Source organism: Castor canadensis, chromosome X (genome assembly GCF_047511655.1).
Source record: "Castor canadensis chromosome X, mCasCan1.hap1v2, whole genome shotgun sequence".
Classification (NCBI taxonomy): Eukaryota; Metazoa; Chordata; class Mammalia; order Rodentia; family Castoridae; genus Castor; species Castor canadensis.
Window position 1 is genome coordinate 32,865,536 of NC_133405.1, and position 288,358 is coordinate 33,153,893.

Genomic DNA, 288,358 nt, shown 5'->3' on the forward strand with positions numbered 1-288,358 from the left:
AAGCATTTAGAGAGAAAGAGAAAAAAGGAAAAAGAAAAAAAAGAATAAGAGAAAAAATAATCCCAGGTTCAGGCTCGATGAAGTTTCAGTCTTAGTAGTTCTGGTGTTATTCCTTCATCATCCAGTCCTGGTGTTAGTATTTAAGCAGTAGCTCAGTTGTAGTCTCACCAGGTAGTTGGGTCAGGAGACAGGTTTGTGAACCACTATCTGCCCTATTTCAGGCAGCAGCTCATCAGCCACCTACTGTAAGCCATCTACTATTGCAGGCTTTGTTTACTAAAAGTACCTATGGAGAGCAGCTCCTTGATCCCTCCTCCTCCCTTTTCTGGTGGAGGGGCATGCCTGCCAGCTACTATTGCAGGCTTTGCAGGCTTTGTTTCCTGAATGTTCCCACGGAGATCAGCTTCTTGCTCTTCCTCCCTTCTTGGGTGGAGAGACGTGTCTGCCAGCTACTATTGCAATCTTTGTTTATTAAAAATTCCTGTGGTGTTCAGCTCCTTGCCCCTACCCCCTTCTCCAGTGCGCTGAGAACCCTGCCCCTTATGCTGCAGTCTTTTTCAGTTCCTTATTTATTATTCAGTTTTTTTGGGGGGCAGGGGTCAGTCTGTCCAAGGGACTATGTTAGTTTATCCCAAGGGTGGCTGTGGGAGTACTGTGTGCCGCTTATTTGCTCACCTGTTGGTCTGTGTCTCCCAAGCAGGTTTGGAGCTGGCATCTAGCCACTCAGGAGCCCTCCTGGTTTCTCAGTATAACATTGTGTGGAGAAGCTTTGTGTGGGCTGGGGATCAGGGTTTTGCTTCTTCTTGGTGGTTTTTTCCTGCTGAGTGTGGCTCCAGCATCTTAGCAAGATTTTTGATTTACAGAGGTCACGCTGTCTGCTTCCTCCCTCTACTTATCCTCTTGGATCCTCTCTTATGTCCTCTGCATTAAATGCATATGCATATTAATGGATAAAGGATATATTCACTTAATATGGCAAAAAACTGGTAATTCAATATATTTTAATGCAAAATTATTGACCTAGTAATAAAAACAATCATAGTGGGTATTTTCATACTTAATTGTGAAATATTAAAGCATTGTCTTTTAAATGAGAGATAAAACAGACTGAGAGTCCTAGGCTTTGAAATAGTTAAAAGTAAAGTGCATTACTATTATAAAGGGAATAATACTATTTTCAGGTGATATGATTTTCTATAGTCAAAACCCAAATGAATATAATATTATTAGGTATAATAAAAAATTATAATCAGTTTCATAAATATAAGATCCATATATTCCATTTCTATGTATCTTTAACCTCTTTAATGTAAACTCTTTTGAAAACTGTTTGACAATATATCCCAAGAGGTATAAGGGTATGTGAGTGTTTGCATATGTATGTGTACACATGTACATATCTAAGTCCATTATGTGTATATCTGTGTGTACATATATGTAAATAAGCATATCCAGCTAATGACCCATAAATATAGCTCTTTAACACACACACACACATATATATATATATATCAAAATGGATACATATATCCACAAAAGACTTGTACAAAGAATCTTATGTGTAAAACTGGAAACAATTCAAACATTAATGACAAAGTTAATAGATTGTTTTATATTCATACAATTTAATACTGTACAACAATGCTACCAAAAAACACTGTTCCATGCAAAATCCTTGATGGATTCATAAACATTATGCTAAGCAAAAGCAGATATGACATAAAAGAGTAGATAGTGTTTTGTTCTATTTTTATAAAATTAAAAAAAGTAGGTGTAAACAGTCTCTGATGATAAGTTCCACAGTCAATTTTACTTATGAGGAAAGGCATTGAAAATGTCTGGGTGAGGCCTAGACCAAAATTGTGGATTTCATTAGGAAATTTTCATACATGTATGTAATACACTTTGACCATGTTTAGACCCCATTATTCTGTATTGTCTCCTTCTTCCATCCTACTGCTGCCTTTCTTATTCTTAAATAGTTCACTTTTTGCTTTCATTTCTTTTTCCTTTTTCTTTTTAGTGTAGACACTGGATGTGAGAGAAAGGATCAGGTATTTGTCTTTACAAGACTGCCTTATTTCACCCAATGTGATGATCTTCAGATCCATCCATTTCCTACAAATGATGTAATTTTGTTCTTCATTATGGTTGAATAATATATAATTCTGTATATATACCATGCTTCCTTTATCCACTCATTTCTTGATTAGCACCTAGGCTGATTCTTTTACTTGGTTTATGTGAATAGTACAGAATGAAGATGGACATGCAGGTATCTCTACTCTATACTTATTTTACCTATGCTTGGGTATATGCCCAAGAGTCATACAGCTGCAGAACTACTCTTTGGAGTAGTTCTATGTAAAAGAGTAGTTCTATGTTTAGTTTTTTGAGAAAACTCCATATTGATTTTTATAGCAGTTGCAAAAATTTACATTCCCTTCAGCAATGCTTAAGTTTCCTTTTACCCCTATTCTCACCAGAAATTGTTGTTGCTGTTTTCAGGATGATAACCATTATGACTGTAGTGAGATGGAATCTCAATTTAGTTTTAATTTGCATTTCACTAATAATTAAAGTTATTGAATATTTTTTCATATCATTATGGGCCATTTGTATTTCTCTGTAAATTTTCTGTTTGCTTGATTTGTCTATTTATGAATTAAATTATGTATTTATTCTTTTGGTTTTAGTTTTCTGAATTATTTGTACATTCTGGACATTAATACAGGCTCAGATGAACAGCGGGACAAGATTTTCTTTCATTATGAAGGGCTGTCTTTTCACTCTGGTAATTGTTTTATTTGCAGTACAGAAAATTTTAATTTGATGCAATGTCATTTGTCAATTTTTGATATTATTGCTATTATTACTTGATGTTACTGCTATTGGAGTACTATTCAAAAAGTTATTGCCTATAACTATACATTGAGGCATTTGCCCTGTTTTTCTACAGTAGTTTCAGATATTTAAATCTTACATTAAGGTTTGTGATACATTTTGAATTGACTTCTGTACAGAGTCAGAAATAGGCATCAGTTTCAGAATTGTATATTTGGATATTTGCTTTACCAAGTACCATTTGTTTAAAAGGGTATCTTTCTTCCAATGTATGTTTTTGGCACCTTTGTTGAAAATCAGATGGTCACATCTGCCTGCGTCCACTATTCTCTTCCATTTGTCTATGTGTCAGCTTTCCTGCTAGTGCCATGCTGGTTTTTGTTTGCTTTTTCACTATGCCTCTGTAGCATAATTTGAAATCATTTGTTGTGGTACCTCCAAAATTGCTCTATTTTACTAAGAGTTGCTTTGGCTATTGGGGTCTTTTGTACTTTCACTTGCCTTTTAAGATTGATTTTTTTTATTCCTGTGAAGAATATTGTTAAAATACTGATGGAGATTGCAATGAACCTATAGATCAACTTTTGATAATATATTCATTTCTATAATAATAATTCTACTGATCCATGAACATGTGAGGTCTTTCCATCTTCCAGGGTCTTCCTAATTTCTTTCTTCAAGGTTTTATTGCTTTTTTGTAGAGGCCTTCCATCTACTTTATTAAGCTTTTTCTTAAGTATTTTTGAAGATTGTAAATTGGATGATTTTCTTGATTTTAGCGTTAACATGATTGATACTGGTATGTAGAAAAGCTACTGACTTTTATATTTTTATTTTGTATCCTGCTATTTTTATGTAAGTTTGTGTCAGATATGAAAGTTTTCTGGTGGAGGATTTTGGATTATTAGCTTATAGGATCATATCACCTGTAAATATGTATAATTTGACATGTTTCCTATTTGTTTCACTTTTACCTTTTTCTTGCTTTATTGCTCTGGCTAAGGATTCAAGCACTATATTGAATAAGAGTCAAGACAGTTGACATGCTTGTTTTATTCCTCATTTTATAGGAAATACTTTAATTTAGTACAATATTGACTACTATTTTGTCATAGTATATTTAAATATTATCCTTTATTCCTAAATTCTGCAGTGATTTTTTTCATGAAGGATGTTGAATTTTGTTCAAGGGTTTTGAACATGTATTGAAATGATCATTTGATTTTTTTCTTGATTCTATTTATGTGACTTCCTTGTTATGGAACTTTTGATTGCAGCTTTAATAATATTGCTCATTTTATATATGATTAAGTTGTTTACATCTTCTTGGTTCTACATGTATCCTATGTTTGCAACTCCATATATTCCCTTAGATTTAGGAAACTTTCTGCTATAATTTTATTGAACAGTTTTTCTATGCCTATAGTTTGTATATTAACTCTGTCTTCTATCCTATGGATTCTTAGGTTTGGTCTCTTATGTTACAGACTTCATGCTTGATTGTTTTTTATTCCATTCTGAATGTAATGTTTCCTTGGCTTTGTTTCAATTTGTGATATTCTTTCTTCTTCTTAGTCTTATCTATTTATCATATTTTTCATTGTTTGAATTTAATTTATTAAATTTTTCATTTCCAAAATTTCCATTGGGTCTTTCTTCAGAATCTCAATTTCCTTGCTGAATTTCTCATCCATTTCTCACTTTCTAATCCAGGACTTGAAATGACTCCTTTACTTCATTCATCTGTTTGTTTGAATCCTATTTGAGGTCACTGATCATGTTTAAAGTACACTTTTGAATTCTTTGGCATTTCAACCAGGTTGTGATCTTTCAACTTGATTTTTGAGGAGATATGAATTTGTAGGAGTATATTATGCTTTTTAATATATATTATGTTTGTACATTACAATTTGCACATCTGTTGGGTTGGATATCTCTTTAAGTTTTAACGGGGAGGGTCCTTTTATTGAGCAGCTTCCTCTTGTGAAATGTAATCAGCACTGCTACTCAAATGAGAGTAAGAAGACAGTAGTAATAAAATATAATTCATAATCCAATGAATGGTAGGCATGGTGATGCATGCCTGTAATCCCAGCACTCATGAGGCTTTGTCAGGAGGATTGCAAGTTTGAGTTTAGTATGCAGTCCATAGTGATTTAGACCAGTTTGGTCTATATATGGAGACCTCGACTCATGAAAAGAAGTGAAACAAAGCAAAACAAAAAACCCCACACACCAGAATAAAGTAAAAAGCAATTGGAAACATCAGCTACTCCTATTAAAGTTAGAAAAAGTATGTGCTATAATATTTATAGAGTACAATACAAGTTTCAAAGTTATTAAAGCTAAAGATATTAATAAGGAAGTAATAAGAATAGGAGATGTGGAGAGGAAAAAAGAGAAAAGGAAGATAAGAAAAAGAAGAGCATCATATGGTAAGAAAGTAGAAGAAATAATAAGTACATAGAAAGACAAAACAATCCAAAAAGGAAAAGAAAAGAAACCAATAGTCAATATTTCTTTCTTGGTGAAGAGAAAGGATGGTCTTTTTTCCCCCTGGTGCATCATTCCAATTTCCTTGGAGTGTGTGGCAGCAATTTTTTTCCTCTCAAGTCCAAACAAATTAGATTAGATAGTGCTGTTTGCATTTTTACCCTTGTCAGTATTTTTCCATATGCATTCCTGCTAATGCAGGGAATGCTAGAACTCCCCTTAAGCTGGTCCCATCAGCTGAGTGAGAGGACCCCAATTTGGATACTACGTCACACCAGAGGCAATCTGCTTTGCCCTTAGAAACTCCTGAACAGTGATTGATTTCCACAAAATCTCTCCATCCCTGGGGAGTGTAAAAATCAGTCAAGCAAAACCAGTCAGCACCGTCTGGGAAAGCCAAGTCTGATTCATCCTTTGTGCTTTGGTCTAGCAATACTTTGTCCTAGTATACCCACTTATATTCACACACAGTTTGTCCCTCTCCTCTTAGCAGTGTTTGGGCTGCCGATCCCTCAAAGTGTTCATCTTTGACTTTCTACTTTCGCATACCTTGAGTTTTCCACCCAATTAAATCTCTGTCTGTGAATCCAAGTTGAAGCCAAAACCAATTTCCTGTGTGCACACAGATTTTCAGGTGAAGAGGGGGAGGCATTTTGGTTCAAAGATGTATAAATTTTGGGTCTTCTGATTTCCCTGGGTGATTTAGCTGTAAGTCCTCTCATAAGATGATTCCTCTCCATGGTACCTGTGAGCTATGTAGGAACTGTAGGCCTCCTTCCCCAGTGCCTCCTTGCTGTGTTGATGCTGAATTCCTACCTTAAATTTTACTTTTCAGACTGCCAGCTTGTGTGCCTATGGAGCTCTTAAAGGTTTTACTTTTCTCTTTTGTTTGTAGCCCTATGGTGTGTGTGGAGAAGAAATCCTCCCCTTCACAACCAGTTTGCTTAGCACTCTATGTTAGGGTCTGTTATAAATGTAAAGTTCGGTATTTCTGAATTCACACGAGCTCATTCTACTGTTTACTATTGCCTTCCCTTGCCGTCCCACACCACCCACCATTCCCTGAAGCCATGCACATGTTATTTTTTCAGATTCCTGGAGACAAGGGAAATTGCTGGGTTTCTTCAATCTCCCATGTTCTCCCCCTTGTATTCCATGAATTGATTTGATAGTTTTATGAATAGGCTTGTACATTTTGTGAAAAATTAATCCAGTTATACACTTATTATTTATGCATTTATCTGTATATCTATACTATATTTTAAATGGATTATTTTGCTTAAAAATTGCTATGGTATGAATGTGTCCCTTCCAAAATGCAGATATTGTCAATGAGATAGTGTTAAGAGCTGGGACCTTTATGATGTAGTTAATCCAGGAGAGTTCCCCCCTTTGAACAGGATTGAGGTACTTATAAAAGATATTTCAGACAATGGTCTACTATCTTGCCTCTTGAATTCTGCCATATGAAGGTAAAGCTTTCTTATATTTTGAAGAATGCATCAACGAGGCACCATTTTGAATACAGAGAGTAGCTCTCACCAGAAATCTGAACTTCTGGGGCCTTGATCTTAGACTTGTCAGCTTACAGAACTGTGAGAAGTAAAATTCTGCTCTTTATAAGTTACCCAGTCTATTACATTCTATTATAGTAGTATGAAACAGAGTAAGATAGAAATGCTTCACACATATTATCAAAAATGATCAATACCAATTTGTTTATGGTGGATCAGGCCTATAATCTCAAATATGTGGGAGGCAGAAATGGGAGGCTTATAGTTTGAGGCCAGTACAGACAAAAATGTTTACTGGAATCTATCTCAAAGCTTAAGGTAGGTATGGTTGTGTACACTTGTTATCTTAGCTGTGCTGAAGTCACAGGTAGGAGAATTGTGGTGTGAGCCCTGCCTTGTACAAAGTGTGAGACCTTACCTAAAAACTAACAAAAGCAAAAATGTCTGGAGTCATGGCATGAATGTTAGAGCACTTGAATAGCAAGGACAATACTTGAGTTCATAGGCCAGTACTGTAAAAAAAAAAAAGGATGTTACTATATGTGATGGCACATACAAGCTCTCAGTATGTTGAGGCAGGAGCATTGCCAATTCAAAGGCATCCTAGGCTATACAGTGAGAGCTTTCTCAGGAAAAATTGATAAATGTTTGAAGAGGTAAATATATTTGGCCCAATTGAAACATTACACAATGTATGCATGTATTAAACATTAAATTATCCCATTAATATGTATAATTTTATGCACAAATTGAAAATAATTTTATTTAAAAGCACAGAATCCTTTAAGAATATTTTTTCAGGTTAACACTATAGAAATCATATGAAATATGTATGTAAAAGTGCTATTTATAATTTCTCATAATCTTCAGTGTCTCAATATAACCAAAATCCACTTATTTTCCTTTTGATGAACATCAAAATTAATATGATGACAGTTCAGGATCATTTTTACTGGTGCATTTATAGGTGGGTTAATAGAAATGTCCTTTAAGAACTTTCAGTCAGCATGCACAGAAATGAAAACAGGTATACAAGATATTTCTTGGGGTAAGAGGGATGACTTGAAAGTGAAGGAAGAAAAATAGAAGCCTCCAGCTTGTGTGGTGGATCTAACAAAATCAATGGGGATATTTGGAGTCAAGATTCTCCTTTAGAAGGGCTTTGTATTGACAAAAATAGTCAAGGTGCTGCAATTTGAAGCTGTCAACTACTGCACTCCTCACAGCTGAAATATAAGTTTATTCTTAGAGAAAATTGTATAGTGTACCTACATGACTGCCATAATAAGCTAACGAGGTATTCAAATGTTCAATTTCACTAGAAAATGCCAAATTATGATCTAAAATTGTACCAATTTATATTCTTATCAGCAAAGAGTAAGGTTTTCCACTAATCCAAATAATTTTCCAATATTGTAGATCATTTGTTTTCATTATAAAAATGTGCAAAAATGTTTATAGGACTCTTGTTCATCATAGCAAAACTCTAGGCATAACATAATTTCCAACAATAAAATCTGTAAGTTGTGGCTGTAGTCATACAGTGGGCCCTTATGCAGCTAAACTTATCAATTTAGATAGACCTCAGAAAATAATGATAATTTAAACTCACAAAGGAATGAAAACAGTACAATTAACATTTTATTAATATAAAAACATAAAACTAAGCAATATTTTGTTTATTAATACATATAGTTGGTGAATCTAAAATGAAAAGCAAACAAATGATTATTATTCCACTCAGGATACATCTAGTGGGAAGAGAAGGTACTTAGGAGATTTCTGAGAATGAAAATATTCTTTTTGGATTCAGTGTTTGTTTTATGATTATTTATATTTTTGCTTACATAATGATTTCTATACTCTTTCAAGCCACTATTTTTGTAAATATCTCACAATTGAAAATTTATAAAAGTGAGTCAAATAACTTCTTAAATGTGAATGTGTACCAAATGTTCACAGTGGGTATTAGTGATTATAGACCACAAAATTTTAGACAGCCTTAAATATCAGAATTTATGAGCACATAAATACTAAAATTCAAGCAGTGATGTTGTGCTTTGCCTCTCAAACATTTACAGATCACCTGGAAATTTTATAAAATATAAAATTGACTCACTAGATCTGAGGTAGAACCTGAGATTCTACGTTTCTAACATGTTCCCAGATGATGCTGATTGGTGATGGTTCTTGGACCACAGTTTTGATTTATGATAGTTGTTATAGCAGCAATACACAGATGGGCTGGAGAGAGTGCTGCCAAATTGACCCATGCATGTTCCTTTCTAAGGAAATGACGATAGTAATGGAAATAAAATGATAGAAATGAAAAATAATTGATTAGGAGCATGAATGAAACTGAATAATAATAGTATTAAAAAAAGAAACACTCTAAGCCACTAGAGAATGTTTGTAATAGTTCCTTGAAACAAGTCATCAGTGATAGGCAGAAAGAAATCTCATCTCATTGAAGAGATGTTCGTTTCCATAAGATTAAATACCCTTGGGTCTTTTCCAAATCACTGTGGTACAAATACCTGCAAGTTCACCAGTGACAAAAGAATCAGATATGTATTTCACTCAAATGAAAGGAAAGGAAGCTAATATAAATAATAATGAATATGATGTGTTAAATGAGGCTCTAAAAGAAAAAAATTGACAGACTATTAAAATGATTACTATTTTTCTATTCTAATTAGAGCAAAAACCAATATATTTTAATTAATATCCTGTGCTAATCATCTTAGATTTTGAATTCATGAGGACTGCATTAGTATAACATGGTTTAATTTAAGCAGTGATAAATATTTTAGAAATATATATAGATATTCATAGATATAATTATTATAAGTTTTACTGGTATAAATGATATATAGTACATATACATAGTACATGAAATGTTTTTTTTATTTTTGCCAAACTTTTATTTATTTTCCAACTGTGGTTGCAATTGACTAGTGAGTAGGTTTTGGAATGAATGTTGATTGATGTTTCGTTTTTACAGTATTAAAGAAAAATATCAAAAAACAAAAGTCAGAACTCATCTTTTTGTTGAATGACTTTTTGCTGAACCACACAATGCTTTTGAATATTCCTAGTTTTTGTGCTGTTCACAAAGAAAAAGCTATAGGTACAATACACATGTTAAACAATTTTATTAAATGTTCTTTTTCTGTTTAGAAACTTGCCTGCAGTACCACATTAGAATTAGTAGTCATATCTACTTAGTCTTCTCCTTTTGGGTATGAGAGTTTCTCAGACATTCCTTGTTTTTGATGATCCTGAGAGTCTGAGGAGTATTGTTAATTTATTTTGTAGAATGTCCTACAATTTAAACTTGTCTGATTTTTTACTCAAGATTATACCAAATTTATGCATTTCTGGCAGAACCTCAGGGATGATGAAGTGGGTGAATTAAACTATAATATATTATAAATGCCACAATGTACCTCCAGTACAACAATAATAGGATAATAAAAAATAAAAATCACATAATACAGTATACCATTAATATGACTTTATCAGTACTGGGACTAACCTTGTCACATGACTAACATAGTATTGCCAGGTTTCTGCATCGTAGAGTTACTCTTTTCACCACATCTTATACTGTATTTTTGGAAGTAAGTCATTAGTTGCAGCCCACATTTAAAGAGTAAGAAGTTATATTCCTTCTCCTTGAAGATTATCTTAGTACATTTAAGTTTCTATAAGAAAATACCCTAGACTGCATAATTTATAAAGAACAAAAATTTACTTTCTCATTGTTCTTGACACTGAGAGTTCAAGGTGAAGAAGCTGACATGTCCAGTGTCTGGTGAGGTCCCTTTGACTGCTTCCAGTATGGCACCTTGAATACTGCTTCTTCACCTGCCAGAGACAAAAGGGCAAAAAGAGCATAACTAGTTTCCTCCAGGCCCTACATAATACACTAATCCCTCCCATGTCAGCAATATCTTTATGGTTTAATAACCTCAAAAATTCCCTTCCTCTTTACTACTGTTGCAATGAGGATTGGGTTTCTACATGAATTTGGGAGGAGATAAAAACATTCAAAGCATAGCAAGGCTGCAGTGTCCAAAAAGCATATTTGGACTTTTTTTACAAGGAGCCTTTTCTCTTTTCCAGGATGCATTTATTTATTAAATCATTTTTTCATATGAATATGAACTCATGGATATTTATTTAACTTTGGATTATAATTTAATACTAGTTTATTTTTCTTCTCAAATTTTTCTAACATGGCCAAGATCTTTTTCAGTTGGTAACTGATTCCCTTCAACATTTTCACATTATTGTATATGTGTTTTTTAAGCATGTTCTTACTTCTGAGCACTATAAAGTGTTCCAGATTCATCTTGTGTATTTATTTCTTACCCTTTTCTTACAAGCAACCATTTCTCAAAGGATCCTAGTTCCTTTTGCATTACTACTGACAAATCTAGATCTTCTCAGCCCATTATTTTCATTGTTTTTCTTATTGTTGAATATTTTTATTTTTTGCTATCATATTATTGCTGCATTAGGAGTACACTGTGACATTTATAAAAGTTCTTACAATATATCACAGTTGAATTCACTCCATCAATCTCCTTTTTCACATTCTCCCCATTCCTGAAATAGTTTCAACAGGTCTCATTTTTCCATTTTTGTACATGAGTAGATAATATTTTCCCTACATTCACCCTCTTACACTCATTTCTTAAGTCCTCCTCCTCCCACTGGTACATCAAACAAGACCAGTTTCTGTTCTTCATTTTTGAAAAAAAGGCATTTTTCTTCCAGATAGCTATACAGGGAGTTTCATTGTGACATTTCCATGTACATATGCACTATAGTCAAGTAGTTTCATTTGCTCAATTTTTCTCCTTTCTTATGTTGACTTCAACAGGTCAACATAAGACCTGTTTCCCCTTCTTATGTTGACTTCAACAGGTTTAAAAATCCTATATTCATTATTGTATAGGAAGTACACTAAGCATATTCACCTTCTTAACTTTCTTTTTTTACCCTCCCTCTTTCGTATGTGACATCTCCTCAGCATGATGTATTTTTCACAATATTGCTTGTACTTATATTGTGTCTATCTCCAACATATGAGAGAAAACATACAGCCTTTGCATTTCTGAGCCTGGCTTACATCACATAACATGATGCCCTTCAATGGCATCCATTTACCTTCAAACCCAGTGGTTTCATTCTTCCTTATGGCTGAATAAAACTACGTTGCAGAGATATACCTCATTATTTTAACCCATTCCTCAGTTGTAGGGCATCTGGGTTGTTTCCATAGTTTGGACATGAACAGTGCTGCAATAAAGATCAGTGTGCAAGTGTCTTGCTGTGTCCTGACTTACATTCCTTAGAATATATTCTGAGAAGTGATACTGCTAGATCATATATCAGTACTATTTTTAGTTTTTGAGGAGTCTCCATACTCTTTTCTAGTGGTTGTACTAATTAACATTCCCACCACAGTGTATGAAGGTTCCTTTTTCCCCACATTTGTGCCAACATTTGTTGTTGTTTGTGTCCTTGATGATAACCATACTAACAGGAGTGAAGTGGAATCTTAACTTGGTTTTGCTTCACATTTCTTTCATGGCCAGGGACCTTGAGGATTTCTTCATGTATTTTTTTGGCTGTTTGGATTTCTTCCTTTGAAAATTCTCTATTCAGTTCATTTGCCCCTTTCTCAATTGGGTCATTGATTTTGGGGGAGTTGAGATTTTGAGTTCCTTGTGTATTCTGGTTATTTATCCCTTGCCAGATGTATAGCTGCAAAAGATTTTCTCCCGCTCTGTGGTCAGTCTTTTCAATTTTGAGACCATTTCTTTCATTGTCCAGAAGGTTTTTATTTACATAGTCCTATTTGTCAATCCTTTCTCTTAGTTACTGAGCCCATTGAGTTCTTTTAAGGAAGTTATTGCCTATGCCTAGTAGTTCCAGGGTATGCCTTGCTCTTTCCTGCACTAGCTTCAAAGTTTCAGGTCTTACAGTAAGGTCCTTAATCCACTTTGATGATACTTGTACAGGGTGAAAGACATGGATCTATTTTCAGTTTTCTGCATGCAGGTATACAGTTTTCCCATCAACATTTGTTGAAGAGGCTGTCTTTTCTCCATCATATGTTTTTGGTGCCTTTGTCAAAAATCAGGTGGGCAGAGCTGCATAGATTCATATGTGGGTCTTCTTTTCTGTTCCACTAGTCTTCATATCTGTTTTTGTGCCAGCACCATGATGTTTTATTGCTATGGCTGTATAATATAGTTTGAAGTTGGGTATTGTGATACCTACAGCATTGCTCTTTTTGCTCAGTATTGCCTTGGATACTTGTGGTCTTTTGTGCTTCCAAATGAAATTTAGGGTTGAATTGTCAATCTCTGTGATGAATGTCATTGGAATTTTGATGGGGGATTGCACTGAATATACTATAGTCATTTTCACAATACTGATTCTGCCAATCCATGAGTCTGGGAGATCTTTCCACTTTCTGTAGTTTTCTTTGATTTCTTCCTTCAGTGGCTTATAGTTTTCATTGTAGAGGTTTTCACTTCATTTGTTTATTCTTAGGCATTTTATTTTTTGAGGCTATTGTAAATGAAATTATTTTCCTATTCTTTCTCAGTCTGTTCATTGTTGGTGTATAGAAAAGCTTTTGATTTTTAAAATTGATTTTGCATCCTGCTTTTTGCTGAAGGTGTCTATGATGTCCAGGAGCTTTTTGGTGGAATTTTCTGGGTCTTTTAGGTATCAGATCATGTCATCTGCAAATCGGGATAATTTGACATCTTCTTCCTGTTTGAATTCCTTTAATTTCTTCTTTCTGTCTTATTGCTTTAGCTAGAAATTCCTAGATTATGTTAAATTAAATTAGAGAGAGTGAATTCCCTTGTCTTTAGGGGAAATTGTTTCAGGTTTTCCTTATTTAGTATGATGTTGGCAATGCACTTGTCATATGTAGCCTTTATTATGTTGAGGTATATTCCTTCTATTCCTAGTTTCATCATGAAAGGGTGTTAATTTTGTCAAAGGCATTTTCTGTATCTATTGAGGTGATCAGGTGGTTTTTGTCTTTTCTCCTGTTAATCTACTGTAGTACATTTAATGTTTTGAGTATGTTGAACCATCCCTGCATCCCTGGGATGAAACTGACTTGATCATGGTGGCCTGACCTTTTTGATACATTGTTCAATTCAACATTGTCAGTATTTTATTGAGGATTTTTGCATCAAAGTTAATAAAAAAATTGTCCTATAATTCTCTTTTTTTGTGTCCTTTTCTGGTTTGGAGGTGAGTGTAATACCATCTTCATAGAATGATTTTTGCAATGTTGCTTCACTTTCCATTTCATAGAAAGTTTGAGGAGTGCTGGTATTAGTTCTTCTTTAAAGGTCAGGTAGATTTCTGCAGTGAATCTAATAGGCCCTTGACTTTTCTGGGAGACTCATTATTGCTTCTTCAGTTTCACTGCTTGCTATAGATCTGTTTATGTGGTTTATATCCTCTTGGTTCAATTTTGGGTGGTCATATGCCTAGAAATTTGTCCATTTATTCTAAATTTTGCAGTTTATTTGAATATAGGTTTTCAAAGTAACCCCTAATCTTTCTCTGGATTTCCATTGTGTTTATTGTGATCTCCTCTTTTCCATTTCTAATTTGGATCTTTTCCCTCCTGATTTTAGTCAGATTTGCTAGAAGTTTATCAATCTTATTTATCTTTTCAAAGAACCAGCTTTTTGTTTATTTGATTTTTTTGTATGGTTTTTTTTTTGGACTTTATTTCCTTGATTTTAGCTCCTATTTTTATTGTTTCTCTCTTTCTGCTAGTTTTAGGTTTAGCTTGTTCTTGTTTTTCTAGGAGTTTGAAAATAGTATTAGGTCATTTATTTGAGATTTGTGTTTTTAATATATGTGTTCATGGCTGTAAGCGTTCCCCTAAGGATTGCCTTTGCTGTGTTCCATAGGCTCCTATAGGGTGTGCTTTAATTTTTATTAAATTCCAGGAAATTTTTTATTTCCCCCTTACTTCTTCTTTGACTGACTGATTGAAGAGCAATTTGTTGCTCCAGGTAATTGAGTACTTCTTGCTCTTTTTTTTACTGTTTAGTTATAGTTTTATTCTGTTAAGGTCAGACAGTATACAGAGGGTTATTTCAATTTTCTTATATTTGTTAAGACTTGCTTTGTTACTTAAAATATCGTCTATTTTGGGGAAAGTTCATGGGCTGCTAAGGAGAATTTATGTTGTGCTGTTACAGAATGGAATACTATGCAGGCATCTATCAGGTCCACTTGATCTAGGTCATCACTCAATTCTAGGGTTTCTTTGTTGATTTTTTTGTCTGGGTGACCTATTAGTGATGGAGGAGTATTGAAGTCTCTTACTATCACTGTGTTGGGGTCCATCTGTTTTTTTAAGTCCACTAGTATATATTTGATAAAGTTAGGTGCACTGACATTGGACACATGTAAGTTAACAATTATTTCCTCTTGGTGTATTGCTCCTTCTATTAGTATGAAGTGACCTTCTTTGTCTCTTCTGACTAATTTAGATTTGAAGTCAACTTTACTATACATATATATATATATATATATAGAGAGAGAGAGAGAGAGAGAGAGAGAGAGAGAGAGCCAGTCCTGCCTGTTTTCAGGGTTGTTAGCTTGATAAATCTTCTTCCACCCTTTCGCTCTAAGCCAATGTTTATTTCTATTTGTAAGTTAGATTTCTTGTAAACAACAAATCATTGGGTCTTCCTTTGCAATCCTTATTGTTGAATTTTGAGAGTTCTTTCTATATTTCAGATATCATTCTTTTATCAGATTATGTGATTTTCAAATATATTCTCCAAGTTTGTGGCTTGATTTTTTTTCTGGTAATAATTCTTTTTCAGAGGATCCAAGATTGGTGTTAGGGCACGGAATTGGAAATCCTAAGCTGTGTAACTCCAGAAACCACCTTGAGATGTTGGAGCTACACCTAGGTATTTCTGATTGCTTCTAGACAAAATAATAACCAGCATCACATTAGGTGCACATAAAATTCAAAGACTGACCTTTAAATCAGCCTTTAATTGCACCTAACAGCCATGAAAATCCTGTGCAGCAAAGCTGGGAAGGATTGTCTGGCCCTGGGAAAAAAGCCCCCTGGCTGTTTTTCTTTTTTTTTTTTATTTTTCTTCCAACAAGCAGAAGACAGAGCATCAATCAGAATTGAACTCTGTGACATCTTGCATCCCTAACCCATGGAAATTCTCCCTACACTGTGCCATTTCTCTCTGCCAGCCAGTTTCAAAGTTGCTTGCATGAATCTGTGGAACAAACAGGTGAGCATCACGCACCATGTGCAACTCCCCTATGCACCTCCCAGGAACATAATCCAGCAGAGCCCCTGGCCAGACTGAACTCTCCCAATAAAACTGAAAAACATAAACAGGGAACTGGAACCTAACACCAACAGTGGAGGTGGGGGTGGAGTTCTCAATGTGCCTTGGATAACAGGGGTGGGGCAAAGTGCCAAAATCTCAGTGCCAAAATCTCAGTGAACAAATGCAGGTGAAGCAGCAAAGGCTGAGAGCAGGAGTAGGGCAACCAGCCAATCTCCCAAAAGAGCCACTAACACCAAGCAGAGTTCAGGAGAGGCACAAAAGCTGAGAGTGGGGGTGGGATGACAGGCCAACTTTCCATGGGGCACATGGTGGATCCTGGAGCTGATCTCATAGAACAGGAGGCAGTATTCAAAACTGAATTGCTCCACCTTGCTTGGGGAGGAGCTGACCAGAATTGCACCTGGTGAAAATAAGAACAGCTCTGACCACCCTGCACAAACTGGCAGACTTACCTCACTTCCTAATTTCAACTAACCTTGTGGATACAAGGAATCAAATATTGTTCACAAGCCAGTCACCTGGTGAGACCACATGAGAGCTCCTGCTGATATTCCAGTATCAAGATTGAACATGTAAGGAATAACTCTAGAGCTTTTACCAAAAGAATGAACTTTTTGTTGTTCCTGTACCTGGTGTTTTGTGTTGTGGTTTATTTATTGTGTATTATTACCTTCACCATCACCATTTTCTTATTCTTATTCTTACCCCCTTCACTTTCCCTCCTTTTTCTGTGCTGTAATTCATTGTTCTCCCTCCCAACTACTCTTTCTGCCCCTTTTCATCCACTGTCTCACCTTGTCTTTACCTCCTCTTCCTATCATCCCCCAACTTGTCAACATACTACCCTCCCTCCTACACACTCACTACCCACTGACTAGCCTACTGTACCCACTGTACACAAACCCAGCCTCTGAAAACCCTGACACAAGCACCCTCTACTACAACAAAGAAAATACCCAGACACCCACAAGGGTCGCAAAACCCAGTAGCCTCCATGCCTGTTCCCCCATCCACCCCACTTCCCACCCCCCTTTTAGTGCCACCTTACCAATTGCCCAAATTTCTTTATCTAGCCTAATAAACATTAACCCTCACCAAATCCCACTGCTTATAGATATTATCACCAAGGAGTTTTCCATATTATATGTAAACAACTGCTCTGGCATCGAACCTGTGAATTTGTTACTGCTAGATTACACCTACAGGCCTGGTACAGAAAGAGCACATCAACATAGCTAACAACCAAGTCAGTCACAACACAAAAATTAAATCAAGGAAAAGAAAACAGTCAATTAAAACCACCAACTAGCCTAACAAGAACATACTTACAAAGCACTAAATGGAGCGATGGAAGAAAAAGAAAGGATGAAAACTACTCTCCTCAAAAAAATATTTCAATATAAGATTAGTGGGAAATAAAGAAAATGGATACCCAGTTTCTGACCCCAACAAAACAATGATAAATATAACTAAGGAGCCCAGTGATGGCCCCAAAAGAACCCTCAAAGAGGAAATCTTGGAAGAAATCTCTGAGAAATTCATGGAGAAGATAAAGATATGGTTAACCAGAATGTACAAGATGAACTCAAGAAATTTCAAGACACCAAAAATTAAGAACATGGGAAGAAACAGAAACAAATAAATTGTCTCAGAGAGGATCTCAACAAACACCAAAGTGAAACAAAGGACAGTATAAAAAAAGAGATAGATGAATTAAAGATGACAACACAAAATATAAAAGAGGAGCTGAACAAAGATATGGAAAATCTCAGAAAAAAGAATCAAACAGAAATCCTGGAAATAAAAAGTCCCTTTAGTCAAACAAAAAGCACAGTGGAAGGCCACTACAACAGACTAGAACAAGTGGAAGACAGAATATCAGAACTTGAAGGTAAAATAGAAATTAAAATAAAACAGAAGAAATCTTAGACAAACAATTCAAGAGCTGTGAAAGGAATATGCAAGAACTAAGTGGCTCCATCAAAAGACCCAACCTGAGAATCATGGGAATTGAAGAAGGAGAAGAGGTGCAAACCAAAGGGATATGTAATATATTCAATAAAATAATAACAGAAAATTTCCCAAACCTAAAAAAAGTTTTCCCATTCAGATGTAGGAAGCCTCCAGGACACCAAACAGACTTGACCAAAATAGAACCTCCCTACTGCATATTGCCACTAAAACAAGCACAGAGAACAGAGAAAGAATTGAAGGCTGTAAAAGAGAAAAAACAAATAACATATAAAGGTAAATCCATCAAAGTAACAGCAGATTTCTCAACAGAAAACTTAAAAGCAAGAAGGGCATGGAGTGAGGTATTTTGGGCCCTGAATGAAAATAGTTTCAGCACTAGGCTACTCTACCCAGTAAAACTATCATTCAAAATTGATGGAGCAATAAAAATCTTCCACGATAAACAGAAACTAAAACAATATGTGACCAACAAGCCACTACTAGAGAAGATTCTACCAGGAATTCTGCACACAGAACATGAAAGCAATCAAAACTTGAGAGGACAGGAAGTATCAAGCCACAGTAGAAACAAAGATAACTAATCATCATGTAGCACTGATTCAGCTGCACACAGTCAAAACCACACAAAGAATCAATGAAAGAAAAAGGTCGATCCTTGAAAAAATAAACAAGATTGGCAAGCCTATGGCAAATCTGACTAAAATGAGGAAGGAAAAGACAAAAATTAGTATAATCAGAAAGGAAAAAGGGAGATAAAAAACACTAAGGAAATGCAGAGAATCCTCAAGACTACCTTGAGAACCTATATTCCAATAAATTGGAAAATCTTGAAGAAATGGACAAATATCAATGTAATTATGACCATCCAAAACTGAACCAAGAGGCTATTAACCACCTAAACAGATCTATAATGCGTAATGAAATTGAAGCAGCAATAGAGTCTCCGAAAAAAGAAAAGTCCGGGACCTGACAGATTCTCAGCTGAATTCTGCCAGAGCATCAAGAAAAACTAATACCAACACTCTTTAAACTTTTCCATGAAATAGAAAGAGAAGGAATGCTGCCCAACTCATTCCATGAAGCCAGAATTATACTTTTCTCAAAACCAGACAAGAACACATCCAAAAAGGAGAACTACAGGACGTTCTCCTTAATGAACATCAGTGCAAAAATCCACAATAAAATAATAGCAAACTGAAGCCAACAACATATTGGAAAGATCATTCACCATGACCAAGTTGGCTTCATCCCTGGGATGCAGGGATGATTCAACTTACAAAAATCAATGAATGTAATGCAGAACATTAACAGAAGCAAAGACAAAAACCACTTGATCATCTCAATAGATGCAGAAAAAGCCTTCAACAAGATCCATCACCACTTCCTGATAAAAGCTCTAAGAAAACTAGGAATAGAAGAAAAGTACCTCAACATTGTAAAGGCTATATATGACAAACCTACAGCCAACATCATACTCAATGGTAAGAAACTGAAACCATTTCCCCTAAAATCAGAAATGAGACAAAGGTGCTCACTATCTCCACTACTATTCAACATAGTCCTGGAATTCCTAGCCAGAGCAATAAGGCAAAAAGAAATAATAAAAGGAATACAAATAGGTAAAGAAATAGTCAAAGTATTCCCATTTGCGGATGACGGGATCTTAAACCTCAAAGACCCAAAAAACTCCACTCAAAAACTCCTAGACACCTTAACAACTTCAGCAATGTAGTAGTATACAAAACTATACACCAACAATGAACAAATTAAGAAAGAATATAGAAAAACAATAACATTTACAATAGCCTCAAACAAAATCAAATACCTAGGAAAAAACTTAGCACAGGATGTGAATGACCTCTATAAAGAGAACTAGAAACCACTGAAGAAAGAGATCAAGAAGATTACAGAAGGTAGAATGATCTCCATGCTCATAGATTGGGAGAATCAACATGGTAAAAATGGTTATACCATGAAAAGCATTCTACATGTTCAATGTAATTCCCATCAAAATCCCACTGACATTCATCACAAAGATTGAAAAATCTACGCTAAAGTTCATTTAGAAACACAAAAAGCTACAAATAGCCAACGTAATACGGAGCAAAAAGAGCAATGCTGGAGGTATCACAATATCCAACTCAAACTATACTACAGAGCCATAGCAATGAAAACACCATAGCACTGGCACAAAAACAGACATGAAGACCAGTGGAACATAATAGAGGACCCAGATATGAATCCACACAACTATACCCACCTTATTTTTGACAAAGGGGCCAAAAATGTATGATGAAGACAGGCTTTTCAACAAATGCTGCTGGGAAAAGTGGTTATATGCCTGTGAAAAACTAAAACTAGATCCATGTTTATCATGGATCTAGGGGATACTAAGGGGAAAATGCGCACAGGAGGAATAGTGAAAGGGAAAGAAACCTAAAACTTGAATGTGGTGATATGCTCACTGTAGAGGATCTTATATAGTAATCTTAATCTGGTAGAGGCTACTATGGGAAAGGGCCTAGAAAGTAGTGAAGAGGTCTAATGGAGATGAACCAATACAGGTTGCAATACACATGTGCATGAAAACAATTCTAGGAATCTCTCTGTATAGGTATCTTTATCTCAAACTAGCAAAAGTGTTATGTCTTTCTTATTATCTCTTATATTTTCTCTTCAGCAATATTGGAGAACAAGAGGGCAGACCAGGTTTTGCCTGAAAGTGGGTTGGGGGCAGGTGGCCCAAATAATATATACACATGGGAGTAAATGTGAAAACAATAAAAAAAGAAAAACACATATATACATGAAAATGTCACTATGATACTCTCTGTATAGCTATCTTAAACAAACATGCCTTTTTATTTAAAAATGGAGAACAGAAAGGTAAAACAATTTCTGCTTGGGGGTTGGTACCAGTGGGAGGGCAAAGGATATAAGGAAAGGGTATAGGAGGGTGAATGCAGAAGAATATTATGCATTTATGTTTAAAAATGGAAAAATAAGATATGTTGAAACAATTCCAGAAATGCACAGAGGGGGAATAAATGAGAATTATGGCAGGGGTGAATTCAACCAGATATATTTTAAGAACTTTTAAATTATCATAGTGTACCCCCAGTGCAGCAATAATATGATAATAAAAAAGAAATGAATAATCAAAAAAGTGTTTATTTTTCAGAGCTAAAATTTAAAATTATAATAATATCTAATTTTTAGTTTTTCTTTCATGGATCTTGTATATGTAATAATTTATAAATTCAGGGTGACAGACAAATTCTCTCATTTTTCTTTTATAAAATCAATTCTTTTGTATTTTATATTTAGGTCAATGATTCACTTGAGATGATCTTCATAAACTTAATTATAAATTTTATGTTTAAATTCATTATTTTGTATGTTGATGACCTATATTTCAGAACCATTTAGTGACGAATAATCCTTTTATCATTGAATTACCTTTGCTCCATTGACTATGTATGTGTGGGTCAATTTTAACTCTCTGTATTTTATTTCATTGATCTGTTTATTCTTTTGTCAATAATATACCATCTTGATTACTGTCTTAATTTATTGTAAGTTTTTAAATAAGGTAGATTCAGTCCTCCAACTTCATTGCTCTTTCATATTGTGTGGTCTATCCTAAGTTTTCTGATTTCCCATATGAATTTTGTCACTGGTTTGCTGCTATCTATGAAACATTTTTCTGGGATTTTCAATGAGATTGTACAGAAGTTGGTCTAAACTGATCCTTAAGAAATACTAAATGATAGTTCTATTTGTAGATGTGTCTATTTCATCTTTCGTTGCTGTCAATTTTGGCATCACTTATTTTTCCATGTCTTTTAACTCTCATCTGTAATTCACTATTATACTCGAGCCCTTTTGTTAGTGTTAAATGTAAGAGCAGAGAAATGTTCTGTAATCCCATTATTAAATTTCAATCTTTTAAGGGCCCATGTCTGTGTTGGAACTATCCTCAAACATTTCTCTACTGATATTGCTCTTTCCCCTTGCAGTTAACACAAGAAAGCTAGAGCGACTAAAGTAGAGAAATGGCTTTTTCCCGCCTAGGATAACACTCTTATGAAGTCTTTTCACCTGAGAGTAGTCATTTTTTTATAAGAAATGATTAGGTGTGTTTCATAATGATTATTCTTCCCCTCTCCCTGAAAGATACCAAGGTATCTTTCCAGGATTCCTCCCATGAAAATCTGGTAGAATTATTGAAAATAAAACCATTGAAAACATAAGGCTTCTCCTATGGATCTCAAGTGTTTCTCACTTCCACACCAGTCCACATTTAACCTCCAATAGTTTCTCAAAATTACCCTTTCAGTCTTTCCACCAATAGTGTTTCCAGCACATGTTCTGAAAGTATATGCTGGTTGTGACAATCTTGGTTTTCCCAGCTCTCCAGATTTCAGAATAAAAGACTTTACTGCCATCTCTGTTCTCTAACATTTCCAAGAAAAGTTGATTTTATGAAGTTCAGATTTTTCTTATGAAAATGTGATAACTTCTAAGTTTGTTTTGTAATGAACTTGAAACGATCTTAATTTTATTTTTAATATAAATTGACTTATAACTTTATGCAATTCATTGGCTTTTATTTATGCTGCTTGTGGGATTCATTAAGTTAATTTTTGCTATGTGCATATGCAAAAGAAACATTACCATTTTATTTTTGTGTGCAATTCAGTTGTATTAATTATAGTCACTATGTTATGCAACCATCATTACTATCTAAAAATGTTTCCAAAACTTTTTCATCAACTCAAACAGACACTTTCTACTTAGTATGTAACAACTCCATTTTCCTCATTTCCCCAGCTCTTATAATCTTTGTTATAATTCTTGTCTTTGAATTAGCCTATTCCAGATATTTCATATAGGTAGAATCATATGACCTCTGGCATTGAATTTATTTCACTTAGCCTAATGTTTATAAGGATTATTCATGGCATAGCATATATGAGAAGTTCATTATTTTTTATGGCTGAATTATATTGATTATATGATTTAAATATTTTATCTCCTTCAGTAGGTTGCCTTTTTACCTCCCTGATAATGCCTTTTGATGCACAGCCATTCTTAAATTTTATTAAAGACCAATTTATCTATGTTTCCCTCTGTTCTTCATGCTTTTGATATCATAGGTAAGAGTTCATTGTCAAATAAAATGTCATAAAAACTTTTCCTTGTTTGTTTATTGAGTTTTCACCTTTAAATCTTACAATTAATTTCTTACATGATGTGTGGTAGGAGTCCAACTACTTTCATTTGCATGTGAAATTCTCTATATCCCCTCACCATTTACTGACAAGGTAATAGTTTTTCACTGAATGGACATGAAACTATTCTAAAGAAAACAATTGCCAGAATGAAGAGACAGCCTGACAAGGGATTAATATCCTATATTTATAATGAGATAAAAAAATTAAATACCAAAAGAATCATGCAATAAATAAGAGAATAATTGAACCAAACGGGAAGTTCTTAAAAGAAGAAATACAATAAATACATGAAAAATGCTAAACATCCTTAGCTATCAGTGAAATACATATCAAAGCTACTCTGAGTTTCCATGTTGCCCTAGTCAGAATGGCTATCATCAAGAAACAACAACAAATGCTGGCAAGGATGTGGTACAGGAAAGGAGCCCTTATACAGTCTTGATGGGGATGTAAATTAGCCGGGCTGCTATGGAAATTTGTATGGAAAGCTAGAACTACCATAAAATTCTCCTATACTTCTACGGAGTATACACTCTGAATAATCAAAATTACACAATACAGTTCTCTATACACCCATGCTTATAGTAGCACTTTTTTTGGTAGTACTGAAGTTTAAACTCAGGGCCTCATGTTTGCTAGGCAGGCACTCTATTATTTGAGAAATACTTGAGCCATTCAACAAGTCCTTTTTTGTGTTGGGTATTTTTGAGATAGGGTTTTGCTTTATTTTGCCTGGGATGGCTTCAAACTGGAATTCTCCTGATCTCTGCCTTCTGGGTAGCTAGGATTATGGGCAGGAACTGCCAACACCCAGTCTATTGCAGCACTATTGACAATAGCCAAGTTATGGAATCTGCTTAGGTGTCTGTCAACCAATGAATGGAAAAAGAAAATTTGTTATACATGCACAACTGAATATTATTCAGCAATAAAGAAGAATAAAATTATTGCATTTGGAGGAAAATGGATGAAAGTGTAGATTATCAGGTTAACCAAAATAAGTGAGACTCAGAAATACAAATGTTATAAGTTTTCCCTCATATTCAGAATCCAGATATTAAAAAAGAATGGGGACTATTTGGGGACTGGGGGACCAGCAGGAGGGGAAGAGTGTAACAAGAGAGGCTGATGGAGAATGAATATAATCAAAGTACATTTGTGACAATGTCATAATGAAACACATCATTTTGTATAATTTATATATGTTAATAAAATAATAAACATTATAAAAACCAGTTGGTGTTTTCATACATTCAAAAATGCCTTAATGAAGCCTGCTATTTTGTTCAGCTAATACATGCAATAAAAATGAAATGAGGATGAAGGAGGGTGAGAATGGAAAATATATTTTCTCTAGCATTGAAACCTGTAGAAGTCATTTTGAGGTGGGAGAGGGGGAAGAGGGAGAACAATGGAAGAGATGAACTAAACTGGGGTACATTGTATGCATGTATAGAATTGTCACAACTGGAACCCCTTGTACAATTATTACATACTAATAAAATGTTAAAAAAAGCAAAATAAAAAAATTGACTATAGATTCATGGATTGTTTCTGGATCTCAATTTTCTTACATTGGTCTATGCAACTATTCTTATCCAAGTACAATGCTGTTTTAATTGCTGCAACTTTTTAGGTACATTTAAAACTTGGAAGTACTAGACTTTCGAACTTTTTCTGTTTAAAAATTGTCCTTGCTATTTGGGGAACTTTGAAAGTTTATATGAACTTGAGGATCACCATTTCTATTTCCACAAAAAGTCTCACAAAATTTGGATAGAAATGAGCATTTTGGATTGTTCATTGCTGGTATATAGAATCAAAACAGATTTTTTTCATGTTTTCTATATTCATTTATTAGCTTTGGTAACTTTCTTGAATATATATGTTATATTATGGATTATATATAATTTTATGTAATATTATATATACATACATATACATACATACATAGATACATACAGAGAGAGAGACAGAGAGAAAGAGACAGACTTTCTTCTCTATCAAATTTTAGTCAGGCTTTTCAGAGCCCTCTTTTTTTGTAATAAAAGTAATAGTAAAGTTTATTGGGAAAGGACTCTAGTGTAACAGAAAAAAGTGGGAGAAATTGAGAAAAGGGAAAAATATTTCCTGTTCTCTATGTAGGAAATGGGAATAGACTCAAAATGGTGATCTTCGTCTCTGGTTTTATACTTTCCATGCTGGGGGGATACACATGGTCTTGTGTAACAACCTCTAATCATTAAGATAATAGATCTGAGTGTTTAACATGAGTGTTAAAACAGGGAGGTGTCATCCAGGCCTACTCAAATCACAGGGACAGTAGGTGTTCTTGAAGACTTCACATTGCTAAACATGCCCTTCGTTCTTTTTGCCCCTTCACCTATCCAAAGTGCCTTGTAGCTTGTTACAGTAACATACAATAGTTGCATGGTGGGGAATACATTTTGCCATTTACATATGTGCTCACAATATTTCTTAATCGATTCACTCCCCTCCACATTCTCTCTTATCCCATCTTCCCCCTTCTTAGAATAACTGCAACAAATGTCATTGTTTTATTATCATACACAAATACAAAATATGCCCATTGTATTCATCCTTGCCCTTATACCCGCCTCTTGATACCCACTCCAGGACAGGTCCTGTTTTACTTTCTTGTTCTTCATTTTTTAAAGTATATATTGATTGTTCAAACAAGTTTCCCCTTTGTATTTACAATATATACATTTCTGAGTCTTCTTTTTATTAGACCTTAAACTTGGGCCCTATCCTTGGCCTAATTAGTCTAATTTTAGCAATAATCCTATTGACTTAATTTAGCAAAAGTCTCCTACCCTTGGTATCTGACCAGTATTAATATCTGATCAAACTCCTGATACCCCAGCATTGATATCTCTATTGAATTCTTACTGTTTTGTGGTCCTTCAACGTCCATTTTAAATATAAGTTGCAATTAATCACACAAGTAACATAGTCACCTATAACATAGCTTCTAGTTCTATACATCACCCAAGTGAAACATGCGGGGTAACCAAAGACAAGTATTTAGAGACATCTGTTCTACCTAGGACACTGGGCTCCCTATATTCTTACTGCTTCCTTTAACTAAGCCATTCAGGCCTTTGTCTGCAAACCTAAAGCGACTCTCACACTACTCCCTTATATATATCACTAGTTGCTATAGGTTCTCCTTTTCTACCCTGACTCTTTAGTATGGTCTCTTATGTACCAGGGATGGGAGACTAGCCTCCTAACTGTTTATGCCCTCATGCCCCAAGAGATATAAATAAATATCCTGAAACTTTTTGTTCTCATTATAGCATATTGAATTTATGCCTTCCATATGAAGAACTTGGTCACTTCAGCGGCTTAGTTTTCCACAGGATGCTGATAAGAGCATAAGATCAAATTCCCAGTGTCAGAGTAATGGTTAGACAACCATAAATTGAACACAGGCTAGGCAAGAAGCACAAGTACATTTTATAGTATAAACAAGTTTCCCTTGTGAGGAACCACCTGGCCATGAGTCAGACAACTAGGTATTAGCCTGTCCACCAAATAAAAGAAGTATCCTATAAATATTCATATCTAGCTCCCCTTCATGTCCCAGAACAAGGATGCTAACTGCTCTGGTATTGGAAATTCAATTTAGTTGGAACTCTCAAAACAATATCTTTACTTGTAGATGCTTTCAGCAATAATCTGTCATCTATCTAGCAAAAATGCCCCTAGCCTTCCTCTTAATAATTTTCCACCCATAGACCTCCTTATCCTTGGCTATAAATCTCACTTGTCTGTACTATATTTGGAGTTGAGCCTGATTTCTCTTTCTCATCTACTGAAAACTCCCATTTAGTGGTAACTTTGTTGAATAGTTTTCCTTGCTATCTAACCAGTGTCATGAAGCTGGGCACAGTGACTCATGGCTATGAACACAGAAGGCAGGGATTGGGAAAATTGAAATTTGAGGCCAGTCTGGGCAAAAAGTTAGTGTGACTCCATCTCAACAAACAAGTCTGGTATTCTGGTTCATGCCTGTCTAGCAGAAGTTGTAGGATGGCTATCCAGGCTGAACCACTATTTGAAAAATAACTAAAGGAAAAGGCTTGGAAAGTATGGCCCAAGTGGTGTAGCTCCTGCCTAGCAAGTCTAAGGTTCTGAGTTCAAATCCTAGTACCACCAAGAAAAAAGTGTCCTTTTAACAATAGGATCCTGTCAACCGCAAGTGTAAATAGTTTTCCTATTCCTGTCCAGAACAAGATGACTTTTTTCTTTCTTTTGTCTGGTTGTACTCACCTAGACATCCAGTACAGATTTGACAATCATGGTGATAGTGGGCTTCCTTGCCCTGTACTTAATCTTTGGAGGGTATTTTTCAGTCTTTCACCATTGGCATGACATTAATTGTGGGTTTTCATAAATGCCCTTGATCATGTTGATAATTTTCCCTTCTAGTGCTAGTCTTCTGAATGTTTTCTGTTATACTATGAAAGTATATTGTATGTTTCTAAATAAATATAGTTAGTGTTTTTACCAGGTTCATGCCACTAAACTCTTAAAACACATGGGAATTCCTGATTTCCTGAGTGTCTTTTGCTATTCATAATAAGACCATTTTTATCACACATGGATTTATGCTATTATGGTGACTGTGGTTAGTGCCCCAGATAGCCTCAGGATGAGGCTTGTTACCAGAAAAACCAAGAGATTAAGCAATTGGAATTTTCACCCTACCTACCTACGTCTGGTCTCTCTGGGGGAAAGGAGAGATTAAACTCTATGAACAATTTGTTTTGGTGAGACAGGGATTTGAAATTATTTCACTTTGCACTTGCAATGCGAGCCTCCACTGCTAGAGCCACACTGCCAGTCTTCTTTGCTCTGGTTAACTTGGAGATGGAGTCTCATAAACTATTTGCCCAGCCTGGCCTCCAACCACAATCCTCCCAATCTTAGCCTCCCAAGTAGCTAGAATTACAGTTGTGAGTCACCAACACCAAGCTTCTATGAGCATTCTTGAGTAAGATTTGATGAGCCTCTGGATGGCTGAAAATATGGATGTGCTAAGAGTATGGTACCTTGTATTATCTATCTATTGTTCTGCATATTCATCTGTAATCTTTGTAATATCTTTGGTAGTAAGCTGATAAACATAAGCAAAGCCTTTTTTCTTCTGTTCTGTGAGCTACCTTACAAAGTTTTGGAACCCAAATGGAGTTTCATGAATATCCTAGTTTATAGACCATGCAAAGACACATGGATCACAACCTGAGTGCCATAATTGGCATCTGAAGTAAGTGAAAGTCTTGAGTCCCTAACCTGTGGCATCTGACACATCTGTCCACCAGAATTGATTTGAATTATAGGAAATCCAGTTGATGTCTTCTGGATAATTGCTTGGGGTGTGAGGAAAAGTCACTATATATCTGGTCACAGAAAGTTTCTGTACTGTGTTTAATGGATAATACAGGAGAAAAATATTTTTCTTTTCTCTTACGTGTTGATTTATTCATCTGACAGGAGATTAATATCCAGAATATATAAAGAATTCAAAAATTTTAAAAAACTCTTTTATTCACATGTGCATACATTGCCTGGGTCATTTCTCCCCCCTGCCCCCCTCCTCCACCCTCTTCCCCCTTCCCCCCTCAGTTCCAAGCAGGTCCTATTCTGTCTTTATCACTAGTTTTGTTGAAGAGACAAGCCTAATAAGGAAGACCAAGTGTTTTTGCTAGTTGAGTTGAGGATAGCTATACAGAAATATTCCCAGCATTGCTTTCATGTACCCATGTGTTATGACCCATGTTGATTCATCTCTAACTGATCTTTACACTGGTTACTGATCCCCTTCTCATGATAATCTCTGTTGCTTTAAGGTTTCTGTATTAGTTCCTCTGGAGTGGGGACATAAAATGCTTTCATGTTTTGGGTTTTCTGCCTATTTCTGTATCACCCAAATGTGCTCTCTCCTTATCATGTGATCCAAGTCCAACCACATTGCTGCATTTGCCCTAGATCTAAAGTCCGCATATGAGGGAGAACATATGATTTTCGGTCTTCTGAGTTTGGCTGACCTCACTCAGAATGATGTTCTCTAGTTCCATCCATTTACCTGCAAATGATAAGATTTTGTTCTTCTTCATGGCTGAATAAAATTCCATTGTGTACAAGTACCACATTTTCTTGATCCATTCATCAATAGTGGGGCATCTTGGTTGTTCCCATAACTTGGCTATTGTGGGTATGCAGGTGCCTCTGGAGTAATCTGTGAAAACAGTAATCCAATCATTAAATGGGTAAATGCACTTAATTTATCCATTTTATCTGTTTTCTCATTTGTGGAAGCTCTATTGTCCATAGCTCTTATAATCTTATGCATTTCTGTAAGATCAGTAGAGATATTCCCATATTCATTTCATATTTTCAATCTTTATCTTCCTTTTAGTACAACATAAGGTTTGTCAATTTCTTATATAATTTATGGTCATGACTCTATTTTTTCCTATTCCATATTTCATCTATGTCCAATCTTATCTTTATTATTCCCTTTATCTGCTACTTTTGAGTGTCGATTGCTCATTTTTTCTGGTTCCTATTTGAAATGTGAGATTTCATCACTATAAAATCTTCCTTTGAATTTCAACCTATTTGTGTCTTTGGATCTAAAGTGAGTTTCTTATACATAGCATATATTTGGATAATGTTTTCTTTTATCCATTTCTCTAATCTCTGAATTTTGATTAACAACATTTCTCCATTTAATAAAAGAAATAATTATTGATGAGAAAAATTATTCATGAGGAAGAAATTGTTTCATCTACTTTTTACATGTTTTCCATATGTCTGTAACTTTTTTCAGCAAGTTTGTCATGTATTTTAGAATTGGCATTTTGACCATGCCAAAATACTATTTTCTCCAATGGCAATTTATTTATAAAGTTAGGTTATATATTATTGGTTTAAAAATAAAATTTCTTGGTGTTTTAAAGAGAAATTCCTCATGTATTTTATGAATTCCTCTTCAACTTATATGTAAAAGTAAAGTTGTAGTTGTCCTTTTACACTGTTTATATTCCAATGCAACATGATAAATGATTCTGGAAATGGGTTTGAAACAGAAGGAATCATTGGATATGTAATTCATTATTATTATTATAAAAGAAAAAAGTAACATAATAAGATCATAAGAACAAATCTACTTAGCATGGAACCAAGTTTAGGTTTTCATATGACTTCAAAACTTAGACAAGCATATATATATATATATATATATATATATATATATATATATGATAACTTGATATTCCCTTCCCTCCTCCAATCACTCCTGTCACTACAATTTGGATTCAAGGACTTGCCAAAATTTACACATTGGCACAACGTTTATTTTAGGTATGTTCTTTCACAATTGAAAATCATTGATGCAAAGAAATTTCCCGTTTATTAATTGATTTGACAATAATAATACATGGTGCTTTAATGGCATGTCGAAGGAGCATACAGGGCAGTCACTGCTCAAGTTATAATTGCATGTAGTGCTTCAGTTTGAAGCAACTTGCTTTTAAACATGAAAGTATATAGCCTAGGGGGAGACAGTCAGTGCTAGAAGGTATTATTTCTATTAGTTTCTCTGGAATAGCTCCAAAACATTTTCTGTTTTCTCTAAAACAAGCAACTCATTGATCACAAAGATATCCTACACCAATATGTCTAAGTCTATGTGATCACTACTTGACTATAGTTATAAAATCGTAAATAACACTGTATTGAGCAATTTATTATTTTACTTTTTCTATCACTTTTTCAGGTATATTATTGACAATGTACAAACTAGACAAAATGGACTACAATTACCCAGAAGACTTTTACATGATAAGAGAAAAATGTTTTTCAATTGAAATATAAAATGTGTAAGTCAGTAGTGGATAAGAAGCTCAAAATATTTGGATTGAAGGTGGAAAGTTCCATAATGAAAAACACAGTAATGAAAGGTTAGGCAATGTAACTGGCAAAAAGAGTTTGATCAGCTATTTAGAGATTGCTACCAGAATGAGTTTATCCATAGCTTTTGATAAATTTTAGATACTTTAAAGGCAATGAATTATGTGGGAATATGATGAAGAACCTCAAGCACTTTCCAAGTAACTAAAAGCACCACTGCCCTGGAATATGCCACTTGTGATTTGATCCTGAACAACTGTTTTTCAAACCACATATGAACCCTTTTGATGACATGTTCTTGAACATACTTGACATATTATAAATGGAGGGAAGAATTTGTTTGATCTTTTTTGGTTTGAGTTGCTGCCTGTTTATAGAGAGCTTCTAATTCTAAAGAGAGACATTTTTTCATTATTAATAAGAAATGCAGTATATGCAACCAATGACTATTTAAGAAATAGTTGACCTTTTGTTATGATAGCCATTATGTATTTTCAATGGTTTCCCCTAAGGTGTCAAAATTTAGCATTGAATAACATGTATTTTTTTTCAGTTTGTATGACATAACCTTTAAATATAGTGTTTGTTTATAAATAAATGAATTGTTATTTTATTTATTCATGATACTGAATATTTTATATTTGTCAAGTACTATGATAAGTCTTTTCTTGTGCATCATTTCCTAATTCTCACGAAATTGTTTTTAAGAGGAGACTAAGACTTAGAGTGGTTCTATAAACTAATTAAGGTCACATATCTAGTAAAAGACAAAGCAATTACATGAGCGTATTATCTGAGTGTTTAAGTTTAAAATTTTGCCACTATTTTCTACTATTTTTCTCATTATAAAAATGTACTCCAACTGCAATACCATATTTTAATGCACTGTTGTGTATGAAGAATTAACAGTAATGCAATAACTTCTATACCAGATTATCTCAATCTGTGGACTCTTGATATTTTGGGTACTTTTTGTTGTTTATGTTATTGCTGTCAAGTGAGGAATGTCCTATGCATTGTAAGATGTTTAGCAGTATCCCCTGCCATTAGATGCCAATGACAAGCCCCACCCACACCTCATTGTAATAAAGAAAAATGTCTCCAGGCAATGTTAAATGTAGGGAGGGGGTAATAAAACAATGCCTCCTATTATAGGCATTGTTGCTCTAGAAAACTAATGCCATGTTTACTCTTTCAGTCATCAAATTTATTGTCCAGTTTTATAGTTTTCAACAGCCTAGCAGAATTAGAAATCCATTTAAAATACATTTAGTTTCTTTGCTGCTATTTCCACAGAAACTAGAAGGTCATTTCCTATTGCTTTCCTCTCCTGGCTGAAATTTTAAGCTAAATTAGCCTTGGCTAACTATAAATATTTTTAATGCTTAAGATCCATTTAGTTACAATATCTTGTTATTGTGACAAAAACCTGAATTCCTTTTGAAAAAGTCAAATGCTGTCATATCCTTGTATGTTATTAAGTTTAATCTTGGGCAGCCATTAGGGCATTATTGAAGTTTTCTTCAAAGGTAGAATCTGAGAAGAAATATATAGAATTTTTAGGCTTTGGAATTCTCCTGAAGTTAGTGATATAATCTTTACCTATAAAATAGAATATTGAGGCATTCTACGGGGTATCAATTCAGATTCATAGAGATATAAACCAAGTGAATGTACATAAAAATCTACATAGGTACTGTAATTGGAATAGTCCCTGCTTTCTCAAAATTTACATGTTTTATTTATGTCAACTTTATGCAAAATCCATTGGGTAATTTAGCTAGTTTCACCATGTACAATCTTTCTAGCTTTACTTTGAATGTTATTCCAGTCTCAAGACTCATCTGATAGTCTTCTGCTCTAGCAAGGACTGACTGCTCACAAGTTTTTCAAAAGGCTTCATGAAAGTCTCATGTTTTTAAGTAAAATAAATTAAGTGGCAATCAATCTCTGTAAAGTATAATATATATCATTGTTTGTTCAAAGACTACATGCTTCTTTTTCAGTGACAGAAGCACAGTTTTCACTTTATAGTACTTAGTATGCTTCACTTGCTGTCTAGATTATACAATAAAAAAGGTACAAAGGTTGCTTTGCTGAATTATGATGTCATCAATAAAAGGTATTTTGGGGACATTAGCTTTGTATAAAATAGTTAAAATTTAATGGACCAAGGCTATGCCAACAAAGAATGTAGCCACACCCTTCCTTACCATCATTTTTCAAGAAGGTTTCATTTTATTTTGCGAGTAGAGTTAATTATTCCCTATTACTCTGCCATTATGCCCCTCTTAAAAAATAAACAGTATTTATGAAACACTGGAGCAATAAATAAACTGTATATTTATTGTGTTTATTCAACACTGAAGCTTCCTTTCCAAATTGCATGGCTCAGCTCTGACTGCTGTACAAGCAGAGCCATAATGCTTTCCAAACTGCCCTGCCAACTTGTTTGTCTTTGCATACACATTTTTTTCTTTGAGACATGGAGAAATAGCAATTAGGCAATTCCAGGTGGTATGGTTACCAGAAGATAATCACATCTTGAAGCCGTTAGAAGTTTCATACACAGAGGCTTTGCAATTCTCAGGGGTATGATTATCTCATTCCTGCTCCTCTTCCTATCATGTCAATATCCCCTTCTCTTTTCACACTATTAAGTTAGCTTCTTCAATCCTTTCCCCAATTAGGTCTATTCAACCATGTAATCATTTTAAGAGCAGTGTCAGAAAACAACAGCTCCAACAACTAACACAGCATTGTATTGAGTCAACATTCTGAGATTTTTTTTAACATTTAATTGCACTATGTGTTATATTTTCCAGTAATCCACTATTTTTTGGAAAATAAAGTATTCATTTCATCCAGGTAAGGAAAACCAGGGAGGTCCTCACTGGAGAAGGTGGCATCTATATTTGCCTTTGGGGATTTCAAAAATCAGAGAAAATAAGTGAAGAGTATTTCAGTAAAATACACAGCTTAAACAAGTGGGTAGAAGAGGTAAAATACTGTTCATGTTTTAGGCGTGGTAAAAGGTCCCATTAGGTTTAAGATTAAGGTGCATTAGGTTTTAGTTTAGGATTTATGAGTGGCTTAATGAGAAGTAATGTTGAGAAAATAGACTGGAATCAGATTGAGAAGATTCTGAATCTTACAGTTAGGATTTTGGGTTTGACCATTATACTTATTTATAATTCTTCATCAACTTGTCATTTTCCATATATTAATTTCCTCTATTCAAAAGTAATCTGGTAGTTATGTGATAGATTGGAGGGAAAAGAAAATGATGAAAGAATGATCAATAATATCAGAAATTCAGGTGTACTATGATGAAGACACTTAATTTCATAGGGGTAGTAAGAACAGAAAAGAAGAGTTGAGTATTTTTATTTATACTTAAAGTGTTAGAGGTGGAATGAACCTTACAGGATAGCAAGTTCATCTTCCTTTTTTTATAGAAAAGGAGACTGGCCAATGCTATACAGCCAATCAGGATGAGTCACTGTCCCACCAAGAATTTAAGGCTTATGAGAACTGTAGGCCTGTGACTAAGTCTGCCAGTATGTTGTCACCAGATTTGTCTGGCCTACCTTGAGGTTGTGACTTCAGCTCTTCCCCCACTTTTTCAGGGAGTCAGAGTTGAAGCTGGGAACTCTTCTCAGCTTTTTCTGTGTTGTATTGGAAGGGGAAGGTAACAGGGCAGGGAGAGGGAGGATAAGAAAAGTAATAGAGGGGGTGAATATAATCATATTATATTATATGCATATATGGAAATTTCATGATGAAATCCCCTACTTTAGACAGTTTAATATTCACCAATTATAAAGGACAGAAAATGTTCATTCCTAATTCTGCTATCTAAATAAACAATTATTGAAAACTAACTCATAGCAGACGAAATTTTTGCTCTAGCTAAATAAACTATGATTTTAAATTGGAAAAAAAAAAGACTGGAACCCAAGTAGATGAACCTGGAACATCAGAAATTTTAATAAATTATAATCTGTAAAGAATTTTCCAAGGTCACACAGCTCCTCTGAAAAATGGAATAAAAAAAATACAGCCTAGCTATCTGCCCACTTCTAAAGATTAATGGTTTAGGCATGTGCTGTCCAATATGGTAGCCTCTCACCACGTGTAGCTATTTACATTTAAATTAATTAAAAGTACATACAGAGACCATTTCTGTTTTGAAGCTCTGATCTAATTATAAAACCAATGCAGAAATGTGGCAATCTGAGATGAGTGGTGATATATAACATGCTTTTTGCAGTACTGGACCTCAATGAATACTTAAGCTGAAAAATGTGGTATTTGATGTCTCCAGCCTGCACTTTTTACCATGTTAGTCCTTTCTTCTCATTCAGGTTTCTAAAACTTTCATGTTACATACTATTTCTTCTGAATTTTCATAGCATTCTGTGCCTATCTCTACCAGGACACTTATTGCACAATAGAAACATTGATTTATTTGTCTTCTTCCTATATATTGTATCCCAAGTACCTACCATGGTAGATGACAGGATGAACAGAATATTTTCTCAATGAATTTTGTTAATGAATATTCAAATGAGATATCAAAGCAGTAACCTATGTTGGTCAATAGCAGGAGCATGGCGTGAGGTATTTGGGATTAAGGTAGTTTATTAACTATACTTCTCAAAATATTTTTGCATGACCTTACCTTCTTATACCTAAGTTTCATTTGTTATACCTGCTGTCAGAATTGAGTTTAAGTAGAGTGGTAATGTAGAGTAGCTTCAGTATCCCTCCTGAAAGAGTTTAGAGTCATAAATACAATGGAGGTGAATATTTCCTGCAAGTCTGACAAACAAATACAGAAATGTTGAAATGAAACTGATTTGGTAGTTGGGAGAAGAAATATAGTCCATTCTTTTACTGATGAGTATAAAAGTCATTTATTAATTGAATCAGAAACAGAACACCTAAGACAATGCATTGGAGTTTAGTATCCACATTGCTTTTGTGTTAATTAATTTCTCATTATTGTTTTTGATTCTCTTTGTAATGAAACAAATGTACAGAGACCAATGGAGCTGGGAAATAAAGAGATCACAAGCTTGGTCACAGTGAAATATTTTTCCTCTCCATAAAAGTGAAACTGGCTGACATATAGAGAGGCTAGGACACCTGGGACTACAGATTAAACAGCACAGCTAGTATGTAGACAAGATCACTGCTTTTGGTAGTTAAAGCTGGCCTGCATAGTTCCAGGAGGTAAGAAAGATACCCTGTGTAGTTCTTTCATGTTTGCCTAAAACATTAAAAACTTTCAACGTTTGTCCCTAATATCATAGACTATCAATACTTTTTCCTGACACATAGGTCATGTCTTTGGTCAAAGCCTGAATGTAACTTAAACATATGATAGAATATTGCTTCTCCACTTTGCCAATATGTTTCCTAAAGTGGTCCCTAATTTAAATTTCCAGTCCTTGCATTTCTGTTCCCCTTGTGAAAGCTCAATTCTCACTGTTGTCAGCAGAATCAGTTGCTCAGTGTGGTGCAACAAGCCTGATGGATGGCTTTAATTCACTAATCCCAGACTGTCTTTACAATTGCTTGGGTCCTGGAGAGAGCTGGCCACCCAGACAGTAATCACTGCCTCTGTGTTTTAACACCTGCTTTAACAGCCTGAAGGCATGGGAATTGGTGCCAAAGATGAGATAAAGAAACATAGATTTCTCATGAATTCTTAAATGCTTGAGTTTAGTGGGATAGGGGAGAAGGTCTTGAGGCAATAAAATTACATCACGATTGACCAAAATTTCCCATTTGCCACCACTGAATTCATGATGAAATATGGACTGTCTCCTCATAATGAGCATGACAAACCTTACAAAACAGAGGCAACTTTTCACCAAATTTGACTTTAGGACAAAGTATAATTTGGATGTGAGAGTGAGGTATCTCTTTCAAAGAAAAGTCTTTTTCTTCTATAATTTCCTTACTATCCTTTGTCTAGTTTAAATTGTTTCACTTCACTTTTATTGCAATTTATTAAATTATTTTGTTATGTTTACTTATTGATGTATTCACCCTTGTTGTTACTCATTGACAAAGATTCCAAGAAACTGACCAATTGACTATAACCGGTGTACTATTGGGCAGGATAAATTGATTTTCAATCCCTGTCTCCTTCTTTGCTCATTCCAATCGAAGTCAGCTATAATTCAGATTTTTCTAGCCCATATATCCTATTTTATTGAGAAAAGAAATAGAAAATTTTAAATTGGGACAAATTTCTCTTTGACCTGGTCAACTAGTGTCTCTCCAGTGATATATGACTCTGATATGACTTGGGACCACAGGAGATGTAGAGTCACGTGCACCTCAAATCTGAACATCTTGAAGAAATGGACAGATTTCTAGATACTTATGACCATCCTAAATTGAACCTAGAAGATATTAACCTCATACACAGATCTATAACACGTAATGAAATTGAAGCAGTAATAAAGGGTCTCCCAAAAAAGACCTGATGGATTCTTTGCTAAATTCTATCAGACCTTTTAAAAAAAAAAAAGCTAATACCAACTCTTCTTAAACTGAAGGAATACTCCCAAACTCATTCTATGAAGCCAGAATTACACTTATCCTTAAACCAAAGACACATCTAAAAAGGAGATCTATAGACCAATCTCCTTAATGAACATCAATGCAAACTTCCTCAATAAAATAATGGCAAACCGAATCCAACAACATATCAGAAAGATCATTCATTATGACCAAGTCGGGATGCAGGGGGCGTTCAACATACGCAAATCTATAAATGTAATACAGCACATTAATAGAAGCAAAGACAAAACACTTGATCATCTCAATAGATGTACAAAAAGTCTGATAACATTCAATACCACTTCAAGATAAAAGCTCTAAGAAAACTAGGACTAGAAGGAATGTACCTCAACATTATAAAGGCTATAAGTAATAAACCTACAGCCAACATTGTACTTAATGGAGAAAAACTGAAACCATTTCCCCTAAAATCAGGAATGGGGCAAGGGTGCCCACTCTTCTCAATCCTTGAAGAAAAGGCTGAAAATTTGGATTTTTGCTTGCTTGCATTCTTAATGTAAATAAAATTTTTAAATTGTGCTTATTTGAGAATTATATGAAGAACAATTTTATAAATCTTTATTTTACAGATTGGAATATTAATTAATGAATTTATTTATGGCTTGCTAATAGGTTAAGAGCAAATTTGAGATTGATAAAATTTTTGTGCTCTTTGTTCTACTTCTGAGCAAATGAGTATGATATGATTGAATTAAGATTGAAAAAATAAAATTTTGAATAATTGAACAACTCACAGTGCATAGTAGGTCTTAAAGTGCTCATTTTCCAATTACTATGTAAAATTAAATTAATGCTCTGTCTAGACACTTACTACTTTCTATCACTATAACATCAGATACGATGACATACTAGATACTTGTCATCAATGGCTTGTGAGCTCCTAAAGGATAAAGACACAGAAATGATACAATAAAGGTTATAAGGTTATCAATACTAAATCTAAAGCCCTTCTACATGTAAGGTGTCAGAAATAATTTTCATTTTCTACGTGCAGTTTTAGAAAAAAATTATGTAAGACTGAATTTCTCTACGTTTGTAAAATAAGAATCAGCCTTTCAGAATCATTTTAAATGCATATGTGCCATTTTAGTACACTGTTCTTCAGATTCTAAGAAATGTGTAGAATTATAAAACCAGTAATATTGTCAATACACAAAAACAGTTCCATCACATCTTTAAGTTCCCTTATTTCCTTTTCTACTTAACTCTCAATTCTCCATTAGGTGTGGCAATCCCCTATCTACTTACGGTCTCATTAGTTTTGCTTTTTTCCAAAAATGTCAAACTAAGTAAGCCAGACATTAGGTATTCTTTTGAGTATGGTTTCTTTCAACCAGCATACTGTCTTTGGTTCTTATCTGTATATATTAGTAGTTTGCTCCTTTTTGTTGCAGTCTTTGTAAAGTGTATGTATCTATAAATTTGTCTATTTCTTCTAAATTATCAAAATTGTTAGCATATAGTTTATCAATATAATCTCTAATAACCTTTTGAAAAAAATTTCTGTGGTGTCAGTTGTAATATTTCCCTTTCCCTCTCTGATTTGATTTGAGTCTTTTCTCTTTCTTAGTCTCTTTTATTTTTCAAAGAAGGATTGCTTTGTTTCATTGTTCCTTTTTTATTGTTGTGCTGGGGGTACATTGTAGCATTTACAAAAGTTCTTACAATATATCAAATATATTTATATTGTTTTTTCTTTTTTTCTTTCTTTTTTCAGTGGTATGAGAGTTTCAAGTCAGGACCTTGTACTTGCTAGGCTACTAGATAAGTGCTCCACCACTTGAGCCACACCCATACCCCTTTTTGCTTTTAGTTATTTTTTGAATCAGGTCTTCATATCTACACGTGTCCTGGACTTCTTATTTATGTTTTCCACTGGGATGACAGGCATGCACCACTGCACCCAGCTTTAGTAGTTGATATGGGATCATGGAAACATTATTGCTCAGTCTGTCTTCAAAACACTATCCCCTTGATCACCACCTCCCAAGTAGCTGGGATGACAGGGGTAAGCCAATGTGTCCAACTTGTATTGTTTTTAGTATTCATTTTCTTTATTTTTGTTTTGATCTTTCCTCTCTTTCTTTTTACTAAATTTGAGTTTACTTTGTTTTTGTTTTCTAGTTCCTTCAGAAGCAATGATAGATTGCTTACCTAAGATCTTCCTACTTTTTGATAAGAGCACTAATTGATGTAATTTCCTTCTTGATTTCTTCCTTGATCCATTGGTTGTTCAAAAGGAAATTGTTTAATTTCTATGTATTTGTATAGTAAAAATATTGATATCTAGCCTTATTGCATTATAGTGAGAAAGATACTTGATATAATTTCAGTTATTTTAAATTTACTGCTTCTTGGTCTTTATTGGAGAATGTGACATGTGCTGATGAGAAAAATGTGTATTCTGCAGGTATTTGATGGCATGTTATGTAGCTATCTGTTAGATCTGCTTAGTTTAGTGTGCAATTTAACTCTGCTGTTTGTTGATTTTTCTCTCTGGATGACATGTCCATTGCTGAAAGTGGCATGTTACAGTTTCCAACTATTGTTGTATTGGAATCGATTTCTCTTGTTCCATCTTCTAATACTTGGTTTATATAATTGAGTTCTCTGATATTGGACGCACATATATTTTTAGCTTTTACTTGCTTTTGCTGAAATGATACCTTTATCTTTATATTATCATCTTCCTTCCCTTTTTTTTACTGCTTTTGATTTAAATCTACTTTATCTGATATTGTTATGGCTATTTCATTTTCTTTTGGCTTCCAAAAATAGAATATCTTATTCCACCTAGTCATTTTCAGTCTATGTATGTTATTATACATAAAGTGAGTTTCTTTTCTTTTTTGGAATCTCTTTTATTAAATGAAACATTATTCATATGGTTTTTATACTCAGCAGAACAATGGAGTTATTATATGGAATTTCCTGTTTCATTTTTCCCCTTATGATCAAGTTGAATCTCTAATAAAATAACTACAAGGAAAATTAGCAAATTTTAAGAAACTTGGAGTATGAAGTGGCTTTCTTGTAAATGACATGTAGTTGGGTCTTGTATATATATATATTTTTTTGGTGGTACTGGAGTTTGAACTCAGGACTTTGTGCTTGCAAGGCAGATGCTCTACTGCTTAAGCCATGCCTCCATGGAATTACAGGCATGACCCATTGGCAGCCAGTGGTTCTTGTTTTTATTTATTCAGTCAGTCTATATCCTTTAATTGGAGAAATTTAATCAATTTACATCCAATGTGCAAATATTACATAAGTTTTTATCTAGTTTTCCTATAATTTCCTTCTTTCTCTCTCCCTTGTGGACTCTCACACATGGTGGTAAGTGAATTGCACTGGGAGGGTGTTTTCATTCCTTGGTTATTAGTTTTGGTTTTTTTTTGTTATAGATTTTTGCTTTGTGGTTACCATGCAGCTTACAAAAAATTTTTTGATTGTAACAAATTATTTATAAATGATACAAACTTAATATTATCCAAAAGGTAAGAATAAAAACAGAGCAAAAGAAAATGTACTTATATGTTAAGTGAAATAAGCCGGTCTCAAAAAGGCAAGTTACACATGTTTTCTGTCTTTGTGGAAGCTTGGGATGACTACTGGGAAGGTGAAAGCAGAATAGAAAAGAAGGAGGGGGTAATAGAAGAAAGAGTAGTAGAAAGAGTAATAGAAGACATGTACATTATCAAATTGCATTATATGCATATATGTAGATATATCAATGAAACCCCCTTATTTTGTGCAATTGATATATTCTAATAAAAAAGAAAACTCTGTAGTCCATTCTGTTATTTCTCACACTGTAAATTTCTGGTATCTCATTTTTCATCTTACTATATTGCCTTTTTATTTAATATATTAATATAGCTATTGCCTTGTTTTTTTCTAGTCTTCATACTAAAGATAAGAATAATTTATGCAACATACCAGTAAGTTTTATACTTTCCTGTGTTTTCTTCTTACTCATTAGCACCTTTGTCTTTCACTTTGAAGTAAAATTCACATTTCTTCTAAAACAGGTATGGTAGAGATGTATTTTTAAGTTGAAAGGCTCTATCTTTCCTTCATTTCAAAAGAAAAGCTTTGCTGAGTATAACTCTCAGTTGACTTTTTTCCCTTGGTACTGTGAACATCTCATGCCATTCTTTCCTTGCCTATAAAGTTTCTGGCTGTCAGGCACACTGGGGACACCTCCATTGTGGTATTTGTTTCTTATGTCTTACAACAGTGAGAATCTTTTCTTTAGCTTTTGCTTGTGAGAGCTTTATTATGAGATAGCTTGGGGAAAGCCTTGCTTGAGTTAAGTTTGACTGATGACCTTGACTTCCCTGTATCTGTTTTTATTTTTATCTAAGCTTGGAAGTTTTCTGTTATAATTTCTTTGAGTAGCTGTCTACCATTTGGTATTCTTAAGTTCTTGAAACATACTAATATGATATGAATATTTGCTCCTTTAATACTGTCCCAAAGTTCCCTAAGCTTTCTTCAGTCTTCCTCATGCTTTCTTTCTTTGTCTCTTCCAACTGTGTGTTTTCAAGTAGTCTGTATTTGAACTCACCAATCCTTTTTTCTATTTGATCTATCCTGTTATGTATGGATGCATTCTGTTGTTTTTAAATTTTGCTGACTGTATCTTTCAGCTCAAGAATTTCAATTTGATTTTTAAAAATTTCTTCTATCTCTTTGTTACATTTCTCTGTTAGAGTATTGAGTTTTCTCGTTGTTATTTTCTTCAAGCTCATTGATGTTCCTTAAAACAAATGTCTAAAATTTCTTACATCAGAGTTCTCTCATTCTGATTACTGTCTAGTCAGTTTATGACCTTACTTTGTATACTGGGTGAGGTCATGGCTTCCTGACAGCTCTTGATGCTTGTTGGTATGGAAAATCATTTGGAAACTGAACAATTAGTTATTGCAGGATTCCTAATCTAAATTTGTGTCTGTCTTTCCATAAATTTTATGCAGACTACATATTTTCTCTGATTCACTTCCACTATTTTGTACTATGTTGTACCCTGGTTTCAATTTACCAGATGTCTGCTTTTTATATGTTGTTAATGTCTCAGTGCTACAGTATAATCCAAATCCAGATTTGTTTCAAATATTCTGTTGGTGTATTGTTCAGAAAGAAACAGAGGAGTACCTATAGTACTTGTAGTAAGTGGTGTGTCCCCACAAAACATTTTCTGTGGACTGGGTAAGGCTGTATTCCTTATCCACAATATCTGGCTTATTCTCACACAGTGCATGTTTTTTCTCCATTCTGGACAGAGTCACCATGCAAGTAACAGACCCACGCTCTTATGTCACATTTGTGGCCAAAAAAGCCAACAAGCTGAGTAGCATACTTACCCCATACCATAGCAAGATTAGCACAACACTAAGTTTGGACCAAGACACAAAACTATTGCTAAGGTGAACTTATGGCCTAAGGTTGCTGCAACTGGCCACAGTTGATACTAGCTAGACTAGAAATCTCATGGGGTGGGGCTACTTGCCTTCCCCTAGCACTGGAGTTGTTCCAGAAGCTCCATCAATAGAAAAGCCTAGCTTTGGGGCCTCTTAGGATCTACCCAGTGTTAGGTTTCACCAGATCCACACTAAGTTCAAGGACAAAGTCTTCTGCTTACTGTGTTGTCCTATCTCAAGTGAATGGGGTCTCATACCATGCTATGTGCCTGAGATTGGGGTGGAGCTGCTGAAGGAAAACCCTTGGCCACTTGGGCAATGCCTAGTTGTGTCATGCCTGATTTCCACAGCCACAATGGCCAGCATAGTCTCAGAGGCCTACAGAGGCCCATACTACAGCTAGTGATAATGCAGGCTAAAATATTAGTCTGTCCAATAGGGTCTTGTTACATGCATCATCTGGGAATTGAAATAAAGGTACTTTACATCTGGGCACTGACAATCAATGTAATATATCTATTATCCACTCCCCAGACTCAGTATTTATTTGTCTTCCTAACCTGATTTTCTGTGTACACCTATCATTCCAGAAGTTCTAAACAGGCTACTTATTTTCACTTAGTCTATAGCCACTTTCAATATTTCAGCACTGGATAGTGTTCAGGCCAATCAGAGATATTGCTGCTGATGTATTGTCATTGCTTCAGTACTAGTGGGCAGTATAAACCCAGTTTTGTTCCAAGTACACTATTGGTATGTTTTTCAGAATTACAGTATAGTATCTAGAAAGAATAGTCTATACCACAAGCTTCTCTCCTGAGCCAGTTTAAGCACAGATACATCATCCACAGGACAAGTACTGGGGTTCTACATAGTTCTAGACAGTCACTGTGGATGGAGCAGTCCCAGGTTGTTATGTCATACCTCTAGCTACCAATGCTGCCTAGTTGCATCACTCCCTGATCCCACAGCCTGCCAAGACTAGCAAATCAGTTTGGTAGGACACAGGCCCACATTGTTATGCACTGTCTATTGCTGAAGTAGTTTGTGGCCTAAAATCACTTCACCTGGCTATGGTTGATGCTAGGTAGAATAGAAGTATGAGAGAAGAGTCTGTGGCCATCTGTTTCCCTGGCATGAAAGTCATTCCAGAGGCTCTATCTGCTAATGAAACTGGTATTGGAGGTCATTAATGTCTGCCCAGTGTTATGTTTCACCAATCCATCACTAAGTTCTAGGGTGGTATTTTGTTTACTACTATGACTTCTCCCCAGTGAATAACATCTTACACCGTGCCATGCTAACTGAGCTTGGAGTGGTGTTGGAAAGGCAGTCCCTTGGACACATAGGCTGTCACTAGACTGTGTTGCATCTGATTGTTAGAGCTTTAAGTACCTGCACAGTGTCAGGGGTAAATTAAAGCTCATGCCACAGCTGGCAGTGATATAGACTGAGATACCAGTCTGTCCCACTGGGGCACAGTTTTCTGCCTGATTTTAAGGCAACTAAAGAGTGCTGTGTATGAGCAATGGCCTGTAAATACTTGTACTATCTGAGGCTGGGGCTCAGGTGGTATAGACAGTCCTTTGGCCACAAAAGCTCATACTAAACTCAGTCACAGATGAATCTCATAGCCTCAGGGACCTCTGCAGTCTCCTGAGGGGCAAGTGTGCCCCAGCTCTATTCTGAGGCTGGAAATGATGCACAGGTTTCTACCCAATATCAGGGCTGTGTTTGGGCTATGGTCTGCATTCGGGGCCTTCAGTTTCTACCAGGTGCTGGGTCATTCCATGTCAGGCTTGGCACTGAGCTCTAAGGGAAAGCCCTGTGCAAGTTTTCATGCTCTGTTTCCCAGTGGGTGGAGTCTTTTTCGCCACTTTGCAACCTGCAGTTAGAGGAGGGTAGAGGCAATTAGTCACCTAACCTAATGCAATTGCAGAAGCTCAGTCTTATAGGTATTAGCCTGACAGTGTGGTGTTGGAGCTTTGCCCAACAATGGGATTGACTACGCCAGGCTTGGTACTTGGTTTCAATTCTAAGGCCTGTACGTAATTCCTTCTTCATCCTTTAAGCAAGAGTTGTCTCCATACAGCATGCTTGCAGTTGTGAGAAGAATAATTTGGGCAACTCTTTCCTTCTCCTTTCTTCAATATGCATTTTCATTTTTTTTTGCACTAAAAGTGGGTGTTGTGGTCTCTCATCTAATTTCCTTACCTCCTGAAAAGGTAGTTTATTGTGTGAGTATCTGTGGGTCGATGATCACTGTTGAATCATAGCTTCCATCCTTGCTCCACCTCCCTCCAACGGTTTTTATCCAAGCATCTATTGCTGACACTTTGTGTTTCCATATTTTGGCGATTATGAATAATGCTGAAATGAACATGAATGTACAAATATCTGTTCAAGATACTGATTTTATTCCTTAGGATATATACCCAAAAGTGGGCTCTCTGTATCATATAGTAGTTCTATTTTTAACTATTTGTGGAGTCTCCATAGAGTTTTACATTATGACTGTACAATTTGCATTTCCTCCAATAGTGTCCAAGTGTTCCTTTTTCTCCACACCCTCACCAACGCTTATTAAATCTTGGATTTTTGGCATATTAACCTGTGCATATGAGGTGAAATCTCAGTGTGGTTTTGATTTGTATTTCTCTGATAATTAGTGATGTTGAACACTTTTGTATACATATTGGCTATTTATAGGTTGTCTTTTGAGTAATATACACTAGGTCCTTGCCTAGCATTTAATTGGGTTATTTGCTATTTCGTTGTTTATATTTTATGAGATCCTTACAGAGCTTGTATATGTACCCCTATCAGTCACTGTGTTTTGAGATATTTCTTCCCATTCTGTGAGTTGCCTTTTCATTTTTTATTGTTTCTTTACTATGCAGATACATTGTAATTTTATATAGTCACATGGTTTGGTTTCTTTTGTAGTTATTTGAGTGTCCTATTGAAAAAGATCATTGCAATGATGAGTGTTATGATGTTTCTCTCTATGGATTCTTCTAGGAATTTTATGGTTCCAGGATTACTTTTATAGGTATTGGGAATTGGATGCAGGTCCTCACACTTGTTAGGCAAGCATGGTACTACTTGAGGTATGTTCCAAGCTGTTTTTATTTTGTTATTCGGGTAAGTTCTTGCTACATTTGCCTCAGATGCCCTCAATCTCACAATACTCCTGTCTCTACATCCCAAGTAGATGTGATTATAGACATGTGCTGCTGTGCCTGGCTTAGGATTAACATTTAACTATTTATATTTTAGGTTGATTTTTTGTGTAAGGTGAAGCATAAACATTCAATTTTATTTTTCTGACACTATTTATTAAAAAGACTAAAAGGGTATCTTTTCTCTATTTTGTACTTTTTGGTATCTTTATCAGTGACTTGTTGAATATATATTGTACGTGTGTGTGTATATATATATATATATATAGAGAGAGAGAGAGAGAGAGGCATTTTTCTAATAATTCTGATCTATTGTTCTGTCAGTCCATATACCTTTTTATTCCTGCATTATAAATCATACAGATTTATTATGATCACATATGTAACTTGAAATCAAGGCAGTATGATGCCTCTAATTTTGTTGTCCTTACAGTAGGTTTAGCTACTGTGGGTCTTTTGTGGTTTCACATGAAATTTAATAGATTTTTCTTTATTTTGAAAAATCCTATTGGAACTTTGTTAGAGGACTACACGAATCTGGTGATCACTTTGGGAGTATGGACATTTCAACACAGTGACTCTTTAGTACATGGGCATGGGATATATTTTCATTTCCTTGTGTCTTTTATAACTTCTTTCATCAATATTTAATAGTTTGTAGTGTACAGAATTTTCACCTCCTTGGTTAAATTTATTCATAAGACTTTTGTTTAATTGGCTTATTTTCTTGATTTCTTTTTTGAGTACTTTTGTTTTAGGGTATGGAAACATAACTGATTTTTATTTGTTGATGGTTCTGGTGGCAAGATCAAGGCCAAACAGAGTTTTAGTGAAGTCTACAAGGGGTTATTCTGTTTTCACTTCTTTAATTGGTTTGCTGAGCCTGCTACCTGAGTACAGTTTTGCTCTCTCAAAGCATCCTTACTCAAACCAAGGTCTCTACCAGTGATTCACAGCCTCCAACTTAGATCTAAAAATGAATGCAAAGATGCATTTGCATAGAATGGACACCTTAACAACACTAATTCTTCAAATCAATTGACCTACTATGACTCAACATTCATTTCTGTATTCTTGATGCCTTGTTTTGTAATTTTTGTATGTGGCTTAGTACTTTGAGTTTTTTGTGTTGTAATTTGCACTTTTAAAAATAAGACTTCATGTGCTCATAGTCCAATCCCATTGTTGTGTTTGCCCTTGATCTAATGTCCACATATGAGGGAGAAAATACGATTTTTGGTCTTTTGGGCCAGGCTAATCCCACTCAGAATGATGTTCTCCAATTCCATCCATTTACCAGCGAATGATAACATTTCGTTCTTCTTCATGGCTGTATAAAATTCCACTGTGTATAGATACCACATTTTCTTAATCCATTCATCAGTGGTGGGGCATCTTGGCTGTTTCCATAACTTGGCTATTGTGAATAGTGAAGCAATAAACATGGACTATGAGCACATGATAAAAGCGAGAGCACACAAGGGAGGGGTGAGGATAGGTAAGACACCTAAAAAATTAGCTAGCATTTGTTGTCCTTAACGCAGAGAAACTAAAGCAGATACCTTAAAAGCAACTGAGGCCAATAGGAAAAGGGAACCAGGAACTAGAGAAAAGGTTAGATCAAAAAGAATTAACCTAGAAGGTAACACCCACACACAGGAAATCAATGTGAGTCAATGCCCTGTATAGCTATTCTTATCTCAACCAGCAAAAACCCTTGTTCCTTCCTATTATTGCTTATACTCTCTCTACAACAAAATTAGAGATAAGGGCAAAATAGTTTCTGCTGGGTATTGAGGGGGTGGGGGGGAGAGGGAGGGGGCAGAGTGGGTGGTAAGGGACGGGGTAGGGGCAGAGGGGAGAAATGACCCAGGCCTTGTATGCACATATGAATAATAAAAGAAAAAAAAATAAAGTTAAAAAAAAAAAGAAAACTCAAAACATGAAAGTGTCTGATGCTCCCTACTCCAGAGGAACCAATACAGAAACCTTAAAGCGACAGAGGTCTACATGAGAAGGGGATCAGGAACCAGTGTAAAGATCAGTTAGAGATGAGTCAGCATGGGTTGTAACACATTTGTACATGGAAGCAATGCTAGGAATCTCTCTGTGTCGTTATCCTTATCTCAACTGGCAAAAACACTTTGTCTTTCTTATTATGTTTATGTCTTCTCTTCAACAAAATTAGAGATAAGGGCAGAACAGGTTCTGCCTGGAAGCGAGGGGGGGATGGGAGGGAGAAATGACCCAAACAATGTATGCACGTGTGAATAAAAGATTTAAAAAATTTAAAAAATAAAGTAAATGTAAAAAAATAAAAAAAAAGACTTCAGATTACTCATTAGTAGATTATATAGAAATAAAATCCCCATTTTTTTCATTTTTGTTATGCTGGGTAAAGTCCAGGACAATTCACAAGTTTCTAATTTGTTTTATTTCACTCCACAGGCTATCTTATAGTTTGGGAGATCCCCTTAAATTGGTTCCACCCACTTTTGGTTTCTGGGGCCCAAACAAAGAAAATGTTCCAGTTATTCTGTATTTGATGTTTGTCTTATGCTTGTGGATTGTATGTAACATAGCTTTATGCTCCACCTAAAAGCCCTTTGAAAAAACCTTATGGACACGGGGAAACGCTGTCACTGCAATGGATCCACCACATTTCCTACAGTGACCCAACTCCACACCTGCCATCTCTGCCATGAGGATGCTGGGATGGCAGACACAAGATCCGTGGCATCTTATCACTAAGGAGGGTTGCAATTAGCTATGGCTAAAAATCCCAAGGGTTCTCTAAATTAATAACATTGGGTATATTTTACATTAACCTATCAAAAATTAGGTGCAAAAAAGAAGTTTTTACTTCTTTTGCACCTGGAATTCTAGAAAACAACTGGCTAATTACTATAGCCAGTGTTCAGGGTTTCTTTTTCATTTTTATGTACTCTTCAATTGGCATGCATAATTTAAAACTTTTTGTGTATACTTGTATTTGCTTATAAACATCTGCAGGATGGTTCTTGGATTGCTATTGTAAAGCTAATATGAAAAAATGTTGCTGTAAAAATTACCTCAATTAGGTCTATCTCAAATTAGGTCATTCAAAAATTAAACTAAGTGCAAACTAAAGGAAAATAGCATTTTTTAAAATCAAAGTGGCAAAAGGGATCTTAAAATGTGGTTACTTGGATAAAAGGTGCATGTATGTGATGAAGTTTACTATAATTTAAAGGGTTAATTAAAGAATTTTCTAAAGTGGAGATTTAATACATCGATGTAAAACATCTGATTCCCTATATCTAAAAAAATGAAGCTATTATAATATTGCCCTGCTCTTAGTATTTTTTACTAAAATATGACTTAAATTAGAGATTTTTGTTTTATCAAGAGAATTGCTTGTTTTTTCTGTTGATTTTTGTCATGATTTTGACCACTGAGGAAACAGTCTACATAAATTTCACTTAAAGATTTGTTTATATCAACTCTTCTAATTGTGGCTAAACAACAATTATTTTAAGTGATTCTAATACAGTTGGTGCCCTATGTGTTTGTGACTAAGGATATATAAAAGTATGTACCTAAGATTTATCTAAATATTATACAAATATTTGCAGTTAAAAATGTGTAAGTTTAGTACAGGTAACATGACAGCTGATGTGTGATGTTCTCTTTTATTCAGGATGCACAGTATCTAAACCTTCTATACATAAAAATAGTCAGTAGGGTTACTGACATTTGTGTTATTTATGGTTAGTGCCATGCAGATGGGAGATATGTGTCATTTGGACAGCCTTGATGATTGGAACCTGTACTACATGTATTTATCTTGGCTGGGTAAACATTGTAGCATATATGAGATATATTGTACAAACTGTTAAAACTATTCCAGGAATGGAGGGAGGGGGATAGAGGAGAATGATGGAGGGGTGAATTCAACTATGATATATCATAAGAAATTTGGGGTCACTGTCCCCTTAACTTGTGAGAGACCTAGTGCTTTGATTTTTGTCAGTGCTGTACACTTGCTATCTTACCTATCAAAAGATTCAAGGCTTTACTCCAAAAGCAAAAACTAAGTTAATATGTGTGTATAATATCTGTATAACTATAATGCCAACTATTTCTGAATCCCTATTACGTTAAATGTATTTGTGCTCTCCAAGTATGAAAGCCTTCTAAAATGCAAACTTTGGGAAAATTTTGGTGCCTCTAAATTAAAACCATTAATAATAGTAGCCTTTTACATTTTTGTATGCATGTTTTCCTAATTGTAACAAGTAGAGCTTATTGGTGTTGTTGTAATGCTGTCGATCATAATTATTATCATAAATGCTATGTGAAATGGAAATGACAAAACTGTTGTCAATTGCCAAACATTTAAAAATTCTAACAATGACTGTTCTAAATGTTTTTATCATGTGTGGTTTGGATCCTTTCCTAAGGTATTTGCACTCAAACTCATTAAAAACATCTCTAGCAAGTATTTATTTTTTTAACCTTTTGTTTCTTTATTTGCTCTCATTGGTTTTGTTTTATGTTTTCTTTGTAAAACTTCGTTACTTTTGTCTGTTGACATATAAAATGTATTCTATAAAATAAGTACAACCCCTATCTAACAAAATAAAGAAAGGAACATTTCTTTAAGATGCCAATACATTAACTACAAAGCAGACAATATTAAACTTAATGGACTCCAGGTAAGCCCAGCCTAGGAGCCACTCCTTCTAAACCTCTTTGTTGCTTAAATTTGGCCAAAATGGTTTTATTGGCACTGACTCCCACTTGACCTGCCTATCATTCCTTTCTAATATGGGATCAAATCAAATCAATAGGGACACCTCATCTTAAAACCAGTTTTGGATCCCAGGCCCAAACTCCTGGGTTTTCACATGGAAGGTTCAGCCATTTGCCCCTATATACCAAATAAGAAGACAATAATGGTGAAGGACAGAGAAAGGAGATAAATTACATGGCCTGAACATGCTGTGGGAAAAGGCAAAGTAAGCACTCCACCCATCTTTAGTCAACTTCAGGGTACAGACATGAGCTTTAGATTTAAATAGACAAAAAATTAGAGCAGAACAAAAGGTATACAGTTAAACAGTCCTACTTAGTCACATGCATTCTCCAGTGGTCGAGTGGGGCCTGCTTGACCACTATCTTAGTCCTTCTTTGAGGGTTTCAGAGAAGTTTTCACTGTTATCACTTGAAGGGATCAATCTCATTCCTAAGACATTATTACCCCTGCTCCAAGGTGTAGCCTCATCATTACAGGTGATTGTCCTCATTTGGAGAGGTGGTCTGTCCTATAAGGTTCCACTATTCCTTAGGGGTAGTTTCAGTCCCATGTCATAAAGATGCTATCAGTTTGTCCTTCCTTGATTTCAAGGTGGCTATAGGAAAGAATGGCTTAGGGCAAAGGACAATAGATACAAAATGGAGATGGAGATGGCAACCTTTACTCCTATGTTTAGTTAATTTGTGGGCCCAAGTAAGGAGTCAGTGTTTTTCAACAAAAGAAGTTTAAGCACATCTTAGAACCTTGGTAGCAAGGAAAGACCTATCAGGATATCTCATCTGTGTGATTAGGGACCATTCAGTTTTAAAAAACTGTACAGACAAGAGGAGAAATGTCATATTCCAAATGGAGTCGCTTGTGCTTTGCCAGTCCAAAAGCAATTAAACCTTAAAGATTAAAAAAATTCATTCATAAACATGATTACCTGATGCCCATGCCTGTATACCTTCCAACTGGACAAAAACTTGCATTGTTACTTTTCTATCACACACTATTTCTTTAGCTCCAGGAGAAATCCAGATGTTCATTATTAAATCTTTTACTAATGTTTTAACCAAGTTTGTCTCCTCTTTTATCCAGGCTATAAACCTATAAATGATACAACTCAAGGGTAACTCCACTAAACTCTGAGCATAGTTCCTCCTCCTTGAACACAACTTCAACTGATTATGATCTCCAAAAGATATTCCCACTTCTACAGGGGACCCCTGGATCATGCATTATCTAGAATCCCAGCTGTCTCCATCTACAGAGATCAAGGACAAGAGACTCTTATCCTAGGCCTATGCCCCAAACCAGTAGGAAGTAGCCAAAGATTGACTATGAATTCCTTTCTCTTAAAAGATTTCAGGGTCTCTAGTCTTTGAGTGGGGAATGTTATGTAGCAGTTAGCCATGAGTGATGGGTGAGGAAGGTTACATAGATGAGACAGGAAAATTATAATATTTTACATAAATATTGAAAGGGTCAGACTCAGATATTGGAAAGAAAAAGTAAACACTAAAGAGTCAAAACAGCTAGCTCCCTCCCACCTCATTTTAGATGTTAAGTGACAAGAGCAGGGGATCTTAAACAGGCCATCTGCATCTGCCTTTCTCTTTGAGATGTTAACAAGCTGCAAGGTTTCTTGGATAGGTAGAGGGACAAAAAGAATAAAAGGCATGTCTAGCAAAAGGAAGTTCTAAAGCACACCTATTGTCTTTGTGTTTTGAGTGTGTCTAGATAACACCTCCCTATTTTCACACCTATCTTAGCCACTCAGATCCATTATCTTATTAATTAGAAATTGCTAGACATGACCATGAGTTTTCCCAAAGTTAGGAAAGTGTAAGACTACAGATGAGTCTTTAGTTCTATATCTTGCATGGGGAGCAAGAAATGCTTCTCCCTTTTCCCCCTTTGTACCCTGTTATACTACATTCCTTATCCTGTTATACTAAAGTTTATTAACTTTACTATCATTTTCACTACAAAAAAATCTTATATATTTTGATGATACCAGTTTAAAATGTTTTGGCTTTTTTCAAAGGAAGAAGTCCAAATGGCCAAAAAATACTTGAAAAAATGCTCACCATCCTGCCAAAAAGGGAATTCAAATCAAAACCACATTAAGAGTCCACCTCATTCCTATTAGAATTGCTACAATTAAGAACACCAACAAAAACAATTGTTGATGAGGATCCGGGAAAAAGGAACCCTCATACACTGCTCGTGGGAATGTAAGCTAATACAGCCACTGTGGAAAACAATATGGAGGAGTCTTAAAAAACTAAACATAAGCCTGCCATATGATCCAGCAATACCACTCTTGGGGATATACCCAAAGGAATGCGACTCAGGTTACTCCAGAGGCACCTGCACACCCATGTTTATTGCAGCACTATTCATAATAGCCAAGTTATGGAAACAGCCAAGATGCCCCACTACTGATGAATGGGTTAAGAAAGTGTGGTATTTATACACAATGGAATTTTATTAAGCCACAAAGACGAATGAAATTTTGTCATTCTCAGGAAAATAGATGGAACTGAAGAACATTGTCTTAAATGAAGTTAGTCATGCTCAAAAGACCAAAAATCGCATGTTCTCCCTCATATGCAGATTATAGACCTTAAACAAATGCGGTAATATTATTGGAGATGGGTCACACACTAAGGGGAGAATGTGCACTGGAGGAATAGGTAAAGGGAAGGAAAGCTAAAACTTGAATGTGGTTGATATGCTCACTGTAGAGAAGCGAATATAGTAATCTTAAACCAGCAGAGACCACTATGGGAAGGGGACTAATCAGTAGTGAAGAGGTCTGGTAGAGTTGAAGCAATTTGGCTTGTAATATACATCTGCATGGAAACAATACAAAGAATCTCCCTGCACATGTTTTTCTTATTATCTTTTATGTTTTTTCTTCAACAAAATCAGAGAACAAGAGGGCAGCACAGGTTCTGTATATACATGTAAATAAATGTAAAAGCAAAAAAGATTTTGTTAAACATAAAAAGGAAAAAAAGGTTTTGTTATTTTTAATTCCTTGGAATTTTATATTAGAGAATAATTCTGTGTGACTATAGAACTTATTTTCCATTTTTTCTAATCCAAATGCCTTTTATTTCTTTTTATTTCATTATAGCACTGGCTAAGACTTCTAGTAACATTTGTGTTGCATAGGAATATAATGTGCTTAAACTGCTTTTGCTGAAAAACATTGACTCCTTAGATGGGCCTACAAATTAACTGAATACAGGAAAAAAGCATGGCATTTTTTCTTCATTTTGAATTTGTCTTTGCTCTAAGCCATTCTTTCTGCAGCCAGTTTGCAAACACCTTGGATTCCAGAAAAGGCAGAACTGACAACTTACAAAGCAAGGACAGTACCTCTAACAGTAGAGCATCCTCAGATTAGACAACCTGCTAGGTAGCAAAAACTCTGAACAACACCTTCTCCAGAACCTCCAAGAACAAAGAGTGAGACAATGACCAACTAGACCACACAGACCACATGTGTGACTAGGACTGCTTAATTATGCATACTGTTTTTCTCCTTCCATAACTCTTTGTCTATTTAAACCTATAGCTATGTCTGTAACTGGAAAGAGACTCAAGATGGGAAGAGTGATTACTTTGACTCTTCCCATGGCTTGTCAAGGGCTATATAGTAAATTTCCTTTCTCTCCCTTTCAGCATTACTTATTTGGCAGATGGGGGTGTGTGGCCAGACCTGACATGTGAAAGCTCAGAAGTTTTGACCTGGTGTCCAAAACTCCAGTTTTAGGGAGAGCACACAATCTTTGAAGAAAAGTATTCAGCTCCACACTTCCACCACAGGTACTAAGGTAAAAAAAAATAAGGCTGTGTGCTTCACCTTGGAAGAGGAAAAGAGTTGACAGAGGCCTCTAAATCTCTGTTTGGTAGAGGTCTCTCCTGTTGTTTTAAACAAATAATCAAGTTAAATCTCTTAACTGATCTTAATGAAACTACAATATGTGACTTACCTTACAGAATATTAAAAATAATAAATAAAAGGTATCTGTCAAAGACAAGAGAACAATGCATGAACAAACATGAACACAGTCAACATTTCAACAGAGATCAAAAACATCAAAAAGTAATAAACAAGTCAGGGAGAGGAGCACATTTACAGCTGAAATGGAAAAACTTACTAGAGAGGTTCAACATCAGTCCACATCAAACCAGAGAAAATGATCCATGAATCCAAAAACAAGTCACTTGAAATAATTAAGCCTAAAGAATAAAATAAATGAAAAAGAATGAATAAAACTTAAAGGAATTATAGGGCAGAATCAAACAGGACCAATATATATATTATGGGAATCTGAAAGGAGAAGAGAGAAAATAAGGACTGTAATGCTTATTAAAAGAAATAGTGCCTGGGAAATCCCCAGATCTGGAGAAGGAAATGGATATCCTGAAACACAAAATTCAAATTACACCAAATGAAAACCCAAACAAACCTACAGGAAGATATTTTATAATCAGATTATCGAAGTCAAAAACAAGTAGAATTGTAGAGCAGGAAAAGAAGTTTGTCACATATAAATATCTGCTCTCGACTATCAGTGACTTTCTCAGCAGAAATCTTTAAAAGGCTAGAAGGGACTGGGATGGTATATTCAAGGTGATTAACGAAAAAAATACCAACAAAAATACTATACCTATGCACAAGAGTATTACAACCCGAAATGATTCATCTCTACTTCCGGGTCACCTTCCCATGTTGACCTCTGTCATTTTAAAGTTACTGTATTAGTTCCTCTGCAGTGGGGACATCAAACACTTTCAAGTTTTGGGTCTCCTACCTATCCCCATTCCTCCTGTATGTGCTCTCCCCTTAGCGTGTGACCCAAATCCAACAACATTACTGCCTTTGCCCTAGATCTAAAGTCTGCATATGAGGAAGAACATATGATTTTTGGTGCACATATGAATAAATGAATAAAGAAAAAAGTACTATTCCTAGAAAAACTTCTTCCAAAATAGGGAAATAAGACATTCCCAGACAAACAAAAACTGGAATTCATCATCACTTGAACTACCATAGAAGAAATGTCAAAGTGACTTCTTTAAGTTGAAATAAAAGGGTACTAAATAGAAACATGAAAGTGAAAGACTAATAAAGCCTGAAGCTCATTGCTAGAGGAAAATATATAAACAAATAAGAATATTGTACTACTGTATCACTGCTAAATTCACTTTATTTCTGGTTTAAAAGGAAAATAAAAATATTAAAATAAGTATGTCTAAAAATACATTAAAGGTCATAAAATATGTCGAGATGTAAATTGTGAAAATAATAACAAAGTAGGGGGACACAAGATAAAGATTGTGTATTTTGAAGCTTTGTAACTGTGAGCAAAAATGTGTGATTATTGTTTCTTTGGATGAATTATCTCTATTATTTAAAATGTACCTTATTTATTGTTCCTTATACTAACTGTTCTGAAATAAACTTACATTGAAATGGATGCTTGATTTTAGTGTTATCATGGCATGTATTTTTGATCACTTTAAATTACCTGTTTCTTTTTATTTAAGTGTGTTTTTAAATAAGCATATAATTAGATTTTGGTTTTTCAATACAAATTAACAACCTGGGCATTTAAATTGGGGTGTTCAGAACATTAATATTTAATGTTTTACTGAATTTGCACACACCATCTAGCTAGTTTAGGTTTCTGCCTGTAAGTTACTCTTCATTTTTATTTCAGACTTTCTTGTGGATGAATTGAATATTCTTATCATTTCATTCTATATTTTTATTACTGTATTAGTGATGACCTTTTTCTTTTTGAATGGTTTATTCAGGGTTTATTATATACATCTGTACTTTATCAATTTCTTCTATTTTGTATTTTCTCAGTTTCCTTCCTTCTTTTTTTATATTTTGCTGGATACAAAATTATAGTTTGGCAGTTTTATTTTTCAGTACATCAAATATATTGCTTCAGTTTTTCATGTCATTCATTTGTTCCAATGAGAAATGTCATGTACTATTGTCACTGAAATTTTGTATACTTATGTTTTTTTCACTGCATGCTTTTAAGAATTTTTCTTATCCCTTTTTAAAAACAATTTTATTAAAATGTGACTGGCTGCAGTTTTGTTCATACTTCTGCATGTCATTCTTTGAACTTGTTAGATCAATGGGTTTATACATATTGCTATTTATTTAATTTTTACCTTGTGTCTGGTCTCCTTCAGTGACTTTAATGACTTATTTTTTTAATTATTATTCATTTATTCAAATGTGTGTACATTGTTTGGGTCATTTCTCCACCTCTGCCCCCCTCCCCCACCCACTCCCTCCTCCCCTCCCTGGCTTCAACACAGAACCTGTTCTGCCCTTGTCTCTAATTTTGTTGAAGAGAAGACATAAGCATAATAAGGAAGACAAAGTGTTTTTGCCATTTAAGTTAAGGATAGATATACAGAGAGATTCCTACCATTGCTTTCATGTACAAATGTGTTACAACCAATGTTGATTCATCTCTAACTGATCTTTACACTAGTTCTTGATCCCCTTCTCATGTTTATCTCTGTCACTTTAAGGTTTCTGTATTAGTTCTTCTGGAATAGGGATATCTAACACTTTCAGGTTTTGGGTTTTCTACCTATCCCCATACCTGCCATATGTGCTTTGCCCTTGTCATGTGATCCAAGTCCAACCACATTGCTGTATTTGCACTAGATCTAAAGTCCACATATGAGGGAGAACATACAACTTTTGGTCTTCTGAGCCTGGCTAACCTCGCTCAGAATGATGTTCTCTGGTTCCATCCATTCACTTGCAAAAGATAAGATTTCATTCTTCTTTATGGTTGAGTAAAATTCCAATGTGTATAAATACCACATTTTCTTGATCCATTAATCAGTAGTGGGGCATCTTGGTTGTTTCCATAACTTGGCTATTGTGAATAGTGCTGCAATAAACATGGATGTGCAGATGACTTTGGAGTGATCTGTGCTACATTCCTTTGGGTATATCTCCAGGAGTGGGATTGCTGGATTGTATGGCAGACCTATGTTTAGATTTTTAAGAAGCCTCCAAATTTTTTTCCAGTGTGGTTGTACCAGCTTGCATTCCCACCAGCAGTATACCAGTTTTCCTTCTTCCCCACATCCTCTCCAACCCATGTTGTTGGTGATGTTTTGATAATGGCTATTCTAACAGGGGTGAGGTAAAATCTTGGTGTGGTTTTGATTTGCATTTCCCTTATGGCTAGAGATGGTGAACATTTTTTCATGTGTTTTTTCACCATTTGAATTTCTTCTTTTGAGAAAGTTATGTTTAGTTCAGTTGCCCATTTCTTAACTGGTTCATTGATTTTAGGAGAGTTTAGTTTCTTAAGTTCCCTATATATTATGGTTATCAGTCCCTTGTCTGATGTGTAGCTGGCAAATATTATTTTCTCCCACTCTGTGGGTGGTCTCTTCAGTTTAGAGACCATTTCTTTTGTTGTGCAGAAGCTTTAATTTTATGAAGTCCCATTCATCCATTCTCTCTCTTAGTTGCTAAGCTGCTGGTGTTCTATTGAGGAAGTCCTTGCCGATATCTATTAGATCCATAGTGTTTCCTGCTCCTTCCTGTACTAACTTCAGAGTTTCAGGTCTAATATTAAGGACCTTAATCCATTTTGATTTGATATTAGTGCACGGTGATAAACATGGATCTAGTTTCAGTTTCTTGCATATGGATTACCTCTTTTCCCAGCAACATTTATTGAAGAGGCTGTCTTGTCTCCATCATTTATTTTTGGCACCTTTGTCAAAAGTAAGGTGGGTAGAGTTGTATGGATTTATTTCTGGGTCCTCTATTCTGTTCCACAGGTCTTCATGTCTGTTTTTGTGCCAGTACCATGATGTTTTTATTGCTATGGCTTTGTAATATAGTTTGAATTCGGGTATTGTGATACTCCAGCATTGGTCTTTTTGATGAGTATTGCCTTGGCTATTCTTGGTCTCTTGTGTTTCCAAGTGAACTTTAGGGTAGATTTTTCATTCTCTGTGATGAAAGTCATTGGGATTTTGATGGGAATTGCATTAAACATGTAGATTGCTTTTGGTCGTATAACCATTTTTACTATGTTGATTCTACCAATCCATGAGCACAGAAGATCTTTCCATCTTCTGTAGTCTTCCTTGATCTCTTTCTTCAGGGGTTTGTAATTCTCCTTGTAGAGGTCATTCACATCCTTTGTTAAATTACTTCTAGGTATATGATTTTTTTTGAGGCTATTGTAAATGGAATTGTTTCCATATATTCCTTCTCAGTTTGTTCGTTGTTCATGTATAGAAAAGCTAATGAGTTCTGTAGATTGATTTTGTGTCCTGCCATCTTGCTGTAGCTGTTTATGGCATCTAGGAGTTTTAGGGTAGAGTTTATCATCTGCAAATAGGGATAGTCTGACAGTTTCTTTACCTAATTGTATTCCTTTTATTTCTTCTTTTTGCCTAATTGCTCTGGCTAGGAATTCCAGTATTATGTTGAATAGGTGTGGGTATACGGGGCACCTTTTTCTCATTCCTGATTTTAGGGGGAATAGTTTCAGTTTTTCTCCATTAAGTATGATGCTGGCTGTAGGTTTGTCATATATAGCCTTTAAAATGTTGAGGTACATTTCTTCTATTCCTAGTTTTCTTAGAGATTTTATCAGGAAGTGGTGTTGGATCTTGTCAAGGCTTTTTCTGCGTCTATTGAGACGATCAAGTGGTTTTTGTCTTTGCTTCTGTTGATTTGCTGTATTACATTTATAGATTCGTGTACTTTGAACTACCTCTGCATCCCTGGGATGAAGCCAACTTGGTCATGGTGGATGACCTTTCTGATGTGTTGTTGTATTCAGTTTGCAATTATTTTATTGAGGATTTTTGCATTGATATTTATTAAGGAAATTGGGCTGTAGTTTTCCTTTTTGGAGGTGTTTTTGTCTAGTTTTGGGATGAGAATAATATTGGCTTCATAAAATGAGTGAGGCCATGTTCCTACCCTTTCCATTTTGTGGAAGTTTAAGGAGAGTTGGTATTAGTTCTTCTTTAAAGATCTGATAGAATTCAGCAGAGAATACATCAGGTCCTGGACTTTTCTCTTTTAGGATACTCTTGATTGCTGCTTTTATTTCATTTTGTGTTACAGATCTATTCAGGTGATTAATATTCAGTTTTGGATGGTTGTAAGTATCTAGAAATCTGTCCATTTCTTCAAAATTTTCAAATTTATTAGAGTATAGGCTCTCAAAGTAGTCTCTCATGATTTCCTGGATTTCCGTGGTGTTTCTTTTTATCTCCCCTTTTGCATTTCTGATTTTACTGAGTTAGGCTTTTTTCTCTCCTCATTTTAGTCAGGTCTGCCAGGGGTCTGTCAATCTTATTTACTTTTTCAAAGAACCATCTTTTTGTTTCATTGATTCTCTGTATGTTTTTTGTTGTTGTTTCTATTTCATTGATTTCAGCTCATATTTTAATTATTTATCTCCCTCTGCTTGTTTTGGGATTTGCTTGTTCTTGTTTTCCTAGGACCTTGAACTGTAGTATTAGATTGTTATTTTGAGATCTTTCTGACCTTTTAATAAATGCACTCATGGCTATAAACTTTCCTCTTAGGACTTCCTTTGCTGTATCTCATAGGTTTTGATAGGTTGTGTTTTCATCTTCATTAACTTCAAGGAACCTTTTAATTTCCTCTCTTATTTCATCAATGACCCATTGATCATTGAACAATATGTTGTTCGGCTTCCAATTGTTTGCATGTTTTCTACTGTTTTTTTTGTTATTGAGTTCTAGTTTTAATGCATTGTGGTCAGATAGAATCCATGGGATTATTTCTATTTTCTTATATTTGCTGAGGCTTGCTTTGTGACCTAAGATATGATCAATATTGGAGAAAGTTCCATGAGCTGCTGAGGAGAATGTATATTGTGTGGATGTTGGATGAAATATTCTGCAGACATCAGCTAAGTCCATTTGATCTATGGTGTGATTTACTTCTAGAATTTCTTTATTGATTTTGTGTTTGGATGACCTATCTATTGGTGTAGTGGGGTATTAAGGTCTCCAATTACCACTGTGTTGAAGTGTATATATGTTTTTAGTTCCTTCAGAGTATGTTTGATGAAATTGGGTGCATTGATGTTGGGTGCATATAGGTTGATAATTGTTATTTCTTTTTTGTGTGGGGCTGGAGCCAACGGAGAAGAGATCCAGTGAGAGGCTGGTGGTCCTGTGGATCAGGGGTTTAGCTTGCATGGTGGGGCTTAGCAGAGCAGTGATCTGGCAGGCCCACGAGGAGCTGGGGCCCGGTGGGGCCTGAGGAGCGGGGAGCTCGGCAGGGCAGAGATCCGGTGGGCCCATGCGGACCTGGGGCCCCAAGGGGAGACCACCAGGGTGGAGTTCTGGCAGGCCCATGCAGAGTTGGGGCTTGGTGGGCCAAGGGGTGGTGAACACTATGGAGCAGAGATCGAGGGGGTCCACGAGCTGGGACTCCCTGAGGGCAGGGCGTCTACCAAGACGTAGATAAGGCAGGCCCATGCAGATCTCAGGCCTGGAGGGGCCAAGGGGCAGGTAGACCAGCAGAGCAAAGCAGAGGCTCCATGGGCCTATGGGGCAGGTGCTTGGCTGGCAGGCTGTTCTTTTAGTAAATTGTGGGGATGGAGCAGGGGTTTAGAGTGCCGAAATTTCAGCTCTCCCTGGTGCTTTACCACAGCCAAGTGTGTCTCCAGCATATCATCAAGGTCCCTGATTCATGGAGCTCAGGCAGTCTTCAGCTGTGTCCCAGTCGCTGTCTTGGATCCTGCCTTTAATGACTTTATATATGAAGTCACTGGAAATATTTTACATAGGTGATTAAATCTAATATTTTTTTCTATTTCCCTATTTGAATTCCATTTTATACCATTTCTATTGTTTTACATATAATTTCACTAATCTTTTATTCTGAAATACATAATTTGCTGTTGTTTTCCTCATAATTTATCTTTTCAGACATTAAATTTTTCACCTGTGCAATTTCAATTGGTGTTTCATTTATGCACCACTTATGATTTTTCTTGAATGTTTTTATGGCAGAATTATACTAACTGACCTCTATCTGTTAATTATATTATCATTTCCATAGTTTCTGTGGTGATTTCAGTTGATTGATATTTGCTGCCCCTTACTTGTAATTTTTTTGCTTCATTGACTGTATGGTAATTTTTATTGGATTCTAGCCTTTGCAAATCTTGCCCCATCATATGTTTAGTATTAATTTATTTCTTTTAATATTCTTAAACTGTTTTCTGGGACACAAATGATTTGCATAGAGTTTCATTATTTTGTAAAGAACTAAAAGAACAATGCCTCTGTCTCAATGACATTGCCTATTTTTATTTATTTCTTGGTCTTTGTTTCTTATTCGTTTCACAAATACATGTCATGTTTCTGCTCTTGTGCATTTCTCAAATTATTTCTTACTACCCATGTAACCTTGTAATATGGTGCTATTAATATCAGAAACTCCAGCTTAGCCACCAGGAAGGATTCTGTATGAGTTTCTTGATTTATGTTACCACTCTTTGACCATAATTTTTTCTAGGAAGATAAAATGTTATCATTAAACTGTTCTAACTAGGAGGAATATCATAGAAAACAATACTGATTATACAACATAACAAAGTAACAGCTTCTCCAATACACTGTTGCAGAGTAAAATTAGAATGTTCATATATTGCTGGAAGGTAATTACAATACAAATTTTTGGAAAAAACTTTCAAATATACATCAAGAAACATAAAGTGTTTAAATTTATGACCTATGATCCAATTTTTGGAAATTTTCTTAACGTTTTACTCAGGCAGTTACATATGAAAATGTTTATGTAAAAGAATATTCATTGAATTTTAACACATAACACAAAATTTAAAAAATTTTTTTATGAATAAATATTTTTTCATTATTCATTTATTCATATGTGCTACATTGTTTGGGCCATTTCTGACCCCTGCTCTCCACGCCCTCCCTCTCCTCTCACCCACCTTGCTTCCAGGCAGAACATAAAACAAAAGTTAGAAATAATAGTAAGGTCTGAGATTAGGACACGTTTAAACAAAATATGGAATATTTATATGATAATATGTAACATTCCTTCAGATATTATTTCAATAACATATGCACTTGTTTATTTTAATTCATTCATATTGCATTAGAATTTATATTTCAATAAAACTGTTTCTAAAGATGATAAGTAAGCTGTAGTATACATATTTGTGTTGTGAGTATAAACATAAGACCACTGACCAATTAACAGTAAATTTCACATGGCAATAGACTTATTGGAGGATTATTCTCTTACAACATTTTGTAATTTCCAAATTTTCAATAATGATTACATATTACCTTTAAAGTGATTAATTCTCTCATTGTATATAAAAATATTTATGACTTATGTTGGTAATTTCTGTTGTTAAGAACAGATATTAAATTGTAATTGGTAGATATTATCTTAACATAGCTGAATGGTTCCAACTGTCAGAACATTACAGAAGAAAGTCCAATGAGACTCTTTGCCTGATATTCATACAATGGCCTAGAGACCATCATTTTATTTAGGTATAAATCTTTGTTTCTGGCCAACAATTCTTTGCATATTGTCACTGATCACAAGAAGACTTGGGAAAAATTTGATTCAGCACAATCTTTCTCTACTATTAGAACATCATGTATTAAAGACAGTCTTAAGCTTATATATTCCTTAAAATCTAAGTATGTATTTCTTAATACAACCTAAATTGCATATGTTTCTAATTCATTTTAATTTTTAAAAATTTCAAACCTACATAAATGTAGAGAAAAGTGAAATTATCTCCCAGAAACCAATATCCAAATTCTAGAAGATTCAAGTTTTGAACAGTTAAGTCTAGAACAGCCAAGTTCTGTGAAATAAGTTACAGAACATCCAAGGCATCTTTTAATTTTTCTCCAATCTATTTTAGTATTCATTTCATCTTATTTGAAAGTCAATGTGAAAAAAATCCTTGTTTTATGCTCAGTATAATGGCAGAAAGTAAATAACACAGTCAAAAATTGTTAAATAAACTATATTAGAACTATTTACAATGGTGGATGATAAGTATTAAAAAGGGATTAGGCAGTACTGTGGATGTAACAGCTTCAGAAGCCATGGTCATTAATAATCATTAAGGACAAAGACAGTAGAAGTAATTGAAACAATCTTGATAATCAATCTATATGGGGTTTCACTCATGGTGATCCTAATTTTTCTGGGGCAGTGGGGTTTCTTGCATGTAAGGTTTTAGTGTTAAAACTGGGAAAGTCTGGAGGAAACTGAGATGGTTTGGTATTTTAGGTCCACTAGACACAAACTGTCTTTAGGGTATAGTAATGCAACCAACACAGATAATCTTCTGGTCTTTGAATTGGCACATTTCATTGGGTAAATCAAATTGGAAAATAAGTACAAGGGTTCCTTTTTATTTTAGCCATACAGACCAGACTTCAAGAGAAGAGAATTGATAGAGTAAATTAGGAGAAATAAAATAAAGTATATAAGCACAATTGTACTAATGTAGTATGACTCATTATTTCAACATATCTATGGAAATATACTTTATTGTCTAAAGAATATCTATTTATATTTTATTTATTGAACATAAATCTAACAATTGTATTTTGTTTAATGTCTCTCATATTTTGATCTAGAACATGCTTCCCTTTTTTATTTTTGTTTGTTTTTTCATGCTAGTGACTTGAACAATCAAGTTCCATTGTCTTATAAAATATCATATAATGAGGATGTGTTTACTTCTAGCAATTTTAAGTTTTCCTCCACACCTTTTTTTCCCACAAATGAGGAGTCATTATTAAGACTTTATTATACCTAGGCTAAGTTTTATTGACAATAATACATCATCTATGGTTTGTAATTCATATTTTATCATAATACATGGTTTTACTTAGCATACTAAACATACTGATGTCAGGAGTTCACTGGGTTTAGATCATATCAAGATGATTAAATTTCCCATAAATCATTCATCATATGATTTAATTCACTAATGGTAAAATAAACTATTTCAATTATTTCAATAGGGATTTCAATATAATTATTTTTTTTATTCTTGACATTTCTTCCACATGTGATATGTGGAAATCTACTGAGAAGAAAACTTTTACTCATAAGTTATTGATGTTTGGTTAACTTGAAACATAGTGCATACAGTGAAATCAAGTTAAATTTTCATTTTTTAAAATGTCTATGTTGAAAGTAAGGTTATGGATTCCTGTCTCCAATAGTAACTGATTTCTCTCTTTTGAACATAATTATGATTATTGCCTTTAACATATCTAATAGAATTCTTTTGGTGGGACTGTGGTTTGAACTCAAGACTTCAAACTTAAGCAGAAATTTCACCACTTAAGCTATACCTCTTCTAATAGAACTTTCCTGTTAACAAGATTCATTATACAATTGCTATAATTTCAGTAAGTTTAGGGGAATTAGCTATTATAGAAGGTACATCAACTTGTATATCATAAGGACAAAACATAATTCCTGGCATGTCCAAGAAAATTGCAGCATATTTCTGTTATCCTATCATAATTATCAATACTACCTTACTCATTATTTGTTTCTTCATGTGGATGATAATTTATTGTAATGGATGCCACTACATTAACTCTATAATTTAAGGTTTTTCAACAGAATGCCACCAGTAGTTCATATAAATTAGACAAACCCTGAAAGATATAGATGAAAAAATAGAGGTGGAAAGAAATTGTGTTTCCAAATAGTTTCTCTGAAACTCTTTCAGCTTCTGCACTATTAAGCTTTTAGGACTTCTTGGATGGTATATTCATGTATCAGACCCTAGAAGAGATTTACTGATACTATTTCTTTGATACTTGCTATTAAAAATGCTGTACTTCTAAAATGCCTGCTTGCTTGTTAAATTCAGCTCATTTTGATCTTCCTCTACTGCTAGCCTAATGATCAGTGTGTGCCCATGAAAAGTCAAGTCAATTGCCTTAGTGCCTAACAAGGGCAAAGATAGGCACAATGTTCTTTCCCTTAAATTACAGGTTTAAAACTGGTAAAATTAGAAAAGTCTGGCTAATACATGCTTCTTCCATAAAAACCAAGTGACCCTTTAACTCCAACTCCAACCCTTCTGAATTGAAAATTAATGAAGACTACTTTTTAGGGTTTTAGAAGGGAAACAGTATCATGAAATGAAGATCATATGATCTTCATTTAGCTAACTAATCAATTAACTAATGCATTCAGCAACCATAATATTGGGAACTAAGTAATCACTAAGCACTGTTATTTGCCCTGGGAATTCAGTGGTTGATGATAGCATACAACTTCAATAGGAAGAGACAGAAAATAAGATTTAAAAGAATGAATAAATAAGAGAGTGCAAAGTCTAGTGTTGGCTAAGGTAGAGGAAGTTGACATAACTCATTTCCCCAATAGAATAGAAGTAAAAACTCTAGACAAAATAGTAATAGGAACTGCCTAGAGACACTAATCATTAAATAATGGCAGTCAAGAGTTCTTTACTTTTTTTCCTTTCTTTGTCTTTTGGATTTAACTCGACTATGAAATCAGTCTCAGAAATGAATATTGAGAGCAAAACCAAACAGCTAAGAGAAACCATCTCTTTTTAGCCAGTGCATAGGGAAAAGGGAACATTGTACGAGACTGTATGAACAATCACTAAGTCATTTTATTTAATTTCCCCTTCTTTTTTTTTTTTTGCCTTTGCTTAACCTGAGGAAAGACCCAGATAAAGAGTTGAAGCTACAGTGCATTATTAAATGCAATGTAGATATCTACAATCCTGAGAGAAAACCTGTCTCTGTGGGGGACAGGAACCTGAAAAGGGAGTCTCTGTTATTGAAAGAGCATAGGTGGTATCCTGAGTAAGAGAAAACTAAAAAGTTTCTTTTTGTATGATTCTACACAAGTTTAGGCTCACCCCCACACTATGCCTGCATGGAACAGATGCAAACAAACAGAAAATGCTTCAAGAATTGAACTGAAATACACAATGCTACCTAAATCCCAAACTAACCACTGAGATACTAAGATAAAATATAGACCTAAATAATGTAATTAAAGCAAAAATTAAACAGACATTGGAACATTTGCCCATATCAGTAATAAGAAACTTACAGACTGACCAGGTTGATTGCCTATTAATACAAAATCAAAAACATCCTTAGAGAATTTTAACAGGTCCCAGAATTTCACAAGAAAATCCAAAATACAATTCCAAACTCATGACATACAAAGAAGCAAGAAAATATGTTCAATTATCGAAAGAAAGGAAAATCAACAGATGCCAAACCTAAGATGACCCAGATGATGTAATTATAAAACAATCCATTTAAATTTGCTGTCATACCTGTGTTCCACGAGGTAAAGGCGAACATTCTTTAAATAAATGGAAAGAAAGTGGTTCCTGTTAGAAAATTGTGAATAATGAAAAGCACAGAAAATTCACAGCTGAAACCAGATCTGCTACTTACTAAAAAGTATGCTACTTGGAAGTTTGCTAAAACAATTATTTTATAATAAATTCCAATTTCAAAATTTTCAGCATTTGTGGAAGAACATTTTTCAGGTTGACTATCACTTTTCTGAAATGATTGAGACCAGAAGTATTTCAGATTTTGACTTCTTCAGATTTTATAATAGATGAACATGTATAATAAGAAATCTTGGGGATGGGACCTACATCTAAACATGAAAAATAGTTATGCTTCATCTGTACTTCATATACATGTCCAAAGGTAGTTTTATAAAATCATTTTAGTACACCCATGTTTTTTATTTTCTATTAACATAAATGAATTGTATAAAGGAATTTCATTCTGATATTTATATATATATATAAAGTACTTTGATCAAATTCATTTCCACATTACTCTTAATCCTTGTACTTCCATCCTCCACCCTTTTAGCAGTTTTAGTGGGTTTCATTATGCTATGTCTATACAAATATATAATGTATTGCAATCATATTTTGACTTTAACTTGTCACATAAAGTCAGGTTTCAAATTTTTCACTTATGTTATTATGTTAGTGCTCAGAAAGTTTTTAGTTTTGGAATACTTCAGATTTAAAAATTTCAGATTAGGGATTCTCAACCTGTATTATTTTAACCATAAACACAATGGAGGTAAATAGTGAGGAGAAAAATAGGAATGAAAGATAAGGCAGATTTCAGAGTATTTCTTGGCAGTAAGATTCATTTTCTGACTAATTTGCAGTTTCTTATTAAGTAATGATGAGAGAAATCAAGTATGAAGTTTTATGTGGAAGTATTATATTCCAGGAAAATATAGATAAGTTTTGGGACATCAGCAAGATGATAGAATAGCACTTTGTAGCATGCATCCCCAAAACAAAACATAAATTTAAACAACTATCCAAATACAGAAACATCTTCACAAAGAGTTAAACAAAATCTTAGCAATATGTAGTGATTGGTATAGCACAGTAGTAAGAAAAGACACACTGAAATGAACGAGAAGTTTTCATTATACACATCCACACTCCGAACTGCAGTAAGCACAGGATACAGAGAGATACCCTCACTCTGAAGGGAGGAAAGGAAAAAAAGCATGGCACTTTGCCTCGGGCTTTAATATTGGGACTTCTCCAGTAAAACTCAGCACTAGTCAGGCCCACATATGCCCAGATTCTAGGCCATGGCCCACAGACTGAGCCTCCTGGATTGGATAAGGAGCAGGCTGGATCTTATAGCCCCAGACTACAGGTGTGCATGACAAAAATAATCTTTGGGCCAACTCTGCTGCCAAATTGACCACAGTGGTACCAGGTTGGCTATGGTGGTCTAGGGCTTTTGGCACCTCAGTTCAGTGTCAGACCCCAACAGATTCAAGCCCTAGGCCCACTTTTCAGACTCAGAGTCCAGACCTGCTCCATTGGCCCTTATGATCTTGGGTAATTCCCAGCATTGGCAGGTCTCCCATGATCCCATGCTTGAAACTCAGTCTATACTATACCATACATTTATAACCTTAGTCATCAGGTCAACAACCAATGACCCAAGCTCCAGTCTAGCTCCTGAACATATAAACTTTAAGACTTCCCAATGCCAGGCTGATCCCTAATATTTCACCAGCCAGGTGGTTCCTACAGCCCCAAACTCAAGCAGACTCAAGGACAGGTCTTCCTCACCTTTAAAGTATGTAAGTTCTGACATTAAAATTTTACATCCAAGCTTGACATGGTGGTACTCATCTTTAATCCCAACTATGTAGGAATTTTAGGCAAGTGGATCATGAATTGAAGGCCAGCCTGGGCAACATAGTGAGATTCTGCCTCAAAAAAATTTCAAAGGGAGGTGGTGAAGAGATTTTGTGTGTGATCAAAGTTAAGTTGTCATAATCTTAAAATGCTTGTTAAAACGAAAAGGTTTTTTTTTCTAAGCTTCATGACAATCATGAATTAATAACTTTTACATAAAAGATATACAGAAGATAAAACATAAGAAATCAAATATACCACAAAAGTGAACAACAGAGAAGGAAAGGAACAAAAGAATTATAAAACTATCAGAAAGCAAGTTGAAAAATGGCACTAGCAATCCATACCTATCATTAATTACCTTTCTTTAAATGAATTAACTATTCTATTAAAAGACAGAGTGCATATTCATAATTCCAGCACTCAGGAGGCTATGGCAGAAGAATTATGAGTTTGAAGCCAATTTACTCTACATAGCAAGTACCAGGCCAGCCTGAGCTACATAGTAAAATCCTGACTGAAAAATAGCAAAAACAAGAATTAAAAAGACAGTGGCTAAATGAATTAAAAAAAAATATCAAGACCCAATTACATTCAACCTAAAAGTGAATCACTTTACCTTTAAGGTCACACATAGACTTAAGTTGAAGAGATAGAAAAAGATATTCTATTTAAATGGACAAAGAAAGAGAGTGGGGGTAACAGCATTTATATCAGAAAAAAAATACTTAAATTCAAAAACTGTATAAAGAAACCAAGAAAGTCATTATATAATGATAAAAGTGTCAATTCATCAGGACACTATGACAACTTTGAAGCACTTAAATATGTAAAACAGTGTTGATTTGAAGGAGGAGATGGACTAATACAATAATATTAGTGGAGTGCAATATCCCATTTTCTTCAAAGGATATATTATCCAGATATAAAATAAATAAGAAACTGTCAAATTTAAACTATATTTTAGATTAGAGGAAAATAAATTATATACACAGTATTCAATCTAATAACAGCAGAATACCCTGTGTTTTCAATGTGCATTCAGAAATATTCTCTAGGAAAGGTCATGTGTTAAGCCACAAAACATGTCTTAAGAAGGTTAAGGAGACTGAAATCATATCAAGTATCTTTTACAACCAAATGTATGAAAACAGCAACTAACAACATGAGAAACTTTGGAAAATTGACAAATACGAGGAAATTAATATGCTCTCAAACAAACAATAATAACCTGGAATGTAAATGGATTAAATTTCTCAAATTACATAGACTGGCTAATTTTATCAGTAAAACATACAAACACTGAAAATATAGTGATCGGAAAAATATATAGCTTGTAAATGGAATCTAAAACAAAGCCTAAATAGCCATTCTTCTGTCAGGAAAAACAACTTTAATTTAAAAAACTGTAAAAAGACATAAAGGAGACTGATACATAATGATAAAGTGATCAAATCAACCAGGGGAAAAGAATGATTACAAATATTTATGTACTCAACATTGGATCACCCAAGTATAAAAACAAAACATTATATGTCCATAGAAAAAGAGAATGTAGTAATGAAATACCTTCATATGATTAATGTATGCTAATTCAAAAATAAGATAAATAATTTGAAATTTGAAATCCAAAAACGTGCCTCTCAATAATTACAAATGCATATGTATAAACTTTTGAAGTTGAAAGTATTTTTAATGTCTGCCTAAGTACACAAAACAATGTACCGATATAGCGCTATGTGTCCTTCTCAGTCTACTTATTTACACATATATCAAGCTATTAATGTTTTGTTTGTTATTAAAAATAAACTATAGAATAAATGGACTTAATAGATACTTTAGAATATTTTAGCAACAGCTATAGAATACATATTCTTCTCATAAGGAGATGGAACATTTTCCAGGACAGCCAATATGTGACGCTGCACAAGAAATCTGTAAAAAATCAAAAAACTCAAATCACACCAAGTGCCTTCTTCAACCATAATGGAAAAAATTAGAAATCAAGATAAGAAACTATAAAATGTACAAATACATGGAATTTTAAAAATTTCTCTTAAATGACCAATTAGTCAGTGAAAAACTCAAAATTTTTAAAACAAATCTTGAAACAATTGAAAAATTTTTAAAAAACCATGGGAAACAGCAAAGGCAGTTAACTTCACATTACTCTAACAAAATACCCAAGGCGATTACCTTATAAAGATTAAAGGCTTTATTTTGTACTATGGCCCTGGAGATTCCAGTTCAAGTTTGAGTTGGCCCATTAACTTTGGTCCTCTTCTGAAGGTGTCACATCATGACTAGTGTGTGTGGCAGAGCAAACTACTTACATTATGAATCAGAAAACAGAGAGAGACTAAGAATCCAAAGCCCCACAATCCCTTTCAAGGGTATGCTCCTGGTGATTAAGCACCTCTCACTAGGTCCTACCTATCAAAAGTTGTACCACCTCTCAATTGTACCACACTGGGGGCCAAGCAATTAACACATGACCTTCTGGGGTACATTCATCAAGGCATAGCAGAAGTTTATAGTAATAAATGCCTACATTATAAAAATAGAAAGATTTCAAAAAACAACCTAAAAAATACAACTGAAGGAATTAGAAAATCAAGAAAAACCAAACTCCAAACTTGTAAAGGAAAAGAAATAAATGAAATTGACACTAGAAAACACAAAAGAATGATGAAACGAATGATTGGGTTTTCAAAAGATAAAATTGACAAACTTTCAGAAAGATTATCCAAGGAGAATGGAGCAAAAACCAAAATAAATGAGATATTTTAACTGATACAAAACAAATACAATGGATCATTAGGGATTATTGTGAACATATATGCCAAAAGTTTGAAAATTTAGATTAAATGGACAAACTATTGAACACATATAACCACTCAAACTGAACCATGAGAGCATAAAATACCAAACCAAACCAATAACATGTGACAATATTGAATCAGTTAATAAAATTCTTTTACCAAAGAAAAGTCCACAACTTGATGCCTTCATTGTTGAATTCTACCAAATCTGAAAGAAGAAATGACTCCATTTTTTCATACCTACTCTGAGCTACACATTAAGGATATGCACATATCATTCATATGTGAATATGAAAGGGTTAAAATAAGTTATATAAGTAAAAAACATACTGTTTAACAATTATTAGACTGGTAAAAGGGCTAAAAGAATTAATTTATTTGAAAATTTTTAGTAAATCTTCTCTGTGACTTTTAACTGCTCTGAGACAAAATGTGAAGTTTTCCCAGTCCTCTTACACAAGTTTATCTGCCAAACAGCATACTTATTCATGGTGCTTTCAGATAAGTGAATTTAAAGACATATGTTAGGAGGTGGGCAGGGAAATGGATTTGAATTCATAGGATTCTTTTTCAAGATGGAATATGAGGAAGAGCTATTTACATAAGTGCTTCTTGGTATTTACTAGAATTGTTAGTGGGGGAGGAATGGAAATATAGGTACAAACTCCAAGTGCTTAGGAGTTGGAAACTCTTCTCTAGATATGTCTAGTTAAAGGTTTTGGATACAAGACAAAGGTAGTTTCTAGACGATACAACTTAACATGGATGGATCTGTTGATCTCAATCAAAACTCAGATATGGATTTTGCATGTGTTTCTGAGGGATTAACAAATAGAGATGACTAAGAAGATTTCTGCTTTGCATTTAAGTTGTATTTTTAAACATTAAGTAGAGCCATGTTTAATATCATCAGAATTTTCCATGGCATTGAACTTTACAAAGTTTAAGGAAGAGCCTTTAAGCCTGGTTTCTTGAAGGAGATCCTGTAGCACAAATCTTCCCCTCACCCTTTTCCATAGTGCTGGGAAAATAAGTCAAGGTCTCATATATGTTAGGCAATTACTCTACCACTCATTTACATTTCCAGATCCATTTCCCCTTTTCTGTTACACAGGCATGAATATTATCTTCTTTATTCAAATACCCTGAGTCATTCATTTCTTAGAAATTAAAGAGTGAAGTCATACATGGTGGTTGGTACATGTCTGTAGTACAGTCTCAGAGGCTGAGACAGGAGGATGGACTGCTCAACCCAGCATTTTTAGATCAGCCCAGGCAACATAGTGAAATCCTGTCTCAAAATTAAATAAGTAAAGGAAGCAAACACTCAGAAAAGGAAAGCATAAAAAATAAAATTACACTGTGGCAAAGAAATTCACTGTGGGAAGGAAACCACTATGGAAACATGTCAAAATAGCTGGGTGGAAAATGGTCATAATTGTCATTGATAGTAACATAATCTTCTTGTTGTATATATTGGTTTAACCTTGGCCTTATAAACATAGTATTCTAATTACCTAGAGAATAATTAATATGATATTGTATTTAACTGATTTTGGGAATATTTTAAACTCCCCAAAATTGAAATGAGGAGGCAAAACACAACAAAACAAATCCATAGCAGACTGCTCCAGAATACTATTGAGTAGTTGTTCAAAATTTACTTTTTCAAAAATGTGGTCAAGTAGCTATATCTCAAAGTAATACAGTGATGTTTCATCTTAACATGAAAACTCAGAATGGTATCATTTTTACATAAATAATCATTTAAAACCAAACTGACAAATGACTTACATTCCAATAATTAGTTTGCAAAAGAATGGTTTGTTTCTATGACAAATGAACTCTGAGTTACAATATCTAACTACTTTGTGCTTAGGTTTCTAAGATTTAATCAATCATATACTTGAAACATATAAATACTGTAGCACTATTTAAATGATGCCTAACTGCCAGTGTGATTCATTTTTATGGGTAAAATCAGTTTGAGTTACAATTTAGGGTGTCACAAGTGCTTGTGACCAATTCTGAGAGTAACAAATAGCCTAGCCTGACTAGTACCATGACTATTGTTAAGTAGTGTTGAATAACACCCACAACATTTGTATATGTAAAATTAGGTGAGATTTTGGAGGGTCTCAACAGGGACTCCTTTTAAATTTCACTTCTTATTATAATCAAAAGTATTGAATTTTAGTTACAGATTTGCTAATTACTAGCAAAAGAATTATTTAACAAAGAGACTGACTGTCGAATTTATATTCTAAAAGTCCCAAATTCTACCCTTTGCATATCTATTAAATATCCTCTCCAACTGGGGGATAAGTGTAGACTGCATTCAGGACACATAATTGTCTGGACTAGAAAAAAGAGATTATAACATGGAAGATGTGATGATGACACTAGGCTATACATTTCAGGAGAGCAATGAGAGAGCAAGCACTAGGAAAGCATTCAGTAAATAATCTATGTAAAATTGACTTGGGAACTGACTATATTAGAGGTTGGAGAAATGAAAAGGTAAAGAAAAGAAGATCAAAGGGAGATTCTAAAGTTGTGAGCCAGGATGATTTTGATTGAGTTTGTAGTTTGGGCTTTGTTTCTGAGGATGCCTAGACTTGGGAAAATAGAATGATTTAACTATGGCCCTTTGTTCACAATGATACCCACACCTAACTTCCATGAAAAAATTAGGTGGATGGATTTAGCTGTCATTTTGGGGACTTCACACTGTTCGCTATTCATGATATCTTAATCTGCTGACAAAAATCATTTGAGTTTCTGTGGATTAAACATAAGGTCATATGAAGTAGTTTAGAGCTGTGGGTCATGATAAAATCTCCCAACCCCTCAAATAGGCAGTCATTTACATAATTACATAAATTATATAGAATGTATACATATATATCATTTATATATAATTACATAGAAGTTTCACTAAGGCCAAATATGTGGGATGGTATACATAAAGCTTTGAAACAAATAATTAAAATTTGGTTAAAAGTTAACTGGTGTTTCAGCACTAAATGAAATGTAGATATCTCTATTTGGAACTATAAATGTAAATAAGATAATTAGAAGCCTTTATTTGTTTTTTGCATGCTATAATAAGAAAGAAAATCTAATGATTCCCAAACTTTCAAGTAGAAATTTAGCATTTGGAGGGAGAAATCTAAGATGTATTCAGCTTGTTCCTCTGATATATTTTGTTTTACCTAACTAAATATTTTGATCAGGATGCTTGTGGCAGCTGCAATTTTAGAAATACTATAAGTAGCTCAAAATAACAAGGCCATTTTAATATATCACTTAGCAAAGATTAAACTATGGGAAGCCAGCAGTTTGTTAATTAAGAAACCCCACAGTGTAGGCTTGGATTCAATTTTATCCCTTCTATTCTGTCATCCTTATAGCATTTTGCTTACTGTTCTCATATTTGCGAAATGGTTGCAAATGCTCCAGGAATTACATTCTCACATATTTAGGTTTAAAGGTCCTTTTTCATGAGCATGCAAATCTATCCCAGAATAGCTACTCATCTATTTCTCTTTGGGAAGTGGGATTTTCTTTATTGGCTTAGACTAATCACAACATATCCCTTGACAGCAAAAAAGGTAGACCTCTGAAGCATTTGGCCACACCAATAGCTGATCAAAATCTGGGTATCTATAGCAAAGAATAAAGAACGAATGGTTTCTGACTAGGCAAACAATAGGACAACTGGCAGTACATGAGATGGAATATTGTAATAGGTACTGAGATATATTATATAGCCACCGATTCTGTTTTCAAAGAGATATCTGGTGCTAGCAATCTTCTATTTTAATGAATATGATGCTGGTATCCAGAACCAATGAAGAGTGAAATGTAATGTTTATGTGAGTTGAGAATTTGTTTCAATTGTTCTTTTTTGGATTGATCAGTTTATTGAAAAGGTTAAAATTAGACTGGGTTTTGTTTTTCATCATAAATGAAATCACCTTAATGCTAAAATATTTAAATGTAGACACTGGATTTGGCATTAGGTAAGAGAATGGCTTGTGCAGAAGGAATTAGAAATAGAAATATAGGAAAAGGGTAAAGCCTGGTATATTACAGGTTATTCTTTTATTCTTCTTTCCTGTTCTCATACCAGAAAATCTGCTTTTAAAAAAATAGATTACCTGTCTAACAGTGAGGTGGTCACTAAATAGTGAGTTTGATTGTTATCCATATGGGCCAGTGAAAGTAGAAAGTGAAGTTTCCCTTAGGCTTTCTCCAGAAAGTTAACATAGCTACATTCAGGATAGCCTGAAACAGAACAGAAAAAATGATCATATATATTTGACCTCTATACATTCCTATTTTCTCAAAATATATGCCTCACTTGTCATGTACAGTATTTAGTCTTCTCCCTAAGATTTTTCAACTGGAGTATTCTTTAATAAGAGCCCCATTGTTTTTGTTCCCCTGATAAGCAACAAACTAAAAATGAGAAAAGAAGAGCATCAAAAATGATGGAAATTGAAAGTATTCAACCAGAAAAATAATCCCAGGTCCATAAAGTAAGAAAGCAGTAGATATTTTTAGTTTAATCCAAATTCTTTAGTTTACAGATGAAAAAGGTAATACTTAGATGGAACAAATAAGTTATTAAAGTTCACCCATCTAAATTTTTTTCTTTTTCTTTTTTTTAAATTATTCATTTATTTATATGTGCATAAATTATTTGGGTCATTTCTCCCCCTTGCTCCCCTCTCCCAGCCTCTTCCCCCATCCCCCCTCACTTCCAGGCAGAACCTGTTCTGACCTTACCACTAATTTTGTTGAAGAAAAGACACAAGCATAATAAGGAAGACAAAGTGATTTGCTAGTTGAGTTAAGGATAGCTATACAGAGATTCCTAGCATTGCTTTCATGTAACACATGTGTTAAGACCCATGTTGATTCATCTCTAACTGATCTTTACACTGGTTCCTGATCCCCTTCTCATGATAACCTCTGTCGCTTTAAGATTTCTGTATTAGTTCCTCACCTATCTAATTTGCAAAGAACCTTGTGCAAGACCTCAGGTCTGCTTGACTATTGGGCATTTCCTTCACTTTGTTTTTTTGTTTTGCCAAGGACTTTCTGTGCATCTAACACAAACAGCTACTGCAATAGCATCTGAGCTTTTATAGAGGAGGCTTCTCTGCATGAAAGAACAGCTGCAGGAATCTAACACTAGCAAGCAAAAACACGCTGCAGCAACCAAACCCGGAAGGCTTCCTTTCTTCAGTTCCTTGGCAGGCTGCAGAATTAGCTGTTGTGGATGAGTCATTTATTGATATTGGTGAATAAAATAATTGCTGCTGATAGATTCCCTGCCCCCTTACTTTTTTTCTTTTGGAAGTTTCACTCACTGTCTTTTCATACTCATAGTAGTGGCGTAGTGACAGAAATATCTGGAATATTAATATATTTTTCATGCCTGAATTATCAAAATCATCACAATTTTTTTTCTGTTAATCCTACAAAAGATTTACAAAATGTATCAAAGATTTCATGTGAAAGTCTGAATCACATGAAGATTTTATGCTTTCTTTTTGTTATTAAATAATAATGCTGTGATTGTTAGAATGTAAGCAACAATGTTCATGTATTTAAAATTGTTGGGTAAGAGGAAGAAACAATTCTTGCATATATTTTAAAACAATAATAATGAAAAATTCACTCAATTATTTTTCTGTAGGCATATTTGCTATTAATCTTCTTTTTAATTTATTTACCTAAAATATAAATAAAACTCCACATCAGTAGCTGTTAGTCATAAATTTCATTTTTATGATATCTATAGCTTGGTGTCATTTTCCAAGCCAAATAATCTGGTCATTTCAAAGATGCGTGTGGAGTTTCCTTTGGATTTTATAATTATTAAAACTCAAGCTTCTGAAATTTCTATGGGAATGATGTTTACTTGTAGATTCAAAATTTGCATCATAAATTCTCATATCCTAGAACAACAATAGCTCATATTGTACACAATGTTTGAGAATTACATTTTATACCTTTTATCTAATATCTAAAATTTTCAAGGTAGTTTTAATAGGCTAGCCTATGTTTTAAGAGCTGATTGTCCATTACAGACACAAGACTTCTGAGATGTTGTATTGTTTAGAGAAAATCATGCATAATACATAGATAACTAAAGGCAAGAAAAAGTTTGATGAATATAGCTGAATTCTTTAGCTATAAACTGTTGGAACTAGCTTTCAAGTGAAACATGTTGGCATGATCTCTATTTCACATGACATTTATAAAATAGTAGATGCACTGAAAGCTATTTTATTTTAAAAATTGAATGTTGTAAAAACACAAAATTTTAGGAAAATACATATAGGGGATTATGAGATGAAAATTGGTTAATGCATATCTTCCTAGAAATGGCACTTGCTGAAAATCCACATTTCTTATTTTGATTATATCTTAAACCTTTGTGATATATGTTATTGATAAAGATGTAAACTATCATACTGTTTCTTTTGTGAATGAACTATGACTCAGACTTAAAATTGATTTCATATGTTATCTCGCATATGTAAAAAACCTATGCATTGTCAAATAATTATGTCCTGCCATGAAGGAATAGATGGATTCTACCAAATTCAAACAACAAGTCACTATCAATTTACCTCAATGTAGATCTCAGAAAAACAAAGCAATCAGCCTATTAGAACTATCAAGAACTTTATTGCCTTGACTTTGAAAGGCAGGAGAACTGATTTTCATTTAGCTGTGTTTTTCTTGATTCTGCTTAGTTTGAGCCTTAGGTTAATGGTTAATTCCATTATTATTCCATTCCATTATTTTGTAATTTGTTGGATAATGTGGTTTATTTGGATAGGTCTAAATGCTATTACACATTTGTACTTATTCTTTCTGGTAGTTTGTAGATAGAAGCACCTATTGGCAAAGGGGGAGGTGTTTGCAGATATGTCACAATAATTTTTCAACCTAGTGAAAGGCTTATAACCAAAATTAATTGATGATCTCTTGAGTGAGAATAAACATTCACAAACAACAAGTAGAAGGCTCAGCGCTTTTTAATGTGTTTCCATTCTTTGGCTCCATAGAGAGAGTATTTCAGTCAGATAGTACCAGCATTAAAATCATTACCCAGTATATGGGCAGATGGTTGGCCAATAATTGTTTATGGGGACAGATGGCAGTTTCTTGTACCCTCTTTCTGGTTTCTGTGTTTTTAAAGCTCAGCAGTTGCAATGTGAAGCCTTCATAGAACCATAAAATACAAACCACTTTAAACAACTGAACCAGGATTTTGACTGATGTGCTTAAAAGAAATAATCACAGTTTGAAACTCCATCTGCAGACATGCTAGGTGTATGGCCCTGCAGGTTACACTTTATAAGGATAGCAGGCTGATTGGTTCTAATCCAATCAATATTTTTCCCCTTCACCAGACAAAAGCAACATTTTCATATATACTCTATAATCAAACACCACCCAAGTGTTAGGCAATTGGGTAGGGTTTGTGAAACATACAAAAGAAGTGCCAACACTTGCTCTGACCTTAGTTAGCTACAATGTAAACAAGATGTGAAAGGAAACACACACACACACACACACAGAAGAGAGAGAGAGAATCACTGCAGTACAATGCAGAGGATGCTTAAATGTCAAGTAAGTGACCCAGACAAAAGAGATAAAAGTTCAAATATGGTGATCACTGTGAACATGAGTGCCTCCTGAGTATAGGTAGACATATAGTGAGCAAAGAAAAGATCAGTGAAGGTTTTGCAGATGTAGAGAGTGCGAGGAGGAAACAAAGCAGGAGGCACAGATTGAGCCTGAAAATTCTGTGCTCTTATTTATTGGACAGTATTTTTCTTTCTTGTGTTTCAGATTCCTTTTATAGTATGTTAAAAGATTGTAAACACTAAGCCTCTTTGATTAGTATAATATTTTGAAGACCAATTGTCAATTCTGAACACATGGTAACTTGTGGTTACCTGAGCTACTGATTTTAGACATTGGCTTAAATAACTGGGAGAGCTCACTGAAAGTTTCTAAACATATTTGAAGTGTGGAAATAGTATTTTAGAAGATTTTTCCTCATAATTATATGGAATAGATTAGAAAGAGAAAGCCTGGGTAAAACCCATTTAGGAGATTATTGCTATACCTAAGACTAAAGATGATAAATTTCTAAAACAGAGTGGAAACTATAGGAAGGAAAAGAAAGATAATAGCCATTGTGAAGTAAGAGTCAATATAATGTAATGACTGTTTACTTGTGAATAGCCAGCAAGAAGAGCAAATGTCATATCAAGTATTTGCCACTTGAGTAATTGAAAAAAAAACTATATTCTTCTCCAGTAATAGGAATTAGAAACACTGAAAGAGGGGAGTCATACATTTGAATAAATGTTTGAAATGCTATTGCAATATCAAGATGGAAATGTGCAGAAGTCAGTTGATGATGTGGAGAAAAGATAAATCTTGAAGTAAATATTATGGAGTAATTTTTGAAATGATAAAAGTGGATAAGATCACTAAGGGAGAAAAGGAAATGACAGTGTAATGAAGACTAAAGCTTAAGAGCCATATCCACATTTTAAAGCTAGCTTTGAAATGTCTGTTTTATAGACCTAAAGTTAACTTTTCTTTATCTCCTCAAATGTGTGTCTGTGCATATTCTTGTATATGAATCTTGGTGGTATCTGTAGGTACAGGCTTATATTTATGCATTCTTGGTGAATGCAGAATCTTTATTTTTTTTATTTTATTATCCTATTGGATATGAAGGCATAAAGTCTGCAAGCAAAGAATTCCCTTGACTGGATATCACATTAAAAAAAATAGAAATCACTGAATAACAATAAGAAGTCATAGCAAATACAAACACATAACTGTTATGCTTGCATCAGCAGAAAAAAATGGAGTTTTGATTCAACTGAAAATTTCTACTGCATTTCAAATGAAGCAAATGCAGTAGAGCTAATGTTATACCAAGGAGTTTGTTGTCCCTAAATGGCTCTTATCAGGGTCTAAAACAATAAATTTTACAGTAATTTTGTTCTTACTCTTATTTGTTTTCACCATAGTTTAATTCCACTTCAAATCTCCAGAATCATTGCAAGGTAAAACAATTCAGGAGCACAGGGGTACAAACACTACTTCCCCTCTAAATATTATGGCTACAGTGAATGTACTTTAAACTTTGGAACTGAGCACAGTAGAGGAGAAACAGCCTAACAACACTTCAGACTTCTGGATATGGGAGCAGATGCTGGTGCTTATTCACTTGGCCCTAACACAAAATAATATGCAGTGCTTGAATTAAGGAAAGATAAAGAGGTACAATGAGTTGTGGGTAATTTTATTAAAATATTATCATTATATAGAGTTTACATGGGAATTAGACATATATCTCCACATTGTTTAGACTCTAGACAAGTAGTCACAAACTTAAGTCTGATTATACAAATAATAAGGAACCACAGTTATACAATCTAGCTCTTCTTATTTTCAGAAAACTGAGCAGGAGGAAGTTGTTGACTATACTGAGCTGAAATCATTCTTTAACTGTGAGTGATAATTTGACTTTACTGAGGGGTTAAAAAATCAAAATGTTTTTGTGCTTTTCTAATTTTCTTTTTTAATTTGGGTTAGGCATCACTTCTCTGTGCACACTTACCAATCTGTGCTTCCTGTTGTAATAGAGTTGGCTCACAGTTAATAGAGATGGAGAGCAGGCATGTGGCCATTAGACTGAGTGCAGGAAAAATATAGATTACTTTTCACTGTATTTTTCATATATAGCACTCCATGTAGTGCTTGGAGCATAGATAGTGTTTAGTAAATGTTTGATGAAAGGAAGAAGGAAGGAAAGAGGAAAAAAGGGATAAAAGTGGAAGAATTATATAAAATGAGAGAAATCGATACTGTTTGTCAATTTTTGCCTTTGATAGGGAAGAATCATTGATTTAGTGCAATACATCTTGATTATCACACTATATAGTTATATACTGAGAAACATGTGAATTTTCATATTATTTATTTTAGATATAAATACCGGAACTATTCATAGGGTCTCTAGACTTATCTTGACTTTTTGTACACAGGGATATATTTTTCTTTGAATGGCAGGTTTTCATATTAATAAAGCAATCATTTAAGTTGTCTCAAATTCACTTTGGAGGTTCTATCATGGAACCTTATTATCATTATTACACTTACATATATACAACCTTAAGAGGTATGATGGAGAAGTAAGAAACCCTAACAATTCAACAGTGTCATGAATCTTGAAAATATTACTATTACATTAAAAAATGCATTGCAACCCTATGTCCTAATGTAGCTATATTATTTAGAAAAAAAAGCATAAAGACTTAATCAGTAATCAGTCAATAACTTAAATAAGCCTAAAATGCATTTTAGATCCTTATTTATATTTTACCTTAATACAAATGGAGTAAGGTTTATGGCGAAAAAGGGTAAAAAATCCCTTAACTGACTCATAATTATCATGGCTGCCTTGGTTTTCATTTTCACTCAGGGTTTTATTGTCATGAATAAATACCAAAATAGTGGAAATGGCTATTATATTGTTATACTGATATAATTTATCATTTTGCTCTTGTTAAGAAGTAGATTAGCAGGAAAAAAATGGGGAATTAAACCTCCTTATTTACTATGTATCAGTCAAGAACAGTAGAAAGTGATATGGTTAGGACACTATGGTAGTGAAGGAAAAATAAGCAACTGGAAAGCCACCCAGTCTCAGTAGTTTTAAAATTTAATACAAAGGACATAGGTCAGAAATAGGTCTTTTATAAAAAATTATTTAATTTTACACAAAATGATAGGAGTATTAGTATTGGGAAGGGTGTTAGGAAGGGAAATAAATGTGGTAGAATAGATGGTAACTGGATGTATACATAGGTAAAGAGATTACAAAATGGAGCTTTAGTGAGGCAGGACAATTAAGCAAAACCATGTGATTCAACATTCATTTGTGTCCAGGTACAGGGTGACTCTGCTACCAAGTACACACACACTCCCTTCTATATATGCATAGGCCTCACCCATGTATTCACAAGTATATCAACATGCTTATCAGTTCAACCATATTGTAAAGTCTGCACACACACATACAAGTGTGTTTGAGAAATATCTTTAAAAACATTTATGAGATGAAAACTGTGAAAATAATGGCCTAATTCAGTTTTCAACTGATGAGATTTCTTTTTTTATTTTGGAACAAAAATTATAGTGATTATTGCATACCAAGAACACTTTTATATATGAACTCATTACTCTTCACAACAATTAGATAAAGGAGGTACTATTATTATGATTCTCCATTTAAGACATGAGCAAACATCATCATTATCATCTTCCTCCTCATACTTCAGTTACTGTGATGTCAGTTCTTGGGATATTTAGCATGAGATTGGTCTTTCTTAAGAAAGGGGGATCTACTCAGTCTAGAGAGGAAACAACAAATCCACCCATGAGCTGACTTTGTGTCTTCTTGTCTTTCACAAGTATTTTGTGATTTCTCATTGAGTATTCTTTTTTTATTGTTGTGCTGTGTGGGGGTACATTGTGGCATTTACAAAAGTTCTTAAAATATATCAAATATACTATACTTGAATTCACCCCTTCCAGCAGAACTTGTCTACATATTGCCCCTCCTTTTTCTCCACTAAAAATCTAGAATGTATGGACAAATGCTTTATCTACTATTTTTCTGTGAAAATTAGTATTGTATACATTGTGGATATTGAATCATGTAAGTTAATGAATATTTCACAAAAATTTAACCTATTATTCTACCTTGTACATCCCCAACTGTAACCTTAGTAAGTAGTCCTTGTTACTTGTCTTACAAGTTTTAAAAAGGTAGTGGAACCTTTTATGTCCAATGCCCATTTTATAATAAAAGATGATCTTTTAGATTTGGAACTGAGACCAGTTATTCACCTTATGTCTCAGCTGAAACTCAGTAGAATAGTCATCTACATTTGGAAAAGAGATAACACTTCCACCTTGTCCATAACTATTCAGAAGTGACAGATAATTGAGAACAATAGAAAATTCAATCTAAAACGCTACTCATATAGTAAGATGTTATTAAAATACATGAAACATCAATCCTAATTTTTGGATTGAATAGGGAAAGAGAATAACCATATCTTGTTTATCACTTCAGTGCGTGATATAACACTTGGTATTCAATACATGCCTGTAGAGCTTTTCCATAATGAGATTTGGGAGTGATCTGTTAGAGAGTACACAGCTATCAGTGGAGTAGATGGATTAGAGCCCTTATTTTATTCTTGCTACATATGTATATGGCTACTTATAACAGGACATAGCCTATTCTTAAAGTCACATTTTGAAGCCCTGTGATATTACCCCACATACCAAGAGTCTCTGCAATTCTTGATGGTCATTAAAATAGATAATAGTACTGCCCTGTGAAACTACATTGGTAGTAGAACTTACTTCTAGCCTTCCCCTTAACCCTTGTTTGTTTTCTAAACAGAAGGGCTGAATGACCCCCCCACCCCACCCATAGCTGTGAAATTAATTTTCTTTGGGGATAAACAGTTGAAAAAAGACATAAACATAAGCAAATTTGTCTACAGAGGGCAATGTATTTATGCTCCTATTCTCTAGGAGTTCAGGCTGGGAAAATACAACTCTTCATTTTAGCTGCAATTAATTATTCTGTGAGTATTACCTATTTCACCTGAGAGGCCACAAGGAAAGACTAGAAAGCAGGCCAAGTTATATCAAGGTATATTGTAAGCAGAAAGTGACACTTAAGGGAATAGCCCCAGAGCCTCAGTCAAAAAATGTATTCTCTCAAGTTCATATTATTAGAATTATTAACTTTTGAACAGCATCTAGGAGGAGCTACATTGCACATGACAGGACCTCTGTAGTTAAGTGGAAAGAAAAGCCAATAAATTACCAAGTAGCATTAATAATTCAGGAATACAGTAGGGACATGATAGGTTTGAGGTGTTTTTGAATATGTGGTCACTATAGAAATTAATAAGCAACACAATACATTAGCCAAAACCCCATGAGTCACAGTCTTTGTCTTACACAACTTCTATCAAGTGAGTGCTGAGAATTTTCCACCAACAGACTCACAAGTGCCCAGTCTTTGAGTCAGTTATAACAAAAGCAACCACCAAGGGATTGATAACAGTGAGAGCCTTAGGTATCAAGACATTTTTCAATACTTTTGCAAAAATTAACTTTTTAGATCTTTATAATAATTCTATAAGGTAGAGATTACTATCAATTTTCAGAGGAATAAACAGAGGCACAAAGATATTTAATAGTTTTCCCAAGTATCTTAGTAGAAATAATTCTAGCTGCTATAATTCATGTTTCCCCAAATTTCAATGGCTTAACAAAATAGTGATTTATTTCTTACACACAAAATTTTACACAACCTGTAAATGGCAAAGTACTTTGCCTAAAGTCAACTTCTTCATAATTAAAATAACATTAATTTTCAAATTCAACATTATTATTACAAAACAGGTACTTCAAACCCCACATATTTTTGCAAAAGCTACGTGAATCCCTCAGGCAAAGAATGAATATATTATCTTGCTGTAGTAATAGTGAAGAAACAAATATAATTAAGTTGGTACTGTAAATATGTAGCTTCAAATATTAGTGTTAAGATCAATAACATTATGTGTCATAATAATAATAGAATTTTACATGCGGCATATATTCTCACTTAATTTTTTGAAATCCTGGGATTCAAACCTGAGAATTCACATATGCTAGAGAAGGAATGTACTGAGCTCTCCCAGACCCTCACTTAGTTCTTACAATCTCCTCTTTGGGTTAGTACTACTATTATTGCCATTTTAAAATGTTTGTGAATCAATTTCTCTAAGTGATTTATGTGTAACATTTTTATTATAAAATAAAACACAAATTATGAAAGCACAATGAAGAGATATATAACTTATTGCAGGTTCTTATAAGGCAAACACTCAGAAGTCTTCCCATTTGTTCTATTCTATCAAAAATTCTCCTTTTCCCTTCTAAAATAATTTCTATTTAGGTTATATAGAAATTATTTTAATTTTATCTGTTTTAAAGAACTTATTTTTTGCTTTTCATTTATACATTTCCCTTACAAATCTTTGGTTTTATTAGAATATATCTAACAGAGAACCTAAAGAGTATGTTGCATTTTCATGGTATATTTGTGTATATTCTTTTATTAACATTTCAAATTTTCAATGTTTTGTACTCATCATCACTGTCTATTTCTTATTTTATTATGACTTTATCATGACCATGTGTTGCATTTGTTAAATGCCTCTTGTGCATTGTGAAGGCCATGTGTTAATGTAATATTATAGACTGCTTTTTGTTATGTTGAATCATCCTTACGTTCATGCAATAAATTTCATTTGCTAATGGTGTATAATTCTTTAAATATGCTGCTACTTGCTAGTATTCCATTTATATTCATAAGGAATACTGTTCTGTAAGTTTCTTTTGCTGTGATATCTTTTCCTGGTTTTAGTGTCAGGGCAATGTTAGCCTCACAGAATATGGTAGGCAGTGGTTCTTGTTTTTCTATATTTCTTTGAGAAGAATTTATTTAGTTACTCTTTCAATGTTTGGTAGAATATCAATTGCCTATTCAATATATTTACTTGTTTAAAACCCTTGACTTTCTTCTTTCTTACTGAATCAGTTTAGGTCGATTCTATGCTTCTAGCAATTTGTACATTTCACCTAGCATACTTAACTTGTGATGCATAGCTATTCACGGTGCTCTCTTTAAATCTTTTTTATTTTGTATGGTTGATAATATCTTTGAATTTGTCACAGTCTTTAATGTTTTAAGAAATCTTTCTAAAGACCTAAAAATGAGGAAATATTCCTTCTTCCTGAATTCAAACACTTACAGTTATTGAAGACATAAACTCTTCCCTAAACAAATCTATGGAGTCAAATTAATGCCAGTCAAAACCCCTGTCAGGTCTTATTTGAAATTGAAACACTCTTTTTATAGCTCAAAAAGAAAGGCAAAAGTACTAGAATAGACAAAACAGCTCTGAGCTATTCAGGATTTCAGCATTTTCTTTAAATCTGAATTAAAATACTGTGGCATTAGCAAAAAGATAGATTGGTAAATGGAACAGAATGGACAGGTAAAAAATAGAACCAAGAGATAAAACTAATTGAATTCTGACAAAGGTACGAAGGCAATAAAATGTAGAAAGGGAAATGTTTTTAGAAAATTTGCCAAAACAATTAGATATTCACATTTAAAAAGTGAAAAAGGAAACATAACCTGTACCTCATACCTTTTACAAAAATTAACTCAAAACAGTTTATATCATAATTATAAAATGGAGATATATATAACTTCCAGAAAAAAACAGGGAAAATGTGTGTGACACTTTGGTTTGGTCACATATTTCTAAATAGGACACCAAATTGATAAGTACAGACAGATTTCTGGATAAAATACAGGACACCCAGCTTGTTGAGGAATGTGCCTTCTATTCGTAGTTTCTTTGGAGCTTTTATGATGAAAAGATGTTGAATTTTGTTAAAGGCATTTTTTGAATCTATTGATATGATGATGTGGTTTTTATCCTGGATTCTGTTTATGTGTTGTATTACATTTATTGATTTGCAAATGTTGTACCATCCTTGTATCCTGGAATGAAATCTTCTTGATCATGGTATGATTTTTTTAATGTGATTTCGGATTCGGTTAGCCAGCATTTTATTGAGGATTTTAAAATCTATGCTATCAAGGATATTGACCTATTACTTTCATTTTTTGATGCATCTTTACCTGTTTTTGGTGTTAGGATAATACTGATTTCCTTTTCTTTTGTACTTTATGGAATAATTTGAGGAGCATTGGTACTAGTTCTTCTTTAAAAAGTCTGGTAGAATTCAGCAGTGAATCCTTCAGGACCTGGGCTTTTCTTTTTTGGGAGATTCTTTATAACTATTTCAATGTTATTACTTGTTCTATATGTGTTCAAGTTTTTAATAACTTCTTAGTTCAATTTTGGTGACCCATATGAATCATGAAATTTATCTGTTTCTTCTTTATTTTCCAGTTTTTAGGAGTTTTTAAAGTATTCCCATATGACTGTCTGAATTTCATTGGTGATGTTGTAGTATTCCCCATTCCATCTCTGATTTTATCAATTTGATTCTTCTCCTTTCTTCTTTTAGTTAATTTGGAAAGAGGTTTGTCTATCTTGCTTCTTGCTTTCCTGGCTTTTAGGGTTTATGCATAAAGGTCTGAGGTGAGTCTTATGTGTTTACCTTTCGATGTGAGCTATTATTTTTCACTTGAAGCTTTCAGTATACTTTCTTTGTTTTCCAGATTTGACATTCCATTATGATGTGTCATGGGGTTGTCCTTTTCTGGTCATGGCTACTTGGAGTTTGAAATGCATCCTGAATATCGATGTCTATATTGCTACATAGATTTGGGAAACTTTTTGCTATAATTTCATTGAATAGATTTTCTATACCTTTAGTTTGTATTTCAGCTCCTTCTTTCAACCTGTGAATTCTTACATTGGTCTTTTGATTGTGCCCAGAATTCTTGTACATTGTATTCATGTGTATTATTTTTTTCTTTATGATTGTTTGCATGCAATAGCTCCTTAATCTTGTCTTCCATCCCTGACATTCTTTCTTCTGTTTGATCTTATCTGCTGATAATACTATCCATTGTGGCTTGTATTTGATTTATTGTGATTTATATTTTTAACATTTCAACATATTTTTTCATAATTTCCATTTCTTTGCTGAATTTCTGTTTTATAATGCTGCATTAAGTCTATATTCCATATATGAGAGGACACATGTGGCTTTTGGCCTTCTCAGCCTGGCTAACTTCACTTAGGATGATGTGCTCCAGTTCCATAGTGATTGTACTAATTTACATTCCCACCAGTAGTGTATGAGGATTCCTTTTCCTCCACATCCTTGCCAACGTTTTTTGTTTGTGTTCTTAGTGGTAGCTATTCCAACAGAAGTGAGGTAGAATCTTAGTGTGATTTTCAGTTGTATATCCTCTGTGGTCAAGGATGTTGAACATTTCTTCACGTGGTTTCTAGCCATTTGGACGTCTTCCTTTGAAAATGCACAGTTTAGTTCATTTGCCCATTTCTTTTGGGTCATTGATATTTTGGGAGTTTAGTTTTAGGGGCTCCATGTATGTTCTGGTTATCAGTTCCTTGTATAATATATAGTTTGCAAAGATTTTCTCCCATTCTGGGGGCAGCCTCTTTAATTTAGAAACCATTTCTTTTGTTGTGCAGAAAAATTTTAATTTTACGTAGTCCCATTTTTTGCTCAGCCATTTGAGTTCAGAAACGAAAAGGGGGAGATAGCAACAAACACCAAGAAAATCCAGGAAAAACCTATATTCAAATAAATTGGAAAATCTAGAAAAATTAGACAAATTTCTAGATAAACATGATGATGCAAAATTGAACCAAGAGGATATTAATCACCTAAACAGATCTATAACACATAACAAAATTAAACTAGTAATAAAGATTCTACCAGAAAACAGAAGTCCAGGATCTGACAGATTCTCCACTGAATTACAAAAGACCTTTAAAGAAGAGCTAATACCAACACTCCTTAAACTTTCCCAAGAAATAGAAAGGGAAGGAACACTGCCAAACTCATTCTAAGAATCCAGTATCACACTCATCACCAAACAGGACAAGGACATAATGAAAAATGTGAACTACAAGCCAATCTCTTTAATAAACATAGATGCAAAAATCCTCAACAAAGTAATAGCAAACTGAATGAAACTGCAAATCAAAAAGATCATACACCATGACCAAGTTGGCTTCATCTCAGTGATACAGAGATGGTTCAACATATGTGAATAATTAAATGTAATGCAGCATATTAACAGAGGCAAAGACAAAAAATACTTGCTCATCTCAGTAGATACAGAAAAAGCCTTCGATAAGATTCAACAGTCTTTCATGATAAAAGCTCTGATAAAACTAGGAATAGAAGGAATGCACCTCAACATTATAAAGGCAATATATGTCAAGCATACAGTCAACATCATAGTTAATGGGAACAAACTGAAACATTTCCTCTAAAGTCGGGAATGAGACAAGAATGTTTACTCTCCCCAGTCCTATTCAACAGTCTTGAAATTACTAGTCAGAACAATAAGACAGAAAGAAGAAACAAAAGGAAAACAAATACGTAAGGAAGAAGTCAAACTATCCCTATTTGCAGGCAGCATGATCTTATACATAAAAGACCCACAAAACTCCACCAAGAAACCACTAGACACTATAAGGAGCTTCAGCAAAGTATGGGATACAAAATCAATTTAAAACATAGGTAGCTTTTCTATACACCAACAATGAACAGATTGAGAAAGAATCTAGGAAAATAATTCCATTTACAATAGCCTCAAAAAATATTCAGGTGTAAACATAGCAAAGGATGAGTGTGACCTCTACAAGGAAAATCACAAACAATTGAAGAAAGAAATAGAAGACTACAGAAGATGGAAAGATGTCCATGCTCATGGATTGGCAAAATCAGCATAGTAAAAAGGGTATACTACCAAAAGCAATGTACATGTTTAATGCAATTGCCATCAAAATCTCAATGATATTCATCACAGAGAATGAAAACTTAACCCTAAAGTTCATTTGGAAACACAAGAGACTGTGAATAACCAAGGCAATACTGAGCAAAAACAGCAATGCTGGAGGTATTACAATATCGGACTTCAAACTATACTACAGAGAAATAGCAATAAAAACAGCATGGTACTGGCACAAAAACAGATGAAGACCAGTGGAACAGAACAAAAGACACAGGTATGAATCCACACAGCTATGCCCACCTGATTTTTGACAAAGGTTCCAAAAACCCATGATGGAAAAAAGACAACCTCTCCAACAAAGATTGGTGAAAAAACTGGCTATCTGCCTGTAAACTGCAACTAGATCCATGCCTTTCATCCTGTGCAAGTATCAACTCAAAGTGGATTATGGGCTTGAAGTGGGTAAGACCTGAATCTTTGAAGCTAAGTGCAGGAAAGAGCAGGGAGTACATTTGGAAGCAACAGGCATAAGCAATGACTTGCTCAGCAGGGTCAAACTCTTAAAGCAAATTGACACTCTCAACTTTCCATTCTTGAGTCCCCAGTTAGAAACACAGCTCTGCATTTCTGAAGCTGTTTTCCTAACAACCAGGGCAAGAAGGACAGAGAAATGTGATCTCACAGACGAGAAATATTAGCTTTTTGTTGTTGTTTTTGTGTTTTTTGTTTTTTTATATGTATTTGTTCTGTTTATTTGTTGCTTTGTTGATCTTACTTGTTTTGGTTTGGGTTTTTTGTTTATTTCTTCTCAGTCAATTTGTTCTTGTTGGGCTACTTCTTTCCTTTCTTTTTTTCATTCTCTATTTCTGTTACTAATATCTACAGACCTCTTATATTACTATCTCCTACATCTCCCTCCACTTCTTCCCATCTTCTCCATGATCCTCCCTCTCTTCCTCACAATCAATTCTTGGCATACAAAATTTCTTATGCTTATACCCTTCAATCATATTAGCCCCCTTAAAATAAGATTTTTCTTTGCTTTTCATGAACCTTTTTTTGTTTTTATTTCTTGAGCTTGTTCCTATATGACCATGTCTTCTTAAAGTTGTACTAAAGAAGACATAGGTCTCCTTAAAGTGTTCTCAGTTTTCTTTCCTTTGACCTGCTCACTGTCCCCCAGGTAAAGACTTCCAGATTGTCTTAATCGTGAATACAAATGAATAAAATGGAGATATTTCAAAGGAACAAATATCTGGCTCAGAAGCAATTATCATAAAATGAGAGATATTGCACCCACTCACAGTCATTACAGAGTGCTTTCTTTGTTTAATAATTCAAATAAATAAACTGATGCCAAAGAAACAGCTTGGCATCCCTACATCTGTACTTTAAATTGCAAGAAAGATTTTTGTGTTACCTCCCAGCTCCATTAATGTTACAACTCAACTGCAGTTACAAATACATTTATGATGTAATCTACCATCCCATGTCTTTTCTTCCTGATACTAAGATAAGAAAAAGCCTTGAATAAAGACGTTCCTTCTGATTTGATGTACATCATTATAGTCGTCAAAACCACAATTTTAAGGAGAAATACTAAGTATGTGATATTTAAGCATACTCTACTTTTCTCAAGATCAGTATTTGAGTAGTAAAGGATTGGGTATCCCTATTCTGATTGAGACCTTGGATATTTGTCTGTTCCAGTGACTACTCACTAACTCAAAGCACCTCATCAACTTCAAGTCTTACCTTTCTACTTTCATTTCTTATATCTTTTAGTTGGTAGAATTTTCTTCCATATTCTGATATTTATGTTCAATGTTTTTTCATTGTCAACATTTAAATGAGAACATCAGGAAGGATGGGGATTGATAGATATTGATTGATAGATATCCTTTCCAAGTGCTTTCCTGTATGTCCTCAAATATGGGCTTGAGTCTGTCTATTCTCTTTGGCTTAATTATTTATCAATTCTGTCATACACTTGTTATTTCTCTTTTACATTTGTATTGCAGTAAAATATATGTAACATAAAATGCACTCTTTAAATCATTTTCAAGTATGTAATTCAGTGGCATTAAGAACATTCACATTTTTTATTCATTTATTCATATGTCCATACATTATTTGGCTCACTTCTCTCACCTCCCCCCCACCCCCTCCCTCTCCTCTCCACCTCCCTTGCTTCCAAGCAGAACCTGTTCTGCCCTTTTCTCCAATTTTGTTGAAGAGTTCACAAGAGCGATAAAGACATAGCATTTTTGCTAGTTTGAGGTAAGGATAGCTATAACAGAGAGATTCCTAGCATTGCTTCCATGCAAAATTGTATTAGAGCCCAAATTGATTCATCTCTACCTGACTGCTTCACTACTTCCCTGACACCTTCCCATATAAACCTCTGTCATTTTAAGGTTACTATATTAGCTCCTCTGCAGTGGGGACATCAAACATTTTCAAGTTTTGGGTTTCCTACCTATCCCCTTTCCTCCTGTATGTGTTCTCCCCTTAGTGTTTGAACCATGTCCAATAATATTACTGCATTTGTTTTAGGTCTAAAGTGCACATATGAGGAAAACATATGATTTTTGGTTGTCACCCTTATGCATCTCAAGAACTTTCTTCATCTCACACTGAAATTATGTACCTATTAAATAGTAACTCCCCATTTCCTGCTAGTGACAACTTTTGGTAGCAACTTTTCTTATTATTTCTGTGAATTAGATATTCTAAGAAACTCATGATTGTAATCCCATAATATTTGTCCTTTGTGTCTAATTTTCACTTATCATAAGTTAACAGTCTGTCCATACTATAGTATATATTATAACTTCATTCTCTTTTAGGCTGGTAATCCATTATGCATATGTATATGTGTATATATACGGGAACAATTCAACTTTTTAAGACATTTAAAAAATATTTTGTATATATATATTTAGATGTTTGATTAATGGATAGTATGCTAATTCTGTTTAAATTTTTGAGGGAAATACCATAATGTTTTGCAGAGTGACTTCATTATTTTACATTTCTATCATCAATGCACAAGTGTTCCAGTTTCCACATCCTTCTCAACAATTATGATTTTCTCATGTTTTGTTTTTAATAAGAGCTATTGCAGTAAGTATGATGGAGTATCTCATTGTAGTTTTGATTTGCATCTGTTTATTTTTTGGTATTTTCACCTTTACTGTTTTCTTTCCTTCCTTTTTGTAGTGCTTGCGATTGAACCCAGAGCCTCAAAAATTCTAGGCACACACTAATAGTGAGCTACATCCCACTCTTGATTTTTATTTTTCTAATGATTGGTATTGTTGAGCACCTTTTCATGTGCTTATTGTATAGTTCTCCATTTTCTTGGAAGAAATGTCTATTCAGGCCCTATGCCTACTAACTGAATTCCTTTAGCATTTCTCTCTGTCTCTGTCTCAGTCTCTCTCTCTCTCTCTCTCTCTCTCTCTCTTTCTCTCTCTATCTCTCAGCAGCACTGGGGCTTGAGCTCAAGGCCTCATGCTTAGAAGGCAGGTGCTTGACCACTTGAACCACCCAGCCTATTTTGCTTTATTTTTCAGAAAGTTCTTCCATTTTTCCCAAGGCCAATTTGGGCTGTGATTCTCTTGCCTCATGCATAGTTGGGGTGACAGACACACACCATCATGTCCAGTTTATTGGTTCAGATGAAGTCTTGCTAACTTTTTTATTGCCTGGGTTGAACTCTTAGTGTGATCTTTTCAATTTTCACCTCCAAAGTAACTGGGATTGCAAGTGTGAGCCGCCACAGCTGGTCTCTCTTTTGGAGCATTTCTAATGCTATAAATTTCCTTGATCTTTTGTTAATCTGTGACTGTTTTAATTTCTTCCTCATTTTTAAGGATAGTTTTAACAGACAGAATTTTTGGTTGACAGATTTTTCTTGCTAACGTGTGAATATGTCATTGGTTTTTTTCTGGCCTTTATGGTTTTACATGAGAAAAAAGGTGCTTACCTTACTGACAATCTCTTGTATGTGATGAGTCACTTCTATTTTTTTATTGCCGTGATTCTCTTTCAACCTTTGTTTATAGCAGTTTGATTAGAAAATACCAATGTGGGTCTCATTGTGTTTATCCAAGTTAAAGTTCATTAACCTTAGACTGGTAGATTCATAAGTCTCATACACTTTGGGCAGTTTTAGCCATTGTTTCTTGTATTCTTTTCCTCCTTTTCTCTATTCTCCTTTGAGACTCATATTTATATGTACATTGTTCTGCTTTGTGTTGTTTCCCTTATGCTTTGTTCACTTTTCTTTATTCTTTTATCTTTCCCCTCCTCAAATTCAATAATGTCAATTATTCTCTTTTCAAGTTCACTGATCACTTTTTTGAATGCTCAAGTCTTATGAACTTTTAATTTCAGTTATTGTACTTTTCAGTTCCAGAATTTTTGTTTGTTTTTTAATTTTATTTTATCCCTTTATTCATATTTCCCATTTTTTCCTCATTTTGTTTGACAAAGTTGGTTTTGACCACTTCTGCTTTTTTAATGTTTCCATGAGGAAGAAGGTGGTTAGAGCTGCTTACAAGAACATTTTGACATTTTGCTAACATTCCTCCCATACTGTAATCCCTTTGAAGTTCAAATTTTACAGTATCTTGGAAGTAAAATTCTTCCCAAGTTTGTCTGTGATTTCTTTTATCATGACCTTATTAATTCTTGACAGTGTACTCTTTTGTATATGATGTGCCTGATTTAGAAACAGTCCTTTCTCTAAGAAGCCTATTTTCTTTTGATGGAACATGGCATTTCATACCTTCAGTCTAATTAAATGTTAGTGACTGCTGCTATCTGTTCAGTCATTTTTAAGTCTGTCCTGTATATAGAACTGCTGAAGACAGATAGTTAGCTAGAGATAGATAGGTAGATAGATGATAGATCGATCCATGGAAAATCATAGATAGCTCAATAAATAGAAAAGGAATAATACCTCTTGAATTTGTATTCATTTCCAATTTACCATTACGTCCTCTACCTCCTGTCTTTATCGCCTTTCTTCTATTCCCATTCAATTTCAGCTGCTTTTCACAATTAATTCTGCTCTATTTCCAGGTAACACTTTTTGGCTAGTGACTTTTCTGTTCTCAGGTAAACAAGAAGCTCTGATGCTTTCCTCTGCTTTATTCTATGCACTTCTAATATCATGCTGTTCTTAGCATGTTGATATGTCTTGCCCATCTGCTTGCATTTTAGAATTATGAGGAAATCTTGTCACCTACTTTTGTTGTGTTTCTTATAAGTTTTTATTTGCACATTTTGTTATTCTATTTCTGAGAATTCAGAGAGATTCAAAACCTAGGTTGTTTTCTCCATTTTCCCCAAGTTCTTTCCTGTTATCATTTAATGCATATACAAATTGATATATGAAAACATTAAGTGACTTGCTTAGTGTTGCAGAGTAATGAAGGAAGAATTCAAGCCATGGAAATTTAATTAGAGTGATATGTTTAATCTTTTCTCTATGCAGCCCCATCAGCAAAGTTTATCTTCATCCTTACCTGGAGAGAGGACATTTTTTCATCTCCCTTGTGATTCCTGTCTAGGACTATTTACAAAAGGAATTTTTTGGCTCTTGCCTTTAATCCTAGCTACTCATGAGGCAGAGAGCAGAAGGATCGTGGTTTTTACCCAGCCAGGGAAAAGTAGTTCCTGAGACCCTATCTAGAAAATCCCACCACAAAAAATGGTGGTGGAGTGGTTCAAAGTGTAGGCCTTAAGTTCAAGCTTCAGTATAAAAAAAAAAACCAACCAGAGGAATTTTGATTCTCTTTGTTTGGGTAAGGGAGATATGAAGAGGAATATAGGAGGTAATATTTATGATTTATCTCTTCATTCCTATATGCTCCATCCCAACAATAATGTTTTAACCAGAAGGCACAAAAAATGTGTTGAAAATTAAAGGTGGATATCATCGAGGAACACCACTGCTGAATATTTATCTGAAGGAATGTAAGTTGGCATAAAATGGAGACACCTGCTCACTGGTGCATACTCATGGCAGCACTATTCACAACCAATAGAATCATCTAAGGGGTCCATCAGCTGATGAATGGATAAGGAAACTGTGGTATATACACACAATGAAGCATTATTCAGCCATAAAGATGAAAGAAATCATGTCTTCTGTAAGAAAATGGAGGAAACTGCATATCACAGTGTTGAGTAAAATAAACTAGGGTAAGAAAGACAGATATGACTGTCTCTTGGGCCAAAATTGTTTGATTTACCTATTTCTTCCTTTGGCCTATTTTTTAAAATAAATGAGTAGAAAGTTTTAAGAACTTGAATATTATCTCAAGCACAATTGCAGCTTTGGTACCTTGGATGAGGTACCTCTGTACTCCATTAATTGTATGTCTGTATCGTTAGGATGGGGCTAATCATAGTTTCCTAACAATTTCTGTGGTTGAAATTACATCATATATGGCAATTTTGTAACATGTCTTAACATAAGGAATTTTAAAAAGGGTTTTATTTCAGTTTTTAATTAGGATCTTTCACTTAGTTGGTTCATTTAATACATAACATTTTGTGAGAGGTGTTAATCTTACTGTAGGCCCACATCATCAGCCTTACCTAGAAGACCATTAGAAATATAGCTTCTCATCAGGCACAGTGGCTCACATCTGTGATCCCAGTTATTTGGGAGGCAGAGATAGTAGGATTGGAGTTCAAGGTCAGCTCAGACAAAAATTTAGTGTGACCCAATCTCAAAGAACAAGCTGGGCATGGTGGAGCATATCTGCAATCCACTATGAGGGAGAAATAAGTAGGAGTATCACAGTCTAAGGCAGGTCTTAGGCAAAAACCATGAGACCTTATATGGAAATTATCTAAAGCAAAAATTGCTAGAAATATTGCTCAAGTGGTTTAGTACTTCCCTAGCAAGCCCAAGGCCCTGAATTCAATACCAGTACCACCAAAAAAAGAAGGAAAAGTAAAGAATATACAGATTCTCAGGCTCTACCCTAGATCTACTCTTAGAACTGTATGATAATATCTCCAAGTTAACATTTATTATGAAAAATATGCAAAACACTGATTTAAATGGCTATGATGTGCTTACCTACCCATTTAGACAACAAGCCTTCAATAGAAGAAACTACGTCATCTTTACCAGCCCCTGATGAAGATATGTAATATGTGTAGGATGATGGTGTAGGGAAAAAAATGTGGAATGAAACTGAAATTTAGAAGCAATGCTAGAGAATAGAGTAATGAAAGCTTCATTTCTGACAGAGATGATGATAGTGGCATGAACTAGCAGACAGAATCAGCAGTTCCATGTTTAAGCTACAACACAACAAAGTAGAGCAAGGATATACATATATAAAGTTATCCATAGTAACTGGGGCTCAGCTGCCTTGAGAAGCAGCTGGCTCTCTCACCTCAAATTGATTACCTTATTTCAAAATGTCTCAGAAGTTCCAGGAAAAGGCAGAGAGATAGTTTTGTGGTCATATGAACATTTGTCCTTTCATTGTGGCCATGAGACTTACTATCAAATATCTGAGGAGAAATGAGGAAGGTAGTCTTGTAAGGTAAGTAACACCAAGAGAGAAATATGGAAGGATTAGGCCTAATAGAAGGTTAGGCTTTTGGTTTCCATGTGGCAGAAAATAAAGATTATCTAACAATGAACAGATTGAGAAAGAACATAAGAAAACAATTATATTTACAATAGCCTCAAAAAATCAAATACCAAGGAGTACACTTAACAAAGGATGTGAATGACCTCTACAAGAAAAGCTATAAACCCCTGAAGAAAGAGATCGAAGAAGACTTCAGAAGGTGGAGAGATCTCCCATGCTCATGGATTGATAGAATCAACATAGTAAAAATGGCTACACTATCAAAAGCAATCTACATGTTCAATGCTATTCCCATCAAAATCCCAAAGACATTCATCACGGAGATTGAAAAATCTACCCTAAAGTTCATTTGGAAACACAAAAGACTGAGAATAGCCAAGGCAATGTTAGAAGTACCACAATAGCCAACTTCACACTATACTACAGAGACACTTAGCAATAAAAAGTGCATGGTACTGGTTCAAGAAAAGACATGAAGACCAATGGAACAGAATAGAAGACCCAGATATGAAACCACAGAGCTATGCCCACATAATTTTTGACAAAGTTGTCAAAAACATATGATGGAGAAGAGACAGCCTCTGCAACAAATCTTTCTGGGAAAAGTGATTATCTGCCTGCAAATAACTGAAACTAGATCCTTGTCTGTCACCCTGTGTTAGTATCAACTCAAAGTGGATTAAGGACCTTAATATCAGACCTGAAACTTTGAAGCTAATACAGGAAAGAGCAGGGAGTACACCAAAATCAATAGGTATAAGCAAGGACTTCCTCAATAGAACTTAAGCAGCTAAGCATCTAAGAGAAAAGATTGAAAAATGGGACTACATGAAATTAAAAACTTTTTCAAAGTAAGAAGTCCAAATGGCCAAAAAAACACATGAAAAAATGCTCATCATTCCTGCCCATAAAGGAAATGCAAATCAAAATGACACTAAGATTCTACCTCATTCCTGTTATAATTGCTACCATCAAGAGCACCAACACCAGCAAATGTGGGTGAAGATGTGGGGAAAGAGGAACGTTCACACAGTGCTGGCTGGAATGTAAGCTAGTACAACCACTATGGAAAACAACATGGAGGCTTCTTAAAAATCATATCATCTGCAAGTAAATGGATGGAACTGGAGAACATCAACCTGAGTGAGGTTAGCCAGGCTCAGAAAACCAAAAATCGTATGTTCTCCCTCATATGTGGACTTTAGATCTAGGGCAAAGGCAGTAATGTTGTTGGACTTGGGTCACACGCTAAGGGGAGAGCACATATGTGAGGAATGGGGATAGGTAGGAAACCCAAAACTTGAAAGTATTCGATGTCCCCACTGCAGAGGAGCTAATACAGTAACCTTAAAGTGACAGAAGTCAATATGGGAAGGTGACTGGGAAGTAGTGAAGAGGTCAGGTAGAAGTGAATCAATTCATGTTGTAATAAACTTGTGCATGGAAGCAATGCTAGGAATCTCTTTGTATAGCTATCGTTATCTCAACTAGCAAAAACGCTTTGTCTTTCTTATTATTGCTAATGTCTTCTTTTCAACAAAATTGGAGAAAAAGGAACAGCAGGTTCTGCCTGGAAGTGAGGGAGGTGGGGGAGAGAGGGAGAGGGTGGGGTAGGTGAGAGAAATGGCCCAAACAATGTATGCACATATGAATATATGAATAAAGAAAACAGAACTAAACATAGATCTGCCATATGATCCAGCAATACTACTCCTAGGGATATACCCAAAGGAATGCAACTCAGGTTATTACAAAGGCACTTGCACACCCATGTTTATTGCAGCACTATTCACAATAACCAAGCTGTGGAAACAGCCAAGATGCCCCACTATTAATGAATGGATTAGGAAAATGTGGTATTTATACACATGAAATTTTATTCAGTGACAAAGAAGAATGAAATTTTGACATTCGCGAGTAAATGGATGGAGCTGGAGAACATCATCTTAACTGACATTAGCCAGGCTCAGAAGGCCAAAAATTGTATGTTCTCCCTCACATGTGAATTATAGACCTAATACAAATGCAGTAATATTATTGGACATGGGCCACATACTAAGGGGAGAACATGCACCAGAGGAGTAGGAAAAGGGAAGGAAACCAAAAACTTGAATGTGGTTTATATGTGCACTGCATAGAAGCAAATATAGTCATTTTAAATTGGTAGAGGCCACTATGGGAAGGGAACTAGGAAGTAGTGAAGATGTCTGGTATAAATGAACCAATTTGGGTTGTAATACATATATGCATGGAAATAACACAGGAATCTCCCTGTATAGCTATCTTCATCTCAAACATGCAAAAACACCATGTTTTTCTTATTTTCTTTTATGTTTTTCCTTCAACAAAATTGAAGAACAAGTGGGTGCAACAGGTTCTGCCTGCAGGTGGGGAGTGGTAGGCTGGGGTGGGGGAACCAGGAGGGGGGAGTTGGCCCAAATAATGTATACACATGTAAGTAAATCTAAAATGATGAAATTAAATTAAAAAAAATTGCTGTTGAGCATAAGGATAAACATATAAATCAATTAAATGGAATTGAGCATTCAGAAATAAATTCATAAATCTATGATCAACTAAGTTTTACAAGAATGCCAAGATCATTCAATTGGAAAAATAGTCTATTTCAAAAACAGTGCAGAGACAAGTAGATACACACATGAAAAAGAATGAACTTGAATTCTTACCTCATATCATACAAAAATTATCTGAAATGGAACAAAGGTAAATATAAGAGCTATGACTATAAAACTCTTGAAAGCAAACTTTATGGTAAGTCATCATAATCTTGGATTAGACAATGATTTCCTAGATATGATACCAAAAGCATAAACAAGAGCAGTAAAAATAAACTGGACTTCATCATAATTCAAAATGTTTTTACATCAAAGGACATTATGAAAAAATAAGACAAAACATAGAAGATATTTGCAAATTATATTGCTGATAGTCTAGAGTTGAGAATTTATAAAGAAGTCTTACAACTTAATATAAAAATTTAAAGCAATCCAATTAAGAAAGCAAGAACAGGACTTCAGTAGACATTTCTCTAAAGAAGATTTTAAAAATTGACAAGCTCATGAAAACACCATTAGACATTAGGACATCATTAGACAGGTAAACCAAACTCATGATGATGCACCATTCACTCTCATTAGGATAGTTATAATTGAAAAAAAGAAAACAAATGCTATGAGGGTATAGAAAAATTGTTACCTTCATACAATGCTGGTGAGAATGCAAAATGGTGCCTTCGCTGTGGATACCAGTTTAGAGATTTCTTTGTAAGTTGAGCATAAGTGCTGGTGATGTAGCTCAATGGTGGAGCACTTTTTTGCACGTGTGAGGCTGTAGGTTAAATTCCCAGCAGTGCTGGGAAAAAATTGCAAACATAGAGTTTTTATGAGCCTTCAATTTTACTCATGGGCAAACAGTTGAAAACAGATTTACACGTGTGTTTCAAGGAAAACCTTGCACACAGGTGTTCATAATGTTATTTATAATAGTCAAAATGGAATGAATCTGAAAGTCCATCAAGTGATTAATGAATATAAAAAATGCAGTACAACCACACAATCAAATATTACCCAGTCATAAAAAGAAATGAAATAATAATATTGGTCTCAAAATGGATGAACCATGAAAACATTACACTAAGTGAAAGAATCCAGACACTTAAAAAAAATCACATATTGTATAATTCCACTTAAATGAAGTACCTAGAATAAACAAATCCAAAGAGACAGAAAGCTGATTAGTGGTTGTCAGGAGATGTGGAGGGAAGATCAGTGAGGAGTGAGTTCTTAATGGGTAGTTTCCCTTTAGGGTGATGAAAGTGTTCCAAAATTAGATATTGGTGATTATTGCACAATACTGGGAATGTGCTAAATGCCACAGAATTTACAGTTTACAATAGTTAAAATGGTAAATTTATGATGTGTGCACTTTATCACACAAAAAATGGACAAAGTATCTGAATAAATAATTCTTCAAAGATAGCATACAAGTGGCCACTGAGAACATAAAACTCATTCAACATTAGTCCTTAGGGAAATGTAAATCAAAACCATGACATACCACTTTATGCATACTAGGATGGCAATAATAAAAAGACAGATGCCTTTGGAGGCTCTCATATGCAGCTTGGGATAATGTAAAATGTTTCAGCCACTTTAAAAAGAGTTTGGCAGTTCCTCAAGAAGTTCAAAATACAGTTACAATGCATCCTAAGAACTTCCACTTTGAAATTAAGGAATTTTAGAAAATCTAACCACAGAAAATATACAAATGGGTTTTGTTATTCACATTTTTCATAATAGTTAAAAAACATTAAATATCCATCAAATGATAAATGGCTCAATAGAATGATATGTATCCATACAAACAAATATTATTCAGACATATAAAGAAATGAAGAAGAATGAAGTACTGATACATGATACACCTGTTTATAAAAGAGATACAAATCAAAATAACACTTAGTTTTCATCTCACCCAGCTTAGAATGGTCATATTCAATGGCAATAACAACAACAAATCTTGGCAAGGATGTGGCGAAACAGGAAACCTTATACACTGTTGGTGGGAATGCAAATTAGTACAACCACTAAGGAAAGCAGTATGGAGATTCCTCAAAACGGTACAGATATAAATGCCATATGATCCTGTGAAACCACTCCTGGGCATCTACCAAAAACAACCTAAGTCAGAAAACAAAAAAGACACTTGTACATGTCTGATCGTTGAGAACCCTATAGTATTGGAAGAAACCCAGATGTAAAAGCTCACATTTTGTTTGATCTCCTTTACATAAAATATTCAAAATAGGCAAACTCATACAGACAGAAAGTAATTACCCATTTCCAGGGACTTGCAGGCTAGGTGGAAGATGAGTAGTAGCTACTGGATATTGACTTTCTTTTTAGGGTGATGAAATATTCTGAATTTAAATGGTGATGATATTAGACAACCTTGTGAACCTATTAAGAATCTACCAAGAAGCACACCAAAAGAGTGAACTTTATGGTATGTGAATTAAATAACAATGAAGTTATTATTTAAAAATGTTTTTGAGCCTTTGATAAGAGTGATTTTCTTAAAGTCCAAGATTCCAAAATATGACTTGCAATGTACAGATGTGATCCCTTAATACTAATAGATGCTACCTACTATGAGCTAAAAACTATCCTTTGTGCATTTTTTTCATTTAGTTCTTACCAAAAAATGGATCAATCTAACAAAGAAACTTGGGCTCCATCTGTTGAATTAGCTTGCCCTAGGCCAAAAAGTAAAATAGCAGAGCTTTGGTTAAAACTTACAGTATTTAAGTAAATAAGGAAAGCTTCTTAAATAGTATGTAAACCTGCCCTAATTTACTCAATGAATAAACCTTCTCTTAGAGCATCCTGGTAAACCGATGGCAATACTTCCCTCATTCCTAAGTTCTAGATGAATTGTCTGCAGTATTTCAATACTGCATGAAATGGAGGGACAATGGTTACAATGGATCCTACACTGCTTCTCCCACATATTTTTTCATGACTGGAGTAATTTGCTAAAGTGGTTAGAATAATGCTTGCTGAGAATCTTTAGCTTTTAGCCCTTTCCCGAAACAGACTTCTACTGAAGAGATATACTATGCCTAAAATCACATCCCATGTCTGAGGCAGCCTACATTCAATGTTTAATGTTCAGCATCCCTGAACTGGTATATATGGGAGATTTGTTACAAGACACCTCACAGCTACCAAAATCAGTAGATGCTCAAGTTAGTTATATAAAATGGTATGGTATTTACACATAATCTTCATGCATCCTTCTATGTACTTTAAATCCTCTCTGGACTACTTACAATACTTAATACAATGCAAATGCTCTATAAATTGTTGTTATACAGTATTGTTTAGGAAATAATCACAAAAAGCCTGTTCATATTTAGTACAGATGCAATTATTTGTTGTTTGAATCTTCAGATGAACATGCTTTTAAAAAGAATCAGTGTATGAGTCTCAAAATTGGATGCATATAAGAATCATTCTGATATCTTAATAAAATTAGATTCCTAGGACTCATTCCCAAATATTCTGATTCAACATGTGTAGGAATCTATATTTAATAATGATTTGCCAACCATTCATCTACTGTGCTATTCAAAGAAGAAAACCTATTATTATTATTCAGCAATAAAAATAATGTAATAGGATTCCTGAAGGAGTTCGAATTTTATAATTCTTCAATCTGGAAATCTACTTTAGTGGCTAAAGGTAGTTTTTTAACATTGGGAATAGAATTTTCATTTTAAATTTTTTAGTTGTAGTGCTAGGTGGGGATATATTATGGCATCCACAAAAGTTCTTTCAATATATCAAATATATCATACTTAAATTCACCCCCTCCATCATTCTCCTTTATCCTCCCTCCCCCCATTTCTAGAATAGTTTCAATAGGCATTATTTTTCCACCTTTAAAAAATCTGGTATATAAATATGAATTTACCCTTTGAATTGTCCCTTTGATTTTTGGAGAAGGATCTGAGTTCCCCCTTTTATTTAAATAGAAGTAAGATTCATATCAAATACCTGTAGAAGCTAAAGACATAGTTGGACATTTTAGATTTAGTAAGGGTTATGAGCATTTGTTGAGTAAAAGTGAACCAAATTTGTATTTTATTTATAAAATAAATAGGAACTAAGGAACTAAGTTCTTTAGGGACATAGGAATTTAGGAACTAAGAAGTTCTTAAGAGAAGAATTGGAAAATCCCCACCCTTTTTCAAATAGTGCCAAAATTAGTAAACCATGTTTAAGGAACTGACATGACTTCAGACAAAATAACTTAGTAAAAAATAATAACTGAATCCTGCAAGACAAGATGCCTTAACTGGTGTCTCAAACTTAATATGAGGGCTTAAATCATTGGAAAAAGTATGTAGACATGATCCTTGGCAGATTTATTATTCACATGAATATGCTGGCACTGTGGAAAATATGGTATAAATGGCTAGATATGTTGTTTTAAAAATATGGTTCACAACTTTCTCTAACAGAGTGAGCTGTTAGTAGTTGGATTTATCTTCAACCATGACTGTAAAAGTAGAGCTTTCTTTCTCATAATTTAGTGAATAAAAATGAATAGAATGGATTCACTAGATTTTGAGATGATGATATTTCTATTTAACAGTGAACAGGAACTTTTTATTCTGCTAGGGTTTTTCGGGTTTTAAAATCACCCTCATGTTCTGCAACCAGAAGCAAGACCACCCTTGTGATAAATATGACCAGCAGAATGGTTTCTAGAGACATCAACATTTTTGGATTTGGCCTCTGAGGCTTCTAGAAGATGAAATGTCAAGAAAACAAAGTCAGAATAGAATAACTAAACCTATGATGTCCTTGCAAACATCTAGGGAAAAGATAATAGAAGATGTTCTACTAATGTGTAGTCATAGCTTTTTAAATTATATTCAATCCCTCACTTTTTCAGTGCTTGTACTCATGTGCCTGAATATTTCTAGAGAAAAATAAATACATGTCTGTAAATCTTAGGTCACCCTTAATGCTGCCTTGCAATTATATCTTACTTTTCTAGTCCATTCACCCTCTCATCTTCCCAAATTATTTCATTTTTTCCTCTCTTCTCAAAGCTTTATCACTTCCTTCTACATACTCATATTCTCCTACTCCATTGAAGACTGATGCAATCAGGAAAGAACTTTCTTAAATATCCAACATATCTACTAGCCTACCTGCATCAGAGAACTATGGAATCAGATCCATTTTCTCTTCTATTATAGTAAATGACTTCTCTTTTTCCCTAAAGTCAATCTATTCTCTTATGCATCAGACTTCATCCAATTTTGCCTGCTCAAAGATGTTATTTCAACAGTAAGTTATAATTACTATATTACCCATTTGCCTCCATATAGAATCATTCCCATTTTTTCTGTATAGTAAAAATAATACCCTATCTGAATAAGACTGTCCTCTACCAGTTACTACCTAATTTCTTTGTTTTGCCTTAAGAAAAATTGTCTTCAAGAAATTTGTCTATGGTAACTGTCACTAATTCTTATTATTTCTTGAATTCACTGCATCCATACCTTTCTGGACATTTTATTGACTATTACTGATTTCAATAGTCATTTTGTACTGTATATCATTCCATTCCCTTGGAAACACTTGAGTTTCACATCAGTTTCCAGGATACCATACTATCTTGGATTTTCTCTTACCTCACTGACCATTCCAACTCACTTTTTAAAATTCTTCCCCTGCATGTTTTCAAATTCCATCTAATGATGACTTTTAAAATTATGTCTACTTTTCAGTCTTCTCCCGTGAATTCTAGACTCATATATCTATCATTCCCATATGGATTTCTAATAAACAACTTAAACCCAACATATTCAATATGCAGTTCCTGACCTTTACTTCCATAAACTTGATTCAAAAGGTATCTTTCTTTTGTCACTATACATTAGTTATTTACTACTGCATAAAAATTTGAAATACGCTTAATTGCTTAACATAAGGCACAGTTATTATATCATTTTTTTTGTTGGCCAGAAGATGCTTAGGCAGATATTTTGTTATCAACATCTTTAATAAAGCTGCAAAAGATCAATTGGAAAAGGATCCACTTTTGAGTTCATATTGGCCATCTGCCAGAATCCATCCTCAGTTTTATTGCCACAAGGACATTTCTAATATATCTGCTTGCTTAACTATAAGGGAGACAGCATGCTAGGAAGATAAACGTGCCTGTCTTATGTAATGTAAGCACAGAAGGGATTTCCCATTGTTTTCATCATATTCTATGTGTCAGAAAAAACTCATTGTTCCCTCCAACACTCTAGAAGAGTCAATTACACAAAGGCCTGAACAGCATAGGATCATTTTAGAATCTGTTTGAAAGACCAAATTAATGCCAATTCCATTCAAGTAAAACAATTTGGACATTAGTATTGGCTCCAATTTCTTTCATACTCAACATACAATCAGTAATTCTTGTCAGGTCTACTTTAAATTATATGATATCTGACGAAATCTCCTCACTTCTATCTGTACCAGTCTAGTATAAGGAACCATTATCATTTTTGTATTAGTTTAATCACTCTAAAACTTGTTGCCTTATATTCATCCTCAATACCCTCATGGTCTTATCTCCATGTATCAGCTGTGTGGTTATTTGTTTCTTTCTTTTATTTGTGGTGGTTCTGGGACATGAACTCAGGGCCTCACACTTGCTAGGAAGGTGCTCTACCACTTCAGCCATTCCACCAGCTCTGTTGTGGTCATTTAAAATATTAAGTCAGTTCACATCTTCCTTGTTCAAATACCTCCAATGGCTTCTGAACTCAAAGTAATATGCAAATTTTATGTACCGACATATAAGGCTTTCTAGGATCTGGCTCATGAACCTCTTTGATAGCATTTCCACATCAATTCATTTGTTTGTTCAACTTCAAGCCCACTGAAAATTTCACTATTCATTTAACGCACCAGGTATACTGTTCTCATGGTTTTCCTGGATATTTCCCTGTCTTCCTCAATTTGTTATTTGGCTCCAGTGACACTATTTCAAATAGGGCAACACTAATTGTGTAGTTAATATTGTAACACCTTACCCTTGTTTGCCACCCTTTTTCTCTTACCCCACTCTTTTTTCATACAAGACTTATTATCTTCTAACATATTATAAAACCTACTTACTTACTATGTTTAGGCATCTCCTTCTCCAAGGAATAAAAGTTGGTTTGTAATTTTTGTCTGTTTTGTTTTTTGATTTGTCTCTAATTACTGGCAAAAATTAGATGCTTATTAGGCAAGAAGAAGAAATAAAAGGAATACAATTAAGTAAAGAAACTGTCAAAATATCCTTATTTGCAGACGATATGATCTTATGCCTTAAAGACCAAAAAAAACTCTACCAAAAAACTCCTAGACACCATAAACAGCTAGAGCAAGGTGGCAGAATACAAAATCAACTTACAAAAATCATCAGCTTTTCTATACATCAATAACAAACAAATGAAGAAAGAATATATGCAAACAATTCCATTTATAATAGCCTCAAAAAAATCAAATACCTAGGAGTAAACTTAACAAAGGCTGTGAATGACCTCTACTAGGAGAACTACAAGCTCCTGAAGAAAGGGATTGAGGAAGATTACAGAAGGTGGATAGATCTCCTGTGCTCATGGATTGGTAGAATCAACATAGTAAAAATGGCTATATACCAAAAGCAATCTACATAATGCAATTCCCATCAAAATCCCAACGACATTCATCACAGAGATTGAAAAATCTACCCTAAAATTCATTTGGAAACACAAAAGGCCACAAATAGCCAAGGCAATAATCAGCAAAAAGAGCAATGCTGGAGGTATCACAATACCTTACTTCAAACTATATTACAAAGCCATAGCAATAAAAACAGCATGGTACTAGCACAGAAACAGACATGAAGACCAGTGGAACAGAATAGAGGTCCCAGATATGAATCCACACAACTATGCCCACCTTATTTTTGACAAAGGGGCTAAAAATATACAGCCTCTTCAATTAATGTTGTTGGGAAAAGTGGTTAATCATCTGCAAAAACACTAAAGTTAGATCCATGTTTCTCACCCTGTACTAGTATCAACTCAAAATAGATCAAGTACCTTAATATCAGACCCCAAACTCTAAAGTTGGTATAAGAAAGAGCAGGAAACACTCTGGAAGTAATAGGTATAGGCAAAGACTTCCTCAGTAGAAACTCAGCAGCTCAACAATTAAGAGAAAGAATGGACAAATGGGACTTCATAAAACTAAAAAGCTTCTGCACAACAAAGGAAATGGTCTCTAAACTGAAAAGACCACCCACAAAGTGGGAGAAAATATTTGCCAGCTATACATTAGACAAAGGACTGATAACCAGAATATACAGGGAACTCAAAAAACTAAACTCCCCCAAAATTAATGAACCAATAAAGAAATGGGCAACTGAAATAAACAGAACTTTCTCAAAAGAAGAAATTCAAATGGCCGAAAAGCACATGAAAAATTGCTCACCATCTCTAGCCATAAAGGAAATGCAAATCAAAACCACACTAAGATTCTACCTCACCCCTGTTAGAATAGCCATTATTAAAAACACCAGTAACAACAGGTGTTGGTGAAGATGTGGGGGAAAAAAGAACCCTCATACACTGGTGGTGGGAATGCAAGCTAGTGCAACCACTCTGGAAAAAAATTCAGAGGTTTCTTAAAAATCTAAACATAGATCTGCCCTATGATCCAGCAATCCCACACTTGGGGATATTCCCAAAGGAATGAGACACAGGTTACTCCAGAGGCACTTGCACACCCATGTTTATTGCAGTGTTATTCACAATAGCCAAGTTATGGGGAAAAGCCAAGATGCCCCACTACTGATGAATGGATTAAGAAAATGTGGTATTTATACACAATGAAATTCTACTCAGCCATGAAGAAGAATGAAATCTTATCATTCACAAATAAATGGATGGAACTGGAGAACACTATTCTGAGGGAGATTAGCCAGGCTCAGAGGACCAAAATCGTATGTTCTCCCTCATATGCAGACTTTAGATCTAGGGCAAATACGGCAATGTTGTTGGACTTGGGTCATATGATAAGGTGTGAGCACACACGGGAGGTATGGAGATAGGTAAGAAACCCAAAACATGATAGCATTTGATGTCCTCACTGCAGAGGAACTAATACAGAAACTTTAAAGTGACAGAGGTCAATATGAGAAGAGGATCAGGAACTAGAGAAAAGGTCAGTTAGAGATGAATCCACTTAGAATGTAACACATTTGTACATGGAAGCAATGCTAGGAATTGCTCTGTATAGGCATTCTTATATCAACTAGCAAAAATGCTTTGTCTTTCTTATTGTTGTTTATACTCTCTCTTCAACAAAATTAGAGATAAGGGCAGAACAGTTTCTGCCTGTAAGTGAGGGGGGATGGGGGAGAGATGGAGGAGGCAACTTTACTTACCTTATCTTTGTGGCTTTACTTACATTATCTCATTTAATATTAAAATTTCATATGATAAGTACTGTCCTTGTGCCCACTTGATGTCTGAGGAAACTAAGATGTAGAGTGTTTACTAATTCTATAAGATTGCAATAGTATATAACCATTAGATTACTCTTAACTACTTCTTATATGAGCATAAATGTATAGGTATAGTATGTCAAGCAGATGAGTATATCTCACCTGCTTATAACAATAGTAATAATAGCATCTATTTTTTATTACTATGTTTTTTTAATTAGGATATACTCATTGTACAGGGAAGATTCATTGTGACGGTTCCAAATAGGCTTATATTGTACATTAGTTAGATCATGAGGCTCTGGCAGCCTCACTTAAAACCATTGCAAGATGTTTCTTTGTTCTATTTCATATAAATATATGATGCCTATCAATGATATTCCCCCACCTTAATCTCCTTTTTCCCCTTCACTACTCCTGTCTTTTGTTCTTAATATCTAAGTCGATATGCAAAGGGGTTCTCAATATACCCTCACTTATGAGTATACTTTATTTTGATCTGTTCAAAGTGCCCTCACTTCCTCTGCCCATCCATTACTTGACCTTAACCCTTACTTCCCATTCCTCATTTTTCCAACATCTTTCAATACATATCCTTATATCATCTACCTTCACAGGTAATATGTACTATGATCTTATTGATGCTCTATCATTCCCTTTTCCTTTTCCTCCTTCCTCAAGTTCCATAGTATTCTTAAGTTCAAACCATTACCACCAGAAAAAAGAATCTTTCTGGGTTACTTTAAATATGTATCTATCTGTCTATCTATCTATCTATCTATATCAGACATAATTATTGTTTGTTAATTAAAAGTAAAATATTTTTAAATCTTAGTCATTAGGTTTGAGTTCTTCAACAGTTTCATTTCTGGTAGGTAAACCTTAGCATGGACAAATTTCTTTGAAGTTAACTACTCCAAGTTTGCTCATTTCCCTTTTTTTCTTCTCTCCCAATACTTACAGTTTCAATGTCCATTCTAATTATTATTTTCTCTTCCCCACATCTTGGTTCTAATTAACCACGTTTTAGTGTCAGTGACGTACAGGGTATGGGGTACAATCCAAAGGTTTAGAAATGAATTAATGTGTAGATTTTATAAATTTCATTCCTTTTGATTTATATCTTATAACCTATTCTAGTACATGGCATAATCCACCCCTCAAATGACTGTTTCTCCTTTTCCTTCAAAGAACTAAGAGTCAGAATAACACAAAGAGTTGAATTAGAGAGTAATAAAGTAATTTATTTTATCAACTGTACCAGGTAATCAGAGCTCACATAATTAGAAAAGAATCTGAAATTGATTCTCTTAGCAAGTTAGTCACATTTCTGAGAATTATAGACGTAAGAAAAAATAGTACTTTAACCAACAATCTATGCATTTATGATCTTCACAAAAATCAATGGGAAGAAATCACCAAAGCTCTTCATTTAACATTGACATCATTTGTATCACAGACCTCTAAGGGCTTTAGAGGAGCTATTTAAGCAAGAACTAGCTGGAGCAATATTTTACACAGGAAGTATGGAAGAACCTATTAGCTAAAAGAAGAATCTGAAGGAAATTGGGCCTCCATAATTTATGAAGACAACACAACCCAGAAGAAAAGAAAATCATTCTTTAATGATTGAACTCTTGGATGAATAATATGGGGCATCGGAACACCCAATGACACTAAGAAATGGAAAGCAGCAGCAGCAACAACTCTAGAGAAATAAAACAGCATCATTTAGATTTTTGGTTCATGGCAGAGGGTAATGGTAGGGTTGGAAAGTTGAAATCTACTACAACGTGTATGTGAGCACTGAACCAATGAAAATAAGGCAAGCTTCACAACTGTAAATCAATTTATATCTTCTTTTTCTATTTAATTTCTAAAAAGACAAGCTGTAAGTTTGTGTTTTCAGTACTTCAACAAGAGAGATACAGTTGAAGAACATAGGAACAATTCTTCTGATTTAAGTTATACATTTGAAGAACACAAATGGTAGACATCTTAGTGGACATATTTTAGGAATTTGATAGAGCAATGAGAGAAAGGGTAAGTGTGTGAAATTTATGAATCCACAAGCCTCAGGCATAGGAAATCTCAAGGCAAATAAATTTAGTTGTTTCCTAAAAGGAATTATGTTTGCTATCTCTATTCCTACTCTGAGCACATGTTCATTTGAACTGTTTTCAGAGTTCTACAGATCCCATTTAGCAACCTAAAAAAGAGATGTACTGACTCATTTCCTTAGTACAGCTAGTGTAAGTGATGGTATTTACTCTTGCAATATTTCTAAGGAAATTCAAGCCCACAACCAGGATGTCCCTACAGTACAGTATTTATATTGCACTATATTTGAAGCAGGAAAAATGAAATGAGAATTAAATGTCTTCTTCCAATACTTTATACACTGAACATTTTTGAAAATTATTCCCAGATACAGCGATCACTTTCTCATCAGGAGAGAAAGAAGGAGAACAAGTAATTTCAGTAGAGGAAAGAAAAATAGAGAGAGAGAGAGAGAGTAAAAGTCATGGCATACAAGGAACACTAAAATGGTAGTGCTCTTGTCTTTGGGAAATATAAAGTTAAATCTCACTCCCCCATTACACTCACAATTTTTATCAAATACTATCATGTTTTCTATAGCATAATGTCCACAGAGAACAAGGGGTCATGCTAAGAGATACAGTTAATAAAGAGGTAAATTATAAGTAATAATAATAATTACAGATATGGTAACATAAAAGAAATAAAAGGATGATGCCTTAAAGTATGCTGAGGGTGGGCTAGTCCAGATTGAGTGTTCAGGAAATCTTTCCTGGGGAGGTAGCATTAAGGAAGAGAAAGAACAAGTTGTGGTAGTAGTTGAGGTTGAAGAGTATCTATGTGTTGTAGATAAATCAAAGGTACATTAAAACCATTTCCCTTGTGTACTCCTCACTTTACATTGCTGGGACAAAGTACCTGAGAAAAACACCTTAAAAGAAGCAGAAAGTAATTTTGGCTCATGGCATCAGTGTTTCAGTCCATGGAAAGCCGGTTCTATTCCTTTGAGTGTGAGACAAGGCAGAATAACATGATGGAGTAGATTTGCTCATTTCATGTCAGCCAGGAAGCAGAGAGAGTAGAGGAGGCTGAGCATAAGATATAGCCTTCAAAGGCACACTTTCAGTGACTCACATCCTCTAACCAGGCCCCACTTCTTAATTTCCACCACCTCCCAATAATGCCATCAAATTATGTATTCATCAATGGATTAATCTCTTGATAGGTCCAGTACCCTCATTATCCAATCACTTTTCCAAAGTCCCATTTCTGAACATTGTGTTGAGAAAGCCTCCACACATGAGCTTTTTTTTTTTTTTTGACAGGGGAGAAACTATTCATATCCAAAGCATAACACTTGCAATGTATTAATATCATTTTCTACTCAATTATTGCCTGGCTCACTACAACTCTACTAGATAATTAGAAATGGTTTGATTTCATTTTTTTAAATGAATGCTTACTCAGAGAGGTTGCTTACTCAGCAACATAGTATTGGGTGTGATTATGCTCTTAGTTTAGGGTAATGTCCCCATACCATTCTGTCTTAATAAAGTGTAAAAGGAGAAGGTAATAAGAGTAAGGTGTATCATTTCCATGGTGTCAAACCATTCCTTGTCACTCTTTACATTAAGCCCATGAAAGAAGCTTTATACAGTCAGCATGAATTTCAAGCAATATAGTTGGATCCAGAAATAACATTGTTTTCACACATTGACCTGAAAATAGAAGAGACTCTTAATCAGAAATACCACTAGAAGAGGAACCAACCATAGCAAAGTACCTCATAATATTAGTCCCTCAGGGACTTCAGGATTGAAGCACTGGTACATCCTTCCTTTGAAAAAGATCATTATGGATAATAGTTAAAACATACTTACTATGTGTCAGAGAGGTTTGCAAGTACTTTACATGCATTAACTTATATAGTCGTTACAAAAACCTTATGAGGAAGATGTTATTACTACTATTTTACAAATGGCATATACAAGTTATTTAACTTCTTTGTGGTCACAAATAAAGTGCATGGAAAATTATAGATCTGATGCTCAGAGGTGTCCTTTAATAATTATGCTTTTCTTCCTCCTCCTACTGAACTGAAGATTGGCTATAACACCTACTTTTCATGCATGAAGTTGAAAAGATAATTACTGATATTACTTGGGAATGTTCCATGTAAAATACAAAAGTAACTGTTATACAATCACTATCACCCACCATCTGCAAGACCAGCCCTTTTATCCTGTTAACCTAGGGAAAATATACAAGGGCTGCAGTACATGGGTAGGTCAATGTCCACGGTTCTCTGGAGGTCTTATAAGAGAATGACTGAGTGCCTGCTTATGTCTAAAACTCAGAAAACTGAGATAAACATAAGTGAATGGGCTACAGGAATTTCTCTTATATATTAACAATGTGGATCTCATGAGTAAGAGGGTTCTGTTCAGCGTGGTATTGAGGCCTAGAGCAAAGATCTGATCTGCTATTTTTTTAGTTCAGTGCCAAACACCTCTATCCACACTTAAATGTGCCTTTGAAATAATCCTCTGTCCCAAATTGAGAGAATTAATTATTATTATTACAAATACATGCCAACATATCACCACCCTCAGCTCCCTAGTCTGGAGCTGCTTTTAATAGTAGGTCTATAAACACTTTATGGATACATAAAACGTTTTCAACATCTACAATACTTAAGAAGACTCACGCAGTGTGACACCTGCAGGATAGTAGACTAAGATGCCATAGGCCTTCCTTTCACCAACAACATATGTACCAAAATACCTATGTGAGAATTCTAAAGATAAGGTGAAAAGGTATAACACTCAGGCTATACTAAAACCAAAAAGAACTTACAACAAGCAAGACAGAAATTCACAATATTTACCATATTCATCTGTGTCCCCATCCCTGTATGGAAGGAACTGTCCATAATGAGGCACCTCCACCAGCACAGAAATGAAAGGATGGACCATGGGTCTAATGTCTCGCTTCTATGAGGGATTCCTGAGGATTTGATTTCTGTCTTTCCTGACTTGGAGTGCAGACACAATTGGTGCCAGAGTTTGGAAGCTGCTGAAAACAGACAGAAGCAGTATATTAGAATTGAAATTTCATAGGCAGACACCAGAAGGGGAAAGTTGTTTGAAAAGTTTTAAGAAGGCCTACAATCTCCAGTTGGGTTGATTGGTTGAAGTCTTCCCCTGCACAAAACCAGTACACAAAAACTGGGAAAAAGGGGGGGCCACAGCCTGCAACAAAAACAAAACCACAAAAAACAAAAACAAAAACTGGGAGTAGTGATTCTTTTCTCAAATGCCAAAACCCCAGCAAAAATTATAAGGCATACAGAGAAATAGAGAAACATGGACCAATCAAAAGAATAACTCCAGGTACTAATTAGAAAAATGCAAATCTATGAAATTTCTGACAAAGCATTTAAAATAACTATCAAAAAGATACTCAATGAGGTAAAAGGGAATACATAGATAAAATCAGAAAAAATGTGCATAAGAAAAAGGAAAATACATATAAAGAGATAAAAACTTTTTAAAACCCCAAACATATATTTTGGAGTTGAAAAATAGCACAACATAACACAACTAAAAATGTGTCAGAGGAGTTTAGCAGAATTTATTAGGAAGAAGAAAAAAATCAGCAAAGTTGAAGAAAGAACATTCGAAATCACTGAGTCAGAGAAGCAGAGAAAAAACGGAATTAAAATAATGAGGGCCTAAGGGACATGAGGTATACTTTAAAGTCAAGGAACATATGCATTATTATACTCAAAGAAGGTTAAGAGCAATTACTTGAAGAAATAAAGACTAAAATATCTCAATTTTTCTGTTTGTATATAGAAAAGAAGTAATTAAGAGGGTAAATGCGATCAAAGTACATTATATGCATGTATGAAAATGTCATGATAAAACCCTTTACTACATACAATTGAATATATGCCAATACAAAAGAAAAAAAACTGATGGGAAAAGAAGACACAAGTCAGTGCAAAGACATTTTTAAGTATACAGCTAAAAATGGTCAAGGTGATGACAGTTTTATGTAATGTGATTTTTATCATAATTAAGAAAATCATGTTCAAGAAATTTTAATACAAAATGGAACATATAACTGCAAATATGAGTTATCAATGCTATTAACTGGAACTATTTCTACTTCTTTGATTGCCAGAATCTGACAGGTTAGGGCTAATATCTAATTAGATCAGATCTGGTCAGCTCTGAAGCACAATTTGGTAAGATACTGAGTAGATTATAATATTACCATTTTAGAAAGATGAGTTGTGTTCTTGGGCTGTTTTATTTTTCATCCTCACAAATATTGCCTTCTAAAAGAACTCATCTTGTCCTGGAAAGAGAAAGTAATAGTGTTTCAAAGTCATTGAAAGATCTTTTGAAATTTTTAATGAGGAGCTGTCTCTAGTCTTTTATGCCAAAGAGAAATTAAAATCCTTAGAAAACTATGAAGGAAAAAAATGGCTATAGCTACATCCCAATACTAACAATGGATAACTCTACAGAAGTTATCCATTCAAAAATATTCTGAAAAATTATACATATATTTGGCTGTGTTTTATTTTTGCCTTTACTTTTACAAGAGGATCTACTAGGGGAAAAAACTTAGACATTTCTTTGAGGCCCCCTGTCCTTTTAAATTTACCTCATGATTAATTGTCTCACTTTATCAGATTGGTTTCTGTACTTCTCTTCAATCATTGGCTTTTCTTATTATGCACAAAGGAGATGCCCAAATATAGATAACTGTATCTAACAAATTGGTTCTTTAAAGCATCATGAAAATCAGCAAAATTCTATGTAAATGCAAAACTTAGCATATTTCCAATCTTATGACATTTTGGCACTGTTAGTGGGGACTGGAAGTACCACCAAAAATATTAAATTTTTGAGGACTATGAACTATGTTAATGAACTATGTTATTATTCGGTGTTTTAATTCTACTGTATAAGGTTCTGACATAATAAGGGATATTTATAATATTCTCATATGGTAAGTTGACATGTGAAAATGTTTTCTACATTTTACTGTAAAGACATACATTCTCTAAGAATTATATCATTAAATTGATGTCATATGGCATGATGTCAATGTTCACATATTTCGGCATGTCACTGTCCTAGAAGATAGGTAGATAGATAGGTAGATAGATAGATACTAAGTAAATAGATAGGTAGATAATAGGTAGATAGATAGATAGATAGATAATAGGTAGATAGATAGATAGATATGACATATTTGTATTTAAAGCTGTTATTATTCAAATAAGTTTAACTCAATTTCTTTAGGTAGAATAGCAGTTTGGGAGAATAGTTATTCAAAAACAATACTATTCTCTTATAAATTCTAACAAATATGGTTAACTTATGAAAAGTCAGCTCAACTGGGTTCTATTTTTAGTACCATTAAAAACAATTAACTCAATATAGGTATGTATCTCTCACATGAATATATTTACCTTTCAGGGTCAAACAGGTAGATATCATTTTCCAGGGATCCTGGAGTTAAAACTATTCATCCCTACTAAGATAGAATGAAAACAATTTCTCCAAAGTAATTTTGGCACACATCTTTAATGATGCTAGTTATGAGTATACAGAATGATTTGCCTCCACCCCATTTATTGTGAATACTATAGTAGCAGAGGTTAATAATAGGAACCCATACCCTTTAAGATAAAAAGGAAGTCATTAAAACTAGACTAAGGCATGTGCAGTTATCATCAAGCAAAAGACTTAACCTCATCTTTTTTGGCTCTCAACCCAACCTTTGAGTAATCTCAGAGGAAGTTACTAAATGCTTAGTCAATAAAGATTGAGGAAAGAGAGTGGGGCAATGTGATATTAAAGAGACTATTTCTCCAAGCTACCTTCTCATCTAACTTTCCTAAGATAGCTAGAATACAGAGTCAAATGTGTTATATCTTTTCCTCTCTAAAATTAAATTCCATGTTGAATTTTCTTCCTACTTAACCAAACTGCTTCTTTTCAAAGCATACAATTATAACATTAACATAGATCATACTAAATTTTAGATTATTAAAATTTAAGGCCAAGAATCCTATTCCTTACTGGTGGTATCAGTGTCTTAACTTACCTGACAATTTTTTCCTAAGTAAACACTCAGGTAGAATTTACTCATATTCTCACAATTTCCATGTGTTATTATGATTTGGGAAAAAATTATTTGCCTCTTACCAACGCCACTTTCAAACCATGTAAAATAACATACTGTATTCTCTTAAGACATAAGCCATCTAGCTATAACCCTTCTTTCTAGAAGGAATATGTTCTGGTGTTCGGCAGCACAGTGTATGACTATAGTTCACAATAGTCTATTCTATATATTTTGTGACAATCTAGAAGCAAAGATGTTGAAGGCTTTAAACACAAAGCAATGATAATGGGAATGAAGTACCAATTACCCTCACTTTATCTGTGCATTCTGTATGCCTATGTGGAAATATCACCCTGTCTCCCTTAATATATACAAACATTACATGCTAATCAAAATAGAATAATAAAATCACCCTTTTTTTCACCCTTCAAAGATTTTGGCATCTGAATTATAGACTGACCTTTTCAAAACAAGTCCTCCCATCATCTTGGGTAACTTCAACATCTCTAAGAATGATCACAGAAATTCTTGCATTCTTCACATTTTCATCTTTAAGGACTTCTATGTGATTGCTATCACTTGTCATATCCTAATCCTTGTTAGAACTGCAGCTGGCCAAACTTTTAAAATATAAAAATCACATAGTCTAGTTTCAAAGCATTATCTCTTACCTTGTAGCCTTCTAATCCCATTATCTCATGACTTTTTTGTTCTTCTTTGGTGATGGTACTGAGGTTTGAACTCAGGAACTCATGCTTACTAGGCAGGTGCTCTGCCACTTGAGCCATATCCCAAGCACATTCATTTCTTTATTCATTCTTGATGAGGAGGTAATCTAGTTTACTGTTTCAAACTTATTTATAGCCATGGAACTATTCAAGTTGTCTATGTCTCCTTGAGTAAGTTTTGGTGACATATTTTCATAGGAATTTGGCAGTTTTACCTATGCCTTTAAATGTATTGGTATAAAATTGTTACTGACATGTTCAGAATTTCTGTATCCACTTGTACAGTTTTATTAATGATCCACTGTCAATTCCTAATAGTGATTGTGTAATTTATCCCTTTGATCAATGTTTCCAAAGGTATATCTACTTTATTTATAAGTTTAATTGTTCATCTTTCATCTTTTCTATTATATATATATATTTTTTTTTTTTTTAATTCTCTGTTCTTCCTTTATCCTGGTTCTGGGAATTGAAGCCATGATTCCCACACTCTGCCACTGAGCTAAATCCCTGGACCATGTTTTGTTCTTTCATAGGGTTAATTCTATTGCCATTTTCTAAATTCTTTTGTCATATGCTTGACTCATTTAATTTTCAGCTTTACTTATTTTCTGATATCAGTCAATACTACAACTGCCCACACTGAATACTACCTTGGCTGTTTTACACAAGTTTTATGTATAATAATTCATAGATTTAAGTTAAAATACTGTGACTTTCCATTTTGCTTTAATCTAACTAAACAGTGATGAGATATCAAATATGCTCCATTTGATTTGAAAATAAACAATATTCTATAATTAATATATGGACTGATTTTTACACATAATCAAAACATGTCAATGAGATCAAGCTTTTTTATGTAAAATAAATATATAAATATAGACTAATGATTTCACTATTTTAATCTATTTGAACTACTGTAGTAGTTAGACTTTTTATGGTTATTACAAAAACCTGAGAAAAGCAAGAGTGACAGTTTATTTTGGCTCAGCGTTTCAGAGGGTTGAGTCCATAGTCACTTGCTTTTGTTGCTTGGGCAGAACATCTTGGTACCAGGAGCATGTGTTAGTGGAAGTTCTTCACCTCATGACATCCAGAAATCAGAGCACAGAGGAACAAAATGGATACCAGGTATAGCATGCTTCAAAGGAATGCTACCAGTGACCACTTCCTTTAGCCAGTTGCTACCTCCTAAAGTTTCTACCACTTCGCTAAATAGCACCACCAGCTAGGACCCAAGTGTCAAGACATGATCTTGTAGGGAACATTTCAGATTCAAAGCATAAGAACTACAAAACATTGAGAAAAGTATGTTTAAATCTTCATATATTTTAGTGAATTCTCCCACTTTTTAAACATTTTTCCTTATTTTATATTGAAGCAAGGTTATTAGGCACATTCAAATTTAGAACTGCTCAATTATAAACAAATAAATTGCTTTTTATTCATATGTATTGTCTTGACTTATCATTAATGATTTCTTTTACTTAAAATACTCTGTATAGCATTATTTGGCCAATATCTTAATGATTATCTATCTATATATCTGTACATTTAATTTTCAATATTTCTGTAACTTGAAGGCTTTTTCCATTTTTATTAGCATACATTAGTTGTATTGAGGGGTTTCATTGTGATATTTCCATATATTCATACAATGTACCTCAAATACACACCTCTCTCACTCCCCTTCATTCCCTTTCCCCTTCTTAAAAAATACTTTACTAGATTCATTATTTTATTTTGAGACATGTGTATGAAGTACTTAGATCATTTAATTCCACATATACCCTCTCCCTTCACCCTACCCTTTCAGGTTGGTACCTACCCCCAAATAGAACCTGTTTTAGTTCCTATCATTCATTTTTAACAACTAGATTCTGCTTATAAGAGAGAGCAAATGATATCTTTCTTTCTCAGGCTGTTTTACTTGATTTAATGTGATATTTCTACTTCTGTTCATTTTCCTGGAAGAGACATAATTTCATTTTTATGGCTGAATAATACTCCATTGTGTATACATACATATATAAACATATATATGTATATATATAATTATGTATGTATATATGTATGCATATAAATGTACACACACACGTATATATTACATTTTCTTTGCCCATTCATTCATTGATAGTCACCTAGGCTGGTCCTATATTTTGGCTATTGTGAGCAATGCTATTAAAAACATAGGTGAGCAAGTATCTCAATCACATATTGACTTGCATTCCTTTAGAAATATGCCCAGGATCATATGATTGTTCTATTTTTGATTTATTAAGGAACCTCCATACTGATTTCCATAGTGGCTGTACTAATTTGTATTCCCACCAATATTGTGTGTATCCATTTGCCCTGCCATCATCATCAGCATTTATTGTTGTTTTTTTCTTTTTCTTTATGAAAGCCATTCTGACTGGTGTAAGATAGAATCTCAATGGTGTTTTGATTTGTTTTTCCTTTATGACTAAGGATGTTAAACATTTCTTCATGTATATATTGTCCATTTCCACTTTTTTGGAAACTGTCTATTGAATTCATTTGCCCATTTATTAATTAGATAATTTATTCTATTGGTGTTAAATTTTCAGAGGTCTTTATATGTTATGTATATCAATTGTTTATGCAATGAATAACTGGCAAAGATTTTCTCCCATTCTGTAGGTTTTCTTTTCATCTGGTAATCATTTCCTTTGTTATGCAGAAGCTTTTTAATTTGATCCAAACTCATTTCCTTGTTTTTATTTTTTGAGTCATTGGAATTCTATTTAGAAAAACGTGACCTGTATTATCTTCAAGGGTTTTCCATATATTTTCCTCTAGCCATTTCAAAGTTTCTGATCTTATATTATGATCTTTGATCCATTTTTTGTACAGAATAAGAGATATGGGTCTAGTTGGAGTCCTACATGAGGATCTACTTTTCCCAACATGATTTGTTGAGGTTCTCTGACATAGGCTTTTAGCGCCTTCGTCAAAAATCAGATGACTGTTTCCATTTGGGCTTATTTCTAGATTTCTATTAAATAACATTGATCTACCTGTCTTTTTTTGTGCTAGTACCGTTCTGTTTTTGTTTCTATGGATCTGTGGTATACTTTGAAATCAAGTATTGTGATTTTTGTGTGTTTGTGATTGCAGTTTTTGCTTAAGGTTGCTTTGGCTACTCGAAGTCTTTGGTACTTCAAGATGAATTTCAGGATTGATTTTTCTATTTCTGGAAGTTTTATGGGGATTTCATTGAATCTATAGATTGCTTTTAGAGTAGCCATTTTCACAATATTAATAGAGATGACACATGAACATGGGAGTTCTTTCTATCTTCTTAGGTCTTCTTTATTTTTATGTATATATTTATTTAGCAAAGTGCTGTTTTTTAATTGTTGTACTGAGTTGGGGTACATTGTGGCAATTATAAAAGTTCTTGCAATATATCAAATATATCATAGTGGAATTCACCCCCTCCAACATTCTCTTTTATCTGCCTCTCCCCCTTCCCGATCAACATACCTGGAATAGTTTCAACAGGTTTCATTTTTCCATTAACATTCATGTGTACACAGTATATGTACTATATTCACCCTCCCAAGCCCTTTCCCCACCTCTTCCCCCCTCCCACTCTGTATCAACCCACCAAGGCATTAACAAAGCACTTTTTTTGCAGTTTTCTAATTGAGAATGTATTCTTTTTTTCCTTTTCTTTTTCTTATCATTTTCACATGTGCTTACATGTTTATACATTATTTGGGCCACCTCCTCCAACTCCCGACTCCTAGCAGAACCTGTTCCACCCTCTTGTTCGCCAACATTGTTAAAGAAAAAACATGAAATATATTAAGAAAAATAAGGCATTTTTACCAGTTTGAGATGAAGATAGCTATACAGGGAGATTCCTTTTGTTGTTTCCATGCATATGTGTATTACAACCCAAATTAGTTCACCTCTACCAGACCTCTTCACTACTTCCTAGTCATCTTTCCATTGTGGCCTCTGCCAGTTTAAAATTACTATGTTCAGTCCTATACAGTGAGCATATTAACCACATACAGGTTTTTGGTTTTCTTTCCTTACCCTATCCCTCCCGTGCAGTGTCTCCCCTTAGTGTGACCCATGTCCAATAATATTGCTTCACTTGTTTTATGTCTATATTCCACATATGAAGGAGAACATGCAATTTTTGGCCTTCTGAGCCTGATGAACTTCCCTTAAGGTGATGTTCTCTGGTTCCATCCATTTACTTGCGAATGATAAAATTTCATTCTTCTTTGTGGCTGAATAAAATTCCATTGTGTGTAAATATCACATTTTCATAATTCATTCATTAGTAGGGGGTCATCTTAGCTGTTTCTATAGCTTGGCTACCATGAATAGTGCTGCAATAAACATAGGTGTGCACATGCTTTTGTAGTAACCTGAGTCACATTCCATCAGGGATATCCCTAGGACTGGTATTGCTGGATCACATGACAAATCTATTTTTAGTTTTTTAAGAAGCCTCTATATTGTTCTCCAAAGTGGTTGTACTAGCTTACATTCCCAACAACAATGTATGAGGGTTCCTTTTTTCCCACATCCTTGCCAGCATTTGATGTTGGTGGTGTTCTTGATGGTACCAATTAAAACAAGAGTGAGGTAGAATCTTAGGGCAGTTTTGATTTGCATTTACTTTATGACCAGAGATGGTGAGGATTTTTTCTTGTTTTTGTTTTTTTCCATTTGGACTTCTTACTTTGAAAAAGTTTTTAATTTCATGTAGTCCCATTTACCAATCCTTTCTCCTAGTTGCTGAGCTGCTGGAGTTCTATTGAGGAAGTCTTGTCTTTACCTATTGCTTCCAGTGTATCCTCTGCTTTTTCCTGTACTAACTTCAAGGTTTCAGGTCTGATATTAGGTCCTTAATCCACTTTGAGTTGATACTAGTACAGGGTGAAAGACATGGATCTAGTTTCAGTGTTCTGCATGCAGATAACCACTTTTCCCAGCAACATTTGTTGAAATAGGCTATGTTTTCTCCATCCTATGCTTTTGGCACCTTTGTCAAAAATTAGGTGGGCATAGCTGTGTGAATTCATATCTGGGTCCTCTATTCTGTTCCACTTGTCTTCATATCTGTTTTTGTGCCAGTACCATGCTGTTTTTATTGCTGTTGCTTTGTAATATAGTTTGAAGTCAGGTATTGTGATACCTCCAGTGTTGCACTTTTTGCTGAGTATTGCCTTGGCTATTCATGGTCTTTTATATTTCCAAATGAACTTTAGTGTTTGTTTTTTTAATCTCTGTGGTGAATGTCATTGGGATTTTGATGGGGATAGCATTAAACATGTAGATTGCTTTGGGTAGTCATTTTTACTACCTTGATTCTGCCAATCCATGAGCATGGCAGAACTTTCCACTTCTGTAGTCTTCTTCAATTTTTTTCTTCAATGGATTATCATTTTCCTTGTAGAAGTCATTCACATCCTTTGTTAAGTTTATTCCTAAGTATTTGATATTTTTTAGGCTACTGTAAATGGAATGTTTTTTCTTATATTCGTCTCAATCTGTTCATTGTTAGTGTATAGAAATGCTAATGATTTTTGTAAGTTGATTTTATGTCCTGATACATTGATGAAGCTGTTTATGGTATCTAGGGGTTTTGGGGTAGAGTTTTTTGGATCTTTGAGGTATAAGATCATGTCCTCTGCAAATAGAGATGCTCTGACTACCTCTTTATCTATATCTATTTCTTTTATTTCTTCTTCTTGCCTTCTTGCTCTGGCTACAAATTCCAGGACTCTGCTGAACAAGAGTGGGGAGAGTGGGAACCCTGGTCTTGTTCCTGACTTCAGGGGAAATGCTTTCAGTTTTTCCCCATTAAGTATGATTTTGGCTATAGATATGTCACATGTAGCCTTTATAATGTTGAGGTATGGTCCTTCTATTCAGAGGTTCCTTAGCTTTTATCATGAAATTGTGTTGAATCTTATCAAAGGTTTTCAGGAGTCTGTTAAGATGAATAAGTGGTTTTTGTCTTTGTTTCTATTGATGTGCTGTATTGCAATTTAATGATTTGCATACATTAAACCATCTCTGCATCCCTGGAATGAAGCCAACTTGGTTGTGGTGAATGTTCTTTCTGATATGTTGCTGGATTTGGTGTGCCATTGTTTTATTGAGGACTTTTGAATCAATGTTCATTAAAGAGAATGGCCTGTAGTTCTCCTTTTTGGATGTGTCCTTTTCTGGTTTTGGGATGAGTATAATCCTGGCTTCATAGAATGAATTAGGCAGAGTTCCTTCCCTTTCTATTCCATGGAAAAGTTTAAGGCATGTTGGTATTTGTTCTTCTTTAAAGGTCTGGTGGAATTCATTGGAGAATCTGTCAGGTCCTAGACTTTTCTTTTTTGGAAGACTTTATTTCTGCTTCAATTTCATTACATGTTATAGATCTGTTTAGGTGGTTAATACCCTCTTGGTTCAGTTTTGGATGATCATAAGTATCTAAAAATTTGTCATTTCTTCAAGTTTTTCCAATTTATTTGAATATAGGTTCTCCAAGTAGTTCCTGATGATTCCCTGAATTTCTTGGTGTTTGTTTTATCTTCCTTTTTCATTTCTGATTTTACTAATTTGAGTCTTAAGGGGCTTGTCAATCTTATTTATTTTTTCAAAGAACCAGCTTTTTGTTTCATTGATTCTTTGTATTTTTTGTTGCTGTTGTTCTCTATTTCATTAATTTAAGCCCCTATTTTTATTATATCTCTCTTTCTGTTATTTTGGGTTTTGCTTGCTCTTATTTTTCTAGAAGTTTGAGGTGTAGCATTAGGTCATTTATTTGAGATCTTTTTGTCCTCTTAATATATGCACTCATGATTATAAACTTTCTCTTTATGACTGCCTTTGCTATGTCACATAGGTTCTGATAGATTGTGTTTTCATTTTCATTAAATTCCTGGAACCTTTTTGACTTCCTCTCTTATTTCTTCTATGACCCACAGATCACTGACAATGTGTTGTTCAACCTCCAATTATTTATTTTCTGCTGCTGCTTTTGTTGTTAAGTTCCAGTTTTATTGCATTGTGATCATATAGTATGTAGGGGTTATTTCAGTTTTCTTATTTTTGTTGAAAATTGCTTTGTGCCTTAAGATATGGTCTATTTTGGAGAAAGTTCCATGGGCTTCTGAGATGAGTATATATTGTGCTGCTGCTGGATGAAATATTCTGTAAACATCAGTTAAGTCCATTTGAACTAAGGTGTCATTTTAGTTACCAATGATCTACCTATTGGTTATAGAGGAGTATTAAAATCTCCCACTACCACTGCATTGGGGTCTATATGTGGTTTTAAGTCCTTTAGTGTAAGTTTTATGATGTTGGCTGCACTAACATTGGGTGCATATAGGTTGATAATCATTGTTTCCTTTTGACATGTTGCCCATTTTATTAGTATCAAGTGTCCTTCTTTATATTGCTTGGCTAACATAAGTTTTAAGTCTACTTTAATACAAGTATTGCTACTCCTGCTTGTTTTCAGGGGCCATTAGCTTGGTAAATCTTCTAGCCTTTCACCCTAAGCCAGTATTTTCTTCTGTCAATAAGGTGGGTCTCTTGTAAACAACAAATTGTTAGATCTTCTTTTTTAATCCAGGTTTCCAAATGGTGTCTTTTGATGGGGTAGTTGAATCTGTTAACATTCAGTGTTAATATTGATAAGTATGTTGTGATTCCTGCCATTTACAGACATTTACATGTTTTTGTTGTTTAAGGACTTTAGTGTGTGCAGCCCAATCAATGCTGCTGTCTTTTCTTCTCCTGTGGTTTCAAACTTCCTGTCCTCTCATGGATTTGTTTGCTTTCATCTTCTGTGTGCAAAATTCCTTGTAGAATCTTCTGTAGTGGTGGCTTGATAGTCATATATTGTTTTAGTTTCTGTTTATCATGGAAGATATTTATTGCTCCATCAATTTTGAATGCTAGTTTTGCTGGGTAGAGTATCCTAGTTCTAAAATTATTTTCTTTTAGTACCCAAAATACCTCACTACATGCCCTTTAAGGTTTCTATTGAGAAATCTGTTCTTATTTTGATGGGTTTACCTTTATACATTATTTGTTTTTCTCTCTTACAGCCTTCAATATTCTTTTTTTGTTCTCTGTGTTAGTTGTTTTAATGATAATACATCATGGAGATGTCCTATTTTGGTCAAGTCTGTTTGGTATCCTGGGGATTTCCTGTACCTGAGTGAGCAAATTCATGCAAGGTGGTCTGATCTGATGCTGTTTTTGCCAGGCAGCAACTGAGTTGCCTTACAGGTGTAACTCTGGCTGGTAAGCTCCTTTCCCAGCAAGGTGGGGCAATTCAGTTTTGAACACTGCCCTCAGTCCCATGAGAGTAGCTCAGCTGTCCATCACAGTCCTGCTTTGGAAGGTTGGCTTGTCCTCCCACCCCATTCTCAGCCTTTGTTACTTTTCCCACCTTTGTTCACATAGAGTTTAGTTCATTGCCCCAACCCCATTCTCCATTCTCCAGGGCAAGTTCAGTGTTCCACCCCACCCCTACTATCAGTGTTAAATTGCAATTTGCTGATTATGCTTTTCAGTTTTGTTGGTGGGGGTTCAATCTGCCCAGGGGCTGTGCTGGATTATGTTTCTGGGTGGTTGGTGGGTAGGGAGTTGTATATGGTGAATGTTGCTCACCTGTTGAGTCTGCAGTTTTATGCAGGCAGCTTTGCAACTGGCAGGCTGGGAGAAATGGCATGCTGCTTCTCTTAAAGCAGACACATCCTGGCACTGGGTTCAGTGTAACAAGGCATAGGGAAGTTTTCCCCAGGTTAGGGTTCCAGGATGTTGCAGAGTTTGATTCTGTTTGTGATGCTCTATCATCTGCTTATTGAAAAAGAAAATAAAAGGGAGAAAAATGGCCAGGGGGCTTTTTACCCAGGGCAGACATGTCTTGTTGACTGTGCTATGTGGGGATTTTCTGAGCTGTTAGGTGCAATTAAAGGCTGTTTCAAGGGTCAGTCTTGAATTTTGTGTGCATCTTTTTTTTTCCCATGCAATATACTTATTTGTTGTTGCTTGTTTCTTTTTTTTCTTTTTCTTTTATTATTCATATGTGCATATAAGACTTGGGTCATTTCTCCCCCCTGTCCCCACCCCCTCCCTTACCACCCACTCTGCCCCCTCCCTCTCCCCCCCACCCCCTCAATACCCAGCAGAAACTATTTTGCCCTTATTTCTAATTTTGTTGTAGAGAGAGTATAAGCAATAACAGGAAGGAACAAGGGTTTTTGCTGGTTGAGATAAGGACAGCTATATAGGGCATTGACTCACATTGATTTCCTGTGCATGTGTGTTACCTTCTAGGTTAATTCTTTTTGATCTCACCTTTTCTCTAGTTCCTGGTCCCTTCTCCTATTGGCCTCAGTTGCTTTTAAGGTATCTGCTTTAGTTTCTCTGTATTGAGGGCAACAAATGCTAGCTAATTTTTTAGGTGTCTTACCTATCCTCACCCCTCCCTTGTGTGCTCTTGCTTTTATCATGTGCTCATAGTCTAATCCCATTGTTGTGTTTGCCCTTGATCTAATGTCCACATATGAGGGAGAACATACGATTTTTGGTCTTTTGGGTCAGGCTAACCTCACTCAGAATGATGTTCTCCAATTCCATCCATTTACCAGCGAATGATAACATTTCATTCTTCTTCATGGCTGCATAAAATTCCACTGTCTACAGATACCACATTTTCTTAATCCATTCGTCAGTGGTGGGGCATCTTGGCTGTTTCCATAACTTGGCTATTGTGAATAGTGCCGCAATAAACATGGGTGTGCAGGTGCCTCTGGAGTAACCTGTGTCACAGTCTTTTGGGTATATCCCCAAGAGTGGTATTGCTGGATCAAATGGTAGATCGATGTCTAGCTTTTTAAGTAGCCTCCAAATTTTTTTCCAGAGTGGTTGTACTTGTCTACATTCCCACCAACAGTGTAAGAGGGTTCCTTTTTCCCCGCATCCTCGCCAACACCTGTTGGTGGTGGTGTTGCTGATGATGGCTATTCTAACAGGGGTGAGGTGGAATCTTAGTGTGGTTTTAATTTGCATTTCCTTTATTGCATCTAATGTGTTGGCTTTTATCATATTGTCCAGAAGCAATCAGAATTACCCAAGTGTAGCTCCCAAGTCTGAAGGTAGTTTCTGGAGTCACAAAGCTCAGGAATTCTGATCCTCTACTGTCACCACCATCTTGGATCTCCTTTAATTTCTTTATAAGTGTTTTATAGTTTTCATTATAGAGGTCTTTAACCTCCTTAGTTAGGTTTATTACTATGTATTTAATTATTTTTTTACATTTACAGCATTTACTTTTCACTTCTTTGATACAAGTATAGTATATACAAGCCATTCTTCTGTTTTGTATTGATCCAAATAATAATTTTTTTTAATTAAGGATTTATTCATTGTATAGGAGGGATTCATAGTGACAAGTCCAAATAGGCTTTTACTGTACATTGGTTAGATCTCCCCCACAGACTCTCCCCCTCAACTCTCTCTCCTCCCACCTTAAAGAAGTTTCAAGAGAACTCTATTTTATGTAAGTATTTGAAGCCCATCAACCATATGCACTCACCTTAATCTCCTTCATTCACCCTTCCCGCTCCAACAAGTACTCATACACACCATCCCTATTTTATACTGCTATCTTTCATTATTAATATTAAGTTGATGTTCAAAGGGGTTTCTCAATGTATCCCTCTTGTGTATACTTTACTTTGGTCTGTTTAGCCCTTTCCACTACTCTCCTTTACCCCTTTACTTCCCATCCCCCATTTTCAACTGCTTTCAATACACATCCTTCTATCCTTTACCTTCACAGATGTTATGTATTACAATACTGTTGATGCTCATTCTCTTTTTTCCCACTTTCCCCGAGGTCCATAGAGTAGTTCCACTATTATAAACGTGTACTACATATATGAGTTTGTGTATTATAATGCTTGTTTTTGTGTATATGTTTATTTTTTGGATCTATCTTCAACATATGAGAGAAAAACATGCGGCCTTTGTCTTTCTGAGCCTAGCTTATATCACTTAACATGATGTCCTCGAATTGCATCCATTTATCGTCAAACCACTTGGTGTCATTCTTCCTTATGGATAAATAAAACACCATTGTGTATATTCACCTAATTTTTCTGGGTTGTTTCCATAGCTTGGCTATTGTGAATAATGCTACAATGAACATGAGCGTACAGGTGTCTCTACTGTATCCTGAATAACGTTTCTTTGGGTAGATGTCCAGGCACAGTATCAATGGATCATATGGCATTTCTACCTTTAGCTTTTTGAGGAATCTATATACTGCTTTCATAGTGGTTGTACTAATTTATATTCCTACCAACAGTGAATAAGCATTCCTGTTTTGCCACATCCTTACCAACATTTGTTGTTATTCACATTGAATATAGTCATTCTAACTGGGGTGAGATGAAATCTTTTAAAGTTACAATGAATGTAATTATTTTTCTGATTTCTTTCTCAGCCTGTTCATTATTTGTATATAGAAAAGCTACTGATTTTATGTTGATTTCATATCCTGAAGCTTGCAAACAAAACAGATATAAGAGTTTCTTAGTGGGATGCTTAGAGTTTTTAGGTATAGGTTATATAATCTTCAAACAGGGATTATATCATTCCTTACATCCTTATTTATATCCCTTTTATTTCTTTCTCTAAGAATTCTATTGCTCTAAGAATTCTAGCATTCAATTGAATAAGAGTGGTGACAATTGACACCCTTGTCTCATTTTTTACTTTAGAGGAAATTGTTTTTCCCCATTTAGGATGGTATTGACTATAGGTTTATCATATATAGCCCTTACTATGTTTGAATATATTCCCTTTGTACCTAAATTTCCTCAAGACATCCTAAAGGGATGCTGAATTTTGGCAAAGGCTATTTCTGCTTCTATTGAGATGACCAAGTGATTTTTGTCCTTTACTCTGTTTATACACTGTATCACATTATTTGATTTGTGTATGCTGAACCCTCCATTCCTGCATCTCTAGGATGAAACCAAATTGATTATGATGTATGATATTTTAAATATATTAATTCTATTTGCAAGTATTTTAGTTATGGAAACAGCCAAGATGCCCCACTACTGACGAATGGATTAAGAAAATGTGGTATTTATATACAATGGAATTTTATGTGGCCATGAAGAAGAATGAAATGTTATCATTCACAGGTAAATGGATGGAATTGGAGAACATCATTCTGAGTGAGGTTAGCCCAGCCCAAAAGACCAAAAATCATATGTTCTCCCTCTTATGCAGACATTAGATCAAGGGCAAACACAACAAGGAGATTGGACTTTGATCACACGATAAGGTGAGAGCACACAAGAAAGGTATGAGGATAGGTAAGACACCCAAAAAACTAGATAGCATTTGTTGCCCTCAACACAGAGATACTAAAGCAGATACTTTAAAGCAACTGAGGCCAATAGGAGAAGGGGACCAGGAACCAGAGAAAAGGTTAGTTCAAGAAGAAATGACTTAGAAGGCAACACACATGCACAGGAAATTAATGTGAGTCAACTCCCTGTATAGCTATCCTTATCTCAACCAGCAAAAACCCTTGTTCCTTCCTATTATTGTTTATACTCTCTCTTCAACAAAGTTAGAAATAAGGGCAAAATAGTTTCTGCCTTGTAGGGAGAGGTAAGGGGGGGTAAGGGAGGGAGTAGGAGGGTAAGGGAGGGTGGAGGGAAGGGGGGAGAAATGACCCAAACATTGTACACACATATGAATAAAATAAAAATTAAAAAAAGATTGAAACAACCCATCTAATATATGAATATAATGCACTGTACAGTAAACTGTTGAATATTAGGGGAGCATGGTGATAGAGAATGAGAAAAAAAGAGAAAAAATTTTCATCTATGTTCATTAAGGAAATTTGTCTATATATTTTTTTCATGTCCTCATTCACTTTGAGTGTTGGGTAATATTGGTGCCATAGAATGAGTTTGATCATTCTCTTTCTATCTTATGGAATAGTTTGAGGAACAAATTATTGTTAGTTAATTCTTCAAAGGTCTGATAAAATTGAGAAGTGAATGCATCTGGGTCAGGGCGTTTTTTATTGGGAGACTATTATTCCTTCAATTTTTTGCTTGTTATAGTTCTGTGTATGTGATTTATATCCTCTTGAGTCAGTTTTAGTTGGCCACATATGTGTAAATATTTATCCATTTCTTTTATATCTTTAGTCTATCAGAATATAGGTTTCTGAAGTATTCCCAATGATCCTGAACTTCTTTGGCATTTGTTATGATGTACCTTTTCCCATCTCTTATTCTATTTATTTGAGTCCTTGGGGTCCTCACCTGCTTTCACAGGTTAGTTTGGCTAAAGGTTTCTCAATCTTGTTTATTTTTTCAAAGAAACAATTTTTTGTTCTGCTGGTTCTTTGTATTGTTCTTTTAGTCTCCATTTCGTTAAATTCTGCCCTGAATTTTACTATTTTCCCCTTCCATTGCTTTTAGGTTTGGCTTGTTCCTTTTTTCTTCTAAGAGCTTCAGTAGCATCCTTAGGTTCTTTATTTGAAATTTCTATGTCTTTTAAATGTTAGGCATTCATATTTATCAACTCCTTCTTAACATTTCCTCTGCTGTACCCCAATTGTTCTGATAAGTTGTGCTTTCACTGTCATTTGCTTCTAGGAATTATTTTTATTTCCTTGCTTGTTCTTCAATAACCCACTGATCATACAAAAGTGAATTTTTCAGTCTCCATGTAGTAAAATACTTTCTCCTGTTATTGATTTCTAGCTTCATACCATTGTGGTCTGGTAAAATAGAGGAAATTATTTCAATTTTTTGTACTTGCTAAGAGTTGTTTTATATAGGTCAAAATATGACCTATTTTGGAGAAAGCTCCATGGGCTTTTGAGAAAAATGTGTATTGTGCAGTTTTGGGGCAGAATACTTTGTAGATGTTTATTAAATGCATTTGAGCTATTGTGTCTCCATTCTAATACTCTTGTAGTTGTTGCCATACCACTTTTCCCACTGATAATTTTAAGTTATTCTCTTTTCCATTAATCTTTAATGATGTTAGAAAACATATATGATACTAAAATTTTAACATTCTACTTAGACACACTGTGGTTACCTTGTAATATATTTACTATAAAAAGAAATTAAGCCATCACAAATAGAAACAGGTAACGTGCCTGGGCTGAGATTCATTTTCCAGTAATTTTAATAACCATATAGTTTGGAGTTAAACAAACTCTGCTTGTTCCACACTAAGCCTTTCAATATATTGAACTTTACTGTAAGCAACAGCCTTTGGAAGCATCATGACAAACTCAGAGCTATTCTAACAAGGTTATTGGGGAGGGGATTTAGACAGTGAGTGAATAGATAAAGTGGAAATTCTCAAATCAAAGTCAAGATCAAGATTACTTAAAACAACAAAAATTTACTTGAGCAACTAATTTCAAGTGTCACTGAGCCCAAAATCTCATATAAATTGCATTTACCTCTTGTGATCTACTGAAGAAAAAAAAACAAAAAAGTAATCTTACAATCTAATATATCAGCTCTTTGTTTTAATACTGCTGGAACAACCCATGAACTGGTACCTAGTAACCTGTACTAGTTATAAAATCTTTTGGAGATCTTCAAAAGTATTTTCATTGAAAAATAAAAGTGAGAAAATTCAAAATTATATACAGCAGGCAAAACTTCTGAACATTTTTGTCCAAAACTTAAGGTAAGTGATGTCTGAAATACCAGTGAACATGCATACATAATCTAGGTTAACATCAGCATCACTCAATTTTGGACATATTTGGTTCAGGCATCTTGAAATATGGAGATTGGTAATATTCTAATAAATGAAAATTACTTTGGTATTCATCAAACCATCTACTTATGATCCTTCATTAATTAGTAATAACTATGTAACTAGTTAAGGTTAGAAACAAAGTTAAGCAACATATGGCCCAATAACTTCAGAAATAGGCTTTGCTTCTGAAGGAAAATATAGGAATGGCAGACATTAAACATCATAGATTGCTAAGGACAAATCTTTTCTTCTCTCTAACAATAATAAAATCCATAATAATTGGGTGACTAATAAATACCAAATTCAGAATTGCAAATTTTAGATGTGTTTGCTATTTTAATCCTTATAACAACCATTTGAACTAGAAAATATTAGTACACACTTTTTTTTGGCCTCACTGAAGTTTGAACTCTGGGCTTCATGATTGCTTGGCAGGTTCTTTTATTGCTTGAGCCACTCCTCCAGCCCAGAATACACATTTTTACAGACAAAAAATGAGGGGCTGAGTAGTTAATGGATTTGCTCATGATCAGACAAATCTAAAAACATGTCATAGCTAGGGTTTCAAATCCCACATCCCTGAACATTTAACACACTTATTGTATCTGTCACTTACTCCATACATAAAGATGAAACTATTACACAAGAAACCTCCCAGAGAAAATGCACTAAATCATGCCCAGCCCTACATCATCTAGAAAACTGAGAACATAGTAGATAGCAAATAAATAATTTTTGAGATAACTTAATCAATTATGTTGGATTTCCTTGGATTTTTATATCTACATTCAGTCAATGCTATGTTTTGTAGCAAATATTCTGTAATAAAATTCTCAGGAATAGTTCAGAGAAACAAATGATACCAGTAAGGAAGTGTGTACTACCTAGTTCCTACATTAAATAAAGCACTGTCTCCTTAGTTTAGTTTATAAAGAACAAGTTTTTGAAATGTAAGAGGCTTATTCTTTTAGTAGGTCACTGTTTCATTCTACACATATGTTCAGGTTATCCACAATTCAAAGACAGAACATTATATTTTCTCTAAATAATAAGTTCAAGACTAAATTTGTTAAAGGGATAGCTAGTAGATCTTTTCAAAATAGAGTAGGAAAATGAATTCAATAAATCATTGAAACAGCAGCATACATCTTTATGGAGTCACTGTAATCATGGATGTGCTACAATGAACTCTTTGAGAATTATGTTCACAATGAGTGAAAGACATCAGAGATGGATATCCTGGGGCAAGGAATTCTGGATGGAGTGACTTGCTATAAGGTTTTACTGGTAAAAGTTGGATAACAAATCTCCTCGGTTTCATCATGGAGTTGACATTACTAACCTATGTTCTTTAAAAAAAACCTTTCAAGCTATAAAATTAATAGGACTGCCTTCAATATAACTGTTTTGAAAATAGAAAAATATTTTTAAAAATTCAAAGCACTTATAATCTCACCACCCAGAAGTAATCTGGGTTAAAAGTTTGATGGATTTCCTTCTCTGCTTTCAAATATGAATTATTTTTCTTTGATGCAGTGATTTGTAAGACTGAAGTCACCCACATGACTGCCTTGGAAGACTCACCAGTCTTACAAATGCAGGTTGTGCTTAGAAAACAGAGAATCAAAATTAACTGGCCAATGTTAAAGCAAAAGTTGAGATCTAGCTTTTCTTAGCATGATGCTCTAAGCCAGTTATTTCCAAGTGTAATCCCTGGACCAGGAATATCACATTGTGAAGGAGCATGGTAGAAATATAACTGTTATTGGCCCATGGTAGCTCTACTGAATCAGAAACACTGGGTGTGGATCCCAGCAATCTGTGTTTTAGCAACCTCTTAAGGGGATACTGACACACAGTCAATGTTTCAAACTCTAATCAAATTTGCTACCTCACAATTTAATTTTTTTGGCAGTGAGAATGATAATGAGTTAACCCTTTCTAATTATGTACTATTATTCAAGAATTGCCCTAAACACTTAAAATACAAGATGTTATTTTGTAAATTAGGAAACTAAGGAGTTCAGGTAATTTGCCCAAAGTAACACAGATCATAAATGATAGGGTCAGGGGTAAATCCAGACAGTCTGTCTCCAGATATCCTTCTTTAAACCAGTATAATATGTTACTCTCTACACTAGAATAGTAAGGTGCCTGAGACCGCGACCTGTGTGAGTATGCTGCATTAACCTAAGAGCGGCGGGGAATGAGAAATAAGACACACACAGACATACAGACAACATAAAACAGAAAGCTGGGATCAGGAGGACTGCATGTTCCTGATGGGAAACATGAGCACTTACCTGAGCCAGAGTGTTTATTTTATAAGTCAGTACAAGGAAAAGACTCAGATAAAAATGAAGCTTTAACAATTCTTGATGCAAGGTAAAAGGAATGAGGTTTGGTGGGCTAATGTTTCTAAGGCTATAGAAGCTTAATTACAACACATCAGTTCTGGAATCATCAAGGCACATTGATTAATCTGGCATCAAGGAGTCTCCAAACAATTCTGATACTTTATCTAGTTTTGCATCAGAGGCTGGTATGTGGACACAGCAGTTTGTATTCTTCAAGGAGATGTGAGAACAAAGGTCAAGACACCAGATACTGGGAAAAATATGGTAGAAGAGGCTGTGCAAACTTCTACCATGGAGAGGCTGTGCAAACTCCATTATTCCCAGTCCGGGGTTCATGCCTGGTCTCCAATAGTAGGCAAAACAAGACTCAATTTCACTATTTATCACATAACAACACTATATTATCCACAACATAGAGACTGGGCCCAAACATCAGGTGGTATTCTCTATAATGAAGATAAAAGAAGGAGGGACAATTTATTTATTTTTTTGATCTCACATTGATCAAGACATCTACCTATTTTATTTCAAACAAACTATGAATAAATATCTACTTGGAAGGCTGAGATCAGGAAGATTGCAGTGTGAGGCCAGCTGAGAAAATAGTTTGTTCAACCCCATCTCCAAAATAACCAGATCAAAATGGACTGGAGGTGTGGCTCAAGAGGTAGAGCACCTGCATTGCAAACATGACATCCTGAATTCAAATCCCAGTCCCATCAAAAGAGAAAAAAACAAATAAATTATAATCAAGTAGCTAAAGTTATTATTATTGTTGTTGTTGTTATTATCATTATTATTCAGTATAGACTTATATGTTCCTTTATTTACAATAGTGTTTGTTTTATGAAATTGGGTGTTCTTATATTTGGTGCATATAATTTATATTCATTATACCTTCTTTGTAGATTATTTCTTTGCTAATATGGTGACATTCCTAATGTTTTCTGACTAATTTGGCTGAAGTCTACTTTGTCAGATATGAATATAGCTACTTCTGCTTGCTTTCAGTTTCTACTTGCTTGATAAATCATTTTCCATCCTCTTACTTTCAGTCTGTATGGTTTTTTTCCCAATGTGTATCATTTCAGATAACAAATAGTTGGATCTTATTTTTTTAATCTAATAAGCCAATGTGCACTATTTATTTAATTGAGTTATTAGGAAGTATTTTATGATTCCTGTCATATTGTTGTTTATTTCATGGTTGATTCAAATACTTTTTGTTCTTTTTTTTCTCCTTTATTCATCTTAGGATTTTGCTTGTTTACTGAGGTGAGCATGTTTGATTCTTTCCTTCTTCTCATCTGCTCATTTATTCCTCTCCTGAAATTTCTTTCCTGACCTGTAGTGTTGGTGACTTCTTTCCTCATCTGTGAGTTACATTATTGTAAGTATATTCTGTGATGCTAGCAATTGGTCTGAAATACCAGTAAGGAATTGCTTTAGTTTGTGTTTATCTTGAGAGTAAATATGGCATTCCATACTTTTAGTATGAAATGGCTTTTGGTATTTCTGCTGAGAGATATGCTGTCATTCTGATGGCTTTGTCTTCATAAGTTCATGTTTTTCTTCTGCAGCTTTCAGTATCCTTTCTTTGTTCTGTAGTTATAGAATTTTGATTACAATGTGATGTGGGGAGTTTTTTTCTGATTATGTCTATTTGGGTTTCTAAATGGCTTCTGTACTTGGATGTCCAGATCTTTTGCCAAATTTGGGATATTTTCTGTTATAATGTCCTTGAATAGGTTTTCTTTGCCTTTAGTCTACATTTCAATCCTTTCTACCCCACAGCTTCTTAGGTTTTTCTCTTGATTATATCCAAGAATTCTTGAATGCTTTATTCATCCTTGTTTATTTTTTTCCTTATTTCTGTCTGAATGCAATTTATCTTCTACTTTGTCTTCAATCTCTGATATTCATTATTCTGCATGACCTAGTCTATTGGTGATGCTTTCCAGCATGTTTTTCATTTAATTTCCTAAGTTTTTCATTTCTAATATTTCCATGTGGGTTTTTTTTTTTAGAAAGTCAGTATCCTTGCTATATCTCTCATCCATATTATTGATTTTTTTTGTCTAGATCTTGACTTGATCTCCTTATTTTATTAAACTGTTTCTTTGATTCTTGTTTGAGATCACTGATTATTTTTAAAAGCAGACTTTTGAATTTTTTGTCTGACATTTCAACCATTTCAGTATCTTTGGATTTGGTGATTAGGAATTTTGAACTTTTGGAGGAGTCATATTACTTTGGTTTTTTGTATGTTAATGTTTCTATGCTGTTATTTGTGTATCTGCTGGATTTCCCTTTGGTTTTATTCATGGAATTTCTTAGCGAGCAACCTTTACTTATGTGCTCACTGTCCAGAATCATGTAAGGAGGAAAACAAAAGCCACCTTAATAGCTTCAGCTGTGTAAAGATTCTATTGTATATGGCCTGAGAGCAATGCTATTCAAGAGACCAGTTGAAATTATACTAAAAATGGGGGGGAGGGGAGATAAAGGAGAATTATGGAAGGGGTGAACTAAGATATATTGTAAGCACTTTTGTAAATGACATAATGTATCCCTAACACAAAAATTATTTTAAAAAATTAAAAAGAGTCAGCTTTCAATGCCATGGCTACATTCACTTTAGGATCTTACCCTTTTTTAGATATCTCGAGCCACTTCCTACCCCAACAACCTTTGTAGCCTGTAGAATAAGCAAATTCTTTCTCAATCCAGATCCTCTCTCCAGTTCATGCACTCAAGGGCAGCAAATGTCCAAGCCTAGGGGTTTTCCCAAAACAGGTAGGAGATTGTGGGGATCAAACCAAGTTCTGCATGGGAGTAATACTGACACTCTGCTTGCCAATCTCTGGACTTTCTAATAATGTACAGCATTCAATAACCCTACAGGATGGAGGAAGCTGGAAAATAACTCATTCTGCTGGACATGGGCTCAGAACCCTTGATCCTGCCAGTAGCAGAGAGACAGGTATAGAGGCTGACCAATCCTCTGGCCATAGGCTTGGCCTTGGATCCCTCAGTCTCTCTATGGTGATATGCAGGTGATATGGATTGCTTTTTGACACAGATAGCAAAGCTACCAATCTGCACTCTTCACAGCCCAAGCTCTCCACCATCAAGACTTCTCAGTGGTCTGAATCTTTCCCTCCTGCTCCCCATAACCACTTCTTTTGGATATAACCATCCAAAAACTGGGGGAGTGGTTGTCCCGAGACACCATACTTGTGATTGTTTCCTATTTTCAGGTCTCCAGAGTAGCTCAGTCTTAGACAATGTGTCCCTTTCAAGATGATGCCTACACAACAAGGGGATTGGACTATGAGCACATGATAAAAGCGAGAGCACACAAGGGAAGGGTGAGGATAGGTAAGACACCTAAAAAACTAGCTAGCATTTGTTGCCCTTAACGCAGAGAAACTAAAGCAGATACCTTAAAGCAACTGAGGCCAATAGGAAAAGGGGAACAGGTACTAGAGAAAAGATTAGATCAAAAAGAATTAACCTAGAAGGTAACACCCACGCACAGGAAATCAATGTGAGTCAATGCCCTGTATAGCTATCCTTATCTCAACCAGCAAAAACCCTTGTTCCTTCCTATTATTGCTTATACTCTCTCTACAACAAAATTAGAAATAAGGGCAAAATAGTTTCTGCTGGGTATTGAGGGGGGAAGAGGGAGGGGGCGGAGTGGGTGGTAAGGGAGGGGGTGGGGGCAGGGGGGAGAAATGAACCAAGCCTTGTATGCACATATGAATAATAAAAGAAAAATGAAAAAAAAAAAGATGATGCCTAGCAATAGCTCTCTGAGATGATGGGAGTGATGAAATGGATTTCTTCCCCACTCCTTACTTGTCATTCAGGAAAAGTCACTGTTGCACTAAATCCCCCACTGAATTTATAAGAACTGATGGCTTGTCCTGTTACCAGGACCACTAGGATTTCCTTGTGATTGTGGCTTCATTCTTCCTTGCCCCTGGGAGCCAAGATTGGTCCCACGGGCTGTTTCCTACTTCTTTCTTTGTGGCCTTTTTGTTTGTCCATGGTTTTTGGTCCTGTCACCTCTTTAATAATCACTCATGTTCTTCCTTCCTTTCTTTTTTTATAATAAAATTTGTCTTTGGTTATCCTCTTTTCATTTACCAACTCACACAATATAAGCTTCTATTTTGCCATCTTACCCAAGAACATCATACAAAAGACTAAATGCTCATTTATTCCTCATAAATTTTCATCATTAAGTTCTGATCATACACTTACATGTGTACAAAAGACATATGTAAACAGATGTGCATTACAATACTGCCTCTAATGGCAAAATACTGGGACCTGCTAAATGTCCATCAATAGGACAGTTCTACTTAAGGGTGATTATATAGTCAAAACTATTGTATAGCTGCACTTGACTTAGAGACTGGATATTTAAATCATCTTGGCATAGTGCCTAGGTAAGCAATATTACCCTAAGAGTCTGAGTTTCACATGCTTTTAGGACCAACAGCTAAATCAACAGCGTTTTATGATTGACAAGGTCTTTTTTTTCAACTTATAGTAATATTTTCATTTGGTTTATACATCTAGTCATGCCACTGTTGAGGTCATTTTTTCTTTTATATGTAATTGTGCATCTTTGTTTCATTTCCTATATGCCAATTTCACATTTTCACTGTGTCATTTTCAAGATCATGTGTTCAAACTTCACTGCTCTTCCTCTCATATTGCCAGTGTTTGGTAGAAAGGTTGCTATAGTTTGAATGTGTCCCCCAAAATCCAAGTTTTAGAAACTTAATCTCTAATGCAATGTTGTTAGAAAGTGGGGCCTAATCAGAGATGATTGGGAGTCAGAGCTCTCATGAATGGATTATTGTAGCTATTGTTAGAGTAAGCCAGTTATTGTAAAAGTGTGTTGTTAAAAGACAAATCTGGCCTCTTGTTTTCTCTTTTGCATTCACTCACTTGATCTTTCACCTTCCAACAAGTTTTGAAGCATCATGGAGAAGTTCACCAGGTGCCACTACTTTGTCCTTGGACTTTCAACTTACAGAATTATGAGCAAAATAAATTTTGTTTCTTTATAAATTATCTCAAGTCTGTGGAATTCTGTTATAGCAACAGAGATATAGGTATCATAATACAAAAATTGACATGACTATCCACATGACATTTTTTCTAAATTTTGTTGCTCACCCTGGACTCGTCTGCAAACACTTACATTTGTCTCAAAAATTCTACTATAAGGACTTTGTGATCAATGTCCTTATAGAGGAGGAAAGGGGCAATCTTTTCTTCTTACTCTTTGGAGATAAGCTGAAATAAACAAATCAGTTCATAAATTACTATGTTACAAAGTCTGTATATATGTAATACAATGAGGTCACTATGCTTTACATTTAAACCAAATTATTATTCTGTGAATTAAACATGTGATTGCCATTAAAAAGATGAGGAAATGATAAAGTAATTCTCACAAGTTACACACTAGATTATAATTGGGAAATCCAGGGTGTGGATATCAGTTGGTCTTTTTTTTAATGTTTTTTCCCAATTGATTTAATTCTGTTTTTTTTCTAGTAAAACATATAGCCTTTGTTTTAATGCTATTAAATCTATTTATGCAGGAAACTATTGTTTGTTTCATTAAGTCAGGCTTTGTAGTTAAATCAGACTTCACTGTAGGTCTCAATTCCAGCAACTTTAGAAAGGAGACAATAATAGTATCAACTTCACAGAACTGTTGTGAGAATTAAGAGAGGTCCCTAATTGATATATAAAGTGCCTAATCTAGGACTACAACATAGGCATTCATTTAAAATTCTACATATTAACTTGTACATTTTATTTCCTTTTTGAGTAAAAACAGAATATGATAGCTTTCCTATATAAATTTAGTTGGATTATTGTGTAGGTGATTTATTTTTTGGATGTTGCTAGTTTATTTCCTTTCTTCAGACCTTATTACAATCACATACAACATTCTATTCTAAAAATATTAGTTAAATAAATAATTATCACTTTTACTTTCCATATAATTAATGTCTATATTTTTTAGAACAGATATTTATCACAAACTAAAGTACTTTTATTGTAATTACCTGTACTTGCTTCATTTCTCCTGTAAGTTCCTTGAAGTCAGGAACTCATTTTGTTAACCCCAATGTACCTATAGTGTATCTTGTATATCATAAATATACCTTAAATATGCACTAAGTAATATAACTAATGGAATACAAATCTGGGTTTCCTGAAGTGTATTTTATTGTTATTTTTTTGTCATACCTAGGGCTCCACACATGTGCAGCAAGCACTGTGCTACTGAGTTATGCCTGTGGCCTTCAAGTATTCTTTAAATAATTTTTGCCATTTGGTAGAATACTTAAAGCTATTCCTTTATAAGGCATCATTTAAATGTGTTGCAATATACACTTCAAAAATTTGCATGAAGGCATTTATGGTTTATTTATGCTAATAATACCTGATATTTATACTACTGATACTAATGATACCAGAACTTTGATAGTATATATAGCCTTACATCTTATGGAGTAAAGTATTATATAATTCTGAAAGATTCCTCTAGAGTGGGTAAAAAACATATAAATGAAAAACAACATTGAAGGTAACTCTCCATTCCTGAACTCTACATGCAGTTTCTAAGTTGTCAACACTCCTTACATCTTTTCTTAGTACTCAGTACAGTTTGCCAATTACTATTGATTTTGGACGCAGAAAATATAACTTAAAGTTAACTACACCTTTGCTTATACCACTTTACCTAGTTGTACCCCAGTTTCCTGTAGATAATGTCTAGTTACACAGTTGTTGTAAGGCTTGGGATAATAATATAGTCTGGTATATATTAAGAATTCATTAAATTATAAAAATTATCATTACTGGCACATTCCTATGTATATTAGATGGGAAAGCGTTTAAATTAAAACCAGTTTATTAGTATGAGCTTTTTTTGGCAAATGATTTGTAAGGAGAACAAGTTGAAATTGAGGATTTAAATGAGAAGGATTATATATGTATTGTAATTATCCTTATCTATCCTACTCCATTATTTTCAATTAACTGTGCTTTTCTGTGTCTCAAAAATTTTCCCACAGAGTTAGGTGGTTTCATAAATAAATGTGAAATCTTCTTTAACAATATTTATAAAATGTAGCTTTTACCAAATACAGTAGCACATTTTTATGGATGAAATAGAAGCATTTTCTGATTCAAAATAATAGTATATAGAATTATACATTAGAGATGGAGTGCAAATTTGACCCATATTTTTCTTTTATGCTTACTGTTCTCTTTGTTATAGAAGAACAAGTAGAAAAAATGTCCTATATGAACAATCAAAGAATAAGTTAAGATCTGCATCAATTCTTCTAAAATAACTGAGGCATTGGTTTCTATAAATACAGACACACTGCACTTCAATGTTCTAATCAAATTTTCTATTTTTTGTCTCACACTCATTTCAATGGATTGTAATAGTTCTTTGCTCACAGCTGCATGTGGACTCACTCTTCCCATATACATATATCATGCTTAATGTAAATTCAACACCAGGGCTATAGATTATAGTTCTATGCTATGCATTTACAGAAAAATCTAATGAAAAAATACATTATTGGTACCAAAAAGATTCAAAATTCCAGAAACCCTGAAATTCTTTACTATATGTCAAACCTACTTTCATTGATTACAGCATCAATTAGGGAAAAAAGGAAAAAGAGAAATTAATGTGAAGTAAGAGGGACTTTCTCTTTGCTTTTGTTCATATAATAATGTGATTATGCAGAGAATTATGGAGGTTATCAGGCTGTTGTAAAACACAGGCTGCATATTGTTACAATGCTGTCCCTAATAGAATGAAGTAGCATGTTCTATATCTCTAGGGTATTAGGAGAGCAGTGGTTACATGGAATGCAATGTTATTTTACAGGAATTGTCCCTTTCCAGACCTTCCCTTCCCTAGGTACTCAGAAACTACAAATAAGTACTCTATATATGTTTTCACGGGAACCAAAAGATTTCTCTGCCCTAAATACTTCCCTTCCATGGGCCTGGCACAGAGCCTGAAATTTTTACATTGCCATTGGATAGTTTATAAATTCTCTTGTGAGCAAATAATTATATCTGAGTAGTTGACAGCCTAAACATTATGGCTTATTAACTATATTACACCTGAAGATGTGTTTTCTTTGGCCATTAAGCAGTTAAAAGTTAACCTATGTTTAAATATTGTGAACTTTCACAGAAACACTTAGACACCACATTTCTTTTGAAAACTCATGAAATCTGGCAAAAATAAACTCTCATTCCTTCACGGAAAAGAGTGGCTTTAGCAAATCAATTCATCCGTAAGACTTAGAGTCCTCAAATGCAAGATGAGTCATATAATTTGGGGGATTAAATGAGATTATTACAGAGGGAGCCTAGTACATATTAAGAACTTAATAAAAATACTATCATTTGAATTAACAGCTATATCCTGAAGATAAGGTGTGCACACTATGATTTGGCATCCACCCTTCTGCACCAGATTTTTCTTCCAATACTGATGATACACATTAGTTACCATTTTACCTGTATACTTACATTTTGTTGTATCCCTTATGATAATAACTCTTTTTTCCAAAGTGAATAATGAGCTGAAAGTATTTTGTATGTCAAAAATTAAGAAAGAATGCTAAAACATAAGATCATCTCCATATATTTCAAACATTGCCTAATTTTTAAATGCTGTGGTTTGGGTACAGTTTGAGCATCTCCCCTTAGGGCCTATAGTAATTTAATGTTTAGTCTCAAGATGGCAGTATTGGAAGGTGGTGGAACTTTGAGGCCTACTGGAAAGTCCTTAGGTCATTGGAGGTGTGATCTATTTCTCATGTGATCTGATTGGTAGTTCCTGTGGGACCCCTCTGATGGCTCCCTTGGAGAGTTATTATAAAAGAAGCAAGATTTACCCCATTCACCCTTTCGGCCTGTTCCTATTGGAGATGTGACTGTTTTCTCCTGCCATGATGTGGTGGTGCCTCCACCTTCATTAGAGATCAAATCAATGGGTTCCTCATTTTTGGATTTTGAACTTCCAAAACTAAACTAAGTAAACCTCATCTTCTTAATAAGTAGCTCATGTCATGTATTTCATTATATCAACAAAAAAGCTAAGCAAGGTAGATAGTAACCACCATGGAAAGTGCTAATTCAGTTAATGTTTCTATCCTTTTAACATTTTGTTGATCACACACTATGCATTCCAAACTGATCATTTTCAGTCTCTAAGATTTCCAAAAGATCCCAAGATACCTGAGTACTACATTAAAAACAAGGTTGATGTAATTCATTTTAAAAAATGCTTTGAAATCCAGATGTGTTCAAAAAAATAAAAAGATGCTTCCTCTTCTGAAACTGTGGTGCTAAACTATTTGTCCCTATCCTTGCTTCTGCAAATCTATACTTTAACCTTTCCTGACATACCCTGTGCTCTTGGAAGGCTAATGTCTACAAGCAACATTACTGAAACTCTTGCTGTCTGGCTTTTGATTAAGTTCTTACTGTGAATTTGGTGGCACAAACAAGACTTTGGGGGCTGGAAAAGGAGAAACAGATGTGAGATCCAAATTAAGAGATTCCTATTTTTAGTTTCACACACAATCCTTAACCTCTGTCTCACTATGGTTCTTCTATGGTCATAGATCTTGTATGGTGACTTCTCTTTCAAAGTTCCTAACTTTCTCTAAACCTCAGTAACAGCATTGTAAGCATTTTGCCTCTTTAGGCCTAAAGTGGGTATTTACTTCCTACTGTGATTAGTTACTGGGAATCTTCACATCCCTTATTAGTTCTTTTAGCCCAGATTACCCTTCTCTAAGTAGTCTCTTAAAGCACTGAGTTAGATTCTATCTACTGTTAAGATCCTTAATGATGCAAAAGCTATTATAAAATCTTTTTGTTTAATAACTTTTATATAGCCTTAATTTTTTTGAACTATACTTGCTAAGACAATAAAAACTAAAGGTATGCAAAAATAATTCGAGGAAATATATAACATTTATCATTTGGAGACAAATAACTGTTTAAGTATTTCCTTTTGAAAGGTAAGTTTATATAATGTGTACATTTTAACATTATTTATTTGAGCATGGAAGAAAACACTGAATGAAGTAATCCTGGTAACAACACTAATTAATATTCTATCAGCTTGTCACTTCCCAAATAAAATACTTGAATCAATTGAGATAGGGTGGTGAACAACAGGACTCCATGTGTTGCAAGTACTTATTTTTAATAATGTATTTTTTAAGCATTGGGCTTGAGTATGTCTTGAAATTAAAAAAACTGCTTTTACTGAAGCCAAACCATTAAGACACACAAACAAGAATAATTTTAGCACTTTAGCAACTTTGAAATTCAGTGACAACTAAGCAAGATGATGACACGTGTTTACTAAAATGATTTCTCCAGCGTTGTCCTATACGAAGGACAGAACTGCTTAATATCTTTACATTTCTAATCAAACTGTTCAATAATTATCAATGTTAATGCTAACTATGATAATGTTAAATTCTTAAAATATTCTGCAGTACCCAATGAATTATTAAATAAATTAAGATATGCTATATCTCCTATTGGTTTTATATGCACTTAATTATATTTTGTGTCACATTTTGGTAACTTCTAATGCTCACATGTTATAAATTTATTTAAGGTATGGTTTGGAATAGATGAGCATTAAATTACATTTAGATAGAAGCAAGTTGTTCTGCTGTGATATTTCACATCAGGTTGACTATAGATAAAAAATAATGTACTGTACATTTCAAAAATGTAGAAAAAAGAATTTAAAAACTTTTCTTCATAAAAAAATGGTGTGCTGGTGGAATGGCTCAAGTGGTAGAATGCCTGCTTAGCAAATATGAGGAACTGGGTTTAAGACCCAGTGCTGCCAAAAAAAGATTTTAAAATGATGTTTGAGGAGATAGATATGTTTAATTTGCTTTAAACATGACACAAGATATACATACATTGAAACCTCGTGCCATATTAATATATATAATTTTATGTTTTTATGCATCAATTACAAATACTTTCAAAAATGATGTACTGGGTTTGAATTCAGGTTTTTGTGCTTGCTAGGCAATGCTGTACCTATCAAGCTATACCTTCATCCCTCACTAATGGTTTTGAATGTTGATTTAATACAAGAAGTGCTAAGAACAATGTATTAAATAATAGTAAATAATGATGGTATCTGAATATTCTGATAAATTGAAAATAATTTTGAATGTCATTGACCACCTGACATAATTTTCCTACCTACCCATACTAGATAACTAGTATCTATCCATGTTAGAAAACTTTTTGCTCTTCATGGCTAAATGTGTTCAATAAAAATGCAGAATTACCAGCATACATTTTATATTATCAGTTTTACTTTCTTGTCCATTTCTAAACTCTGACACCTCAGTTGCTACATTTGTAATATTCAGCAGAATAGTAGCTAAGGTTACTTTTAGTAAATGTTTGTATTTCTTATTGTTTAATTGATAATGTATTCTGCTACAGGCTGTATGTAGGCATCTGTGATGGTGACAAGGAAATTCACCTCTTTTAAAGATGATGCATTTAAATCAACTTGGGTTTGAGTTGGTAAAGGGTGAGCTGCTCTGAAGTATAATCTCAAGTAGGATGAATTTAATTGTATTTGGGATGAAAGAAAATCTTAACATAAGAAGTCACCTCTTGTTGCTCTGGAAATTAGACAGTCCATCCTATGGCCAGATAGTATTTATGCTTCCTATATGCATGAGTATCCCGGGGGACAAATCAAAATGAGTTCAAGTTTTTAAATACAGGAATTTCAACCATGGGAATTTGGCAAGAATGTTATCAGTAGTCACTCTCATTTCTCCCTCTGCCTCGTTCTCTACTTCTAATCAACACCAGTGTTTATGAATTGTACCTCCTAAATACCTCCAAAATAGACCATTACTCTTTATCTCCAAGACACATCTATCTCTTATCTAGGCCATCTCCATTCTCTTCCTAATAAGTCTCCCTGCATCTAGTTTTTCCCATTACAAACTATTTTTCATGTTGTTGTCTCATTGATTTTTCTAAAGCAAGAAATCTTATCATGCCACTTCCTCCCTTGTCTTAAGGTTTACCATTGCTATTGAATTAAGTTCAAATGTCTGAACAAAGCAGCAGGTACAAGTCTCATCTCTCATCACTACTCATCTCTACCCCTACAGAGTAATATCTCATGCTCTAATCATATCAAACTGCTTACATCACCATCCATAACCATTTTGAACCATTTTGTTTTCATAGCCAAAGTTTTGCACATGCTAGTCGCTCTGCCTGCTACCCCCTTAACAACCTCTCCTACTTTTTCTGATATTCTTATTTATTCTTTAGGTCTCAGCTAAGATAGCCTTCTTCTAGGAAACCTCCTCTAACTCCCAAAGACTGTTTAATTCCCCCCCCCTTAGTTTTACCACAGCACTTTGTAACTCCTTGATCATACCATCTAATTTCACTGCATTTTAATTTCATATTTGTCCAGTTCTTTTCCCCACCAGACTGTAAGCTCTATAAGAACAATTTTATCTTGTTAATCATTATATCCCTGAGGCCTATCATAATGATGCCAAATAGCTATCTATAATGAAGAAAATGGCCTTTTATCCTAAATCCAAAAGTTTTTGTGGCTTCAATCAATGACCAAGTGGGCAACCTGAGTATGCATAAACTTTGAAGTTTGAAAGAGGAGGAATAACATGGGTTGTTTTGCAGATCCAGGAATTCAATTTATAAAGTGATATTAAAGTTATAGAGAAGTTATAGTAAATGTATTAAATAAAGTGACATTAAAATTATATACAAATGTCTTTATTTTTTCTTGCATTAGCAGGACAAAGTATCCACTGAAGCTTAAAATTAGTGTTTTTCCCTTTTATTACTAGTGTTGGACAAATTAACATCCCATTGAGGCAGAGGATGTTTACCAAAAATATGGAAAAGAAAGAAAGCCATTTTAACATTGGAAAGGTTCTAAAGCACGTTACAATTTACATGATAAGCAATCTGTTAAAAGATTACAAAAATGGAAAGAAATTATACCCTATATATCACCAAACATTTACAGTCCATTATATACATGTTCTCAAGATTAAGGGTAACTTGTCTTGCCTCAAGAGGACATTACAAACACCCTATGTTATATTATTCTTTCATAGCTCATTCCAAATTAATCTGCTAATTAAAATAGTCATTTGTTTGCTTTTTAGTTTTCTGGGCCTTTCTGTGAAGACAAAGCTCAGAGAAAGGCACTCCCACAGTGAGATAGAGGAACATATTCCTTGATGTTTGCATTTTAAAGAGATGATCTGTGACCCTTAAGGAAAAACATTCTTCAATTGTAAGGCAGGCAAGATGTATACCTAGAGTGAAAGGATAGATAGATAGATAGATAATATTCATCAAAAAGCAAAGGAGGAATTCCATATAGTATTTTATAACAAAATAAGGGAAGCATAATTAAAAACAATTTAGACATATGTTTTAACTAACTATAAAATAAGACTCTGAAAGAAGGTTCTCAACACACAGATGGGATAAATATTTGAAAAGTTAGAAATACTAATTACCCTCATTTGATCATCACACATCATATACATGTATCAAATTACTGTACTTTACCCTATAAATATTTATAAATATTATGTGTCAATTAAAGTGAAAAGATTTATTGAAATATCAAAAGGAGAGAGGAGAGATTATGAAACAGAAGGTTTCTCAGAGAAATGTGCTGAGAAAGAGAAGGGAAAAATTTATTTCCTGATTCACAATGGAAAAAGTTCTTTTTATTTTTTTTCTTTATTCATATATTCATATGTGCATACATTGTTTGAGCCAATTCTACCCCCTGCCCTCTGTCCCCTACCTCTCCTCGCCACTCCCCTCACAACCAGGCAGAACCTGTTCTACCCTTTACTCCAATTTTGTTGAAGAAGAGGCATAAGAAGTAATAAGAAAGAGAAAGCATTTTTGCTAGTTGAGATAAAGATAGCTATACAGGGAGACTCCTAGCATTGCTTCCATGCACAAGTGTATTACAACCAGAATTGATTCATTTCTACCTGACCTCTTCACTACTTCCTGGTAACCTTCCCATATTGAGCACTGCAGTTTTAAGTTTATTGTATCATCTCCTCTGCAGTGGGGACATCAAACACTTTCAAGTTTTGGGTTTCCTACCTATCCCCATTCCTCCCGTATGTGCTCTCCCCTTAGCATGTGACCCAAATTCAACAACATTACTGCCTTTGCCCTAGATCTAAAGTGCGCATATGAGGGAGAACACACGATTTTTGGTCTTCTGAGCCTGGCTAACCTCACTCAAGATGATGTTCTCCAGTTCCATCCATTAACTTGTGAATGATAAGATTTCATTCTTCTTCATGGCTCAGTAAAACTCCACTGTGTGTAATTTCATAATCCATTCATCAGTAGTGGGGCATCTTGGCTGTTTCTACAACTTCGCTATTGTGAATAGTGCTGCAATAAACATGGGTGTGCAGGTGCCTCTGGAGTAACCTGTGTCGCATTCCTTTGGGCATACCCCTAGGAGTGGGATTGCAGGATCATACGGCAGATCAATGTTTAGCTTTTTAAGAAGTCTCCATATTGTTTTCCAGAGTGGTTGCACTAGCTTGCATTCCAACCAGCAGTGAACGAGGGTTCCTTTTTCCCCACATCCACACCAACATCTGTTGTTGATGAGGTTTTTGATGATAGCTATTCTAACAGGGGTGAGGTGGAATCTTAGTGTGGATTTGATTTGCATTTTCTTTATGGCTAGAGATGGTGAGCATTTTTTCATGTACTTTTTGGCCATTTGAATTTCTTCTTTTGAGAAAGTTCTGTTTAGTTCAGTTGCCCATTTCTTTATTGGTTCAATGATTTTGGGAGAGGTTAGTTTTTTGAGCTCCCTGTATATTCTGGTTATCAGTCCTTTGTCTGATGTGTAGCTGGCAAATGTTTTCTCCCACTCTGTGGGTGGTCTCTTTAGTTTAGAGACAATTTATTTTGTTATACAGAAGCTTTTAAATTCTATGTAGTTCCATTTGTCCATCCTTTCTCTTAGTTGCTGAACTGCTGGGATTCTATTGAGGAAGGCCTTGCCTATGCCTAATGCTTCCAGATTATTCCCTGCTCTTTCCTGTATTAACTTCAGAGTTTCGGGTCTGATATTAAGGTCTTTGATCCATTTTGAGTTGATACTAGTACAAGGTGATAAACATGTATCTAGCATAAGATTTTTGTAAGCAGAAAACCACTTTTCCCAGCAACATTTGTTGAAGAAGCTGTCTTTTCTCTATAGTATGTTTTTGGCAACTTTGTCAAAATGAGGTGGGCATTGCTGTGTGGAGACATATCGAGGTCCTCTACACTGTTGCACTGGTCTTCATACCTGTTTTTGTGCCAGTACCATGATGTTTTTATTGCTACTGCTTTGTAATATAGCTTGAAGTCAGGTATTGTGATACTTCCAGCATTGTTCTTTTTGCTGAGTATTGCCTTGGCTATTCGCAGTCTCTTGTGTTTCCAAATGACTTTAGGGTAGATTTTTCAATCTCTGTGATAATTGCCTTGAACATGTTGATTGCTTTTGGTATTATAGCCATTTTTACTATGTTGATTCTACCAATCCATGAGCACAGGAGATCTTTCCACCTTCTATAGTCTTCCTCAATCCCTTTCTTCAAGGGTTTGTACTTCTCCTTGTAGAGATCATTCACATCCTTTGTTAAGTTTATTCCCACATATTTGATTTTATTTTGAGGCTATTGTAAATGGAATTGTTTCCATATATTCATTCTCAATTTGTTCATTGTTGGTGTATAGAAAAACTAATGATTTTTGTAAGTTGATTTTGTATCCTGCCACCTTGCTGTAGTGGTTTATGGTGTCTAGGAGTTTTTGGGTAGGATTTTTTGGGTCTTTAATATATAGGATCATGTCATCTGCAAATAGGGATATTCTGACAATTTCTTTATCTATGTGTTTTCCTTTTATTTCCTCTTCTTGCCTAATTGTTCTGGCTAGGAATTCAAGGACTATTTTGAATAGGAGTGGGGATAGTGATACCCTGTCTCATTCCTGATTTTATGGGGGAATGGTTTCATTTTTCTCTATTAAGTATGATGTTGGTTTTAGGTTTGTCATATATAGTCTTTATAATGTTGAGGTTCATTCCTTCTATTCCTAGTTTTCCTAGAGCTTTTATCATTAAATGGTGTTGGATCATATCAAAGGCTTTTTCTGCATCTATTGAGAGGATCAAGTGGTTTTTATCTTTGCTTCTATTAATGTGCTATATTACATTTATAGATTTGTGTATGTTGAACCATCCCCGCAACCCTGAGATGAAACCAACTTGGTCATGGCGAATGATATTTCTGATATGTTGTTGGATCTGGTTTGCCAGTCTTTTATTGAAGATTTTTGCATCAATGTTCATTAAGGAGATTGGTCTATAGATCTCCTTTTAGGAGGTGCTTTTGTCTGGTTTTGGGATTAGTGTAATACTGGCTTCATAAAATGAGTTAGGCAGTGCTTCTTCCCTTTCTATTTCATTGAGAAGTTTAAGTAGAGTCCCTTTCTATCCTTAAACTGTTCCATGAAATAATTTAAGGAGAGTTAGTATTAGTTCTTCTTTAAAGGTCTGATAGAATTCAGGAGAGATCTATCAGGTCCTGAGCTTTTCTTTTTTGGGAGACTGTTTATTGATGCTTCAATTTCTTTTTGTTTTATAGATCTATTCAGGTGATTAATATCTTCTTGGATCAAAAAAAAAATCATTCACAATGACCAAGACATGGGTTCTCAAAGTAGTCGCTGATGATTCCCTGGATTTCTGTGGTTTTTGTTATTATCTCCCCTTTTGCTTTTCTTATTTTACTGATTTCAGTTTTTTCTCTCTTCATTTCAGTCAGGTTTGCCAGGGGTCTGTCAATCTTGTTTATTTTTTCAAAGAACCAGCTTTTTGTTTCATTGATTCTTTGGGTTTTTTTGTTTCCATTTCCTTAATTTTGGCCTTTATTTCTATTATTTCTCTCCTTCTGCTTGTTTCAGGTTTTGCTTGTTCTTGTTTGTCTAGGAGTTTGAGATGTAGCATTAGGTCCTTGATTTGAGATATTTCTGTCCTTTTAATATGTGCACTCATGGCTATAAACTTTCCTCTTATGACTGTCTTTGCTGTGTCCCATAGGTTCTGGTAGGTCGTGTTTTCATTTTCATTAACTTCCTGGAAACTTTTATTTCCTCTTTTATTTCATCAATGATCCACTTATCATTGAGCAATGTGTTGTTCAGCTTCCAATTGTTTGCATTTTTCTGCTGTTGTTTTAGTTGTTGAGTTCTAGTTATAATGCATTGTAATCACATAGAATGCATGGGATTATTTCTATGTTCTTATATTGGTGAGGCTTGCTTTGTGCCTCAAGGTATGATCAGTTTTGGAGAAATTTCCATGGGCTGCTGAGAAGAATGTATATTGTGTAGAAGTTGAATGAAATATTCTTTAGACATCAGCTAGGTCCATTTGATCTATTTCTATAATTTCTTTATTGATTTACTATTTTTTGGATGGCCTATCTGTTGGTGATGGGGGTTATTAAAGTCCAACCACTGTGTTAGAGTCTATATATACATTTAGGTCCTTCAGACTATGTGTGATTAAATTGGGTGCACTGACATTGGGTGCATACAGGTTGATCATTGTTATTTCCACTTGGTGTATTTCCACTTTTATTAGTATAGAGTGTCCTTCTTTACCTCATTTGATCAATGGAATTTTGAAGTCTACTTTGTCCAACATAAATATTGCTACTCATACCTATTTTGGGGGGGCCAATGGCTTGGTAAGTCTGCTTTCAGCCTTTTACCCTAAGCCAGTGCTTGTTTCTGTCAATGAGATAGGTCTCCTGTAACAACAGATTGTTGGATCTTCTTTTTCAATCCAGTTTGCCAGACAGTGTCTTTTGATGGGTAAGTTCAGTCTGTTAACATTCCCTGTTAATATTGATATATATGTGGTTATTCCTGTCATTTAGTTATTTTTATTTTTAAAGAGTTTGATTGTATGCATCTGAATTAATGTTACTCTCTGATTCCTTGTCTTTTCTTCTCCTGTGGTTTGGTGCTCCTTGTCCTCTCATGGTTTTGTTTGCTTTCATTTTCTGTGTGAAGAATTCCTTGAAGAATCTTTTGTGGTGGCTTGGTGGTCATACATTGTTTTAGTTTCTGTTTATCGTGGGAGACTTCTATTGCTCCATCTATTTAGAATGATAGTTTTGCTGGGTAGAGTATCCTAGGGTTGAAGTTGTTTTCATTTAGTGCCCAGAATACCTCACTGCATGCCCTTCTTGCTTTTAAGGTTTCCATTGAGAAATCTGCTGTGATTTTGATGGGTTTACTTTTGTATGTTATTTGTGTGTTCTCTCTTACAACCTTAAATATTGTTTCTCTTGTTGTTTTAATGATAATATGTTGTGGGGTAGTTCTATTTTGCTCAAGTCTGTTTGGTGTACTGGAACCTTCCTGTACCTGAATGGGCATAGTTTTCTCTAGATTTGGGAAATTTTCTGTTATTATTTTGTTGAATATATTATGAATTCCTTTTTCTTGCACCTCTTCTCCTTCTTCAATGCCCATGATTCTCAGGTTTTGTCTTTTGATGGAGATAGTTTGTTATTGCATATTCCTTTCACAGGTCTTGAGTTGTTTAACTAATAGCTTTTCAGTTTTTCCTTTAATTTCCATTTCATCTTCAAGTTCTGAGATTCTGTCTTCCACATGTTCTAGTCTGCTGGAGTGGCCTTCAATTGTGTTTTGCATTTCTGTTTCATTCTTTTTTCTGAGGTTTTCCATATCATGGGTCACTTCCTCTTGATTATTGTCAATTTTCATCTTAATTCATTTATCTCTATATTTATAGTGTTCTCTGTTTCACTTTGGTGTTTATGTAGGGCTCCTATGAGTTCATTTATTTGTTTCTGTGTCTTCTCATATTCTTATTTTTGGTGTCTTGAAATTTCTTGAGTGCCTCTTGTACATTTTAGTTAACCATGTCTAGTAACATCTCCACAAAATTCTCAGCAATTACTTGCAAGATTTCTTCTTTGTGAGTGCTCTTGTGGAAATCTTTAGGTTCCTTGGTGTAGTTTATCTTTGTTTTGTTGGAGACAGAACTGAGTATCCATTTTCTTCATTTCCCGCTGAACCCTGTATTAAATTACTTTTGAAGGGAGAATGGTTTCCATCCCCTTTTTGTCTCCATCACTTCACTTGGTACTGTGCAACTATGGTCTTGATAGGCTACTTGGTGGTTTCAGTCACCTGTTTTGTTTCCCTTGGTTTCATTTCACTTTGTGGCTGTATTGTGTTTGTAGCTAAGTGTGTGTGTGCTATTCTGTCCCTAGTCTGGGTTTAATTTAGTATTTTCTAATACACATTAGTAAAACTAACCAAAAAAAAAAAACTAAAGAAATCAATGTACAGAGATAAACAAACAAAAACAAACAAATAAGAAACAGAACAAACAAACAGACATAGAGACAAACAAACAATTCCAGGTTCAGGAGCAATAGAATTTCAGTCTTAGTTTAACTTCTGGTGTTACTCCTCCAGCATCCAATCTTGGTGTTGGAATTTAAGCAGAAACTCTGTCATAGTCTTGCCAGGTAGTTGGGTTGCATTCTTTTTTTTTTTTTCTTCTGTCTTTCAGAGGCTGCTGCTTGGTGTGCTCCTCCCTCAGTGGGGTGTGGCAGTTTAAGTTTTATGTTGTCCTCAGGTTCTGGAATCAGCTCTGTAACCCACTAGCTGTCCTGCTTTGGAGTTGGTTACTGGGGCTTGTTTCTTTGCCTTGCCCCCTTTCTCTGGGGCAAGGTCACTGATCCGTCAGCTGGTCCCCTTCTGTCAGTGTGTTGTGATGGTTTGCTGATTATTTTTCAATTTTGCAGTGTTGTTTGACTTTGGATGTTGCTTATTAGCTCAGGAGATGAACTTTGTGTACTGCTACCTGCCCTATTTCAGGCAGCAGCTTATCACCTGCGTGTTGTGAGCACTTCTGCCTTTCCAGCCTTTGTTTACTGATAGCTTGCTCGGGGATCAGCTCCTTGCCCTCCCCCTTCTCAGTTGTGCTTTCAGCAACTCCACTCCTCTGCTGTGTGTTAGTTTTCAGTTCCTTGTTTATTGTTCAGTTTTTTTTTTTTTTGAAAGAGGGGTATCAGTCTGCCCAGGGGGCTCTGCTGGTTTATCCCAAGGCTGGTTGAGGGAATACCAAATGATGCTTGGTGCTCACTTGTTTGGTATGCCAAATGTCTCCCAAGCAGGTTTGAAGCTGGCATCTGGCAGTAGTGGTAGACCTCCTGTTTTCTCAGTGTAACATGGTGTGGAAAATATTTCCACAAGCTAGGGGTTCAGAGTGTCAAAGTTTTGATTCTCCTTGCTGCTTTATTTCTGCCAAGTGTGGCTCCAGTGTCTCAGTGAGGTTTTGGAGTCATGGAGCTCATGCTGTCTGCTTCTGCACCCTAGTCACCATCTTGGATCCTCCTCATTTCCCCACTTCACCAGTTGGTTGAGTGGCTCCAGCCCTGTCCTTCAGAAGTCTGCTCAGGTCCTGGCAGACTCAGATATGGGAGATGGGCTGTGTGAACAGCCTCCTTCCAACAGGGTGTGGCTTTGCTTTGAAATCACTCTTTAGTTCAGAATCACCCTTGAGCAGTGAGCAACAGCAGCCTGCAACCAGCAGGCCAGTCAGGGCAGACCTAAGTTCTCCTTTTTAAAAAAAATTATTTATCCTCACACCAATCAGCTCAAATAGTCCAGTGCAGTTTTTCCTTCCTTGATATGCAGGCCTCCTTAGTAAAAAAATTTTCTCTCTCACAATCCTTGTACTTCTTGGCTAGGAGGTAGGATTGTTTGCTCCCTGTTCCCCATTATTGAAAAGATGTATGAAGAAAGCAGGAGACATGGATTCAAAAACATGTATGTGCTGATGAGATGTCCAGATTTTATAGAAGACCCAGGTCTTTCCCCTGAAGTCAAGACTTATATAAAGAAGATATTTTAAACTATTTAAAGGTCAGTATTACATGGATACTGATCAAGCAGAAAAGATACAACCAATGTCCCATTCAAGTGTGCTGTTTAAATGCAACTGCCTACTCAAAAGTTCCACCAAATAACTAACAACCACCTTAAAAGTAATCAGTCCAAAAACTTCTACTACCATAGTTTACCCATCATTCCTTTAGCTGCTTGAGTCAAAAAAAAAAGAAAAGAAAAATAGGAATCATCACTTAATCTTCTGTTTTTCTTATGCTTCACATTCAAGCTTACCAAAAATTCCTTTCTGAAATGCAAAACTATGTTCTAAAATCTAAATATTTCTTGTTGCTTCTCTTGTTAATACTCTCCTTGAAAGGACTTTCTTTTGCTGGAATTATCACCAAAGCTCACTAACTGCACAGCTTCAAAACTTGTGTTCTTACATTCTATCCACCATAAAAAAAAAACAGAATAATTGTTTAAAATCCCCAGTCAGATCAAATTTTTCTTCTAATTAAACTTCCAATGATTTCCCATGTCATTAGAGTATAAATTAAAAATGTATGAACAGGTTTTTTTTTTGTCTTGCATGCTTTTCCCCCAGATAGTGACGTGACTTTCACTTTCTTCATCAGTTTTGGAAATGTTTAAAAAATATTTTTATTGAAATATAGTTTATATACCACAATATTTTATATTTTAAAGTATACAATTTAGTGTTTTTTACTATATTCATAGAACTGCATTAACATTACCATTTGTTAATTCAAGAAGTTTTTCGTTATCTGAAAAGGAAACACTTATACTCATTAAGCAGTGACTTCTCCATTCTCCCCCTTCCTCAGGCTTTAGTTTCCATATATATGTGGATTTTTCTATTCCCATCACTTCATACAAATAGAATCACACAGTATGTGGCCTCTTGTGGTTGGTCTCTTTCACTTAGCGTAATGTTTTTGAAGTTCACCCATGTTGGAGGACAGAGCACTATTTCAAATATTTGTATCAGTGAAAATATTCCATTATGTGGACATTTCAAAATTTATTCATCAGTTGATGGACAGCAACATTAAAATTTAAGTTTTAAAGTTCAACATTAGTGTATATGTGCCACAATAACTGATAATGCCAATATTTGTCACCATGCACTTTTTACTAAGCCTTCTGACTTTTGTTTTACTAAATATGTGAATGCAGTATTTTATCAGTATCTTACCTCTGAGAACTTGGTATTCAGGATAAAGTTAGCCAAAGTGGTAGGACAACAGTGGAGTTTTCATTCCATTCCTGTAAAAAGAGCACACCATTACACTATGAATCTGAATGTCAAGGAATCACTGTAGAAAATCCAAACATCTGGATTTTTTCTTCTAGATTGGATTTGTAACTGTATTTCTTTCTTTATCTGTGCAGGGCACAATTCAGTGAGGCATGCAATCTTGTAACAGACTTGTATGCTGTGCTTAGAGATGCTCTGGGTGGCCTTTGTGACATCACAACTGTCTCTGGAATATGCACAGCTGGGCCTGGCTAGCACAGTACTCAAGATCTGTGGCCTTTACTGTTTGAGGATGGGCCTTAATTTAGGATCAACCCTGGGCTCCTTCCATATCCTCCCCTTCCTCAGCACAGTCTGATGGCTTTTCAGACTTAAAGAGACTTCATTCATCCATACTCTCTTAGACCTTTCCCAAAATCTCACTTTGTCTTGAGGTGATTTTCTATATGCATTGATTTAACTCACATACTACAAAGTGTACCAATTTAAAGAGTATAACTTCATAATTTTAGTATGTTCATGAGTTGCACAGCCATTACCACTATCTAAATTCATAAAATTTTCTCTATTTCAAAAAGGAATCTCATATACACTCACTCACTACTCACCCTCCCAAGACCTGGAAGCAACTACTCTTCTTTCTCTGTGATTTTTCTTATTCTGGACATTTCATACAAATGGAATAATACAATATGCAATCATGGATAATCTGTTTTTGCAAACTTTGCATGATGTTTTTGATGTTCATTCTTCTGATAAACATCAAACCTCATTCCTTTTTATGGCTGAAAACTATTCCGTTGCATGGATATACCATAATTTTGCCTATTCATCAAGTGATTGGCTTGTTTCAACTTTTAGAATATTATAAATGATACTAGTATGAACATTCATATAAAAGTTTGTGTGTGGACATATTCCTTACATTTTTGACCAAGTAGCTATTTCTTAGAATGGCATATCTTAAAAGCCCTATTTAAAAATTTAATATCTTCTCCTTCCTGACATTGTCTACATTCTCTCTAAGATATTTTCTCCATGATGTTGGTAACAATTTGCTTATTGAATAAGGCCTTTTGCCACTTTTCTGTTTAATGCTCTATTCTTAGTGCTTTAAAAGGGCTTCTCACATAGGAGATACAGACAATACTTTATCTACCCATTTTATGCCCTTTCTTCAGGGTTATTAGCGTCCCCACTGCACCCTCTATACCCATGGTATGAAAAGTAAATCCCAGGACCCATCTACTTTCCATTACCAAAAGAATTAAAAGATATGTGTATGGATGTCCTCCAAATACTCCATCTGCTAAGCATTATACTCTTTCTGAAACCAAATAGAGAACCTAGGAATAACTTTTTAACTGGAGATGGGAGGAGGGAATATATTCCCCAGTTCCTAAAGAAAAAAAATAATGAGATAGGAAAAAGAAATGTGATGATATGTGTACTGTGTAGGTTAAACACATAGATTATGGAGGTGAACAGCCTACTCTGTTTCTTTAAGCTATATAACTTTGAGTAAGTTAGTTTATTTACTCTAGTTTTCTCATGTGTGTAATGAGAGTAATAATTATACCTATCTTGTAGGGTTGTTATGAGGACATATGTATTAAGGAAGGAAAAGTATTTATGATAGCATCTGGCACCTAGTAATTAATCACTAGCAGCAACAGTAGCAGCATCACTGTCACATGAAATGTAAAATAACATAATTTTCTTAGTATCACAAGAGCACAGAAATTACAACATTCCATCAATGTAGAAAACAAAGAAAAATCACATAATCTTTGATATCAATGAACTCACAATGGCATTTCAAGTAAAGAATTTAAAATAATAATTATAACAATTATGTCATCTAATATTCAATGAGAAGCAGTATAGTATGGTAATTAAGAACATGGTTTGGAGTCATATTTCATGGTCTCAAATGTTCAGTATATTGCTTACTAATATGTGTGATCTTGTGCAAATTATTTAACCTCTCCATGCCTCAATTTCTATAAAATTGAGATGATAATAATACCCAGATCCTTAGATTATTGTGAAAATTAAGGACATTTATACATACAATGAGCTTAGTTTAGCACCTGTAAGTAAGTGCTCACTATATATTTGTTGTTACTTCTGAGCACTATGTGTCAAGAAGTATACATGGAAATCACTATGACTACATTCAAGTAACCCAAATCACTAACAATACTCTAGCTATGTTCTTTTTGTAATTGAAAAGTTTAGGTCACAGTGAATTTCTGTCTTTCTTAGATGACTTCTTCTCATTAAGGGTCATAATACATTTGTCTCTGCTTCTCAGTACCAAGGGTTTTGCTTAGACCACAGTACCCAGTAGCATCTAGAATGTGGTAATTGATAAATGCTTGAAAGTAAAAGGAAGTGAGGGAAAAAGAAAAGATACCCCAGTCAAGCTAGTGGTTGCTGTTCTTCTGCCCCAGAGTCTATTATTTCTCTGTTTTATATATAGACATTCTAACTTACACGGCTCTCTACATTCTGTTCTCTTCTGCTCCTAGGTTTGAGAGCTAATAAAGTAACACAAACATCTCAGAGATTCCTATCTCATTCACTGCACATATGCTCCCAAAGAGTTAAGCCCTTATATATAAGTTTCCTATCAATCATTTCACACTTATAACACTATTTGTATGGATAGTATAAATGGGCAAATCTTCAGTTTTCAGTAAACTCATAAATAAGTACATTGATCCTAATAAATTTCTTCACTAGAAAACAAAAAGATCTGTCTAAAAATTTTAAGTAGATTTTTAATGTCCTGGAGAAGGTCAAGTTCTAAAATAAAGAAGAAATGAAGTAAATCAGGTCGTTTTATAATAAACATAGTCAACATCTGTTATAGACATTGCCTGACATTATGATAGGGCAGGCCTAATTTTCACATGATGGTATCAAATTTGACAGATAGTAGAAGTCTTATATCCTGTATTTGTATTTATGATTTTACATTTGAAATGGGATGTCAGTACCAAGTCAGGTCATTGGAAGTCTCACAGCAAACTGAAAATCACAAAACAAAGTTAGTATTCATCATCTTCTGAAGCTTTGCTCCCAATTTTTATTCAGATTCTATTCAACTGGTACACCATTTAAGGTTTTAGTTAATACATCATTTAGATAATTAAGTTTCTCATTTCCCATGGAAAAAATGACTTTGACAAAAATGTTTATGATCAGTGAAATGTTTAAATTACAGGCTTCCAAACACAGTATTATCTGGAGAGGTTAAGGGGACTAGAAGGAAAATGATTTTTTTAGCTTTATCCCCAGAAATAGCATACCCTGATTCCAAGTAATGCAAACAAAATGTGTCATACGGTGTTGAACTATAATTCCCTCGCTTATCCCTCAACCATTAATAAATAAGAACAGTGGTCTACTAATTCCAGAGTAGCATGATAGAAGTGAAAAAGTACATGTGATAATGTAATGTATGTATTCATTAAATACCTTTAGAAATGCTGATTGGAAATGCTGATGATTTACTCTCTTAAACATCTAAAGTCATTATTATTACCCTCGGTCCATTCAATTGCAACCAGTAGTTGTAATGCAAGGTATAAAGTTGTAATACAAGGCAGAAATTGATAGACGTTTTGCAGTGGCACAGTAAAGATATGGTGGAGTCCAAATGTAAAAAAGACAATCAGGTGAAGGCAGAATCTTCTTCATTTCTACAGTATAGAATTCTTTGCCAAAGTTCCTTCTTTGATCCTTCCAGCCAAAAGGATGTCTTCACATGTTGATATCTCAGAAGTCAGCCTAGATCAGCAGCTAGAGGATAAGGAACAACCAGACTTGTTAACTCCACTAAAGCACTGTCACTACTCTTCTGAAGGGAGGAGACTGGCTACTTCACATCAACTCAAGTAAACTAAGTTTCCTGAATTGTGCTATAGCTATAGTTACTTATTTGAACTACTCTCAACCAACAACTATTTTTTCTTTTTAATTCTATACATACACACGTACAGTGTACCTTAAAAAAGTTCACCTCCTACATTACATTCCCATTCCCTTTTCCCTCTTCTCTCTCTCTTTCAAACAGTGTTTGTGGGTTTCATTATGTTGTCAACCAAGCAACTATTAATCAAGCATTAAGAAATGCTTGGCCATATGTTTGATTCTATTGTGGGGGAAATAACTATACAATACATCTCCTGCCCACATGGAACTTATAACTTCATTTAGATAGCAAGTACATAGCTAAGTAACTGTACAAGACAATAAATATTTAATGACCATGTAAGTGGTACATATTATACCTTCTGAAGTAGTTCATAGAAGTTGAAGCAGTCAAGATTTCTGAAAACAAATAGAATGTGAGGTGAGTCATTAAAACAGACAAGAATTTGAAACATGGCTTATTTCAAAGCATCATGTCTATTAACTAGAAGTAGTGGTGTGATTAAAAAGAACTGTGCACAAATATTTCTCACCCAGTTATAAAATTCTAACTATAAAGATCTTAAGCAAGTTTCTTAGCCTCTTTTGGCCACAAGTTTTCCACCAATAAAAAGAAGGGTGTGGCCAGATAACTTCTAAAACCAAATTCAAGCTATAATTGAAAAATTAGTCCTGTACTATGTGCTTGAGAGAATAACTGTCTTTCTTTAAGAATTGTTGCTATTTTCATGTTTTACTTATTAAGACTGAGTTTTATACAGATAGCTAGCTTTGCAAGACTCTAGAATATAGTTGCTTACAGGTGCTACTCTGGTTATATCAATATGTGAAGTGGACTGAGTATTTAAAAATAGGGATTGGACTGATGCTGCTCATTGGTAGAATGGTTGCCTAGCATGCACAAGGCCTTGGGTTCAATTACAAGCATAGCAAAATAAAACTGGAAGGACTTAGAGAAATTGTGGTACCTGTTAGAGCTCCTATCTTTGGGCAGATGTTTCTTATTTCTAGCTTACCATTACCAACATGAATAAAAGAATAATGTGGTAAGATATTAGGAGTTTTAAAAAGTGATAAGCCTAGATTTTTAACTGATATTATCTAGATTATCTATTTTTAAGTCATATGGGGATATACATACCCTTACTTAAGCAACATATCTGTGTGTATGCCATAATCTGCTCAAGTACTGGACATTTGAAACATTGTTCAACATATTCTCTATTGTTCAGCATATAATTAAGGTACCATGAGTGATATAGTGCTACAAATTCACATATAGTTCAAGGTGTAAACGTTTCTTGCACACATAGATAATATATTTTACAGAGCATCAGTCAGGCAAGAAGCAAGACAGTTATGAAGCTGAACTTATTTAGCCATTATACTTATACTAACTTTTCTGTGAGCAATGACATACTTGTGAGATACCTGTCTCAAACCAAGATGGGAGGGTGAAGACTTTTGTCTCTGTGTGGGTACATTATTTCATACTAGGAGGTAGAAACTAGCACAGCAAATGCCACTCTAAATTCTTGAATAGAAAAGATTCTGTGTACAACTTTTGCTTATTCTAGACTACAGCCATAACCCTCCTGCTGTTCTTAGCAGCTGTTGTTAATAGACAGTTAATGAGGAGGAATTCTTCCTGTCTAGTTCTTGCTTCTCACATTTTTTTTTTCATTGCTTAATGGCTGCCTAAGTAAAATAAACTGATCTCAACTTTAGGGAAGTTTTTTGATTTGATTAGTTTAAACTTCCAAAGATAATCTATGCTCAGAAGTCAACACGAATGCTCATCATCGTAGTTCCAACAACTAGTTATAGCACTCTTGGAATCATTGCCCTGGAGTGAAAAGTATGCAATAAAAAGTATACTAGGTCTAAATGTAAAACAACATATTTGGGGTATTAATCCAGGTAGTAAGCTATATTTTCTCTATGTGTTTGGGAGACCTGGGGATCCAGTTTGATCTTTTCTGGAAAAAGATCTGTCTCTCTAGCTGACAATGTGTCTTGGTTCCTTTTGGGTCTTCCTTTTCTTGGAGGCAAAAAATTCTGCTCTAGAGTTCTGGATACACTGGCATTTGCAAGAATTGTTACTTGGAACATTCTTTAAGAGAAATCCAAGCAGCAGAGCTTCATGCTATCAGAAGCTGGGTTATTTAAAATATAAATCTTCATGACATTATTGTGCTTTCTCTAAACCTTGCCCCAAACCATCTAAAATGTTGGCTTGGCTCTGCAGCTTGTTTTTTTTTTTCTTATTCACCTCATGAATTACAATATAGAACAATTATCAGGAAAAAGGAAGTAGTTGAAGTAGAACTGAAAGACGATTAAAATATAAAATGAAAAGTGAAAAGCATCCCAGAGGAAATGGAGATTTTTAGATTATTCCTAGAGATATTTACATATGAGAACTGCTATAAGCATCACTCTGGAACAATTTGAGATGTACACTACTCTTCTGTAGGAGGACCAGAGGCCGTGGAAATAATGTATATACTTTTTCCAGAAGATCAATGAAATGCAGAGTTTGAAGGCACTAACTAATGTCACCTAGTGTTACACAGAATTCTAAGATCTTGAAACACTATGTCAACACTAATAATTTTATATATGCTGATCTTCCCCCGTGGGATGCTTTCTTCCATCAATTAAGTAAACATATATGACTGAGCAATACTCTCTATATAGCAATATGCTAGTCACTGGAATAAATAGGATATGCCCCTTCACTAATGGAACCTTCAATCTCATATTTCCTCATATATCTGCTAAATCAAATGTGTTAATGTATTTAAGACTTAGCTTTATATTCCTGTCATCTAATAAAAATTTTCACTACCAAACCCAATGGCATTATCACCATTATGCAAGAATATCACCAACTTTCTTTAGTTTACCTGCTACTATACACTGATATTGACTCAAATCTGCATGAAAATCTAAGCTATGCAATTTAAAGTTCTTCAATATGACTAGTCTTTAAAGTGTGTGTATATGTGTATACATATATACATATACACACTTTGACATATGTATGTGTGTATGTATGTATGTGTGTGTATGTATGAAAGGCTGTATGTACAGTATCAAGTAGTTAATTCCACAAATAATACTGAATTGACAAATCACATTTCATGGTTTCTGAACTTAAATGCAAGTCTTCTTATTGAGTAAAATTATTCACAAGAATGCATGTAGTTTAGTGGAAAGAGTATTATATTTGATGAAAAAAGATATATTCAAAACCTGTCTCTGGTTTAGAATGTGATATAGTAAATACCTTTAAATAGCTGAGCTCCAATTTCCATCTCTGTAAAATGGAATAACAATAGTGGCCTTCTCCTCTTACTGGTAGTTAAGAGACTAAAGTTAGCCACTGTAAAGTATATTACACATTGCAATTCTTTTCCATTAAGTATTTTTACTGTTTTTTAATAAACATATTAAGGTTTATTAACATCCTTCCTTTTGGTTTCTCTTTTTACTATGATAATCTCCATTATAGACTTATTTCTTCTGCTGCCTTTACATTACATCAATATTCCAAAACATTCACAATAAATAAATTGATGATGATATGCCTATATATGTTTTCTTGTTAATTTAAGTTCTCCTAGGTTTGTTTTCCATGATCTATGATAATATATGTTCTCTTTAACAAGCAAAATTAAGCAATGGGTTATTCCATGCAATCATAAGTTCTGTTGATAAAGCTACCATATGTGACAAACTTCAACTGGTAATTTTCAAAAATACAGAACATAATCAAGTTCCCTGATAACAATTTAATACCTAGGACCCTCAGATAGGCCTCTGTGAGAAGGTCCTGACTGCTGTTCCCTGCCCACCACTTGCCCTTTTCCCTAATGGCAGTTAGGGTTACTTCTTCAGAGGAGGGTTTGAGACAGAAGGAACAGTTCTTGGAAACCTCCATTATGACCTCCTTGTGATCTTAAAGGATGGAAAGAAGGAGAGGCAGGACAGAGGGTGTGAAGATCAGGACTGGCCAATCAGAACCTTGCAAGAACAGCGAACCAAAATGCTGCTTTCTAAATAGCATAGAGATTGAGCAACACTCCAGAGAGAATAGATAAAACCTTGTATCACATTATTTCTTGGGCACTCTCTCTTGGGACTCCCCCTAACTCTGGGGGCTCTACTCTCCAACTTTACACTTTTCTATCTCAATTAAACTCTCCTGCTTTGCACTTAAAAAAGAAAGAATTGCCTGAAACCGTGCATCACTAACATTTACCTCAAAGTCATCTTCTAATAATTCTTTCTTTTTCACAAGTTGTTTTTTCTTTTTTTTGCTCAAATTCTAGTGCTCTACAATCTTGTCATAATTGAAGTGTTTTTTGCCATCCTCTTCCTCATCCATTACAAGCAAAGCCATTTCAGCCTTTTGCCTTTCTATTTCAGTTTCTTCCTCTGGAGATGTGCCATCTTTTGCAGATTTCAATGATTTTTTCTTTATACCTATTTTTTTAAATTCTTTGGCAAAGTATGGGTCATTCAAATCAACATCAGAGGGAAGTTCATCTTCACTGGCTTCTTCAGCAAGAGCCTTCTGTTTCTTTTTTAGTCTTTTTTTCTCTTTCTTCTTCTCTAAAAATTGTTCCCAAGGGGTCAGTTTATCCTTTCCTTCCAATTTGTTTTTGACCATCTCTTCTGCACTTTCTTTGAGACCTGGAACCCACTTAATTTCCATTTCCATATCATTTTCTTTGCCTTTCTTTTCTTTTTCTTGAATAACTTGCAAGAGCTGTCTATATTTAGCAATTTGTTCTTCATCGTCCTTCTGAATTTTCTTTTTCCCATCTTCTTCTATATTGACTCCATCATCACCTTGTAGTTCCTCTTCTATTTCCTCTTCATCGTCACTAGAGGAAGCTAAACGGTTTCAGGCAATGTATACTTCCCACTTGTTTAATTTGGATCCCTCAGATCCAAATTTCAAAAAAACAAAAGCAATGGAAAAAATCCTTGAGGAGAAAGCCCGGCAAAGAGAACAAAAAGAACAAGAACTTACTGAGGCAATGAAGAAAAAAGAGAGTGAGACTGAAAAAGCAACACAAAAGAAATCCATTGATCCTGCTTTGTCAATGCTGATTAAATCTGTAAAAAACAAAACAGAACAGTTTCAAGCAAGAAAAAAGCAAAGAGTCAAATAATAGGATATTGTTTCTTTTGGATGTTAATGTGTTCTCCTAAAGTATACAGAAACAGTCAAAGGAATATCAGTAATAAAGCAAATTTTTGAGAATATGAAAAAGTCTTTTTCTGACCATTGTAAAATTTTTCTCCGTATATAATTGTACTTAATCATGGATGGTTAATAGATTTGTACTGTATGTTTCCACACATTAATCATAATTACCTGAATTACAGAACTTATAAAATTTTTATATTTTATGAAGTTTGTTTTCTACTAGTAGAAAATTATTGTAAATTAGCTTTGAAAGAGACTATTTACAATCTACGTAAAAATAGATCAGTATCTATTCTTAAGAGTGTATAGGAAATATGTATATGTAATACATTATTTCTCTAGAAACAGGAGGCAGATTTGGATAACTACTAAAATAATTTATTTTTCTATCCATAAAGGTTGGAAGCCAAGAACTTTTGTTGCTTTTCATGTTTACAGTTCATTATGGAATTAATTTATGAATAGAAGTGTAAAATATTTTTATTGTTTTGTATAGCACTGATTTTTTCATTTTATGCACCCAGTAAACTACTCTCTGGAAAAATACCTGAAAACATTACTAATTCTGTAAGAGGACAACTCCATGAAAGGGCAGTTCCAGGTTTGCATTGCTCACAATTGCATTTAAAATGTTCATGAGCTCTGTAATTATTTTTCTATTTGTAGCAATAGAAAAATTCTTCTGTCCTTCAGATTTTTGGAAGGCTTTCATAGGATGGAGATGCTGATAAAAAGCTTAAGAAAATCTCAATTCTTTTTAAAATTAAAGTACACTTTTAAGTCCTTCACACTGTGGATCTCTTCTGCTCTAGATTTTATGAACTATTAGCTGACCAATTGGACAGGAAAATTAGATGTGCTATATACAAGAAAAGGAAATAAAATCAAAGTAGGTTGGAGCAAATTATAAATACAGTACATTCTACAAAGCTGTACATGTTTTTCAGTTTTGTAGTTGATAGTAAATGACATATTTGATATAAAAATTCAAACTTACCAGTGTAGCATGTTTTTTAAAGATGCAAAACTCAGTGATAGCAAAGGAATGAAGAATATAAACAGTTTCTGAAAGGGAAATTAAAAAAACAAAAAAGATTTAAATTGTTCATTATAACAGGGAGAAAAATGCAGATTAAATAGAATTATATATTTATCATAAAGGACTGACATTAGGTTATTCTGTCAAATAAAAGAGTGTTCCTGTTGATTTAAAAAAAAAAAAAGAAAGAATTGACAAGCTTATCCTAAATTTTCTATGGATATACAAGGATAGCAGAGTAGTCAAAACAATCTTGCAAAAGAATAAAGCTTAAAGATTCAAACTTCCTTACTTTGAAACATTATGCTAATGCAGAAAACAAAACAGTGTTGTACAGTATAAGGATAGGCATATACAGAGTAGTGGAACAGAATCAGTAGTCCACAAATAAATCCTTGTTGATAATCAGTAAAACTACTAAGCCATTCAGTGGAGAAACAGTGATCTCGTTAACAAACAGATCTTGGACAATCATTTATTCACATGTTGAGGAGTCCATCTCCAGTCCCAGATCCTTTCAGTTCATTCAGTACAGACCACATGAAATTATAAAACTTTTACCTGGCAGATCTCAAGGGAGAAAGCTGCTTCACCATATGAAACATGGTACACAGCCAGTGCATTAAAAGCTCTGAGTGGAACTGCAATAAAGAAATCATCCCACATTCATTCCTAGTCATGCTTCTACACATATTTCTATTCCTATCCCAGGAACCTCAACAGAGACTTCTTTATCAAGGCCCTTGAAGACACTTATCTCCAGTTCTTAGTACTTTTCCACTGTAAGTCTTCATTCTCACCCTCTCTCTAGCTTCTGGATCCATCAAGCAGAAAAAGCATTTTGTTTGGGAATTCTTCAGTAATGAGATGATTCCCCATTTATGCTGATACAGTTGATTCACCCTATATCTCCCTGTAGGGAAAATGGAATACTAGAGATGCTGATACATTTTTTTTATACAATGCTAGACAGTGAATAAAGGCTTCCTTGTTTCTTTTGCTTTGGCTTTGGTTTTAATTACCTTGGTATCTGACAGTCTATAATGTAAGCAAAACCATGTGTGGGCCCCTATCTGACAAACTTAAGTTTTCACAAATTAAAACTTAAATGGATCACAGATCTAGATAAAGACCAAAAAGTATAAAAATTCTTAGAAAAACATAGTTATAAATCACCATGATCTAAGACTAAATAAAGAGTTTTTAAATATTGATACACAGGCAAAAATATGTAAGTTTGTTTTATTAAAGTTTAAAACTTTCTGTTTCAAAGGAGACCATAAAGAAAGACAACCCACAGAATGAGAGAAAACTGTTCCCATTCATGTATAGTATATTTGGGTTTATATCTACACACTAGAAAAGTCATTTTAATTTATTATTATTCTTTATTCAGTAATGCATATGTGCATACATTTTTTTGGGCCAATTCTACCCCCTGTGTCCTGCCCCTCCCGCTTCCCTCCACCTCCCTCACTTCCAGGCGGAACCTGTTCTGCCCTTTTCTCCAAGTTTGTTGGAGAAGATAAGCAACAATAAGAAAGACATAGTGTTTTTGCAAGTTGAGATAAGGATAGCTATACAGAGAGATTCCTAGCATTACTTCCATGCACAAGTATATTACAACCCGAATTGATTCATCTTGACCTGACCTCTACAATTCTTCCCGGTCACTTTCCCATATTGACCTCTGTCATTTTAAGGTTACTGTATTATCTCTTCTGCAGTGGGGACATCAAACACTTTCAAGTTTTGGGTTTCCTACCTATCCCCATTCCTCCTTTAAGGGCTCTCCCCTTAGCTTGTGACCCAAGTCCAACAACATTACTGCTTTTACCCTAGATCTAAAGTGAGCATATGAGGGAGAACATACGATTTTTGGTCTTCTGAACCTGGCTAACCTCACACAAGATGATGTTCTCCAGTTCCATCCACTCACTTGTGAATGATAAGATTTCATTCTTCTTCATGGCTCAGTAAAATTCCATTGTGTATAAATACCACATTTTCTTAATCCATTTGTCAATAGTGTGTCAACTATTTGTCAATAGTTATGGCTGTTTCCATAACTTGGCTACTGTGACTAGCAATGCAATAAACATGGCTATGCAGGTGCTTCTGGAGTAACCTGTGTCTCATTCCTTTGGGTATATCTCTAGGAGGGGGATTTACTGGATCATATGGCAGATCTATGTTTAGGTTTTTAAGAAACCTGTCCATATTGTTTTACAGAGTGGTTGCACTAGCTAGCATTCCCACCAGCAGTGTACAAGGGTTCCTTTTTCCCCACATCCTCACCAACACCTGTTGTTGATGAGGTTTTTGATGATAGCTATTCTAACAGGAGTGAAGTGGAATCTTCGTGTGGTTTTGATTTGCATTTCCTTTATGGCCAGAGATGGTGAGCATCTTTTCATGTGTTTTTTAACCATTTGAATTTGTTCTTTTGAAAAAGTTCTTTTTAGTTCAGTTGCCCATTTCTTTTTTGGTTCATTGATTTGGGGAGAGGTTAGTTTTATGAGCTCCCTGTATATTCTGGTTATCAGTCCTTTGTCTGATATATAGCTGGCAAATGTTTTCTCCCACTCTGTGGGTGGTCTTTTTAGTTTAAAGACAATTTATTTTGTTATGCAGAAGCTTTTAAATTTTATGTAGTTCCATTTGTCCATCCTTTCTCTTAGTTGCTGAACTGCTGGGGTTCTATTGAGGAAGGCCTTGCCTATGCCTAATGCTTCCAGAGTATTCCATGCTCTTTCCTGTACTAACTTCAGAGTTTCAGGTCTGATATTAACGTCCTTGATCCACTTTGAGTTGATACTAGTACAAGGTGATAAACATGGATCTAGTACAAATTTTTTGTAAGCAGATAACCACTTTTCCCAGCAATATTTGTTGAAAAACCTGTCTTTTCTCCATCGCATGTCTTTGACACCTTTGTCAAAATGAGGTGGGCATAGTTGTGTGGATTCATATCTGGGTCCTCTATTCTGTTCCACTGGTCTTCATGTCTGTTTTTGTGCCAGTACCATGCTGTTTTTATTGCTATTGCTTTGTAATATAGTTTGAAGTCAGGTATTGTGATACCTCCAGCATTGCTCTTTTTGCTGAGTATTGCCTAGGCAATTTGCAGTCTCTTGTGTTTCTAAAGGACTTTTAATCTCTTTGATGAATGTCATTGGGATTTTGATGTGAATTGCATTAAACATGTACATTGCTTTTGGTAGTATAGACATTTTTATTATGTTGACTCTACCAATCCATGAGCATGGGAAATCTTTCCACCTTCTGTAGTCTTCCTCAATCACTTTCTTCAAAGGTTTATACTTCTTCTTCTAGAGATCATTCACATTCTTTGTTATATTTACTCCTAGGTATTTGATTTTTTTGAGGCTATTGTAAATGGAATTATTTCCATATATTCATTCTCAATTTGTATGTTGTTGGTGTATAGAAAAGGTAATATTTTTTGTAAGTTGATTTTGTATCCTGCCACCTTGCTGTAGCTGTTTATGTTGTCTAGGAGTTTTTGGGTAGAGTTTTTTGTGTCTTTAAGATATAGGCTCACGTTGTCTACAAATAGGGATATTTTGAGAGTTTCTTTACCTATGTGTTTTCCTTTTATTTCTACTTCTTGCCTAATTGCTCTGGTTAGGAATTCAAGGACTATGTTGAATAGGAGTGGGGATAGTGGGCACCCTTGTCTCATTCCAGATTTTAGTGGTAGTGGTTTCATATTTCTCCATTAAGTATGATGTTGGCTATTGGTTTGTCATATATAGCCTTTAAAATATTGAGGTACATTCCTTCTATTCCTAGTTTTCTTAGAGTTTTTGTCATGAAGTGGTGTTGGATCTTATCAAAGGCTTTTTCTTCATCAGAAATCAAGTGGTTTTTGTCTTTGCTTCTATTAATGTGCTATATTACATTTATAGATTTGTGTTTGTTGAACCATACCTGCATCCCAAGGATGAAGCTGACTTGGTCATGGTGAATGATCTTTCTGATATGTTGTTGGATTCAGTTTGCCATTCTTCTATTGAGGATTTTTGCATTGATTTTCATTAAGGGGATTGGCCTATAGGTTTCCTTTCTGGAGGTGTCCTTGTCTGTTTTTAGGATGAGTATAATACTGTTTTCATAAAATGAGTTAGCCAGTGTTTCTCCCTTTCTATTTCATGGAAAAGTTTAAGTAGAGTCCCTTTCTATCCTTAAACTGTTCCATGAAATAGTTTGAGAGTTGGTGTTAGTGCTTCTTTAAAGACCTGATAGAATTCAACAGAGATCCATCAGGTCATGGACTTTTCTTTTTTGGGAGACTGTTTATTGATGCTTCAATTTCATTTTGTGTTATAGATCTATTCAGGTGATTAATATCCTCTTGGTTCAAAAAAAATCATTCACCACGACCAAGACAGCTTCATCACAGTGATGCAGCAGTGGTTCAACATACGCAAATCTATAAATGTAATATTGCACATTAATAGAAGCAAAGACAAAAACCACTTAATTACCTCAATAGATGCAGGAAAAGCCTTTGATGAGATCCATCATCACTTCATGATAAATGCTCTAAGATATCTAGGAATAGGAGGAATGTACCTCAATATTTTAAAGGCTATATATGACAAACCTACAGCCAACATCATACTTAATGATGAAAAACTGAAACCATTTCCCCTAAAATCAGGAATGAAACAAAGGTGCCCACTAACCCACTCCTATTCAACATAGTCCTTGAATTCCTAACCAGAGCAATTAGGCAAGAAGAAGAAATAAAAGGAAAACTCATAGGTAAAGAAACTCTCAAAATATCCCTATTTGTAGACAATGTGAGCTTATAGCTTAAAGACCCGAAAAACTCTACCCAAAAACTGCTAGACAACACAAACAGCTACAGCAAGGTGGCAGGATACAAAATCAACTTACAAAAAACATTAGCTTTTCGTGGTGAATGATTGTTTTTTTCAATTTTGGATGGTCATAAGAATCTAGAAATTTGTCTATTTTTTCAAGATTTTAAAATTTATTGGAATATATGTTTCAAAGTAGTCTCTGATGATTTCCTAGATTTCCATGGTGTTTGTTGTTATCTTCCTTTTTGCATTTCTGATCTTACTGATTTGGTTTTTTCTCTCCTCATTTTAGTCAGGTTTGCCAGTGGTCTGTCAATCTTTTTTATTTTTTCAAAGAACCAGCTTTTTGTTTAATTGATTCTTTGTATGGATTTTTGTTTACATTTCATTAATTTCAGACTTTTTGTTTATTATTTCTCTCCTTCTACTTGTTTTCAGTTTTGTTTGTTCTTGTTTGTGTAAGAGTTTGAGGTGCAGCATTAGGTCCTTGATTTGAGATCTTCCTGTCCTTTTAATACATACCCTCATGGCTATAAACATTCCTTTTACAACTACCTTTGCTGTGTCCCATATGTTCTTGTAGGTCATGTTTTTGTTCTCATTAACTTCCAGGAACTTGTTAATTTCCTCTTTTATTTCATCAATGACCAACTGATCATTGAGCAGTGGGTTGTTTAGATTCCAATTGTTTGCATTTTTCTGCTGTTTTTTTTACTGTTGAGTTCTGGTTTTAATACATTGTGATCAGATGGGATGCATGGGATTATTTCTATTTTCTTATATTTGCTGAGGCTTGCTTTGTGCCCCAAGGTATGATCAATTTTGAAGAAAGTTCCACGGCCAGATGAGAGGAATGTATATTGTGCAGAAGTTGGATGAAATATTCTTTAGACATCAGCTAGGTCCATTTGATCTATGTGTGATTTAGTTCTAGAATTTCTTTAATGATTGTTTGGATGACCTGTCTACTAATGATAGGGTGGTATGAAAGTCTCCCACTACAACTGTGTTGAAGTCTATGTATGCTTTATGTTCTTCAGAGTATGTTTGATAAAATTGGGTGCACTGATGTTGGGTGGATATAGGTTGATAATTGTTATTTCCTTTTGTTGTATTTCTCTTTTTATTAGTATGGAGTGTCCTTCTTTATCTCATTTGATCAATGTAAGTTTGAAGTCTACTTTGTCCGAGATAAGGATTGCTACTCAGCCTGTTTTTGTGGGCCATTGACTTGGTAAAACTGCTTCCAGGCTTTCACCCTAAGCTAGTGCTTTTTTCTGTCAATGAGATGGGTCTCCTGTAGAGAACAGATTGTTGGATCTTCCTTTTTAATGTAGTTTGCCAAATGGTGTTATTTGATAGGGAAGTTAAGTGTGTTAACATTCAGTGTTAGTATTGATAGGTCTGTGGTGGTTCCTGTCATTTAGTTGTTTCTGTTGTTTAAGTGTTTGATTGAGTGCAGCTGAATCAATGTTACTCTCTTATTCCTTGTCTTTTCTTCTCCTGTTGGTGCTGCCTGTCCTCTCATGGTTTTGTTTGCTTTCATTTTCTGTGTGCAGAATTCCTTGAAGAATCTTTTGTAGTGGTGGCTTGGTGGTCATATACTGTTTTAGTTTCTGTTTATCATGGAAGACTTTTATTGCTCCATCTATTTTGAATGATAGTTTTGCTGGGTAGAGTATCCTAGGTTTGAAGTTGTTTTCATTCAGTGCCTGGAATACCTCACTGCATTCCCTTCTTGCTTTTAAGGTTTCCATTGAGAAATCTGCTGTGATTTCGATGGGTTTACTTTTGTACGTTATTTTTGTTTTCTCTCTTACAGCCTTCAATATTCTTTCTTTATTGTCTCTGCTTGTTGTTTTAATGATAAAATGTCCTGGGTTAGTTTTATTTTGGTTAAGTCTGTTTGGTGTCTTGGAGGTTTCCTGTACCTAAATAGGCATAACTTTCTATAGATTTGGGAGCTTTTCTGTTATTATTTTGTTGAATACTTTAAGAATCCCTTTTGATTGCATCTCTTCTCCTTCTTCAATGCCCATGATTCTCAGGTTTGATATTTTGATGGAATTGGTGAGTTCTTGCATATTCCTTTCACAGGTCTTGAATTGTTTGACTGATAGCTCTTCAGTTTTTCCTTCAATTTTCATTTTATCTTCAAGTTCTGAGATTCTGTATTCTGCTTGTTCTAGTCTGGTGGAGTGGCTTTCCATGTTTTTTGTGTTTCTGTTTTATTCTTTTTTCTGAGTTTTTCCATATCATGGGTCACTTCCTCTTTAATATTGTCTATTTTCATCTTAATTCATTTATCTCTCTATTTATAGTGTTCTCTGTTTCACTTTGGTGTTTATGTAGGGCTCCTATCAGTTAATTTATTTGTTTCTGTTTCTTCTCATGTTCTTTATTTTTGGTGTCTTGAAATTTCTTGAGTGCTTTTTGTACATTTTGGTTAACCATGTCTACTGACATCTCCATGAAACTCTCAGTGATTAGTTGTAGGATTTCTTCTTTGAAGATGTTCTTCTGGGCATCTTTGGGTTCTTTGGTGTAGTTTCTTGTTTTTTTTGTGTCTGGAACTGGGTATCCATTTTTTTCATTTCCCTCTGAATCCTGTACTAAATTATTTTGGGGGATAGAATCATTTCCATCCCTTTTTCTTCTTCCCATCACTCCACTTGGTATAGTGCAACTATGTTGTTGATAGGCTACTTGGTGGTTTCTGTTACCTGTTTTCTTTCCATTTATTTAATTTTGTATTGTGGTTGTATTAGGTTTTTAGTTAAGTGTGTGTCTGCTATTTGTGTCCTTGGCTGGATGTAATTTTGTGTTAACTAATTCATAATAATAAAACTAACAACAAAATGCCCAATGAAATCAATGGGGAGAGATGAACAAACAAGCAAGAAAATAAAACAAACAACAAACAAAAAGCCCTTGTGTTGCCCTTTAAGCAGAAGTTCTGTCATAGTCTCACCAGGTGGTTGGGTAGTGTTTTTTTTTTTTCCTTCTTTCTTTCAGTGACAGCTGCTTCATCAGATCCTCTCTCAGTGAGTTGTGGTTGTTTAAGTTTGTATGCTGTCCTCAGGTTCCAGAGATCAGCTTGTAGCCCACCAGCTATCCTGCTTTGGAGTTGGGTGTTTACTGTGCTTATTTGCTGGGGGCTTGTTTCTTTGCCTCTCCCCCTTCCTCTTGGGCAAGGTCAGTGATCCATCAGTCAGCCCCCTGATGTCAGCATGTTGTGATGGTTTTCTGATTGTTTTTCAACTTTGCAGTGTCATTTGACTTTGGATGTTACTCACTGGCTCAGGAGATGAGTTTTGTAGACTGCTACATGCCCTATTTCAGGCACTGGCTTATCAGCCACCCACTGTTGGCCTTCCTGCCTTTCTAGCATTTGTTTACTGATAGTTCACTCTGGGATCAGCTCTTTGCCTCTCCCCTCTTCTCTGGTGCACATTCAGCATTTCTGCACCCTCTGCTGTGTGCTAGTTTTCAGTTCCTTGTTTATTTTTCAGCTTTTTTTTTTTCAGCCCTCTGTCAGTCTGCACAGAGGGCTATGCTCATTTATCCCTGGGGTGGTTAGAGGAATACCTTGTGATGCTTGGTGCTCATCTGCTTAAGCCTGTTTTCTCAGTGTAACATGGCATGGAGAAGCTTTATACAGGCTAAGGGTTCTGGGTGTCAAAGTTTTGATTCTCCTTGGTGCTTTATTTTTGCCAAGTGTGGCTCCAGCATCTCAGCAAGTTTTTTGACTCACAGATCCCATGTTTTCTCATTCTATACTCTAGTCCCCATCTTGGATCCCTCATGTATCATATATTTGTGTGCAGAAAATATAAAGAGCACTTACAACAGAATAATAAAAATATAAATAATCAATTAAAATATCTGAAGACTTTGAATAGACATTTTTCCAAAGAAGACATACAAATGGTCAATAGGTAATGAAAAGATACTTAATGTCATTAGGCATCACAAAAAGGCAAATCAAAACCACAAAACACCACTTCATTAGATAGGTTAAAATAAAAATATAGACAATAAAAGATGTTAGAAAGGATTTTGGGTAATGTGAATTCTTATGCATGGATGGTAGTACATTTTAATGATTTAGTGTGGATCCTGTGTCACTAAAGATATTTGATACAAACCACACTAGTAGTTCACTACTTACAAGTTAAGTTAAATCTTAGAGAGAATCAAATGATGTTATTTTCCTGCAAGAAATCAGTTTTTTCCCTTTGATTCATTTGTTTGGGTCAATCGAGTCTAAGGAGTGTTGTAAGGTAGGCCACAAAAGAAAAATGGATGATTCAAGAAAATAATTTTCAATGTAGACAGAGCCCTGCTGCACATGAAGAATTACATCCCAATTCTTTCTTTATGTATGCCGTGAATTTCATGAGCAAATGATGAGTTTGGATTCAAGTGTATATGAAAGTCTTCTTTGTTGTTACCAATAGCTAGTCCTGAAAATATTAATTTTTAAGACTGCAATGAAAAACAACATCAAAAATGGGTCAACCAGCATCTATTTAGTATATATTGTGCCAACTATAGAATAAAAGAAAGCATTATGGGGATTTGCTTTACATGGTAAATATTTGTATTTTTCTCACAATAGTTATTGTAAGTGTGATAATTTAGAAAGAAGTAATTTTGTCCATGTTTATTGCAGCACTATTCATAATAGTTAAGCTATGGAATGGGCCAAGATGCCCCACTATTGACAAATGGATTAAGAAAATGTGGTATTTATACATGATGGAATTTTATTCAGCCACAAAGAAGAATGAAATTTTGTCATTCCTGGGTAAATGGATGGAACTGGAGAATATCATCTTAAGTGAAGGTAGCCAGGCTCAGAAGGCCAGAAGCTGCATGTTCTCTCTCATATGTGGAATATAGACCTAATACAAATACAGCAATTTTATGAAAAATAGGTCACACTAAGGAGAAGTCACACGTGGGAAGAGTAGGAAAGCTAGGAACTTGAATAGGGTTGATATACCCACTATAAAAGAATGAATATAAAAATCTTAAACTGATTGAGACTACCATAAGAAAGGGACAAAGATAGAATGAAGAAAATTAGAGAAATATCACAAGGAAACTCCCTGTGTGGCAACCATTATCTCAAGCTAAAATGTCATGTTTTTCATTTTATGTTTTCTCTTTTTTCTCCTATAAAATTAGAGAACAGGAGGGTGGGGGTCTGGCAACAGGATGGAGGAGGTTTAGGAAAAGGGAGTTGGAGTGTGAATACAGTGCAATAAAGTGTGTGTATATGTAAGTAAATGTAAAATTGATACTTGTTGAAACTACTACAGTTACTGGAGGAGGGTATGGATGAAGGAGAATGGTTGAGGAGGTAAATCCATGTATGATATATTGATACATTGTAAGAACAAGTGTAAATGCCACAATGTACCCCATCCATCACAACAACAAAGAAAAAAAATAAAGAGAAGTATATTTAAACATGTCTCAAAACCTGAAAGAGTAAGGTAGTATGTTTGGTTTAGTTCTTTTCTTTTTCTTTTCTGCTTTTTCATAAATATGGCATATGCCTAATTACCTGTTCATCAAAACAAAGTATTCAGTGCTTTGAAAAAGTTCAGCAGTTTGTATAAAAGTTTAAAATGTCAACACAAGATGATTCAATGATTCAACTTCTACATATGTAGCTAAGAGATATGGAAATATATTTTCACAAAAAAATTGTACATAGATGCTCATTTCAGCATTATTCATAATAACCAAAAGGTGGAAACAACTCAAGTGTCTATCAATAGATGAATAGTTTTAAAAATTGTGGCATATATATATAATGGAATATTACTCTGGCACAAAAAGGAATAATGTTCTGGTACATGCTACAATGTAAATGTATCTTAAAAACTCTTTCTAGATGAAAGAAGTCATTCACAAAATATCACATATGTATGCATCCATTTACATGAAATATCAAAAATAGAGGCAAAGAAGAGATTGATATATGACAAGAGCTGGTATAAAAGGAGAAGAGTTAGTGACTGCTTCATGGGTACAGTGTTTTATGTTACATTGAAACAAATATTTTACAACCAGATGAAGGTGGTGCACAACATTGTGAATATACTAAATGTTACAAAATGGTTGCTTATGTTATGCGAATTTTAAGAGTGCGATATTAGTACTGAACAGATTATAATTTCTTGGTGAATCTGTGAAGATTATCTACAAACACATGAATTAGCCTCACATATCCTAAGAATAAAGTTGCATACCAATATTTTGGAAAACTGATATCCTATAATAATTTCTGAAACTTCTATTAATTTTCCCCCAAAAAGGGATTCATTTGTGGAAGATGTGTAAATTTGCTAATAGTCATCTCCTTTCTTGTACTAAATAAATCTAAAGTACCTGGATGTTTTCCTGATACTTTGTTTTTATATTCAGATATTTTGCAGTGTATAAATTCACCTTTCCTTCCTTCCACAGGCTACATCATTACAAAACCATGTGTAAAGCAGGTAACAGATCTATAGACAAATTGAACTCATTTTCACTTAAACTTTTTTTCATTTGTGTTTTAATTCATCAAATCAGTCTATTTTTTATCTATCCATGCTCTGCTGCTTGTAGTCAGATGATAAGTGACAAGACCTAAAAAACTCTACCCAAAACCTCCTAGACACCATAAACAGCTTCAGCAAAGTAGCAGGAAATAAAATAAACTTAGACAAATCACTAACTTTTCTATACACTACAAAGAACAAATTGAGAAAGAATATATGAAAACAATTCCATTTAAACAGCCTCAAAAAAAAACCCTAAACACCTAGTAGTAAATTTAACAAAGTCTGTGAATGACCTCTACAAAAAGAACTACAAACATCTGAAGAAAGAGATTGAGGAAGACTACAGAAGGTGGAAAGATCTTCCATGCTCATGGATTGGTAAAATCAACATAGTAAAAATGACTATACTACCAAAAGCAATCTACATGTTTAATGCAATTCCCATCGAAATCGCAATGACATTCATCACAGAGATTGAAAAATCTACCCTAAAGTTCATTTGGAAACAGAAGAGACTGTGAATAGCCAAGGCAATACTCAGCAAAAAGAGCAATGCTGGAATGATCACAATACCTGACTTCAAACTATATTACAGAGCCACAGTAATCAAAACAGCAAGGCACTGGCACAAAAACAGATATGAAGACCAGGAAAACAAAGTAGAGCACTCAGATATGAATCCACACAGCTATGTCCACCTTATTTTTGACAAAGGTGACAAAAGCATAGGAAGGAGAAGATAGCCTCTTCAACAAATGTTCCTGGGAAAAGTCGTTATCTGACTGCAGAAAACTGAAACTAGATCCATGTTTATCACCTTGAACTAGTATCAACTCAAAGTGGATTGAAGAGCTTTATATCAGACCTGAAACCTTGAAGTTAGTACAAGAAAGAGCAGGGAATACTCTGGAAGCAATAGGTATTGGCAAGGATTTCTTTAATAGAACCCTAGCAGCCCAGCAACTAAGAGAAAGGATGCACAAATGGGACTACATGAAATTAAAAAGCTTCTGCACAACAAAAGAAATGGTCCCTAAACTAAAGAGACCACCCAAAGAGTGAGAGAAAATATTTGCTGGCTACACATCAGATAAAGTACTGATAACCAGAATATACAGGGAGCTCAAAAAACTAAACTCTCCTAAAATCAATGACCCAATAAAGAAGTGGGCAACTGAACTAAACAGAACTTTTTCAAAGGAAGAAATCCAAATGGCTAAAAAACATATGAACAAATATTCACTATCTCTGGTCATAAAGGAAATGCAAATCAAATCCACACTAAGATTCCACCTCACCACTGTTAGAATAGCTATTATCAAAAACACCACCAACAACAAATGTTGGTGAGGATGTGGGGAAAAAGGAACTCTCATACACTGCTGGTGGGAATGTAAGCTACTACAAACACTTTGGAAGACAATATGGAGGCTTCTTAAAAAAGTAAACATAGATCTGCCATATGATCTAGTAATCCCACGCCTAGGGATACACCCAAAGGAATGGGACTCAGGTTATTTCAAAGGCAACTGCACACCCATGTTTATTGCATCACTATTCACAATAGCCAAATTATGGAAACAGCCAAGATGCCCCACTACTGACAAATGGATTAAGAAAATGTGGTATTTATACACAATGGAATTTTACTCAGCCACAAGTAGAATGAAGTTTTGTCATTTGAAGATAGATGGTGGAACTGGAGAACATTATTTTAAGTGAAGTTATCCAGGCTCATAAGACCAAAAATCACATTTTGTCCCTCATATGAGGATTTTAGACCTAAAATAAATGCAGTAATATTATTGGACATTGGTCACATGCTAAGGAGAGATTGTGTACAGGAGGAATAGGGAAAGAGAAGGAAACTTAAAACTTGGAAGTGTTTGATGTGCCCACTGTAGAGGAGCTAATAAAGTAATCTTAAGTTGACAGAGGCTACTATGGGAAGATGACCAGGAAGTAGTGAAGAGGTCTGGTAGAGAGGAATCATTTTGAGTTGTAATGAGCATGTACATGGAAGCAATGCTAGCAATCTTTCTGTATAGCTATCCTTATCTCAAACTAGCAAAAATGCTATGTCTTTCTTATTATTACTTATGTATTCTCTTCAACAAAGTGGGAGAAGGAGGCAGAACAGGTTCTGCCTGGAAGTGAAAAAGGTGGGGGGAGAGGGTGGGGGAAGGGGCAGGGAGCAGGGAGAATAAATAGCCCAAGCAATTTATGTACATAGAAATAAATAAATAAAAATAGACAATAAAAAAAATTTGAGAAGAGGACAGAACATGTTCTGACAAGAAGCAATGGAGACAGTGGGCAGTGGGCAGGGAGGAGAAATGGCTCAAACAATGTATGCACACATGAATAAATGAATAAATAAAACAAGAATTAAAACCAATTATTAGTAATTATTTACCATAAAAAATAGAATAAGAAGGAATTCTTTCAGACATAATCTATAAGGCAAACATTAACCCTTAAACCAAGACCAGATAAGGACACAGCAAAAAAGAGAAAACTATAGGCCAATATCCTTGATAAACATAAGTGCAAAAATCCTGAACAACATAATGGCAAACTTAATCCACAAGTGCAACAGCATATTAAAAAGATTATCCAAAATGATTAAGTTGGATTCTTCCAAGGGATATAGAGATATTCAACATATACAAATCAATAAACATAATACACTACATCAACAAAATAAAGTACAGAAACCGTATGATCACCCTAACAGATATGTAAAAGGAAATTGACAAAATCCAACAACCCTTCATGGTCAAACACCTTAATAAATTAAGTATGGAATGAATACTCCTCAACATAATAATGGACATTTATAATAAGCCAACAACTAATAAGGGAAAAGATGCAAAAGAGAAAGTCAAATTATCACTGTTTGCAGACAGAGTAGAAAAAATAGTTAGCAGGAAGTCAATGATGTGAGAAATGTGGAGATAATAATCAAAGGAAGGACAGAAAGTCTCAGTTAGATAGAGGAATAATTTGGATTTCCTGACATCTATTGCACAGTGTGGTGAATACACCTAATAATTGAGTACCATTCATTTCAATGTTCTTGGAAAGGTGGATATCAAAATTTTTCATCACAGAAATGTCAAATGTTGGAGGTGACAGATTGGTTGGTTGTATTGACTCAGTCATTTGGCATTGTATTAAAAATTCAAATATCAATTTTTGTTTATTTTTTATTAGTGTATATTAATTATAAAAATGGTTTCATTGTGATATTTCCATACATGCAAATAATATTCTTTAGTCAATTTTTTGGTGGAATATTTAGGCTGGTTTACGTATATGATCATATCATCTGAAGAGGGATAATTTGACTTCTTCCTTTCCTTATTGTGTGTAACATCAATTTTTACCTCATAAATATGTGCTGGCATATCTTGTCAATATATAACAATTAATCAATTGGTAAAATTCAATTGAAAATGAAAAACATCCAGGATAAAAACATTTATATTATAAAGCTATAATAATCAATACAGTGTGGTATTGAAACAAATGACAATTTAATGGAATATAATAACGAGTACAGAAAATCCCACATACATGAATGAACAAGCTTTTTTTCAATGAAACACAAAAAAAATTTTCAAAAAAGAGTTTTTTCAGTGAGTAATGGTGGAATAATAAAATACTAATATTCAAGAAAATAATAAAACTAAACCAATACTCACAATATGTATTTTTAAAGTGACTTAATAAACATCATACACCTAGATAAACCTAGTAATATGAAATTTCTAGAGAAAATGTGGAGGTAAAAAAGAAATATTAAAATTCATACAGAACCACAAAAGCCTATGAATAAACAAAAGACTCTTTTGAAAGAAAAAGACAAACATAAGGCAAAATATATATGTTGAAAAAGAAAAAATATCAATTTGGTTGGGGATGTAGCTCAGTGGTAGCATGCTTGCTTAGCATGTACAAGATTTTTGGTTTGATCTGCAGCACAACAACAACAAAAAAAACTATGTTAAATGAAAGATATAAAATTCCAAAACTCCTAGATGAAAACAATGATTTCTTGGATATTGACCCAAAACACAAGTAACAGAAAGCTAAAATGGACATTGGGGCTACATGAAACTAAACTGTTACTGCACAGCAAAGCAAACAATAAACAGGAAAGAAGATAATTTCTGGAATGAATAAAAGCATTTTCAAACCACAGGTCTGATAAAGGATTAGTATCCAAAATATATATAGAACTGCTACAACTCATTAGAAAAAATAACTCAATTTTTAAAAGTGAGCGAAGGACCTAAAAAGACATTCCTTACAAGTCAACAGGTATATGAAAACAGTGCTCTATATCACTAGCCATCCAGGCAATGCAAAACAAACCACAATGATAATATCACATAACTTCTGTTGAGACAGATATTATTAAAATCAAACAAAATGATGAAAATGTTGGCAAGGATAAGAAGAATTTGGATCCCTTTTGTACTTTTGGTGGGAATGTAAAATGATGCAATATGTAGTGTCTTAAAAATTAAAAAGTAAAACTACCACAATATCCAGAAAACCCACATCTGGGTCTATATCTACACAAAATAAAGTTATTATCTCAAGGAGATATTTGTATTACATTACCATAGTTATTAAAGTGTATTCATGATAGCATAGATATGGAAGTACCTTAAACATCCACTGATTGATAAATACATAAACAAAATATAGTATACTTATACAATGGGGTATTAGTCAGCCTTAAAAGAGAAGGAAATCCTTCCATGGATGAGCATGGAAGATATTATGCTAAGTGCAATAAACTAGTTATAGAAAGACAAATATTGCTGCATGATTCCACTTACATGAGGTATTTAAATTGGTGAAACTCATAGAAAAAGAGAGCAGAAAACTACTTCCCAGAGTCAGGGGAAAGGAGAAAATGAGGAGTTTTATTTGACAAGCATAGTTTGAGTTTTACAACGTGAATAATTTCTAGAAATATGCTGTATAACATTGTGCCCATTGTTAGCAATGTTAAAATATATTAAGAGGGGCAATCTCATATTAAGTGTTCTTAACACACTAATATGCACATGCACACACACACATGCAATTTTCATTAAGTTTATTTGTACAGAAATTTCTAAGATGTGACATTGTGATAAAATTTTAGAATGCCACCCATGATTTCTGTTCCTTGGTATGTATACTTACCTTCTCACAGTTATCCAATCACTTCTTGAAATCCCATTTACTTTCTAATATACTACATTCTGATATCCAACTTTACCAACTCTTCTGAGACCACACTTGCTAAGATTTAAGACATCCTTACAGTTAAATCAAATGATTCCTCTTTATCCTGGAATTGAATATTCAATTCCCAAAGATTCTGTGTTTGCTCCCACTTCCAAACCTTTTTGAACACTGTCTCCTCTGCAAAACCACATTAATTCCTCCATTTCCTCTCTTAGTTAAATACTGTTTATCCATTATGTCTCATCTACATGTTAATTCCATTAGGAAACCTGTCCTGAAATCTAAGATAACAGAGATAACTATCTTTATTTTCATAGTACTGTGTCTTAGCATTTATCATTACTTGTCTATAGACTACATTACGCTGTGAACTCGAAGATCACATTAATTATGTGCTTGTTCACCATTGAACAGTAGAGTTTAGCATAAATACCTGACATATAGTGGATGTTTAATAAAATTTTTGATGAAAGGAAGGGAAAAGAAAGGAATATGAAAGGGGTGAAATTCTGAAGGGCAAACCCCAAGTGTTATTCTTATGTTAACTGTTCATTAGGAAAACTACCTCAGAAGCCTGCCTGGAATTTTCTTGAAATAATATTAGTTTTTTTGTTTCATTTTTTACTTTTCCTATTGAGAGAAAGAATGATAGTAACCAACCCAAAGTTTGTACTTCTGTATCTCTAACACCTGATTTGTTTTAAAAATGAATTAGGTTGAATATGGAATTTCACAAGTCTGCCCAAAAGAATATGTTGCAGAATCCTCAATATCAATGGAAAGTTGTGATTTTTCTAGGAAGAAAGTAAAAATCTTATTACTAGCAATACAATCAATCCCATATAGTAGGTCAGGTACATGGAGGTATTTAGGAACATTACTAACTCCTCAGACATCAGAACTTCCATGTGGGATACTTTTTAAGAGCACAATTAGAGCTTTTAGTCTCAGACAATTTATTATACTTCTCAGTTTTTAAAACCATATTTGTTTTAAATATACTACATTTATGAGTCTTCCAGGTTAACTTTAAGTTACATATTCTATTTCCTTTAATTCTTTTTTGAAATTTAATAGTATCAATTCTATTTCAAAGATTCTCACTAAATGCACTAAGTGGAAAACATGTTTATCCAAATCCATAAACAGTCAGTTTTCACTCTTCTCAAAATCGTTTTGTAGTGTGTATTGCTAAGCTTTTTTATTGTAATTTATTTTATACAGTCTTTATTCAACTATTTGAGCCAGTTTATTGATGACTTTGATTACATTTCCACTAACAGATTTCATTCCAAATTTTCATTTTATTCCAAATATGTTGAGAGTTTACTTTTAAGAGTCCAAGCTGAAGCATCCACATGAGGAAATTCAGGCAGGAAATACAACCCTGTAAGTATCAAGATATCTCACTAACATCAGGAAATAGTCACACCTCTGCTTCTTATTATATTATCTCAAAATCCTACACAACCTATTCTAATGACCTGAGAGAAGAATGGGAAAGACAATATCTGTTACTTTGGGATCTTAAAATTAAAGGTTTCTCTGCAGAAAGCCAAATCCAAATGTTTAACAGGGTGGGAGGGAATCTTGCTAAACCATGACTGTGATTTATTGATTTGTCCAGAGAACTCAATCACTTTCACTTAACTCTATCACTGAATTGGCCAATTTCTTACTGAAAGTGCATGATGACAAGATTTTTGTCGACTATTATAATAAATTATTTCTGAGTAATGAAGCAATCTACAGTAGTTGAGCTGATTGAATAATCCAGACAATACAACCATACTCATTGTGAACTCACTCTTTTTATAGCTTAACTGAGAAGACAGGATTTATATGTACTCTTATATGTAACTAGCTAACATGTACACATTGATGGTGTGTAAAGTTCTTTTCACTACAAGAAGTCAAATAGTCACTGATCTTTTCAGTCTTTCCAACCCTGATGTATCAAGCGTCACTTTTCTGTCTAACCTAGCTATCTTATTGCTTTTATTTGCACTTTGAAGTTTCTTCAAATAGCATCATATGTTGACTTGGCCTTGTCAACAAATGTCATTAAGAGATCCTCAGTCCTCTTGGGAAATAATATCTTATATTATTAATAATAATATTAATAATATCTTGGGAAATAGGTATCTTATTAAATGGTAAGAATTTATACATAATATGGTAATATGGTGGCACAGAATGGCTGAATAAACATTGTAATTTATATCAAAAATCAAACCTAAGACTGGTCACTAAACTATAAAAATTTCAGCAAGTTACTTAATTTTCCCAAAATTCATATTCTCCATTTTAAAAATGGAAATAGCAATAATATGATCTTACAGGACTGTCATAAGAATTAAATAAAAGTATATGGCATACAGAAAGTGATCAGTAGCTCATGGTTCCTTCCAATTTTGTGTTTTTTATAAAAAAGTTCACAAAATAGATTCATAGATTTAAAGTTTTCTAAGCACTTTTAAATGTAATAGAAGTTCTAAGCACTTTGTAAAGTAATTTGTCTTTCACTTTCTCTAGACAGTAGAAGTGGTTGTTTTTCAACAGGTTGTGACAGTAGAACTTGTTTTCCAACTGGCTGTGACCAATGCACCACCCTCATTTGATACTGAGTCCCAATACTTTCAAGTATATACTCAATGCAGCTTTATTATTTGTTAGGCATTTCTTCTGCTCCTTCTGTCTCCTGTCATCTCCTTTTACGTTGAATGGTTCTGGCAGCACTGATGTTCTCCTGCAGTTCCAATCACCATGAAGGGGTGATTTAGAAAGTCTAATAAATAAACAAATATTCAGGAATGTTCCTTTAGTTTTCATTCTTTAAAATGCAGACAGTAACCATAATCGAAATCTCCTAATTGCTAGAGGAAGGGAAAAATGTGAGAATATTTCTGTGGCAACTTATTTGATTCGACAATTGTGCAAAAATCACTAGCTTTCACAGAAGATGGGTCTCTGTATGAAGGTTTTAACTTTACTCAATAATTTGAGTATGTACAGAGAATTATAAAGCCTGTACAGGTACAGGAGTATGAAATAAGCACTGTAATTTGGCATGCAGGGACAGAATTATTTTGGGGAGACAATTTTCCATGAGTTTCCTATTTTATTGCATATTGACTGATCAGAAGTATTAATAGCTTTTTTTCCAGGATGTCTTTTCAAAGGTGTTCATATAGCAAACAACTTTCAAAGAGGAAGATAGTTTCTTCTTCCAGACAGAAAGCAGATATTTTGGGGCCCAGGATAATAAAGAAAATGTCTTCCTTCAGTGAAGTGTTCAGAAGGTTAAAATATTGGACTTTCCTAAGCCCAGGGCTCCTCATCTGTGAAATACAATGCAGCATATGCAGTAGCCACTTAAGCCATTTCACATTACTCCCATGATACCTGAAGGTCAAAGGAAAGAGATGCAAATATGTTCATGCTGCCTGCTGAGCCATAAGTAATAAGGTCCATTGTCTCAGTCCCAAGAATCTTGTGTTTTTTATCATTCTCCATGAAACTATGACAGAAGAATTTATCCTCTGGCAAGCAGGGTAAAACCATAGACCTTTTGTTGTTCCTAATTATGACATGGAACAACCTATAATGTTCACTTCATTTACTTATACAAGACAAATGGCAATCATAAATCATCCTTCTATTTTGTAAAGAGTAAGCTATTAAGAAGACAAAAATTAAATGACAGATTTGAAATCAACTTATAAACTGTGAAGTACTGTGTGTAATAACGGATAATAATGATTGCTGTTGTCTCATTTTAACCATTATTAAAACATTTTAATTTCCCTTGGACCCTGACCCATTTCTCACTCTCCAACCATTGCTGAGCAACTTAATTTGCTACTGGACTTTTTAAAGTTATTCATTATTAATTTCTTACCTAATTACTCCAATATCTTCCAAAATAGTCTCCCTGCTTCTATTGTAGGGCCCTCAAATTCATTCTCTATACTTCAGCCAGAATAAGTTCTCTAAAACAGGAAATATGATCATGTCACTTTCCTATTTAAACTTTCAATGGCTTCCTGTTGCCATAAAGAAAAGGATCATACACTTCAACTAGCTTATAAGATCCCTTGGGATCTAGTGCCTGCTTCTGGTTCCAGCCTCACATTTCCTACTCATACCAAAGTATTATATGCACCTGATGCATTTCACTCCTCCCAGTTCCTTAAAAGTGCCTTTCCATCTCGGGAAATTGTCACATTGGATTCAATCCACCCTGAGTTTACTGAGTTTATTCCCATCATCTCAGCCCTTTTCACTTATCTATATCCTGCTATTTCAACAGGATTCTCTTCTCTCTCTCTCTCTCTCTCTCTCTCTCTCTCATTATTTCTCTGGATGCATGCTATCTGTTCCTTTCTATCTACTCGTATTGACTTTAATCATTACCAAGATGTTTGGTCTTTTCAAAGCAATAGCAGTGCTGCATCATTACTATTTAATAATTTCACTATGATTGCATTCAAAGAAACCTGATACAAAATTGTGTCTCATCTGAAATCATGAGTTACATCCTCGTTTAGAAATGGTAGCTGCTTTTGGGGAATCAAAGTAAGAAAAATCCTCTGTAAAACTAAGTTTTTCCAAAGTAAATGCCTTAGGTAAGAAATAGTTTTCCACAACATGATTTCCTCCTTGCTGACACATTAATGACATCTTAGTAGTATCCTAAAATACAGCACCCATAACTTCAGCATTTCCCCAAAGAAACTTATCTAACAAGATCATCCCTCTAGGACTCTTGCCTAAGACAATCCTTATGTAACTCATATCGCAGCAGATAAGACTTTTTCCTTTCCCGTGAGCTTTATACTATGACTCTAGTTGTTGGAAAAAGACAAAGTAACACTGCTCAAAATCTCTTCAACTCCTGACAACTTCCCTCCAGCTAAGTTCTCATTAAGAGAGACCCTATGAGTGGGTTCCATCACATAAAATGACCAACATTTCTTCAGCCTGGATTGGGGGCTGCAGTTACAAATTGTTTAATGAATCCGAGAACTCAGCACTCAGCAAGGAGAAAGGTTTGGCTCACAGACACTAACATTTGCTACTGAGCAAAAGAAAAATACAGCTTTTTTATTACAGAGAAGCACATTCTCAAATCCTAGAGCCTCATTTGAATATAAATCTAGACAGAGAAAAGAAGTTATATAATTTCCAGAAACAATCACATCCTCTTCCAAAGCTGTTAAGACTCAAAATAATAACAGTGATGGAAGAGGAACAATAGAATTGCTGGTCATTCAAGGTGTTGGTTATTTGCACTAATAATGGAGAGCACTGGTGCAGAAAATAACTACAAATAATGCAATAAATATTCTAGCTATTTGACATCTATGAGAACCTAGAGATAAATGTTAGGTTAATATAAGCTGACTATTCAACATTTATTTATCATTATATAAGATTTTGTTTTTCTTGCCAAAAGATAATTGAGTAGATAAAATTCATAAACTAGAAAGCAGAAAACTGTACCAAATTAATGATGGGAAAAAATAAAAGTCTGGAAAACCAAAATGCAATGGACCTCATCTGTTTACCAGAGAGTATGACAAATGCAACCCTGACTACAAGGGATTGAGCTCATTTTCAGTTTAACTTTTTCAATCTCAGGCCAAATATCATGAATTCAGCTTATTATGCCATCCTTAGGATTGAAATACCTCATTTATAATCCTCCATGTGTCTGGCAAGGCACAATGTCTCACTCCTATAATTCTAGCTACTCAGGAGGCAAAGATTAGGAGGATTGCAGTCCAAGAACTGCTCAGAAAAAAAATTTAAGGAGATCACATCTGAACAAAAATCCAGGTATGGCCGCACACGCTCGTGTTTCCAACAATGTGGGATAACAGTTAGGAGGGGAGGATTATGGTCTAAGGCTTTCCCTAAGCAAAAATGCAAGACCCTACCTGAAAAATAAATAAAGCAAAAAAAATAGAAATGTGGTTCAAGTGGTAGAGCAGCTAGTGTAGCAAACACAAAGCCATGAGCTTTGCCCTCAGTACCACCAAAAAGAACAAGAAGAAAAGAAAGAATTCTTTATGTGTCTCAAAATGAAAATGAAAGGAGGCTCTGGCACAAATGGTTCTGACTAATTTACACCAACTCATCAAAATGTACGTTTTCCTCTTGTGACAGTTTATACACAAAATAACCCTTGGATTATTTTGATGACCTAAGTTAGTATTTTTCTCCTTGCATGAAGAGGAAATCCCATGTAGATGATCTCATAAGAGAAGGTATCTTAAGTTTAAGTGATGTGAGTAATTTCATAAAAGGTGAGATTTTTGCAGTATGCTGTGAGTGGCCCCACCCCAATCTATTTAATACCTGGGACCATCCAGTGTCATCACAGCACTGTTCACTGTCTCTACTAGACCAGGCCAGAAATGCTTTTCTTAAATGGACAGAAGTATTTAAATTGATCCCTTGTTGTTATGTAATTACCAAAAGGTTTTAAATAAACATTTTAGTAGACATTTGTGAGGATTCATTATTCTTTTGGTAACTAACACTTTTTAAAATATATTTTTCTTTTTAATTGACATAGAACAATTGTACATATTTATGAGATAGAGTAAGACATTTTGATACATGTGTATAATGTTTAGTGATCAGATCATTGTACCTAGTGTATCTATCAACCTCAGACCCATATCTTTTTGATGTTCAGATAATTCAAAATCTTCTCTACTAGCTCTTTGTAAGTATTTAATGAATATTGTCAACCACAGTTACTTTGCTGTGCTACAAAACATTACCAGCTAGTCCTTCTTTCAAAGTGCACCTCTCTACCAATTGACAATCTTCTCTCCAAATGTGTCTCCACCACCTTCTTTTAGATCAAATTTCAGCTTCCACATAAAAGTGAGTACACACAGTATTTGTCTTTCTGTGCCTGACTTAGTTCACTTAACATAATTTCCTTCAGTTTCACCCCTTTGATGCAAATGACAGAAATTCATTCTTTTTATGACTAATAACATTTCCTTGTGTGTATGCATGTGTGTGTATATATCTATATCTATATCTATATCTACATCTATATATATAATCACACTTTCTTTACCCATTCATTCACTGATACACACCTAGGTTGGTTTTTTAATCTTCACTATTGGAATAGTGCTACTAAATATACATAGGTTTGCAAAAATGTCTTTAACATACTAATTTAAATTCTTTCCCACATGTATCGAGTAGTGAGATTGCTGGATCATATTATAGGTAGGTCTATTTCTAGTTTTGTGAAGAATCTCCACAGATTTTTTTACAATGGTTATACTAACTTACATTCTACCAACATTGTGTAAGAGTTCCCTTTTCTCCATATCCTTCTCAGCAGTTCCTATCTTTAGTCTTTTGTATAATTGCCAATCTTACTGGGGTGAGTAGTTTTGATTTCCATTTCCTTGATTATTAGTGATAGTAAGCATTTTTCCATTTACCTGTTAGTCACTTGTATGTATTCTTTTGAAAAAAATTATATCAAGATCTATTGCTCCTTTATTCTGTTATGCATTAATTGTACAAAGTAGTGCATTTCATTGTGGCATTTTCATACAAGCATATAACAGATTTTACCCCTTCAATTACCGTCTGTTGTCTTATTTCACCTCCCCTTTGTTCCTTTCCATATCCCTGGACATCTCCCTTTCACTTTTAAGTCCTTATTTTTAATCTAAATCTCTATCTGAAAGAGAAATCATTCAGAATCTAGCTAAATTTGCTTAACAGGATGATCTCTGGTTAACCGTCTCTTTCTTGCAAATGACGTAAGTGCATTCTTCTTCATGGCTGCAGAAAATTCCATTGTGTGTATATACCACATTTTCTTTATTCATTCATCTGTTAATGAAGACCTGGGCTGATACCACATCTTGGTTATTGCAAATAGTACCACAATAAATGTGAGTATCCAGGTATCTCTATAGTAAACTGAATTTGATTCTTTTGCATATATACCCAGAAATAGTATAGCTGGACCATATGGAAATTCTATTTTAATTTTTTATTGGTGTGTAGTAAATTGCACATAATAAGGCATTTTGTCATGGCATTTTCTCACAAGCATATAATGTACTTTGATCATATTTACCTGTGGTATTACTGTTTCTTATTTCCTCTTCTTCCCTTCCCTTTTCCTTTCCTCTTTTATTTTCCCGTTAGTCACCCCTTTACTTTCATGACCCTGGTTTTGTTGTATTTTTCCTTAGATCCTACAGAAGACACTTGTCTTTGTGTAACTAGCTTAGTGCATTTAACATGATGTTTTCCAGTTCCATCTATTTTTCTTGCAAATAATATGATTTCATTCTTCCTTATGGCTTAGTACAACCACATTTTCTTTATCCATTCATTTGTTGATGGGTACCTAGGCTGACTCCATAACTTGTCTATTGTGAATAGTGCACAATAAACATGGCTATGCAGGAATCTCTATAGCAAGGTAAATTTGCTTCTTTTGGGCATATAGCCAGAAGTGGTATGACTAGATCATGCAAGAATAATATTTTAAAATTTTGAGAATGTTCTATACTGATTTCCATTGTGCCTGCACTAATTTATAGTCCCACCAACAGTGTATATGGTTTCTTTTTTCCATGCATCCACACCAACATTTGCAGAATGTGTTTTTTTTTATGAAAACCATTCTGATTAGGGTGACATTGAGTCTCAATGTAGTCTTTATTTGCATTTACCTGATGGTTAAGAATGCTGAACATTTTTTTCATATATTTATTGGCCATTTACTTCTTCATTTGAAAGTTATCAGTTCAGTTCCATAGCCAATTAGTTGATTGGAGTATTTGCTATTTTGCTGCTCATTTTTTGAGTTCTTTATGTATTCTAAGTATGAGTCACCTATTGGATGAATATTTTGCAAATGTTTTGTTTCATTCTGTAGGCTATATCTTCACTCTGTTGATCATTTTGCCATGCAGAAGCTTTTCAATTCAATGCAGTCATATTTGTCAATTCTTAATGTTATTTACTAAGATTTTAGAGTCTCTTCAGAAAGTTATTACCTATGCATATATCATGAAGTGTTTGCCTCTTATTTTCCTGTCATAGTTTCAAACTTTCTGGTCTTATGTAAAGTTTTAATCCATTTTGAGTTGCCTTTTTTGCACAGGGTGATAAATAGGGAATCTAGTGTCAGTCTTTTCAGCTTTCTCAGCACCACCTATTGAAGGGGCTCTTTTTTCAAGGTAGGTTTTTGGTACATTTGTTAAGAAGCAGATGGCTGTATGGGTGTACTATTCTGCTTCACTGGTCTACAAGTCTGATTTTATGCCAGTACCATGCTGTTTTTGTTGCTAAGTTTCTATAGTATAGTTTGAAGCCAAATATTATGTTATTTCTCCAGCATTGATCTTTTTTCTCAGAATTGCTTTTGGACAAAATTCCATAGCCATTGAGAAAAATGTATATTTCACAACTGTTGGATGGAATATTATGCAGATTTCTGTTAAGTCCTTTTGATTTATGTTGCAGTTTAACTCTGAAGTTTGTTGATTTTTTTCTGGATGATTTGTCTATTGATAAGAATGTGGTATTGAAGTCACACTCTGATATTGTTTCTGGGCCTATATTTACCTTTATGTCCAGTAGTGTTTATTTTATGAAATTGGGTTCACAAATATTTGGTGCATATATTTACAATTTTTATATTTTCTTAATGGATTGTTCACTTCATTAATATCTAGTTACCTTCTTTATCTCTTCTGACTAATTCTGGCTTCAGGCTACTTTATCAGATATGAATATAGTTATTCCTACTTGCTTTTGACTTATACTTTCTTGGCATACCGCTTTCTATCCCTTTACTTTCTTTCTGTGTGTTTCTTTGCCACTGAAGTTTGTTTTTATGGACAAAAATAGCTGGATCTTGTTTTTTGCTTGCATCCAATCAGCCAGTGTATCTTTTTGAGGTTGTTGATATTTAGGGTTATATTGAGAAGTATTTGCTGATTCCTGCAGTTTTGATGATCTTTTTCCTTACTCAAGTACTGATTGTTCTATTCGGTTTACTTAGTTGAACTTATTCAATTTTTCCAAATTCTATGTTTTAGTCTGTTCCTGTTTGTGAAATTTATTCTTTCCTGATCTATCACAGTTGTGACTGTCTTTGTTCCTCATCAGTGTGTAGAATTCCTTTAATTATCTTCTCCCATGCTAGAACTGTAGTTATGAATTGCTTTAGTTTGTATATATTTTGAAAGGCCTTAATATATTCTTTGATTCAGAAGGATAACTTTATTGGATATAGTAACCTAGGTTGGCAGTTATTTACTCTCAAGACTTGCAATATATCATTCCATGCTTGCCTGTAATTTAGGGTTTCTGCTAAGAAGTGTTTTGTCATTCTGATGAGTTTGCTTTGTAAGTAAATTACTAGTTTTTTTCTTTAAGCTTTTAACATTCTCTCTTTGTTCTGTAGTCTTGGTATTTTAACTGTAATGTGATATGGAGAGGTTGTGTTCTGGCCATGTATACTTGAGGTTCTAAATGTCTCTTATACTTGCATCTAGATCCCTAGTTTTGTGAAATTTTCTTCTATAATGTTTTTGAATAGGTTTTCTATACCCACAGCTTATATGTAAGCTCTTTCTCATACCCCATGTATTCTCAGGATTTGTCTCTTTGTCATGTACCAGAGTTCTTGAAAATTGTGGTCATGCTTGTTTCTTTTATTTATTGCTGTTTGAATATATTATTTCCTTGATGTTGTCTTCAATTCCTAATGTTCTTTCTTTTGCTAGATCCAGTCTATTGGTGATCCTTTTCACTATGCTTATTTGATTTATTGAGTGTTTTTTTCTGCCATATTTTTATTAGCACATATCATTTTCTCCTTCTTGAATCTTCAGGTTTGATGTCATTGATCGTTTTTAAAATTAGACTTTTGAATGCTTTGTTCTTCATTTCAATGCTTTCAGTATCTTTGCTTTTAATTACTGAGGAGTTATGAGTTATAGGGGAGGTCATATGGCCTTGTTTATTTATGTTTCTTGTGTTTTTATGTTATTATTTGAATATATATTGGAATAAAAATCTCTTCCATTTTTAGAAGTCTTCTTAATGGACAGTCTTCTCTTAGGGTTATGATCCCCATGACCTCTCTGAAGAAATAAGGCAAAAAAACATTATCAAAAAACAAAATTCAATTATATACCAGATATTTAAATGTAGTAAAAACAAAACTTTTAGAAATATCAACTGCACCCCAATAATCTTAGAAAGGAAAAGAATTTGGATACTTATAAAAGAGGCTGGGAGTTTTAAAATTATTAAAACTAAATATATTAATAATTAAGTGATGAAGATGGGAAATGAGGAAAGGCAAGAAAATGAGCAAGATAGGAAAGAGTAAAAATATATGCAATGAAGGTATTAGAAATAATAGTGAGAGTTAACACAGTAAAATAAGTACAGAAAAAGACAAAGATAAGTACAGAAAAAATATAGGAAAAATACTGAAAGGAGAGGAGGGTAGGTTTCCCCACCGCCCCAAGTGTTTGCAGGCTGGGCCCCACCCCATCTTCCCTGCTGGGTTGACTTATTGTGCCTAAGTCATCCTTAAACTGTTCCCACTAGATTGCCTGAGGACCACACACACAAACACACACACTGGGTACCTCATGGCACCAGAGGCAGTTTCTGTGCTGGTTTGGGATGGGACATTCCCAAGCAATGTGTGCTTTCCACCAATCTCTGTGGTCCTCTTGGGGTGTACAGAGAAGTCAAACCAAAGCAGTCTGTGGTTGTAGATCTCAAGTTTGCGGAGTGCAAGCTTGTACACCTGTAGGGATTCCCTAGCCTTTCCTTTTCTTTTTTGTTTTGTGCACTTCTGAAGGGTTGGTTCATCTCTCCTCTGTATCTTTTTGCTTAGCATTCCATGTTAGAATCTAAGCTATCTCTTGTAAATCTAAAGTGTACTATTTCTGGATTTTACCTGGTCTTTGTCAACTGTTCACTGATTTTCTGTCTTCCTGTTCCTCACCTCTTGTCTCTCCATGCAGTCACATATTTGAATTTTGTTTCTGATTTGTGGGGACACAGTAACTGTGCTGGGTGTCTCTAACTCAGCATGTTCCCTCTCAACCTAAAACTTTTATAGTTTTTGGAATTGTGTCATTAGATTGTTTATTTGAAGTCACTTTTTTTTAGCACAGGCAATTATTAGCCTTAATACTTCTTTTGCTGTATCCTGTGGATCTTGGTATGATCCCTTTCCATTTTCACTTTTTAAGAAAAATTTAAATATTTTGATCTTTTAACTTCTGTACTGACACATTGATGTTTCTGAAGAATGTTGTTTAATTTCCTTGTATTTGTACAACTTCTAAAATTCTTTTTGTTGTCACTTTCTACTTTTATTCTTTTAGTCAGGGAAGATACAAGCTATGAGTTCAATTTTTTTGAACTTGTTAAGACTTGTTTTGTGGTGTAACATATAGTCTATGCTAGAAAATGTGTATTCTGCATTTGTTGGAGGAAATAATCTGTAAATTTCTATGTTTATTTGGTCTATAGTATATAGTTTAACTCTGATGTTTATTTTTTGTCTGTATGATTCATTCATTGATGAAAGTGGTGTATTCAAGTCCATAAGTATTATTGTATTACAGACTACCTCTTCTTTTACAGTTAGATCTAATAATCTTCATTTTATATGATTTCAAGCCCCTGTGTTGGACATTGTTATGGTTTGATATGAAGTGCCACCAAAATAAACTCAGGTGTTGAAGGCTTAGTCTGCAGATGGTGGTGGTGTTGAGGGGTAATGGGATCATGAGGGTGCCTACTTTATGAATGGGATAACCCATTGATGAGTTCATAGCTGAATGATATATTAGGAACTGGGGCCTCACTGGAGGACCTAGGCCACAGGGGTTGAAACTTTGAAGAGTATATCTTCTCCCTCTAGCCCTTACTCTGTCCCTACATCCTAGCTGCCATGAGATGAGTAGCTTTGCTCCACCACACCTTTTCACCACGATCTATTGCCTCATCACAGTCCAGAAACAATGGAGCCAGCCAGCATTGACTAAAATCTGTGAAACTGTAAGGCAAAATAAATCTTTCCTCCTTTTATGTTGTTTATGTGAGGTAATTTGTCAAGGTGAAGAAAGGATGAGTAACACAGGAGCATATATATTTATAGTTATTATTCCTGTATGTTGAATTGATTCATTTATCATTAAACAGTGATCTTCATTATTTGTTTTCTATAGTTTAGTTTTTAATTTAAGCTTAATTTTACTTGCTAGTAGTATCACTACTCCTACTCACTTTTGGTTTTGTTTGCTTGGCATATCATTCTCCATGCTATCAGTTTCAGTTCACAAGCATCTTTACTGGTAAAGTAAGTGTCTTAAAGTCAACGTGCTGTTGTATCCAGCTTTTTAAAATCCATTCACTCAGTCTAAATCTTTTTAAATGGGGAATTTAATCCATTTAAAATTAAAAGTTTATTGTACATAAGTAAAGACATAGACTAGTCATTCTGTTAATTTTTGCTGGTTTTATATGTAATTTGTTCCTTTCTTCTTTTCTTGTTGTTTGATTTGTGTTGTTTTGGTTTGTGCATTAATATGACTTGATGTTCTACTCTTTCTTTTTTGTTTATGTGCTACCCTTTTGATTTTTGTACTTTTATGTGTTTCCGTAATAATTATTATCCATTTATAGCAGATATCTGACTTTTATTCTGTTTTATTTTTAATTTTTTATTATTGTTGTGCTGGGGTACTTTGTGACATTTATAAAAGTTCTTACAGTATATGATAGTTGAATTCACCACCTGCATCATTCTCCTTTATCTCCCCTGCCCTCATTCCTAGAATAATTCCAGCAGGTCTCATTTTACCATTTGCATACATGTGTATACAATATTTGCACCATATTCACCCTCTTATACCTTTTATACACATCCTCCCCCCTCCCACTGGTACAAACCCCCCAAGACAAGACCTGTTTTGCCCTCCTGTTCTTCATTTTATTTGTTGTGTAGAATTCCTTATATGGCCAATCTCATCAGGAAGAGCCCCCTCAGTTTTTGCTTGTGCTGCAAAATCATTATTTCTCTTTCATTTCAAAAGGATAGTTTGTATTCTTGGCTGGCATTTTTTATTTCAGGGTTTTGAATATATAACCCCATTATCTCTTTATTTATAAGATTTCTTTTAAAAAAGACTATTACTAGTCAAATAGAAATGTTCGTATAAATAATTTGGTACTTTTTTCTATCATGGGTCCTTTGAGCTTCCTGAATCTTAATGTCCATATATTTCCTAATATTTGAAAAATTGTTAGCAATCATTTTGTTGATTTTTATATGCATATACCTTTCTCTTTTCCTTTTGGAATACATGTAATAAGAAGATCTTGGTTAGTCAGGTATGGTGTCAAATCTATGCAACCCTAGTACTCACCAGGTACAGGCATGAGGACCATGTGTTTGAGGTCAGTCTTGCTGCACAGCAAGACTCTCTCTCACAAAACAAAAAGTAAAAAAGAATGTTTGCTTACTTAATTGTATCCCATAAGCCTAGAAGGCTTTTTTCATTCTTTGAAATTTTTCTACCACTTTTAAATCTGACTTGGCTATTTCAAAGAAGCTGTATTGAAAGTTGGAAGTTCTTTTTGTATATTTTATATTCATCAAATGCTTTCTATTTATAATTTCTTTTTCCAATTTTATTTGCATATATTAATTGTACAATGTAATGGGCATTTTGAAACTCAGAGATTCTTTCTTCTGACTAATTCTGCTGTTGAGGTTCACAACTATTATTTTATTTCATTTTTTGATTATCTATATCTCTATAGAATTTCTTATTCATATTAGGAATTATATTCCTAACTTGATTGAAATATCTATCTGTATTCTCTTGTATCTCATTAATTTTCTTTTAATTCTTTGGAATTTTTTGTCAAGGAATTTTCAAATTTTCTTTTCTTTGCAATCTCTTGCTAGAGAGTTCCTTTGGAGGTGTCATGTTACCATGTATTTTCTTCCTTCTTATGTCCCTCTATTGGCATTTCTGATGTGTCAGATGTATCTACCAATTTTATTGGTAGCTTTCATAGTAAACAAATCCTAAGGTTTTGTTTAGACATGTTGCAGTATGTTTGTTTGGGCTCTACAGTGTAATCAATATTGGTGATGTCTGCAAGTGTTTCAGTGGTCTGGGCTGCAGGGGATTTGATATTGCACTTACATCTGGAATATAGCTCCCTTAGGCAGGGTAGGCTCACTGACAGTACAGAGTATGGGGTACCCAGCTATCAATGTGTGGTACCCATCAGTTTCCATTGGTAATTTGATGATAGGGCCACCCTAATTGGTCCAAGTGTACAGAGTGAGTCATGTCTGGAACAGGATAGGGTGTCTGTTAGTGTCTGAAAGTTGATGAAGGCCAGAACACACCAGTGAGCCCAAGTAGGGCATGTCAGTGTTTGAGTTTGTATGGGTGAATTTGCAGGGCCTTCAGGCTTAATTTTCTTGGGTAGTTCCACCTGGTTGCTTCCTAGGGCTGAGGGAGGGTGACCAAGACCAAGTACATACTTCTCAGAGCCTCAGCAGGCCAAGATTCTGAAAACTGGCTTCTCAATTATTCTTTGGGGCCACAAAATGGTGACCAGGACCACCTGATTACTTTCTGGGAGCGAAAGTGGTTGAGGCCACTTAGAAAAGCTGCTAAGCTATGTCCTGGAAATGTGGGTAGGTTGTTGGGGCTACCTGGCTGTTTCCCAGGATCTTTCATTAACCTAGCTGCTCACAGATGTCTGCCAGGCTGTTTTTCAAGGCCAAGGTCATATGGGTAGAGCTACCCAGCTAGGTGCTAGATCAGCAGAAGTGTGAGTGAGGCCCTGGCTGCCTCCTGGACTTAGAATGGGTGGGGAAAATCATCTGAGGGTTCCTAGAGCAAAAGAATGGATAAAGTAGTCTACATGGCTCCTGGGGCTCAGAGAAGGTGAGAACTGAGTTGGTGGGAAGATTGTTAGGGTTGTTAAATTATTCTGGGGCTGCTGCAGGATGAGTTTTTCATGGTGGGTTGCTCAGGTTCTTCCTGGGGCTATAGGAGGGTGGCAGGGCTTCCTGGTGATTTCAGGGCTGTGTCTATAGAGCTGCTGGATGCAGCTTCCTGGTTGCCTCATGGATCCTAGATAGGTGGAGGTCTCAAGATGTCTCTGTACAGAAAGAGCCTATATAGGGGAGGGTACAATGTGGGTTGGGCTCTGTCTCTAGAGGAAGACATTGATAAGGTGACCACCAGTTCCCCAGATTGGGCTCAGTGCCTGTGAAGCCTACAGGCTTCTTCAGTTGGGAATGCCTCGGGTGTTTGCAGTATGAATAAGTACTGAAAGGGCCTCCTGGTGACCCTTTTAACATGAAGCAAGGTGCTCTTACTTTAGGATTGATCTTTAGAGGGGAATGGTAGATGTTGTGTGCATTGTTCCATTTTATATAATGCAATCAGGTATCTCCATAATCTGCAACATCTTTGCCACGCCCTTGCTACACTCTGATGCCTTGCCTTAAACATTCCAGTGAAGTATTTGTTTTGTCGTCACTTTGTTACTTTGTTATGGAGAAAAGAGTGTCATGTACCTCTAGTATGTCATTTTGCTGATGTCATCTCAATAATTATGTTCCAAAAATTCTTATCACTAGTTGATTCATTACTTCCTGAGATAGACAAAAATTGTGTGTAGTTAGATTCCAAAGGCCACTGTTTAAATCAAATTAATAAGTTTTCCTTTTGAAAAGCCTTTTTGAAGGTTGATTTTTTTTTGTTGTTGGCAAGAATTGTAAATAGGATCATGAGACTACCCTTAAAAGGGAAGCGGGTAAGATGGCATTTATAAAAAGCAGACAAAAACACAGTGAAGATCAATGATTTACAAAATAAAGAAAATGGATATAGCATCAATTTATCATTTTCTTCTAGCTGCCTTTGAGAATTTCAAAGGAAATTTGCATGTATGCGACATCAAGGACTCAACTGTTATTCTGATTATTCATATATTTAATTCTGAAATAGCTTTTCTAATTTCTACTTTCACAAATTTGAATATGTATGCATGGTGTCCATTTAATATAAAATATGGACTCAAATGAAAACTAGTTTCATTACATCTCAAAGAAATCTTAGAAAAGCTGTCTTAATCTACATGATATTATACTCTAATGGGTTCATTGCTTTATTAGTTCTACTAAGGTCAGAAGTAACTTGACAACTGTCTTTGTAAAATTGTGTTTGTCTTTCTTTTTGATTGCAAATGTAAAATAGCATTTAGTAAAACATTCAAATAAAACAAATGCACATAAATAGAAATTGAAAGTTCCTTGGGCCAGATGCCAGTGGCTCATACCTGTAATCCTAGCTACTCAGGAGGCAGAGATCAGTAGGATTGCGGTTCAAAGCCATCCTGGGCAAGACACTATCTTGAAAACACCCATCACAATAAAGAGTAGTGTAGTGGTTCAAGGTAAAGGCCTTGAGTTCAAGCCCCAGTACCATAAAAAAAGTTCCTTGTTATTGTACCCTATCCTTACCTCAAAATATAAATATTTCTTCTATTTTGATAGGGTTCAATTTATACATTCATGATCAGTAAGAAAATAGATTTTTACATGTGTACTGTATTATATGTATGGTTTTCCTAAAAGCTTTCAAGCAGGTACTGTGCATCACCATGTATACTAAATGAAGAAATGAGTAAGCAGCATTTTTCTGTATTTTAGTACATGATGAACATCTGTCTATGTATACAGATTATGTAATTATATAAATAATGAACAGAAAATGTTCATATGTATTTACACACACTTATAAACATATATGACATATATGTACCTGTTTAGTATGAATAGGCATTTAAATGAATTCAGTTCCTCAGTTAATCAGAAATTCTTCCAAACTGCTTCTCTTGAGGGTATGTATCATGCCTCTATACTGCAAAAGTGTTCTGGACAGAGAGAAAGCATGATTAATGTTCTTACCAGAGAACTGGTCCTCTGACCTCAATGCGAATTCACAATTTATAACTAATGAAAGCAGGGTTTTAAGGAAAAGGAAATGAAGTTTATTATTCTTCAGACAAAGAGGAGGACAGGGAGAGTCAACCTCTCAAACGACTGTCAGCCCACTTCTGAGAGAAAATGTATACCTTTTAAAGGGGAGTTAAGGGCTCAGCTTGACTATGTCACCAGATGCATATTCACTATGGCCACTGGCCTTGATTCTCCAAATGTCCAGTGCCACTTTTATGAAACTTTATGTCTTGGCCAGCAGGTTTACTGTACTACTGGTCAGTAAGACATAAGAGCCAGAGAGCTGCTTGGCCCAATGGGATAACAAAGGGAGTTAATCTTTGTTACTGGATTCTCTAGCAATTAGACAAAGAGGGAAAGAAAGATGGCGTAATAACAAGGTAAACTGTCCATCAGGCAAGCTGGCTATACAAAAAGTTATTTTTTTTGTGGTCCCTGTTACAGTCTCAGTGTTATTTACATATGTTATTTTTAAAGATTGAGGTAAAATTCAACAGGAATTCAATGAAATTACATGCTTTAATAACATTAAAGCATGTTTTAAGAAAATTAAATTATTTTTTGAAATCTAGCCTTCTCTTAGTCATTTTATGTGTGTGTGTGTACCTCTGTTTATATATATGTGTGTCTACTCATAAGGCCAACTGAACTGGTACAACTCAAGCAAACACAATGTACTACTTCTAAAATAGTTCTGTTAACAAACATGTCACTATATATGTGGACCATAGGTGCATAAACACTGGTGATATTTAATGAATGAAAAATATTTCTTCCCTAGTCCCTCTTAAAATATCCATTTGGGTACACTGACATAAATATCCTTTGTATACACTCCTTTCCACTCTCAGGCCCTGGGAAGTCTGCATCTCCCTTTTCCATTTCCATATTTGTTAGATAAATGCTTCTAATTAAAAATCATCTTATCACACTTTGCTATGCAAATACTGGGAATACAGAAATGAATAAGGTGCTTTCTATGTTCTTAAGGAGAAAATGGACTATTGGAAAGATAGGCATGTAAAGAGACCATAAAATCTAATATGCCCTGGACTAGGGTAAAAGGAGAATGCTCTAGGATAATAAAGATGGTACATTAACACAGCTTGGGAAGGTGTGAATTCATTGAAGAAACCAGACTTAGCTGTAAAGTTCTGCTAGTCCAGTATAGGGTCAATCATTGAATTCTGGTCATTTGTGGGCACCACCAGGAGTTTATTGGTCCTAGGCAACTTTAGATGAGATAGCTTATTTCTTCTTCATATTGTCTTAATAGCCAGAGTCTCTACAAACAATGGTACCAGGATCCAACATCACTTCTACTAAAGAAACTCACAAGGCAAAATAATATTCAAATGGTTGAGATAAATAATCTCTCAACACCTGGAGTGTGAAAGAAAATTTGGAACTGATGATATATTTATAAAGTGTCAGCTTTCAAGTGGTAAAGGTATAGTTAAAACTATGAGAACAAAAACTCTTTCCAAAGGAAAGTATGTATATTGAGACAGGAAGATGAACATGAGATTTTGGATACCACATGTATTTAATGGGTAGGTGGAAGTAGAAGGCCAAATAAAGGAGAAAGAAGGAATGGATAGAGAAGAGAAAAATCAGGAACTCAAAATATCATAGAAATAAAGTAAAGAGTGTTTTCGGAAGCAGAAGTAATCTCTAATTTCAAATAATATAGGGTCATTAAAATGTAATCATTAGATTTAATAACTAGAAACAAAGGAACATGGTCATTCATAAAGCTTTTCTTCACTAGGGTTTAAGGATTTATCAAGTACATTAGAGTCTGGCTTACAGAGACCAAACTCTATCTTTTTTCTTCTTTATATTGTCTTAACAGAGAAGTGGAGGAAAGTTTGAATACATCTTGGTTATGAACCCACCCACATTACTAATACAGAGCACAACTCATTAACACCGCATATAGTCATATAGTCATTTCAGCTCTATCCAGCACATATTAAAAACAGTTATTTGGATGGAGCAAATTTTTTCACATGGGAAGATGTTGCATTATTAATTCAGTCATAATTGAATGGTAGAAAAATTGAATACATCACATTTTACTGCTCAACGCAATTTTCAGCTATTTTCTAAAAGTTTTATAACATACTTAAGCAAAATAGGATTGTGTATACCAAAGATGAATATCTTGTATCTTCACTGTGTATCATTGTTATGGACAATTCCTTCTACCATAAAAAAAAAGAAGGAACTTTCTGCTGAAATATTTCATCTTAAAGCTGATAATCACACTTTTAATGAAGAATATAATGTATAAGGAAGATCTACACAGCCAATCTTAGTCACTTGGTGGCATGGAAAATAGAACTCAGATATAGTTACTTATGAATCTTCCTTTGTAAAATTTAACAGACTTCTATTATAAAACTGTAGATATCAGGAGAAAAGTGAGGAAACTGGCATCAAGATTTCATTTGGGATTATACAAAAACCTAGAAAAGACTGAAAAAGCAAGCATAGATGAGAATCAGAGATACTATGAAAGAGGAACCTTAAGGAGGTATAAGTTTTGCTAGGAAAATATGGCAGAATAATCAATAGTAGAGTGGAGGACAGTGTTCTAAGAAAACTGTATAGCATCAAGCAGAAGTTTTGATTCCAATGTTTAGGATCTGATTCTGAGGCAGTACTCACATTGTTGTGAAGGATAATGGGGTGAGATTTCAAAGTTGGGCCTGGGGATATAGCTCATTGGCAAAGTAGCTGTCTAGCACTTTTGAGGCCCTGGGTTCAATCTTTGGAATTGATGTTTAGAATGGTTATTAAGAAAAGAAATGGAATCTCAATGAATGCAGTAATATTTTGTGAAGATACTTATAATCTTAAATGATGTCAAGCTATAGGACTGAAATAATTTTCCAGAAAATAATAACAATTTAATATATGACTTGAGTTAGTTATGTTACATTCAGCATTTCTAAGTTTCACTATTCTTCTTGCCAAGCATGCAGCATTATTCACTTTTTGCAAAAAGAAATACGAAGGGTAAGAGATATTGAATAATCTGCAATGCAACAAGTAATTTGTGGAGTAGAAAATCGAATACAGATCTGATTCTATGGTTATTATCTTTCTGTGAACACCAAGCAGGTGTTGTTTGTAGATGTGATTAGGGATATTTGATGACTTATAATAGGGACACTGAAAGATGACAATAAATAAGTGCTATCTTAATTTCTCTTATATGAAAGAGGTGGGTAAGATAGAAATTCACCTTTACCATTTAAAAGATGATTTTATAATCATTTTTCATAGATTCATAGAGAATGAGTTGTGCCCAAATAATCTCATATCTCTCTTGGTAGAGTTTAAGTCCCTGGCTGATTGAGGGAAATGTTCTAAGTGCACTGTATCTGACCTTCATAAGGACACCTAAAAAAGCCTGCCTTAATGTAAGAAGGTGACGAAACATGGATTATATGTTGTTAGAGTCAAACTGATTTGTATTTAAGCTACCTTACAAGAATATGGTAATCAGTGAAGTAGTATCAACTTACAACATCGCTGACATGATATGGTTATTCTTGTTAAAAACTAGTATTAATGATTTGGGGAAAATGTTGAAGTTTGCCTTATCAATTTTGCCAATGATATGGAACTCAAATGAAAGTGAGTAAATTGGATGACAAACACAGGAACCAAAAATATTAACAAGATGAAACAAACCTGGTATGACTACAGAATCCTGTCCCTGGGTATAATAACAAAGTGTTTAAGTAAAAACTAGGGAAATCATGACTCTTCAGGCATATATGTCAGCAAAAATAATTCGGGTAGACTGATCACACATTTAGTATGAATCAATTGTGTAACGTAACTGTTGAAAAATGAATGTATTATAATAATGCTATAGTTTGATGATTCACGTCCAAAATTCAGTTGCTCCCAATGTGATAAAATTAAGGGACCTTGAACAGATGATTAAGTAATGAGGGATCTTTCCTCATGCATGGGATTAAAGGTATTTTAAAAAAGGCTTCATAGAACTTGCTTGCCCTTTTGCTTTCTATCATGTGAGGATAGAGCAAGAAGGCCCTCACCTGATACCAGCATTTTGATCTTGGACTTCCTAGTTCCATATCTATTTACAAACAAATTTCTGGGTCAGCCTTTGTTAGTGGACACCTATAATCTCATCACTTGAAGAATGATGCAGGAGGATTTTGAGTTCAAGGCCAGCCTGGGCTACACAGTGAGTTCCAGGCAAGCCTGAGTGACACAGAGAGATCCTGTCTGAAGAAAAAAGACAAGAAAAGAAAAAGAAACAAACAAGGACAGGGGGAAGGAAGGAAAGAAAAAAGAAAGGAAGGAAAGGAGCAAGGGAGGGAGGAGAGGAGGGAAGGAGGGAGAGAGGGAGGAAGGAAGTAAGGGAGAGAAAGAAAGAAAGAAAGAAAATGAAAGAAAGAGAAAGAAAGAAAGAAAGAAAAAGAGAGAGAGAGAGAGAGAAAGAAAAGGTAAAAGGAAAGGAAAGGAAAAAAAAAAGAAAAATTCCTGATTTTTAGTAGATTACCTCACATGTGCGGGGAGCAGGAGTGGGAGCTTGTCCTAGAAACCTTAACTGAGGTGATGGGAGATGTAGAAAAGACAGCAGACGGAAGACAAAAAATGCATAAAGCTGGGTCCAGGTAGACTTGTGTGCTTGGATGGAAACACACCAGCCCCCTCCAACTCCAGTGAGTTTATTATATGCAGTAGCAACAAGAGACTGAGAGGCATTTTTCAGGGGAGGGGGCATGACACCGTGATCCTGGGGAATAGGAGGAACCTGTGACAGCTTCTCTCTGAAGGTAAACATTAAAATAAAAACAGCTGTACTGTATCTTGCCCACTTCTGCAGCTAAAGCTGTGCCAATCCAAGCATGCAAATTACTGGGCATAACTATACTTGCTCCTTTCTGCAGTTTGGGGCTGTGCCAAACTCAAACATGCAGCTTATTCTATGTACCTGTTAGCTCCCAACAATTACCCAGTTGATATTATTCCATTATACCTACAAATAGACTATGACACATGCAATACAAGAAATATAATAAGTAATCCAAAGGCAAAGATAAGCCCGATGTATTCTGGGATAGCCAGACAAATTACTGGGGTATTTGGAACTAGGTCATTTCTCGATTCTATAGTGGAAAACTATCCTGAGTAGAATGAGCAACATGGTGAAGGGGAGAAACCCTAACATCCAAAGAATAGTTTAAGGATCGTGGGGTGTTGAACATAGAATATAATAAAATTGTCAGTGGCTTTAAAAATCTAATGGACTGTGACACTGAAGAAAATAACATTTGTTGCGGTATCCTATGGTTAATGTATAGGGATTATAGGACTGCAGATTTTGTATGTATATAATGAAACTTTTTTCTAATGCACAGAAATTTCCACAATTAAAATCAAGTAATTCTGAAGATGATGAGCTTCTTGACACTAGACATATTCATGGGGACACCTAGTAATGACTTAGAATTTTAGAATTGTAGAGATGTTTGAGCTCAAACATGTTTGTGGCAGACATGAATTGAAAGGAATCTCAGAGATCATCTTTTAGTCCAACATCTCCATTTTATATTTTTAAAAACTCTTGTCACAAGGAATACTTAAATCCACACTTCTGATTTGAAGTCAAGTGCTCTTTAAATTCCACATCTGCAAGAACATGGGAATCATGAGAACTCTGTTTGCAGTTAGGAGTTTATAGTATATATGTACTACAGTTTCTTTCAGTGTAAAGAGCCTATTGGACTTAGTTAAACTCTACTAGATTTAGTAGTATAAGAACAGTCTGCAAACAGAAGCAAACGCAGGACAATTATGATTTTGTTGCCTGTGACATAATAAAAAGACAATCTCCCTCTTTCCCCCAAATATAGTCCCTTTGCTAATCAAATTCTTTGGAAATGCTAATTGAGGTCAGTTCTTTATATCATTCACAATGGTTCTTACATACATCTATACCATTAAACTTAGTCAAAATAATTTTTCTTCTATGGACAAAGAACTTTTTTCTGAACTGTGCTACAAACTTCGCTGTGAGACTTGGGTAACAGCTTTTCCTTTTCTAGATCTGTTAACTCATTTCAAATGAGAAGATTGACTAAGTACTCTCCAATGGTGCTTCCATTGATGAGTCTTTTATCTATTGAGAAATTCAAGTCATAAAACGATTTACTACCATTCAAAATAATTTAATCATATGTGTATAATACATTATCAAAATATATTTTAAGTACCTTAATATCAGCTACTATCTATTCTTTGTTGCATTTCTCTTCTGTGTAGAGTCATTCACTCTGATAAGAAATACCATATAATTGGTAAGATAAGTCTCTTATAAAAATGACATACAGATGAATACTAATATTTACACTAACCATATTATGCCTAGCTTCTAATGAATGGATTCCTGTGACATTATATCTTCAAAATACATCTGTGTCTATGCAAAAGTGAGCAATGTTACTCTGGAACCCTACTGTCTATGACTTAGTCATGACTTTGGAAGAGTGAAACTTTTAGAAGTTAGTAGTATCTATATTCCCACCACTTTAAAGTGAAATTGCTAATGTAAGTAATTGTTTTTGAGTTGAGTTAGTTTTCTACTAAGATAGATAGACAAAAAAGATATTATGTTCCTGTGCTAGTGAAACCTAGTCTTCCATTATGATTTAATACAATGTTTCAGAACTCACCCTCTCCATACTTCAATTTCTCAGCACCAGGATCTTTGTCACTAGGGCTATTTCTCTTGCCAATTCATCTGTGGTTCTTAGCAGAATTTAAAAGTCAAAGGTAAGTATCTCATATTAAACAAACTTAATCTAAATGAAAAACACAGCCTTAGCTAGCTATCTTTTCTGAAAATAAGTTTAAACTAGATAGGAAATGTGGGTGCTACAAGTTAAAAAACAGATAAACAGCATAGATTTTCAGTAGTGTACTGGAGTCCTCCTTCAAGGGGACCCACTCTCCCCTTTCTCAAGGGGTTCAAAGTCTGTATACCGTCTCAAGTCTAAAAACTGATTAAGGTGATGTGATTATATATTTTTTATATTCTAGTTAAAATTTTATTCATTTGACGGGACATTTTCTGCTTATACAGAGCAAAACAAAAGTTTAGTAGGATCTTTACCTATTTCACTTCTAGGAACACCATAAAAATAGTTGATAGTGTATTTCTGTGCAAGTCAGAGTATTTGAACCATTGCTTTAACACTGTTGCTTATTACATAGTAACCACAATGAACTTGTCTTTAGTAGTTGAGTGCCACCACTGGACCCTGCAGCCAAGTGCAAACCAATTACTCCCATTGCATTTAAGTTTCCTAATTATGTTGTCTTCAGTTCCCACTATGAGTTCTGGTCCATAGAGAAGAGCAATTACAAAGGATACTAGGCTCCCTTTATAAATGTAGTTCTCACATTTGTGCTGGATGGTATGCTTAATGCACTCTACCAGGGTGTCTTAGATCACAAATTCACTCTAACATTCCCATCTCCCTAAGCCTTTGAATCCTTTCCCTACATTAAACCAAGGCCAACTCACATTTCTTTACTAAACCAATAGCCAACTTACTCATAATGGGAGACCTTTTGTCTGTTTTTTTCTCCAACCAGCCAAACAAGAACCTTTCTAACTCTGAGTTGTGAGATTAAATACAGAATTTCTGTTTAGAGGGTTTATGTCAGTAAATTCATTCTGATCCAAGGCTACGTTCCTCTCAACATTATCCCACAACCTTAATATGTGTTCCCTAGTTTCTGTCTATATAAATTAGGAAACTCAAGTAGCTCTCTTAGAGTGCCATCCAACTCCTAATGGCTCATACTTTGTACTTCACCTTTGTAGGGGCCTGCTGGGACTTGAGTTTAATTATAAACCTAGCGAAAAACCAGCATTGTGTTGTAAGTCAACTGCCTCAGGGGAGACCATTAGAGTTTCCTCAGGCAATACAGGGTTAATCCTCTCAGATGGGATTGAGATGCCTTTTTCACTTGGGATAGAAAGTAAAAGCCACTGTTTCCATTGGCAGAGATTAGTAAAAATTTAAGGGCTAATGTCTGCAGTTTCATCAGTGTTTTCTGATGGATCCCCATTCAAATGTCTAAGATTACATTTCTTCTCAATCAATACCTTCAGCAGTAGATACCCTGTAAAGCTGAGAATTCAACTGGTTTATAATTCAGGATGAGATTCTGGGTATGGTTTGTAGCAATCCCAGCCCTTCAGCTACAGAAGATAAGGGTCTCCTCCTTAGCACACATAAAAACTTTCAGATCATTTATGTAGTACTTGAGCTTGTCATTCAAATCCCTGAGCTTATCATTTTTATTTCCAACTTTGTTCAGTAACATTTGGAAAAACCTGACAATCTAATTATATTTGTTAGTTTGACTAAAATGTTCAAAAGCATCATACACATAGTCATCCACATTCTTGCTTCTTATAAGTGGTAGATTAGGACTATTAAATAGTGGTGTTTTGCAAATGTCTACTGCCAGATTGTAATGGGTGCTTAAAAGTTGCTTTTGCTGAGGAAGACTGACTTCTTACTTGGACCCACAAATGAATTAAAGACAGGTAGCAATAAGATGATTGTGATATCCCTTTTTCACAAAAACAGAAGAAACAAGTTGACAGTGGGAAAAAATGTAACAGAACTACAAAAAGGAAAAACATTTAATTGCAGCCAGCTGGCATATTGGCCAGTTTACTTTGCTTGTTATTCAAACTGACACTTTTCTCCTTTGTCTCTCTCCACATACTGGAGATCCCAAGGTTAACTCTCTTTACTCTTCAACTAAACCAGGCAATTTTCTCCCCCTTATCTCTCTCTCTGACCACCAAGAAGTAACTTCTGTCAACCAAGATATACAGCTTCAAAAATGTGGTGCCACTAAACCTAGAGATAAAGTTTTGGAACATGTGCATTGTCACACACTTGAAGGTGAACTCCTAAACTCACCTTTAAAAGTCAGACCTTTTCTCTCAAAAGTGAGACGACAGAGCTTTGAGAGGTTGACTTTCCCTGATCTCTTCATATGACAAATAATAAATCTCATTTTCTTTTCCTAAAAACCTTGCTCTCATTATTTGTAAATTTGTGTTGAGGCCAAAGGACCAGCATTCTAGTAATAAGATCTTGTGTGTGTTCGAGAGAGAGAGAGAGAGAGAGAGAGAGAGAGAGAGATTGCAGGGGATGTGCTCATAGAATTATGAGGTTGCTCTGTACCAAAATCTGCAGGCAGCAAACTGGAGCTTAGGAAGGCCAACAATGTAGTTCTAGCCTAAGTCTGAAAGTCTGAGAACCAGGATTCTGATTGAAGTTTCAGTTCAAATTCCGGCAGATTTCAGATCCAAGAAAACCCAATGTATCATTTTAAATCTGAAGACAGGAAAAAGACTGTTATCCCTGCTCAACTAGTCAGGGAGGAAGAGTTCTCTATTATTTGTAGGAAGGTAAACATTTTCTTTATCTTCAGACCTCAAATTGATCGGATGAGGTTCATCTATTTTAAGGAGCGTGGGCTAGTCAACTTTCAGTCACTGTGACAAAATACTAAGATAAACATCTTATAAGGAAGAAATGTTTGTTTTATCTCATAGTTTCTGAGGTTTCAGTTCATGGTTGGCTCAGTAACTCTAGAGCCTGTGGTTAGGCATCATGGCATTGGGCGCATTTGGTAGAGGAGGCTGCTCACATCATGGTAATCAGGAAGCAAAAAGATAGATGAAAAGAAATAATCCTCATTCTTTTTTAAGTTTATGAAAATAAACTTTTTATTTTAGAGCAGCTTTATATTGCATAATTATTGTTGAAACAGTCAGAGAATTCTGATGTACCCAAAAATTTACCAAATGTATTGGTACATTTGGCACAATAATGATTCATGATGGTATTGATTCATTATTATTAACTAAAGTCCATATTTTATTAATATTTCATGTCTTCCTAAGTTCTCGGCTATAAGTTTCTTAGGATTTCCTCTTTTGTGATGACCTTGACTGATTTGGAAAATTCCTGGTGAAATATTTTTAAAATGTTTCTTAATTGGAATTTGACTGATTATTATTTCATGATTAAATTGAGGTAATGTGTTTCGGAAGGAAGATCACAGCTATAAAATGCCATTTTCATGGCATTTTATCAAGGAAATATACAATCAATATTTACTTATCATTAGTGATGATAAGGTTGATCACTTGACTTTAAGTAGTATTTGTCAGGTTTATCCATTACAAGCTTATTTTCCTCTCCTTTTCCATAATGTACTCTTTGAAAGAAAGCCACTATGTACAGCTCAGCCTTAAAAAGTGAAGAGTTATGTTCTATGTGCTTAAGGGAAAAATATCCACATATATTATTTGGCATACTTCTTTGTTAACAGATTTGTCTATTTTCCTCCATTTATTTATTCAATCATTTATTTATGTTGTTTTTATTAGTATTTATTTTATATCTGAAATTATAATCTAGTAGCTTGTTGCTCAATCATTTAAGCTTTAGCAATTATAAGGTTTTTACTTGGCTTCTGGCACTCTTTGAAACACCCCATTGCTGCATTTTGGTTCTTTTATTTTGGGGTGGATGAGTACTTTCTTACTTTCTACCAGTATAAGATGTTCCAAGTTCATTTTTGTAAATTTCCTGTCCTATTCTCAACACTGGTCATTTTCCAAGGACCTTTTCTCTGTTATTGGCAAATACTGTTAGAAAACAAGATCTGGGGCCTATATATGGTCATTGGTATGGGATTGTTGTATATATGTATATATTAACCCATGTATCTTTATATTAATATCTTTTTCTATCTTTATATCTAGATTAAACTAAATAGGAGTTAATACCAAACTCTTCAACTATAATCCATTAGTATATGGATCATTTTATATTCTTCTCTTGCTTATCTGTAATCTCCCACTCCAAAAGTGAGAAATCTGGTTCCTACCACCTAATACTCTTATTTAATTGCTTCAATCCAGTCTGTTTGTATGGTGGTTTCAGAATTGTTAAACAATGCCCCACAACGAAACAATTTTATTGACTACAGCACATTTTAATACAGTTCTTTATGGTTTTATAGTCTTATATGGTTTTATAGTGTTATAGAATCCACCCATTTCCAAAGGTACTTATTGTAAGCAATTAATTATTTCAGTCTCTTCAGGTGTGTCATAAATTTATATTATATACAGATTCATTTTTCACAGTCTATACTTATCCACTCTCTCAGATAACCTTAAAAACATGTGTTCACTAAGGTTTACTCTTTCCCATAAAGCTTTTTTCTTTCTCCTTTTATTTTATTGTTTTTACATTTACTTACATCCCATAAAGTTTTATAGGAATTAACAAATTCATACTTCCATATAGTAACTATTATAGCATCATATGGAATCATTTCATTATCTGAGAAAATTTACTAGTATTTTACTTATTCAGCCCTCCCCAATTCCCATACTCCTTTGGAGAACAATAATATTTTTTACTGTTTCTAGAGTTTTGTTTTTTCCAGAATGACATTTACCTGGAATCATATAATTTGTAGTCTTTTCAGATTAGATTTTTTTTCATTTAGCAATATGCATTTAAGGCTCTTTTGTGTCTTTTTGTACCTTAAGAGTTCACTTTCTTAAATCACTAAATTCCATTGTATGAATATAGCACAGATTATTTATGCATTCTGTCATAAATAATCTTTATGACATCTTTAGTTCTATATTTTGACAATTATGAATAAGACTGCTAAAACATTCATGTGAGGCTCTTTGGGTGGACATAAGTTTCAACAACTCATTACAGTGGACTTGAGGGAGTTAGTTTGCTAGACCATGTAGTAAGACTATGTTTAATATTGGAAGAAACTGCCAAACTGTCTTCCAAAGTGGTTGTACCATTTTGCACATTTGTTAGCAAATAGAGAGTTTTTGTTGCTCTGCTTTCTTACAAGCAGTTAAGATTGTTAGACTTTTGGACATTAGCCATCATAATAGGTATGCAGTAGTATTTCAATGTTATTTATATCCACGTAATTTTCCAGTTTTTAATCACTCTCTGCTCTCCTGACCTGGCCCTATGGACATCCTCAGGCTCTAAGTTGCACTGTTGTGATATTATCAGCCTCATAATCTAAAATATCTAGAAAGAACTGGGGATAAAGTTCACTGGTAGAGCACTCTCAATAGAGGGGTTGGTAAAGAGAATCACATTGTTCATACAGTGGGTGGAATATTCCTAATTTTTCTCTCTCTCTTCTTCCCTACCACTTTACCCCAAATACAGCTAAGTGGAGCTAAAATTCATGGCAACATTGGGAACTTAAAACTGAGAAAAAACCTGCCTTCTCAACCAGAGGAACTTATGAAAGTGCCCGTAGTAGCTAGAAAACACGGTTTGAAACCCAACAAGAAAAGAGTTGGATCAGGGGATTCCCTAATTCTGTGTAATAATTGTCATAAGTCCTAAGTTTATCTCAACCTGTGCATTAAAAGGACAGATATAAAGAAATATTTCAAAGGCTTTAAGAAGTGAAGTATAACATTATCCAAGTCCCAAAAGTAACTACTGAATAGTACACATGATGGTGAGACTCAAACTGTACAGAAAACACTAGAGAAAATGAGCTGACATTGAAACAACATTTGCATAAAGCAAAACAAAGCTTTCAGTCTGAATATCATTGGGTTAATTAGCTACTAAAATATCAAAATCAGCATTCTCCAAAGACTTTTAGTAAGAATTTTGTAAGGCAAAATTCCAAGGATATGATCTTAGAAAGCTTGACATTTAAAATCAGGGAAATCTGTTCAATTCTGATGGGAAAAGACAATTAAAAGATGCCATTCCCGACATGAACTAGATGTTGAAATTATCATATAAATACAGTAAAGTCATTATAATCATTCAAAACAAGGAAAAACAAACACTCTTCAAAAAACAGAATGTTAAGTTCTGACAAAAAATACAATAAGTATTCAAAAGAAAAATTTAAACTTAAAAATACAGTATGCTACATTTAAAATCAAAATGTCACTGGGTTGGACTCAGTAGCAGATGCAGGTAAAAGAAGTTATAGCAAGTAACTTTGAAGATAGATCAATATAGATAACAGAAATGTTTCAACATAAAGAACAGAGCCTCAGGAAACTGTAGGAAAATATCAAAAGAACTAGCATTTCTGTTATATGAATCTTGGAATGCAAAAAGAAAAGAATAGTTCATATAATATACTGAATGAAATAACAGTTGATAACTTCTCAAATTTGATGAAAGGCATAAATTCATAGGTTCAAAAAGTATGGAATTCTACAAACCAGACAAACTCAAAGAATACAATCCGTATGCATCATAACCAAATTTCCAAAAATAAAAACACCCAGAGAAAAACAGCACATTATATATAAGAAAACAATTCATACTATGGCTGATTTCTCATCAGAAACCACAGAGGTCAGAATACAGTAGAGCAACATCTTTAAAGGGCTAAAACAGAAGAACTCTCAACCTCAAATTCTGTATCCAGCAAAGGTAAAGATATTTTCAAATGAAGTATAACTAAGAGAATTTGTCCCCAGAACATAATATTGAGTTTATCAAAATGCTAAAAGAAGATCATTAGGCTAGAGAGAGATGATATCAGATGGGGAACTTCAGAAATGAAGGAAGACTTAACAGAAATGGCAATTATTTGGGCAAAATGTACTAGAGTCTTTCTTTCCACTTAAATCCTTAAAGTATTTGTGACACCTGAAAGCAATTTTAACCTTGTCTCAGGGAGGTTGTCAGTATATATAATGGAATTGTATATGCAATATATTTATGCATGTGACAACTATAATATAAGGAGGGAAAGATAAAGAACTCTTCATGGTTGTAAAGCTTCACATTTTGCTTAAAGTGGTAAAATATTATTTCTAAATAGATTGTAAAAAATTATATGTACATACAATAGTGGTTTGAGCAGCTACTAAAATGTGAATGTATGTGGTCAAAAGGAAAATAAATAGATTAAAATAGAATGCTAAAAGCTATCCAAATAATCAAAAAGAAGGCAAAAATTGAGTAATAGAGAAATATTTTTAAAGGAATAATCAAAAACAAAAAATAAATTATAGACTTGATTTAAGCAAAATAATTAAATGCAAAACATGATGTGAAAACTCTGATGAAAGCACAGAGGTTGACAAATTGAATTTTAAAATGTCAGACCCAAATACATGTTCTCTATAATAAACTCATTTTATTTATACCAATTTTTGTGATACTGGAAGTTGAACTCAGAGTCTTGTGCTTGCTAGACAGGCACTGTACCACTTGAACCATTCTACCAGCCCTTTTTGTTTTGGTTATTTTTGAGATAGGGTCCCACGTTATGCCCTTGTGGCCTTGACAACAGTGCTCCTAATTTGTGCTTCCTGAGTAGCTTGGATGATAGGCAAGCACCACCATGCCCAGATATTTGTTGAGATGGCATTTCACAAATATTTTTGGCCTGGACTAGCTCCAATCAGCATTCTTCTGATCTCTGCCTCTCACGTATCTATGATTACAGGCATTAACTACCATACCTGGCCTTAAGAAACCCACTTTAAATAAGTTGATATAGACAGGTTAAAAATAACAGGCTGGAAGAAATAAATGCCAGGCAACCACTGTCAGAAGAGAGCTGAAGTAACTCTACTTATATGAGATCAGGAAGCTTTAGATATAAGGAAAATTAGAAGAGATAAAGAGGAACATTGAGGATAGTAGGGCACTTATTAGGAATTAATAATGACCCATAATATGTTACCTATGTGATTATATGGTTACTTCAACAAAAAGAAATAAAAACTTAAATGTCCATGCAACTAACAGTAAGACGTTATAATAAGTGGTTCTGCAAAAAATTGAACTTCCATACCCCCAAAATAAACATCAAACTATTGCTCACATCATATTTTAATATGAAACCAAGTGAATCACAAATGTAAATTTAAAATGAGAAAGTATAAAACATTTGAAAATAGACTGTGGATATTCCTCAGATGTAGAGCACTTTCCCAGCATACCTGAGGCCCTGGGTTCCATCCCCAGAACTGAAAAAAATCCTTTTGAAGAAAACAGAGGAGTAGTCTTTCTGTGCTTGGATCTAGCAACAATTTAGGAGATACAACAAATGCACAACCAACTTAAAGAGAACAGATAATTTTCACTTTATTAAAATTAAAATCTTTTTCTCTGCAAACAATTCTGTCAAGAGAACAAAAATAACCTATGCACTGAGAAAAAATAATTATACATCATATATCTGACAAAGAATTTATATCCAGAATATATAAAGAGCTCTCAAAATTCAGAAATAAGGAAACACAAAAACCTAATTTTTAAAATGGACAAAACATATTAAAAATTAGCTCACTAAAAAGATTTATGGACAGCCAAAAAGCATATTTTAATAAGTACTCAGTATCATTAGTCGTTAAGGAAATGCCACTTCACAACATGATGAAATATCACTATACACCTAATAAAATAATGCTAAAGAGGATGTAGAGCAACTAGAACTCTCATGCCTTGCTGATGAGACTGGAAAAATTAGAAAACAATTTGGAAGCTTCTGATAAAGTCAAGAATACATTTCCATTTGATCCCAAAATCCTGCTCCAATGTATTTACCCAAGAGAAATAAAATTTATTTCCACATAAAAACAGTATGTTTATGGCAGTTTTATTCATTATCACCAAAACTAAGAACAACCTAATGTCCATCAGTAGGTAATGTATAAATAAACTGTGGCTCATTTGAATAGTGAAAATAAAACTAAATGAATTAAGAGCACTTAGTGATGAATGCAAAAGCATGAACGAATTTAAAATGCATATATGCTAAATGAAAGAAGCCAGCCTCCCAGGTGGGATTAAATGTACATGGTACTCTGGAAAAGTCAAAACTATAGGGACAGAAAATAGATTGCCTGGTGTTAAGAGTACGAGGAAGATATGTCTACAAAAAGACAGCATGAAGGATTTTCATTAGGTGTAGGATCTCGTCTCTATGTTGAGCTCAGTGACAGCAACACAACTCTACTTATTTTCAAAACTGACATAACTGTCACAGAACAAATAAACTTGTTGCAAAGAATTATTTTAATAATCATGATGGGACAATGGAAGGAATCATGTATATTACATCTTGGGGTCAAATAAAATTGTACATTTCGATTTTATTGCTTTTATTATCATTCTGGATATTCTGCTACACTTTTCATGCTGTAAAATCTTAGTGGTATTGATCATTAACCAGGAAATCATAAACTAGGTCTCTGGCCTTTATTTCTGTCCTGCTGCACTGAGTAGATAACGCATTCCTACGTTTTATACCATGTAGCAGGCTTTATTTCAACTAATTAGACAAAACACCTTTCATGAAGGGCACAGTAGCTCAACCCTTCGCAAATAAGGTGTTATATGGAGTTCAGTATACTGTTTATTTATTAAGAATAAAAGAAACAGTCCTAAACTCACCTGACTATTGGCAATTCCATCTTTTGCAAAATAAAGTAAGAATATCTGTCATTTCCAGTTTTATTATAAACTCTTAAGAAGTACTTTCCACTATTGCAGTAACTTTCAGCTGTGACTCTTAAGAAGCTTGATGCTCAAGTCACAGGCTTTTTCAGGGTCTGAAATACCCTCAAATAATTTTTTAATATTTGTATATTGCTGAACAAATTTTAAGATGCTTTTATATTTAACATCATTGGATTCTCCAACGACAACCCTAGATGTTAGGCAAGGCCAGTTTTGGTATCCTTTTTACAGTTGGAAATTGCCACTCTGGGAAGTTATATATGCACAAGATCACATAGTTCAGAAGTAGTATAGCTGGGACCAACAATCAAATCTTGTGTCCATGATGGAGTTCTCAGAATATTTGAATATGAAGCAGAAACTGATTTGGTTTTTCAACTTATTGAATGTTTATTTCTCCTGCTTTTTGAAGAAAATATACTGAAAAGAATTTTAATCATTCTTGGATGAAATCTTTATAGTGTTTCAGGGCCTTCAATTCTGTGACCATCAGCTGTCATCTCCTCATGTGCTTAGGATTATTGATTATTAGGGATAAGATAAGCATTTGGAAACATGTAAATTAAGGCAGAGGCCATGGAAATTAATTCCTTGGCTTAAAGAGTGTCAGTTTGTCTTTAATCTCAGATGACTGTGTCATACCTCAACCTCTCGATTTACAGGTCTTTTGCTTAATTCTAGCCACATTTAACTCCTGGGACTCTGACTTAAACTCAAGATTGCTATTCTTCTCATAATTTCTTCCTAAACTGAAATTCTGCCATACCTTTGTCCATTTTGTGCTGTTAAAGCAGAATATCACAGACTGGGTAATTTATTAAGAACAGAGATTTATTTCTTACAGTACTTGAGGATGGCAAGTCCAAGATTAAGGGATCAGCATCTGGTGAGGGCTATCTTGTTGCATCATGGCATGGAGGAAAGTCAAAAGACAAGGTCTGGGAAGGAAAGTGGGAGGAGAAAGCTAAAAGGGATAGAGAGAGAGGGATACAGACACAGAGAGAGACATAGCACACAGCCTCAAGCCTTTTATAATCAGTATTAATCCATTCATGAGAGTAGATATTTCATGACCTGAATACCACCTATTAGGTCCCTCTAATCAACATTATTGCAATGAGGATTAAGTTTCTAGCACATACTTTTTTGGGAACACACTCCAACCATAGCTTTCCAACTCTGACCATCAAAAACTCATGTCTTTCTCATGTGCAAAATATATTCATTCTATCTCAATAACTCCAAAGTCTTAATTCCTTCCAATACCAAGTACAAAACCCAAAGTTTCATTTTAATCCTACATAGGTGAGATTTAAAGAGAGATTAATTTTGAAGTAAACTTTCCCCAGCAATGAGTCAGTGAAATGAAAACAAGTTACGTACTTTCAAAATATAGACATTTATCCTTAATGATGATGATATGTTCTGAGAAATATGTCATTAGGAGATTTTATCGCAGAGTATATTTTCACAAACTAAGATGGTTGTGATGTCACTAGGCAATATAATTTTATGGAACTTCCACCATATATGAAGTCTGACATTGATTAGAAAGTAACATATGACTGTACAATGATAGGACAAGCATAGGATAGACATTTCCATTCTGAAAAGGAGAAATAAGCCTGAAATTACAGGTAACTGGTACCAAGTCCAAAATCCAAAAGGGTGAATACATTAAATCTCAAAGTTGAAGAAAAATTTTTGACTCTGTGTCCTTAACTCTGAGCATATTGGGGCAAAGGTTTGGTTTACAAGGCCTCAGGCAGTTCTGCCTCTGTAGCCTTTAGCTCAAGCAGGGTAGTATCTTTCACGGGTAGGAGTCTTATGCCTGTAGCTTTCCCTTCTAGGTATGTGCTAGTGGTTTTTGAGTTCTTGAGTTTTGGCAGCAGTCCTGCCTTCATAGATCCACTAAGGTTAATAGAGGTATTCTGTGGGAGCTCCAACCTCACAGTTCCACTGAACATTGCCCTAGTGGTGGCTCTCTGCAGTGGCCCCACCTCTGCAACAAGTCTCTGTCTGAGCCCCCAGACTGTTTATGACATCCTTTGAAATCCAGATGAAAGAAGCAATAGCCCCACAGATCCTGTATTTTCTGTGCCTACAGATTTAATATTGTATGGATGCTGGCAAGACTTGGCACATTCATGTTCTGTTCCAAAGTTGCATCCCATTCCATACATGAATCCCTTTGAGCTATAGCTGGGACCTAGAGAAAGCTGCAACAGAATATGGATATTTGAGGTGGCCCTGGCCAGTGGATTCCCAAATCCCAAGGGAATCCCTTTTGACATACATCCTTCTTCCAGACCTGGGCACTCTTGAACTGTGATAGGATGACCTGCACTGGGAATCTCCCAAGTGCTTTCAGGGTCAATCTCCCATTGTCCTGATAAATAGCTCCTGGTTTCATTCTATCTCTACTAACATTATCAAAGGGTTGTTAAGCTTCAGCCTTGGATTTCTGAAAATCCTCATTTATAGTCTACCTTGTAGACAACCTGAGCATCCTTTAAATCTCTGATTTCTATTTCCCTTTTAATTACAAATTCCATCTTTAAATCATTTCACTCTTTTCTCATTTTGCTGCATGCAGTTAAAAGAAAATTGTGCAGCTCTTACAATATTTTGCTTAAACACTTCCTCCTGGAGATAATCCTAAAACATTTCTCCTGAAATTCTGCCCTTTCTTTTGTAACAAATGTGAGCTTTACTTCAGTATCAAATAACTTGCTCTTTGTTTCCATCTGAAACTTTATTAAAATTGCCTTGGTCATCCATATTTCTACCAACATTCTGATCATAACCATTTAAGTAATCTCTATAAAGATTCAAACTTTTTAATTTATTTATATTTTGATGGGTGGGGTACATTGTGGCATTTACAAAAGTTCTTATAATATATCAAATATATGATACTTAAGTTAACCCCCTCCACCATGCTTCTTTATCCCTCCCTCCCCAATTCCTGGAACAGTTTCAACAGATATCATTTTTCCATTTACATACATGTGTACACAGTATTTGCATTATATTCACTCTCACACCTCCTCCCAAGCTCTCCCCCACCTGTAATAACCCCACAGGCAAGAGCTGTTCCCACCTTCCTGTTCTCCAATTTTGTAAATGACATTTTTCTTGTTAAATATAGTTACACAGGAAGTTTCCTCATGACACTCCCATGTGTATATATGTTTTATAGACCAAATTGGTTCATGTCCTCATTTTTTCTTCTTTCTGTCTTAGTGCCCTTTTTGTGGTGGTTTCAACAGGTTTAAAAATTCTATATTAATTCTTATATAGAGAGTATGCCACCCATATTCACCTTCTTAACTTCCTTCTTTTACCCTCATTGTCTTGTATGTGACCTTCCCTTAGCGTGACCAGGTTTTCATAATATTGTATTTGTATTAGGTCTTTATTTCACATATGAGAGAAAATATGTGGCTTTTGGCCTTCTGAACATGGTTAACTTCACTTAAGATGATACTCTCCAGTTCCATCAACTTACCTACAAATGACAAAATTTCATTCTTCTTTATGGCTGAATAAAATTCCATTGTATATAAATACCACATTTTCTTAGTCCATTCATCAGTGGTGGGGCATATTGACTGTTTCCATAGCTTAACTATTGTGAGTAATGCTGCACTAAACATAGGTGTACAGGTGCCTTTATTGTAACCTGACTTACATTTCTTTGGGTATATCCCTAGGAGTAGAATTGCTGGATCCTATGACAGATCTATTTTCAGGTTTTTGAGGATTCTCCATACTGTTTTCCATAGTGTTTTACAAATTCACATTCCCACCAGCAGTGTATGAGGGTTCTTTTTTCTTCACATCCTTGCCAACATTTGTTGTTGTTTGTGTTCTTGATGGTAGCCATTCTAACAGGAGTGAGGTAGAATCTTAACTTGGTTTTAATTTGCATTTCCATTCTGACCAGGGATGGTGAGCATTTTTTCATGTGTGTTTTAATTACTTGGTCTTCCTCCTTTGAAAAAGCTCAATTCAGTTCATTTGCCCATTTCTTCATTGGGCCATTGATGTTTGGGGAGTTTGGATCTTGAACTTCCTGTATATTCTGGTTATTAATCTCTTGTCAGATCTATAGCTGGCAAAGATTTTCTCCCATTCTGTGGGCAGCCTCTTCAATTTAGAGATTATTACTTTTATTTTGTAGGAGCTTTTTTAATTTCATGTAGTTCCAATTATTGATCCTTCCTCTTAGTTGCTGAGCCATTTGAGTTTTATTGAGTAAGTCCTTGCCTATGCCTATTAGTTCCAGTGTATTCCCTACTCTTTACTGCACTAACTTCAAAGTTTCACGTCTTATATTAAACTCCTTAATCCACTTTGAGTTGATACTTATACTGGGGGACAGACATGGATCTAATTTCAGTGTTCTGCAGACAGATAACCACTTTTCCCAGCAACATTTGTTGAAGAGGCTATCTTTACTCCATCATATGTTTTTGGCAACTTTGTCAGAAATCAGGAAGGCATAGCCATATGGATTCATACGTGGGTCTTTTATTCTGTTCCACTGGTCTTCACATCTGTTTTTGTGCCAGTACTGTGCTGTTTTTATTGATATTGCTCTGTAGTGTACTTTGAAGTTGGATATTGTGACACCTCCAGAATTGCTCTTTTTGCTCAGTATTGCCTTGGCTATTTGCAATCTTTTGTGCTCTAAACGATCTTAAGGGTTGATTTTTTCAATCTCTGTGATGAATGTCACTGGAGTTTTTTTTTTTTCAAGTCTTAATTTAATTTTTTTCTCTTTTTTCATGTATTCATATGTACATACATTGTTGGGGTCATTTCTCCCCCCTGCCCCTCGCCTCCTCCTTCTCTCCCCCACCCCCCTTTGCTTCCAGGCAGAAACTATTCTGCTTTTTTCTCCAATTTTGTTGAAGAGAAGACATAAGCAATAATAAGAAAGACAAAGTGTTTTTGCTAGTTGAGATAAGGATAGCTATACAGAGAGATTCCTAGCATTGCTTCCATGCACAAGTGTATTACAACCCAAATTGATTCATCTCTACCTGACCTCTTCACTATTTCCCGGTCACCTTCCCATATTGACCTCTGTCACTTTAAGGTTACTGTATTAGCTCTTCTGCAGTGAGGACATCAAACACTTTCAGGTTTTGGGTTTCCTAAACCCAAAACCTGAAACCTATCCACCTATCCACCTATCCCCATTCCTCCCATATGTGCTCTTCCCTTAGTGTGTGACCCAAGTCCAACAACATTACTGCCTTTGCGCTAGATCTAAAGTCACTGGAGTTTTGATGGGAATTGCATTGAGCATGTAGATTGCTTTTGGTAATATAGCCATATTCATTATGTTGATTCTACCAATCCATGAACATGGGAGATCTTTCCATCTTCTGCAGTATTCTTTGATTTCTTTCTTCAATGGTTTATAGTTTTCCTATAAACTATAGAAGAAGTCTTTCACATCATTTGTTAAGTTTATTCCTAGGTATTGTTTTAGATGATTGTAAATGGAATAATTTTCTAATATTCTTTTTCAGTCTGTTCATTGTTGGTATATTGAAAGGCTACTGAATTTTATAAATTGATATTGTATCCTGCCACTTTGCTGAATCTTGTTAAGGTGTCTAGGTGTTTCCTGGTCTGTTTTTTCTTGGGTCTTTTAGTATATGATCATGTCATCTGCAAATTAGGATTGTTTGAATATATCTTTTCCAATTTGTATTCCTTTTATTTCTTCTTCCTATCTTATTCATCTCAGAATTCCAAGACTATGTTGAATAAGTGTAGAGAAAGTGTAAACCCTTGTCTCATTCCTGACTTTAGAGGAAATGGTTTCAGTTTATCCTCATTTAATATGGTGTTGGTTATAGGTTTGTCATATATAGCCTTTATTATATTGAGGTATATTCCTAGTTTCATCAGAGCCTTTATCATGAAGGGATGTTGAATTTTATTGAAGAATTTTTCTGCATATTGAGATGATCATATGCTTCTACTTCTGTTAATATGCTGTATTACATTTAATGATCTGCATGTGCTGAACCATCCCTGCATCCCTGGAATGAAACTGACTTGATCTTGGTGTATGGTCTTTTTGATGTGCTGTTGAATTTTGTTTGCTGATATTTTATTGAGGATTTTTGCATCTATGTTCAGCAAGAGATTGCCTTGCAATTATCTTTTCTAGTTGTGTCCTTATCAGGTTTTGGGATGAGTGTAATACTGGCTTCATAGAATGAGTTTGACAGTGTTCCTTCCCTTTCTATTTCAGTACTATTTATTTTAATCACTTATGTACTGCTATAGCAGAATATCACAAACTAACTGTGTGTGTATATGTGTGCATTTGTGTGTGTGTATCAGAGAGAAAGAGAAGGAAAGGAGAGATTATAGCCTCAAACCCTTTTATAATCAAGATTAATCAGTTCATGTGGGTAAAGGCTCATGGGCTGAACATCTCCCATTCTGACCCACAACCCAACAATTACATTGAGGATTAAGTAAGCAACACATATTTTTTAAGGGAGCATCTCTCTCAATTATTTATTAGTGTGACAGAATCCCTGCCTGATTCATTACCAATAAAGGACCTAGCTCATATTCTAATAATATGAGTATCACATAGACCTGTGAATTAATCTATTCTTAGAAGTATCTTGAAATTCATGTTATCTTCCACACCTAGTACAGCATCAGGCATTTAGTAAAAGCTAAATATGCATTTTGAGAAAATAAATGATTAATTCAATTAAGTGTTCAAGGTTCTTTGTCTCCAGGGCCAAAAGATGATACTTGAAGGTATTTTGACAATTACTTGCCGCTAAGGGGGTAAAAGTGGTGGCTACAGTCCCAAGGACACTGACAAATATTTGTAAGTAGTTATGGAATTTACAAATAACCATAATTGTAACTGTGTTCTGATCCAGGCTAGAAGAGAAGTCAGACATATGGGATCACAGAGTTCTTAAATTCCTCTTGGGTCTTTTTACTTTCAGGAAAGCATAGTTCAGTAGATACTTTTCAATGAAAAAAAAAACCTTTTTCAATACTTTTCAATACTTGAATGACTTTGCATTTTCCCTATTTTGGTTTTTAAAAATGACATGCACATTCTAAATTTTCCTTTAAAATCCTCTTGGATACTTAAGAAACTCACAAATGTTGTGGATCTAAACAAATATCCCTGATTGGAATTTTCCTCCCTGAACACTCATTGAGGATTATGCATTTAAGGGCTTTTTATAACTTAATCTGCATAACCTTGAAGAGTCTCTTCATCTTTTAGCTGATTAAAAATATTTTTCACAGCCCGTAAAGCAAGATATGACTCCATGTTATGGCTATGTATATTTGATAGAGGAAATATGCTTTATGTGCTCCATTAAGTAATTTGTGAAATTGCATTATTGCCATGCCATTAGTACACCTCTTTCAGATACATCTGTGGCCCTCTCTTGACAGGCAAATTAACAGTTTCATCAGTCTACTCAAAGATTTGTAATGACCTTATCATGCAAAAAAATATCTATCTTAATAGAAATTGCAAAATAATTCAAACATAGTTTTCAATAAAGTACCAGAGAAAGGAATGGAGAAGATTATTTCACATTTCTTGATGGGTTATAATGGCATATTTAGAGACATTATTAAAATATATCAATTTATGAGGCTAAAACATCAAAATATGGCATTCAATTGATGAGTAAAAGAATTATATTTAAAATATGGTAATATTTTTAATTCTCCAAGAAAATTATCAGAATAAAAATCATGTTTCTATAGTGTGAAATTGGAAGTATACTACTACATGTTGACAGTATTCATACAGTAAGTATTCCTTTCTGGAAATTCTTCATTAGTAATTCTAATCTTTTTGCTATTGTATAAAAGACTAGCATTGTAGCAAAGTGGTATCATATTTAAAATTTCAACTCAATGCTTTTAATATGATTTATTACTTATACTTTTGGAAATAGATTTCAGTTGTCACTTCCCACTTTCTGTCTTTGCTTCTTTAGTTTTTGAGCATTTACTCTTAGTGTATATTGTTTTCACAATGATAAATTATGGTGGAAGCAAATTTTTCTGATGTGTCATTGTCTTAAACCATCTATCAGCTGTCCAGTATTTTTTGCTAACCCCATATACCACACTTACACTTGCTTACACTTGCAATTTATTCCATATTAATTATGAACTGATTGCTATAAAATTATCACCACTACTTCCAATGTGTCGAGCCAAAACCTGTAATGACCTCTGTTTCCTCTGAATTTTCACAGTGCTTAATGCCTACTAAATTCATTTCATAAATGTCATTTGGCATTGGTAGTAATAATTTTTTAGGACTACCTCCTGTCTTTCTGACTAGAGAAATTCTTTCCAGGCAAATATAACATGGTTAAAGCTTAGACTCTAGAATCAGAAAGACTTGAGGTCAAATCCTGGGACTTCCATTTTACTGCCTATGTGAATTTAGATAAATTACTTCATCACTCTAAAATTTAGTTTCCTTATTTGTAAAAGGAGTATGACATTAGTGCCTGCCTTATAAGTTTATACTATGCACCAACAATATTTAGCATTCTGTTGTATATGTATCTAAAACACCATAGAAATCTAATGATAGCAAAAATGCTTCACAAGATATCCTTTAAATATATTGATGCAAAGTTCATATAGTTGACATCAAGTTAACCCATTTTATTCTATAAAATTGAACTTTAATCTAATTTGCCTAAAACCACTAATAAATAAGAGCCTACTAGAATAAGTATTCTAAGAATATAGGCTCGAAAAGCCTCTCCCAATTTTAGATATTGAATATTTTTCCTAAACTCTTTAAACCTCAGTAGTTCATTTGAAAAATTATGGTGATAATAATATCTACATCTTAAGGCTACCATAAGGAACACATGAGTTAATGAAGTCATTTAAAACTTCACCTGGCACTTAGCACTCAATAAACTGTCAATATTTATTGTTATATTTGGGCTACTCTTTCAAATATGTTAGATTTTTACTTTTGGTTTCTTATGAAATATAAAATAAATTGCCAGAATATAGAGAAAAATTACTATGGAAAGTCAGTATCAGTAAACTCACTCAGTATGCAAACCTTTAAAAACCTGTTCCTAAATTATATATTCAGCTATTTACAACTGGTAGTCCACACATTGTTCAGAATGACACATTTGAACAACAATTATATTGGTTGCTCTAAGAAGGTAAGAATTTTCATTCTAAATTAGAATTATTTCCCATTCATTCTCTGAGACCGAGCCCAATATTTATCTTTTACAAAAACCCACTATGCTATTTGAGTTTGATTCTACAGTACTTTTATTATCAGCAGGGGTCAGCAAACTTAGATGCATGTGTTGAAGGCTTTGCTCCCAATTTGGTATTTGGGGGAGGTGGTAGACCTTTTAAAAGGTGAAACCTGATGGGAGGTATTCAGATCATTGGGAGATAGTTTTCAAAGTGGATTGTGTGACCTGTCTTTACCTATTTCTTTCTTCTTTTGTGTCCTATCCATGAGGTGAGTGGCTGGTGTTCCACCACCCTCTCTCCATCATAATATGCTAACGCACCAAAAAACAACATGACCCAAAAGCAACATGGCCAACCAATCATGATTGAAACCTCTAAAACCATGAGGTAAAATAAGCCTTTTCTATTTATAAGTTACCTCAGGTATTTTTTATAGTAATGAAAAGCTGGCTAAGATAGCCTGTGAGTTAAAAGTGGTCATTATATTTATAAACAGCTGTAAATAAAAATGAATATTATGAAACAGAGAGCATATGTGGCCTAGAAAACCTAAAATGTTTCCTATGCATTCCTTGAAAGCAAAAAAAAAATTTCTAACCTCTGATCGGTAGCTTTCATTTGGCACATAATCACATACTGTCTAAATATATTCTGTTTTCACTGTTTTCAGTAGCATAATAATCATTGCTAATCATATCATCATTATTAGGGTTTACAGTAATTTAGCTACAATGTTAACAATTTAAATACATTATTTCACTTGTCACTATATCCCTATGGGGCAGAAAATATTGATTCATCATTTTATAGGTGAAGAAACTGAGACTTAAAGTAGTACCATGCCAAGGTCACATGTTTACACAAAATTTGAATTTAAATCTGTCTTATGTAAAAACTCATTTTTATTCTTACTGTGTTTGCTGCTCTTTTGTGATCTTAAATCATTTAAATCATGTGCATATGTGTTTAAGCTTAGATTGCAAATTCCTTAAAGGCAAAGAACATGTATCTTCCACATTTAGAGAATGCAACATGCATAGTGACTGTTGAATAAATGTTTATCAAATGCTTGAATAAATGAATTCAGGTCAATGTACAATCTTTTACATGCCCACTGAGTGATATGCTATTAAAGAACATAATTTTACATTTATAAATTAGAGTTGTACCTAACACTTCATAGCTTTCCCCAATCCTTAAATAAATTTTTCTATTTGGACCTTTATGTTCCTGTGCTGAACTGAAGCATTATTCAAAATGGGGTTTTCCATAAGTTACTTCCATCTCTCTTTCTCTCCCTCTTTCCTTCCTTTCTCCTATAAATATTTGGCATGCTCCTTGATATATGCAAGTTAAGATAGTAGACAAAATAAACATGGTCCATGTCCTCATGTAAAACTGCAGTGTAGATCCCTCAGTTCTTGTTTTTATATATCTTAAGTAGGTCACTTTCACATTTTACAGCATGTTATTTAATTCTCACTGATGTCTAGACATCAACTATAATCAACTTCCACTTATGGTCCAAGTAAATTTAGCTTAAAGGCCAGCTGCCATGGGAAACTAATGCATTCTTCTATTATTGTTGCACATCTTGAGAATTTAAGTTTTTTGCTAATCCTCTCTGGCTCTGATTTGTGAATTCTGCTGAGTTATCTTTTCCAGTATGCATCTTGCTTCTGTTCCTTTATCATTCATTGCCCAGTCTTCAACCAATTACCAGATACAGTGACTTCTCCTTCATCTGAATTCTACTTCCATTACCATTCTACTTCCACCTCATCTGGAGATATTTCACACTTCATGCAAGATGACTAAGTAGAACAATCTTAGACTGACGATCTTGAGGCAGTGGTTTTTTACCTTCTAAGAAACAAAGAAATGAACAAAATAGGGTCCTATTCTCATAGAACTTATGGTTTTTCTTAGAAGACACAGATTGAAACATCATCTGTAAAGTTACAAGATAGTAAAAATAGATTTCCACTGTTTAAGGATTAGTATAAAATTATGCTACACACATACAGTGAAATACTAAAGACGTCATTAAAATGATTACGTGTGTGGTGGATGGGTACATATCTTCAAAAGAAGGCTTATGGCATATTATTTCTGTAAGTCAACATTCTAAAAGTTATGTACCTAACTTTCAGCAGTGATCCCACAAAAGTGGAATTGCACAGAAAGTAGAAGTAGAAACTTTTATTTTTTATCTATATGCTTATGTATTTAAAAGTGTACAATAGACACAATTTTAAAATTAAAACCACACTTTGAGAACTACTACTCTATAAGAAGAGAGAGAGAGAGAGAAAAGAAAAAACAAGCATGATGTCACATGCCTGTAATCCCAGCATGTGGGAATCTGAAGCAGGAAAATCTTGAGTTTCCAGCCTGGGCAACATTGTGACACCCTGACTCAAAAGTAAAAAAATTTAAAAAAAGAGAAAAGAAAAAAGGACATGAGAAACTATACAGAGAAGGTTGCTATTATACACATATGTGTTAGTCAAATTTCTATTACTGTAAGAAATACCTGAGATAACCAACTTAAAAAGAGGAAAGGTTTATTTTGGCTCATAGCTTTAGAGATCTCAGCCCATTGCTATTGGGCCTGTGGTGAGGCAGCACATTGTAGCAGGAACATCTGGAAGAAGAAACTGCTTTCATCATGGCAAAAAGAGAGAAATATAAGGGGCCTGGGTCCCACTGCTCCCTTTAAGGGCACACCCCCATGTGACAAGATGACTTCCAACAAAGCCCCACCTCTACAGGTTTCTACTTACCAAGAGCACATGGCCTGTTGGCCAAGCCTTTACCACAGGGGCCTTTGGGGGACAATTACACAGACCATAGAACCATGCTTTGTCACAGTACTACAGGACCTTGTGATGCAGTGTGATTTTTTGGAATAAATCTAATTTTCCAGTTCTACCTAGCTTTAGCCCTTTGGACACAAGTTTTACGAACAGCTAAAACAAGTGCAGAAGCCCCTCAAGGACTAGTTGGCACTTTTCCAACACATTACTTTAAAAATAAAAATGAAGCTCTATTTTATTCCACAGTGTTCTGGTATTTAGAAAGGTCTTATAAAAGCATTACTCCATGTGGTACTAATAATCTCCTGGGAGGTAGGCAGGAGAATTTGTAGCTGATTTTTATAGGGAAAACCTGAGGCCTGCAATAATTCAACAGTTGTGCAAGGACACTCAGTGGCAACAGATCCAGAATGCAAACCCAAGCCTTCTGGTTTTGTTGTCGCTTGTTTGTTTTTTGGATGGAACTGGGATTTGAACTCAGGATTTCATGCTTGCAAAGCAGGTACTCTACCACTTGAGCCACACCTCCAGTGCAACCCAAGCCTTCTGATTCCATAGTGTGGGCTGTTTGCACTGAGCCCCTTATTTTGATGAGATGTTACTGAACCATGTCTCTTCATTCCTATGCATGTCTTCCACTTCCCCATGTTGATGTGCTCTTTATCTCTTATTGCTCCAGGACTCATACTCACATGTGTGTGTAACTGAATCTTGGTATTCCTTTCCTAATGTGAAGATTTAATGTGCACCACCAACCCACCTCTGCCCCCAACTAGTGATGACATTAACTTAGTGCAAGTTCCCAGCACTAAGAAATGATCAAGATCAGAGGTGATATGTATGCTAATTACCCTGACTTGATCATTGCACAATGGAAACGTGTGTCAAAATTTCACACCGTACCCCATGAATACATACAATAATTCTGTTAGAAAGAAAAAAATTGTATTCAATATAGAACTACAAATAAATTCATGTACACTTTAAAAATAAATAAATAAAATTAAATTAAAACATAAAATGATAGGAAGGCATTCTGGTTTATGTAAAGTGATTGTAAAAATATCAATTTTATTGGACTTACTAGATTTTTTATACAGTAGTTATATTCATGGACAATGAGACATTTTTGAAATTTTGAGAGGCTATCTAGTGTGTTAGGTCTTCAGATTTTTTTAGAGCTACAGAAAAGTCCCATTTTCTATGGTATGCAAGTATTAGGAAAAGGATAAAAACAGAATAATGAGAAATACTAATTTTGGAGCAGTATATCCTTTGAACCACTTTGTTATTTATTTCAACCAGTTTGATTTTGACCAATTCACCTGAGAATGCTTGGTAGAGGGGCTTTTTCAGGACTGGCTGGAATGTGATATGGATATATACGTACACACACACACACACACACACACACACACATATATATATATATATATATACTGGTCTTAGGAAAAGCTGTCTTCTTAATGCTAAAATAAAGAGTGGAATGGGTATGATTTGCTCTGCTGGCTGATGTTTTATGGCCAGAAATAAGAGCATAAGTTTCAAAATAATGATGATTGTTGTAATGGAAAAGAACTGGAAGAAATCTAAACCTCCATAAATAAGTATTTAAGTTGATTGATTATGATACATTCATACTATGTAGCCATAGCAAAATGAAGTCAGTCTATTTCTGTACCAGAATGAATACAGAATTTTTAATCCTGTGGAAACCACAATAAGGAGACTAAGAAAAAAAAAGAAAGAATGTTCTTAACTGCTGGAGATGACAGATTGCGACAGTCATTATCGCGCTTGTTCTGAGAATGTAGTCGCTTTCAGCGCATCGTCTGGCTTCACTTACTTTACGTGATCTTCGGCTAGTCATGTAACTTGTTGGAATATGCTACCTACCTCATGAAAATGTCATGAGGATTAAAACGTTCTCAAATTGAAAAGAAAATAAAAGAACAATACCACTTCAGCCCCACCTTCCTCCTTGACCTGGCTGCCTATCTGATGGACCAGATCAAGGATACCAACCCTTTTGGCTTCTCTGACCTTGGATAAGGATGGCCAGCAGAACCCCAGCCAAGAGTGTGATGGAGAGCAACTGCAGCACCAGGAGGACATGGGCGTGGCCCAGAATCCCTGTGGTAGAGAAGGTGGGGGTTCCAGTGAGACAGTGCTCCTTCCTTACCTTGGTCCAAACAGCCTGGACACAAGAGTGTCTTCCTCCCAAGGGCACAAGGCTCAATTCCCACTTTTCTCTTTGCAGTGTTCAGGAGTTCAGGTTCAATCTTTAGGTCTAAGCCTTCACCACCAGGACCCAAGAAGCCAAGTCCCAGCCTCCAGGTCTCAGCTTTCACCTCTGAGGACCCAGGTGTACAGAATCCCAAACTCTACCTCCCAATGAGCCCAGTGTACAGTGTCCCAAACTCAACCTCCCCTGGACCCAAGTATCCAGTGACCCAACCTTCTCCTCCAAGGGATCCAAGTATCCTGCAGAACATTCCACTCTTCCCCAGCTCCTGACCCTTATGATTCTACAAAGCTATTGAATCCAGATGTTGTCTGAATCCAGAGCTTTTAAAGGAATATCTGGTGCCCCTGTTTGTTGGCTGTTCCTGTGTCTGGGCAGAGCACCATTCAGAGCTGGGAGATCTGTGATTAGGGTGGTCACAACTGCACTCCCAGTGTCCCAGCCCAGCCTCACCCAACTGCTGTGCCCTCACTTCATTATAGACCATCATGGTTACCACTGTCCCTCAGTGCCCAGGACTGCTGGGGACCACAGCTTTTGTTTGTCCCATCCTGTTCTTTATCTCCTTAATGTACTCTCACTCAGGAAGAGATACAGGAAGTGGGTAGCAGCACTGAATGAAGCAAGAGAGAGGGCTGGGCATGTGACATGCCATGCCCTGTCATTCTAGAAATTTCAGGGAAGGTTGGAAGTTTGGGGTTCATAGCAGAACCAACTGCTCTACTCATGATATGGCAAAGCTGCAGGGTGCTTTAAACAAACCCAGTAAGTTATCAAATAAACTATTTTGCTATTTTGTGCTTTAAAAAAAGGAGACTAAGGCAGGAAGGAGAAAAACAGATGGAATGAACCAATGCAGGATACATACATATATATATATATATGGAAACATCACAAGAAAACTCCCTGTGTAGCTATCTTAAACAAACAAAACTGTCCTTTTTTTTTTCCTTTTACAAAATTTGAGAACAGGAGGGCATAACAGGTCTTACGGCAGTGGGGGGTTGGTACCAGTAGAAGGTAGAGGATGTGGGGAAAGGGGATAGGAGGGTGAATACAATGCAAATACTGTGTACACATGTATGTAAAGAAAAAAAATGATACCTGCTGAAACTATTCCAGAAATGGGAAGAAAGGGGGATAAAGAAGAATGGTGGAGGGAGTGAATTTAACTGTGAAATATATGATATATTGCAAGAACTTTTGTAAATGCCACAATGTACCCCCAGCACAATGAAAAAAAAAATAAGAAAAGAAACAACAAAAAAAACCAAAATGAAGTAAGTCGAGATGTACTGCCATGGAAAAATGTCCAAATTACATTAGTTTAAAAATGCAAGAGAAGACTTTAATATGATGGCATTTGCATAAAAAATAAATTGATAGGTAAACCTCTTACTACATAGATGTTTGAAAAAAACTGCAGAAGTCTAAGAAAACAGTTTGGGTAGGCCAGGGTTGAAGGAGGGTAAAGAGAAAAGACAAAAAATTACTTTTTATTCTCCTGTTCTCTATTTCAATTTTAAAATATAATGTATGCATTGCATTTTTAATCTATATTGCTGGAGATGGATCTCAGGATCTCAGGCATGTTAGACAGTGTTCTATAGCTGAGCCACTTCCCTAATGAAAGGGAGAAAGATGTCTCTGGCAAAGAAAATAGAATATGAAGAAGTTTATTATTAACATTACAGCCTGTGTTTGCTTTGGTTGTTTTATTTTCTCCCATGTCATTACTACTTGCAAGGTCTGAACCTTTGCTCTTTTTGTCAATCTTCTCACTGACAGCTTGTCAAAACATCATCTGTTTCAGCCTCATATGAATTGCCTATCAGTGCAGTCTTTAAAAATATATTGGCGGTAACTGTAAATATACAGGAAAACTGAGGACAGAAAGATCTTCACAATTTTTCTACAAATGATAAAAAATCACCTACATACTACTTTAGGTATGAGTCCAGTCATTATTTATAACATCTACTAAGTTGAATTGACAAATGTTTGGAATGGAAGTGATGAGCATAATATACCAGTAATGATTAAATTTTGGTCACCTGGCAGCCATGTCTAGAAGGAAACCTTAACCTTTGTTGAACTGGCAAACAAAATATTTACAGATGAAGATTGCATTTTCATTCCTTTAAACAACATTCACCTAAATACTAAGGTAGATAAATGTAATAGTGCTGTAAAGAAAAATGGTAAGTTATTGTTTGTAGCCAGAGAAATCTAGTTTGAATCTTTGTGTATCATATCCTGTGGAGTGTTAAGCAAGCTATTCAACTCTCCCAGTCTCATTTTCTTCATAAAATGGAGAGTAATACCTAACTGATAAGATTGCTAAGCAAATTAAAAATAACATATATCAAATAATCAACACAAAACCTGAAACATATCAAGTATTTGAACAATGGTGGTCATTATTATTTACCATAGTTTCAGAAAAATCCTCTTCAGCTATCTAAGGCTATTTAGTTCACTTAAGTAAAAAGAAGGGCAAGTTGTCCTAATGAGAAGAAAATCTTGTTCTAGCTTGTACTGAGTGTTATTGTTAAACAGTTGTAACAATCCATTATGAGCTATTGTTATATGATAAAATAAGAAATATTTAATAAAATAATACATAAAATAATGTTTTTATGATCAAGAAAGAAATATTCTGAAAGGTTAAGTTACTTTCTAGCAATAATGTATCAAAGATGATATTGGAGCCCAAATTTGACTTATACTAAAGCAATATGTTATTAAGCACTCCACTCTGTTTTAATTTTATCTCTACAGCTGCTGAAACAAGTCACAGTTCAACTCCTCTGTAATTTCAACTCACTCATCAAACTTCACATTACCTGCTAAAAATTACAGATTTGGAAATTTTTTTAAGTATGACATTTCAAGATAACAACTTAATCCACAAATCAAATACTTAATTTTTAAAAGAAATTTGATCATAATCAAGTTATTCCAAATTCTTCATATAAGAGACATAATATTATGAAAGATCACAATAATGAGTTTTTTAAAAATCTTGATTTGTTCTATCAACAAGGGATAAGAAACTGATAATAACCTATACCTATTTATTCTGAATCAGAATATTAGTATGTAGCTTAACTAATATTTAGAAGAAATAGAACAGAAAGTTAAAAATAGTTTCAGTCAATAAATCTTCATGTCACTAAAAATGTGTTTGAATTAGGAAAGGTAATGCTGTTTTGCAACACTGGGGATGATCCTCTGCTGTAGAAGAGAAATCATTAACATGAATAATTGTGAAAATCAATGAAAGAGGACAGTTTGGGATCACTGTTTGAATTCTAAAATCCTAGCTTTAGAACAAAGAAAATATTTCATGGAATATTTTCAGCTTCCTTGAGAAATGGTTGAAAAGTTAAAGAACAGAAACCGCCAAGAACAGGAGAAATTCAAAACCAAACTAACATTAGGATAGTAATAATGACAACTGTGGGCAGCCGTCTTGTTTTATTTTCTCTTTTTATCCTCTATAAAAGCAAACAGAAAAGATATCTGAATAAAACTCAAAAAATTAACACACATACACACAAGTTACATTAGATAGCTAAGTTGGGGCACCAAATAAACAAAACCCACAAAAAGTGTATTTAAATGGCAACTTCCATTGCATTTATTTTGAATTTGCCTAGACATAACTGAAAATGCTAAAATATTAAGCAATAACATGGTTTTCTTTCCTAATGATAACATTCTTCATTTTGGGGTAGATTCTGATTTCCTGTCCTGACCTAAGGAGCACATAGAATTTTTCACTACTGTTTGTATGAACACCTTAAAACCACAGGGAAAGAATTAGCAGTCTTAATTTTTATAGGAGGTAAAGAATATATGCTACTATTTTTGAAGTATAAGGTAGAAAAGGTGATAAAATAGTATGTGAGTTTATCTATGCTTGGGAATGTAGCTCAAGTGCAGCATGTATTGTAAACTTCTTAGCTGTTTTCTTTCTGTCAATTACTTAAGTCAATGATTTTCAATTTGGATGATTTTGCCTCCTCCAGAAAGAGACCAGTGTAATGATTAGAGATATTTTGAGTTTATAGGAATTCACAGTGTTGGGGGGGGGGTGTTATTGACATATAGATTTAAGCCAGTGACATTGCTAAACATCCTGTAATGCATAAAGCAGGCTCCTTCTCCAACAAAAAATCATCTGAAATGACAGTAGTGTTGAAGCTAAGAATCCTTGCTTTCAAGCCCTTCATGTTAAACTATTACAATTTCATCTTCCTTTCACTGCCTTATTCCCCCTCATTTGCCCACTCCAGTTAGTTCCATTCTTACTTAACTTTTCATATCAGATCTCAGTTTCTACAACTCTATTCCAGTTTAAGACCTGATTTCAAGCTGTTTTTTCTGGTATGGAAAATGCTCATAATCTTTCTTCGGATAACTGTTTTTAACTATGCTCCATGTTTCAATCTTATCAAGGAGATAATTTGCTTCCATATGCCAGGCCCCCAGATCAGCTCCTGCTAGAAATGCAAGCATCAGTAGATTTTGGAATACTGCCTGACAACTGAAAAGACATTAAAAACAATCAACATCTCATCAAAACTCAAGAAGTTGCATTTTCTTACAATGGCAAAAGAGAACAAGATGAGGAATTCTAAATAAATGATTCCTAGAGTTCCTTCCAGATCCTAATTTCTATTATTCAATGAAATATTTGTTGAAGACTTGCTATTTATAATGCTGTGTGTTGTGTGCAATAAAACTACAAGTAATGGTCATTATTTACAAGGAACTGATAATTTTCTTAAAGAGACAAGATACCTTGGGTTTTCTCTGCCATTTACTAACAGGCATCTCATTGTCACTGGTAAAAATCATATTTATCAAGAGCAGTCTAGAAGTTGATTCATCCTAATGAATCTCTTTGGAAGAACAAAGCTTTTGCCCTTCTTCTTGCATCCTCCCCCTACTTAGATTATCTAGGCTGGTTTACTCAGGGGGAAATTTGCAATAACTCATTTTTATTCATCTCCTCTTGCAGCCTAAGATCCTTTCTGAAACACAGCCTCTGTATATAAGATACTTCCTAACAGTTTCAAATGGCTCATGTCCAAATTGAATAACTTAAACTGATGCTCTTAGGAGAGAAAGATAACTAAAAGAGATTCACACATGTGGTTTTATAGTAACCACATGTGTAACCCAAAGGGTCTTATTTATATTTTTGCAATGTCCCCAAAATACTGGGAGTGAAAGAAGAGAGGGGCTTACATTTGTCATTTCCTCTGACCCTCCTCCTCCACCTGAGCCAAGGCATTTTTCTGTCTCCTTCTAATTATATAATATCTATAGTGGGTTTGCTATTTTCTCATTCGAAGTCTTTCTGAATTTTTTTAATGAATCATTCCTTTTAAACATAAAATTAAAAACACAAAACTCTCATGAGGTTTCCATATTTTTTATTAAAACTATATCTTAGATTTAAAGCATAAAGGCACTGACATACTTTCCTCAAATCAGGCATGCTTCTCCCCATATTTCCATTCTCCCAAATCAATGAAAATGAAAGATGAGAACAGGCAATAGAGGAGAAAAACAGATTGTCTCATGATCAAATCACTATCAGGCTAATTAGTCACTGAATAAAGACAACCAGTATATTTGACACATAGTAAGTGTTCTGGGAGTTAAAGGAGAAACTTTGCCTTGAATGATTGTAAAAGAATTCAGAAAAGAAGGAATATGAGTTGAGCTTTGAAAGACAAGTAGAATATCAATAAGTGAAAGACAGGTGCATGAGCAAGAGTGCAAATGGAAATAAGTATTTGGGGAACAGCAAGCAGACCAGTATGATTGGAATAAAAGTTTCATGTATTGGCATAATAGGAAATAAAGTTGGCCAGAAGGTAAGAGTCAATTTTATTTTAACCTTTGAGGAGATGGAAGTGTTACCTACAGTGATTTGATCAGTATTCACTGTTTACATGTATTGAATTTTTGCATTGTTCCCCATAAATTTATATTATTAAAATATAGAGGCTAGAACAATCGTGCTTAATTATTTCTTTTGTCTTTTTTGGTCTAGAATTCCTGAGAAAGGTAATAGATATCCATCAATAACATAAGCACACTATTGTAATTCTGACTTGGCAGAGTAGAAAGTGAGTAAGAGTGTCTACCATCATGAGACACACAAGTGAACCTATTGTGAAGAACTTGTTCTTTGTTTAAAAAAACATTAAATCATGTTACCCTCTAAACACAGAATTATTGTTCTAATCCATAGAAGCTTGAATATTTGTTTCAAGAATTTATATATGGTCCTTGAAATTGGAGTTCAGATGCTATTCATTCATTCACTCATTTACTCGTTCAACAAATGTTTTTGGAGTAACTGCTATATGACAGTTTTCTAGACTTTAGGGACATAGAAGTAAAGAAATAGACTATTTTATGACCATAAAGACTTTGTGGTATAATAAGGGGCAAAGAACATAATTAAATAAACTTACAAATAAGTATTTTAGGATGAATCATATTAAACTGACAATACTTGACTGTCTTTGATGTACACAAACAGCAGTTTTGCATGGGTCAACTAAATATACTCACATGGTATGGAGGAAAAACATACTAACATATGAATAAAAAGTAGAGGAAACAATTGCTTATAACAAGGAAACTTCATCTATTGTGGGGTGTCAGGAAAGGTTTTTTGAGAAAATGGTGAATAAACAGACCTGAATGATGAGTAACCCTTAACTAGTCAAAGTACTGTGTGGTGTGAGGATTCCAGTCTAAGTGAAAGAGTCAGTATAGTAGAAAGTCACTCATTTAGCTCTCCAGCCCTTGGTATTCCTTCTCCTTTGGAAAAGGCTGGAAAGTCAAGCTGATAAGTCAAGGCTTCTTGGTAAAGAAACAAAGCCAGGTTGATGAACTCAGGGACTCCGAGAACAAATGTCTCATGGCAAAGAATAGTTAACCATGGCTGGCTAGATGGGTAAGCTAGATCAGAAACTAGACCAGAACAAAGAATCCTTTGTCTCAAAGTAAGATGTAATTCCGAAACATAATTTAATGCATCAAATATTGCTGGAATCATTTGGTCTCAGGAAAAGATGAATCAGGTCAATCCATGACTCTGAATGTGAGTTACCTTTTTTCAATGACAAGTTTACAAAAAATCTGATTAAGTTCCAGCTAATCCCATATTCAATGTCATGTTCACATACAAAGAGTCTGAACCTCATCAAGATTTTTTGTTTGTTATGGTGATTTTGTTTCATCTAACATTAGATTCATTTATCATCTTGAAAGTCTGTTTTGTATTGAATATCTGCCACTAGAGAAGGGGGCAACCTTTAATTGTGAAGCAGTCTCTGGCAAATGCTTGTTTGGAACAGTATACAGGAGCTACATTTTCATGAGAAAAAAATACCATTTTGATATGATTCATTCTTTTTCTTCCATCCCTATCTTAGGCTATTGGATTTATTTTTCTCTGTAAAGAAAATCATATTACTTGGTACAAGAAATAATTCAATACTTAATAAAGTTTCAAAGTAGATATAGCATAAAATACTTAGAAGTTGAAATGCCAGAAAGACCTTGCTACAAATCAGGTTCAACCACAATGTAGTTCTAAAATGGAACTATAGTGTGGTCTAGTTGCCAGTGGTGAGTCACACTGACATATTAGTAAAGAAATCATTACTTAATATGTCCACTCTGACTTATGTCCTATAACTATAAAGTGTAAGTTTGCCCTGGCAGACTTAGCTTCTAGAAGCACATATACTCCAATATGGATTGCTTGTAACTTTGGGATAAGTTTCTGCATATTTTTCTTCAATTAAGAATTTAAAACATACACACAAACAATTACAGAAAACATCTTACATATATTGTGTACCAGAGACTTCAGTTTTGTATTGTTCAAAATAACCTTAAATGGTAGATGTTTTTATTTCTATTTCATAGATGATGACATTGAGGCACACAGAAGTTCAGAAATTTGCTCAATATCACATAACCAGTAAGACTATGAGCCAGAATTTGGATCTAGGTATGACTTTTTCCAATATGCCTCACTAGCAAATAAAGAGATATTATCTTCCATCCAGGAAATGTATGTAAAGCTTCAGAGCACAGGGATAAATGGCCAAAAGTCACCTTAGAAAGACATCAACTGACCTTCTGTAAGCACATTACTCCCAAACTAAAAACTTAAAGGCTTTCTTCTGGTGTGGCATCAGAGATTTATTGGTACCATTGACTAATGTATTTACTTAAAATACATATGTTAAATATGAATCCTCTACCTGTTAATGATAAAACTAACCGCCCAACTTTAGAAAATCACATTGTTCTTAGTAGCAGAAAATTTCTTTAGCAAGAGACCTGCTTATTGGATGGAGGAGGGGGCAGAGTAAGGGTGAAGGTGGGAGTAAGGATGGGAAAGCCAAGTAAACAGCACAAGGTGAAAGGGGAGGACCCCAGAAAGGTCACGCTTGAAGTTATATTGAATGTTTGCTCAGATGTATTCTAAGAAGGACACATCAGGCACACTATGGGGCTTTGCTTTGCTAACTAAGAAGGCAAGTTTTGAAAGAATAGAACCCCTTAAGGAATTAGAAAGATTTAAGAATCTGTCTAAGAGGACAAAAGAAAGAACTAAATCAGGGGGACTGCCAAATAGAGCATTTAGAAAGAGAAGAGGAAGATCTCATCAGTAATTTTGTATTAAATTTTCTGTGGAGTATAAAATATAGTTTTCTTTTACCAACTTATGGAACAACAGCAGTAATATTTAAAAACAATAACAATAGCTGCTAACTTCATTGACTGCTTACTTTGTGTCAATTTCTTAACATGTATTATGTCATTTGATCTTTATTGCAAAAATACAAGAAAAGCACTGTCATTATTGTCACTTGGCTAAGGGAAAACTAAGGCTTAAAGATGTCAAATAACTATCCAAAGTTATACCTAAGAACTAGCTGAGTAAGAATGCATACTCTAATCTGCTTGCTTTCAAAATCCATGGTGTCAGAGAAAGAAAAATTCAAGAAATTGTGGGGAACAGGAAGAGGCAAAAGGGAAGCAATTCATTTCTGCTTTTCTCCTTTCCTTCCATAGTTTCTTTTTCTGTTCAAGAAAGCATTGCATTAATTGCATTGTACTGGAGATGAATTTGTCTTTCATTCAGCAAAAACCAAAAAAATTCCATTTCTGAAAAGTTTGCTTGGGGTCCCCTTCTCATTCTAAATCTTGTGAAAGCTCTCCACAAATAAATCAAATTTCCTTGAAGGAAGACCATACATAAAGGAAAACTAAACAGATTCAAAATACACCTGCACCAATCATATACAGAATTCATTAGCATGTTTGGTTTTCCTCTGTACAACACCTAGCCACTGAGTTTCTGTTGCTTTTGCAATAGTCATTTGGAAAACACCGACTCTGAAAAGGACAAGAAACAAGCCTAAGCTCTTCAGAGACAATTGGAGTTTGCAAGTGTCAAAGCTGCAAGACTTTCAAGTTAGCTAACAGAAAAAGATCATTATGAATGTCACCATAAGGAATGAATATAGTTTAGCTGCAGATGATATTGAAAATGATTACAAAAATTAATTTTTTGAATGAACCATTCAAACTTGTAAATTTTTAATTTCAAAATGAATTCTTATCTTTGAGTTATAGATTCATATTTTAGATATTTTAAAGCTTATAAAATTGGTGAGATTAGACATAGCTCTGATATAACAGCACTTTAATTAGTGTACAAAAATACACACATTAAATTTCTCTTGAAATTCTTCATAACTTCAATGTATATTTTTAAAAACTTAAGATACTTTCCTCTTCCAAAGTCATAGCCAAAATTGGTAGCCAGGAGCATTTATTGCAAACACATATAAAGGATCCAGAGAATCAAATATATCACAATGGAAGAGTTGATAAGTAAATAAATAGTATCGTAGATTTTTTAAAGGGTTGCATAGGTACATAGAGCTATTCTAGTCTACTCATATCATTTTCCAGGTGAGGAAATACTTTGAGATTGAGAAGTTTCTCTTTCCTAGTTCATTCAAGTTTCCATAATAAAATCCCATACACGAGGTAGCTAATAAGCAATGTAAATTGATTTTTCATACTTCTGCTGATTGATGAGTCCAAGATCTTGGTGCCTGGTGAGGGCCAACTTCCCGGTCCATAGATGTCTCCTTACTGTATTCTCACATGGCAGAAAACTCAAGGTATCACTCTGAGGGCTCCTTTATAAAGAAATTAATCCCATTCATGAGGACTCTACCCTCATGACCTAATCATCTCCCAACAACGACTTCACCACCTAATGTCAATCACCGCTGATGATTATGTTTCAACATATGAATTTGGGGTAGATAATAATCATTCAGATCATAGCATTAGACCTTGCCCTCCAAAATTCATTTCCTTCTCACACACAAAATACATTCAATATCTACCCAAATATTAACTCATTATAGCATCAACTTTAATTTCTAAATCCAGGATGTCCTGGAAACATCATCTAAGTCAATGTGGGTGAGACTCAAAGTATAAATCCTCCAGAGGAAAAACGGTCTCAAGCTGTGATCCTGTGAAATCACACTACAGGAGACAATGGTGAGACAGGCATAAGGTAAACATTACCTTTCTTTTAAATAGGAGAAATAAGAAAGAAGTGGCAACAGATCCCAAGTAAATTACAAACCCAACAGAGTAAAGAACATTAAATCTTAAGGGTTGAGAATAATATGTATTTTGTCCTGCTTTCCAAATATATGAGTTGGAGATCACACCTCCCCCCAGGCTCTGGACAGCCTTACCGCCATGGCTATGCTAGGTATAGTCCAACACTACAATTCTCATATTGCTTGAAGTTTTATGCCTTTTGCTCTTCCAGGCTGAATGGCACTCTCACAGCTCCACAAGGCACTAGTATAGTGAGTTTTTCTGAGTAAGCCTCACTGTTGCAGTGGCACTCAGCATGACTGGTACTCCCAAGGTTCCAGGTGACTCCATCCTCCAAAATTTAGGTTAAGGTTCCCACGACTCATGTACTCTGCAACTCATTGGTGATGACATCACATTGATGCCACCAAAGTTTATTGTATTTGCCTTCTAGAGAGGTGGCCACCATGACCAATATCACAACTGAGTCTATAGGATCTAAACTTGGAGCAACCAAACAGTACTGGACAGGGAGTGCTAAAGAGGAACTATGGGCCCCTCATTTAAATTGTTTTTTCTCTGGGCCTGTAATGGGAAAGGCAACTGAAATCACCAAAATGCCATTGGGGGTCACTCTTTATTGTCTTAAGTAATAAATTCTGGCTTCTGTTTAGAAGCTGAATAATCTCCTTAACACATAGTCATGTGGTCACATTATGTGTATTCTCTTCTGAATGCACTTTTTCATTTCTTTCCATATACATTGTCTGAGAACTTTCCTAAGTTTTAATTTTTGCCCCCCTTTTCACTAAAAATTTTAATTTTAAATCATCTCTCCCTTTTCACATTTTGCTATAAGCATCCGAGTTAAACTGCACCTTCAACATTGTGCTTAGAAATTTCATCAACCAAATATTTTATTGCAGTGCTTACAATTTCTACCTTACACAAACTCTAGGGCATGAACACAACCCAGCCGAGTTCTTTGCCACTTTACAACAAGATTGCTACTCCTTTAGTTTTGAATAAATGCTCCTCATTTCTATCTGAGACTTCAAAGAATGTTCTTTGGCATCCACATTTCTAAAAATATTCTGTTCTTGACCAGTTAGGTATTCTTTAAGAATACTCACAGTCTGGGGATTTAGCTCAGTAACAGAGTGCTTGCTTTGCATGTGCACGACCTTGGGTTCAATCCCATTCTGTTACTTTCAGGGGACACTCAACATCCAAACCGCAGCAGCAGAAATATGGACAACCATTATGCAAAACATAGTATCATATATATAGTACATATGTTAATTTTATGTCCCAGCACTTTCCTTGGAGGAACCATTTCATGCATAGTAGAAATGGTTCTAGTGATACTGTTGAATAAAAGTGTTTAACCCTTTCCTAACTGTATGAATGGACATGTGACCTAGATCATGCCAATCATGTCATCCTTTTCCCTTATGCAAGACTTTAATGCCACATGGAAAAAACTTCCTTGAAAATGCTGTTGGTACACAGAGAGAAATAGTGCCCCAGATATAGCAGTTACTGGTATTTACCTTTAGGTGTCCCATTTTTTTAGCCAATTATTTTTCTTAAACTACCTTTAACCACAGAGTCCAGATTAGTATAATATAGTTGAGGCAAATATTCAGGACAATTCCTGAAAAGATTTTGACCTTAATTAATTGGCTTAAGTTTATATATGACACAGATATCCATAGCTTACAAAAGAAAGAGGAAAAACATCATAATAAGACACTTATTCAAAATGTTTTGCTAACAGAAAAGTTAGAAACATTTCTTAATATGCAGGAATTATCCAAGCAGAAGAAAAATGATTAGTGGAAAATGGAACTCAGCAACAATTTCTGAAGATAATCTTGTATTAGAGACTGTTGAAAAGAATAAACTGAGGTAGAGATTGATATATTGATTACAATGAGTTAAAGAATAAGTTATCAAAGATTTGATTGGTTTATTTAATGACTTGCTGGAGCTAAATTGGAAATAAAGTTGAGAATAGTTGGCCATCATTGCTACATGACACTAAACTAGATACTATAGAAAAGAGTGAAATAATATGTGAAACATCAGAAATGCTTCCCAGAGCTAGATGAAGTGATTATCTACCTGTGATTTCAGCTCTAACAGGGGCACCAAGGGGAAGAAATGTGCAGGAATAAATAGGAGTTGATATAATGTCACCTGCAGAAGGTTACCAAACTGCCAATGCATTTACTTTCCCTTCCTAGACCTGCTGTTTCTACTACTTAAAAATGTCCTATTAAGTACCAATTCACTTGAGAGTAAAAAATATTCAGAAAAGACCAAAATGGCATCTGGTTAGTAGCTTCTGGCCCAATCTCTCATAACTTAGTCAAAAGGAAAGAGAAGATTAACAAGGTCATGTAACATTGAAATTAGTCTAAAACTATTACTATAGTTTTGGAGATTTTGCTCTCCAACCATAAATACAAGAAATGGAACCAAAAATGATTGTCCAAAGCTCCTCACACCCTCACACCCTCCATCTGTCAATCTCTCTCTCTCTCTCTCTCTCTCTCTCTCTCTCTCTCTCTCTCTCTCTCACACACACACACACACACACACACACACACACACACACATAGTAGATCCCATTACACCACCATTCACTCTCAGTGGGTAATTTGCCTCCAAGGTCACAGAAAATAAAATCCATTAGGAATAGTATGAGATCTTTTGTTATTTTGTGTTCACTATCTTTTTGCAATTTTTCCCAATCATACCCATTCTTTTCTTCTATGCTTCAATTGCAAAGAAAGGGGTAGTTCTTCTACCTAAAGCTAGTACCTTATTTTCGCTTTATGTCACCTCTGATTTACTCAGGAAACTTATGAAGCGACTGTTCTTTTTCCTCCTTTTCTTGTTCAATCTTCGTTGACTAGATCCTTTCCATTGGCATTTATGTGAGCTCAATTTGTCCTGTCTTTTAAAAAAGACTCTCTAACTCTCTCCAGCTGCTGCATTATTATTTTCTTCCAAGTCATAATCAAATGTCTTTTAAGAACTATCTACAATTGCTATCCCTATTTCTAATCTAGACTGTATCTACCTCAACATAATTCAGTTTCTACCTCCAGTAATGCATCAAAGCATCTCTCACCAAGACACTCCTTATATTAAACTCAGTAGATATTTCTAAGTTATTACACTTGTTCCATATGAAGTATTTGTTAACAACTCCTTATTTCTAGAAATCTGCTCTTCCTTCAGTTTTCCTACTACCTTTCTCACTAGACTTATCTTTTTCTTACATTGCCTGACATCCCTCAGGATTTTGTGCTGGGCTCTCTTTTCTCTACATTTTCAGATGGTGAGCAATTCTGTCTACTCATATGGTTCCAGTTGCCAAGGATATGCTGAAGACTTCAAAATCTATTTTCTATTAAAGTTATCCCTCCTTAGCCTCAAACAGATATATTCAACTTCCTACCAGGCATCACTATTTGGAGGTAAAACAGGCATTTCAATCACTACGTATCCAGAACTACATGTCCTATGTTTATATTGGATGGGTTTAAATGTCATCGCTGAAGTTTTCTCTTATTTTAAACTATTTAGCAATTCCACAGATTAGAGAATACAAAAGGCATCTTAAATACATTATTGAAAGAGAACTTCTGATCCTCTCTCTCTCAAATCTATGACTTTCTGAGTCTTACATGACTTCATAAACTGTTCCATCTATTCAGTAGGCTAAATCAAAACCATAGATTTCATCCTTGGCCTTGGTTTCCTGCATCACTTCATAGGAGTCTGTTTAATATACAATTTTTCTTTTGCTAAATGTTTTCAACAAAAATTACACTTTTATAGTTTTATAGTAACATATTATTCTAAACTTGTTAATCAAGCTGATTGCCAATTCTGACTAATCATAATTTTTGACAATTTATCAGCTAAATAAATCCCCATTCGTTTAATCAAAGAAATGGTCTTTGTAGCAAAATTGCCATAATATTACACTAATTCATAAAATATATGCATCAAGAAAGCTGAAATTAAATAAAATAGTGTGCTATACTGATAAAAAACAAAACACTTATTACCAACTTCAACTATTTCATCTGTGCTAATAATAAAATAATAATAAATAAAAAGTAATAAAATTTCTGCTTATTTTTCACCCATCAGTAACTAATCCCATCATCTCAATCTCCAACATTGCCTAAATTTAACCTATCTACTCTAATCTCACAGCCACCATCCTTACACAAACCATATTTTTTAAACTTTGACCACTACAAAAGTCTTCCTGTGGTCTGTTTTCTACCTTTAATTTTATTTCCTGACTTTCATCTTCTATAAAGTAGCCAGAGTAAGTCTTTCTAAAGTGAAAGTCAGAACATGCTATTTCCCTACTTCAGACATTTCAATCACTTACCATTGCACTTGGAATAATATTTAAATTCATTGCTATGGCCTCCACAATCTCTCCTAATCCTTGAGCTTCATCTCTTGTCACTGTTCTCTTTTTTCTTATGTAAACTGTGAAAGGAATCAAGACATATTGTAGAATTAGAACCAGAGTGCTCTCTATGATAGGGATACCAAATGTCCTGATATTATTCACAAAGTTTTCATCCAGTAATAATAACCAATTAATGAATATTACTTTAAGAGTTAAATTTTCACATGCATTAACTTATTCGATCATCACATTTTATAAAAGCAGGTAGAACAAGTTTCACTATTACCATTTTGCAAATTTTAAAACTGAGGCGATAGAGACAAGATTAGAACTAGTTATCCTGACTTCTAGCCAAGTTATGTACTATACTGTAGTACAAGCCTGTGGAAATATGAAAAGTAGTGCTATCACAAACCGTTTTTATTTAGAAGCATCTTCTGTTAGCAAATCATATATTCTGTCATTCTTTAGATTTTCATTGCTATAGATACTTGAGAGAAAATAGAGGAACTGTTGCCAAAAAACACATCTATTCCTCTAAGGACAACTGGAAACTTGAAAACTTATTTAATTAGAATTGCATACCAACCATAGAACTTTCTTCCCTCAAGAGGTTTTCTATGCTTTTTTACTTCTGAAAAACAAAAATTTATATAACTATTTCTAAAATTTTGGGAATATGCCATACTACATATCTGCATTTTATTGTGATATTCTTCATAATAACAATCATATCTTACTCATTATAGCAACTGTAATACCTTATACACTGCCTGACATAAAAAAACTCCTTAATGTATTAATGTTCAATAAATATGAAGATTCACCAGCAATTCTTTCAGATTAAGTGTATATGAACACGAAATAAAGAAAATAATGCTATTTTTCCTATTTAGTAAATACATTTGCCTCTATGTTTATCATTGCACTCCTTAATGAGCAAATGATTTCTGTTGTAAATATTAACTGATTTTTAGCTGACCTACTTATCTAGATGCTGTCAACATTTTAGTATGTTGAACCAGGCCCACAACTATTTCCTGGTTGTGACAAAGATTGTTAAATATCCTCTAATACCCATTCTTTCTTTCTCAGTTTCAGTTGGGAAGATGGCTTCTCAGCCAGAAACTATTCCCCAACCTCTCTATAGTTAGACATGCCCACCTTACTCATTTCCAGACAATGGGGTGTGAACAGAAGTGCAGTGGGCAGCCTCTATACCATCTTAAGAACAAAGATGCTTGCCTTAGACTGCCTTAGACTATTCTGTGGGACAGAAAATTACTCCTCTTTTATTGGAACCAGTATGTTTTAGTCTTCTTTTATTATAACAGTTTAGCCCATTCCATAATTAGTGGACTAGATCATCTTAGCTGATGAGAAATATTATAAAGTCAAAAAAGTATCATATTATCCATGAACTAATCAAAATTATAAACCTCTATTTTGAATTGATTTTGAAATGTATAAGGATGGCCACTCAAAATTTAATATTTAGTAATATGTACAGTTGGAGATCAAGAGTCTATTACATAGCATCTAAGGGAGGTATGTACTCTGTTAAGTTATTGACTGCCAGACTTTGTATGATTGTTTTAAGTAGGTTTTCCTAAAATAGTATTTGCCAAAAACTGTTTCCCATGGTTTACTAAAACTCCATAAGGAGTAAATAGATGTTGTGTATTTGTCGGGCACCCAAACTTGCATGCACATATTTGAAGGTAGTGGGACAGAGACATAGACAGAGGAGAGTTTTCATGTCACATTTGGGAAATTCTTGTTTAAACAGGTTTATTGACTATAGATTTCTTAGAGTCCTTAATGTGTTTTTTTCTTTTTTATTAAGTATATATTAATTATATTCATGTGTTTCATTATGACATTTCCATATTGATAATGTACTTTGATCATATTTATCCCTTCATTTGTCTCTCATACCTTCCCCCTTTCACATTCTTAGTAGTGCCCTCTTAATTTTTTTGTTCCTGAATTCCGCATATGGGAGAAATTATGCAATACTTGTCTTTGTGTATTTCACTAGGATGTTAGCTCTTTATTACATAGTTTAAAAGCTGCCATGTGAAGATAGATAGCATACTTTAATCCCCTTAAACATTGTCAACAATGCAGTTAAATTTATTTAATTTAGGAAAATACTCCCAGTACACCATGGACTTCATCATTACTTATTGTCCCATTTCTTGTCTCTTTACAAACTTATGCTACCTTCTTAGTTCCTAAAGGTGTTTTTAAATTGGTAATCTCTTGGTTAAAAAAAGTTTAGATTTGAATCTAGGCCAACTTAGTTCCAAGGAAAGTTTCTGAGTTCCATTAGAGCTTACTAGACTGCTCTTCTTTGAATACTACCTGATTAAACTTGGAGAACTTTAGATTCTTACATTAAGCATCACCTTTTCTTGTAATTTCACTTACTAAGTCTGAATAAAGTTTCTTCACACTCTATCTTACTTTGTTACAAATGAATAAGGAGAAAAACTTATTGCTATATCTTTCCATACCATCAAATTTACCTCAGATTGCTATTGCTTCAAAATCATAAACTCTGCTGGAGCAAGCTAGGTAGAATTTGATAATACACAAGATAAAACACAAGAGAATGAAAAACTCTGTCAATGAGGCAGTTTACATGAAGTGAGAAAATGATACCACTTGCATCGCTCTTTTTTTTTATTGTTGTGCTGGGTGGGGGCACATTATGGCATTTACAAAAGTTCTTACAATATATCAAATATATCTGACTTGAATTCACCCACACCACCATTCTCCTTTACCGCCCATCCCCCAATTCCTAGAATAGTTTCTACAGGTATTATTTTTCCATTTACATACATGTATACATGTATTTGCATTATATTCACCTTCCCACACTCTTTCCTCCCCTCTTTCTCCCCCCTCACTGGTACCAATCCTCCCTCCAAAAAGGACCTGTGCCACCCTCCTGTTCTCTGATTTGTAAAAGAAAAAAAATGATATTTTTGTTCATGTAAGATAGCTACACAGGGAGTTTCCTTGTGACATTTCTACGTATATATGTATTTTAGCCCAAATTGGTTCATCTGTGATTTTTTTTCTCCCTTAGTCCCTTCTTATGGTGATTTCAACAGGTTTTAAAACTCTATATTTATTCTTGTATAACAAGTACATCATCCATAAACCACTTTCTTAACCTCCTTCTTTTATCTTCCTCTTCTCATATGCGACCTCCTATTAACATGACCTGTTTTTTATACTATTGCTGTATTTGTGTTAGGTCTATATTCCACATATGAAAGAAAACATGCAGCTTTTGGCATGGTTAACTTCACTTAAGATGATGTTCTCCAGTTCCATCCATTTACCCACAAATGATAAAATTTCATTCTTCTTTTTGTCACTGTCTTTATAGTCAGTGAGAATGTTCCTATCTCTTTTCTTGCCTTTCACCTTTGCATTTTACAAAAATAAAGATGAATCTTCAAACTAGATGAGAGAAAAAAGCCTTTCACTGTAGAACCTTAAGTATGTTTTGGAACTCCTTATGGTTGATAATGAAATGAAAAGACACTGTAATAAATCCATGATCCACTGCAGTGAACTTCCCAGCATTCAGAGAACCATGGGATGATTGCTCACCAAATCTACTGATTTGTTCTTTTCAACTAATTTCTACACTTTGGAAACTTTTGGTGCAAGTTAGCAAATGATTAGTGTCTCACTTTTAGAAAACATCTGGATTTAGTCCAAACTGTTGATTGCAAAAACACAGTATTTAACTCATAATTATCTGATGCATAGATAATGCGCTTCCTCCTGGCAACTACTACTGTCAGTATTCCTCTTCATCTTTTTTTAAAGGAAATTTCAAAATGATCATATAGGCACAGGGTAAAAAATTTCTCATTAAAATTAATGTCATGAGAAAAAATATTGTGAGCTACCGGGCTACCTATTTGTATGTATGTTCTCAAATGAACAGAGTGAAAACCAGAACATTAGCAACTGGTTATTTTATGTTCACTTGAGCTTTTCAATTTTGTCATTTTAACAACTTGGCTTTTTCATGTAATATTGTTGTTTAAAAAAATTGTGTTTATAAACATTGTCAGTAGTTTTTAAACAGCAGGCATTAATAGGTGGCCCAAAAGGCAGAAAATTGAAGTCAGAGAGGTCTGGTAATAAAGACTAAGCAAACTTCCCTGACATAGGTAAAGCAAAGTGTTACAAAAGGCTACAAGGGAAAGTACTCTGCCACATATAATAGGTAAAAGTCTAGTTAGAGCTGACTCATTGCATAACTCCAAGGGGCCATTCACACTACAGCCTGCACAATGGAGACCCTGGAGTTTGCAATGTACACTTTGTTTGGCCATATGTAATAGCCCTGAGGTCTTGGTAGATAAACAGGCAGTGTTAGAAAAATCAGGTATCACTGAGATGGGGAATGCAATTCTGGACTGGTTTCTAGTCTCTTGAAATAAATAATGATTAATAAAATGTAAAAACAGAATTTCAAGAGAATTATTGACAAAGAATTAAGCACAGGAGAATATAGGGATCTATTTATTGGTATATGAGAACAAGGCAACCACCTATATTATATAGTAAACAAGACAATAAAGAGCTCAAGTCAGAAGGCATCATCATCATCAAGAAAATCTTGATGATGATCTATTGGCCAATGGTTGCTTAAATTCCTTTTTTAAACATCATATTGTTATTGTTGTCTCTTTTGCTAGAATTGGGGATAATTTTAAAACTACTGATAGATGAATGAGCCTTTAAACTTTTTGAGTTTAAGGCAGAAATGAGTTAAGCTTCTCTTATCATCTATCTCCCCTATTTGATGCAGTGCCCTTTAAACAATGATAAGATATAATGATTGCCTCAGTCTATTTTACACTAAAATATATGAACAAAGAATGGAGAGTCATGTAACTACATTTGCCCTGCCCTATGCCAAAGACCAAATGCAAGTGAGAAAAATATCTGCACAGTTAAAAGAATTATTCTCATATGAATTATTTTAAGTTTCTTAGCTGTAATGATCTGTCACCTGAACCCATAACATTTTATGTGATTTACCCCAAATATATTTTAAGTTGAATTATATAATTTGTCTAGAAAAGATGTTTGTGGTCTTTTTCTTCATGCAAGCATCCACATGTCAGATAAAGCTCCACAGAGTCAATAAGAGAGAGCACAGGCAAAGGAATTTTGGCCAAATATCACACACTGGAAAAGTAGTTACAATCCAACTTCATTTCCAGGAACACTTTATAAATCTAGAATATTGAAGAATTATAAATTTATGTTCACAGACCTGTGAACACTTTATTAGTATGAACATTCTGCATTAAAATTGTGTGGGGGTTTTTTGATGGACATCCTCATGCATAGGTAAATCAGAACCTTGAAAACTTAGTTTTGATTATTCATGCTTAAAGATGGTGATACTAGGAAATGAGGAAATGGCAATTTCATTAAAAATGCAGAAAGTGGAAGAACTTGCTTAAAGTTAGGGAGAGGGGTTTTAGGAATCTAATTTGCCATATGCTGAATTTGAAGTGATATGGCAGAGAAAAAGCTTGTAACAGTTGTCGAGCACTTAAAAGTCAGATCACCTGAGTTCAAATTCTGACTAATTTGTGTGAACTTGCTCATATTATATAAAACTTCCCCAAACTTTTTAGCTTATCCATACAATAAGCATAAGGATAGTACACACATCTTAGGTCTCTTGAGAGAATCAAGTATTAATACACACAAAGTACATAGAATAGTGCCTGGCAGTGCTCCACAAATAATTTGTCTTGTTATTGGTATTGCATTGGTTATTTCTGTTGATGTTGTTATATTTAGGGAGAAACTTCAGGAAATGTTAATAAAAGCAGAAATAATTTGGGAGAGAGACTTGAACCTGAGAATACAGGTTTGATATGGCATTGATAAATTTTATGAGCATAAATTTAGTAGAATAGTGTAATTAAATGTATTTAAATTAGGGGCTGAGGGGTTTAAGAGGGACAGGATTGTGACCCTAAAGAGTCAACTTGTAAAAAGAAGTCTACTTGTAAAAAGAAGAAAAAAATGTGGAATATGGAAAGGATATCAGTGTCACAATGATTTTCACAAGAAAAGGAAACTTGTGGAAGAAGCCATCACCTACTAACGTACAACTCCAGAGTGTGCCATTCACACAATAAGCTATGTGAATGATGCACGATGGAGTTGTACTGTTCCAGTCTGTGGGCTGTACACAGTAATCTGGATGATTCATTTCAGTGAATTCCATCTGCTCTTTAGCTCAGGTAACAAATTTTCCCTCTTCTTCTTCTTCCTCCACTTATACAATCAATCCTAATGACTCAACAGTTTTCCAACTCAATTATTTTTCAAACTCCTCCTTCCTTACTTACTTGTTTTGTTAATGGGCTTCTCTCTCCCTCAATCAGTGTAAGGAGGGGCTATGTAATTTTCACAGAGGGCACAATTGTCCTCAAAGACAGAACAAACAAAAGTTCTAATTTCCTCTGCATCTGGGCTCAGCATGCTCTTTTTGATGACCTACTCTCAGAAGTAAATTTTCCACTGTGGCTTCGAATTTTGTGCATAAAATTCTTGTCAAGGTTACAATCTCGCTGCAGGTGCAAAAAATTACGTGCAAAGAAAAATATTCTAAATGGAATCTGTGGCTCATGAAGCTGTCTCTGCTTTTTATTTACTTAAATACTGATTTGTTTCCTTTACCATAGAAAATATGTAATATTACAGTATGACATCTGTAGTCATGACAAGGACAAAGCTGCCTGATCGGGTCAGAGTGGCTTTTATTAGGTCAATATGCTTTAGTGGACTCATTTTTGGTTGAAGATCTGGTCCTCAACTCTGTAGGTTAGAAAACTGTGATTCACCCATCTACATAATAGAAGACTAACTTATGGATGAAAATGTGACTATATTATATTAGAACAGGGAATATGTTTATTTATAGTGACCTTATTATATCAACATCAAGGTACTTTGAATATCAAATATATAAAGTCTGGTGAACCCAGACCAAGAAAAACACAAATATTTTAATTTGGAATGTGATAGAAATTAATGAATTACTTCTTTCCATAACAGAATAATCTACTAACTGAGAACATCCATATACACTGATTAAGGACTTACACTGCACAACTCCAGAGTGTGCCATTCACACAATAAGCTATGTGAATGATGCACGATGGAGTTGTACTGTTCCAGTCTGTGGGCTGTACACAGTAATCTGGATGATGTTATGCCTCTCTACTATGTATGTGGTTGGCTAATTCCTGATAATTTGTATTTTTGAACTCCATTTTATAACAATATAATATCCATACTAATTACAGAGAATTATTATGAAAATTAAAAAAACAACACTTGTTTAAAATGCAGAGTAGTCCATATACCTGTGTCCAAGGACTGTGTTTTAGTAGGTCTAGACTACAGCTCAGAAACCTGCATTTTAGAAATACTCCAGATGGTTCTAAAACAAGTGGTCCCAGGGAAACACAGACTTTAAACATCAGATTAATCTTATCATTTACCTTATTCCAAATCACCCTCTAATAAAGGAGGGCGGTACTGCTAGTGAAGTTTTCATTACGTAAGTAATTTTATCCATGCTATAGTTATTTCCATTCATTTCAGTAACAGATATGGAACTCTTTCTGATCATGGAGTCTATCACTAAACACTGCAGTCCTTTGTCTGTAGACTAAACCAACAATTAGAACAACACTTCAAACTGAAATGTATTTTTTTAGAGAGAAGTTAGAAATTCAGTGTGAATCTTTTCATTCCTTCCTTGAGAATTTTATTTAGCCTAATTCTATTCTGGTGACTACCAAATGCTAGCAGCATGACTGATATCCAGTCAGTACTCTCCTTAGACTAAAATATCTTATTTTTGATCATTTTCCCTGCATGATTGCCCTTATTTGATGGGCTAAATCTGGTGTTCTTGTCTGCTAATATCCTTAACCTCTCTTGGAGAGGTTATTGTTTGGATTCTTAATAATGTTCACAACACTTTCTCTTTTACTGTCACTTCTAATTTAATTAACATGCCATTTAACTTCTTTTCAAAGTCATTAATGAAGACATTAGCCAAGCACAGACATAACACAATCCCTTTGCAACTGGAAACAATGTCATCTTAAAAAGCAAGGGCTGTGTTTCAATTGCTTTGGCTCCAATACAAGGCTTGTACAAATACAGGACCACTGACAGGCAACATATATTTACAGAAAAAATATTTATAAAAACCAACCAAGAATGCATGCATGTAGAATACATAACTATTGTTCAGAAAGTTAAAATTTGGACAAATGACTTCCACAAAACCAAATAATTTAATTTTGTGGTAGTTTTAGAGGGATGTGTTATAATGATTCGACTAGCATCCTTCTACTGGATTTTACACAATTCCCATAATTAGGACCTTTGAACCCTTCACCCTCCACCCCAATTTAGAAGTTAAGTCTTCTCCATATTATGGAAAATAGGTTGTTCTTCCTCAATGTCTAAAAAATTTAAAGAGTCCTATTTTAGCCAGTGGCTTGGGTATCAAGTCATCCTTGTTAGACACTCTCAGATCTTATGTATCCAGTCATCTGTTTTCTCCTGTGTTTAAGATTTATAATAACTGGAAACTATATTATGTCTACATATCTAAATTTTCAGGATACTCTAATTTCACTGTAACTGAGACTCTGACTGCCTTCCTCCTCACAGTCTTCCAAGGGCTAGAGTAAGACACTTGGAGTCAAGTCTGCATGCAAAGGTACCAGAAAATGCTGGAATTTTCCTACTAGTTACCATTTTCCTTTGTCCCTTGTCCCTAGTCTCTAACTTTATTTGTGTATTTTGTATATTACTTGCGAAGAGAAGTAACCAATTATGCTCTGATAAGTAATATAGAGGAAAGAAGAGGGCAATGAGCTATGTAACAGGAGACCTGACTTAGGCTGACAAGGTCAGGGAACATTTCCCTTAAAGGGTGACATCTAACATAACCTCTGAAGTTAAGCTACAAGAATTATGGATAAAGAAGAGAATTTCAGGCAGAAGCATGGGCTAATTAAAGCCTACCCAAAATCTTCTTTGCATGTCTAATAGACATATCATATTCTAATTTAGCACTAAACAGAACTTTTCATTCTTCACCTCCTACCACCATCACCAGCAAAAATCTTTGCCAGTCCTCAATCTTGAATAATCTTTGATTCAGAAACATATCTTTTTAATATAAAGTTCTTTTCTTATTTAACTTTTTGGAGATCTTTACATTACCACAATGTTACATATCCTTTTTCCATGTTATTCATGTTTGACTTTAATTATGGTCATTTAATTTTTACAGCAATTTTTAATATTTAATCTAAACATCAAATACACTGCTTTTGCTTTATGATTTTCAATTTCCTCATCATGCTTATAAGTATCTCTTCAAAAGCAATATTTCTATCCATCAATTTTATTTTCTTCACTTTTTACATATGGAAGCTTTTGATTCACTTACAATTTATTTTCATGTAAGGATTGGAACAGGGATCTAAAAACTTCTATTTATAGACATTTTACTATTTGCCAGGAGGATACATTATTTCATAATAATGTAAGTATCTCTATTCCATTACACAGATAATGAAAGTAATATTAAGAGATGTTAAATAACTTTCAGATTAAATGTTTCAACTCAAGACTGTCAGGTTCAAAATCCATGCTTCATCATTATTCTAAACTGTGGAGTTGTGATGGTATATGTCACTGGATACTGAATTCTATTTCATTTATACACCAACAATGGAGTTTTAATTTCTGTATAGCTTTATAAAAGGTTTTTAAATTTGGTAAAACAATACCATTTTTGTTTCCTCTTTTAAGAAGTTTTCTGTCTATTGTCATATGTTTATTCTTTCAGATAAGCATTAAAACATTTTCCAAGTTACAAACATGTCCTTCCAGAATTTTGGTTGATATTGCATTAATGTATGAGCTAACTTAGAGGGAATTAAAATGTTTATAACTTGAGAAAACGTGCATGTCCACACTTTGCTCAAGTCTTTTATATGACCCTCAACTAATTTTTATGAATTTTTCTTATGGGTTATATTTATTTGTTGTCAATTTTATGATTTCATATGTGTGTAAATATATAAATATTTCTTCTGTATTTTGTTTTCAAAATTGTGGTAATTTATGATAATATTTTACTCAATTATTTCATAAGCATTTGTCCATCCTAAATTGTCTTCTTTAAAACTATTTAAATATTTTCAGAGATGCCAAATCATAGATATAAATGATAAAGACAAATATAAAATGCAAGTTTTCACCTATTAAATGATATTCTTACCAATTTTGTCTACTAAAATTGGTAGTTGTATTAGTTAGATCAAGCTGCTATAACAAATGGTATAGACTAGGTGACATAAACAACAGAAATTTATTTCTCACACTTCCTGGAGATGAAAATTCAAGTTCAAGGTGCTAGCAAGGTAGATTTCATTCTGAGGCCTCTTCTATTATTTGGCAAGTTTGCTCACACAATGCAAAATTCATTGCACAGACAGAGGAAGGGAGCTCTCTGATATCTCTTTTTTTAAGTACATCAATCTTATGACCTCACCTCACCTTAATTTCCTTCTTATAGGCCCTATCTCCAAATACAGTCATGACACTGCGGATTAAAGGTTTAACATGTAATTTTAGGGGGATTGGAACAACTCAGTTCATAGATGAACCCATGTTACTGGATGCTTATACTGCTTATTGTTTGTTGTGTTCAGCAATTCTTGCTGGTTTTTTAGACAAGTAACCATCAAAAAATAAATTTTTGATACTTAATTTTAAAATATCTATACCTTTAATTTTATTCTCTGGCATTATTGCTTTAGGTAGAAATTCCAGAAATAATTCATTATTATTAAATAATAATAATTGTGATTTATACAACTCTAGTGATTTCTAGGATCATCAACTTGTCACTGATTAGAATAGAAATGGTAATAGTGTTTGACTATTAAATATGATGATGGCTACTGTATTAGTGAAACAAATTTATATTATATTTTGTTTTTATCAACAATAATAGATATAGAATTTTATCATTTTTGGCATCTGTCAAAAAAGTCCCCCCCTATTTGGTAGGACTTCTTTTTTGGATCTATTATTACTATTGCAAACATCATTATATTTCCTTACACTGAACTATCTTTCAACCTTAGAACAAACCTATTTGGTTATTTTCTAGTTTTATTTTACTCATGCATTCTATTAACAACATTTCTGATGTTCATGTATTTATTTAAAAGTGAAATTTCTCACTATTTTAGCCTCTTCAGATTTGTTTAGTAGCCCAATGCTGACTCCATGCAACAAACTTTTATTATTTATGATCTGAAACAATATAAATAATATCAGAACTATCTTCTAATTGTAAGTATGAAAAAATTTTCCAGAGAAACGGGGCTCAATATCCTTAATGACTTTCTCATTTATTTCCAGAGTTATTGATTTTTTTTAGGTTTTTCTCTCTATTAAGTCAGGTTTGGAAATTAGTATTTGAATAGAAAATCATTCCACTCAGATTTTCAACTTTATTAGAAGAGTAATGCACAATGTATTATTTAAAAACTTTTATTATTTTTACAAGCTGATGGCTTTATTTACTTATTTATTTGCTTTTGTGATATTGGGGTTTGGAATCGGGGACTTGTGCTTGCTAGGCAGGCATTCTACCACTTGAACCATGCCTCAAGTCCATTATCTTAAAACTTTTCTCTGAAGTTATTTCCTTTCCTAATTGTTATGTTTCATATTGGTTTGATTTGGTGTTCCTGATTTATTGATGATCAAACTAGTGTTTTTTATTTTCCATTGTTTATTAAATTACTTAAGAACTTACTAATAACTGTTGCTTATTTTTTCCTACTTTTAAATTCATTTATTGATCTTATGTTATTAATATCTCCCTTCTCTGTAGCTTATGTTTACTATTTTATTGCCTTTCCAATTTCTTAACTTACAATATTAGATGATTTTTTACCCACCAATGAAAATGTTTAAGGATTTTAATTTGTCTTTCGATACAACTGTTACCTTTTCCAAATGATTTAGCATGTAGTGTTAATATTAGGAGCTCCCTTCCTCTACTATTATGTAAATACAGTTTGGATTTTATCTTCAAAAACATTTATTTAAGGAAAGAGTTTTGTTTATTATTAATACTTTTAACCAATTGACTTTTCTATCTCTTCACTTGCATTTATTTTTAACTTATTTCTTTTTGGTATAAAGCCTAATTTAGAATGTTTTTACTATAAGAAAATCATTGAGATTTGCTTTATCATCTACTTAAGTTTTGTAAAAACAACTTGGTGCCATATTAGTTTCCTATTTCAATGTAAATAATTATCACAAATGTAGCAGCTTAACAAATCAACTTATTATCTCACAATTTGCATGGGCCAGAATCTAAACATAAGTGACTGTACTAGTTTTTTTTAGGGTGTCACAAGTCCGAAATCAAGGATGTGGTCAACCTGGCTCTTATTAAGGGCTCTAGAAAGACGATGATAAAGTTTAAGTGAATAAATGAATTTGAAAACAGAAAAAATAAGTAATAGCTATAAGTTCTTAAGTAATTGAATTAATAACAGAAAATATAAGCTTCCAAGATCATTTAGCTTATTTGCAGAACTCAGTACTTTGAAATTATAAGACTGGGGTTAATTTCCCATTTCCTTACTGACTGTCAATCTTGTAACATGGCCTTTTCTATCCCTAAGCCAGGCATGGCCATGTGAAATTCTTAAATTTCAAATTTAAGTTCTGCTGATATCTCTAGCTCTTCTGGAACATGTCTCCAACATCAGCCAGAGAATATTCTTTGCTTTTAAGGGCTCATATGATTAAGTTGAGTCCATCTCAATAACCCAAGATAATCTTCCTATCTTAAGGCCTATAACTTAATTTTGTTTGAAATCTTTTTCACTATGGAGCACAATATACTCATAAGTTCCAAGGATTAGGATATGAACATCTGTTTAAATTCATTCTGCCTGCCACAGGTGCTTATGTTAAAAAGACCTCTTAATTTACAGAATATAAAAATGAACATATGTTTAACTTTATCAAGTGCATTATGCTATTCAGAGCATATACATTTTTATTTAATATCTAGTTACTCTCTCATACACTGAGATTTATTGGTAGAAGCATTTTTATTTTATTTATATTCACATTTTTAGAAGCTTATGACTGTAGTCAGATCTGAGCCCTCAGAATAGTTCAGGCACCACTGGAGGTGCTTTATGTGAAATAAGTCATTTAAATTCTTACAACACTGTGAAGTAGATAATTTTACTATCACCATTTTACAGATGAGAAAATAGGTGAAAATTGGGGTTAAGTAAAGTGTCTAAGGTCTAACAGCTAATTAGTTGTAGAACCAGTATTTAAACCCAAGACACCTCTTAATTACTATATGATTCTGCCTGTGTTTTATATATTTTTGCATAGTTCATTATCATGTTAGCTTTTGACTGACATTTAGCGAAGATGTCTATCATCACTGTGGAATGCAACCCTAGTCAATGTGAAATGATACTTACTGTTTTTATTAAGCTTGAAGTAGGAGTACAATATTGCTCTTTTTCTTGAATAGGATAAACTATATCAAGAATGATTGAGCCTAGAAACTAAGACTCTTTGTTATAGAACAGATAGTCAAGATAAGTATTTCTAGAATCAGTTTCTTTTATCTATGAAATGAGTTAATTATAGTGACTATATTATAGCTATTTTTTCATTCTTAAAACCTTTACATTATAAATAATTGTACACTCTCAGATAGTTGCAGAAGAAGTACATGGATCCTGTGTACCTTTTGTCTACATTCTTATAACAGTAGCATCTTATGCAAATATATGTATGTGTGTTTCTGTGCAATTTGATACAACTTATAGGTTCATGAAACCAGCAATACAATCAAGGTATATAAAGTATAAAAGCATAAAGGAACTCCTCATACTCCTCTTTCATAGTCACACCTTTCTCTCCCTGCTGCTAACCTTAGCAACTACCAATCTACTTTCCATCTTCAGAGTTTTGTCATTTTGAGACTTTTATATAAATAGAATCACATAGTGTATAACATTTTGATATTGGCTTTTCTGACTAAGGATGATAACTTTTTGATCCATCCAAGTTTGCTTTATATGTATCAATGGTTGATTTCTTGTTTAGTGCCTATTGATTGTTCAGAATAATGTATTTTATTATATTTTCATTCGTGTATGTAATGTGCTTTGATCTCATTCAATCCCATTACCCTCACTTTTCACCCTCCTCTGCATGGTGTTCCCTTTCCTTTTCTCAAATAGTTACACTTTTACTTTCATGTCCTGTTTTAAATCTAGATTCCACATATGAGAGAAAACATGCAATATTTGACTTTCTGAGTCTGGCTTATTTCACTAAACATGATAACCTCCAGTTACAGCCACTCTCCTGGAAACAACATTTTGTTCTTCTTAATGACTGAATAAAACTCCATTTGTGTGTGTGTGTGTATGTGCGTGCGTATTATTTTTGTCTTTATCCATTCATTCATTGGTGGTCACCTAGGCTGATTCTATAACTTGGCTATTGTGGATAATACTACAATAAACACAGGTGTGCAGGTAACTCTGTCATATGCTGAATTACATTCCTTCAGGTATATCCCCAGGAGTGTCACAGCAGAATATATAGTGGCACTATTTATATTTATGTTTTAAATTGCTTATATATTTATTCATATATGTATACATTGTTTGGGCCATCTCTCCCCTGCCTTCCCTACCCCTTTTGCTTCCAGGCAGAACCCGTTCTGCCCTCTTGCATTTTTGCTAGCTTGAGATAAAGATAGCTATACAGAGAGATTCCTAGCATTGCTTCCATGTGCTTGTGTACTATAACCTGAATTGGCTCATCTTGAAGAACATCCATACAGATTTCCAAAGTGGCTTGATAGTTTACATTCCAATCAAAAGTATACAAGAGCTTCTCCCCCACCACATTCTCACCAGCAATATTTTTCTTAGTGATAGTCATTCTGACTGAGGTAAGATGGAATCTCAATGCAACTTTTATTGTGGCATTTACAAAGGTTCTTATAATGTATCAAATATATTACACTGGATTTTCATTTCCCTGAGAGCTAAGGACATTGGAGATTTTTTTATGTATGTATTGACCATTTATACTTTTTCTTTTGAGAACTGTCCAATTCATTTGCTAATTTATTAATTGGATTTTTTACTGTATTTAATGTTTGAGTTCCCTGTATATTTTGGATAATAATCCCCTGTCAGATGAATAGGTGGCAAAGATTTTGTCCCATTCTGTAGTCTATCTCTTTTTATGTTTTCTTTGCTTTACAGAAGCTTTTGGATTTGATGTGATCCCATTTTGCCAATTCTTTCTCTTATTTCCTGAGCTATTAGACCTATTCAGAGAATCATTGCCTATGCCTCGATCTTGAAGTGTTTTCCCAATGTTTTCTTCTAGTAGTTTAAAGTGTCAGATCTTGCATTGCAGTCATTTAGGACAGAGTTTTGTATTTCTGTGAAGACTATCATTGAGACTTTGATGAGTATTGTATTGAATCTGTTGATAGCTTTCAGAAATATGGCCATATTTACAATATTAATTCTGCCAATCATGAACATGGGAGGTCTTGTCATCTTTCACTGTCTTTCTCAATTTCATTCTTCAGTGTTTATAGTTTTGATTGTAGAAGTCTTTCACTTCCTTGGTTAGATTTATTCCTAAAGTTATTGTGAATGAGATTGTTTTCCTGATTTCATTCTTAGCATGTTTGTTAAAGGTTACATTGAAGAACTATTTTCCATAATATTAAATGAGCATGCATGTGAAACTTTTAGTAGTGCTTACAGATAGTAAACATTCAATGAATGTTAGTGATGATGAAGAAAACACAAAAAAAATCCTCAAATCCATAAAAGCTGACAGCAAAAACCCAGGCAGAAAGTGAAAAAGAGAATTAAATAAAGATATGATAAAATTTAGTTGAAAATATTGAATCTACATGAAGAATTGGCTATTCCTTATCAGCTATGGGAATACTGAAGTAGTCATGCTTGCTAAATTTAAAACTCTGTATAGATGCTTTATTTTTAAAAGTTACATGTGGAAGATCTATAATAATATCATATGCTATAAAGTGTTCGACAAATAAGCCTCAGTTCTGTATCAGACACTGCAAACTCAATCGTTCCATTAACATGTAGTTTGAAACAATCTCTATACCATAATACAGATTGCTCTGGGAGATTTAAAATATCTATTCTATTATGCATCTTGTTATGCAATCTGCATAAATTTTTCTCTTTCAGTAGGTCTCAGGAGAGAAATTACATTCTGTTCATCTTTGAACTGACTAAGTATTACTAAAACAGAGTCTGATTCATAGCACCAATTTAATACATTATGAAAATTTGTAAATATAACCAATTTAGTAAGACAATTTTTTGTAATGTTGGGTATGAGACCCCCAAACTTAACACTGCTGAGTGATGAAAATGCATGTGAATATGAATCTGTCATAGAGAAAAAACTTGTCATTGCATAGAAAATCGTACTTGATAGCTACATCAGAGCACTTTTATTTTTCCTGGTGTTATATAGCAGCCATGTTTTGGCATTTTTTCTTTTGATTAAAAAAGCAACACATATTAAATTAATGGCATTGTTTCCATGATTCTCAACACATAACTAATTACATCTGAATATTTGCCCAATAGTATGTGTGAATTCAAACTCTTTTTGACTCAAACATTTTGTTGTGTGAGGAGGTACATCTGTTCCCTACCTTCATTAAGGGATGGAATGGTCTTTTGAGCATGAATATAAGACTTTTGTCTCCCATAAACAAATGTCAATTTTATTACCACATGCATGTTACCTAAAGCCATATGGATTTGTTTTCAATTAACAGTGAAAGTACTAGATGTTTGGCCATTTATCTGAGAGTTCATTCAAGAACTACATGCAACCTTCTCTTTGATTTTGAGATTACTGGATACATTAGATTTTTAATAAGCCACATAAGGAGCAATTCCAGCTATTCTTTCCTATACTACAAAATTCATGATTGTTTAATATTATGCCACAAAAAATCAGGGTACATGAATATGTTTCATTAAGTTACAAATCATTAATTTATATAAATTACCTTAATTTGGTTGCTACTATGAGTTCTGTGTTGGCAAATGCTTCACTCTATTTTGTGTTGCTATCACAGAATGTCACAGGCTGTGTGATTTATAACACTACAAACTTACTGCTCTGGAAACTAGAAAATCCAATATTGAGAGGTTACTTACATTTTGTGGGGACTTTCTTGCTGCATAATCCCATGACAGAACAGCAAAGAGTGGATAAAAAAGTAAGAGATAGAATTCACAACCTCAAGGCATTTTATAATCAACATTAATCATTCATATGAGGGTGCAGACTTCATGACCTGAATGTGTCCTTAAAGGTCCCAGTTCTCCACACTGTTATATGGAGATTAAATTTCTGGCACATGAATTTTGGGGGACATGTTTAAACCATAGCAGAGGGTTAAAAATAAATAACTGATATGGACTTTAACTGCAAGGAAGTGACAGAAATCATCAAATGAGACCATATATATATTTATGTCATTGAATAGTAGATAATACTATGCAAAATATGTAATGGCAATTAGAGGAAGGAAAGATTTCTTATGGCTGTGAAAATCACAGATGATTCCATGGAAACATTGACATTTCAACTAGCTATTGATGAATAGACATGATTTAAATATGCTATAATAAGAATGAAGGACATTCCAAGTGGAAACAAAAGCAAATATATAGAGAGTTTTGCAGAAGCAAAGACTCTGTGAAGGAGAATACTTAAACATATGGCAAATCTAGATTCAAACTTCATTGAAGAGATGTAAAGATCAAAAGTGTGGATATTAGAATCCACTGAAAGACATTGCTAATTTCTAAGCAACAATGTAGCAAGTCAGATTTTATTCTGATAACAAAATTGGAAATAAGGCTATCTCTAATGAGAGGTGAATGCTGTTGTGAAGGGAATGAGAATCAGAGCATGTATAATAGGGAAAGGAGAAAAAAGATATTTAAGATGTATTTCAGAGATGCTGCCAATGAGATTTGGCAGCTGATACTGTTAGGAAACAAATGCAGGGGAGAATTAATTATTATGACTATGGTTTTAAGCTTGACTGAGAAGACACTGGTACCATTAAATAGCAACAGGAGGTGGCCAGACACTGTGCCTATCTCGGCCACCAGGAAGCAACATTGGAGGATTCCAAGATGGTGGCTAGAGGGAGGAAGCAGAAGCGAGCCTCCTATAGTGAAACCTTGAAGAGACGCTGGAGACACACTTTGCAGGCATAATCACTGAAAAGAGGCAAAACTTTGACTCCTCCACACCTCCAGCTGGCGCAGAGAATCTCCACTTCACTTTAAACAGAGAAACAAGGAGGGCCTCCGGGCTGCCAGTCACCCATGCCCAGACCAGGTGAGCTTCGCGGTACCACAGTACTCCCACAGACAAGCATGGGCCAGAGCAGCATAGCCCCCTGGACAGACTGACCTCCACCCAGGGAAAAAAGAGAAACTGAATAATAAGCAATAAGAACAATTAAGACACGTGGGAAAGAGGGTGGGGTGCACTAAGCGCCGAAGATTGGGGGAAGGGAATCCTTCCCGGGACTGTAAATAAACAAGCCAGGCGGGCCAGAGAGGCTCTGGTGGGAGGCGAGTGTGTGCCCGGCAACCAGGAGCGGGAAAGCTTGTGAGAGTGGCGGAGGTAGGAAAACTCCACAGGAGAGGAGGGAAGACCCACTTTCCACATGAGCTGTAAACAAACATGGCAGCTGGCAGGAGCAGCAGCACCGCCCAGTAATCAGGAGCAGGAAAGCTTGTGAAAGTGGTGGTGGGAGGAAAACTTCACAAGAGAGGGGGGAAGACCCACCTCCCATATGAACTGTAAATAAACACGCAGGCCTGACAACGCGGGTGTACTGTCACCTTTCCCAGTGTGCTTGGAAAGGGGAAACCTTGTAGCAGAGGCTTCCGCACAGGAGAACTCCGAGTAATCAAAGCCTGCGGGGCCAGGTGAGTGCTAAATTCACCCCAGAGATCTGTATAAATAACGCTGCCAGCAACAGCAGGCTGACAGCAGCGGGCAGGCAAGCCACAGCTGCAGATACCATTCTCAGAACTGTCTCCAGACTCTTTTTTTTCTTTTTCGCCCTACTCTTGATGAGAGAACAATGGAATTACACCTGCATGCTGAAAAACTTACTGAAACTGTATTGCATTTAAACTTGGGACACTTGGTGGGTTTTTTTTTTGTGTGTGTGTGTGTAGTTTTGTTCTACTTTATGCATCCCCTTTGATGAGACAACTACAGAACAACATTTGAGGCACCATCTCCAGGATTGGAGACTGAGATGGACACCCAAATTATTAAGACTGAAACTTCATTGCATTTGAACTTGGAGGTCTTTTGGTTTTTTGGTTTTTTGGTTTTTTAATTTTCTATTCTCCATTTTATTTTAATTCATTTTTATATATAGATATTTCTTTTATTTACTTATTTTTTTATTTTTATTCTTATTTTTTTTATTTTTGATTTTCAATCCTCTGTCTCTCTAATGTCTGTTCAGCTTACTGTCGATTAGTACACTAACACTCCATGTTTATACATTTGAAACTTTCTTGTCTGAAACCTTGTTCTGCTTTCTCCCTTTTGTCTGTGTATTTGGTTTCCCCTTTTCTTTAACTTCTTGCTTTCCATCTCAGCTCACCCTTCCATTCTAAATAATACCATTGTCATTATTACAAGCTAGAAAATATTTAATTGCACACAGTACAGGGACAGTAACAACACCAAAGACAATGACAAGAAGACAGAAAAAAAAGGGAAACCAGTTTTCCCACAGCAAAAAATTAGTACAGGAACCAGAGGGGAATGAAGAAAACAGAAACTCAGATACAGACTCCAACAAAATGAAGATAAACTATGCCAAAGGACCCAATGAAGCCCACAAGAATAATTTAAAAGAAGACATAATACAGGTACTCAATGAGAATTTTATAGAGATGATACTGGATAGGGTCAACCAAAATGTACAGGAGACACTCAAGAAATTCCAAGACAACAAAAATAGAAAATTTGAAAAAGCAAAAGAAGAAATAAAGGAAGAACCACTGTATAAACACCAAAGTGAAACAGAGAAATGGATAAATGAACTCAGGACAAAAATAGACAATATTAAAGAGAAAACCACCCAGGATATGGAAAACCTCAGAAAAAAGAACGAAACAGAACTGCAAAACAAAACGGAAGGCCAATCCAGCAGAATAGAACAAACAGAAGACAGAATCTCAGAACTTGAAGATGAAACAGTAATTAAAGAAAAAAACCGAAGAACTATTAATTAAACAACTCAAGACCTGTGAAAAGAAAATGCAAGAACTCACAGACTCCATCAAAAGACCAAACTTGAGAATCATGGGCATCGAAGAAGGAGAAGAGCTGTAAGCGAAGGGAATGTGTAATATACTCAACAAAATAATAATGGAAAATTTCCCAAATCTAGGGAAAGATATTCCCACACAGATGCAAGAGGCCTCCAGGACACCAAACAGACCAGATCAAAATAGAACTACAAGTTCAGAAACTAAGGAAAGAATATTGAAGGCTGTAAGAGAGAAAAAACAAGTAACATACCAAGGTAAACCCATCAAAATCACAGCAGACTTCTCAACAGAAACATTAAAAGCAAGAAGAGCGTGGGGTGAGAACTTCCGGGCACTGAATGAAAATAACTTCAACCCCAGGATACTCTACCCAGCAAAACTATCATTCAAAATACATGGAGCAATAAAAGTCTTCCATGATAAGCAGAAACTAAAACAATATGTGACCACAAAGTCATCACTACAAAAGATTCTGTAAGGGATCTGCACACAGAAAGTGAAACCCAACTTAACCATGAAAAGACAGGCAGCACCAAACCACAGGAAAAGAAGAAGCAAGACAGTAGAGAGTAACTTCAATTTAGGTACACACAATCAAACCTTCAAACAACTAAGACAACTAAATGACAGGAATCACCACATACCTATCAGTACTGACACTTAATGTTAATGGACTTAATTCACCCATCAAAAGGCACCGTTTGATGAAATGGAATAAAAAGGAAGATCTAACAATTTGTTGCTTACAGAAGACCCATCTCACCGAACGAAATAAGCATAGGCTTAGGATGATAGGCTGGAAGAAGATTTACCAAGCCAGTGGCCCCCAAAAACAGGCAGGAGTAGCAACACTTATCTCTGACAAAGTAGACTTCAAACCTACATTGATCAAACAAGATAAAGAAGGACATTCCATACTAATAAAAGGGGAAATAGACCAAAAGGAAAAAATAATAATCAACCTGTATGCACCCAATGTCAATGCACCCAATTTCATCAAACATACCCTGAAAGACCGAAAAGCATATATAAATGCCAACACAGTGGTTGTGGGAGACTTTAACACTCCATTATCATCAATAGATAGGTCATCCAAACAAAAAATCAATAAAGAAATCCAAGATCTAAAATACGCAATAGATCAAATGGACCTACTTGATGTCTACAAAAAATTTCATCCAACCTCTACACTATATACATTCTTCTCAGCAGCCCATGGAACCTTCTTCAAAATAGATTATATCCTAGGGCACAAAGCACGTCTCAGCAAATATAAGAAAGTAGAAATTATACCATGCATACTATCTGATCACAATGCAGTAGAAGTAGAACTCAACAACAAAAGTAAAGACAAAAAACAGGCAAACAGCTGGAAACTAAATAACTCATTACTTAATGAAGAATGGATCATCAATGAAATAAAAGAGGAAATTAAAAAGTTCCTGGAAGTCAATGAAAATGAAAACACAACCTACCGGAACCTATGGGACACAGCTAAGGCAGTCCTGAAAGGAAAGTTTATAGCCATGAGTGCCTATATTAAAAAGACTGAAAGATCCCAAATCAATGACCTAATGATACATCTCAAACTCCTAGAAAAACAAGAACAAGCAAATCCCTAAACAAATAGAAGGAGAGAAATGATAAAAATAAGAGCTGAAAACAACGAAATAGAAAACAAAAAAACCATACAAAGAATTAATGAAACAAAAAGTTGGTTGTTTGAAAAAATAAACAAGATCAACAGACCTCTGGCAAACCTGACTAAAATGAGGACAGAAAAAAACCCAAATTAGTAGAATCAGGAATGCAAAAGGTGAGATAACAACAAACTCCATGGAAGTCCAGGAAATCATCAGAGACTACTTTGAGAACCTATATTCAAATAAATTTGAAAATCTTTAAGAAATGGACAGATTTCTAGAAACATATGATCATCAAAAACTGAACCAAGAGGAAATTAATCACCGGAAAAGATCTATAACACAAAATGAAATTGAAGAAGCAATCAAGAGTCTCCCCAAAAAGAAAAGTCCAGGACATGATGGATTCTCTGCTGAATTCTATCAGACCTTTAAAGAAGAACTGATACCAACCCTCCTTAAACTGTTCCACGAAATAGAAAGGGAAGGAAAACTGCCTAACACATTTTATGAAGCCAGTATTACACTTATCCCAAAACCAGGCAAAGACACCTCCAAAAAGGAGAACTATAGGACAATCTCCTTAATGAACATTGATGCAAAAATCCTCAACAAAATAATGGCAAACCGAATTCAACAACACATCAAAAAGATTATTCACCACGACCAAGTAGGCTTCATCCCAGGGATGCAGGGGTGGTTCAACATATGAAAATCAATAAACGTAATAAACCGCATTAACAGAAGCAAAGACAAAAACCACTTGATCATCTCAATAGATGCAAAGAAAGCCTTTGATAAGATCCAACATCATTTCATGATAAAAGCTCTAAGAAAACTAGGAAGAGAAGGAAACTACCTCAACATTATAAAAGCTATATATGATAAACCTACAGCCAGCATTATACTTAATGGAGAAAAACTGATACCATTCCCTCTAAAATCAGGAACCAGACAAGGATGCCCACTATCTCCACTTCTATTCAACATAGTATTGGAATTCCTAGCCAGAGCAATTAGGCAAGAAGAAGGAATAAAAGGAATACAAATAGGTAAAGAAACTGTCAAAATATCCCTATTTGCAGATGACATGATCCTATACCTTAAAGACCCAAAAAAACTCGACTCAGAAGCTTCTAGACATCATCAATAGCTATAGTAAGGTAGCAGGATATAAATTCAACATAGAAAAATTATTAGCATTTCTATACACTAACAATGAGCAAACTGAAAAAGAATGTATGAAAACAATTCCATTTACAATAGCCTCAAAAAAAATCAAATACCTAGGTGTAAACCTAACAAAAGATGTGAAAGACCTCTACAAGGAAAACTATACACTTCTGAAGAAAGAGATTGAGGAAGACTATAGAAAGTGGAGAGATCTCCCATGCTCATGGATTGGTAGAATCAACCTAGTAAAAAATGTCGAAACTCCCAAAAGTAATCTACATGTTTAATGCAATTCCCATGAAAATTCCAATGACATTCATTAAAGAGATCGAAAAATCTACCATTAAATTTATATGGAAACACAAGAGGCCATGAATAGCCAAGGCAATACTCAGTCAAAAGAACAATGCAGGAGGCATCACAACACCTGACTTCAAACTATATTACAAAGCAATGACAATAAAAACATCATGGTACTGGCACAAAAACAGACATGAAGTCCAGTGGAACAGAATAGAGGACCCAGATATGGCTTCATATATAGCCACAAAACTATAACCAACTTGTCTTTGACAAAGGAGCTAAAAATATATGATGGAGAAATAGCAGCCTCTTCAACAAAAACTGCTGGGAAAACTGGTTAGCAGTCTGCAAAAAGCTGAAACTAGATCCATGTACATCACCTTATACCAAGATTAACTCAAAATGGATCAAGGATCTTAATATCAGACCAGAAACTCTAAAGTTGATACAGGAAAGAGTAGGAAATACTCTGGAGTTAGTAGGTATAGGTAAGAACTTGCTCAACGAAACCCCAGCAGCACAGCAACTAAGAGATAGCATAGATAAATGGGACCTCATAAAGCTAAAAAGCTTCTGTTCATCAAAATAAATGGTCTCTAAACTGAAGAGAACACCCACAAAGTGGGAGAAAATGTTTGCCAGCTACACATCAGACAAAGGACTGATAACAAGAATATATAGGGAACTTAAAAAACTAAATTCTCCCAAAACTAATGAACCAATAAAGAAATGGGCAAGTGAACTAAACAGAACTTTCTCAAAAGAAGAAATTCAAATGGCCAAAAAACACATGAAAAACTGCTCACCATCTCTAGCAATAAAGGAAATGCAAATTAAAACCACACTAAGATTCCACCTCACCCCTGTTAGAATAGCCATCATCAGCAACACCACCAACAACAGGTGTTGGCGAGGATGCGGGGAAAAAAGAACCCTCTTACACTGTTGGTGGGAAAGTAAACTAGTACAACCACTCTGGAAAAAAATTTGGAGGCTACTTAAAAAGCTAGACATTGATCTACTATTTGATCCAGCAATACCACTCTTGGGGATATACCCAAAAGACTGTGACACAGGTTACTCCAGAGGCACCTGCACACCCATGTTTATTGCGGCACTATTCACAATAACCAAGTTATGCAAACAGCCAAGATGCCCCACCACTGACGAATGGATTAAGAAAATGTGGTATCTATACACAATGGAATTTTATGCAGCCATGAAGAAGAATGAAATGTTATCATTCGCTGGTAAATGGATGGAATTGGAGAACATCATTCTAAGTGAGGTTAGCCTGACCCAAAAGACCAAAAATCGTATGTTCTCTCTCACATGTGGACATTAGATCAAGGGCAAACACAACAATGGGATTGGACTTTGAGCACATGATAAAAGCGAGAGCACACAAGGGAGGGGTGAGGATAGGTAAGACACCTAAAAAACTAGCTAGCATTTGTTGCCCTCAACTCAGAGAAACTAAAGCAGATACCTTAAAAGCAACTGAGGCCAATAGGAGAAGGGGACCAGGAACTAGAGAAAAGGTGAAATCAAAAAGAGTTAACCTAGAAGGTAACACACACACACAGGAAATCAATGTGAGTCAACTCCCTGTATAGCTATCCTTATCTCAACCAGCAAAAACCCTTGTTCCTTCCTATTATTGCTTATACTCTCTCTTCAACAAAATTAGAGATAAGTGCAAAATAGTTTCTGCTGGGTATTGAGGGGGGGGAGAGGGAGGGGGCGTAGTGAGTGGTAAGGGAGGAGGTGGGGGTAGGGGGGAGAAATGACCCAAGACTTGTATGCACATATGAATAATAAAAGAAAAAATAGCAACAGGAAATTTGAAAGAGAAAAAAATCTGGAAAGGAAATGATAAATTCCACCATTATCTGATGTGTTCCCTTTTTGTATAACTATTTGCACAATATTCTTATGTATTATATATATATCATTGCCAAACTAATAGTGTTTTACAAATATTGTACATGAACTCATCTGGTCCTCATAACAACCTTCTAAGTAAAGAAATGCCTATTGTTAATGTGGAAGTGCTAAAGTGATCCCCCTTTCACCAATAACTAAGATAAAGTAAAAACAAAATTGCCCTCTCAGAATTCCTCTTTTTGCTCAGTATTGGCTTGGCTATTCGCAGTCTTTTGTGTTTGCAAATGAACTTTAGGGTAGAATACCTTTATTTCACATAAAAAATAAAATATTTGCTGAAGGTTATGTAACTAGTTTTAAGCAGACCAGGGACTGGCATCCAGATCATGTGAATCCTAATTTTAATCCACTATTCATCTATGCTATCATATTCATAATCAAAAAGAATCATAGTAGACAATTCTAGTCAAGAAATATACTTTCTCTTTTCAATTCCTGTCAGTAAATACTGCTCTGCCTAGCAATGAAGTTCTATTTCCTTCCCAAATTACCATGACTTGCAACATATTTTACAGTGCATAAACACATTCTAAACAATAATTCAGTAGTTTAAGCCATCACATTGTATCAGTCTCCTCTTAAAATAATGGTGTTCTTTCTTTTTGTTTATGTAGATACCTTCACTCTCAATGGCTAAAATTAATTCAAGATGTTTATGTTGCCCTTATCTTTCTATTGCAAGACTGAATTGCTTCATAGAATCCTGTCAAGTATATGAGCATACCCTCACCTCAGAGAACTCTAATGACTGGTCAGCATAATGAGGAGTGGGGTGTCTTGTTTTTGAGAGTTAATTGGATTTGGCTGACCAAAATTTTGAAGCTTTATTTCCTGAACTTTTCTTAAATGAACATACATCTCAAGCCTTAAGAGAAATGGCAGAAGTTGGAAGAAAGGAGTGCAACAAACTGCTGCTGAGCAGCTGGCTGTTCTTGTATATTAGTCCATCTGTACTTCAGCTAGTACAGCACTTCCAAATCTCAATTGGTTATTTCATCCTTGCTGCATTATACCAAGCTTAATTTGAAATAATATGCTCCCTATCTTGATAATAGAGAAACTGAGGCCCAGAGCTCTGAGAAGAAAATACAATAGACAAAAAGAAGGGCAAAAGGGGTGATTACAGTTCACAAAAACTTATTATGTATACATTATGAAGAACTAGAAAAGAGGAACTTGAAGTCTTCAAACATAAACTAATAAAAAGGAGAAAGAAACAATAGTTACCCTGGTTTGATCAGTAATAATTATGTATCACTTACATGTATTCAATTATCAAACTGTACCCATAAATATATACAATTACATTAAAAATGACAAAAGACTTTTGAGTCTATGTCATTTACAAATAACTCTTCCTCTAGCTTTGCTTAACATTGCCAATACTTGAGAAGCAGGGTTAACCCTCAGGAATCTAGCAATCATGTGGACTCCAACTTCTTTCTTTCAGCAACCTACTCTGAGCCTTCCTTTTCCATAGAAGGAAGAAAAGAAAATACTAGCCTTTATTGAGCACTTACCATTTCAGCACTTACATAGACAACCTTACATCAGTTAGCTCATTAACTTTAAATAGCAAGTATGATAACTTGCTTTCCAAAAACTGAAAAGCTGAGTTCTCTTAGAGAAAATAGGAGTGTGCCTAAGAATGACATAGTCAGTTGGGCACAGTGAAAAGTGCTTATAATCCCAAGTAGAAGGGTCATGAGATGGAGCCTAATTTAGGCTGCATAGTCAGACCCCATTTCAATCCTCCTGAAATTGACTCAGTAATTGGCACTGCCAGTCTTCATAAACTCCTAATTTCTATATTTTTTCATTTTACCATGTTGCCTTTCTAAAAAAAAAACAGAACTAAGGTATATTAGCAGTTTAAGTTGTAATCCCAAAGAAAATTGTTTAAGAAATAAAAGCATGACTGAAGGTGATTTTGAGGTAATACAATACTTTGTTGAAAGAGATTAATTATTTTAGTAAAAACGATTCTTTTCCAAAATTCTTCAAATTGCACCACTAATTACCCTGCTTATGCATACAAACAGAGCTGCTTGGTGATGATCTTATACCTAAAAGACCTGAAAAACTCCCAACAAAAAATTTCCAGACATTATGAACAGCTTCAGCAAAGTAGCAGGGTACAAAATCAATTTACAAAAGTAAGTAGCCATTCAATACAACAACAATGAATGGATTGAGAAAGAATATAGGAATAGAATTCCGATTGCAAAAGCCTCAAAAAATAAAATACCTAGGAATAAATTTAATAAAGGATGTGAAATGTCTCTTCAAGGAAAACTATAACTATTAAAGAAAGAAATCAATGAACCCTACAGAAGTTGGAAAGATCTCCCATGCTCATAGATTGGTGGAATCAATGTTGTGAAAATGGCTATTTTACTAAAAGCAATCTAGATGTTCAATGCAATCCTCATCAAACTTCCAATGACATTCATCACAGAGATTGAAAAATTAACCCTAAAGTTCAATTGGAAACACAAAAGACAACGAACAGCCAAGGCAATACTGAACAAAAAGAGTAACACCGGGGGTATCACAATATCCGGCTTCAAACTATACTACAGAGTCATAGAAATAAAATCAGCATGGTACTGGCACAGAAACAGATATAAAAACCAGTGAAACAGAATAGAAGACCCAGATATAAATTCACACAGCTATGCTCACCTGAATTTTGACAAAGGTGCAAAAACATACGATGGAGAAAAGACAGCCTCTTCAACAGATGTTGCTGGGAAAACTGGATATCTGCATGCAGAAAATTCAAACTGGATCCATGTCTCTCTTCCTGTACAAGTATCAACCTAAAGTGGATTAACGACCTTAATATCAGACCTTAAACTTTGAAGATAGTGCAAGAAAGGGCAGGGAAAAAAATTGAATTAATGAGCATAGGCAATGACTTCCTAAATAGAATTCAAATGGCTCAGCAACTAAGAGAAAGGACTGACAAATGGGACTACATGAAATTAAAAAGCCTCTGCACAACAAATGAACTGGTCTCTAAACTGAAAAGACCACCCACAGAGTGGGAGAAAACCTGTTAAGGGATTAATAACCAGAATATACAGAGAGTTCAAAAAGCTAAACTCCCAAAAAATAAATGACTCAATGAAAAAATGGGCAAATGAACTGAACAGAGCTTTTTCAAAGGGAGAAGTCTAACTGGCTGAAAAAAATGTGAAGAAACTCAGAAATACTCCTGTCCCTAAAAGAAATGCAAATCAAAACCACGTTAAGATTCCACTTCACTCCTATTAGAATAGCTACCATCAAGAACACAAACAACAACAAATATAGGTGATGATGTGGGGAAAAGGGAACCTGGTGGGAATGTAAATTAGTACAACTACTATGGAAAACAATATGGAGTCTCCTCACAAAAGTAAAACTAGAACTGCCATGTGATCCAGCACTGCCACTCCTAGGGATACACCCAAAGGAATGTAAGTCAGGTTACAGTAAAGGCACCTGTACACCCATGTTTATTGCAGCATTATTCACAATAGCTAAGCTGTGGACAAAACCAATATGCCCCACTACTGTTGAATGGATTAAGGAAAAATTTATATACAATGGAATCTTACTCAGACACAAAAAAGAATGAAATGTGGTCATTCACAGGTAAATGGATGTAACTGGAGAACATCAACTTATGTGAGGTTAACCAAGTTCAGAACCCCAAAAGCCACATGTTTCTTCTCATGTCTGAAATAAAGACCTGATACAAATATAAGCAATATTATGAAAAACAGATTATGCTAGGGGGAGGTCATATACCAGAGAGGGAAGGTAAAATAAGGAAGTTAAGAAGGTGAATATGTTTGATGTACTCTCCGTACAAGAATGAATATAAAATTTCTAAACCTATTGAAATCACCATAAGAAGGGGATTAAGGTAGAAAGAATTAAAATAGAGGAGATGAACCAATTTGGGTTATAATACATATGTACCTGGAAAATTCATAAGGAAACTCCCTGTATAGAGATCTTAAATAAAAATGTCATTTTTTTACAAAATTGGAGACCAGGAGGGTGGAACATATTTTGTCTGGGGGGGAATGGTTGGGACCAGTGTGAAGGAGGAGGATGTAAAGAAAGGGGGAAGGAGGATGAATATGATGCAAATACTGTGTACACATGTATGTAAATGGAAAAATGATACCTCCTGAAACTATTTCAGGAATGGGGGAAGGTGGGATAAAGGAGAATGATGGAGGGGATGAATTTGAGTATGACATATTTGATATATTGTAAGAACTTTTGTAAATGCCACCCAGCACAACAAAAAAAGAATATGTTATTGAGATTTCTGCCCCTGTTGAAACTTGAGCAATAAGATACAATGTGAATCACAGTTTAAAGTGTTTGAAGCACTTTTGGCCGAAGTCTGTCTTTCATACTTTAAAATAGAGACACATTCATGCACATGTGCACACACACAGACACACACACACTATAGATCATGTATACTTTGAACATCTGATAATTATCAGGAAATCAGATATTGGGTCTTAATGCTATGAGACTGGCTCTTTAAAGGTCTACTTCTAATAGCTGTGTCAAGAAGATTTCAAGGTTATGGAAGGCAAGGCAAACTTGTGCTGCATGTGCTATCAGGAGTCTATCAAGCTGCTGGCATATGGATAGGTTTTCCCTGCTCCCAATCTCCCCTCTTCACTTTCAACTGCCTTATGAGTTTATTCTTAAGATCTTTACACACATTCCAAAATATTCTAAACGTTCTGTGAAGCTAATAAGTTTCTCATTTGAAATCTGAAGACAAAGAAACATTGCAGAATCTCTCTCTCTCTTTTTCTCTCTCTCTCTCTGTCTCTCTCTCTCACACACATACAACACACACACGCACACACACACACATACACATAACACACTCTGAATTACCAAATTACCATTTTAGTTCCTTTGCCATACAATGGTACTTACTTTGTATCAAATCATGCACACTTTCTAGGCATATAATGATAGAAATTTTTGAAAGCAAGACTCTAGCTTTTCATCTGTAGAGTTTCGTGACATTGCCAGGTATCTGGGACATAGTAGGATCTCAATACTTGTGGAAAGATAAAATTAACATATTGGTAAGTGTCAGAAAATGCATAGGGCAAAACTTTTGCTTATAAGAATAGCTTCTTTCTACATAGAATCATATTTTAGAGCATGAACTTTAGAGTTCTGTAACAGGGCCCCTGATTGTACTATATTATGGCCTCTTCACTCATGTATGATTTCAGCTTCTTCCATGGTGGAAGAAGAAGTTCATAAAATTTTCTTGAGTGCAATTGTCCTACCATAAGTCTGCATGGCTTGAGGTATTTCTGGTTTGTACCCTGGGGCTTTCTTCTCTCATTCCAGATGTGTTTTAATCCTTTAAACTCAACTGAGTTCAAACTCCCAAGGACAATCTTCAACCAACAGAAGATGACACACATTTCCAGCCAATTTTTCAGGTATTTTTCTTGTAAAATTGAGCCCTTGCTGTTCATAGAAATTAAAAATTCACTTTTGTATCAGTGTATCCTTCTTTCTCATAGTCTTTCTCTTCTTTCACTCTGCTTTCTGAGTTCACATACCAAATAAACTATCTTGACTTGAGTCTTTTGTGCAGACTTTGTTTTCAGAGGAATCTCAATTAAGGCAAGTTCACAGAGACCATAACTTAAATTATGATTCTGTCACTTGTTATTTATGTGACCTTGGAAAACTTATAAAAATCTTCTGAATTTTAGTTTCTTTTATTGGCATACATTAAATTGTACATAGCAAGTGATTTCATCATGACATTTTTATACACAAATATACTTTTATCATATGTTCCCTTTCTACTACTTTTGTAATATCCCTCTCCTTCCCCCATTTCTCTTCCCCTTCCAACTCTCTATCAGTTTACCTTTTCCTTTTGTGGCTTTGTTTTATTCCTTACGTTCCAAAAATTAGAGAAAACATTTTGTGGTGCTGGCTTATTTCACTTAACATGATTATCAGTTTCTTTAACTATTTGAATATCTATTTCCTTAAAAGCTACTGGATATAATAATATCATCTAACTTACGCAGTTGTTAAATTAAATACACTAATGTATGTAAAATGTTTAGTACAATGCTTGGCATTAATAAGTAATCAATGAAATGATAATTATAAATACCATTATGCCCTTAACTAATTTGTTCATATAGGGATTAACTCTGTTGCAGTCTCTTAACACTCACAGAACCAGCTGCTAATTAAACTAGACGAGATTATATCCTCAATCTTCCAAATTCCTTTTATTTTTCCCTCCCAAAGGATGCCTAACACAAAGGGTATACCAAGGACTTGGTACATATTGCATTTTCCAGGAGTGAAATTTTACTTTAAGATTGGGGAAAAGATGAAAATATCATTTTTATGTTAAAACACACTTAACCATGTTTAGAAATAGGTTGAATTTTGCATAAGATTTAAGAAAACAAAAGAACCATCAAAGAAATACCTCACTAGTGAAGTTTTAATTTTGTTTTTCAGATAAATTCTCACAGACTCTGAGGTATGTGAATTGATGTTTCTTTGCTTGGAGAAGTATTGCATTATATCATTAACTACAATTTTCAGTTTTTCTCATGTGTCCACATTTGTTGTCAGATAGACTGCAAGCTCCTCACAGACAAGGACTGTGGCTTCTGTTCCTTTAGTATTCCCATGTAATGAGCTTCTGACATGAAGGCTCTGGGTCAAAGGTTTTTTTTTTAACATTTGGATCTAAATAGCTACTGCTTTTGAAGGTGAGACCTAGTTCTTCAGGGAAGACAAGCCACAGTCTTAGTCATTTTTTATTTCATTATAGATCATGATGGGGACATGCTACCAGAATTCATAGATATTTATGAAATATCTGTACCTGGTAGATCTCAGCTGGACCACTAGTCTGACACAAAATGAGACAAGAAAGCATATTTCATGACAGGATGTTCCATAAAGCTGTATGACAGTTTTAATGAAAGATGAAAAAAAAATGCAGTTCTTTCCTTCTCCTTTTGCTTCCTGTCTCCCTCCATTCCAGACTGGTCTCAGAATTCAAAAGGAAAAGCAAAAATAATCAGGAAGCATTTAGAAGAGTATAGATGCACTTTGTTGAGAGTGGAAGGTTTTTCATTTGCAAACACATTGCAATTTTCATTTCCTTTACCTTATCCTGCATTTTTACTGAGTGCTGCTCTCATGGCTTCCCAGCAAAATGAAACTTAAATTATTTTCCCTACTACACAGTCAAAAAGGGCTTCTCTGTCTGAGACTTATAACAAGAAGCCAAAATAAAACAACTGATGGAAAGCAACATAGTAGTCAATTAGCTCGCTGTTCTTCCAACATGGCACATAAATGCAACAGGTTAATCACACACATATACATGTGTATATATATACATATATATGTCCATGTATGTACATATAAATGTGTGTATATGTATATATATATATATATAAACATATGCCTGTGCATATGTATAAACTCTGTATACTGAATGTTTGATGGAATGGGGATTATATAAGTAAGCTTTTTAAATCCTTTGGTTGCCACTGGCTGGCTCTCTCTTCTCTCTCTTCTTCCATGTCTTCACTTGTCTTCTCATATCCCAACTATGCTTTCATTTGCAAATCAGGTTTCTAGCATGTGACCTCAGAGCTGGTGATTTATGTAGTAGACATATAGGAGAATAATGTCAACACATTATTATACCTGTGGAAAGAAGGAGGATTAAATTGAAGAAAAAGTTGGCTATAAGATAATTCCAACAAAGATGTCAGGTATTTCCACTGAGATGGGCTTTCATAACAGGTCCAGGCTGGAACAAAAGCCTTTATACACTTTGTCAATCAGTCCTTGATATGAGCTTCTCCTTGGGTGAAGCAGTTTTTTGCCTCCTTTCTCCATATTCCTGAAGAGAATATAAATTGTACAGCACAGCCTCTATCTCAGATAAAAGTTAAAAACACAAGATTCCTTGAGATGGCCCTTAAGTGTTACTGATAATTTGTGACATTTATGACCTGTGACAAAGCAGAAAAAGACATGATTATTCAAGTCTTTTCAAATTATTTTATAGCCTGGTGCTGCTTGCTCACATCTATAATCCCAGGTACTTGAGAAGCTGAGATCGGTAGGATGATAGTTTGAGTAAATCCCAGGGAAATAGTTCATGAGACCTCATTTCCAATATAACCAGAGAAAATGGACTGGAGGTATTGCTCAAGCGGTAGAGCATCTGCTTTGCAAGAGCAAAGACCTGAGTTCAAACCCCAGTCTCATAGAAAAGAAATCATTTCATAAAAGAAAATACTCACTTGCCTAACATTCATAGTCTAAGCACTGAAAGTGAGCAGGTTGTTGAGTCAAGAAACATAAGCATGAGAGTCATTCAGAATTTTGACTCTTAACTAACTTCCTGACACATTAAACAAATTAAATCTTTGTGGTCTCAATTTTCTCAGTTGTCAAATTTGGCCAGTAATAGCATTTATATCATAGGGTATTTATGATCATCAAGAAAGATGGTAGAATCCAGCTGCTGGTGACTCATGCCTCTAATCCTAGCTACTTGAGAATTTGAGAAAGTGAGGAACATGGTTCTAAGACAGCCTGGGCACATAGTTCATGAGACCCTATCTCCAAAAGTAACCAGTTCAAAATGGACTGGAGGCATGGCTCAAGAGGTAGAGAGTCTGCTTGGCAAGAGCAAAGCAATGAGTTCAAACCCCAGTTACAACAAATGTAAAAAGAAAAAAGAAAAGAAAGAAAAATGTAGGAATATAGTAATTAGTTCAGTATCTGGATGATAAGAAGTGTGGCAATGTAGGGAAGAGGTTAACAGATTCAAATTTGGGGTAAAAAAAACAGGGCTTACTTTTTAGCTTTGCTTCTTACTTTGTGTACAGGCTTGAGAAAATTATTAACCTATCTAAGCCCCAACTTAGATCTATAAAATGGTGATAATACCTATACTAATAGTACCTATTTCATAGAAAAGCTGTTTAGACTGAATGGGTTGATATATGAAAAGTACTTAGCACAGTGTCTGGCACATAGTAAATATGCAGTAAGTGTTAGCTATTATTAGATAAATCTTCTAGACATTCTTAGTTGGGGCAACCCACAACTGAGGTTTCTCAGTTTTCATTACAATGTGATCCAAAAGATGCTTATTCACTCACAATTTAGTTCATAATTTCTAAAATTTCATATCAATTTATAATGAGTTTACTTCAACTTCCAATTTAGCTGATGAGTACTAGAGAAAGACATCTTTTTTAGCAAAATTAAGAATAATTAACATATAAATTGCATCTATGTAAATTGTATAGAATGGTTTTGGAGAAAGAGTAACAGAGGGGATAAATATTATCAAGCTGTGTAATAGGCATGTATGGAAATAACCAATGAAACTTCTTTGTACAATTAACATATGTTAATTAAATAAATGAAATAAAATATTTAACACCTTGCACTCATCATTTTTGTGGTGATAATACTTAAAATTTACTCCTTAACCAAATTTCAAATAAACAACACATGATTTTAACTTTGGTTACCATGTAATGCATTAGGGTTCTAGAACATATTCACTTTATAACCACAAATGTTTATACCTTTTAGCATATACTGCTTGTACAAAATCATGAGTTTCACTATGACATTTCCATACATGTATATAACCTTCTTTGATCATATTAATTTTCTCCATTTCCCCTCTTAACCCCCTCTACTATTCCCACTGGCCTGCTTCTTCTACCCAAATAATCCCCCTTTTATTTTCATGTCTTTTGTAAAATCTAGATTCTACATATGATAGAGAAAATATGCAATACTTGTCTTTCTGTATCTGGATTAGTTCCCTTAACAGGATGTTCCCAAATTCTATACATTTTCATGCAAATGACTTAATTTCATTCTTCTTTATAGATGAATGAAACTTCATTATGCATTCATTTGTTGATGGGTTCCCAGGTGATTCCCTAACTTGGGTGTTGTGAACAGTGCTGAAATACACATGGGTGTGAAATTATTTCTATTGTATGCTGACTTACATTCCTTCTAGTACATATTCAAATGGTATCACTGGATCATATGGTAATTCTACTTTCATGTTTTTGAAATACCTCTATAATGGTTTCCACAGTGGCTGGACAAATTTATATTACTATCAATAGCATGTAAATATTTCTTTGCACCCCACATCCTTACAGCATTTGTTGATATTTTGTTTTGCTTTGTTTACTTGACCAACATTTCCCCATTTCCCTCATCCCCCACCCCTGATAATCACCCTTCTAGTCTCTGTTTCTATGAGTTCAACTTTTTTGGATTCCATACTTTTAAGTAAGATCATTCAGTATTTTTCCTTTTGTGACTGACTTCTTTCATTTAGCCTAATGCCTTCTATGTTCATCCATATTGTTATGTATGGAAGGATTCTTTCATTTTAAAAACTGAATAATATTCCATCATTACATATATATATATATATTACAGTTTATTAATCCATTCTTCTGTTGACATAGTTAATTTTTATATCTTGGTTATTATGAATAATACTGCACTGAACATGGGAGTAGTAATATATCTTAGAGATAATAATTTAGTTTTCCTTTTCTATATTCCTAGAAGAGGATTTGCTGTATCATATGATAGTTTTTTTTTTGAGCAACATCTGTAGTATAATCCAAAATGGTTATGACCATTTCCATTTCCATGTATGAAGTATGAGGGGTCCATTTTCTCCATGTCCTCACCAACACTTTTTGATAAAAAAAAAGTTGTAGCAGATGTGAAGTGATATCTCATTGAGGTTTTGATTTGTATTTTTCTGATGGTTAGTGATTTGAGGACCTTTTAATGTACCTGTTGGCAATTTGTATATCTTCTTTGGAAGAAATGTCTGTTAAGGCTTTTGCTCATTTTGAAATTGGGTTATTCATTTTTTGGTATTTTTTGTTGTTGTTTATTGCTTTTAAGTTGTATGAGATCATGATATATTTTTGATATTAATCTCTTATTGATAATATGATTCCCAAATATGTTATCCCATAATGTGGTTGCCTTTTCACTGCATAAATTATTTCCTTTTCTGTGCAGAAGTATTTGAATTTGATGCAGTCCATTTATTTATTTTTATTTCTTGTGCTTTCAGTACCATACCCAAAAATATCATTGCTGAAACTAGTGTTTAAGAGCTTTTCCCTTATGTTTTCTTCTGGGATTTTTGTGACATCAGGTTCTGCATCTAAGTTTTTAATCTATTTTGGGTTAATTTTTGTAAATGGTATAGAGCAAGTGCAATTTTAATTTTTTAGTGTGTATATTCAGTTTTTAAAACACTTTATTGAAAACAGTCATTTCTCCATTGTGCATTATGTTGTAACAGTTGAAGATCATATAACTATATATGTGTAGTTTATTTCTAGACTTCCTATTCTGTTCCATTAGTCTATGTGTCTGTTTCCATGCCAGCACCATACTATTATAGTTTTTCAATATAATTTGAAATAAGGAATATGCCTCAGTTTTGTTCTCTTTGCTTAAAATTGCTTTAACTAGTTGGGATCTTTTTTGTCCATAGGAATTTGGGGGTTGTTTGCTCTATTTATGTGAAAAATGCTATTGAGTTTTGATAGGTAATATTAATTCTCCTAATGTATGAGCACAAGATGCCTTTCACTTGTTTGTGTCTTCTTTGATTTCAATGTTTCATACTTTTTAGTAGACAAATTTTTACCTCCTTAGTGTACTATTTAATTTTCTTTGTTCATGTTTATTGTGAATAGGACTATTCTCTTAATTTTTTAGGTAATGCATTATTAGTATATAAAAACAAAACTTACTTTTGCATGTTAGTTTTGTATCTTGCAACTTTATTGAATTTATCAGTTCTAACATATTTTTGTGTGGGACCTTTAGAATTTTCCATATATGTATACATGCCACTTAACAGAGACAATTTACTTCTTCCTTTTAGATTTGGAAATTCAATTTATTTTGTTTCTCTTGCCTAATAATTATGGTTATGACTTCTAATATTTGTTAAATAGAAATGGTGGTGAGAGTGTATATCCTTGTCTTGTTCTTGATTTTAAAGCAAAAGCTTTCAGCTTTTTACCACTGGGTACAATGATAATAATATATAGTCTTGTTTGTTTTGGAGTACTATCCTCCCATAGCTAATTTGCTAAGAATTTTAATCATTAAAGAATATTAAATTTTGTCAAATGCATTTTC